General features: G+C 37.9%; 2 protein-coding genes across 9 annotated transcripts; one reads left to right on the plus strand and one right to left on the minus strand.

The window, feature by feature from the left end:
* The first annotated feature begins 27,255 nt into the window (after positions 1–27,255).
* Positions 27,256–33,434, plus strand: LOC306885901 (platelet-activating factor receptor-like). Its single transcript, XM_079442707.1, has 2 exons — positions 27,256–27,341; positions 30,230–33,434. The coding sequence occupies exon 2, from the start codon at positions 30,230–30,232 to the stop codon at positions 31,304–31,306; it is 1,077 nt and encodes a 358-aa protein (XP_079298833.1). The 5' UTR covers positions 27,256–27,341; the 3' UTR covers positions 31,307–33,434.
* A 49,884-nt stretch (positions 33,435–83,318) lies between these two features.
* LOC306886372 (protein quaking-A) lies at positions 83,319–205,617 on the minus strand. 8 transcript variants are annotated; one of them, XM_079443420.1, is made up of 8 exons: positions 205,244–205,616; positions 180,635–180,777; positions 165,365–165,481; positions 156,108–156,251; positions 137,392–137,479; positions 135,495–135,770; positions 132,442–132,516; positions 83,319–84,134 (listed from the first exon to the last, which is right to left on the minus strand). In XM_079443420.1, exons 1-8 carry the CDS (start codon positions 205,386–205,388, stop codon positions 84,124–84,126), a joined length of 999 nt encoding a protein of 332 aa, XP_079299546.1. In that variant the 5' UTR covers positions 205,389–205,616; the 3' UTR covers positions 83,319–84,123. The 8 variants fall into 8 exon arrangements, with proteins under 8 accessions (XP_079299546.1, XP_079299542.1, XP_079299544.1 ...); XM_079443416.1 differs by having other exon boundaries at positions 135,372–135,770; XM_079443418.1 differs by having other exon boundaries at positions 135,495–135,794.
* Positions 205,618–206,265: the final 648 nt, after the last annotated feature.

Genomic DNA, 206,265 nt, shown 5'->3' on the forward strand with positions numbered 1-206,265 from the left:
AGGTTCAAAGAAAACCAAGCATAAGCTTTGCGCTTTTTATTATACGATAGGCAACCTTAAACATCACTCAAAACTGAAGAACATTCATCTGGCTTTATTAGTACGACAAACATTTGTAAAAAGCTGTGGTTTAGCAACCATCTTAAAACCAATGTTAGACGATCTTAAAAAACTTGAAAGTGAAGGGTTCGTGGTAACTGTAGGTGGATGGATTAGAGCAGACTATTCACGCTGCACTAGCAACATTTTCAGCAGATAATCTTTCAGCACATATGTTAGCTGGTTTTACAATGTCATTTAACTCTGCTAGAGTTTGTCGCTATTGCATGGCAACCCACACAGAAATAAAAGAGGAATTCAGAGAGAGTGATTTTGTTTTAAGAACCCCAGAGGTACATCAGTACCATCTAACGTGCATCGAAAACACAGAGTATCAAAGAATGTATGGTGTAAATTATCCTTCACCATTTAATAAGATGAACTATTTTGACGTGACACGGGCATTTCTGCCTGATATAATGCACGATTTGTTAGAGGGAGTCATTCCTCTTATAATAAAACTAGTTCTGAGCTGGGCTCATAAAGAAAAACTTAATACTATTCAAGAGTTGAATGATGAACTTCAGCAACTCTCCAAGTGGTTTTTGTTTAGGATTTTGCCTTTTTTAATGGCACACCGTGTTCCTCCCAATAGTAAACATTGGAATGTTTTCCTGTTATGTCGTGACATTGTTGACATTGTAATTGCCCCAAGAGTGAAAAGGGAAAACCTAGCAATGTTAGATACACTTGTTTTTGAGTTTCTGACACAGCTAAGTGATGTTTTTGGGGATGTTGTTACACCCAATTGTAATTTTTTGACACACTACTCGAGACTAACATCAATGTTTGGACCTTTGCGTTTTATTTGGTGCATGCGTTTCGAGGCTGAGCATCAGTATTTTAAGACTGTTGCTAGCAGATGTAGAAATTTCATTAACATTGCCAACACCTTAAGTGAGAGGCACCAGATGAAACAATGTTGGGAATTTTCCCCGCCCAATATCCTTGATGAGTTTGAGATGGTAGTAGGTAGTAGGTAGGAGTATAGAGACTCCGTTGTCATCGTTCCCATTAGACTTACAGAAAATTCTAACCGATATACATGGAAATGGAGATTTCGACATTCAGCGTGTTTCAAATGTGACTGTTGACAATGTGAAGATGCTTTAAAAGATGTATTCATAGTTGACTATGTCCACGCAGAGGAAATTCCTCTATTTTTCCAAATTAAATACATTTTAAATTTCAATACTGTATGGTTTCTGTGTGGCAAGTTTTTAATACCGGTGACGTATGACTCACACTTCCATGCATACTCAGTAAAAGTTGACTTTGAATGGAGTGTTATAAATCCAGGGCAAGAGATGGACTTTCAGGCCCTTGACACGTACTCTGCTGATGATAAATTGTTTGTGATCCTCAAGAATGTTTAAAAAGGTCAAATTAAATGTGTAATATTGTGTTTGGTGAAATGTGTGTTTGAGATTAAATGTTTTAAGAAAGTTACACTTAATGAAATGTATACTGTTGGAAAATGATTGCTTTGAGATTCTTGATATTCAAAACTGTTTTTAGAAAATGTAGAATGCAGTAGAAAAATGTACTTAATGCGATTTGTACTGATTTTGAAAAAAACTAAAAAAAGTTTAATATTAATGTTCTTGCTGTTTACAGTTTTATGAAATGTTTTAAAAAGTTAAAGAGTCTAAATAACTTTTTTTCAAAAAGTAAAATTCCTCAATGTATGCATCCTGTTATGACACATTGTGATGGAGCTTAAAGCATTCCTCCTGTGAAAAATTTGAGAATGTAATAGTTTTGAATCTTTAATAAATGTGTGTTTATGATCAAATGTTAAGGGTATAAAGTTAGAATTAATGCAATGTGTACTGTTGGAAAAAGATTGCTTTTTCATTGTAAAATTGTGCAATGTATCCTGTTATGACATTGTCATAAAGCTAAAAACATTCATCCTGTGAAAAATGTCAGAATTTAATAGTTTTGAATGTTTAATAAATGTGATAAACAGCATTCTGGACTTTTTAATATGCTGTATGAAGTACAAATTTGCCATCAAATGGTACAAAAGGGTTGTCACTGGGGCAGTACCCTTAAAAGGACACATTTGCACCTTTTTTAAAGGTACATGATGGTACCATAGCACTGTAAGGTACAATTTAGTAAGCAGAGGTACATATTTGCCTTTGACAGGTACATACTGCAAGGGTACAGATACGTACCCATGTGAAAGGGTACTACGGGTGTACCCTTGAGCGTACTGACCCAGTGACAAACCATTGGACCCCTGAAGGTACAAATTTTGCACATATTTTCTGACAGTGCAGTGCTACCAATCATAACAGCAGTTTGGTTAAAGACTATCGTTAACTTTAATCCAGGATTTAGCATGTGGCTCCATCAGGGCTAGGGCTGTGTGTTTGTTGTTAAAGTTAATATCTATTAAAACTAAAGTAGCATTGCATGAGTCAACTCACTTTAACCATAAACTCAAGCATTTTTCCATCCCTCCTTTTTATTTATGAGCTTTGTCTTTTAACAAAGGAAAGCTGCATAATTTTGTGAATATATGTTGCTGCGCTAGTCTTTTGTATGTCTCTTCATCTTCCACAGACTGGATTGCTCAAGACTGATCTCTGTCCCGTGACTGATGAGCACTGTGAGAGAATATATAAAAGGGATTGTTGTGCCTGAAGGGGGAGTGGCTGCTCTGTAACTGATTTTCTGTTGTTGTATAGCCATAGCTGAACTTTTTATGCTAATATTTGCCATAGCGTGCCATAGTCGTTTTGTGTTCTTTCTTGCTTGTTTTACTTGCACTCCACTTGTGGTATGAAATAATTTTTTTAAAAAGTGAAAAATAATATTTTAACTGATGTAGCGGGCTCACCCCAGATGGGGTCCTATAATTGGGAATTATATACAGATTCAGCTTTTTGGGTTTATACTCATTGAAAAATATAACAATTATACTAATACTTTTTTTAGAGTCCTAATGGGAAACAAGAGAAACATTTGAAATAGGTACAGAATTAAAGGCATGAGACAATATTCTTGATTAACTGGTGCCCCCATATGGCCACTGAGATCTGCAAAGTAAGGTGGGCAATGCCCGATTTCATGTTTCTAGTTTTCTTAACCCTTTAACAGGCCCCTTAACTGACTAAAGACACATTTTGAGTTAATAATAATAATAAAGTTTTATTTATAAAGTGCCTTTCCCAAGCTCAAGGCCACTGTAAGTTAAGACATCCTGTTAAAATCTTCTCAAATCAACTTGATTAAGGCATAGCTATCTAGTTGCACTTTACAAGACTTCATCATAGTCACAGTCATCACTTCAGGATGTTTTTATTACTTTTATCATTTAAAATAGTTTTGGAAATTTTCAGGAGAACAGATGGGTCAACTTTTACATACCAAAAGCATTAAAAAAAACATTTGTGTATATTTATATATTTGTGTATCTATATAGACTATATATCATATCATTACATTAACAATAGGCTAGCCCATAGTCATACACATATTTGAGTATCGAAATATTTCATGATACAATTAAGACATTTGGCAATCTATTGAATAAAAAGGAAAAATGAAATAAAACAGCTATTTCATTTAATTTCTACTGCTGTGTCACATGAGAAGCATGACACCCCACCTCCCCCAACCTCCTTCACTCCTACCCCCTCAAAAATAACAAGTGCATGACATTGACGCCCTTGATTGATATCAAGTTAGTTGGATGTATTGATCTTTTCACTTACAACAGCAGAAATATATTGTGCTTTTATGCATTTATATAAGCATTTATTAGTTTGGCATAATCATTCAGGGTCTCATTTCTCTTCATGAAGATATCTAACATTTAACAATTCGCCTCTGTTAAATGCATTATAGTTTTTTCCCCAGGCTCACGGGGTGCGTTTCACAAAAGCATCATTAGCCAACACTGTGGTCTCAAGTTTCGTTGAGGTCGATAACGACAGAACTTCCTGGAAACTCACCCTCGGTGCAGTTCTCAAGTCATCCTTCTCATCTGCAAACCAGAATGTACATTTCTCAAAACAATGTGTACAAACCGCAACACACAGTGGCTGACTTGCAAAAGCCTGCAACTTGATAACAATCTTTCGTTCATCTAACCGTTTAAAGGAACACTCCGCTTTTTTTGGAAATAGGCTCATTTTACAACTCCCCAAGAGTTAAACCAGGGGTGGGCAAACTTTTTGACTCGAGGGCCACATCACGTTTTCCACATTAAGTGAGGGGCCACATAATATTATGGAAGCAGAAGAATGCCAATAGTTTTTGAAACATAAAGCATGCTGAATTCCACAAATCGAAAAAAAAGATTCATTGCAATTAACAGTGCTTGCATTTTAATGCCTTGTATTTCCAGCGCTTGCATTTTTAGGTCCTGAAATTGAACATAGTTGTTTATTTAAACTGTGAATATTTCAATTCTAAATATTTCACACATTTTCATAATAAAAAATTCAATAATTCAACAGAATTCACTTCCAAAATAAATATTCAGTCTGTTTAAAAATGCGATGTATAATATTCGACAGGCAAATTTCGGTCATTTTATTTCACTTTCCGAATTCGTTGCCACAAATTCTGTGGTTAAAATTCGGCAGAAAATTCGGGACCCGCAGGAATAGCAGTAGAGCACCGATGCATGATCTCCAGCTGATGTCAGCCGCTCACCAGCAGGTGGTGCAAGCGGCTGATTGATGAAGGCCATTCATTCGCAAAAACTGATTTGCAGAAATGGAGCAAGCTCTAAGTAGAAGTTTTGATTATTTTTTATTCTTTATTTCGGTTGCTTAGTTTCTGTAACTTTGTATCATGGCTTGTGTGACTGTGCTGTAATACTGGGGTTCCCCGTCACACTCCAGCATTCCGGGATATTTGCCTAGGCTGCTTTAGGGACCGTCTGCACATTTATCTCACAGTACAAAACGAAGTAATAATTTATTTAATTTAAATGTCTCATCCGTCTTTCGGATGAGATGTTAAACCGAGGTCCTGACTCTCTGTGGTCATTAAAAATCCTATGGCACTTCTCGTAAAGAGTAGGGGTGTAACCCCGGTGTCCTGGCCAAATTCCCTCTACTGGCCTTTGTATATCATGGCCTCCTAATAATCCCCATACACTTGATTGGCTCATTGACTCTCTCTCCTCTCCACCTGTAGCTGGTGTGTGGTGAGCGTACTGGCGCCGTTGTGCTGTGGCTGCCGTCGTATCATCCAAGTGGATGCTGCACACTGGTGGTGGTTAAGGAGAGACCCCCCCACATGATTGTAAAGCGCTTTGGGTGTACAGCAATACACAATAAAGCGCTATATAAATGCATCATTCATTCATTCATTCAAATGTAATTATTAGATTTCAATAATTTTGTCAAATTATTATTTATTCAAACATGTTTACAGTAAATGAATAATTTACTCAAACTGACTAAATATATATTGCAAGTATCTCACCTTAGACAATACATTCCCTAAGTATGTACACTACACAAATATTTAAGAAAAAATTACAGTAATTCACAAAAATGTAATTTTCCTGCTCCAAATGTTGTGTTACTAGTAACCAGACTGACTTACTACAGTTGAAATTTATTTCAAGTCTTTTAAGGCAAAATACAACACAGCTGCAGATAACTGGATGACCTCTCACCCAGGACAACGAATAGATATTTATGCTGTGTGTGGGCTTTTCGATAAAGCCTACTCCGCATCAGCGTGTGTGGGGAGGGGCCAAAAGGGTTTCAAGGCCTGTGGGATGTGGCCTGTTGACAAGACCGTCTACAAAGATGAAGACTTTGAAGGAGCCGAAGTAACTGAGGAGCCAGATCCAACCCTCGAGTACAGCAGGGAGATTGAGGAAGAGATAAGTGTTTAAAAATGATAGTTTAAAAATGGCCACAGTCACCCCGGTGCTAAAGAAACCCTCACTGGATTCTTCTATTTTAGCAAATTTTCGGCCTGTTTCTGTTCTACCTTTCATCTCTAAGGTGATGGAAAAAAATTGTCTCTTTACAACTCCAGTCGTTTTTAACTAATAATCACATCTATGAGACTTTTCAATCAGGCTTTAAATCACTGCATAGTACTGAAACTGCCCTTATAAGAGTTCCTAATGAAATTCTAATGGCCACTGATTCTGGTGATTCTGTCATTTTAGTTATGCTGGACCTGTCTTCAGCCTTCGACACTGTTGATCATGCAATTCTCATCTCTTGCTTGGAGTCTTATGTGGGTCTGGGAGGGGCGGTTTTAAATTGGTTCAAATCTTTCCTAACAAATAGAACTTTCTCAATTAAAATAGGAAATTTCTCTTCCTCTTTACGCAAGCTAACCTGTGGTGTACCCCAGGGGTCTGTTCTTGCACCTACTCTCTTTTCTCTCTATCTACTTCCCTTGGGGTCCATCTTTAGGAAACACAGCGTTTCTTTTCATTGTTACGCTGATGATTTTCATTTTTACCCTTTGACCACGGGAAAAAAGCATGTTCTTAATAGTTTATCAGCATGTCTGGATGACGTAAAATCATGGCTCTCAAAAAATTTCCTTTTTCTAAATTCAGATAAATCGGAAGTTATTGTTTTTGGCCCCTCTGAAACTAGAACACAAAATATACCTAATCTGGAGTTCTTAAATTTAGCTATTTCATCCCGAGTACGAAATCTGGGTGTGGAAATCGACAATGGCTTGAAATTTGACAAGACAAATCAGCTCTGTAGTAGGTTCTAGTTTCTTTTATCTTCGATCTCTCTCTAAAATTAAATCCTTTCTTTCTAACGCCTCTTTAGAGGTTGCTATCCATGCCTTTATTACATCTCGGCTGGATTACTGCAACTCTCTATATTATGGTGTTTCAAAGACTCAAATTTCCCGTTTACAAGTCGTTCAAAATGCAGCAGCTAGATTCCTGAAGGGATGTAAAAAATTTGATTATGTTACACCCCTTCTGAGATCTCTACATTGGTTACCTGTTCAGTATAGAATTGAATATAAAATTCTATTACTTGTCTACAAATCTTTAAATAATCTTGCACCATCTTATCTGACGGACTTACTCCACCCATACACTCCTAAGCGAGGACTTCGATCGGGAAACAAATTCCTTCTTCAGATTCCCAGAACCCGCTTGAAAAAAAAGGGGAAATAGAGCCTTTGAAGTGGCTGGCCCCACTCTCTGGAATAATCTCCCGACCCAAATTAAAATGGCTTCCACTTTATCTGAGTTTAAATCTGCTCTCAAAACTCATCTGTTTGTCTCGGCTTTTAACATGTAATTCATCCTTTTATTGTTTCTAAGTGATTATTGATTGCGTTTCTTTCTTGTGTATCTATACTGTAATTATTGTACAGCACTTTGGTCGGCTGGCGGCCGTTAGTAAATGTGCTTTAGAAATAAACGGAACGTGAACTTGAACTTGAAGTGTTGGTAAACAATTACAACTACTATTACTATAAGGCTAGTGTCATCGTCATCTTCATCATCACTACATTGTGTGTGTTCTCTTGACAGGCCCCAGTGGATCATCCGTGGTCCCCAGCACTAGCGCCCACTCCCAACCACAGCCTGGGACAAGCCTCCAGAGGCCAGCTGAACATGATAAGAAAAACTATGTATTTTAAAGACCTTACTATAATTTGCCTTCCAGTCACTTGAAAACACACTCTAGCTGGTCATTTAATTTGTATTACAACCTCTATTACTGTTAGGCTACTGTCATTGTCATCATCATCATCGTCATCATCATCATCTTATTCATCACTAAATTTTGTGTTTGTATGTGTATGTGTGTGCGTGTGTGTGTTCTTTTGACAGGCCCCAGTGGGTTTCTGTATTCTAATGTATTTTTTATTCCTTTTTAAAGGACCGAGTCAGTCACCCTCCTCGATTCTAAAAGACCTGTCCCCTAGGCCAAGAATAAAAAACAAGAGGTCACGAAAGAGGGCATGTGAATCTTCAGCTGTGCTGACCTCCTCGCCATATAAAAAAAATGTTGGAAGACAAGATAGCTGCACAAAACAAAGGCACACAAAAAAAAAGTTAAACGCAAAAGCGCAGCTGAAGTGAAGAAGAAAGATGATACAGAATGCCTCTACTGTGGGGAGTTATTTTCAGTTACTGGGGGGGACTGGATAAGGTGTGAGGGGTGCCAAAAGTGGGCACATGTAGATTGTTCCAATGAGATTCGAGGGGAATTCATCTGCGAAATGTGCATGGATGAACAGTGAATGGCTAATGAATTAATGTTTATTTATTTATTACAACATATTTGTTTGCATGGCTTAGTTATATGTATAAATATAAATGTTAAAATGGTTGTGAATGGCTAATGAATTAATGTTTCTTTATTTATTTATTACAACATATTTGTTTGCATGGCTCAGTTATATGTATAAATATAAATGTTAAAAATGTTGATATTTTGGACATTCCTCAAATAAATATTAATATATATATATACACATGTTGATACATTACTTGCCTTTTACTTTTAGAGATTAAAAACTATAGTCTGTTCATTTTGCTGTTGATCTATGAAGCAAACTGGTTGGTAAGAAAGGAGGCATTTTACCCCACCGCTGGGGCAAAACGCCCCCTTTGTACAAAAATATGTTCAGTCAAAATACTAATTAATTATGAAGGCTGAGCAATTTTAATATTTGGTGAATAACTCCTGCCATATAGTCACTCAAAACCGGGATGGCAATTCTAGTCACATTTATGTTTTCTTTCACTGTAATGTCACATTTTCCTTAAGGGGGGCGTTTTCCCCCACTCATGTTGGAACATGAGAAAAAAAAAAATCTTTCCAGGGATTTTTTTTATATGTAAATAATTGTGTACTGTACATATATAAAAAGGGCGGTATTGGCACAATCTCATCTGTAGTAAATCACTATGAGCAATACAAGCTTTACAGTTTGAAAGCGTGTTATTTTAAATGTTAAGTCATTTGAATTTAAATACATTGGACGTTTTAACCCAGTCGGTGGAATTGTCAGACGGCCCCTTACGTGCGAAAGCGCGTCAATGCTTTCTCCGGTTTACATTTACAGCAACAATACACCTAGGCGGTTTTGAACTCCTTTTTTATGTCGATATAAAGTGGTTGCTTACTGTTAAAACTAATCGTGGTATTGATATATTTGTAGGACTGTCGACTCTATAGATCAGTGGTAAGGGAAAGCAACGAAAATGCAGCGCGTTGCGTTCTTCTGACCTCATTTGCTTGCCTGTATATAGTTGGCATAATCATCAGTGAAGTGTTCTGAGATCTGAGGTCTTGTATCACTGTATTAGTTATATCACTGAGGCGGTTACGCGTCATCGGGGAATGCTGGAGTGTGACGGGGAACCCCAGTATTACAGCACAGTCACACAAGCCATGATACAAAGTTACAGAAACTAAGCAACCGAAATAAAGAATTAAAAAATAATCAAAACTTCTACTTAGAGCTTGCTCCATTTTTTTTTCTTTTTTTAATTATTATTATTTTTTTTAAATTGCAAAAATAATAAAGAATACAGTATGATGGAAAACAAACAGAAAAGAACAGTATGTACAAAAGAACAAAGTACCTTTCAATAATAATAATAAAAAAAACCAACAACATGGATTAATAGATAGAAAATAAATGTAAGTACTTTAAATTCGGCAGAAAAAAAGAGATAGAGGGCATACCAATAAAGATACAAATATATTAAGGGAAATCTTAAATTTAGCACAAATTCTTGAAGTTTCTAAAGCTTTCTTGTTAACAGACATTGATATTGTATTTAAATACTATTTCAGTTCTTGTTTAAAGATGTTAAAGTGGGGTTTACATTTAGTATATTTACATTTATGGACATAAAACTTTCCAATAAATAACAGAAGGTTTATACAAAAACTTGCATTAAATAGATTATTATCTTTAACATAAAACCCAAAAAGAATGTGTTTATAGCACAAAGACAAATCCTAAAAAAACATTTTGGACAATCAAAGCATTAAGATTATTCCAAAAAGACTGAACACAAGGACATTCCCAAAACATATGAGCTACAGTTTCAGAAGAAAATTCACAGAAAGAACAAGATACATCAATGTCACTTTTAAATTTCTGTAAAAACTGCTTGACAGGATAAAACCTGTGAATTATTTGATAAGGTATTTCTTTAACTTTATTTGTTAAAAAAAAAATTCAGAGGAAGTGACCAAACATATGACCACTTAATATCATCAAAAAGGTTGTTCCAATAAGAAATGGAGGAAGAAACAGAAGTAACAAGGTCCAAAAATAAAGACCTAATTTTGTGATTGGATTTTTTAACAGAGAAACAAACCGAACCAACCACAGTGGATTCAGGAGTGGGAGGACAAACAGAAATCAATGAGCCAATGTTATTATTTCTAAAAAGCATACAAATTTCCAAAGAGATGGCCTATAAAACAGTATTAAATTCTTTTCTAGAAACAGGAAAATTATATCTTAAAATAAAATCAGAATAATTAAACAAATTGCCATCATTGTCAAACAACTGGTTCACTAACAGCACTCCATTACTGAACCAATTTTCTAAAAAAAAAGGATTTCCTCTTATGTAAAATATTACAGTTGTTCCAAATAAAAAAGTTGTGTGGCGAGAAATTATGCTTATAAATAAGTTTCCAAGCCAAAAGCATTTGCTGATGATAATTGAAAAGTTTGATAGGGAGTTTACTAATGGAAAAATTAAACATTAATAAAAAATTTATTCCACCTAATTGTGAAAAGACATATCGAGGGACTGCATTCCAAATACAAGACTGATTATGGAGGAAGCGTTTCAACCAGTTGATCTTTAAGGTGTTATTGAGAGAATCAAAATCAATACAATTTAAGCCACCTTTATTGTAAGAATTTAAAATATCAGATTTTCTAATATAATGAGTTTTATTTTTCCAAAGAAATTTAAATAACATTACATCAATTAACTTACAGGTTGGTCTATCTACAAATAAAGAATTAGCAGCATAGGATAATCTAGAGATACCCTCAGCTTTAGTAAGCAAAGTCCTTCCTTTCAATGACAGATCTCTTAATAACCAACGATTAATTTTCTTTTGTTGTTTTTTTCCATAATTGGGTTAAAATTCTCCTGACATCTTAGCTTAGAATCTTTAATTATTTTGACTCCTAAATATGTGACATCCTCTTTAATGGGAATATTATAGATAGAAGATGCAGCATATTTTTTAATTGGAAGTAATTCACATTTATTAATATTAAGCAGAAGGCCAGATGCATTTGAGAAAGATAAAAGAGACTTTAAGGCAATTGGAATCTGAGAGGCATCTCTTAAAAACAATGTCATGTCATCAGCCAATTGGCTAATAATTAATTCCAATCCAGCTACAGAAATTCCCTTCACAGGGCTCTGTTTAATATGGAAACATAAAAATTGTGTAGCTATTAAAAAAAGATATGGGGAGATGGGGCATCCTTGCCTCACACCTTGCTTTAAAGAAAATCTAGGAGAAGTGCCATTAGAAAGTCGAATAGAACTGTTTGCATTATTATAAAGCATCTTAACACATTTGTAAAAAAAAAATGACCAAAACCAAGTCTGTGCAGGGCCTGTAACATAAACTCATGTTCTAAACAATCAAATGCTTTGTAATAATCAAGAAAAAGGATAAAGCTATCAGTTGAAATAAGATCCGAGTAATCCACCAAATCTAAAATCAGGCGTATGTTATTAGATGTATGTCTCTGGGGTATAAAACCTGATTGCCACTCATCTATTTATATTATTAAGAATAGATTTTATCCTATTTGCCAAAACTAACGCAATCATTTTATAATCAGTAAAGAAATCGGACGCCAATTTTCAATTAAAAGGGGATCCCTGTTAGACTTCGGTATTAAAGTTATTAGTCCCTGACATAAAGAGGGAGGAAGTGTTGATTTTTCAATACTCTCTAAAAACATTTCATGTAAAAAAGGAGCCAATTTTTGATTAAAAGCTTTATAAATCTCTGCAGATAGCCCATCGGTACCGGGGATTTGTTATTTTTTAGATTATTAATAGAGACAGTAATTTCTGAAAGACTAATAGGTGCATCACATAGCCTAAAATCTTCATCACAATTTTTTTTCCATATAAGATAGAGTTAAAAAATTGAGTGGCCGATTGCTGGCAAAATTTAGAAGAATATAAATCACTATAAAATCTGGCACAAAAATCTGCAATTACCTTAAAGTCATCAGTTACATTTCCATCAATACATAGTTGCTGAATATAATTTTTAACTCTCTGCCTTTCTAACCTAAAGAAATAGGCGGAATTCTGCTCACCCTCCTCTAACCAATTTCAACGAGATCTGATGTAAGCACCTTCAGCTTTCTGTTTATAGATATTCTCCAAGAGATGTTTCTGATCTATGAGCTCAATTCTCTCCGAATCCATAAGATCTTCAATTTTTTTTATGTGATAAAGCAGTGATTTTAGCCATAATTTGGTCTTCATTATTTTTTCTAGTTTTTGCTAACAAACTACAATATTTCCGACAATACTTTCCCATTTCAAATTTAAGAAATTCCCAATTACTGCAAAAATTATTTTCTTTATTAGCTTTATCCCAATAAAAACAAATCAAGTCGTCAGTTTTAGTTTGAATTTCATTATGAAGAAGAATTTAAATATTAAGTTTCCAATATGAGGACCTTGTACTCAGGGAAGTAGAAGCTACAAGTGGAACACAAATAAAAATGGCCTTATGATCAGAAAACAGAGAGGGAACTATATCTGCCTTAATATTTGATAATTCTGCTGAAGTTAACCAAAAATCAAGACGAGATTGACTAGAAAGTGAATTATTGTTCCAAGTAAACACTTTTTGCAAGGAATGTGTTTCTCGCCACACATCAATAACAATTTTTTTTTGCATAAAGGATAACAAATAATCAGAAGTATCATTATTGGGTTGAGGGGGCCATCTATCTATGGTATTATTCAAAACTACATTAAAATCACCACCCAAAACTAATGAAGAGTTTGGGAATTTAGATAACATACAATTTATACGAGTTCCTAAATTATCAAAAAAAACCTTGTTATCTTTTGATGAATTATACCCATAAATATTGGCAATAATATATGTCAAACTTGCAAACTGTAAAGCAAGTATATATAATGACCATTAGCATCGCAATCAGAAAACAAAATCTTTCCACTAAAAAGATTTTTTAAAACACAAACTCCGGCAGAATGTTCACTCTTCCATGAGACATGCACAAATCTAACCCCCACTGTGACCTCCATAAATTGACATCTTGTACAGTTGAATGATTCTTGTAGAAAACAAAAGTCTGTGTTAAAACGTTTAAGATACAAAAAGACTGCCTTACGCTTAAGAATGTTACGTAGCCCTCTGCAATTTAAAGAAATAATAGAAAAAGACAAAAAAAAAAAAAAGCAAAAAATAAATAAAATATATAAAAATCAACAACGGAACAAGACCTAAGAACAAGTATAAAGATTAAGTATCACTGTAACAGAGAACCATCATTCCAGAGATTTGTTCCGTATTCCTGCCGATTTCATCTTTCATGTCTTTGATCATCCGCGAGTTTTCGCCAATCAACTTTTCCAATCCGTCTGATCTGTTTTTCACCAACTGAGAGAGCTCGAAGAGTTGTGTAGAAATACTTGCTACGTCTAACGTTGCTTTATCGGTTCTTCAAACTTTACCAGCCGGAGAATTACACGGAGTGTCGGAAAGCGGTGGAATTACCTCCATCTCAGAATCAGCATTATCTTCAAAGTAATTGTGAAGATTATCCTTCAGTACATCGGTTGAAGAAGCACTGTCAGGACGCTCCATTGCTTGTAGACTTCTGTCAACATTAGCAGTGGGAGTACTCAACATTGTTTTCCCGGACTTCTTTAAACTTTTTCTCTTTTCAGACCCTCCCATTGTTGTTGTTTACAAAAATAAAGTCATTAAGAAAGACAATTTCCCAAAATAATCTCTTACGTATCACAAACTATAAAAAAAACAGATTGGGATTGCAGACCAAACGCACGTGTGTTCAAGGCGCCATCTTGACACGCCTCTCCGCTTGCTCCATTTCTGCAAATCAGTTTTTGTGAATGAATGGCCTTCATCAACAGCCGCTTTGGTGAGCGGCTGACATCAGATGGAGATCATGCATCGGTGCTCTACTGCTATTCCTGCGGGTCCCGGATGTGCAACGCCGAATTTTCTGCCGAATTTTAACCACTGAATTTGGGGCAGCGAATTCGAAAAGTGAAATAAAATGACCGAAATTTGCCTGTCGAATATTATACATCGCATTTTTAAACAGACTGAATATTTATTTTGGAAGTGAATTCTGTAAGGTGAATATGAATTATTGCATTTTTAATTATGAAAATGTGTGTGAAATATTTAGAATTGAAATATTCACAGTTTAAATAAACAACTATGTTCAATTTCAGGACCTAAAAATGCAAGCCCTGGAAATACAAGGCATTAAAATGCAAGCACTGTTAATTGCAATGCATCTTTTTTTTCGATTTGTGGAATTCAGCATGCTTTATGTGAAAAAAACTATTGACATTCTTCTGCTTCCATATAATATGAAGCTTTGATTGATTTTTTCTAAATTGACACTCACTCACTACTGTACTATGTATACTTGTACATACATGGCAGTTCTTTTCTTGTGCCATCTCTACCTATTTTTATGAGCACTTTATGACACACAGATAAGTTGCATTGGTGTACAAGTCAATTAATGTATAAGACACATTTTATCATTTCATTCGGAAATAATGTAAAATAAACAAAACGTTTACAAACATTAGAAACGTGTTTATTCCCTACACAAAAAATCCTGTAAATTTAGTAGTGTTCAGAATAGAAAAAACGAACGAAAATAAGTAAAAAAAACAAACACAAATTACATTGGCATTCACTATAAACATATATTATAATCGCCCAGCCTAAATATTTAAAGCGAAACTGAAACTAGCGTGGTTGCTGGAAAATGCACAATATTTTCCATGTTTTCCCCACAAAATGACAGCACCCGTGAGCAGGAGGATAACGCTGGCATTTGTTCTGATACTGGAAAGTCTTTTAAGCATTTTTAAAACAGTTCCAATACAAGTTTGCTGCTGCCGTCATGTGTTACATCATCGATGAAGATTATTGAGCCTCTCCCAGAAGAAGCGATGAAAGCCCAAGCCATGACATTACCGCCACTGTGTTTCAGATGAGCTTGTATGTTTGGGATAATGAGCATACCCTTTTTTCTCCAAACTTTAGCCTTTCCATCACTTTGGTAAAGGTTAATCTTTGTCTCATCAGTCCATAAAATCTTGTCCCAGAATTTTTGAGGCTCGTCTCCTATTCTTCTTGCTAATGCGTGGTTCGTATATCTTCTGGTGTAGCCTCTGTACTTTTGTTCATGAAGTCTTCTGCGAACAGTAGATTGTGATACCTTCACTCCTGCCCTCTGGAGGTTGTTGCTGATGTCACTAACAGTTGTTTTAGGGTCTTTCTTTACAGCTGTCACAATGTTTCTGTCGTCAACTGCTGATGTTTTCCTTGGTCTACCTGTTCGAGGTGTGCTACTTAGTACACCAGTGGTTTCTATAAAGGTAAATTAGGTGCAAAACAACTGAGCGTCCGTGACAGCGGAATTTGTAGATGTAGAGAGTAGCCACACATGTGTCAGTAAATTTGAAGCCACAGACAAAAGTTGCAAACTTGTAGATTTTTTTCTCTCTCCCACAAACACAACACAGCAGTTACACCTTCTCGAATCCTTCATTGCAGGAGCACAAATCCTATTCTACGAATCACAAATCAAGAAACTCGTACGCGCACATGTTTTGCTACTATTGCTGCAGTGAATATGGTGCAAAACACATTCACACACCTGCATCAAACAAGTGTTTACAGAATTTGCCCTAACTGACAGATTTTGTGCTGTTTGCACTTTGAGATTAATCAAAAACATATACTCTCTGAACGCACCTACAAGGAAGGTGCATAATTAGTTGATAATCATTATAAATCATTAAATTTATAATCCATTCCTTATAATGCATTCCTGTAGATCAAACAGTAGATCAAAGTCAAGTCACCATTATTTTATATAGAGCTTTTTACAAAGCAGATTGTGTCAAAGCAGCTTTACAATATTAAACAGGGAAATAGTGTGTCAAGATAGTGTGTCATTCTCCTCTGGCCAGACGAAACCAGCAGGTTTTTCCATGCTGCAGCAGAGTGAGATTGTGCAGATTACTCATCTGGTTCCTGTGGTCTTGTCACGATGGCCGTCTTGGAGACAGCGTCTTCACTGGGGATCTGTCTCTGGGGCTCATCTAGTTGTCTTGGTCTCCGTTGACGTTCAGGGCTGTAGAGGTCATCTATAGGTGCTGATCCACCATTTGATCTTGATATGGACTGGATCCGGGTGGCTGCAGTGAACATCTGATCTGGATACAGTCTGGATCTGGGTGGCTACGGTGATCTCGGAATAAGAAAGAAATAGACTAATATTAGCGTAGATGCCATTCTTCTAAAAATGTAAAAAGTACATTGTGTGTTATGGGAAGTGTTCGTGGTTCCGGTTGACCTAATTAATGCGGCCTAACAATCCTTTAACGGATTTGAATTATAGAAATGCAATAGTGTATTATGTGTAAAACAGGTTAAAGAGATGGGTCTTTAATCTAGATTTAAACTGACAGAGTGTGTCTGCTTCCCGAGCAGTGTTAGGTAGATTGTTCCAGGGTTTGGGTGCTAAATAGGAAAACGATGTCCAGCCCGCAGTTGATTTTGATATTCTAGGTATTATCAAATGGCCAGAGTTTTGAGATCGTAGCGGACTCGAAGGACTGTAATGCAATAAGAGCTCACTCAGGTACTGAGGAGCCAAACCATTCAGGGCTTTATAGGCAATTAGTAAGATCTTAGTAAGATAAAATGTGTACATAATGTAGCACAAGTTGCTTTGGATTAAAGCATCTGGCAAATGCATGAATGTAAATATAATGTAAAATCAAATGTATTTTGGGTTACCTAATTTCAATAAAATTGACAGCTGGCCATTTGATGATTCTGCCCCTCATAGTCAGCATCCCTGTTTGTGCCCTTGCGCAATCTCCTGTACAGAGTCACAATCCTGTTAGTGTTATTGTAGTTTATGGTCAGAGAAAAAACTACCATACAATAACAGAACTTACAAGTTATAATAAAATAAACAACATTCATAATATTTGTTAGCCAAACTTCCTATATATTGCTAGTCCGTTCTGTGGGTTAGTGGAGAGCAGCAGCCAGTGTCTAATTCGGCTAATATAGTTGATGGCAGCTTACTCACCTGTTAACACCTCTATGATTCAATCACAAGAAAAGACTCCAATACACCTCCGTTGCAGGTGACATTACCAATAGACTAAAACATGAAAATAAAATACAAAAGATGTACATAACAGCGGTGTGTCTTAACTCATTTTTCATTACTATTTTCACGTTAGCTTGCTGCCTTGCTGTTATGTAACGTCTGACATAACCTGCGATAAAAAGGCAGTGTAGAATTATTATGCTTCCCTGATTAATTCCCTGATTGATTCGGTAAACTGACCTTATAACGTAACTTACCAGCTGATGTACTCACCATCACGATGTCTCCAAAACACACCACAGACGTTGCAGACGATAAGATCCACAAACTTCAACATAAAAAAACAGCGTTAAGACTCGTAGCAGCAGATTCAAGCCGTGGTCGTTATGTGTTTGTGCTCGAAAAAAAAAACATATACAAGTAAGAAAACATTCTACAAGTGTGCAAGTCTCATTGCAAGAATTCACATACTGATTTGTGGATGTACAAAATACGTCCGTGACTTCACATTTTTGATGCAGGTGTGCACCATATTCACTGCAGCAATATAGCAAAACATGTGAGCGTACGAGTTTCTTGATTTGTGATTCGTAGAATAGGATTTGTGCTCCTGCAATGAAGGATTCGAGAAGGTGTAACTGTTGTGTTGTGTTTGTGGGAGAGAGAAAAAAAAATCGTCTCAGGTTACATATGCAACCATGGTTCCCTGAGAGTAGGGAACGAGACACTGCGTCCTCTAGGGGTCGCTACGGGGAACGCCTCGGCGTGACCGGTGTCTTGAAACATATCTAATCACGACAATAACAATGGCCGGCGACAGCCTATGACGTTACTACCTGCGTGGCCACAGTATGGCGCTGGGAAAATACGTAATTCACTTCTTCATCTGAAGCTTTTGTCCGAAGCATGGCCCCCGAACCTAGAGGATGCAGTGTCTTGTTCCCTACTCTCAGGGAACCATGGTTATATACGTAACCTGAGACATTCCCTTTCGAGGGAACGAGACACTGCGTCCTCTAGGGGTCGCTATGGGGAACGGAATACCCATGCCACCATGCTGAGGGGAGTGCAAGCCAAGCACAGAAGCCAAGCACTAAGTACCAACTCTACCAGGCTAAGGGAGTTGCCCCTGGGACTGTACGATGGCTGTCAGTGACATTATCCCCTTCGGCCAAAGGCCTGAGTTGCATACCCCAGAACTTACCTGTTAGGGGCCAGGCCTCCTGGACCCAGGGTAGAGCTCAAAGGCTTGGAATCAGAAGAAGAGATTCCTTTAAGGGGATACGACCAAGCGCTTAGGATAGTAACTAAGTCTTGGCCTGTCATCCAGGGGCTACTGCTTGCTCTGCAAGAGCTCGTTGAAGGAACCGTCTCAACAGATCCTTGGTAGCAACACCCTGTTCAAGTAGTATCACTGGGGATACATAGGTAGAGTGGGGCCCAAGGTGAAACCGGGGCCTGACCGACTCAAAGAATGGGTACGAAGCCGCAGCGCATAACCCATACCGTACAGGATTTTAGAAAGACCGCAAAACACAGTGTGTGATCTTACCACAACGTGGCTTTCAGAAAGTGCACAGAGACTAGCATGCGCACTTACCATAAGATGGATTTGTAAACACCATCTTTTCAAATGCTCTGGAGGGAGCAGCATGCTCATAGGTGACCCTCTATAGTGAGGGGAGCAATGCTAGCTCTACCAAGGCAGAGCTCTGGAGAGCGGAGAACTTAAGTATCAGCATGAGAGGGAACTCAGAAGCTCAGAAGAGAGCAGCATGCTCATAGGTGACCCTCTAAGTTGAGGGGAGCAATGCCAGCTCGACCAACAAGGAGAGCTCGGGAGGGAGCAGCATGCTCATAGGTGACCCTCTATAGTGAGGGGAGCAATGCTAGCTCGACCAAAAAACAGCCTACCATGGAGGCAGAAGGTGGCCCAACAACCTGAAGTTGCTGACTCACAGAGCTCTGGGGAGTGGAGAACTCAACTCTCAGTATGAGAGGGAACTCAGACACTCAGGGAGGGTTAGCGTGCTCGTAAGAGACCCTTGGAGTGAGGGGAGCACTGCCGAACACACCATGAGATCAGCGTAAGGGGAAGGGCGGTCCTGACCCAATGGCATGACTGCATGGTGGATCCCACAGACCAGAGAATCCAATTCTCAGAATGAGAGAAACTCAGATGCTCGGAAGGGAGCAGCATGCTCATAGGTGACCCTATAGTGAACGGAGCACTGCTAGCTCGACCAACAGTGAATCACAGAGCTCTGTGGAGCGGAGAACCTAACTCTCAGTATGAGAGGGAACTCAGACGCTCAGAAGGGAGCGGCATGCTCATAGGTAACCCTCTATGGTGAGGGGAGCAATGCTAGCTCGACCAATAAACAGCCTAACAGGGAGGCACAAGGTGACCCAACAACCTGGCATGACTGCTAACCGGAGCTCTAGAGAGCGGAGGCCTAGCTCTCAAAATAGGAGAGGGACTCAGACGCTCGGTTCTGGGAGCGGCGTGCTCATAGGTGACCCTCTAGGTGAGGGGAGCACTGCTGAGCTCAACGCAACGCGCAGCATGTATTCAGTTCCCACGGGAGCTAAACATGCTCCGCCCACGCACTAGATTACCTCCAAATCAAGCGAGAACGGAGCCGCCGCCGCGAATGCGTCGCTATTCCAGCGAGAGGCAAACACACTCATGCAGACACCGGTATTACAATTTGGGTAAAAAGTGAAGCACTCACCTTCCCCTTTTCTCAGTAGTCCCGCGAATGCATCACGATGAGCACACGAGTGCATTCAACTCCCTCGCGAGCCGTGTGAAACTGCGGGTATCAGAACAAAGCCTCGAGAGAACATGCACTCCTAGTCGTGCTTAGCTTCTGCTAACATAAACAAACGGTCAGTGAAGACGAAGAAGAGAATTACGTATTTTCCCGGCGCCCCTTTATACTGTGGCTGCGCAGGTAGTAACGTCATAGGCTGTCACCAGCCAACGTTATTAGGCTTGTTTGAGATGAGCAAAATCTGCGCAGAACCGATCACCGGTGATCAGCGCGAGATGTATGCCGGTTAGAAATGTGTCCGAGTGCGGTCCGCCTTGCTCTGATGTCATGCTGACGTATGTCAAAAATCTCTCGCGAGCGCAAGGCGCACGTGTCGGATTCTGCAGTCGAGCGCAGTTGCTCTCCACCAACTGCGCTGATCAAAAGCATCATGGGAAACGACTTGCTGACGACACAGCTTAATGATCATTGGCTGCGAATGTCAGCTAATATATTTTCCCCTTAATCCTAAGAAGCCCATTAGCTATAGCCTAATACTATTTACTTTTTCTATAGTAATTTATTAGTAATTAGGACATGTGCTTTATTTATTTACCCTTTTATTTTTATTTTCTTAGTTTGAAGTCCTGTTTGTTGTAATTTTCTCTTTATGTATTGTATGCTGGTGTTAATTTTGTACATTTACATTTTTGTACAACATTATTCCATTAAATAAATTAGTCAATCCATCAATACAATACAGTTAAAACAACTTTTTTTTTAATACATGCATGCATAGGCTACATCTAATGTGACGGTTTTGCAATTAGGCCTCATGTTTGTGTGTTTTTATCTGAGATCTTTATCTGGGTATGTCTTATTTCAGGAGTGGAGTAAACAAAGCCCACACATGGATGCTAATTTCTTAATTTAGAATGTGTTTTTGTTTCATATTAATTTTGAATAATAATTAGCTGTACACACTTTTCCTAATCATTAAACATGAAATTCAAATTTACATTAAGGTGACAAACAATTGTGTAATATATTTATATGGAATATGTTTAATGTAAAAAAGGGATAGTTCACCCAAAGATTTTTTTGGGGGGGGTAAACTGTCCCTTAAGTAGGATACACATAATTAGGTTAATCAGCTGTGCCATATCCCACTCTGAAATGTTTAACCCATAACAGTGTAAATTTAGTGCAGCATCTGTGTGCTCCTCATTTCTCATTATGGCTTTGATTATAAAAGGCATCCACAAAGTGCGATAAAGAACGCGAATGCGATCTCTTCCATTGCTGACGTTTGCAGTCCAACGACACAACGAGATTCAGGAAGTGTCCGGCTTGCCTGCACTTTTTTCACTCCTCCCCTCACTGCAGCCGCCTACTCTCGACTAAATTACAGGCGAGGCAAGGCTCATCTCAAACAAGCCTATTGTCGTGATTAGATATATGCTTCAAGACACCGGTCACGCCGAGGCGTTCCCCATAGCGACCCCTCGAGGATGCAGTTCGAAGTTCCCTCGAAAGGGAACTACAAGTTTGCAACTTTTGTCTGTGGCTTCAAATTTACTGACACATGTGTGGCTACTCTCTATATCTACAAATTCCGCTGTCACGGACGCTCAGTTGTTTTGCACCAAATTTACCTTCATAGGTTTCTTTCTTCCTCAGGAGATTCCAAATGGTTGTACTTGCTATTGCCAATGTTTGTGCAATGGTTTGATTGATTTTTCATCTTCTCTCAGCTTCATAATTGCTCGTTTTTCACCCATAGACACCTCTCTGGTTTTTATGTTGGTTACACTTCTAACTAACTATAAATGCAGTCTGCACGGATCTGAAACTGAGCGCAGACATTCAGTGCTATTTATTGTTTGAATAATCAATTAATAGGACACACCAGGGCCACAAAACACACCTGTCAGTCACATGTTCCAATACTTTTGGTAACATGAGCAATGGGTGGGTTCAAACAAAAGGTGCTATCCTCTAAGTTGTGTATCAGATCCAGATGAAAATACATGTAAATAAAACATGAAATGTTGATCTCTCATCTCATATTCATCTTTTGATGTCAAACCCAAATGTTTTCAGTCAACAGCAAAAATAAAAAAATTGGCCTTACTGTTCCAATAGTTTAGGAGGGGAGTATGAAGTGTTTTGTTGGTCTGAGTGAGTTTTGGAGGTGAGATCAACTGTTTGGCCAAGATTCATGTTGGTAATGCAGTTTTGTTTTGAAAATGTGGATTCACTATTGAACAATGCTTGTTAGCAATTGAAAAAAAACTGTAAAGAATACAGGAAGTATACAGTATACAATACAGTGTACAATGATAAAAAATGATTTCATGTTTAAATGTTTTTTTTTCTGGGTGTGCCCATTGGGTGAAATAGCTATCTTTCAAGCATACTTTTTAGTACTGACATCACTGTTAGAGACAAAGTAGGTCTGTGAGTATCTTGTGTGATCAAACCACTAATGATGCATTATACAGATAATCTTTTTACTGGCCCATATGCGAGCCATTAAGGACCCATTAGTGGTCTAATTATCAAACAATATTTGTCCTCTTTAGTTGTACTAATTTGAGTCTTCTTCCTCCTTCCTAACATTTTCAAGAGAGTCATTATGGACATTTTTGCCATCAGCTAACTCCATTTGAAACTATAAACTCTAACAGAAAACACTCTGCAGTCGAGTTTTTTTAGAAATTTCATGGGGTGAAGATTGTACTTCACGTTTCAACCCGATAATCTGCATAACACGTCAAGACTTGACTGTGGCGTACCGGACTTCCCCAAATAACTGTGAACACAAATGTGCAAAAATGGCGAAAACACCTTAAAATAATAATAATTTAATAAATAACAGTGATAATTTATCTGAGGTTACTTCAACCAGTGTTTAGGTTATGTCACTGAATATTACCATTCTCACAAATGGTACTCTGAGCTCATGAAACTGCATCGTAATTATTTAAACATTAAACATCAAATACATTCACATATTAAAAATCGTAAATTAAAACCGCCAGTAGGCGGCAGCAAGTCATCGTTAATGAGTGAGTCATTGCGATTGAACCGAATCATTTAAAATTTAAATTTGATTCGGGAAATTTTATTTCAATTATTGGGAAGCAACTTGTTGAGCCAATATTTGTCAGTTTCCACAATTTTTCAAAATGTAAATTTTTTACAGTGTACAAGATCCACTATTGTTGTTAAGTTATTGTTATAGAGAATTAATATGCACATTTTATTAATCTCATTATATAAACAGAGTAAATGCAATCAAAAACCTTTATCCTGTTCATTGGTGATAGGCTTTTATTGAAAGCCTTGATCCAACATGCAATGTTTTTGCTAGAAAAAAAGTGAGCTCAGTGACTGATTTCAGCTTTGAGCCCTTTTAGGGTCTTGTAAATACACACAAATTAACTATTGCTCTCACAGTTTTGGAAATGCCATGTTCTGATCAAGAGAATCTTCAGAGATAAGGCTACTCTGAAAACAGTTGTTTATATTCATGACCGAATTAATGAGAGTTTGCCTAAGTCAACAGTCAGCAGATAGGATACAAATGAAATGAAACACCATAGTGTCTTGATCCAAAAGTCAAATGCACATAGGAGAAACCCTTAGCCAGTTCAGCATCTGCAGTCATTTCTTGCTATGGTTAATGTCGATGTGCTGCTTCCTCCATTAGGAAACCACTGAATAATAGATGATTCAGAGAGTCTCTAATCATTTAGATGTTTCCAGCGCTGTGGCTTGATTTGAAAATAATAAGGGTGGGTCTCGTGCCTGTATATTCAGCAGTGTTAAAATGTGTTTTATAGTCACCCTCTGATGACAGGACATGGAAACACATTCCCGGCACTTCTAAGATTGTCTTGATTGTTTTTAAGCACTTCAAATACATCACATTATTGAAAATATACTGAAATACAGATGACAAACTGAGTATCATATAGTCTTGTGGAAATGGATTCTACAGTGTATTGAAGTCTATTTACAGTTAAGACAGTACAAAGGTAATTAAAAGTGTGGCTGTCAATGTTCCATATAACATTTTATTTGTTTCCTGCATGGGGAAAGAGCAATGCATCACCCATTCTGCTTCCTTTCTTCTTTTCCAGTGTTGCATAAAACACGCCACATACACAGTAAATAATAGATAAGAATGTTTAATTAAAAATAAAAACAAATATGGTAACACTTTAGGGACCAATTCTCACTATTATCTAGTTGCTAATTAGCATGCATTTTACTAGCATATTGACTGTTTATTAGCACTTATAAAGCACATAGTGCTTTATTCTATTCTAGTCACGGTGCACACAGCAGGGAGGACACAGGAAACGAGGATGTAACTCAAATAACATACTTTACTAGGACATCAGGCAGGGCAAGACAAGGCAGACACTGACAGGAACACCGGGGAGTAACGAGTAGACCAGACAAAACGGCACTACATAGACAGGACTATAAATACACAGGTAAATTAACGAACACGGCTGGACCAGAATAAACTACTAATGACATGACAAGGACAGGAAACAAACCAAATATGGGCACAAGAGGCAGGAACACATGACACACACACAACAGTTCCCTTACAATTCTATTCATTAGCAGCAAACTAAACGTTAATAAAAATGTGAATAGATATAGCCCTGTGTCTTGGAAAGTTAAAAGTGTGAGTTTTTCCAATGAATTTGTCCATACACTAATTTTAGAAACATGGGACTGAATTATAGTCTTGTAAGGTCCCAGGCCACACATTTTTTGAAAGCCCTTTCAATTCCTAATAGAGACAGGCTACTTCTCTTGAATTTTGATAAACAAACATAAGATGACTATAAATAGTAGGCTAGTCAAGGACAGTGAGCCAAAAGATCAACATTTAGAGGACTCTACTGTCCATCTCACATTATATAGTCTTAGTTTTCCAGGTTTGGCTGAACAGTCTAAGGGTTTGAAGGTTCCTGGCAGAGCTCTTCTTAATGAGTTACCCCTAAAAATAAAAAAACAGAAATGAGACATACAGCTTTCTGCTTGCACTGCGTCAGTTACGCTTGTCAGGAAAGTGAGTGAAACACACACAAACGCACATTTTTATCAAATAACACAGCATTAATAGAGGTTCACTTCCGTGATTTGGTACGATTGCGTTCACATCAGCAGCGAACCGTACCGGGGTTCACTTGAACCCACACCCTAGACCACCCTTCAGGTACAGTTTGCAGGTACGCACCCGAGTTCGGAATACTGTGTTCACATCATCCAAACGAACCGAACTCTGACGTCAATCGAACCCGGGTGCACACCATAAGTGCTAGTGTGAAAGCACTAACAGAGATTCGTCAACTACCCAGTCAGCAAATTTCCTTTGGCATGGATCTGACCCAAATCAACAGCTAAACTGTGGCCCAGATTAGTTCGTGTTCGCCGGCCCAAAACTGGTCCATATCGTTTTAGCCAGAACTGAACCAAAACAGTGCCATAACCCAACCCAGAGTGAGCCAAATAATAAAAACAGACGTGGCTGATATATGGACCTTATGTGGTATTCTTATACGGCTGAGTTCTGTAAAGGGCTGTGGGCCCTTATGTGGCCCACATGTGGCTGATACACCAAAAGCCATTATTCAACCATATTTACACCACACCTATCTTTTTAATTTAAAATACCCATTACTCAGTAAATATTAAACACAAAAATGGATTCACACTCATTTTTTAAAAATGTTTATAGTATTTTAATAACAGAATTACAATACAGAACATAACATAACAGAAGTGTGCTATTTTGTAAATGTCAGATGAGCGAATAAATGTGCAAAAATGTATACTTTTAGTAAGTCTCGCCAGTCTTTCTCACTCACAGTCTGTCAGGAAAAAGAAGAGAAAAAATAACATTGATATATCATAATTAGTATCGTACATTAGATATTATTTGAAGACAAGCACATAAATGACTGTAAATCAGCACTGCACACATTCTTTTCTACCACCAATACATGAGTGCTGCTGTGAAAATTTTAATTTTCTAAATAATTTTTTTTAGCTACCTTAATAGCAGGCTATTTTTAGACATAATAATGATAATATACATAATATTAATGAAAACATTAGGGGTGTAATGGTACCTCAGTTTTGAAGTCACAGTTTCAAACATTTTTGGTACAGCAGGGGGAGAAAACATCCAGTTGTTTTTTTTTAGTTTTTTTATAAATCATTTTATAAAATGTGTCTCTGCCTTTAAATAAACTCAATTATAATTACAATTTTCTTAACGATAAAAAAATCTATCTCAGCTAATGCCATACAATAGGGATTAGAGCAAATACTAAAATATTAAAGGCTGCAATTAACAACTGAGCCCAATCTATTAAATTCTAATATTTTAGATACAATTACCAACTGTACGAATAAGTGTACCATTACACCCCTAGAAGACATTTAAAACACCAAAACTGCACTTACCTGAATAATGTGTCTGGGCAAAGGCTGTTGTTGTAAATAGGGAACTTTTTCATCATCTTCTTCTTTTTTAACAGGGTTGAAAGAGGATGCAGAGTGGGAAATAATGGATACATTTGCAAAATTTCAGTAATCCACCAATAGGAATAAGGGAAGACACAAATTAACCAATAGCATTGCTGGGCTGAGATGTGGATTGCCACTAACCTGCCACACATAACTATAGCAGTTTATATGTGTTTTTCCAAATAAACCAATAGAGTAAAGTTTGGCCCATATGTGCTCAGCCATGCCATACCTAGGCCAAATGTGACCGCTATGCAGCCACATTTGGCCCAAACGTTCTTGCTATCTGGGTATGTTTTCAAACTTTTCTTCAGTTTCCCATGCGTGTGCGTTGTTTCGACTAATCTCATGAAGAGGTGGTGGATAACTGCATACATTTATTGAAAACGAAGACTTATCACAAAGTTATCTGGAAAACATATGGGGAAAATAGGAAGTGACAGCGAGAGGTGTGACTACATGTGATAAGCTTTAAGCTGAGAGCTGAAGGCGTGAACGCTCAGAGCGCAGCGCTAGAGGATCACATTCACCTGGAATTACAAGGTAGGATAAGAGATAAATGTAGTTTTGTGCTCATTTAAAAGCTATTCACACTGTGTCTATGCTACGAGCGAGTGACGCGCCAAAGGAAAGCACACGTAAAAGTGTGCTTTTTCATGTGTAATAGACTAGAGGTGATAGTTTTGGCGTCGCTCGCAGTAGTTGTGTTTCAGTATCAACTTCTATGATATTTTAATGTCGTTTGTTCTGCTTGCGTAATCGGTTTGGTGCTGGGATATTGACACATGTAATGCTGGAAAAGCCCCCTGTATGATTCATACGCAAAAAATGTCACAGACAGTGTAATATTTAACTTAAAAGTACTACTGGAAAATGTATTATTAGAGTAATGCAAACATTGCGATATAATGTGAATAAGTAATGCTATATAGTGCAGGGCTTGACGCTTACCTTTTCCCCAAGGAGCACATGTGCTCCTAAGTCAAAAAATTTAGGAGCGCATTAAAAAAATTTAGGGGCGCAATGCAACTTTTTCAAATGAGGTGTTTTAGCTTAATAAGGGGATACAAAGAGACATTTACAAGCACAATTATTTAATTTATCAGAATACAGAAAGTACACAAGGTTTTTAAATCATTTTACTTCAGACACTATTTAATAGGCTAATCATGTAATTAGTTATAATCCTATTAAACTGTGTCGGTATAAAATTTTCACAATAATCATTGAAGCTTTTGTGACGGTATATGTTTTTGTTTTTAAATCACAATATATAATTTCTAAGTGAAAAAAAGTGTTGTCCTCCTAACAGGTTAAATAACTTTATTAAAGATAATTTACTAAAAGACTTTTATAAAAAATACATAAAAATATAAAGTAAACAAGTGTTTCAAGATTAGAGTGCAAAAGATTGTTCAAATGAACGAAAGAACAAGTAAGTCCCATTTGTTAACATTAGTTAAAGCAGGTTAACATTAACTAAAAATGTGCAATAGCTAATTGTTGCAGTAGTTAATATTCTTTGTTAATGTTGATTAATAAAAAATACAACTATGTTAGTTAATGTTAGCTCCATTGAATTATATTAAGACAACTTTTGATTTTATAATGTATTATTAAAAGTTGAAATTAAGATAGCATTATTAATAAATGCAGTCATTGTTTTTTTCATGTTAACTAATGGAACTTGTGTTACTGAACAATAATAACGAATCAGTCGTTGATATATAGATAGGCCCACTGTTCTCTATTATAGATCAGTGGATGGGCCATGTTTTAGCTTAGAAACATTGTTTGAAAATAAATAGCTCATTAAGTCTTTAAGTAAGAATTATTTGATGCTATTGTGAAGACTAAAGCGAATATAAATATCTAAATGACTGTGAGTGTGAAACATTATTTACACAGTTTTAGGAAAGTAGCGCAGCTGATTTGTTTACTGGGTTACCGGGGTAACGGCAGCGCCCTCTAGTGGCGAATGTGCGTCATTCAGCGCGTCTTCACTTTAACTCGCTCCGCTTTTCTTCTCATCTGTGCTCATTTAAATTAAACCGTTGCCTTTTTAAAGTTCTAATACGTTTGTTATAGGCTACTGTATCAGTTAGGCTGTTTTGTATTTTGTTTTGTATTCGCACTTGTGCTCCTAAATACATTTTCCAGTTCGCACACATCTATTTTTAGTTGCAAATGCGAGTGAAATGCTCGCACTGTCGAGCCCTGTAGTGGTTCTGCTTACAATTACGCATGTTTTTTTATTGCTATTGTAATCAGTTATAGGAGAGACCGGAGCTATAGTTGTCACATGGATTTTATATTAAATAACCACACTAGAAAATAAGCATATATTCAGGTAAATGTCTACTATATAATGTTGTCACTGTATAATACGCGTTTTTACTTGCATTCTTTTTTAAATACCTTTACTGTTTCTGGAAAGCCGCCGTTTACTGGCAGGTTCCATTGCAACAGCTTACACATATTGCGTGACAATATGCTATGTAGTGCAGGATGCCACCTTATGCATGCCACAAAGGGTAATATGGTGAGTGAAGTTCCAGGGAGATAACAGCAGAAATGTTCACAAGCTGTTTTTAGGTCAAGACTTTAAGGTCTCTTATCAATAGCTTCTACATTATATACTGAAGAATAATAATAACTTTTCTATTTAGAAAAATGCTGAACGAAAAGTACATGATTGTATCTGACATTGTAAGTCCTGATGAGAAAAACATATTTTGATGTAACATGGTGTCTAGTTTAAAAAAAAAAAACTTCACAAATTCATTTCCTGCTTTCAGCAAGAGATTGTAGATAAATTTGCAATGATGAGAAAAAAAAACCCCTGATGCTTTCCAGAACATGTGATCATGAGAAATAAGTGTTACCACTCTCAATGCTGCTCTCCCACATTTCTAGTTAATAAAAGTGAAGTTCACTTATCCTGTGTTTACTGTAGAGACCGCTCTAAAGCCCAAAGTAGCCCTATATATTCAGTGCAAAAATGTGTTCCGTGTGAACAGCCCAAAAGGATGAATGTGTAAACATCATGTTTTGTGACAGTATCAAACATTGTCCAAACTAGTGTCTGAGCTTGGGGCAGGACTGTTAGTTTGACCAGCCGGTGGCATTTGGGGGTTCAGGTGTTTGGGAAACCTGTTTGAAAAGAGTTTCAAAAAAGTTTGAAAACAATGTCAATTTCATTATTTCAATGTGGTGCAGAAATTAGACGTTACTTTTAAGGCAACACTTACTATAAAAAACTTCTAAAAAAAAAAAAAAAAAAAAAGATCTAACCATTCTAAGCAGAGAGGGGAATACTACCTCCTCAATCTCCTGCACAGGCAATATCATTTTTAGATGACTACTTCAAAGTATATTGGAAGGAACCAAATTTAATTGTATATTGCCTTTTTGGTCTGTTTTGTTCTCAGATGCACAAGATGATGACTCCTACCACTGTCTTCATGCCCGTTGGAAATAACAGCAGTGCCAACATATTCATTGACTCAGAGTTTCGTTACACTGTCTTTCCTATATTCTATGGCCTGGTCTTTGCCTTGGGGTTAATGGCCAACTGCTACGCTCTTTATGTGCTGCACCATATGCGGGAGTCTAAAGCCATGAATGAGATTCGAATCTACATGACCAACTTGACCGTTGCAGACTTGCTGTTTGTGTCCGCTCTACCGTTCTGGATTGGCTACTACATGAATCAGGGTAGCTGGAAGTACTCAGATCCCCTCTGTCGTCTCACAGGCTCATTTTTCTTCATCAACACATACTGCTCTATTCTCTTCCTTACTGTCATCAGCATTAATCGTTACTGGGCTGTTACGAGGCCGTTGGTGGCTGCTTCTTCTGACTGCTGGAAACGTGGAGCAATCGTCTCAGCGTTCATCTGGATCGTCACTCTTGCGGCTGCAGTTATGTATCTCACTCAGCCGGGAATCCAGAAGGACAATGACATTTTTCGCTGTTTTGAGGGTTATCAAAACAAGAGTGACTCTGAAATATATACAGTGGCTATCACCCACTTCATCATTATTGGCTTGTTCTTTCTTGTTTTCTTGATGGTGATTGTCTGCAACATTTTGATTGCTCGAGCTCTTCTGACGCAATCCATCAGTCAGCCTCGAGCCAGCACAGGAAAGCGTCCCAGTGGTACCAAGCGCCGAGCTTTGAGGATGCTGTGTGCTGTCATAGGCGTCTTTGTGATCTGTTTCCTGCCCCACCACTTGGTTCAGGGTCCCTGGGTGTTGTCTGTGCTGCACTTGAGGAAAGATTGGAACATGGAAACTCACCAAAGCTTAAACGATGCTCACCAGATTACCCTTATGCTTATGGGGCTCAACTGCCTTCTAGACCCTCTGGTGTATTGCTTCGCCACCACAAAGTTCCGCAAGTACATCCAGAACCATTTCACAAAGGTCAAGCATAACAAAAACTGTTCACGCAACACATTAAGCACAGCTATGTCACTGAAGAGCAGACATCAAAGTGAAATATGAAGAGCAGAAAACCGCTGAGAAATATTTGGTGTCTGCTTATTTTAGCTAATTATAATCTTATATAGACAGTTTTAGATTTTAGTGCAATTTAATTTCAAGTAATCCAAATTAGGTTCTGTTTGGATTCTTAAAGGGAAAGTTCCTCTAAAAATTAAAATACTGTCATCATTTACTCACCCTCGTGTTGTTCCAAACCTGTATGATGTATTTTTTTATATTTAAAAAAATGCCTTAAACAAACCAGTGAAAATCTCTTCTTTTCTTTTTGAATTATCTCTTTAAATTTATTCAAATTATTGACATGATTTTCAATTGCTGCCCCTTGCAGACAAACGAGAGAATTCAAACTCTTCAAATTATTCAATGCATATGATAAATCCTTTATAGACTGAAATATTAAGCTTTTTTACCTGATTCTTGTATTGTCATATTGTCTTTTAAAGAAATAATTCACCAAAAAAGGAACGTGCATGATTTTTTTTTTTTTCCTTTAATGACAACATTTTAATTTTTGGGTGAACTATGCCTATAAATGTTTGCACTTGTGTAGGTGGAATATCTATATAGGTTAAGCAAACATATTATCTGTAAAAGGATTGCTATTCTTGGTTAGATGTGGTGTTCATTCTTGTGTTATGAATAATGAAAGCATGATGCCATATCAGTAGACAGTCTTTTCTAGAATAAGGACGACAAATGAGTGAAGGTGATGCTGGTGGTTGATCTGACCAAACCAAGAGGTCATAAGAACAGAAGAGAGCTCATTTGCTTTTTTAGACATAATGCAGATGAAAGAAGCGACCTATTTCCCGTAACACAAGAGCTTCACTGTCTATCTTAAAAAGGGAGAGATTGAGGTGCTGCTGATGAGTTTGGATTATCTGGAATATAAATCATGTTACTATGACAACAAATATTTATTGTACTACCTTGCTTGTTTTGAAGTAGCTCTATGAGGAGGATTCCTGTGGGCTAGTTCTTTCTCCACACAGGAAATATATGTATTCTTTTGCAATGGTTTGTTTTCCAGAATGAGGAACTTGAACCGCACACATCCCCTGGAAATGTACACATAAACTTTGAAATGACCAATAAACTGCCCTTTTCTTGATCTAGAAAACAGTTTTTTTTCCCACAAAGAAGTAATTATTAGTAATTATTATTCTGATTATGAAATGTAGGTCTGTTGACTCTCATTTTGTTCTTAATTGTATGAACTGAAAAGAAAATATCTGCACAAGTTCTATGATAGCATTTATTTAACAAGATGTGATACTTTTTTTCTAATATACTGTAAGTTGAAATCTGTTTTATATGTATGGTTTATATGTAATGCTTTGCAAAGCAAGACATTTAAGAAAATATGTGATTAAATTCCCAGTAACGTCTTGCCATTTTTATTGTTTAAAAAGGTGTGTACATAAGCTGTGTGTTTTATTTAGACAGTTATTCAATGATGTTCATTTCCTTGTGGCATTAACACATTTTAAAATAGCATAATGCTTGTATGACAGCTGCTTCTGCTGAATCTTTCTCAGTACTTAACTTCTGCATTAAGCAGGAAGTTTTGCAAGATGGTGTTATGTATGATCTTATTTGTAAAGTTATGAAAGTTCTCATTTACTCACCCTCAAGTAGTCCCAAACCTGTATGAACTTTGTTCTGCTGAACACAAAGGAAGATATTCTGAGGAATGTGGGAAACAGAGCAGTTCTGGGGCACCATTGACTTCCATAGTATATATTTTTTTTTCCTACTATGGAAGTCAATGGTGCCCCAAATCAGCCTGGTTACAAACTTTCTTCAAAATATCTTCCTTTGTGTTCGGCAGAACAAAGAAATTCATACAGGTTTGGGACTACTTGAGGTTGAGTAAACGATGACAGAATTTAAATTTTTGGGTTAACTATCCCTTTAAAGATAGGTGTAATGGAAAATCTCATATTCTCACGTTCTATCAACTGCAGATGCTATTCTAGTACAGGAACTCTTTTTATATTTCAGTATAAAAATGTATATATTTCAAATGATCATTGATGTTTTCTCATGAAATAAGGCATTGTATGTCATGTAAACTAATCAGCACTGAAAAGGCAAACTAATAATAATAATAAAAACATTGAACTGTATGTTTTTGCTTTTCTCTGCATTAAACTTTGTATGTTTTGTCTTGATAATATATATTCTGTTTTTCAGGTATGCAATAATAAGCGGCTTTAGATTTCAGCAGTCATGCATGCTGGGTGTCAGGTTCATATCCACATTGCGTGCATCTGTGGCCCCCAGTGGTGACTTAAAATTGTGATCAGTGATTAAGTCAAGTCAAGTCACCTTTATTTAATTAGCGCTTTTAACAATGTAAATTGTGTCAAAGCAACTGCACAATATCAAAAAAGGAAAATAGTGTGTCAATAATGTAAAATGAAAAGATTAAAAAAAAGATTTTCAGTTAAAGGCATTTCATTATTGAATTCAGTGATGTCATCATCCAGCTCAGTTCAGTTTAAATAGTGTCTTTGTAATCAGGCCATCTGATCCGGACACGGACTGAGAAACAGAATAGAAACAGACAAATATTAGCGTAGATGATATTCTTCTTATGATGTAACGAGTACATCATGTGTTATGGGGAGTGTTCCCGGTTCCGGTTGATCTAATTAATGCAGCCTAACAATACTTTAACGGATTTGAATAATAGAAGTGTATTAGTGTGTTATGTGTAAGCCAGGTTAAAGAAATGTGTCTTTAATCTAGATTTAAACTGACAGAGTGTGTCTGCCTCCCGAACAGTATTAGGTAGATTGTTCCAGAGTTTGGGTGCTAAATAGGAAAAGGATCTGCCGCCTGCAGTCGATTTTGATATTCTAGGTATTATCAAATGGCCAGAGTTTTGAGAACGCAGCAGACGTGGAGGACTATAATGTGATAAGAGCTCGCTCAAGTACTGAGGAGCTAAGCCATTCAGGGCTTTATAAGTAATTAACAAGATTTTAAAATCTATACGATGTTTGATGGGGAGCCAAACAGAGCCGGGCTAATATGGTCATACTTCCTGGTTCTAGTAAGGACTCTAGCTGCTGCATTTTGGACCAATTGTAATTTGTTGATCAAGCGTGCAGAACAACCACCCAATAAAGCATTACAATAGTCTAACCTTGAGGTCATAAACGCATGAATTAGTATTTCTGCATTTGACGTTGACTGCATAGGTCGCAATTTAGACATGTTTTTGAGATGGAAAAACGCAGTTTTACAGATGCTAAAAACATGGCTTTCAAATAAAAGATTGCTATCAAACAGCACACCTAGGTTCTTAACTGATGAAGAAGAATTGACAGATCAGCCGTCAAGTGTTAGATAGTGTTCTAGGTTATTACATGTGGGGTTTTTAGGTCTGATAATTAACACCTCTGTTTTTTCAGAATTTAGCAGTAAGAAGTTACTCGTCATCCAGTTTTTTATATCGACTATTCATTCCGTTAGTTTCTCAATTTGGTGTGTTTCACTGGGCCGCGAAGAAATATAGAGCTGAGTATCATCAGCATAACATTGAAAACTAACACCATGTCTCCTGATAATGTCTCCCAAGGGTAACATGTAAAGCGTGAAAAGTAACGGCCCTAGTACTGAGCCTTGAGGTACTCCGTACTGCACTTGTGATCGATATGATACCTCTTCATTCACTGCTGATGGCGTTCAGATAAGTACGATTTGAACCATGCTAATGCACTTCCACTAATGCCAACAAAGTGTTCTAGTCTATTTAAAAGAATGTTGTGGTCGATAGTGTCAAACGCAGTGCTAAGATCCAGTAGAACTAATAAAGAGATACAACAACGATCAGATGATAGAAGCAGGTCATTTGTAACTCTAATGAGAGCAGTCTCAGTACTATGATACGGTCTAAATCCTGACTGGAATTCCTCACAAATACTATTTTTGTCTAAGAAGGAATATAATTGCGAGGATACTACCTTCTCTAGTATCTTTGACAGAAAAGGGAGATTTGAGATCGGTCTGTAATTAACTAAATCTTTTGGATCAAGTTGTGTTTTTTTAATGAGAGGCTTAATAACAGCCAATTTTTGGATTTACCCTTTGCCTTGCCGTTTGGACTCTGTTTGCACCTCTCTTGGACTATTGCTCATATACCTGGATTACCCCTTCTGTCAAGCCCTTTGGATATTGTATGCCGATCGCCGACCACGCCTGTTTACTTGAGTACTCTTCTGTCTTGCCCTCTCTATACCTGTTTGCTGTTTATTCGACCCTGCCTGTTATTGACCATGCCTGTAAATAAAAGCTTGCACTTGGATCCGCACGTCTCACATCTCGTTCGCCCCGTTACAGCAGCCAGTACTAACTTGGATAGAAAATCAGCAAATTCTTTAATAAAGTCTGTGTGGTGCCCTGGTGGCCCGTATACAGTAGTCAGTACAAACATCACAGGGGATTTATCACTAACACGTGTTTCTCTAGATAATGTTATACGCAGCACCATAACTTCAAACAAGTTATACTTAAAGCCTGCCCTCCGAGAAATACTGAGAATATTGCTATAAATTGTAGCAAAACCTCCCCCTTTACCTTTTGGACGTGGCTCATTTTTATAGCAGTAATCATGGGGGGTGGACTCATTTAAAGTAATGTATTCATCTGGTTTTAGCCATGTTTCTGTCAAACAGAGCAAATCTAGATAATTATCATTGATCATATAATTTACAAAAAGTGCTTTTGTAGAAAGGGACCTGATATTCAGTAAGCCAAACTTTATCAATTGTTTCTCTGTATTGTAAAAAACTAAATATTTGTTGAACATCAATTAAATTTTTACTCTTAATTTGGTTTTCTGTATTTTCTAGTTCGGGGAACAGACACAGTCTCTATAGTGTGATATCTGGGTGAAGGAGTCTCAATGTGCTGAGAATTAACTGACTTCTGTGACGTAAGACGGCTAGCAGACGGTCGGCTTAGCCAGTCTGTCTGCTTCCTGACCTGGGCCCGAGTTAGTCAAGTACGAACTCTAAGACTATGTGCCATATTTCTAGAGAGAAGAGCGGCACCACCCCAGGAGGGATGAACACCATCTCTTTTCAACAGGTCAGCTCTGCCCCAAAAACTTGTCCAATTGTCTATAAAGTCTATGCTATTCTGCGGGCACCACTTAGACATCCAGCCATTGAGTGACAACAGTCTGCTATGAATCTCATCGCCACGGTAAGCAGGGAGCTGACCAGAGCATATTACAGTGTCTGACATCGTACTTGCAAGTTCACACACCTCTTTAACATTATTTTTAGTGATCTCCGACTGGCGAAGTCGAACATCATTAATGCCGACGTGGATAACAATCTTACTGAATTTACGTTTAGCATTAGCCAGCACTTTTAAATTTGCCAAGCTCTGGCTCCCGGTAAACAATGGACTATGGTGGCTGGTGTCTCTATTTTCACGTTCCGTACAATAGAATCGCCAATAACCAGAGCACTTCATCAGGTTTCTCAGTGGGTGCCTCACTGAGTGGGGAGAACCTGTTTGATGTTCTGATCGGAACGGAAGAGCGGTGTTTTGACCCACGACTAGGCTGCCTCACAGTCACCGAGCTGCCCTGCTGCACGGGCTCAACCGGAACCGAACAATGTACAGGACTCCCTGAGCTAGTCGCATCCAAAGCAGTATCTACAGCCCTCACATTCTTACTGTCCTCAACTAAAGTTTGGATTTGTGTCTCAAATTCTGAAACCTTCTCTGTCAGCCTAACTATTTCCCTGCATTTATCACATGCGAATCCCTCATCGCCGATAGAGAGAGATAAACTATACATGTGACCTGAAGTGCAAACAACAATAGCAGGAGAAGAAGCCATTACTCACCGTGACTGGAAAGTGGCAAGTTAAGTTGGTATCATTCATCACTGTTGTTTGATGAACTTGTGAAAAACGGAGCGAGAAAAAAGAAAACAATAACAGGCGCGAATAGAAACGCGAATGGAACCCCGAGTAACAGGCTAACCAGCTGATGCGCTGCACTCACGGTTTTAAAAGTGAACGATCAAATTAGTTAGATTAGTTTGATAGATAATACCAGAAATATGGTGGGAATTAAGTTATATATTATCACTTTAAACAACAGAGAGTGAAAGTAAGGTAAAGATTCAATAAAAAAGCAGAGCTACAAATGCAAACCTCTCAGCAGCACAACAGACAGGGACAGACTGAAGCCCATGATTAGTCTTATGTTGCCAGATAAGTACAATAAAAACAGCAGTATACTTTAACTTTTTCTTAATTATGTTTCCAAGGGCAAAATTATGTTATTTACTATACAAAATTACATTAAATACAACTTTAAAGAGACAGTTCACTCCAAAAAGAGAATTTACTAATGTCATCCCAGACCTGTTTGGTCTTTCCTCTGTGAAACAAAAAAGAAGAGATATTCATAAATTATAAGTCACTGTATGCAAATGGTGACAGAATCTTAATTTTTGGGTGAACTCTCTCGTTAAGATCTACAGTAGTGGCCAAAATTATAACACCTGACAGATCTGAAAATATTGACCTTTCTTGCCTCCAAAAAATGATTTAATTCGATAATGTACATGAAACATGCAGATGGTTGCTCTGAGCACAACAAATATCAGATGAAGTGAGTCCACTTTTAACTTTAATATTTGGTATGTCCACTTTTTCAGCAATTACAATTACAATTACATCCTGAAAACTTCAACACTAATGTTGAAGCAACTCAAGCCAAAGGCTTTCCTTTGAATATACTCTAGATCTGTCCAGTTTATTTTCCAACTCGCCCCAAATTTGCTCGATGGGGGTTGAGGTCCGGACTTTGGGGGGGCCAGTCCATCATTTTCAATGTTCCAACAGATTCCTTCCATCGCAGGTAGTTCCGATAATAGTTTGTTTTATGGGTATTGTAATGGCCAATTCAACAAAAAACAACTGAAACCTCTTAAATATGCAAACTGTTGTAATAATTTTGGCCACCACTTTATAGACAGCATCTATGGCCTGTGGTTGATCTTTAGAAAACATTTTTAACCACACCTCAAAAAAACAAACAAACAGTAAATATTTACAATAATACTTAATAAAGCCTCACAGGCAAACCAGGTTGAGTGCTTAAAATTAAAAATGTGAATATGTATATATCTAAGTGCTGTCCTAATTTTTTTAGTTTGTTATTTCAGCTGTACTGTGGTCATCTGAGGTGGGGCTACTTTTATAGATGTAGAAATTCTATATTTACGTAATTCATGTAGGTGGAGTCTGTCAACAGTGCTTTATAAATATTTATTCCCTATCCTGCGCTAACACCTCCATTTCCATTCCTGGAGAGATACAGCAAAACTAATCAAATTTATTTTTTAGTATTGGTCTTGTAAACTAAAATGGGGGGAGGGGGTGTATTTTGTTTGCAAATGTTTGCCAAATGCATAAATATGCTTCTAGAAATGATTTGTAAGAAATGTTTATCAGGAGACCAACAGTATTTTTCTTCAACATTTTAAAGTGAAGCTGTAAAACAAATTTCTCTAAAATATCAAATAAATGTCATTCCTTCTGAGGGACAGTCTCATTAAATGCTTAAACTGTTCCCTGATTAGGAATTTTCTTCAAATCCCTAGTTAATGAAAATGTCACAATAAATTAGTCTATGAAGATTGTCTTGATGCTTCCAGTGAGCAAATTTTATTTTCTTTTGCACACTGTATAAATCTAGACTGTATTGATAATATAGAGGAAAACATGGTTTTGTGGTGTGTGTGTGTGTGTGTGTGTGTGTGTGTGCTGTGAGGGGTTAGTTAAGCAGAAAATAAAACAAATACAAAAAAATAATTAATTAATTAATTAAAAGAAAAATTAATAATAATAGTAATAATAATATATTAATCATGTTCTGTTAGCTGGTTCGGCTACATCAAAAGATCAGCCAAAATGTATTAATTTAATTAAACATGTCTAACAACAGCTCCCTAATTAATTATGTGAAATAAAGAATAATGTATATAAGCTTTAAGACAACATTTTTAGATAACAGCAAGTGATATAAAATTTACAACCAATAAATATTTATCATGCAAAGGAATTCTTAACAATAAAAATAAATACGAAATTTTGTGACATGGTTTTACAAGTCTCTCCTCAACACCAGAGGGAGGCCTCACCCAACTCATACAAGTAGGGCTCGCTGCAGTCCACAAGATCCAGGGGGCGTGGTTGGATCCACATCTAGGGGGTGGAGATTGGTAGGTTTAGGGGTGGAGATGGGGTAGGTTTAGGTATATGTAAGGTGGGAGGAGTTGGATCTGGATCCAACCACGTCCCCTGGATCTTGTGGACTGCAGCTCCTCAACTCATAGGCTGTCCTCATCCGTTTTTTGGTTGTTTTTTTTCAATCTCTTCTCGTATATATTCACGTTGAATAGGGCATATGTTGCACCCCATGTGATATAGATCTTATTATGAACAACTTATCCATGTTTTTTTTTTTTTTTTTTTTTACATTTTCTGATAAGTTGTTATACACTTGGATGTATGACAAAATAAGCAAGAAAAGATATGTTGCTTGCTACGTCTGATCCAGTCATTCAGGTTTGCTTTTAGAGCATAAGAAACTGGACTAGAAAATACAAATATTATTTCTAATGAACATTAAGTACTGGGTCTGTGTGTTTCAAGAAAATGTTAACACAATTCACTCACACCGAAACAAAATCTACTTACAGTTGACTTTGCTACTTACAGTTTACTTACCAGACTGGTGTTTTTATGGATTAGTGAAAAATATATATCCTTTCAAAAACATTATAAAAATCTTACTGAATAAACCAGGGGTGGCGAACTCCGGTCCTGGAGAGCCGCAGCCCTGCAGAGTTCAGCTCCAACCCTAATTAAAACTCACCTGCCTGTAGCTTCCTAGTAACCCTTCAGACCTTGATTAGCTTGTTCAGGTGTGTTTGATTAGGGTTGAAGCAAAACTCTGCAGGGCTGCGGCTTTCCAGGACCGACATTCGCCACCCCTGGCATACATGATGAACAGAAAGTTCAAAGGAACAGCATTTATTTGAAATATATTTTTTCTATAAGATTACAAATGTCTTTACTGTCACTTTTAATCAAATAATCGGGTCCTTGCTGAATTAAAGTATTAAAAAACACTGACCCTAATGGGTATTTTTCATAAAATATTTATATTTTTAACATAATTAAGGACAGATATGTATAAATATAATGAATACTGGATGAATACTATATTAAATGTATGCATTTTTAAACAAAACCATTTAATTATGTTGAACAAGCAGGTAAAATAAAGATACATAAATAATAAAACATAAAAAAATTATTAAATCAATTTACATAATGTTAGAAATTGCCAGCACACTAGTACTAAAGCATTAAATCACTCACATGCTGTAATAATAATCTAGTGCCCCTCATCTTAATTATACTCACCTGCTGCCTCCAGGTCCTAGTGTTCATCAAGGCGAGGTGGAACACAAGACTTAAGTCAAACTCAATGAGCACTGCGGAAACTCATCCTCCTGCAGCTGGAGAGAACAACGAACAGAGAACAGTGAGAATATGCAACAAGACAGGCTAGAAAAGGAAAGCGCAGAAAGAAAGCAAGACAAATTAATTTGCTTCGTAAAATCCCTCCAAACAGTTGAACTGAAAGTGCTTTTACTAAGAGACTTATTACAGCAATCAATTTTGTTTTCTTTCCTTTGTCCCTCGGAAACCAATTAGTAAATCTAATTTCACTCTTTACTACGGTTTCACTTAGAGCGGGAATGTAGCATAGAGGAAACTAAAAAAGACTATTGATCTGATGCTAATAGGAAAATCTGCACAATTGGGGCGGGTGCGTTGGGGTGCGCCAAAGAATAAGAGAGACTAATGAAAACCCCAAGTTTTGTTGTTCAAAGTAAATGTTTGATTTCCCACTGGGAGAGATAAAGTAATCGTAGGCCTATTCCATGCATTCACTTTGTGCACAGCTCAGCAGTTCGCTTGTAAGGCCTGTTGTTGTCTTTTAACATTGCTCATTCATCCTGAAGTGACAACTGCTGCCATAAATACACCACTAGGTGGCAGCAGCAGGCAGCAAATGACACGAGTTTGTCTGGCAGGCCTCCTGTTTCGTTTTGTTTTTTTGTCAGGTCTCTTGGTTTCGCTGAGGCTGTGTAGTCATGACGTCAAAATGACACAGGAGAGGCTGTACAGATTGACAGTGGCATCACAGAATGCCAAAAGAGTTTCACCGGTAGTTCTTCTGACTCAGTCGACATTCGTTCAAGGAGTTTGAGGACTATGGAAGCAGAATAATGCCAATAGTTTTTGAAACATAAAGCATGCTGAATTCCACAAATCAAAAAAAAAAGATGCCTTGCAATTAATAGTGCTTGCATTTTAATGCCTTTCCAGGGCTTGCATTTTTAGGTCCTGAAATTGAACATAGTTGTTTATTTAAACTGTGAATATTTCAATTCTAAATATTTCACACACATTTTCATAATAAAAAATTCAATAAGTCATATTCACCGTACAGAATTCACTTACAAAATATTCAGTGTGTTTAAAAATGCGATGTATAATATTCGACAGGCAAATTTCAGTCATTTTATTTCACTTTCCATATTCGCTGCCACAAATTCAATGGTTAAAATTCGGCTGAAAATTCGGAATAGCAGGAATAGCAGTAGAGCACCGATGCATGATCTCCAGCTGATGTCAGCCGCTCACCAGCAGGTGGTGCAAGCGGCTGTTGATGAAGGCCATTCATTCACAAAAACTGATTTGCAGAAATGGAGCAAGCTCTAATCATCAGTTTTGATGATTTTTTAATTCTTTATTTCGGTTGCTTAGTTTCTGTAACTTTGTATCATGGCTTGTGTGACTGTGCTGTAATACTGGGGTTCCCCGTCACACTCCAGCATTCCCCGATGACGCGTAACCGCCTCAGTGATATAACTAATACAGTGATACAAGACCTCAGATCTCAGAACACTTTACTGATGATTATGCGGACAATATACAGGCAAGCAGATGAGGTCAGAAGAACGCAACGCGCTGCATTTTCGTTGCTTTCCCTTACCACTGATCTATAGAGTCGGCAGTCCTACAAATATATCAATACCACGATTAGTTTTAACAGTAAGCAACCACTTTATATCGACATAAAAAAAGGGAGTTCAAAACCGCCTAGGTGTATTGTTGCTGCAAATGTAAACCGGAGAAAGCATTGACGCGCTTTCGCACGTAAGGGGCCGTCTGACAATTCCATCGTCTGGGGTAAAACGTCCAATGTATTTAAATTCAAATGACTTAACATTTAAAATAACACGCTTTCAAACTGTAAAGCTTGTATTGCTCATAGTGATTTACTACAGATGAGATTGTGCCAATACCGCCCTTTTTATATATGTACAGTACACAATTATTTACATATAAAAAGAAATCCCTGGAAAGATTTTTTTTTTTTTCTCATGTTCCAACAGTAGTATGTTGCTAGGTACAAAACTGACTTACTACAGGTTAGATTTTGCCAATATCTCCCTTATGGTATGAACAGTACACAAATATATTTTTTGAAAAAACTACATAAGGGTTTTTCATGTTCCACAGGTTGTAGTGGGTTGACATTTTGCCAATATCTCCCTTACTGTATGTACAATTTACAATTATTTAAATCAAAAACAAACAAAAAAAATCAGTAAGAACCCAAAAAAGGAATTGTTCATGTTCCAAAGGTTGTAGTATAAAATATCGATGTACTTTATGTACATTAAGCGAGGTATTAGCAAAATTTCACCTATAGTAAGTCAGTCTAGTCACTAGGAATGTACTACAAACTTTGGAAAAAAAAAAAAAAAAGCTTTGTGAATTACAGTAATTTCTTAAGAATAATTATATACTGCATGTACAGTGAGGAAGATGTTGGCAAAATTTCAACTGTAGTAAGTCAGTCTGGTTACTAGTAACACAACATTTGGAGCAGGAAAATTACATTTTGGTGAATTACTGTAATTTTTTCTTAAATATTTGTGTAGTGTACATACTTAGGGAAAGTTTTGTCTAAAGGTGAGATACTTGCAATATTTATTTAGTCAGTTTGAGTAAATTATTCATTTACTGTAAACATGTTTGAATAAATAATAATTTGAAAAAAACATTGAAATTTAATAATTACATTTAAATTAAATAAATTATTACTTCGTTTTGTACTGTGAGATAAATGTGCAGACGGTCCCTAAAGCAGCCTAGGCGAATATCAAACCTAAAACTACCGCGCTTGGTTTTCTGTGGGAGAAAAAAAGTTTGGCGAAACTTGTAGGTTGTCGGGCTTATATTTTAGGCTCATCTGCTTAAATGTACATAATATACAGTAACAAATTTGATTAATTAGATGCTGAATTTAATCATCACTGAGGCAACAAACCACATTAAGTGTTTTCTTTATGGGAAATTAACCCGCGGTTTTGCGCGTTCAGTAGCTTGCGTTCATATCCTCATCTGTTTGCATGATCAGTAAGATCTGAGTTTGGTCTTTTAATAGGCTTGTTTGAGATGAGCAAAATCTGCATCACCATTGATCACCGCGAGATGCATGCCAGTTAGAAACGTGTCCGAGTTTTTTTTTACTTTTATTTTTTATTATTAAACGTATAACATTCACAGGGGAAATAGTCAAAGCAATAAAATACATACACAGCCCGAATACAAAACAGTAAATACCTAAATAATAGTAATAACAAAAAAGAAATATAAAGAGAAAAACAAATAAATAAGTTGCCATAAACACATTTTAAAATAAATAAATAAAAAGTGTCCGAGTTACTCCGCCTTGTTCTGATGTCATGCTGAAGTGTGCCAAAAAACTCTCGGGACGACGAGGCGGCTGTCAGATTGCTCTCCACCGACTGTGCTCAAAAGCATGATGGGAAACGACTGACTGAGACACAGCTCATTTGTTCATACAACTGTGATGCTGCGTTCTCTGCTAAATGTTTTATTTATTTAATTTTTTTATCTGATTTCTTGTGATTGTGTATTTTAAATTATTCTTGAATATTCCCAAACACTATGACAGTGCGATCTCTGTGTGAGATGATATTGTTGTCATATTTCTATAAACATTTGTATTAAAGTAGAAATGGATGATAAATACGCCTTTCTTTCGTATGGGATTAAATAGCAAGCACTTTGAGTGTCTTGTTCATCATATTTATATACATATAAAAACAACAGAACTGAAATTATATCACGTTTATCAGCAGCACAGCACATGAGTGAGAATAACAATAACGCGATATCCGCCTTTGATCTCAAACAAGCCTAATAATAGCTGTCATTGCTACGTGTTTTCTTTAACCGATTTCTGACGGAAACAGCGTGAAACCTTGCGCGTTAGTTCATATTCCACATCTGCTTCACTGTGGATATAGTTGGCATAATCATCAGTAAAGTGTTCTGAGATCTGAGGTCTTGTATCACTGTATTAGTTATATCACTGAGGCGGTTACGCAATCCTGGAGTGTGACGGGGAACCCCAGTATTACAGCACAGTCACACAAGCCATGATACAAAGTTACAGAAACTAAGCAACCGAAATAAATAATTAAAAAATCATCAAAACTTCTACTTAGAGCTTGCTCCATTTCTGCAAATCAGTTTTTGTGAATGAATGGCCTTCATCAACAGCCGCTTTGGTGAGCGGCTGACATCAGCTGGAGATCATGCATCGGTGCTCTACTGCTATTCCTGCGGGTCCCGGATGTGCAACGGCAAATTTTCTGCCGAATTTTAACCACTGAATTTGTGGCAGCGAATTTGGAAAGTGAAATAAAATGACCGAAATTTGCCTGTCGAATATTATACATCGTATTTTTAAACAGACTGAATATTTTGGAAGTGAATTCTGTAAGGTGAATATGAATTATTTAATTTTTAATTATGAAAATGTGTGTGAAATATTTAGAATTGAAATATTCACAGTTTAAATAAACAACTATGTTAAATTTCAGGACCTAAAAATGCAAGCCCTGGAAATACAAGGCATTAAAATGCAAGCACTGTTAATTGCAATGAATCTTTTTTTTTCGATTTGTGGAATTCAGCATGCTTTATATTTCAAAAACTATTGGCGTTATTCTGCTTCCATAGAGGTCTATTGTTTGTTACAGGCGTAACAAGAGGTCATGATGGCACAGTTAAACGGCCTGTCAGAGCCCCGCATGCCGCAGTGTCAGTGTCGGCTTCTGCCTCCGCCGGTAGACACATCCGCTCCACGCAAATAACAACTGCCACTGCGCATCTCTGTTCATTTTTCCCCCCTCGCACCTGCCCTGGTCGTTCACTTAGTATGAGATGAGATGCCATTCATGTGTTTGATGGCGCTGCTTGTGTGGATTCCTCCCCTGAGGCAAAGGAACGCCGCTGTTTATCATGAACGGGGGTTTTGCAGTCTCATCATCCATTTTGTGGGAAGCTGGCGCGCATGGGGGAAATTGAATGTCAACTGTGTTTGTCACATTAATGGGAAACATGTGTGATTGTGACAGACAGGAGCTCGCTGTGGTGCATCACTGCTTCCCTCAGAGCCCTCCAGAGAGAGAGATTGGGGGGAGGGGGATCACGAGAGAGAGAGAGATGGGAAAAAAAAGGGAGCGAGTAACATTTCTAGAGAGATCAGAAGGAAAGAAAGGGAGAGATAGGGAAAAGTGGAAAATAGATTCAGTCTGAAACTCCACATGTATCATGTGACATTTTCCTGGTATGCTGCCACCACAAGAATGTGGTCTACAATATCTGGAGAAAGCCGTTTATTTTACCATTCATCCCAATAAATGTTGCTGCTTGGCTGGCACAGTGTCTTTTATATTGTTTGGAAAAAAATAAAATAAAATAAAGGCTTTTGAATTTACTTTACTTTTGAATTTCAGTTACAGAAAAATAGGCTTTTTTCATCTGGATGGTATAGTTGCTATAATATAATGTCTGATATATAGCAAATTATATTATAGCATAAAAAGAGAAAGAAAGAAAAAGAAACAAATAAAGGATGAATGATGAAATAATATAATATACAATAATATATTTTCATATTACTTGTAAAAGGGAAAATAAAAAAATGAATGAAAGAATAAATCAATAAATAATAATAATAATAAATTATCAGAATGCACAGCTATCTTTTAAAGACAGTTAAGAAAAATGCTTTTTACATTGGGACGTTATAATATGTGTTATTCTTATGACTTGCAAACAGAGCCGATCCTCCCTATACGCAGAATAAGCAAGCTGCGTAGGGCCCCCGAAACACCAGGGAGCCCCCTTGCTCTCAAAGATGTGTTCATTTTAGTTTCGTTTTTGAGTTTGGCAAGCGGTTAAAGTCAAGTCAAGTCAATATTATTTGTATAGCACTTTTAACAATGCAAATTGTATCAAAGCAGCTTTACATCGGCTTGATATAAAGATGGGTGGCTTTATATCAGATTTACAGTATTTAGTATTTAGAAATGTTTGGTTACAAGGTGTCTTTGTTACAGTGTAATTATACATTTAATTACTGAGTAATATTAATTATCTACATGTACTTACTATACGGTTAGGGTAGGGTTACTTGCATGTAATTATGCATAATGTATTGTTATTATAATAGTAAGTACATGTAACGTGTAACAAGGACACCATAAAATAGAGTGTTACCAAACTTTTAATGTCAATTAATTAAGAAAAATGCTTTTTGCATCAGGATATTATAATGTGTGTAATTTATATTGAGGGAGGGAAGGAAGGAAGGAAGGAAGGAAGGAAGGAAGGATCGGAATGCACAGCTATACTTTTCAATTTCAGTTAATGGAGAAAAATGCATCTGTATCTGTACAGTGCAATGATAATAATGCACTGCTGCATTATATAGAAATGGTGTTGCATTCAGATGGTGCAATTACATCATCTACCAGCAGGGGCTAACTGGACCATGCCAAACCTTCCTTGACCTCACGACTAAAACACTGAATTTTATTTTAGATCGCTCATCTTCCCTCATCCCCTTTTTTTCTCTTTCTCTCCATTGCTCATTGATGCCCAGAGGTAATTAGGCAATTAAGGGCTAATTGAAAAGCTTTGTTGAGAGAGCTGAGGGCTCAGAGATCCCTTAGCAACACACTGAATCACCTTAACAAGGGAAAAGATACACACACACTCAGACACGGGAGCATGTGCGCACTGTTTAAGAAAACAAAGAAGGCAATATTAAAGATTAAAAAGTCATAAACCAGATCAACACCACAAAAATAATCTAAACAGAAGAACCTGAGGACAAAGATGTATTGATGATCCTAGCTGACAGTAAGCATGCAAGGCTGCCAATGCCTGATAGAGAACATGCTGACTCTCCAGATGTAATTGATGGAAAATATATTCCATCTGAACCAGTTTCTGTCTCTAAGACTATAAAATGCTTTCAAAACTACATTCGGCTGAGCGCAGTGCACCACAGGACATTAGGCCTCTGAGAAAACAGATCCTTTGGAGTAAAAGACAGTATTTTACAGTAGAAAGTCAATGTAAAAAGAATGATTTTGGGAGGATTTTTAAGTATTTGTTCAGGGAGAATTATGCACGCCAAACCCCCCCCCAAAAAACACAATTAATTTAGAAAAGAAAAGATAAAAAGAAAAGGTGTGAGGAAAGAAAGATTCCTCTAGGATGTGCAAGGCTTAAGATGGAAGCTTCTAGGGTGGAGGTCAGGGTATCTAGAGACTCAAGGGTTCTGTTTTCTATTTCCAGAGGTATAAAGTTGCAGATTAAAGGTGCTTGCTGTCTTTGTCCAAGATTTGTAAGTTTCTGAGTGATTCCAAATGGTGGTTTTACTTGGAACGGCGTCAAATATCCTCTTGCGTTTCTCTAGGTTGTTCCCTTTTACAGTGTTTGCAGTTTTCTTAAGTGCTCCTCGATGTTCCTCAGAGGGTCTTCCATCTGATACCTTGTGCTTTATAAAGGGCAACAAAAAAGGTTACCATCTTTTTCTCACCTCATTCTTTGTGGATGGGGAAACTTTACACCAACTAACCCACTTGATAAAAAAAAATGAATCAAAATGGATGGGCTCAAACAAATACATGCCTGCTGATAATTTAGCAAGTAGAACCACTAACATATATTGGCATTTGAACCTCTCTTGCCACCAGCCTATGTAAAGTGAGTGTAAATAATCGTTATTCCTAATTTAAAGACGTTTAAGATGCATTAGCTCTTTTATAATTACTTAAAACTCAATTACGAGAATCCACTGAAGTGCAGGCCTCAGCTGCAGGGCTCAAGCCACAGACAGAAGAACGGAATGGATGGAGAGATACTGAGATAGCGAAAAAGAGGAGCACTACATTGTTGGGTGGAGGCAGAACATGGGCGTCACTTTGTTTTTAAAAATGTTTGGGACAATGGAGCCAGAACTTGTTTGAAAATGTGCGCTGGGATGGTGGAGTGTGGTACGCATATGTTGGGGGTTACAGATGTGCTCATTGTGGTGTCTCAAAAAGGCAAAAGCTTAAATATTATTTGGGTTGTGCTCATAAATATTTCATAAATAGTCTAAGTGACCCTTGTGGAAAAGAAGTACACTTTATCAATTAATTTCACAAAAAGTGCTCAATGATGACTAAATTCGTATGACGTATAATTGTCATATGACAACATACATGATCCTGAGGGAAACATGGATTTACAGACACTAAAAATGCATCTAATTTAGATTTCATATAAGCAGCTCTGGGAATTTGTTGGTGTAACTACTATGAAAATAGAATTAAAATGGAATGAGAGGGAGGAAGAGAGATAATGAGGAAGGGATCTTTGGAGATTTGCTGGAAGGAGGGAAAAGCAGATGGCCCAGCACTGTCCCTACCTGCTGGTGGGTGTGGGTGGATCAGTGTACACGTGTATGTGTGTTCTCATGCATGTGTGTTTACATGGGTCAGCAGGGTTACGCCAGCTCTATCTCTGTTCTGAGCCAGATGGTACCAGAGAGAAGGGTAGACCCCCGCTACCATGTAAATAGGTTGCCAGGCCAACAGAGAGATTCACCAAAGAGGTATATATAAAATCAGGTAAACACTGTCTTCTTCAAAATAAATGCCACTGAGAGAGTATGATATGTGACTATAGAATTATATAAAAGCGTATGATGCTAGAGTATTCAAATACGAGATAAAAGCGTATGATACTGGAGTACTCAAATACTGTATTCAGTATTAGATAAAAATGTGTTCTTAACTGAAAATCACTGCCAAACTAACCGTTATTAAATCACCCTCTCTATTTCAATATATTCAGAAGTTAAGTAGTCTTTAGTAATTCATTTATATACAGACAAATACAATTGACAGCCTTTCTCTTCCTCATGTTGGGAAAATAAATTGTATATTAAAAATCAACATGAAATCAAAATAGACCCTATTTACTTTCTTAATGCATTTCCCTGGTTTTGTTTGAACAACTCATTGGTTCACGTTATTCCAAATAAAACCAATTGCCTTTGCAATCAAAATCTAATAACTTTTCCTTCATCCTGTTTAACTCAAAAATTTGTCACATTAAGGAAGTAAAATAAATTGCAAATGGGAATTCACATGTTGTAAGGGTTGCTGAAGAATGTGGGAGACCCTCAAGATATATTGATTATTGAGATATTTTAAAAGAGTCTGATTGAGAACAGTTGTTCTAGAGAGTGTCATGCGTAATAACGTACATAGTTTTTGAAGTTAAAGATCAAGTTTTTTTTAAGTTTGTGATTCCAGTGTAAATACAAAACAATTACATTTATTACAATTACTTTCCTTAAAAAGTAACATAAAATAACATAATTACTTTTTTTATATTGAGCAATGCTATTTTTACAAATACGTGTACGCATAGATACAACTTTCCTCCCACACTTTCATATTAAAGATATGATATAGCCAAATGCTGAGAGACTTTAGTCTTCTCTTCAGGAACTGCTTTAGATGACTAATCAGCAGCAACAGTGAGAGAAGAATTAGCATTTTCCTGCTGCAGGAACTGCTCACTTAATTACAGCTTCACTCTGCCACTTCACTGGCCCCCTCTCTCCTAAACACACTGCTCTCTTTCTGTCACATGCTCTTTTTCTGGTTCTTTCCATCTTTTCATCTGCTTCTCGCTCCCTCTCTCTGTCTCAATCAGGATTCTATTGTGTGCTCAGAGTATTTGGTACTCTGAACCAGGCATGGGCTTGTCAGTCTAGATTTGCTTTCATCATCAGCTTCTACTGTGTTTAAGAGGCTCCCAATTACTCCCTGCCTCTCCTTCTGTCTCTCTCTTGCACACCTGTAAACCATTTCACCATAAAGAGATTACCACAGTGAATTCTCTCAACATGTGTAGGCCTGGGTAAAAACAGACTTTCTGGTCATTCTCTTCATTTAAAGGATTCTGGTATCAATTATTAAGACTGCACTGTGAGCCAATTATCAGTTGCTGCGTAATAATGTAACAAGAATTCTCCCTGTATCAATGTTTCATGCCCTGTGTTTAAGCAACACTGTTCCTGTTGAATCGTAAAGCAGTTCAACATTTTAGAGACAGCTTATCCTGAAAATTATTTAATATGTATTTACTTGAAATTAATTATATATCCTTAATGCAGTACATATAACTAATTTTATTTAGAAAATTATTTAACTCTATATTTATACTCTCTCTTTCTCTCTTTTAAAAAGAGTACAGTGTAACCAATGTGAAGCCCTGAAATGAATGATCTTTATAAACTGGTTTGTTTAATGAACAGTTCAAACAGGTGAGTTACTGATTCGAATCAGTCTGAAACATTGACCTGTAAAATTTGCTGCATCCTACAAGAGACTTTCATATGTAAAGAAAATGGGCATTTTGCTTACAAATCAAATGTAAATTCAGAATCGAATCAAATCGAGAGCTTGTGAAACAAGAAATCTGCATTGAAACCCAGCTCTAACCACAAACTTCCACAAAAAAAAAAAAAAAAAAAAAAAAAAAAAAGTATCCAGACAGAACTGGGAGGCCGAGACAGACAGAGACAGCCTTAAATGCGAACTAAATTACCACCGTCTGAATTTAGCCCTCAGATGCTTGATCAGTTCATAAACTTAAAAGACTGAATGCAAAGGTCAGTTCACTACAGTTATCTGTCTAAAGCCAACACACAACATGACACATTCATCTCTCCTTTCTCTCTATAGACCTCCAGTTATGTTTACACCTGTCCTCTGCCTTTTTGTCAGAGTTATAGATAAGTTCAGAACACCTTGACCCTTTTAATGGAGACCAAACGACCATGGGCTCTTTCCTATAAGTGCACAAACACTGTATGCTGTCTGTATGGTTTGATATTCATGAGCTCAGAATAACCCTCCAGCCAGATAACTGGAATTTTAATTATGCATGATATTAACCTTGAAACAAAAACAATGCTATTCTATTACCCCTGTGATGTTGTCTGTCTTGCAGTGATTCCATGAACCATTTCATTCAGAATTGACTCAGTCTGTCAAAATGGCTTCAGCTGCAGGCAAAGCGTGCTGCAGGACACTTTTATGAGACAGTCATTTGGCAGATTAATTCCCTTTATAGCACATCTTTTACAGAACAAAGAGAAAAACAAGAAAACAAGACAAGAAAAGGGTGAAAAATACAGAGAATCAAGAATGAGAAATAGATTGACAAAGAGGTGGTAGCTGCCCCCACATTGGATGGAAAAGAAAAAAAAACTCCATTATTCAACTAATGACTAAAATTGTTCCATTAAAATATAACAAAACATTTCAGAGTATTCAAGCTCTACAAAGAAACTGCTGAAATTTGACATTTCAGCAAAATTACGTCCGTAATTTGCTACATTACAATTTCAAATCTTGAGAGATAAACTATTTGAATTAAGCCCGAGATACGCTGCTCGATTTTTGGCTGTCCCAGATGAAAGACTGGAATCGTGACACAATCGTGGTTATTTCTGTTTCACAATGCCAATCTTTCGTCTGGGACAGCCGAAAATCGTGCAGTGTGTCTCGAGCTTTAAGCACTGTGCCATGAGAGCACTTGCCATCATGAGACTGTTAATACCAGCTTGTTATACTGTACTAACTAGTCTTGGGGAAAAAACAGATTCTGTTGCATACACTGTAAAAAGTTTTCACCCACTTCAACTTAAAAACTTAAGTTTTGTGGCTGCCTTAAGTTTTGAAGTTATATCAACTTAAAAGCACAAGTCATATCAACTCACGATTTTAATTCCTGCCTAGTGCTAAGTTGCTTTAAGTTCATTTGACTTTCCAATATTTGCTGTTTCAACTTATTAAATTAAGTTTAAAAAGTTTTAACATTAATTTTCAAGTTATGATAATGGAAACTTTATTTTAAACAGATAAAAAAATACTATATTTGTTTGAAACAGCATTTATTTATTTTTATTCTTGCAGTGTTTACAAACAGGTTTTTAATATTAAAACAGTACACAACCTGCCTGTGCATGCTAATGTGTGAATGCCAGTATATGGGCAGTATATATACAACAAGGGCACAAAAGTAGCAAAAAACTGCCAAGAAACAGTCAAACAAAGTTGAAAATATACTCATATCTAATTGGAAACAACCACTGAGACAAGCATGAAAAAACATGTCCATTACAGTCCTTTTTTTTAAATCATTTAAAAGGAGAAAGGTGTCCTGCAGTGCACCATCGTAATTTTAGTATTAGGAGGCCAGCTTGCATGCCCTTCTTGAGTGTATGAAGTGTTCACCATGAGCCTTTAAAATAAGTAAAGTAAAGATTACTAACAGTTGGTTATTCTATATACTCTATACACTGATAAACTTCAATATACACAAATACTTTGATTCAAAAACACATTCAATATTTTAAATAACAAAAAAGTGATGGTTTAAAGTAGGGGTGTCCAAACCTGCTCTGAGGGTCACTGTCCTACACCCCTGAATCAGTTAACTAAGGTCTTACTGGGTACCCACGGCAGGTGAGTTGCAGCAAGTTGTAGCTAAACTCTGCAGGACACCAGCCCTCCAGGACCGAGTTTGGACACCTGTGGTTTAAAGTTTGTACTCGGTTGAAAACCGATGCAAATATGTGATCATTCAAGTCAATTGAGACATTACACAAATCACGATACATATACATAAGCAACGGCTGCTGAAGTGGCAGGGTAAATTGTTGATGACCAGTCAAATCAGAGGTGTGGTAACGGTTTGGATTTCCGACGACTATAAATGAAAGCAATGAGGTGGCAGCAGACAAAACAAAAACTGTGTGGAGTTACATGTACAATGTTATTAAATGGTTATTAGTTCAACCCAAAATTTAAATTCTGTCATCAATTACTCATCCTCATATAATTTCAAACCCATAAGACCTTCATTCCTCTTCGGAACATAAGTGAATATATTTTTGATTAAATCTGAGCGCTTTCTGACCCTCCATTGGCAGCAACATAACTTACACATTCAATGTCCAGAACAGTATAAAGACATCATTAAAGTAATCCATGTGACTCATGTGGTTTAACATCAATTTTATGAAGCAACGCGAGTGCTTTGTTTGCGCCAAAAAAAATAAAAATTTACCACTTTATTTACAATATTATCCAAAGCTTGTTCACGCTACAATATCAACTCTTGCATGAACACGTATGCGTCGTGGTGAGTGTGTGTTGCAGATCAATATTTTTGGAAATAAATTGGTAAAGTATGTTTTTTGCTCAAACAAAAAAACAAAAAGCTATGGGATTTCTTCAAAAATATGTTCATTTATGCTTTGAGAATCAACTAAGGTCTTACAGGTGTGGAACGACATGAGTAATTAATGACAGAATTTTCATTTTTGGTTGAACTCTTTCTTTAACAGGCCAAACCACACTGACCGGTGGATCTGCAGCTCCAATCACAGAGTCAAATGCTTCCTCATTTCCTCGCTCCTACATCTTCCAGTCCATGACCGGAGACCAATCAAACTCAGCCTTCTAATGACATATGAAATATAGGAAAAAAACCCTTTGAAGTCATTCAACATTGGCTCATTTTAATAAGATATAGTTTATACACTTTATTTATAGAAATGCAAAAATTACCCTTCATCAAGTCTCAGACTCACAGTCAAACAATGTGTGCCTGTAAAAAGAAACTAACAATTATGTAGAGAAAAGTCCCTTTAAAGTGGTTCAAATTTTGACTTTAGATATAGTTTCTACTCTTTAATTGGTACAGAAATGAAAAACTTACCTTTCATCAAGTCTCAGACTCACAGTCAAACAAAGTGTGCCTGTAAAAAAAGAGAAACACAATTATGTAGAGAAAAACCCCTTTAACGTGGTTCAAATTTCGACTTATATTAAGACATAGTTTCTACTCTTTAATTGGTACAGAAATGCAAAACTTAACCTTCATTCAGTCACAGACTCGCAGACAAACATGTGCTTGTAAAAAGAGACAATTATGTAACTTAAATTTACTTGTAAACAACACACACAAGCAACGATATTTCCTACACAACAGCCTCATAACACATTAATGATCTGAGCTGCCTAAAAAAATTAAGATGGGTGGTGATCCTCACTGTAAATTTTACTGACAAAACTTGTGCCAATTTTAACGATGTTTAACAGATGGAGAAACAAATTTGTTTCAAATGGGACTTGTTACATAACAACTGCAGCGCTAATGCAGCAGAGCGGCCACCTTATTAAATGTAAAACTTGAAAGGTAAACACACTTCGGAAAAATATGACAGAACATAACTAATACTCTGCTCTGCTAGAATGAACAATAATCTCTCCAAAATCATGTTACACAACACAAGCATTCACATTGATATGCTTGCTGCTTCTTCACGCCAGCCCAATGGACAGCTTCAAGTTCATGAGTTGTTCATCTGAAATTCCTCCGCGATTTAGTTAGTTCGCTGTTTATTCTGTCCGTGTCTCCTTGTTTGATGTTGCACTGCGATGTCTTTATGTATTAAACATCAGTCTAATGTCTAGATTTGAAGAATAATTTTTTTCTTGGTGGAAAGGACTCTGATTTTAAATTTCATATACAAATTTGACTCTTGTGCATTAATCCTTTCAGAGATCTGGCCGGTTAGTGCCAATAAGTTAGAACTTAAAATGTTAAGTTCATTGAATTAAATTGGTCTCCTTGAATTTCAATAACACTAAACTGAGTTTAAAAAATCAAGTTGAATCTAGTAGAACTTATTAAAAAAAGTTGATATTGCTTAAATTATTTTTATGAGTTAAAGTAACTTTAAAACATAAGTTGTCATGACTTTTTCATCATATCATTTTTCACAGTGTACATCAGTTCAATCTTCTTACTATATTATAAATACATATTTTGCATACATGGACACCCATATCCTGCAGAGTTTATCTCAACCCTAATCAAACACATCTGAAGATTCTGAACACACTAATCAAGAACTTGGGGATCACTCGAAAGTTACAGGCAGGAACTGTGCAGGAAAGTGAGGGCCAGTGTTGAGAAGCACTGAAAATGATAAAGTTTGGTGAGTCATATGTTGATTCATAATCACTCTGGGGGATTCATTTTAGTAAATGATTCAACAGACTGATTTTTCATTAGAATTATTAATTAAAAGAACCAGGTCATTTGTTCATTATGCAGATTACACTAGTCTCGTTATAGGCTTTGAATCACTAACAGTATGTGTAGTCAGTTTATGATTCATTAAAAAGTACGTTTAATTTGTCAACACTGGTCACGCTGTATGTTGATGATTCATTGAAAGGAACTAATTCATAAGAGTAATTCATGATGTGTTTACACTCGTAGTTCAGTTCTCTTGGTTCTTTTGGTCTGGAACAAAAAAGAAAATAATACATTTTGTCCTGGTTGGCTTAGCAATCACAATGCCAAGTTCTGTCATGAAACTCTAGATGGCACAGGCTGATGTGTCGTAAATGCAAACTAATGATATTCACAATGTTAATTCAAGATTCAAGATTTTATTTGTCACATACACAATTATACAGAATATAACCAGCAGTGAAAAGTCAGGTCCGCTCCAAGGGTAGTCCAATTATACAAAATACAAATATTAAGAAAAAGAAAAGAATAAAAAATAAAAGAATAAAAAAAAAATATATATAAAAAATATAAATGTGCAGGTCAGTATGTTGTTGACTTAAATAGTAATAAGAGGAATGTGCAAAAGAATGTGCAAAAAAGTTGTACAGGGTATTTAAATAACAGCAGTATGAGGTAGAGAAAAATTATGAATAGCTTATTGATATAGTGATATTTACATGGAGTCAAGTGATGTTAGAGTTAGAGTTTAGGAGCCTGATGGCCTGGGGGAAGAAGCTCCTCCTAAGTCTCTCAGTTTTTGCCATCAGGCTACGGAAGCGCTTACCAGATGGAAGCAAAGTGAATAGACGGTTACCATGGTGATTAGAATCCTTGATGATTTTGACAGCTCTACTTTTGCAGCGTTTGAGGTAGATGTCCTGCAGAGAGGGGAGAGCAGACCCTGAGATGCGCTCAGCTAAGCGCACAACTCTCTGTAGTGCTTTGCAGTCCTGATTGGAGCTGTTTCCATACCACACTGAGATGCACTGAGTCAATACACTTTCTATGGTATACAATTTCTGATTGGCTCATGTTGCATATGAAGCCAATAAGCTTGCTGCTCTACATTTAAATGGCTGGTTAGAATCCACTAGAGCATTTTGCAGCACACTTTCAGAGTTCCTCTGAAACCCTCCACCTTCCCCAGCTGCACATGTATAGATCTGCTACGGGTTATTTTATATTTTTGCAGCAGCAGTATGTCTTAAATACTCACAGCATTGTATCAGCATATGTATTGGGAGTAGCAAGTTGCTGTACTTGCTTTAAAAAAATCAATAATCTACAACAACACTAATAACCAACAGCAGTGGCAATTCAGCAGCAGCGTAGCAGATCTATTCTGCTTAGACCTAATACATTAACATTGTCATATCCATTAACATACTAAAATCTTCCAAGAGTTGTCATGATAGAACTGTTCTTTTTAACACCGAACCTAAAGATACAAAACAAATGGCATAAAGATATGGTCACAACCTGATTGGACAGCTTTTATATTTTGTGATGAAACTTACCGAACATTCAAAATAGCTTAAAAAAAGTGTAAAGGAGTTAAAATAACATGAGGAATCCATCCGCTGCACACACAAATCTACTGCAAGGAGATGGAGGTCCTGATGCCTGTACTGCTCTGGTAAAATATGATTTATTTTGCCATGGTGCTGATTAAAGCACTGACAGTATACATGAAAGGGGTGCATGAAATACATAACACAACATTCTTCTAATTTACATATTATGGTACATTCTTATAATTCGTTCTTCACTGATCCCATACAGTTGGTTTGGTTACCAACTTGGGTATTAAGTCTTAATGGGGTTTCCTCACACTCCACTGCTGCATCAGTCTATAATCTAGTTTCTTCTCAACTTCTCAAAAGCATTAGACCTGTTTCTCAGTGCATACACAAGCAGTGTGTAAATGTAGCAGCGACGTACATCGAATATGTTGTATAATGACGGCCACAAAGTATGAAACGTCAATCAGGAGTGTGCTATTGACAATTATCACAAACCGGATTGTCATTGACTAGAATTTACATGAGGAGGCCTGTCACATTTACATAGGCTACAACTGATAATTAATCTATATGAAAAAGAAAATGAAACTCAAAACATTACTCTATGTTGATTTATAAATACCTCTATTGCAAAACACTTTGAAAAGGTTTTCTGCCGCACCTCACACAACCTTATAACACAAGTGATGAAAAATTATTTGCTGCTTTCATGTACTGTTTAAAACAGGCGTTCTCAAAAGTGAAAAATCAGAAAACAAAGAGTGAATGGGAAAAATTCACTTTTTATTTTCCCAGCATGCACTTCTATGCTGACTGAGGGCAGTAGGTTCCACCCTTTTCTTTTGACCATTATTATTGTACTTATTTTTTGCTCTCTCCATCTCCTTATTCAAAGGGGGCTGAAGTCAAGTGTTACTCGGTCGCTTTCTGCATCAATAGCAGCCTGTTCGATCAAAAGAGCCCGTCCAGAAAGAAGCAAACAACACACATCCTCTCTCACACACTCACCTAAATTACCCCAATTAAGCCACATCCGTATTTTCCTTTCACCCCATCTCAATTATGTGTCTCTTTCTGTCAAAACTAGCTTTTCCTAACAGCAACAGGACAATGCAAAACAGAAGACCATGTCACAAGAAATAGCTGGGTTGCCCCAGGATCACAAACCTTGAAGTTGCCTTAAATCTTGATTTTTCTCAATATGTTTTACTTGACTAATATTTAAAGCTTTTATGCTGTTTTTTGAAGTTTAGAATACCTAATTATAGTTGATCTATAAATTTTAAATACTTAAATTTATAGACATTTACAACATGGCATACATACGTATGTATTTCTTTTATAAGAGACTTACAGTAGACATCCATTACTGGTTATCAGAGGGCCTGGAATTTACCCATAGTCTTCAAGAAGTGCCCCAGGAGATAGTCCTGTTTGGAAAGTGACATTTGGATTTAGCTTTTGGGAGCATGTAATTATTATATTATATTATTATAAGTCATTATAATAACAGAAGTGGTGTTTGTTTAAACCAAATAATCTAGTCCCTAATGTTTGCCAGTGTCATTTAAGCTGGTGACAACAGGACTGATGTGATTGTCATCTGCTAATTAGTGCTTTGTTGATGTGTAAACCTGAGATGAAACATACGAGTCAAAAGAGTTGTGCTTTAATAGTTTGGTTTGATCTACACTTAAAAAGACATTCTTTTATTAACTCATGTGAAGCATGTTGGTGCTGAAGCTTTCAAGTTCTTAAAACAAACAAACAAACACTGAAAGAAATGCAATAAAGGTTTTAGAATTTGTAATTATCACTCTTTGGTCCTATTTAGAGACCTTTTTTTGCCTGAGGAGTGTGTACTTAATGATTTTTAATCCCAAATTTGAAGAATCTTTAAAAAAAAATGTTTACAAAGTTAATAAGTCTGATAGAGTCTGATAACAAACTCCTGAGAATGGGCTGTAATTCACTGCACTCTTAATTATACAGTTAGGTCAATATGTATTTGGACACAGGCACAATTTTTTATTATTTTAGCTGTTGACCAAAACATATTCAAGTGACATTTATATAATAAACATGGGCTTAAAGTTCACACTCTGAGCTTTAATTTGAGGGTATTCTCATCAAAATTAGAAGAAAGGTTAAGGAATTACAGCTCTTTAATATGTATCTCCCCCCTTTTTCAAGGAACCATAAGTAATTGGACAGTTGACTCAAAAGCTGTTTCATGGACAGGTGTGGGCTATTCCTCCTTTATTTCTACATGAATTAAGCAGGTACAATTTCTGGAGTTGATTCTAAGTGTGCCATTTGCATTTGGAAGCTTTTGCTCTGAACCCACATCATGTGGTCAAAGGAACTCTCCATACAAGTGAAACTGGCAATTGTTAGGCTTCAAAAACAAAACAAATCCATCAGATAGATAGCAGGAATATTAGGAGTGGCCAAATCAACTGTTTGGTATATTCTGAGAAAAAAGAACGCACTGGGGAGCTCAGCAACATAAAAAGGCCTTGACATCCACGGAGGCCAACAGTGGTGGATGATCAGAGAATCCTCCCACGGTAAAGAAAAACCCTTTCACAACATCTAGCCAAGAGAATGACCCTCTTCAGGAGGTACATGTGTCACTGTCAAAGTTTACAATCAAGAGAAGACTTCACAATACAGAGGGTTCACCACAAGTTGCAAACAAGGACAGATTAGACTTTGCCAAAAACATCTAAAATAGCCAGCCCGCTTCTGGAAAAGCATTCTTTGGATGGCTTAAATTGAGATCAACCTGATATATTTCAAATGTGTATTTCCTTTCATTTTGATGATTATAACTGACAACTAATGAAAGTCCCAAATTCAGTATCTCAGAAAATTTGAATATTGTGAAAATGTTCAATATTGAAGACACCTGGTGCCACACTCTGATCAGCTAATTAACTCAAAACACCTGCAAAAGCCTTTAAATGGTCTCTCAGTCTAGTTCTGTAGGCTACACAATCATGGGGAAGACTGCTGACTTGACAGTTGTCCAAAAGACGACCATTCACACCTTGCACAAGGAGGGCAACACACAAAAGGTCATTGCTAAAAAGGCTGGCTGTTCACAGAGCTCTGTGTCCAAGCATATTAATAGAGGGGCGAAGGGAAGGACAAGATGTGGTAGAAAAAAAGTGTACAAGCAATAGGGATAACCGCACCCTGGAGAGGATTGTGAAAAAAAAAATCATTCAAAAATGTGGGGGAGATTCACAAAGAGTGGACTGCAGCTGGAGTCAGTGCTTCAAGAACCACCACGCACAGACGTATGCAAGACATGGGTTTCAGCTGTCACATTCCTTGTGTCAAGCCACTCTTGAACAAGAGACAGCGTCAGAAGCGTCTTGACTGGACTGCTGCTGAGTGGTCCAAAGGTATGTTCTCTGATGAAAGTAAATTTTGCATTTCCTTTGGAAATCAAGGTCCCAGAGTCTAGAGGAAGAGAGGAGAGGCACATAATCCACGTTGCTTGAGGTCCAGTGTAAAGTTTCCACAGTCATTGATGGTTTGGGGTGCCATGTCATCTGCTGGTGTTGGTCCATTGTGTTTTCTGAGGTCCAGAAAATTTAATTTTCCAACAGGACTTCCAACAGTACCTGGTTTAAGGACCATTGTATCCCTGTTCTTGATTGGCCAGCAAACTCGTCTGACCTTAACCCCATAGAAAACCTATGGGGTATTGTGAAGAGGAAGATGCACTACGCCAAACCCAACAATTCAGAAGAGCTGAAGGCCACTATCAGAGCAACATGGGCTCTCATAACACCTGAGCAGTGCCACAGACTGATCGACTCCATGCCACGCCGCATTCCTGCAGTAATCCAGGCCAAAGGAGCCCCAACTAAATATTGAGTGCTGTACATGCTCATACGTTTCATGTTCATACTTTTCAGTTGGCCAACATTTCTAAAAATCACTTTTTTTGCATTGGTCTTAATTGATATTCTAATTTTCTGAGATACTGAATTTGGGACTTTCATTATTGTCAGTTATAATCATCAAAATTAAAGGAAATAAACATTTGAAATATATCAGTCTGTGTTTAATGAATGAATCTAATATACAAGTTTCACTTTTTGAATGGTATTACTGAAATAAACTTTTTCATGATATTCTAATTTTATGACCAGCACCTGTATATACTACACGGCTGTTGAATGCTTGAATCTGATTGGTTGACGAATATTCTAAGGTATGCAATTATTAATGACACCTTGGGTGTGCATTGTTTACGAATAATTCAACAGCCCGTCATCAATTATTCCTTACTTGAATTATGAATTTCATAATTATTAAGTTAATTAACTATATAAGTCTACTGTTTATTTCAGTTGGTTTCAACCACATGATCCCGATATATATTGTATATCCCCAGAAAAATCTGGGGATAGCAACTGGGGATTACATTTATTTTCCAGACATTTTGGGGATATATGATAGTGGAAATGTTCAATAGTTTATTTTTTTTTGTAGCCAATACTTTGTGTCAATACAACATCTTTCAACACAGAGACTCAATAAAATAAACCTTCCCTTAGAAATATCCACTGCAGTAAAATTGTTATAACTGCCCTCCTCTATTCTATATTTAGCTAAGCAATGGATTGGACAATCTGATGGCTGACAGGATTAAACAAAGGATGTCTTGTCTCTCTTTATGGCATTTTAGTGCAATCAGACATGTACTGAATACGCTCTTTTGTTTCATCAGTGTGCCGTTAAGATGTGGGACGCATTCTTTATGACTGAATACAGTTTGATGAGTGTTCTCTCTTTAAATGTCTCCAGTATGTCAAAGGAAACTCTGAAGGTCACTTGTTTTGATACAGTACTGCTGCCTTGCAGGAAATATGACACTGACCTGTGATGAAGCATTTCCATGCATTTACAGCCAACACCAGTGACACGTGGTCAAAACTTTCCAAGGAAGCACATATAACTCTGACCCATTATCTCCAGGTTGTCCATGTTGTGGGCCAGAGTTTTTGCACAAAAAGGGTCAGATTCTTATGTTCTTTTTGAGGAGGCTTTGGATATTTCTTTCTAGAGTTTCCAGCTGGGAGCTCCGGTCACAGACACACCTGTCATTACTGTCTGTGTGTCAAAAAGAAAGTTATTTTTTTCCAGTTTAAACTTCTTTGTGTCAAAGGAAGATGCCCTCTTTCTCTTTCAGTCTCTCCCTTTATCATTCCCAGACCACCTGATGCTAGAAGACCAGTTGAGCTGCCTCTCTTCCCATCTGCCCTAGCAGTCCCTCGCTTCCTAGGCAATGACAGGTGCTGTTGCTGTGGTGATGGATGACTTTGTGTCGAGTGGCAGAGTTGGGGGGTCTTAGGTGATACCACCTGTCTATGAAGGAAACCAAGAACGTAAGACAGAAAAAGAGAGAGGGCATCTTTCTCTGTTTGACTGACAGTCTATTGTTTTGCTACTCTTTTCTTCCCAGTGCATTTCTCAGTATTTTTTCATATGAATTTAAACTAAGCCTGCTATACATAAACAGAGTTTCCATCATTTGTTTTGAAATTTTTAGATATATGTGAGTAAATTTACAGGGTCTTTGTCTTCTCATATATATTCTAAAAAATGTTTTTTTTTGTTTGTTTGTTTTTGTGTTTATTCTCAGTATACAGAGAACTAGAAAAGGAACTCCCACCTTTCAAATACAAACAAAAACAAATACAGAAATAGATGTAAAAAGTATTCAATGTAAATATTTAATGTAATAGAAGGTGCGTGTGTGTGTATATATATATATATATATAAACATACAGTTGGGCAAAAAAAGTATTTAGTCAGCCACCAATTGTGCAAGTTCTCCCACTTAAAAAGATGAGAGAGGCCTGTAATTTTCATCATAGGTACACTTCAACTATGAGAGACAGAATGGGGGGAAAGAATCCAGGAAATCACATTGTCTGATTTTTAAAGAATTTATTTGCAAATTATGGTGGAAAATAAGTATTTGGTCAATAACAAAAGTTAATCTCAATACTTTGTTATATACCCTTTGTTGGCAATGACAGAGGTCAAACGTTTTCTGTAAGTCTTCACAAGGTTTTCACACACTGTTGCTGGTATTTTGGCCCATTCCTCCATGTAGATCTCCTCTAGAGCAGTGATGTTTTGGGGCTGTCGCTGGGCAACACGGACTTTCAACTCCCTCCAAAGATTTTCTATGGGGTTGAGATCTGGAGACTGGCTAGGCCACTTCAGAAACTTGAAATGCTTCTTACGAAGCCACTCCTTCATTGCCCGGGCGGTGTGTAACTAAACAGAAACCAAACCGTGACAGTATGTGTGTGAAATAAAAAATATATGTATGTGAAAGGAGAATGTATGTGTGTGAGAGCACCAGAATGAATTATGGCTTGTACGGCCCCTCATAGCCCCTCATACATATACATACATACATACACACACACACATAATGTACAATATATAAAAACTAACGTGCAACCTCTGACGACTAAATTCATAATTGTATAATTTATAAGATATACTGTATATATAACACTCTAATTACTATTGAGTTTAATTAATAATGGGACTTCCTTTTCTGCTTCAAAGCCACTTTTGAACCAGGCATGAGCACGCAAACACACGTACACATACACAAGACACACTGAGAGAGAAGCTCCTCATGCTGAAAGTCCCATAAGTTCCTCTCCTGTCAAAAACCATCGTTCTCAAACAGCAGCTCTTTGACAGAAGCCAACAATCTAGCAGAAAACCCTCCACTCAGTACAACACTGCAATACACAACAGAAGACCTTGCCACTTTCTCTTCACCCATGTGTTACAGTCAGGGCTGTAGCCATCATTTCAGAAGTGAGGGGGACAGAAATGTAATATATATATATATATATATATTAGGGCCGGGACTTTAACGCGTTAATTTAGATTAATTAATTACACAAAAATAACGCGTTAATTTTTTTTAACGCATTTTAATCGCACTTATTTTTGCACCGCGGAACGTTTCTCACTGGATGAGTTTCGGCGGACCGATTATACTGGAGCACCAACTAGCGTCAGAACGGACTTGCGTTCGTGGAGACCGGTCTTGGCTAGGGCTGGGTATCGAGTTCGATACTTTTTAGGCACCGACCGAATTGCCTCGATACCACCGAGTATCGAAAAACGTCTTGTCGTTCGGTACCAAATTTCGATACCTAAGGGGTTAATCTCATCACATCAGTGAGCCAATAAGCCTGCATCACTAGCTGTGTTTGACTAGAAACGGCGACGTGCAGATTGATCAGTGTTTGACCTCCGCGAGAGCGTTTCGAAAGCGCACGGAGCAGTCCGCTCTTTAAATCGCGCGGTTTGTTTATTATACACAGACTGAAGCTCGAGTGACGTTCGCGGTCATTTCAGCGTCTGCCGCCTCTCTAAATGAGGACATGAACAACATCTCCAGACCTGCTCTGAAAGTCACTTCATGAGCATTTTACCGTTTGATTCGAGTAAAACTAACTCATCTCATATACACACAGAACTGTAAAGGTATTCCAGGCAACCCGTCAAAATAAAAGTTCGGTTTTAATATTAACGGTATTAATATTGTTCAGCAGACAGTACATACTGCTACTACTAGGCTACTATTAAAATTATTAAAACTTTTTTTTTTTTTTAGTAATGATCACACAACAGTTATTCCATGTTTTAATTTTAATAGTAACCTCCCTTTGTTTGCCAAAATAAATAAACTTTGATTTTCAATATTTTAAATATAAATTAAATTAATGTTTTATGTCTTCATTTGAAAACCAGATACAGAACACAGAATTTCTGAGGAAAAATAAAACATTTCATTAGGCTATTTTAAGAATAAATTTAAATAAACTAAGTTGTTTTTATGCATTCAAATAATTAGACATACTACACCAGAATTTAATAACAATAAAACATATGGTGAAAGAAAATAAAACACCCACTTATGAAAGTGGATGAAGATTTTACATTTCTTGAAGTCTTTAACAACCTAGAAATGATGATTCTGTCTTGAGCTATGTGTTTTAAAATGAACATGCACTAATGTAAACGTAGCCTAACAGATGTGTAAACTGAAAACAATTTGAACTTTATTAAAATTATTTATTTATTTATTGTGTTGGATATATTTTGTTCCTTTGTGCAGTGGCTCAGGAGATGAGACTTTGAGTCTGTATAAATATCAACAAGCTAAAAAAAATAGTTTTTTCAGATAATGTAATCTTATTAAAACTGATTTTATAAAACTGGTATCGAAAAAAGTACCGTTCAGGAACCGGTATCGAACTCAAGGTATCGGTATCGATATCGAAATTTTTTGAACGATACCCAGCCCTAGTCTTGGCAAGCTTCCTTGGAAGAACGAACTCGGAAGGACGCGAGAACACAGAACGCACACTTATGAGAACTGAGATGTACTGCATTCCTGCTTAACTGACCGCAAAGTCTCAGCATAAGAAACGGCCAATGAACAATAAATATTACAAAATGTCATAACTTATTAAAACATTTCATACTATTATAGATATTACTTTCATATAATTGTATTGTGTTTTATTTTACAGCGTTATATGTTTTACTGTTAAGATTCATTTTAATATGCCAATAAAAATGCAGACTTTCTCCGGGTCTTATAACTTTAAAATTAACCAAAACAAAACGATAAATGTTTACTTTCAACTTGAAGAGCCGTTAAGTATTTGTGAGAGCGACTTTAAAGCTTACAGGCTTCCGTACACCGGCCGCCCACAGCGTTTTCTGGGATTTCTAACGGCTCGATTCTCTCAAGTCTGCACTCGATGCATCCTCAGTTTCAAGAACATATCCGGGCACTTTCATGCATCCTCTGTACTTGCGTTCTTGAGAATTGGAACTGAACTTCGACGGTTAACGAGAACACAAGGACGCAAGATCGCTGAAGAACGCATATTGAGAAACAGACAAAAACAAACCACAGTGAACATGGACAAAGAAGCTGATGAGACCGCTTTGGTTGGCCCTGTGGATGGGAAATTTAAAAATCCATATAAAAAAAAACTTACTTCTCACTGTTCTCAGGTCAAATATTTATATGCGATTAAAATGCGATTAATTTCGATTAATTAATTACAAAGCCTCTAATTAATTAGATTAATTTTTTTAATCGAGTCCCGGCCCTAATATATATATATATATATGTTTTTTTTTATAAGTTTCTTCTGCTCACCAAGCCTGCATTTATTTAATCCAAAATACAGTTTTACTATGTACAACTGCATTCTATTTGAATATATTGGAAAATGTCATTTATTTCTGTGATCAAAGCTGAATTTTCAGCAACATTACTCCAGGCTTTAGAGTCACATGCTCCTTCAGAAATCATTCTAATATGCTGATGTGCTGCTCAAGAAACCTTTTTTAATTATTATTATTTAAAACAGTTGAGTAATTTTTTTCAGGATTCTTTGATGAATAGAAAGATCCAAAGATCAGCATTTATCTTAAATAAAAAGCTTTTGTAACATTATGCACTATACCATTCAAAAGTGTGGAGTCAGTATTATTATTATTTTATTTTATTTATTTTGGAAAAGAAATTATAGAAATTAATAGTTTTATTTAGCAAGGATGGTTTAAATCGATCAAAAGTGATGATAAAGACATTTATAATGTTACAAAAGATTTCTATTTCAGATAAATGTTGTTCTTCTGAACTTTCTATTCATCAAAGAAACCTGGAAAAAAAAAATTATACTCAGCTGTCTTCAACATCATAATAATAAATGTTTTTTTTTTTTTTTTTTTTTTAGTAGCAAATCAGAATATTAGAATGATTTCTGAAAGATCGTGTGACTGGAGTAATTTATATTTGAAAATATATTCAAATAGAAAACAGTTGTTTTACTGTACTAAGTGTACTGTTTTGCTGTAGGCCTACTTTGGATCAAATAAATCCAGGCTTTCTGAGCAGAAGAGACTTCTTTAAAAAACATTAAAAATCTTAATGTTCAAAAACTTTTGACTGGGCAACTTTCAGTTTTTCTCTTATTTCTAGCTTTTAATTGGCTTAGAAATCAGATACACTGCTGGACAATAACCAATAATAATGATTTGTTTATAGCCTACTACAAACACTTTTTTTTGTCCCATGAGGCAGAATAGTTTCTATACTGTAATGAATGCTATGTCAATTAGCACTGCATTGTTCATATACTTTATTTATTACCTGGAGATGACTTGAAAAACACATATATAAACCATGTATACAACACAAATAAACCATATGTCGTCGCAATCGCAAATCCAAACTCGTCGTTTTTTCTGTTTTCATCCATTTCATATATTAGGAATTTCATGGTGCAACTTTCTGCGCGAGAGCGCCCTCCTCGAGTATGAATGAACACACACAGCATGTAATGAGCGTTTAGCGCTCCGTGATGTTCATCTCGCCTTATTCTGGCTCCGAATAAAACATCAGGTCATGCAACAGACTATCATGTCTCTTAGAATTTAAATCTATATTTATTCACACCGGCTCTTGAAAACCTTTATGCCAACACACTTGCCCGAAAAAGTGCGGGGGACGAATTTACGTCATATTAAAAAAAGGGGGGTAATCTACGCCCCTGGTTACAGTGTCATTGTTCAACACACTGTAGGCACATTATAACACACTCCATTACAGTGCACTGAATGGAAACAGTAAGAGGAAAAAACAAGGGCGTTCTGAGATAAACTACACCAGTAAACCTTCAGTAACAATGTATTGACTGAGAAAAATTCACAACCACAGCGAATGCAAGTATTATGAAGAAAAGGGCAAACCGTAGTGCATCAATAGCTGTTAGGTCTTTTCAAAAGTGTAAAATATGGATTTCTATGTAAGATAATAGCCACATTGGCAGATCGTTCAGTGAGATGTTGTGATAAACTAAAATACAAACTGCTACCTCAAACACCCTCGAGCAATCTAACATCTCACATCTCAAAACCAAGTGACTTTTTTTTTGATAGAAGAACCATTTTTGGTTCCCAAAAGACACTTTCGGTGAACAGTTCCTAAAAGAACCATTTGAATCTAATCTAAAGAATTTTTTCGATTATAAAGAACATTTTCTGCATTTGAAAGGTTCCAGGGATGTTAAGGTTCTTCATGGAACCACTGATGCCAAAATAGAACCTTTTTTTTTTTAAATAGTGTACATTAATGTAATTAGTACATGAAAAAATGAAGCTCTTATGACATTGTGGTGCAATTACACATTCCAATATAAAACATATTTTTATACCACTTACATTTATAAACTGCATTAGATTATTGGTTCTCAACTGGTTTTAGTGTTATGATTGTTTTAGTTGCATTTTATTACTTGCATTTAACTTTTTCCCTATGAGAATATGTTAATGAGCATATACTGTTCATCCAGTCAGAATTTAGACTCTGAATATGTTTTGTTCACATTACCTATGGGCATATTTCATTAAGTTTGACAAAGTGTTCAAACATTTTTAGTCTTAAACCAGTAGGTTTTAAAAACGAGCAGATATATTAGGGATCCGCTGATAGACGCGACTTTCAAACGCTCTGTGTAAGCGCGTTCACGAAGAGAGTGAAGCGATGATCATTGTAGCCAATCACAGACATATCTGTTGAGCGTGTGAACACAATGGCCAATCAGAGGTGGTCAAAATGCTTGTGGGAAATGCTGGTTGTCGGTACATTTGACAACCCAAATTTCGTTAAAATGAATGAGACATGTGACCTGGCTACTTTTTATAACCACTATACTGCCTACCATTTGAGACACCATCACATCAGGAGCACAAATATGTTACCTAAAAATGCTGTCTAGGTAGGTTGCTCAGTACATTTGAAACAAAGCTGTCAAAGTATGACTGATCCCTCACAGACACTTCTAAAGCATTTTACCTTACAGACCCTCATTTGACTTCATTCAGACTCTAACCTCACAGACTTTCATTCAGAGTCATGTGGGAGAATGAGGTGCAGCCATTAAAAGGCCAGTGTGTGTCTAATTACGTGAGTTCAAACTTCCTGCCTGCATCTTTGCAATCAAATTCACAAAAGCAAGAAGCATTTAATAATAATGGTCAAAATGAGTGTGATACTGGGTCAGCTGCCACATAATATACCAATTACAGCCAAACACGCCGCAGAATTAGATGGAAAACAGTGACCTAAATAAAAGGTGAAAATACATTAATCGTGCCAGCAATTATGACTTAACACACGTCTGGTCGGGGCTCTCGCTGACAAATAATCCACTTTATCTTGATTGAACTAATCTAGCCTCGCATAAATCATGTGACGCAGATATTCTGGATTGACCACTAAAAGTGCTGTTGTTTTATTGGACTGCTCTGTCTGTCTCTCTCATTTGTCTCGGAGAGCAGTGAGAAACGTCAGCCCGAGGCATGGCCCAATCGATCAGGGCTGCACTTCACCTGATTGGTGGCTGCGGAGGATGGGACGAACCGATCGCCATGGCGATAGTACTGACAGGCAGCGGGCGGTGACACGGCTGCTGTGACAGACCCTCATTAGCCCGTTGCCACGGGAGACAGTGGGGTTTCTGGGCTTGAAGTGGAGGAGAGAAAGGGAAGGAATCGTACAAGATGCAACAGATGTAAATAAAATGCTCATTAGTGATAAAAAATACCAGATTTAATTTACAGCTCATATATGATTTGAAAGGGCCACCAATATAATTTCTTTCTTATGTACATGCTCTGATCAAAACAATCCAGGCAAGAGAGCAGATATGTGACCCTGGACCACAAAACCATTCTTAAGTGTCAATTTTTTGAAATTGAGATTTATACATCATCTGAAAGCTGAAAGCTTTCCATTGATGTATGGTATAGGAAATAGGATAGGACAATATTTGGCCGAGATACAACTATTTGAAAATCTGGAATCTGACGGAGCAAAAAAATCAAAATACTGAGAAAATCGCCTTTAAAGTTGTCCAAATGAAGTTCGTAGCAATGCATATTACTAATCAAAAATTAAGTTTTTATATATTTACGCTAAGAAATTTACAAACTATCTTCATGGAACATGATCTTTACGTAATATTCTAATCATTTTTGGCATAAAAGGAAAATCGATAATTTTGACCCTTACAATGTATTTTTGGTTATTGCTACAAATATACTCCAGCGACTTAAGACTGGTTTTGTGGTCCAGGGTCACATATATTTAAATGAATCTTAATGAGCAGGAGATTTTCTCAGTTTTCCTGGCGTGTTTGGTTTAAATAAGATCATTTGCTGTCTGTTGTGGGCTTTGATGAGCTGTGACAGTGTGTTAATTTGAATCTCTCCAGCACCTGCAGTCTGTGAGTATGTGGAAGTGTTTCTCCATGTGGGTGTTTGTGTTGTGAGTAGTTGCTTACCAGTGACTCTTATTGATAAGGATGAATGGCAGTAATTAGGATAGGAAGTATAGCTAATTGCACGCGAGGGTTCAGGGTAGATGGTGTGTGTGAATGGCCTCTTGAGCGACTGAACATTTCCAGCCTGTAGAAAGTGGAATGCAGAAATGTATTAATTGAGAACAGCTTGCTTCGATAGCCTTTTGTACACGCTGTCCTATTATGTGGTTCCTCGTCATTTTAACCCTCGTTTATAAAAAGCCCTTCCAGTTAATGATGGATACTGACAGGAAAACAATAGTAGCAAATATATGACAAGCAAAGCAGCTTTTGTTTTACAAATAGTGTCAAGTGTATGGTGTAAGTAAAGTCACGGCTAAGAGGAAAAAGTACATCTGTTTTCTTCATGATAAGTATGGGTAGCTGTGGGAGAAAATACTTACATTTTGGGAATTTTGTGGGATAAAATAAAATAAAATACCTACCTATTCTTGTCATCCAGACAGGAAACGATTCATATGACAATTAATACATTTACAACCCGAATTCCGGAAATGTTGGGACGTTTTTTAAATTTGAATAAAATGAAAATAAAAGAATTTCAAATCACATGAGCCAATATTTTATTCACAATAGAACATAGATAACATAACAAATGTGTACACTGAGAAATTTTACAATTTTATGCACAAAATGACCTCATTTAAAATTTGATGCCTGCTACAGGTCTCAAAATAGTTGGGACATATGTTGTTCTAAAACCTTTATATACCTTTCAGCATTCGTAATGCCTTCCAAAACATGCAAGCTGCTCATACCGTATGCACTTATGCACCCCCATACCATCAGAGATGCTGGCTTTTGAACTGAACGCTGATGACACGCTGGAAGGTCTCCCTCCTCTTTAGCCCGGAGGACACAGAGTCTGTGATTTCCAACAAAAATGTCAAATTTGGAATCGTCTGACCATTGAACACTTTTGCATTTTGAAACAGTCCATTTTAAATTAGCCTTGGCCCACAGGACACGACGGCGCTTCTGGACCATGTTCAGATATGGCTTCCTTTTTACATGATAGAGCTTTAGTTGGCATCTGCAGATGGCACGGAGGATTGTGTTTACCGACAGTGGTTTCTGGAAGTATTCCTGGGCCCATTTAGTAATTTCAATGACAGAATCATGCCGATGAGTGATGCAGTGTCGTCTGAGGGCCCGAAGACCACGGGGCATCCAACAAAAGTCTTCAGCCTTGTCCCTTATGCACAGAGATTTCTCCAGTTTCTCTGAATCTTTTGATGATGTTATAAGCACTGTAGATGATTAGATTTGCAAAGCCTTTGGAATTTGACATTGAGGAACATTGTTTTTAAAGTATTCCACAATTTTTTACGCACTCTTTCACAGATTGGAGAGCCTCTGCCCATCTTTACTTCTAAGAGACTGCCTCTCTAAGACCCTTTTATAGCTAATCATGTTACAGACCTGATGTCAATTAACTTAATTTGTTGCTAGATGTTCTCCCAGCTGAATCTTTTCAAAATGTATTGCTTTTTCAGCCCTTTGTTGCCCCCGTGCCAACTTTTTTGAGACCTGTAGCAGGCATCAAATTTGAAATGAGTTCATTTAGTTCATAAAAATGTGAAATTTCTCCGTTTAAACATTTATGTTCTCCATGTTCTATTGTGAATAAAATATTGGCTCATGTGATATGAAAGTCTTTTAGTTTTCATTTTATTAAAATTTAAAGAAACGTCCCAACATTTCCGGAATTCAGGTTGTACTATAACTACTATAAAGAGTTTGCAGACACAGATATTCACTGATATATTTAAACTTCTAAACCAGATAAAAAGACCAGTAGAAACTTGTGATGCTTGTAAATGGGACTAAATGTATATAAATCTAGTAAATATTAAGTAGATGATATAACGCTACATTTATATGGGAAAAAATTCACCAATCTTGTTAATTTAACTGAACAATGCAGACATATAAATTGGAATTTATTGAACTTTCTGTCCATCCATAATTGATAGATTTTACCAACATAAAACAGAAACTCCACAGCACAGTGACCATATGACCCTTGACATAGTCAATAGGTGTGTTCAACTTGAAGTGGCGCTGAACAAGCCAGTGTGAATCCCGAATGACTAAATGATCTCAGAGGTCACAGGCGAAACAAAGAATCACATCGTTAGTTAATCGTCGGCCCTCTTAGATTTAGTCTTATCACTAGTTTACATTTCTATCTACTTAAAAGGCCAGCAGAGCTTATGTGTGCGTGCTCTCACGCTCTTTCTCTAATGGGAGATTTAAGCTGTGTGTGCAAATGTGGAGATACATATTCATTTCTGATCCATCTGCAAACCTTGCAGGCCTCTGCTGTAATTATTAGTGTATTCCAGCTGGACCCGGCCAGGACAAGATGATCACACTCTTTAAATGTCAGCTCTAATGACCTACAATACACATCACAGTAATGTAACATTTCTCCTTATGGTCAGTGTTTACATCTTGATTTAGATGCTACCTGAAGTTTTCGGGTCTGGATGTTGAATTCTGGCTAACAACAAAAATAATTTACTGATGCTGAAATAAAGATCATACACATTCACTTACAGGTTTGGAATGACATGAGGGTGAGTAAATTAATCACAGAATTTTCATTTGTGGGTGAACTAACCCTTTAATGGTTGAATTAATGATTCCTTTAGTACCTCAAAGGAAATGGAAATATCTGGAAATACAGAAATGTAATTTTATTAACAAATTAAATTATTTTATTTAAGAATACACTTAAAATGATTGTTATAAAAGGTGAGTTTACAAAGTTTTTAGACATGCATGCATATATTGTTTGTATAACAATACAAAACATAAAAATAAAAAAATAAAAAACATTATTATCATTAATAACTTTAACTGCACACTGTCATGTGAGCAACCACTCACTGAACCACTTACTGTTCAGGAATTGAACTAGCAGCATAGTTTCATTTCAATTCACCAAAAAGAACTGACTAAGAGTCATTCTTTAGGGAATCAGCCTACACTACTGGTGCTGCTTCGTTTTGATTTACGAAAAGGAACCAGTTCATTGGCGTCATTGATTCGGGAATGGAGCTACACTGGTTACTTTGTATGTTTTTGAATCACTAAAAAGAACCGGTGTGCTGTATGTTTTTGATTAAGTAAAAGGAAATGACTCAGAGACATTCTTTCAGGAATCAGACAACACTAGTTGTGCTGTATATAATTTACAAAAAATATCCACCTCATGAGATTCATTTGGGAATCAGGCCATACTCATACTAAAAGAATGCATGCGCGAGACCTGCTAGCATAAAAAACAATTACATCAGAATACTTTATATAAATCATCAAGCATGTAATTAAATGTCTTCTGGTTTATTAAACCTGTAGTGATGTGCTATATAAAATACAGCTGTGTTGACCAAGAAGGTATAAGAAACCATAAATGTTCTCTTCCCTGGGAATTGAAGAGAACATTTATAATGAAGCTGTTGGTTGATTTTGTGTTGTCATCATTGGGCTGCTGGCCATCATATTTGCATGACGTTTTATGTTTGTGTGTGTGTGAGTGAATTTCCCACCGCACTCATCTCACACTGGAATCACAACACCATGACCTTCTCACTGCATATATTACAGTGCTGCAGAGAGAGCAAGAGAATATGGAGGAGGGAGAGAGGGAGGGAAGGAACCGAAATTGAAATCTGTTTTTATCACTAGGCTCTTAAATTAAGGATTCCACAGACAGCTTGTTAGCTTCATTGTCTTGGCTCTCTCTTTTTCCGGAACAATTACGGAAGACAATACCTTCCTAGACTGGGCTGCTGCCAATGGGATGGGAGCATTTTTTTTTTCCTTCTAGTGATTTCTACTGCTGGTGTTGCCACACAAATCCAGCAGAACAAAGCAGCTGTGCTGAGGTGCCAGCTTATTCTCCCAGAACCCTCTGCAACACCCAGACAGCCCTCCACTGTACAAACAACTGCTGTAAACAACTGCTAATCAATCATCAATAGAACCAATGAATCTGTGCACATACACTCACATTCTTTTTTGTTCTGTTTTTCTGTCAAAGTCTTTATTATAAGCCAAAATTGCTTTCTTTTCAGACATAAACTGAAAGTGAACTGAATCAATGGACAGGTCACAGGGGCACAAATATTTTGGGAACAGATTGAAAATTAAACAACTGATTCTTCTGAGAAATGTATTGTTTTTTGCCACATATATGTGCAGTTGTAATATATATGATATTTACTTACATTTTTATGAATAGTGTTCACTAAAAAAGTACAATTTTTTTTGTGTCACTCAAGATTTTAAATCTTAAATTCCAGGGCATTTTTTAGAATGATGGTTTTTGATTTAACGTCTGTATTTAACAAACATTAAAGTCTAAAAATATTGCTTGACAACACAATTTACAAATAGTTGGAATTCAAACATGGATTTTAATAGCAGTTTTGTTTTTGAATACTGCTAACAAGCTGCTACAGACTACCAAAATAATGTGAATTTATGTACTTGAAGATTCAGACAATCAATACAGTCCTTATATAGCAAATAATAAAAAACAGCTTCAAAATAGCAAATTCCATAAGAAAACTGTGGTGAATTACAATCATGTTTGACATGATTGAACATAAGTGTTGTTGTATTATTCACCATTATGGTGATTAGTGCAATATAGTGATTACTGTTACTATTACTTAAAAACAACACTATTCATATCACAAATCTGAGTTCAGTATGTTTACTATGAAAAATAGTTAACTAATTGTGAAGACAACATCTCATGGCCACAATTTCTTGGTTATCCAATATAGCTCCCTGGTTGATCATCTAATTGTTTTGCCATCCATCTTTTTCAGAGGACAGAGAAAAAACACACACAAGGAAAAAAATGGAGTTATGTGATGCAGTCAACCATCTTAATCAAATGTCTACTTTTCCTGTGTAATGTGAGGTGACAGGTGCCATCTCCTCCAGTCTCTTATTCTCTGTGGGTGTTTGTGTGCGCACACACCGGCCTTCATTTTCATTATGTATTGGCATAATGTCGTCGCCAAAACTTTAAAAGCTACAACTTCAACAGAGCGACACAGTCAGCATACAAAGATATTGAGCACTTTAAGAAATTGTGGTAGGTTGGAACTTCTTAATGGCTTCATAAAGTAGAGATCCAGGGTGCAGGAGTCACTATATCACCGTGGTTTAGCCTCACCTCCCTCATGGGGGAAACGACTGCAAAACAAATGGGGCTCAGACAAAGTCATATTTTATGGCTAACGTAAAAGTGCTTTAAAGCTGCACCAACAGCAAGACGCTGCCAATGTCAGAGAATGCGCTTCTTCAAGGATAAAGCCTTTCCCTGCCTCACCTCACTTCCTCCCGCGCCAATAATTCCTGCCTCGATCCAGCAAGCAACAGACGGTACAAGAGTCATTAGTCATTTTTAGTTTCTTACACATACACCGTTGGACACAGCCGAGGTTTAGAGGGGATCAAAGATGACAGCAAGGTGTGTGTGTGTCTGACATAAACCTACACTCCAAATGTGGCAGCTGGTTTTTGAATGAGCTGAAAAGAAACAACAGCAGATGTTCGGTATTACAGACAGTAAATTAATGACAATAATTCCAAAAACTCCCAGACACTTATAGTTAAACTAGACTTTATTATTTTTAATTTTAAAGCACTTTAAATAATTATAATTTAGTCCAGGATAAAGCTGAACCTGGGTCTAACAAACACATGTGGATCATTCTCAAAAAAGAAATCATGGGATTGGGATCTGGTGAGTGTCGTTGGTGGAGATTGTGGTGAATCTCTGACAGTACCCCCTCCTCCAGGGGGGCTCCTGACGCCCTATTACGGCTACGGGGTTGGCCACAGCCTCTGGGTGCGGGACGGTGGTTCTGGTGAAACTCGGCCAGGAGAGAGGGATCCAGCACATCGGCCGAGGCCACCCAGGATCTTTCCGCCGGCCCGTATCCCTCCCTGTCAATAAGATATTCCAGGCGACCACCTCGTCGCTGAGAGTCCAAGATGTCCTGCACCCTGAAGACTAGGGGCTCCTCGATCTCGGGAGGAGGAGGTGTACTGCAGGTTCGTCGGGTTCTGTGACAGAGAGAGAGACAGGCTTGAGGAGTGAGACATGGAATGCTGGATGGAGACGATACCGTGCAGGGAGTTGGAGACGGAAGGTGTCCTCATTTATCTGCCTCTCTATGGTAAAGGGACCGATATAGCGGGGATTCAGCTTCCGGCAGGTCAGGCGGAGTTGCAGATCCTGGGTGGAGAGCCAGACCTTATCTCCAGGACGATAAACAGGGGTGGCAGACCGACGGGCATCTGCATAGGTCTTATGTCTCCGCACTGCCTGCTGGAGTTGGACATGAGTCCCAAACTCTCTCGCTCGCTCGGAACCAGTGGTTGACAGCTGGAATGTCGGAGGGCTCTTCTGGCCAGGGAAACAGAGGGGGTTGGTAGCCGAGTATGCAGTTCTGTGTGCAGAAGTAGATATCAGTTGCTGTTCTGGGGTGCTAGTCCAATATGTTAACAGCACAGCTTGGACGGGTCTTGTCATTATTGAACTGGAATATTTTGTGCATTGATAAAACGTTCTGGCCTGACTTTAGCCGTTGAGCTTTTGTGAGAAAACGACTGCAATATCCGCTAGCTGTTGTATCAAGACAATATTCTACAATAGTCTTTTCATTAGAGAAATTTCACATCCCTGGCGTGTCTAATCAGGCCTTCCTCTTTTACACTCACAAAAGCCTGTCGTTCTGGAGGTCTCCCAAATGCAACTGGGGTTGAACAAAAGACCTCTCAGCTCAGATATGAAAGATTTCATTGTTCCCAGTGCAATCAGTCATCTTAATGACAGCTCATTAGGAGATGGACAGGAAGTTGCCGTATTTGGCAGCCAGCATGCTTATCTCCTTGGTTTTTAATAAGACAGTTATCTAAACGATCTAGACTCTCATTGAGTCTTTATGGGAATGTTGGAGTCTTTTGTTTTGCGTGTTTTGACTGTGCTCACTTCACAGGACTGTGGGTAATTGTGCACATATATAGTAGCAGTTATAGTGAGTTCCAATCTCACACTACCATCACATTTTAGATGGTTAGAATGCCATGCAACAGGATTTTCGCACTGCCGCAAGAATAGAAAACAAGACTCTTTCGCCGTGTGTCTGTATGTTATGATGCAATAAATATAGGAAGGTATTTCTCAACAAAAGCAAAAGGATTTAAGAAGCTTTTCTGTTTTGTTCACTTGTTCCCAGATAAGAACAATATTGTCCTTCAGAATCCGTACTTAAAGTGATTCTTTTCAAACCTGTCTGTTTCTTCTGAATCAATTCACCTGTCTCACATCTCGCTTGTCTCTCTGAAACAGAGTAGAATAGCCCCTCACCTGAAAACAATCCCAGCATGTTTCAGATCTTAGTAATCCTTTGTGAGACTGAAAAAGCTGCACGGAAGTGCAAAGATGTGGCCTTCATGTTAAATAGATGAAAATAAGTAAAACTTCAGGGACAAGTATGTAATTGAAATCTTCTAAGGGCTAAGAAAGAGTTGGCAAGAGAAGGGAAAGAGAGAGAGAGACTCAATTTCATGGAAACACTGAATTTTTCAGAAGTCTTTTTCAGTAGTGAAGAGGAAATTCTACTTTCCACATGCTGATTTAAAGTGCAAACAGCAATAGCACTCAACCATATAGTCACAATGTAGTTACTGGACGAATGAAAAACTTATATGGTTCAATATGAAAATAAACTTAGCGGTTCAATATAGCATATGGGGTTGGATTTTAACACAATAAAATCAATGATCTACAATAAAGTCAATGAAAATAGTACTTGGTTTACAATAACTCAAGACAATGTTTTCTAATGAAAAAAAATTAAAATAAAAAAAGCATAATTTTTTTAATACATATATAAACCATTTATATATAAATTAAAAATATACATTTTCTTATATATATATATATATATGAGCTATTGTATAAAGTATTGCATTAAAGGAACTTACATTACTCAAACACAAATGTGCTACACAATCTGTAAAATATGTCTGCTTGAAAAAAGGTAAAGTAAAAGGAAAACTAAAAATAAATTTACTTTAAATGAGAAGCAAAGACAGAAGGGAAAAAAAACAATTTTCCTGGAGGGCCATTTTCTCGGCTCCCTATGAAAAGGTCAGTTGGCTGGTTCATGTATTAAAATGTGACTACTGATAATTGTTTTTTTATCATTCATTAAAATTTACAATGCTCCAAGGCAGAAAACTATTACCGAAAATGTTTTGCTAAAGTCCAGGGCCTTCCTGAGAAGAACATTTTGTCCACTCCTTTCCTTTCCTCCACACTCATCCCTCTCTCCTTCATTATTGAGTATGTAATTAAGTTACTTCGGTCCTTTTCCTGCCTCTATCGCATTTACTTTATTCTACTCTCTCTCTCTCGTCACACCGACTGTCAGGTTTTGTGCGTTTTGTTGGCCACTTGCCCTTTTTAGCTGGACCAGAATGAAGGCACTTTTGTAGCAGTAAATAAACGAGTCATACTGGCGGAAGGGCAGATCTCTGACATCCACATCTATATCCCTAAAATAACACTGACAGAAAACAATACTGTCTTTTTTTTCATCCGTTCATTCTCTTTTCAACTGAATATGACTGAAGTGTGAAACTAGGTTTATCCTGTCACCTTTAGATATATGGATGGATCATGGATCAAGTGTTGGCTAATACTTAAGCCTTTAAACCCATAAAAAAGTCCATAAAATACAGTTTTGAATGAAGATTATGAAATAAAGCTTTTAGGTGCATCTAACCTGATGAGAGACAGGTGACGTCATCCTGACCATAACAGATGGGGTGGGGCGGGGCGGTCACATCAGGCTGTGCCCTGTAGTGCTGTAGTGTGTGTGTATATGTGTGTTTTGACGAGTTGCAGCTGCCTGACTTTGGCTGAAGACTCAATGAGGCAGGAACAATTCCAGGGGAATTGTGGGTAATTGTGAAGCATCTGGTCTGGGGTGCTGAATCTGTTGTCAGGGGGAACACAGAGAAAAGCAAGTGAGGTGTGTGTGTGTGTGTGTGTGTGTGTGTGTGTGTGTGTTGGCGTGTGTGAATACATGAAACTGTTTTAGTGCTTTAGGAAATGAATGGGGCCTTCAATATAGCATACAAGAGGGGAAATATGGAAATATTATTATAATGTCTATTTATAAATATGAGTTTGTGCAAAAGTTTATATTTGATTTATCAAGAGCATGCATTTACATGAGCATGCATGTATATAAAAGCAATTTTGTATTATGTTCAAAAGTATGGTATGACTGATTCTTGATACATAAACTTGTCCAGCAATTGTAACTGGCAATTGTAACTTCAGACTTATGTGCCCTCTAGAAGCTTGCGTTCTGCAAGTGAACGTCGCTTTATTGTGCCATCCCAAAGAGGCACAAAATCACTTTCACAGACTTTTAAATGAAATGTTCCCTCCTGGTGGAATGACCTGCCCAACTCAATCCGAGCAGCTGAGTCCTCAGCCATCTTCAAGAATCAGCTAAAAACACATCTCTTCCATCTTTATTTGACCCTATAAATCCAGCACTCTCTATTCTAATTCTATCTATTCTTAAAAAAAAAAAAACCTTGCCCCTTAATACTTATATTTTGATTGCTTCCATTGTCCTCATTTGTAAGTTGCTTTGGACAAAAGCGTCTGCTAAATGACTAAATATATATGTAAATGTAACTGCTATTAGGTTTGAAAATGAAAATATGTAAATGTTATAAGGGATTAATAATAGAATGCATTTAATACAATTATCCCCTTCAATTTAATTTTATCATTATTATATCAAATCTATGACACTTACTGTCTTCTCACTACATCAAAAACAGTGTGTTCTCAGAGAAGGGTTCAATCGTTCATAGTAATAAAATGGATCAAAATGTTTTTTTATTATATTATTATGAAAAAGATTTTATCAAAAACAACACTTAATATTTCTGGTAAGTTTTACAGTTTTAGAATATTTTAGATCCTAATATTAATATCATGGTTGTGACACAGGAAATATGTCAACACAATCTTCCAATTTCTGAGGAAATTATTTGAAACAAAAATGGCTACTACATGAACTCCATTTGTTTTGTGAAAGAAATTCTAAATTCGTCAACACCGTAATATTTTCTGTCTGATGGTAGTGACGGGCCAATGATGGAGTTGACATTCAACGTGAATTCATCATATTTTTGTTGGTTTCAAGTCATTTTTAATTACATTAAATATAAAACAGTGTTCATTTTTTTAAAGGGGTCATTGGATGCAAAATTTACTTTACATGTTGTCTGAAAATAAATGTGTGTTGGAAGTGTGTGTACACATCCACCCTATAATGATAAAAATCCACCCAGTGTTTTTTTTAAATCCCTATTTTAAAATCCCCTTTCTCAAATCAGGCTGTTCTTAGAGTCCTGTCATAATGACGTAGTCCTGCGCAGGCCGCTCCCATGATAGTTGATTGACAAGGCCGTCTTACCTTAGACCCGCCCTGAGTGAGCTGTGAGCTGTCTGCCATTGTGTTGACTCCAGTGCAGGGGAAGACAAGATGTCTCCAATTAAGTGATTGAGGTGTTTTGTTGTTGGATGTAATAATGAACATAGCAGTCGTTATTTACTCCCGACATCTGAGCCGCTGAAGACGCAGAGGATTAACATTACTTTTGTTTTTGATCTGCCTAAATTCGTTTATGTTCGTGCGAATCATTCGTGATGCAGCTTCATTTACAGAAGAGGTGAGTATAAGGGTTTTTATTAATCTTTGCAAATCGCCTTTCCTAATAATGTGCTAGTTAACAAGTTTCGCATCTGAAGTTTACAGTCTGCTCGTCACCCAACGGAAGAGAGGGGCGGGGCAGAGCGGAGCGAGCAAAGCTTATTAGCATTTAAAGCAACATGGACTTGCTGAAAACAGCTGATTTTGACAAGGTAAAAAAGGTGTTGCTTTACACTTGTCACAGATCGGCCAGGCTCCCCCATCAGGCAATCACAACGATCTGCATCACCTGAATACTAATCACGAGCACCTGCACCTCATCACCACAGTCATCAAACCACCTATTTAAGCACACTCCACATTCACTCCAGCGTCCGATCTCGTACCGACTACGTGGACCCTACTCTGGCAAGACTCTAGCTGAGTATACTCAAGAATTCTACTTACCTGTTATCCTTACCTCCTGTTTCTGCTCCTTGTGTTCTCTCTGTGGTCAGTGTGCTCCAGAAGATCTCCTTGTCTGCGTCTATCCCTGTATCTGTGAATTGAGGAAATAATATCAGTGATCATCTTTATCATCCTTTGATTCTTCCATATACCAAGAAACTCACCTGCTATCACTCCTGCACTGCACTCCTGATCCAACCTGTTCACTAAACTGTTATATGATTTTACTTGCCTCAGTGTCCCGTCTGCATATATTACAACACTAGAAATTTTAACCAAAGTATGTTATAGACTTTTCATTAAGACCCTAAAGTATCATATCAACTTGTGGAAAATGGCCATCCGATGACCCCTTTAATAATGTATAATTACTAAATATACAGCATATATTGCTTTTGTGTATTGATATTCATCACTTCTAGCTAGTTAGGGTTGAGGGAACATAAGGGAACACAAAACATCAATACATACAGTTCGTTTGTATTCTGATCATATGTGTTCTGATCATTTTTGGATCATTTGTTAAGATTTCCAATGATTTATCAAACTTAAATGTGAATCTTGAAAAGATTTATAAACCATAACATACTGTTTGTTGTGTTTGTTTTAATACAGTAATTCATTGAATTTATTTAGTTAAAGACTACAAATTCAGGTTTTCGTCACCACTGCCAGATGTCTCAACTCGGTCAGGTCTGTCACCTCCGTCAGATTAATATTTGATTGTGATTTTAGATTTGTTGAGGAATTGTTGGTCACATCATGTGAAATGTAATCTGTCTGCTAACATAAGAATGTGTTTTGAAATGTTAAAAACATCTTGCTGTTAAAGATAGTTAAAATTATATTACACCGTCAGGTAAAAAGCACATTTTTATAAAAAAAAAAAATAAAAAAAAGGTGGGAGGTTGAATCAACCTTGCTTTGCTTAGCAAAATCAAACAAAAAGTGTAAATATAATGTGGCATAAAGGTGTAGGAACTCAGATTACGGAGTTATCACTAATAGCGACTACGCCACCCCTGGCGAAACGCCTGAGGAAATACTAAGCAAAGAAAAGCATGCAAGCTTGTTCACTCCCACAAATGACCAAATACGAGGCGCCGTGGATGCAGATCAATTAAATTTTATTAAATCATAAATAAAATTGAAACCAGGGCGAAGGACACAAAATGACGACAAGTGGCCCAGAATCACAACAGTAAAGAAAGACAATCACAATCAATAAATTAAATTAAATCAGAAGGGTCTACTAACTGAGCTAGGGTATCCCAAAGTGTGGGCAGGCGAAGCACTGGGCATTACAATAGCCCACAATGAACCAGGCCTTGGTGAATTAAATCTCACAAACACCCACACACTCTAGTGGAATTACACTGCAAGCAAAAACCTACACCCCACACTTTGGACAAAAAGGGAGTGTCCCGAACAGGCTAGGAGACACGGAGGAGTAAAGTCAATACTAGGTTTATTGGAATTGGCGCAAGGGTGAATGCTGAGTGGAGGAGCGGGGACAGGATCCAGGAAGGGAAGTCGGCGGTGCGCACTGCCGCGGGGAGGACCAGGACAAGGAAGTTCCAGGAGCGGTGGAGACTAGGAGCGGTGGAGACTATGAGCGGTGGAGACTTGGAACGGGGGTGATCAGGAGGTCTGCAGGTAAGTAACACAAGGTTAGTAGTCAGGCTAGGTTCGGGTAGTGAACGGTAGACCGGACGAGGAAGGAGTGCTGGCGGTGAGTGGATATAGTGCTGTTCATTAGCAGGTGACAGTTGCGGGGAATCAGCATGCAGGTGATTGAGATCTGGTTAACGAAGGTGCAGGTGACTGTGATTCTCTGATTAACGAAGGTGCAGGTGACTGTGATTCTCTGACAGGGAGAGCTTCTACGCCCGCACCAACTAGCCCGCCCACTCTGGCTCACCCCACTCCTAAAGGAGAAGAGAAAAAAAATTATTACAGCCAGAGTCGATATTACTACCAAACACTGAATTAGACTTTCCCCAAATCAATAACAAATTAACACAAAATCAAGACAAGAAGAATACAAAATAAATCTCTAAATTAACAGAAACTACCACTAATAAATAGCAATTGTTATTACAAAAAAAACCCAAAGCAAAACATTGTCGGGGCTAGGCCATGTCACAGAGCCCTTGCGAGGTTAAAATACACCAAAAGACAAATTAAAAATGTATACCTTTTTGAATGTCTGTAGGGATATAAATCATTTTACATACCCTCAATTGGACTTCATCAAATATCCAGCAAACCAATCCCTTATACTGATCACTGAACGGAAAAAGAGCACGTCATACAAAAGCGCCACAAACTCATTCATATTAAGTACTCACACTATACAATTACTTTACCCACCAAGTAGAGGAGCAGTCGTCACTCAGGTCACTCAACATATATCTGCAGTTGTTTTCTTTCCAAACAGGCTATATAACAAGGTCGCTGGGGAAACCAACCCCCTTAGGCAGTCATATAAACTCCACAGACCAACACCGGCTGCACAAAACCTTGTTAAATCCACGATACACATACAGGCCATGAACTAAACACCAAGCACACATAGCTCAGACTCAGAGCGGTGGGATTCCGGAAGCGACAGCGACACGATAACGTGGCATACCTCAATTCAGGGGGATACCCTTTGTATACACAACGATATCACTCAATTAACCCCCCCGAGTTGTAACTTTCCTGCAAACTGGCATTCACCACAATAAGACATGGGTTTTTGCTTTAAATTTAAACTTAATTCTCTACAAACAAATAATATTGATTCACTTTAATGATTAGAATATTATAAAACAATACATTATGCTTTTAAATAAATATATAAACTATAATCCATGCATTATTTTGCAGTTTATAATAAAAAAATACCAGCCAAATAGCCTTTATTTTGTAACCAAAGCCAATGGATTACAGTATAATACTGCAAAGCAAGTTAATTGCTGTATGTGAAACAGTAATTTGTAGTATTTTTACAGGAACATTGAATTAAACTTGTAGTTTACAGCAATATTTTGTAATCTCACTAAAGTACAGTATTTATCTGGCAACAAAAGTTGCCAATAAAATTCTGTAAATACCCCTAAAGCCAAGATGTTGTAATAATTTAATTAAAATGTTGCAAATAATTTTAACAGTAAAATACTGATTTAAATGCATTATCATGAGAACTCTTAATACATTGTTGCAAATAAATGTATTAAAACTGGTAGAAAGACATTGCAAGGCTTTTACTGGTAAAGATAAAAATGTCAGTATTTCAACAGTTAATTGTCTTATAAAAAAACATAGCGTCACAAAATAACTACAAATACCTGTTATAATCACAAAAAATAAGCCATATTCTGAGTAGAACATTAACTTTCTAGAAAAAAAATTAAAGGTCAAAGCAACAGAATTTGTATAATTTGGTTAATAAAAATATTTTAAAAAATGCTGGATTCAACATTATACCACAAATTATGTTGCTTGAGCTTATGTTCTATTACATTTAGAATATTCCTGCAAAAGACAGTAAATACATACTGAAAGCCCATCAATTTTCTGAGATGCACACGAGGGTTGTCCCTCTTCTCAGAGACCTTTCCACTTGTTTTGCCTCCATGTATTATTTTTTTAAATGCATTTACATGAATGAGACCAAAATGAATACCCAAAAAGGCACATATTTTAAAATAAACAAACTCTTACATTTGATTAATAAATTCAATTATAATACATTGTAGAACTGTACCACCAATAAAATTAAATGATTCTTAATACAAAATTAATACTGTATTATGACATTAATATTTTACCTAAATTTTTGAAATTATAAATAAGAAATGTTGTAAAAATGCAATGATACTTTTTAAACGTGAAACTTAACCACCATTAGGTGACAGCAAATAACTTAAGTGAGTCAATTGAGTCTGAATCAAATGCTGAATCATTCAGTAAAAACACCGCTGAGTTTACTCACTACTGAGCACTACTTTAAATGCTCTCAATAAGAAAATTAAACTGACAAAATTGGAAAAATGCAGCATTTAGCCTAACTATGCTATAATAGCAATTTCCAGCTTACTGCACATAACAGTTACCAAAGCCGCTTGTCTAAATGCCGTGATAGCAGGCTATTGTGGCATGATATCACTTATACATTAACTTAAATAAATATAAAAGGATATATTTCTTAAGTAAAATTAAGTGAATTTAACAGGAATTATGAATAAAGTCTCTAATCTTCAATCGTTCTGGCACTGCTCCAGTCGGCTGGATTTCAGATTTGAACGATGCACGCGCAATCCCATAATGCCACACTACAGTAAGTTAGTGTAAAAAGCAGGAGCTACAGTGACAACAACTGCGTCTTGTAAATTAATTACAATTGACATGGAAATATACTGTTAACAACTGTAAAACCTTATTTGACCCATAATGCTTTGCGAATTACAGCTACATCTTGTAAAATGTTTAAACAGTAAAATTCTGTAAAGTTTTGCTGTAGAAACTTTATATTATAAACTATCAGAGATGAAATCAAAATGCATTTATTCATAATACCGCATTGTTTTTGTTTGTTTGTTTTTTTGCCTGAGAAAAACAGCTCTGAATTATGTTTGTTTATATTGGGTGTGTCTCACACGTACTGGAATGTGAAGCTGCGGGCTCTTTGATCGCCCCCTGGTGGCTGGCTGCAGTACAGGTCATAAACCCCGCCCTCTCCATGTAAACGAATGGGACTTGTGTCGTAACAAAAAAATTAATTACACTTCCAATACAATTTTCCAAAATATGATTTTGGTCATTTAAGGTAGTTGTTATCACGCTGGTATATGTTCAATTGTTCGTTTTTGTAGTAAGTTTGATTTTAGCTAGTAATTTGATGCTATAAAAACGGGGCGTCTCGTTATGGTTGATTGGGTCAGAGACGCGTCGTCCATCTTTTTTTTTACAGTCTATGGTTTATATACTTTTATATACTGTAGCTTCATTTTATTACTAGTTTTTAAGTGTACTATCTACTTAAAAGCTAAAAACTTAAAAACTTACTATCTACCTACTAAAAAAAAGAAAGAGGGGTAGCTTAACTATACAACCCGAATTTTTAAATTTAAATAAAATGAAAACTAAAAGACTTACAAATCACATGAGCCAATATTTTATTCACAATAGAACATAGTGAACATAACAAATGTTTAAACTGAGAAATTTTACACTTTTCTCCACATTTCAAATTTGATGCCTGCTACAGGTAAAGTTGGCATGGGGGCAACAAAGGGCTGAAAAAGCAAGAAAAGATTCAGCTGGGAGAACATCTAGCTACTAATTAAGTTAATTGATATCAGGTCTGTAACATGATTAGCTATAAAAGGGATGTCTTAGAGAGGCAGAGTCTCTCAGAAGTAAAGATGGGCAGAGGCTCTCCAATCTGTGAAAGAGTGCGTAAAAAGACTGTGGAATACTTTAAAAACAACGTTCCTCAATGTCAAATTGCAAAGACTTTGCAAATCTCAACATCTACAGTGCATAACATCAACAAAAGATTCGGAGAAACTGGAGAAATCTCTGTGCATAAGGGACAAGACCGAAGACCACAGGCATCCAACAAAGTTCTTCAGCCTTGTCCCTTATGCCCTCAGACGACACTGCATCACTCATCGGCATGATTCTGTCATTGACATTACTAAATGGGCCCAGGAATACTTCCAAAAACCACTGTCGGTAAACACAATCCACCGTGCCATCTGCAGATGCCAACTAAAGCTCTATCATGCAAAAGAAAGCCATATCTGAACATGGTCCAGAAGCGCCGTCGTGTCCTGTGGGCCAAGGCTCATTTAAAATGGACTGTTTCAAAGTGGAAAAGTGTTCTATGGTCAGAAAATCCAAATTTGACATTCTTGTTGGAAATCATGGACGTCGTGTCCTCCGGGTTAAAGAGGAGGGAGACCTTCCAGCATGTCATCAGTGTTCAGTTCAAAAGCCAGCATCTCTGATGGTATGGGGGTGCATAAGTGCATACGGTATGGGCAGCTTGCATGTTTTGGAAGGCACTATGAATAATAATAATAATTCATTACATATATGTAGCACTTTTCTGGGTACTCAAAGCGCTTTGCATGAAAGGGGGGAATCTCCTCATCCACCACCAATGTGCAGCATCCACCTGGATGATGCGACGGCAGCCATATTGCGCCAGAACGCCCACCACACAGCAGCTTATTGGTGGAGAGGAGACAGAGTGATGAAGCCAATCAGTGTATGGGGATGATTAGGAGGCCATGATGGCCAGAGGCCAATGGGAACATTTGGCCAGGATGCTGAAAGTTGAATGCTGAAAGGTATATAAAGGTTTTAGAACAACATATGCTCTCCTCCAGATGACGTCTATTTCAGGGAAGTTCTTGTGTATTTCAGCAGGACAATGCAAAACCACATACGGCAGCTATTACAACAGGTAGCTTTGTAGTAGAAAAGTCCGGGTGCTGAATTGGCCTGCCTGAAGTCCAGATCTTCCAGCTATAGAGCACATTTGGAGCATCATTAAATGAAAAATACATCAAAGACGACCACGAACTCTTCAGCAGCTGGAAACCTATATCAGGCAAGAATGGGACCAAATTCCAACACCAAAACTCCACAAACTCATAACCTCGATGCCCAAACATCTTCAAATTTTATTTGTGCATAAAATTGTAAAATTTCTCAGTTTAAACATTTGTTATGTTATCTATGTTCTATTGTGAATAAAACAGTAGCTCATGTGATTTGAAATTCTTTTTAGTTTTCATGTTATTAAAATAAAAAATAAAAACTTCCCAACATTTCTGGAATTCAGGTTGTAGTTGAACTACTTTAAAATAAGAAGTTTTGGAAGATACAGTAACAAAGCTTCTTCCTCAACACTGATCAAGTGTATGTGTGAACAATGAATCCCAAGTTAACTGCAGACCCAGTTAAAAGGTCTGAGTGTCTGTTAAATGGATGTGAGATTCCTCAGTTAGACAGTAGAAACAATAGTACCAGGATTTTAAAAGACTTGCGGCTCTGCAGTGCCATAATTCAGTCTTAAAATGCCTCACTGAGCCAACCACATGGATCTGATTTCCTCGGCTAAAATAAAGAGTACAAAGCCAATAACAGATACACAAGGAGAGGGAGACATCCAGAATACCAAGGGTGGAACTTGCATGTGGATGAAATTACACCTCTGGCTGATGTTTTGTAAAACCAAATTAAAAACTACAACTAGCTGTGGATATTGAATGCAAACCTGTAGTGTCAAAGTACAAACACATGGTCGATAATTCAAATTATTAAAATCGGTGCAGAATTACTGTTTTTTTTTTTCTTTCTGATTAGAGACTCAACTGTGTGACCAAATATGGATATGTATGGGAATCTGCAGTGGTTTGACTGTGGCTCAATCAATATTCAGCTGCATAATTGACGAGTCAACACAGATTGAGACTGTTTTATTGAATTAGAAACACTTGAATGAGCACATGCTATACAAATATCTAAATAATAGTTATGGGTTTAAAACATTTATCTTAAATACAATTATATTCATGGATAAAGGCATCTATATATACGTTTATATCCAAAGTGACTTGTCAAATCAGGAACACGAGCGATTCATCATAGAGAGGAAACAAATACAAGAGGTGCTAGTAGTAATACAAAGTTTCAAACATTGTTTACAATAGTACAAGCTCGAACAGAGAGTGAATAAGGAATAGTGAAACCATCAGTCGATGAGAAGAGCTGGATATTGATCGATCGATAGATACAGTAACCAATAAATAATACATAATACATATATATATATATATATATATATATATATATATATATATATATATATATATATATATATAACAACTAGTAAGGTAAGGTTTTACCTTAAGTTTCTGAGACATGCATATAATATCTTTACTATTCCACACAAATCACAATGATGGAAGAGATGTACACCACATGACACATGACTCAGAGGAACAACAAATACTGCAACAACAGCGCACATAATAGAGTAAACAGTGAGGTTGTAATTTGCATGATTTATTCATGCTGTGGTGCATGCTGGGAAACACAGTCCAGCATCATCTCTTTGAGTTCAATGAGATTAATCAAATTCCTCATTTAAAGCTAAACAATGCAACTTTTTTCATTAAAAAAATATTAATGATTGAGTGTAAAAAACAAACAAACATTATAATCCCCCATATCTTCAACCAAATATACTTTGAGCGACATATAATGCTGATTGTTATAGAGCTCCTGGGACAAATTTCATGGTACGTTGCATACATACAGTATGCCATTTGTGTGTCACATCATAAACATACAAAAAGAAAAATAGCTCGGCTGTGAGTAGCATGATAGCATAAACCATAAAGTTTGTCATCACAACAAACAAGAAAAATTGACCATGGAGGAATTGGAACAACTAATTTTGTGCTTAATGCACTTTAATTGTGCAGAATTAGTACTTTAGTCCAAATAAAGATACACTGAAAGATATGCTAAAGTGGAACTATTGCAAGTATACTATATATTTCTGATATTATTCAAAGATCATCAATCCTTATCAATAGTCAGATTAAAATTTAGGCTTAATATTAAAGAATATGCATTGTGCACAAGTAGTAAAACAAATAAAGTTTTATTATAATTTCATCATTAGTATTATCAGTTAGTCTTGAGCGATATGTCAATTAATATGTTAATAGTTTTGAACTAATCTTAGCATGAAATAAATGTATTTTAAATATATTACTCTTTTACTGGGGAACACCAATGCCTCAAAGCATATTCATCCACACATAGATGTAGAGCCAAAGAACAAGCAAAACAATGTTCTTTTCGCAAGAAACATTTTATGCTGTAACCGCTAAAGGGCCAAAAGTTATAAAGTGTAGCTTAAAGAAGGTAATCCGTTTCGATTGATTTAAGAAATCTAGTGCTGTGCATTAAGTTAGACCTAGAACAAGCTACCTTATACCGTGCTCCTACTGTAAAACAATGTAAAAGAGAAACTCACATTCTTTTTTTTTTGGTCACACCTGTAATGTAATAGTATGCAGAACAGGTATAAAAGCTTACAATCCACACACTCAAGCAATACATCACAATACTGTCACCACCTGAGAGTTATTACTCCCACTGAGGAACTCAGAGGAAATTCTAAAGGTTCAGAAAGGTGTCTTTCACTTTATGCAGCTCAGTTTCACTTGATTTCGTTTGGTTCTCGTTTATATCATTTCCATTGTGCTTATGAAAAACAGTGTGATGAGGGAAATGTATCCCCATCTGCTCTTCAAATTGAGCTCTTTTGTGCTTTTCACACACAGTTGTTTCCTCTTTCATCAACTTCACCAACCACAGACTTCAGATTTCCTTTTGCTGCTCTTTCTCTCTCTCTCTCTCTCTCTCTCGCTCTCTCTCTCTCATTGCAGATGGCAAAGGCACCGCAATTCATTATTCAGATTCAACTTCATCATTCATAATGGAGGCCGATGCATTTCAAAATGCCTCTCTAAGTCGTGACAAGTGAAACCAGTCTAAAATATGAAGCCCAGCCAGGCTCGAAGGCTGTAGAAACTCAAATCAACACATGGCTGGTTTTAACTGGTCTTACACCCATTTTGAAATGAATGAGTGGGTTTTATTTGCAGTTTGTCTCAAGGAAATAAATGCCACCATCTCTAGTTTTCTCCTCAGGAGAGTTTGTTTGCCTCTATAAATGCGTAGGAACCCTCTGTTGAGGTTGACTGGCTGGTGGATCTCAGAGCAGCGTGAGGGGAATGAGAAACCATGTGATGCTCATAAGCATTAAATTTAATTGTCAGAATGCAGAGGAAATGATTCAGAAACTAAACTGAAGCCATCATCCTTCGCAGTGAAGCCAGTCCTAAAGGATACAAAATGATGGAATTAAATATAAAAGTATTCACATATACATTACCATGTGCAGTATATGTATCATATACTCTGCTTATACACACACAGACACAAAGTTGCACACAAAATAACAATACATTAAAAACAATATAATTTCTTTGTACTTGTATGTATATATAAACTGGAAAAACTGAAAATCTTAAAATAATAAATCCAATGCAATTAATATTGATTGCAAATTTGAACCAATATGGCTATATTTATATATTTAATTACTAAAAATATAATACTGCAAGATAAAATATGAACAAACAGGTAACAAATAATGTTCAGAAAGTAATATAATGCAAATATAAAAATAGTCACATCAAATTACATTAACTAGTGTACTAATCATTTTAACCAATATTTGTGTCTATTTTTATGCTTATTACAGTATCAAGCTGTACTTTAGCAACATGCTATTTTCGAACTTTACATACAGAGCAATGATCCTGCCTACTACATATCATCTGTCCCTTATGCGCTTGCATGAACATTAGGCAGCTGTCTATGTAGACAGCATGCAGTGAGGACGCTCACTAGGTTTTGGAACAGAGCTATAGACACAGATCTGTGTGCTCAGTCTCTATGGAAGAGCATTGTGACCCTGGGCGGAAATGCTGTTCAGTGGGATGCCAAAAAGAGCCAAACCGTGTCATGGATCCCAGCAAGTCATTCGGCAAATCAAAAGGAACAAGTGACTTAATGTTCATGCCCATCTTCTGTCTGTGAGTGTGTGTGTGTGTGTGTGTGTGTGTGCACTGGTAACCCAGCAGCAGCAGTGTGCCAACAGGAGACAGATGCACATTACACAATGCACGACTAACCAGAGGTCAGAGGACAAGAAGCCAACGCATGTGCATGCAAGCTAATATAACCACAAACCAACACACACTAATGAAGAAGAAAAAAACTCATATAAAGCATTTGAAGAAAAGGTGAAAGAGGGAGTCTGAAAGGGGTAAGAGAGAAAGAGAGAGAGAGAGAGAGAGAAAGTGCGGTGACGCACATGCCTCTGAAATAGACTGGAAATGACATTTTGCAAAGCGTTTCCCGTTATGAGAGCAATTTTCCCAATGATTTAACTTCAACCAGCATTTATTTTGGTGAACTGTGAGCTTAAAAACAGCTTGCTGCATGAAAAAGCCACACTCAAAAGAAGAGGAGATTTGCCCATAAAATGAATGGTATTAAATGCAGTTTTTTTCTTTTTTGCAGAGCTGAAAAGTTCACATTCGCATTAATAGTCTATTTTATTTTAGCTCGGCTTTGCATTAGCGTCACATTGTTATGATGTTCTCTGTATGTTTAGATTTCTTCTGGATTATCTTCTCTTATAATGGAATATCGTCATCAATACTTATGCATTCTCTCAGCAGAAGAGGGGCCAGATTGGACAGACAGCAGGTGGCATGATTCCCCACAAAGCTAAGAGGCCACACAGTGCTAACTTCATTACTTCATGCCGGCCTGACCACACAATCCTGCTCAAAATAAATACATCTCTGACGCCAGACAGGACAAAACCCGATTCTTCTGAATTTGAGGTTAATTATTCTTAGAGAATTTTAGCAAATGCATAACTGTACAACTCTGGCCTGCAGAAGAACAGAGCAATATCTCTGCTTTCAGTGGAGAAAAACAACAGCTTGAACAACTTAAACTGGTTTATTGGAGTTTGCTCATCTGGTTTGCTGGATTTAGAGGTGTTTTGGGAATTTGTCCAGCTTTTCAACCAGCTAAAGCACCTAAGAACAACCAGTTTAAAATGTATTTATTTATTTATTTTAGTAGGGTAACCCTATATAAATGAAGGCCTAAGCCTGAATCTTGTTTAGCATGTATGAAAGAAGGTTAGAATGAAACAGAGAAAAAATGGTTATGGCTAAAAAGTCCAGACATAACCTCTCTAGAAAAATGGCATCACTGTATGAAAACATGATTTTAGACATAATAGCAGCATTGAACAGTCTGGAGGTGAAATATTACAGCACTTGAATAGATAACTATCACCTGAGAGAGAAAAATAAATGAGAAAGAGACAGAGGGGGCAAACGTGGAAAGGGGGTTAAACACAGAGAGACTCAATCAGAAAGATCGTGCATTATACAGCAGAGCAATTTAATGTTCTCTCCCACAATGCAATGTGCTCAACTTGATCTTTCATTTCCAGTGTGACTAGATTACTTTTTTTTTTAATGGTTGGAGTCCCAAAAGTTAAGAAACTTTTACACAATATTGAAAGAAAAAAAAAACACTTTATTGTCTTTATTCCATTAATACAATGTATACTGCACAGTATTTAGTGTATAGTGAAAAATATTCAAATAATTTCCATATATCCACCTTATTGTCAATGTGGAAGTAATATATTTTCTGTGAATGTGTGGGACATCCGATTAATTTGCAGATATATAGTGGGTGAATAAATAGAATAACGACAAAGTGCAGGAAAGAGTAATATTATTTGCCATACAAACCAGTGTGTTTATGATTATGATAATAAATTAACATAATATAACAAATGTAATTTTGCAATATCAAGCAGCGTAACAGGTTTGGTACAGCAAATGATATCTGGAAGCCGCACACATTCAAGTAAAAAAATGGTCACGCCCACTTTTATGAAAAAAAATGATTACTATTTCTGTAGTATATACATATTCTCTATTATATGCTAATTTTCTGTATGCATGGGACACCCAGATGATCTATTACATTTGACCTACATAATGTATCCCACAATGCAAGCACTCACCATAACCTTCCATTTCCATGTGACCAATGAACCAGAAGTAATATCAGTCATGATTTTTATCATGTCTTTTTATCTATTATTTAAGTTCAGCAGCTCTGCAGGAAATTAAGTTTCCACAATATATTTATATATTGCAGAACCTTAAGATATTTAACTTATGGCAAAATTAGGTAATTCTGTTTGTTGTCTAAGCATTGGCATCCTCTGAGGGGTTGGCATCATCTCTTCTCAGGTGTTTGGTCATCTCAGATCATTTAAGGGTTGGATCCAGACTGAAGCTTCTGTAATTCTAGTTACCACAGGATGTTAATCCCGTGACAGAAACAGAGAAACAAATAGAGACATAATTAGCGTAGCTGCTGTTCCATCTAAGCAAAAATGATTTGTTCAACCCAAGCTAAAGAATAATAATAATGTACATTTGATCAGATATAACTGCAGTACAAGATTATAAGATGCATTATGTGAATGCTTGGCTAAAGAGATGTCTTTAATCTAGATTTAAACAGAGATAGTGTGTCTGAATCCCGAACGTTATCAGGAAGGCTATTCCAGAGTTTGGGAGCCAAATGTGAAAAAGCTCTACCTCCTTCAGTGGACTTTGCTATCCTAGGTACTACCAAAAGTCCAGAGTTTTGCGACCTTAGGGAAAGGGTTGGATTGTAGCGTGGTAGAAGATGAGTTAGGTACGCAGGAGCTAAACCATTTAGGGCCTTATAGGCAAGTAATAATATTTTGTAACTGATACAGAACTTAATAGGTAGCCAGTGACGGTAAAATTGTGGTTATATGATAATATTTTCTTGACCTGGTAAGGACTCTAGCCGCTGCATTTTGGACTATCTGTAGCTTGTTTATTGAAGATGAAGGACAACCACTTAGCAGTGCATTACAATAGTCCAGTCTAGAGGTCATGAATGCATGAACTAGCTTTTTTGCATCAGAAACAGGTAGCATGTTTCGAAGCTTGGCAATGTTTCTAAGATGGAAGAATGCTGTTTTTGTAACATGGGAAATATGATTTTCAAAGGACAAGTTGCTGTCTAATATAACACCCAGATTTTTTACTTTAGAGGACGTAACAGTACATCCGTCTAGTTGCAAATTTAATGAGGCAACCAAGAGTCTAGGCCAATTTCATAAACGATAAGTAGACATGACTCACACAGATACATATAATGAGGTCATGTGCCAACAATGTACCATACTGCAGTTTGAAATGTTGCATAATGCATTCTGTTTCACTACCATTAAAAAAGGCTGTGTTTACTGCACAGTACTAAGCAGTAGATCAGTATTTTGAAAATGGAATGAAGGTTTGGCTTGGAGTTGGAAAGTGTGTGTGTAAATGTCAGATGGTCAGTACACAAGCCTTCAAAACTGAGAAAATCATTACAAACAAATCAAACTCACCAGAGAGATTCATCTCTCATGTTCCTCATGCTGTTCTTTGTCTAATATCGCTACACTTACAGACAAAGAGGTAAGATAAAGAAGAGCTGAAGAGGAGTAGAAATGACCAATTGAATCGTACCAAAGAAAGAAATAAAAGATTGCAGAAGATGACATTTCTATCGATCGCAACACATATTCTCCCTGCGGTTGAGACTGCTAATCTCAGGGGCTGTGATATTGGCTCTTAGTGAGCGGCGCTGTGTGCGCCTGTCAGACATGTCCAGACACCATGTAAGCTCTTGATAAAGTTATTGTTTTCTCAGACATGGACATGGATTTTCAATTTCTCCCCTCACTCTCATACTTTCAGGGGCACACAATCGTTAACACACACTCAAACGCAAGATAAGAATTTACTTTCTTTTTTATCAAGAAATCATCAGATTGAAGTAAAAAAATGTGTGGCTCTTTCATGTGAAAAGCACAATTGAGAGAGAAAGAGCCAGGCAGACAGAAGGGAAGAAGCATGGGGTAAGTGAACGGGATGTGACGGATGCGCTCCCTCTGAGTGGACGGTCTGGCCGCGTCTCAGGAATCCTTCCTGTTCCTGTTTGTTAGCCGGAGCAAGTGCTGTCAGCACTGCCAAAGGCATGCTGCGTAACACTGACACATTGCAGCCAACCCAACTCACTCGCACCAGGAAGATGGGAGAGGAGGGAAGTGGAAATCCCAGGATGAATGTGAAGGAGGGAAAGGAGATTAGAGGACGGGAGAGTTGAAGAGAGGCGGAACCCCTCTCTGTGCTCGCATATGAAAGATGAGAGTAATCTCTGAGTGGAGAGAAGAGGAATGCCGGGCGAAGGAGACGTCTAGGTGTGAGAGGAGAGAGGGAGAGATGAAAGGAGAGTGGGAATGGGCAGAAGGGAGCGAGATGAGAGGTGGCGTGCCGAGAGAGACACATGGTGTGTAGTGTATGTTCTGTTCTCTTTCAGTAACACACAGCGGGGTCATCTGCCCATGACCAGCACCCTTGTGATAGTCTGTGTAAAGAGGATTTATGTCTAACTCACGCACTACGTGTTTGGTATGAACCAGCATGTGGCGAAGATAGTTTGAAAGTTATTTCGGTTTTATTTAATAGGATAGATTATTAAAAAAACAAAAACTCAGTCATCATTTACTCAAGAATTCACCTTCATGTCATATCACTTTGTTTTCTAACATAGAACGCAAAAGGAGATATTTTGTAGAATAAATGGGGACTAGAGATTTCTAATTTAGAAATAATACACAAAAGAATCAAACTTGTATCATAAATGTAGTTGTTGTGCTCTGTCTTCACAAAGCTTCATCCATAATCTTCTACTCCATGGAGCCGTTAACCAGATTAAATTTGGAAAAAACAAACCAGTCTGATTCATGTACGAATCACTCACATCACTTTTACAAAATGTCTCAATTGTTTGACTCAAAAGAATGATCTGTCTATGAATCAGACATCACTTTACTGTATCTCATGAACACTAATATGCCAATGTTAAAAAAGATTGCCATTTATTTGTCAACAACCATGCGACACTGAAGACTGGAATAATGGCTGCTGAAAAATTTAGCTTGCCATAAGAGGAATAAATAGCTTTTTAAAATTTATTAAAATAGAAAACCATTATTTTAAATTGAAACAATATCTCAATGTTACTAATCATGTATTCTTCAACAAATAAATGCCTTGGTGAGCATAACAGTCTTCTTTCAAAAATATTAGAAAAAATCATACTGACACTAAACATTTGAACGGTAATGTAGGTATGGACTTCAGAACACTCAAGTATAGCGTATGGACCAAGTTTGTTGCGTTCCGTCCTTTTAAGTGTCCAGTCGCTAGCTATTCATTGTAATTGCATAGAAAAGAGCAAGAAGTACAGTCCTTCAAAATCTTTTCCTTTTGTGTATGAAAGAGCGTGAGACAGGATTGGAAAACATAAGGGTGAGTAAATTAAGACAATTTGGGTGAACTATCCCTTTAACTCGCTTCTTCTGATGTGGTCGAAGAAAAAACATTTTCTCCATGTGAGATTTGAGGTCTATAGCAACAGTAAAGGAGCCTGGAGATTTTCAAACTTCCCCGTTCTGTGGGTGTGACTCCTCGGTCCAAGATGACCTTCAATTTATGACACAATAAACCACATAAAACTCTTGATGGTTAAGGCAGGGGGGATTGTGGGCAGTCCTGAATAAAAAGGGACTAATTTTAGACATCTTGTTTTCCCATCATGTGTTTCCAGACAGAATGTAGCGTTCATGGCTCTCTGGAGAGCCTGATACACAGAACGCCCCTCCAGAGCTCTGGCCAAAACATGCTTTGGAGACATACACATTCATTTTATAAGAACTTAAGAGAGATGCCTTTAAAACATTCAACTGCAACAACAAAGTTATAGCATGAATATAGTTGAGAAACACTGAGTCTGTTAAATCTGTTTTTGGATTCAGAAAAATAAATTGCAACCAAAAAAAACAAGCTTTCTATATGTTTTTATATGTTTACGTATCAAGTTGTCTGGAGGAATCAGCATTGCTACAGCTACCATATCCAGCCCACTGTTCACGGATCATAAACTGTATATTGTAGCGTTTCCACATTTTGTTCAGGTACAGTCTGTTCAGCACTCTTGTGGAATTTGTGTCCTTATTATTTTGACTGGGGAGCCAGGAAAAATGTCAGCAAAAAAAAAAGTTTAAAAATCAGCACCAACCGACAGGCAAAGTTCAAAAGCTTCTCACTTTCTTCCCAGAAAGCATTCACATCCAGACAAAAAACTAAAATCACAGTCCATTCTCAAACGACAAAAATATCAGTATTATGTATTCTCATGTATTCCCATTATTCAGTTGTTTCATTACACAGCTGTCTGTAATACTTAACTCGGACTGGTCAATCATAGCATTCAGCAATTTAGCCCATATGACTTTCATTATTCTGTGAAACACAAAAGAAGAAGTTTTGAATAATGTTTGTTTGGGCCGTCAAGCTCCAAAATGAATGAAAAACATCTTGAAGCAAACTACATTTCGAGTTTTCTGAAACCATAGGATAGTTTTGTGGTAGTATGTCACATTGTGTCATGATTTTACTTCAAAATGGTGAAATGAAGACTTCAGTTCGCTGTGATTATTGTGGACAATAATGTTGTTAAGTGACTCTACTCCTGACATCACAATCAATATCACAGAGACCTACATACAATGGAGACAATTGAGAAGGTTGAAGGGAAAATGAGAGAGAGAACCCATAATAAATGGTATAGGGGTTTTACTGTGTAATATTCGGTGAGCGCTATTGACTGATTTCGTCCCATTGAGAGGAACACAATACCAGAAGTGTCAGCTGCTCTATGCTCTGACAGCAGCTCAGACCTGCAGTTACAGCTCTGACAGAGGAAATATAGATTAATAAAAATAAAATCAGTCTTGGACAGCCTCTCGTTCCCATGTCTCTCTCCCATCGCTGTTAATAAAGCATATTCTGCAACATTTCAGACTAAGCAGAATGAGCTATACATCTCTGTGTGTACAACAGGGCTAAAGAACCCCTTTGGATTTTTTATCCAAAACAATGAATAGAAAAAATGAAAAAAAAAAAAAAAAAACTAGCACAGAACCTTGAAAATGCTGACATTGCTGTGTACTGCAAAAGTTACCCGATTCAAATAATTAAAAAAAAATTATAAGTAATTGAATTTAATAAGGAAGTAGTTTAACTTGACAATGTGTTTTTTTTTTTTTTCTTTTTTTAAGGAGTCATGAACTGCCTGTTCCTTGAGGACCACTTACAATGTTATCAAGATTTTTGCTTCAAAAAAACATCATAATTTAGAAGTAATAGGCTATTCTGTCATGTTTTTAACCCCCCTCATCAGAACGCTCTGTTTGAATAGGTGTAGCGGATTGTATAATGGCAAAATGAATGTTTGGAAATGTAAACTGATATTTCCTACTGACACACTACAGCAAAAGATAGAAATAACTGACTTAAAAAAAATTTCAGCTGGTGAAAATACTAGTGTCCTAATATTTTTGGCAACCACTGTGTATCACTGTGCAGGCAATGCAACCCTGCTGTACCTTACACATGCTTGATGAGGAAGGACTGCTGCTGTGTGCAGATGTTTACAGCTGGAAGGTAATTAATCTTCTCACTACATGTTTGTCTTCATAGGTGCAGCTGGTCATACATGCACCAGACTCACTTACTATGGAACTTAAGCTCTATTAGAAAAACATGCACAAATCTCCTTTGAATTAACAGCAGACATGGCACACATGTCTCACATATGAGATAGCAACAACTGCCAACATACACAAAACATCAGATTTTATAATATCATATGATATGACATGTCCTACAAAATCTCTCTCTCCTCCCACAGATGTAATCAATATCCAGGAATGTCACTGTGAGGGTCACATGGAAACCTTCCTCACTAATGTTAGTAATTTCCTGCTGCCTGACAGGCTCCTGATGCTGATGGCTGAACCAAATCGACCACAGAGCTGAGCATCATGACACCATGTCTGCTGCAACCACAGCTTTAGTGCTCCTAATTTTAACACTCCATCCGGTCCACACAATGTCTGGAGTCCAGACGTTGAACTGCTGCTGATGAAAACAGAGATGAGGAAGTATAAGTTCAGTTCTCCGCAGCACAGCTTCATGCATACAACCTGTTCTGTTTATTGGCTTGATTATTAATGTGCAATTAAAAAATCATGTATGATTAAAAATAAATCAGAAAAGAATCTCATGAAATAGAGCACTGGTACTCAACTGGTTTTGCTTCAGGGCCCAGATTTTACATTGGATTCAATGCTGCAGCCAGTCACCACAAACCATGTTTATCCTTGTTGCTAGTGAACCTGTATTTAATGTAGTCTGGATCAAGTTTATATATACTTTGCATGGTTTCGGTTTTAAAAGATGAGGGCATGCCACACAAAGTACCGGTGTAACTTGACCAGTGAGAAATTAATTTGTAGAGTTTCACTGGAAAACTTGCATTAGCAGTTGGCTAACCTGTTTTTGTGATTCTAACTAGTTGTTGTTACTGTAAACTACAACTAAAGCTATTAAAATTGTTTTCATAAAAAAAAAGCTTAGAAATGTTGCCTTGGCAAATAATTAAGTAAAGTTTATAAGTAAAATACGTTTTAGTAATAAAATTGCTAAAACTAAACCAACATAAAATAAAATATAACACAAACTAATTAAAACAAATGACAAAAGCACATAAAAAAATTACTAAAATTCAAATACTGAAAATATGAAAGCTAATTCAAAATATTAATAAATACAATAAAGGTATATAAATAATACAAAAATTCTAAAATACTAACACAAATTCTGAGCATGCATGATTGCAGTTGCATTTTCCTGCTGTCTACTACTCTATGGCGTAAAATATTTTTAGGATGCAACCCACCAGTTGAGAATGACTGATCCAGACTTTAGCTGAGCTCTGCATGGGTTCATAGAAAATAATTTGTACATATTTAGCTATAAAATAGCTTGAAAGCTACACTTAGATTTCCTCTAAAACCATTAGAAATGGAATTAAATTACATCAAATTAAAACTTGTATAAAGAGGCTGTCAAATGTAAAATATGATTTTCAGAGAACATGCCAGAAATAAGCGGCAATCAATGAGCTGCTGTATAACCCAGTATTTCTAGAGACACACTTAAAAGTTAATTTTGCACCTTTCACAGACATAACCTGAGATCCACTTTATTAATGGTTGCCTGGCAACAACCAATCCACTGGCAGATCTAAAGCGGACAGAGGTCATGAGGGTGGCATCCTGTTTGGCAGTGGGTAATTAGGGCAAATCACTGTGGGCACAAAACAGACATGACCTTGTGACCTTATGGTCCTTTGGGTTATGACTGTAACTGAAATCAAAACAGCCATGTGTGCACAAAGGAAGAGTTTGTTTATGCATGAGCACTGTGTGTGTTTCAGAGACACAAAGCTGAAATACAAACACGAACATGACTGAAAAGAAGGATTTTAGTTGGGTGAAAGATGAAAGTCTTCTGTGAGCCTGGGGCGTTACAGGCCACTAGATGGTGGAGGCTGAATGGAGGAGGCTGATAGTCAAAGGGAAAGCTGCAGAAATGAAAATGTCAAAATTCTTGACAGAAAAGTAAGTGAGACAAAGTGTTTTAGTGTGTGCGGGAGAGAGAAAGTGTAAATGTATAAAGGAGTCAGAGGTACAATGAATAAAAAAACTAGCTGAGAGAAAAACTGAATTGAGAGAAATTCTCCCAAGGGCAGAAACCGCAACCCCTCATGTCATATGACAACCATGAGTCAACACACACACACACACACAGAGAGAGAGAGTATGAAATTCAGTATGAAATTCCACTTCAAACCTGGCTAAAAATCCTAAAAGCAATAATCAAACCAATTGCACTATATTGCACTATAATTGCAAGACATGTATCAGCCTGTCACAAACCAAAACTGTCAGCCAGCGGACAAAACTTAAGCAAGATCATTTCTTTCATGTAGTACAAAGATGTTGTTTTTTTTTTTTTTTTTTTTTTTTTTAAGCAATGTCTTAAATATTTTTCTTGTTTGTGGGAAAAAAATGAAAAAGAAAGAATGCATGTACTTATTTACTTAATTATTTTACAAATTTATTCTGTTTTATGTATTATATAATCATTTGTTCCTTATTCATGTAATGGACAATGCTTTGGCAATTCTGTGCAAGTCATGCCAATAAAGCTCATTTGAATCTGAATTTGAATTTGAGAGAAAGAGAGAGAGAGAGAGAGAGAGAGAGAGAGAGAGAGCGAGAGAGAGAGAGAGAGAGAGAGAGAGATCTAAGTGCTCTTCCTCTTCCTTAAAATATCCCCAAAAGATCTTTGCTAGCAGAAAGTTTTTACTCCACATGCCTCTGAAATAAGCACATCAAAGTTTGCTTAAAAAGTATGCACTAAATTAACTTCCAACAGATATACACATTTAAAATTAAAAATCTCTCTCTTAAATGGAGCAAAACCACTCAACACTGAGTAAAAACATTGGACAAAAATCAGGTGAATCGTCAATCAAAAGCACTCTAGAAAGAGAATATCCCTCCACCAATTAGAAAGTTACAAGTAATAGTGCATAGATCTGTCGGAGCAAAAGTCTACTAGCTTTTTTTTTTTTTTTTTTATTGTGCAAGTTGTACAAGTGGCACCCAAACTTCCTCTTTCAACAGAAAATATGTCTTCACCAGACAGAGAACTGCATTTGTCGAGTCATTTCATGGGACAAAACCTGCAAGGCAAACAAGCAAGCTAATGGAAGAGAGCATCTGACACTTTTGCTACTAATTCTGACAGAGGCAACTCGCATCGTTCCAGTAATTTGTGTGAATTGGCACTTTGCTAAGTTCTGCCCCTTGTTTACGGAGGTTAACTCAAAAATTTCCATTAATTGTATGATTATCAATAAAATATGCTCAAAATATGGTGAAAAAAAATTATTGGACTTTATTCTTATGTGGACTGGAATGACATCCAGAGCATTTTTATGTGACATTTTTCTTTAAAGGGGTCATATGATGCTATTTTAAAGATCATTATTTTGTGTATTTGGTGTAATAGAATATATTGACATGCTTTAATGTTAAAAAAACACATAATTTTTCAAATACTGTACATTATTGTAGTTCCTCTATGCCCCGCCTCTCTCAAACGTGTCGTTTTCTACCAAGCCCCTCCTTCCAACAAGTGCAGTCTACTATGATTGGCCAGCTGACCCAGTGCATTGTGATTGGCCGAACACCACAAGCACATGTCGGAAATGTAACCCTTACCATAATCACGCGCTTCAGCTTTCAAGTTGTATTAGTTCAAGCCCGAAAAGGGAACAGAGTCTCGTGACAGACAGTAATGATGCTCGTATGTATTTGCAGTACAAAAGCCGCGGTTCTGACGTGTTGTACACGCCGCTGTGATGTGACCCATTCCCCTTACACACACACACACACACGAAGTGTTACGCGCAAAACTCCCCATTTGAACAGTCAATAGCAAATACTTGAACTAATAACAAAACATACTTATAGTCGCTGATTCAGAAGCACCAGATTGTCATGGTAAAGTCAGAATTGACCCTCTTTTTTTTTTTTTAGAAATAGCCTTCCTGCATAGCCAGCCTTGTACTCTCCTAGGTTCATGAAAGTCCATAAAATGCGTTGCACAAATTCGAACATTTGGGTTGTGCTGTTGAGTTGTAAACAAATCTTAACCAATGATTCCTAATTACATCTACTTTCTGAAGGCCAAATAAAGTGCTTTTGCTTTTGCATAGAAACACACAGCGTCTCCCTGACATGGCTGAATCAACACTACTGCGGTTACTGAAACCACACCTTATTTCTTTGCGTGAACATTTGGGCGGCAAATATTTCCACATCGTGATGTAGACATGTGGGGGCGTGTTTGAATGAGCCGTTTTAGGAGGGCGTGGACGAGTCTTAACTTTGATAAAGAATATCTCTTTGGTTTTGAGACTTTAGTCTTTGCACCTTCAGGGATCTTATCTATGCACGAACAGCTTGTAACACTCCAAAGAGAAAGAAAAATTTAAATCACATCATATGACCCCTTTAAAGGGATATTTCACTCAAAAATGCTAATTCTGTAATTAATTACACAACCTCATGTTGTTCCAAACCCGTAAGAATTTTGTTCATCTTCGGAACACAAATTAAAACATTTTTGATGAAATACGAGCGCTTTCTGACCCTGCATAGACAGCAATGCAACTGAAACGTTCAAGGCCCAGAAAGGAAGTAAGGACATTGTTAAAATAGTCTATGTGACATCAGTGGTTTACTGTAATTTTACGTAGCTATGAGAATACTTTTTGTATGCAAAGAAACAAAAATAAATGTATTCAGCAATTTCTTCATTGTTTCTACAATGTATTCACTAACTTTAGTTTACTACCAAATGTTACACATTTTCATTTCATTAATACAAAAATAAACAGAAAAAAGCATTTCTTTCAGGGTAATTTTTGTCGTTAAAACTGACTTGACAACAATAATAAATAATTTAATAAAGAATAGTAATATAATAAAGAATAATTAATAAAACCACACATACAGATCTTCCTTAGACTTGCATTATAGAAGAACAAAACAAAACCTTGTTTGAAGAAACTATGGTGATAAAGCATGTAACATTTGTAAGGCAGGGCATAGAGAGGAGTCAGCTGGTTGAGGAATCAAGTCAGCTTCATAGCAGTGTTTTGGGCAGTTCAGTACAGTGGGCCAGTGCAGTTCAGTGTGTCTTTAGTCCTGAGATTAGAGTACAGAGACACTCCTGTTTTTACAGACTGCAGACCAGCCGTCCGCAGCTTCAGGAGTTCGGTAATTAAAGCAGGATATAACGCTATCAAGAAAAGCAGCTTATCTTCAGTACAGCCAACCATGCAGGCAGGCAGAGCTTCACGCAGACACACACTCGCACACAAACACACGTACATCCTGCATCTATAATCTCACCGAATACATCAGAAACCCTGGGACGAAGTGGGAAGTATTTTCGAGATTTGCCAATTTTCGAAAAAACATTCCTCTCTGCGTGCCTGTGTTCAGCTTAACTTCTCCTCTGGATAAATGTAGCTGTCTTTATGACACAGATCCAGGCATCGGTTAGCAGATGCATGGATTTATGCTACATGCGATGCGACGCACAACAATTTGCCTTCTTAACGTGGTGTCAAATGAGTCTCTCAAGCCATGCTCTGATTTATCCACCATCACAAATGTTCTCCAAAAGCAAGCAAAACCCCTTCAGTACATCATGCATCACAGGCCCAGTTTGGTTGCTTTAATGAGCTGTAATCTCTAAGCCTTCGATTCATACTTGAACCTGAAATAACTCTAAATCTGCTCAGAGGGGAATGTTGTCCTTTAAAATGTGACACCGCTAACACTGTCTGCAGCCTGAGCGTGCCGGATTTATGCTCTGATTAATGAGAGCGTCTTTAAATGGGGTTAGATCAGGTTCTCTCCACAACCTTGTCTAACAAATCATGAACATTCTCTTTCTCCCTCTCTCGCTCTCCATTGGGGGTATTAAATTTCCCCAAGTCGAGACTTAGAGGCTCCAGGGATCAATGCGAGCTGCCTGTCCAATTTATTAAAAGTGAATGGAGATTAATTATGATCTCCTAATGAGCAGGCCACCGTGTTAGAATTACGTTAAAACTGTGAAATATGAAATGTTTTCTTAGCTACGTGTCTGCACACCCGCTGGCACCCTTTCTGTGTTCAGGTAGGTGAGAATGAGAAGAGGTGGGCAACATGCACAGAAGAGGGAGAATGTTCTTGTGGCCACTGATAACAGAGTAGACAGTCCTCTAAAGCAATGGTTTTCAACAAGGACTTTTTGATCAAAATCCATCCCACATTTTAAGTACCACAAATTTTCAATCCATTTTTTTTTGTCAGTGCCAATAGCCTCATGGGCAGCATGCTGACATATAGCGCCGTTGTGCTTTGGGCAGCACAAGTTCGAGTTCTGGCTCATGGACCTTTCCCAATCCCAAAAATGGCAACAAACCCAAAAATCTATTACATTTTTTCACACTGAGCAGACAATCCTTAGTAAAAGGTATTATGGTGTCAACAAAAAATATTAAGCGGGAACAAACCGCTCAACATTGATAATAAAAAGAAAAGATTCTTGAGCACCAAATCAGCATACTTGAATGATTTCTGAAGGATCACGTGACACTGAAGACTTGGAACAATTGCTGCAGAAAGTTTAGCTTTGCCATTATAGAAATAAATACCATTATATTCTATAAAAAAAATAAAAACATTTACTTGAAATGTAATATTTCACAGTATCACTGCTTTTACTGTATAATTGATCAAATAAATGCATGATGCGCATAAGACACTTCAGTAACACTTTACAATAAGGTCCCATTAGTTAACGAGCAATACATTTATTACAGTATTTATTAATCTATAGTAAATACAATTGTTCATTGTTAGTTCATGTTAGCTCAAGTCAAATAATATTAACAAATTCAGTTTCTGATTTCAATAATGTACTTTATCAGTACATGTTGAAATTAACATTTACTAAGATTAATTAATGCTTTAAAAATAGTTTTACTATTTTTTTATTAGTTCATGTAAACAAATGTATTTAATGTTAACAAAGTGTTACTGGGACTTTAAAATTATAATTTTTTTTAAATTCAATATCAATAGGAAAAAAATGAATATCTTCTCTTATTTGGAGAGACAAATATTCCATCTTCAGATTTATTCAAACTATAAACTGATGTTTGACACCCAATACCACACAGCTAAGTTTCTCTCTATGTAACCCATTGTTTCAATTTCCCAAGAGTGTCCGGGGTCACATGGGGGCAAGGCCAGAACGACACTTCTCATACCCTTTTTGACCCTCAGATACGTACACAATCAGCCAGAGACAGATCATGATATGATGAAGCCCACTCTGCCTCTAGCAGCAGACCCCTTATCTTACTTCAAGGGCAGTTGGCTAAAAACAGAATAAATTAGGAAACACATTTTTGGTATGCTGACATTATAAATAGCAACTGAAGGCCCCAGTGTACAGCTTCCATTGACAGTCTATGGCTTTTTAGGCCCCTGAGTATTGGCCCTCGGTCCATAATCCAGCCCTGAGGGTAGCTTTCAGTGCTCTCGTACATGCACACACCCCTGACTGATCACCCAGTGGAGCCTGATTTTTCATAAGACACATGCCACCATCAATGCTGTTCACTTCTGATTGCCCCTGCTGCCAGCTCACATTCTGCCATAAACCCTGCTGACCCTTGAAAGTTCTTACATTCTTTTAGAAGTGATGTTGTTCCAAAGAGAAGCCGGCAATTCAGCTGATAGTCGGGGAGCCAAAGTCTCAAAAATGGGTTGAACCTGACATGGTCTGTCATACTTTTTATTTGTGTTTTTTCTGTTAATTTTGACCCTATGAACCAATAATTGGAGGGTCTGCTCTGCCGGAAATATTGCGAAAAAAAATTGTGGCCATTTTAGTGTATGCACCCTTTATTTTTTATTAGAAAAATGTGAAAAAATATTTTTTTCCTCAAATCCTCAGTGGGTTTGGTAGGCTGTCAATAAATGCATTCCAGGTACACCGAACACATGTTCTGACAACATCCACTGAAAAAATAACTCTTATAACACATTTCTACATGATTTTGCATTAATTTAATGCCAAAAAATTAGGTGTTTTCTCACTTTTTTCCAATATTTTCATCTTTACTTCACTGGCAATCAACTATTCCCCCAAGTTATGACATCAGTCAATATGTCATTCTTTTCACCAAACAGTATACTCATTCCACAGAAAAAATCATTAACATCCAACCAAAATCAATGGATCTGTGATGATTTCACTAATAGTTGATCAGCAGGCTCAGGATTCACATTTTTCTAATAAAAAATAAAGGGTGCATACACTAAAATGGCCACAAATTTTTTTTCGCAATATTTCCGGCAGAGCAGACCCTCCAATTATTGGTTCATAGGGTCAAAATTAACAGAAAAAAACACAAATAAAAAGTATGGCAGACCATGTCAGGTTCAACCCATTTTATTGAGCTTTTGAGACTTTGGCTCCCCGACTATGAAGAAAAAAGTACTATTTCATCAATCACATGTGAAGAGTGTAGGTGTGTGCATGTGTGTAAAGCAGAACAGTTTGCTCTTTAAGCATGCTCTGCTCTGATGCATTAACATAAAGTTAAAGGAGAAAGAAATTGCAGGTCTCTTGCAGGCTGCTGTCTAAATTGGGTAAAATTACAGCATAGGTTCCTATCTGTGCATCTGCTGTCCTGGTAATTACAGAGTGCCGCTTTCATTACGAGAGGAAAATAAAAAATGTCTGCTCTGATGAGGCTGCCGTGATTGCTGCCATTTACTGCATTTGTTCAGATCACTTCAGCGTGTGACGAGGTATTTGTTTTTCCCCACCTCTCCCACTAAATTCGCAGATTAGGAAAGGGTTGACTGAAGATGGTTAGTGTGCTATTTAAAGCACATTTCTTGTTGCAGGCCTCGGCGATTGAGAGTTTCAAAGAGGTGGACCTCAGACACTGTAAAACGGCTCTGAAGTGAAATCAGCTAGACAGACAATAGAAACGAGATTACAATCCGATGTGGGTTTGACAGCTGTGAATGGGACAGCGTTTCTTTTCATGTTTTGTGTCAGTGTGGACGTTTTTGAGGGAAAGGATTGAAGACATCAGCAGATGTAAGCAGTTTCCTTTTGCAGAGCTGAAGATGATTTTTTCTGTTGCCGTATTTGTCAGAAATGAGGAGGAACAAGATTATGTGGCCTTATTTCTGCCTGTATACGGAAGATTCTTTCATAATGCGCAGCATTTTGTTAAAACACGACAAAACCTTGTGATTTCACTGATTACTATGTTAATCTGTACAAATTTTCGGCAATTAAACACATTTAAACTTTCTGATTATTTCACGGTTACTTCAAAAGAAAGTTTACGGCATAAAAAAGCATTTGATTTTAAAGATACACTGTGAAAACTTGATGTTTCATGTGTTGTGATTGCTGTCTGATTACAGTCAGCAACAGTAATGATAAAATAATCTGCCAACGGCCAGTTAGTAAAATCCTTGATGCGACACACACACAAAAAGAGTTCTCTATTAGAGTACGTAAAGGCTAAAGAGCTAGGAGCTACTTTTCCTTCATCGTACTGACAGAACCTTTTCAAACAAGACAAAAGTGTTGCTGTTTGCTCTAGTCATATCGACTTGCCTGAGGGTCTGTGCGTTGGTCCAAAATTCCTTTATTTTTCACAAATAGAGTGTCTTTTATAGAGGCTGGAGAGGCTTTTCATGCAGTAACCTCACAAGAAGCCTCGGAGACTCTTGGACTGTGGAGAATGTCTGTCAAAGCGTGTGCACTGAATGAAAGCTGTATTGTATAGCTGCTGAATAGAGCATTTCTCTGTGGTCCTCTACTTGTCCGAGCACATCATGTCCACTCTGCTTCAAAATACTGTGTTTTCTTCACTTCAGTTTCCATTCAGTGACATTAAAGCAGCTAATTGTGAAGAAGAATAGGGATGAAGTGCTCACTCACACTTAAACATGTACACTCAAATCTCTTGGCTCACGAGTAGGTCTGCTTCTACAGGCGCATTTACACAGATTAAGAGGTTACTATAAATGTAGACTTAGACAAAAAGTTTAAATTATTGGCCTGACATGATGTGATTGTTCTTTGTTTAATCATTGATCTGAAATGGATTTTCTGACTGTTTGAAACACACCAAGTGGGTCATGTGCAGTTGAGTTACTAGAATTATCTCTGCTTGTCTTTTTGTTGAACAGTCATGTTTAGAAGCAGGAATTTTTATAGGTAACATCAAGTAGTTAGTGCATGATTATGTTTACATGAAGCTGCCACAGCAAAAGTTCACCATAGCTTTGAGGTCAAATGAAACCAAATTAGAGCTGCATTTTTAGTTACAAAAGGATACATAAAGGTGTACTACTGTAAAATTTGAACCCAGACAGTTTTCTGTCAGTAGTAAGAACTCTACCTCTGGTAGATGACTATATTGTACTTAATAAATACACTTCACTGAGGCAAAATGTAGGCCCTATTTGTTTTTAAAAATCAACCCAAGGTCACCTTCAAAGACCAAAAGAGATTTGGTACAATTTCAACACTTGTAATTTAATGACATGTAGTGATCTTATTAGTGGTATTTGAACATAAAATAGGTCTAGCACACAATTTTTATAATTTTGCAGCAGGCACTAAAACGTACATTATTAATGTACTGACAGCAGCAAAAATGTATTTTAAGTTGAAAACAACATTAGAAACTTGATTTGATTATAATTTCATTCATGCGATTTGATTTCATTAATCAAATAAACTAAATTTCATCCCATTTTATTGACCTAATTTGACATTATAATGGTTTCATTCTGTTTTAAAGGATTCCGTCACTTTACACAAGCCTACACTAAAATGAATGAAAATTCTGTCCATTTCAATTAAATACTTACTTTTTCATTTTTATTTAATTAAATCTTGTAAAATGTAGCAATCCAAATATATGTTTAAAAATAAATATAAATGAATTTACATTTCAGATGCTGTCAATAAATTCATATTGATATCAAATGTATAAAAATTAAACATGTTAATGTTTAAACATTATTCCATTATATTTTCATGTAATTATAACTAGCAGCTAAACTTCATACCTCACATCAATGGAAGAACTATAGATACTTAGGAAGAAGTAAACAACTACGCAAGAAGCATTAAGCCTGTGCTTGTGTAAGCAAACGCAAAACAGAAATGAGTTAAACAGTCGGCAAGGTCAGCCGTCTGTGGGAACGAGTGGATTTTTCCATTCATCTCCTGTCCTCTCTCTCCCTCTGCTCTCCTGCACAATGAGAAAATTTGCCAAAGACATTTAATCATTTCATCAACTTTATTCGTCGTCTGAGGTTTTGATGATGGATGTTGGCAAGTTGGAAAATGTGATGAGCAGATTATTAATTGACTATTGATTGAGGACAAACTTTTCCCTCTTGAATGTGAAATCAACAGCTCTGAGAGTCGCTATCCTTCGCTGACATAAATCATTTTTAAATAGGACAAGGCCATGATTCATTCTTAACTGCAGCCACACACTGTCACCAGACCTAGAAGAGGAGGTCCTGGGCAGCTGGATAATTTTGTCTGCCTGGTAAGGTTGGCATAACTGACTCAGAATGGGTGAGAGGAGTAAACACTCACACACACACCTTGAGATAACCGTCCCAGACATTGAGTCAGGTGGACATTTCCACACTCAACAGTAATGTCTGACAGACAGGTAATGGGAAACACACATCCCTGACATACAGGAAGTGGGGGAAGAAATACATAAATAGACGTGCACACTCACAGAAACACCATTGCACGCCTCAGCACCTACTCGGCTGACAGAGAGTGGCGTCAGCAGCGGTCCTTGTGTCAAACTCTGTAAGCAGTAGTCTGACACACACACAAACACACACACACATACACAAACAGCTCCCTTCCCGCCAAGGTGCCAGGGCCAGACCTTCACCATGTTTGATTTTGTTTGTGTGTTTTCGTCTTTCATACCAACAAAGCTTGAAATAAATATGTATTCAAAATGGTAGCGGTGTCCCAGTGCTGTCAGGAACCTGTCATGTCCTCCTGCTGAGTCTGACACGCACATAAACACACTCACGGTCACACCTCGTGGATTTTTTAGCCTCAGATGTGGGAATGAGAGAGGGCAGACTTTCCTAAAACTCTTTAGAAATTCATTTAATTAATCACAATGCTTTTTGTGGTCAGTTCAAAACATGAAAATGAGGAAAATTGTGGCAAAAAAGTCATATTTGTAAAATGGAGGAAATGGTTATTCACTGATTACTTTCACCTTAAAGTTGACATGTAGGCCTAAAGAAAATTTCAAGTCTTCTTTTTAAATGCATGTTTTTGTTCTTATTGTAAACAACTCATTTTTTAATTTGCTTTGATCGCATAATTTTATCAAAATGTCATAATCTTTCAGTGAAAATATAGACTTCCAATCGACTGGAAGCTTGCATTCAGATCTGCTGCCATCGAATCTGCCCCACAGTTTTTCCATTTTGATCATTTCACTTGGATGTACATCACAATATGGAAGAACATATCTGTAACTACTTCCGTTACATTGCGACTTTAAAAATGGTACATCAACATCATTATATCAAAACGGCATTGTTTTTTTCAGTGTGAAGCAGCCAAATTATTTATAATAAATTTAATTTACCAAATGTATGACTTCAAAAGACTGGGAATATAGAGCATGAGTAGGACCAGGTAAACATTTGCTGAAATTTCCTCGCATTTTCCAATGCTGATTCGGAGAATAAATTTGAGAAATGGATTGAAATGTGTTAAATAGAGCTGAAAGTGCTACACTTAATCAAATCAAATGGAAATTTATATAAAAAATGTTAAATATTCAAAGGGTTAATTCACTTAAAACTTTGAAAATTCTGTCATAATTTACTTTCTTTCATGTCGTTCGCAAAACAGCATGACTTACTTTCTTCAGTGTAACATAAAATAAGTAGTGCTGTCAAACGATTAATTACATCCAAAATAAAACAATTGTTTACATAATATGTGCGTGTACCATGTATATTTATTATGTACATATAAATACATACAGTATTTATTTAAAAAATATGTACATGCATTTACATGTAATTATTTATATACATATAATTTATATTACATAACAATATATTTAATATACTATATAAACATATTTTTGTAAAATATATACATGCATGTGTGTGTATTTATATATAATATATTGTTTATAACAAATAAACAAATACATACATACATGCATATATTATGTAACCAAAAACATTTATTTTGGATGCGATTAATCACGATTAATCGTTTGACAGCACTAAAAATAAGGTGTTTTTGGTAACTACAATGGAAGTCGATTGGCTCCAATTTTGTAGGTTACCAACATCCCATCTTTTGTGTTCCGCAGAAAAAGAACAACAATGTCATGCATATATGAAACAACATGAGGGTGAGTAAATGATGATAATCTCTTTAACAAACAAACATACAAGGGACATTTACATTCCAGTTTAGTGGAAATGCACATATTCTACCTGAGATTTCATAAGTTATTGTTTTTGGAGCTTCACAGCCCCTGGTCACTATAAACTGTATGTAGATCCACAAATAAATAAAACAGAAAATAGTAAACTCTACCTTTCTGCTTCAGTGTTTGGAGCAGCAATAATGACATGAGTAATTTCCGTGAACTACTCCTTTAAATAAGCGTAAGTTCTATTTCAGCTTTTCCTCATCCACAAGTAAAATAATGACTGCCAATCCATAACTCTGCTTAAATATTAAGATGAATCAGACCTCATTTAGAGAAGAGTAGGTATATTTTAGTACACACAACACTGGAGCGTTGGTTGTTTTTCTTTCAGCGGAGCCCAAAACTCATTTCCTCCCCCTCAGAGTGAGCGTCACTGACTCTTTCCTCCAGACTGGTGTCATGACACTGTATTGATCATGTTCCACCCACTCTGCTTTCCTATTCCCACTTTTCATTAATATTTTTGCAGAAACAATCTGCTTCTTTTCTTCTCTCTCTCTTGCTCTGTTCACCTGTTCCATTGATATTTCTCACTGAAAACACTTTTTCTTCATTCTCTCTCTTTCCCGGAGCCTGAGGGCACTGGGAGCAATTAGCTGGAGTTCTGTTGTTCTGGGTGAAAGCTGCCCTCACAGGCAAACAGATTCTCTCAAGACACAAGAAAACGGAAAAAGCCAAAGTGGAAAAACACACCAGCACTTATAGATGGAAATACGCTACATTATGTACGGTTGATGATGTTGGTTTCTAAGTGTGTGAGCGTATGTGTGTTTGAGACTGCAGTCATCACTGAGCGTGTCTTGGAACTGGGTGCCCCAACTCTGTGAACTAAAAAAAATGGATATACTGTGAAAAATGAGATTTCCCTTTGGTGCTGTACTGGCAGGAAACCAGTGTTGAATTCCAGTATCACATTAACAAGCGCAGTGTCAACCGCGGTCAGTAGAATGAATGGTAGTACTCTGATCATGTGCTGGTAGTGGATAGAAAAATAATAATAAAAAATAAAATAAAAAACAGGAGAATTTTGATTGTGGAGGTCAGTCATGTGTCAATGCTTTATGGAATCTAATAAATTGAAGAAAAAGTACACTACCATTCAAAAGTTTGGGGTCAGTATGTTTTTTTAAATGTTTTTAAAAGTCTCAAATGTTCACCAAGGCTACATTTATTTGATCAAAAATACAGCAAAATATTATAACAATTTAAAATAACTTTAAAATGTAATTTTTCACTATGATGGCAAAGCTGAAGTTTCAGCAGCCATTATCTAGTCTATAGTGTCATATGATCCTTCATAAATCATTCTAATATGCTGATTTGGTGCTCAAGAACAGGACTCGTTTAAAATATGTTTAAAATAACAGTACTTATTTGCAATAGAACTCTTTTGAAACATTATAATTGTCTTTACTGTCACTTTTTATCAGTCAGTTTTTCTATTACGTCCCAAAAATAGACAAATAAATTCTGCTTATATAACACAAGCAATGCTATGATTTTGCTATTCACAAGAAGCACTACCTGATGTGAACCACAGATTAAAGAAAAGGTAATGAAAGTATCTCTGAAAGTCTTGATGTTTTTTGGTCCACTGTAAGACAAATTGTCTATAAATAAAGTTCAGCACTGTTGCTGTCCCTATAAGTGGGCGTGCTGCAAACATGACTGCAAGAGCACAGCACAGAATGCTCAGTGAATGCCAAGTGAAGCTCAACTGAAACTGGCTGATGCAACAGGACAACGAACAAAACACAGGAGTGATTCAATAACAGAACGCCTTCAAACCGATTCAGATGCTTCGGCATGACCTTGAGAGAGCAATTCATGCCAGACCTCCCCAGAATATTGACAGCAATGAAGAAATTGGCCAGGGAAGAAACGAGATAGCATGTCTTGAGATGGAATTTAAACACATCAGTAGTAAAATATGATATAATTTGGAGTGACATGCTGGTAATGAAGTGCTAAATACGTAACCCTTAGAAACAAATAAAATCTTAAAATTTTATTTTAAGCCAGGGAAGAAAGGCCATAAGAGGAGAATACTGTCTGTCAGTATTACAGTCAGGAATACATATACAGATGAGCCCAAGATGACTGACAAATAGATACAATCATTTAAAACAGTTATACAATTAAAAACAATACATGTAAGCTATACTTTAAAAAGAGAAGCCTTAGCTGGAATGTTTCCAAAATGTAATTACACTTTTAGCAATGATAAATTCTAGGATTTAAAGCTTAAGGTCACCAAAGCCTCAAACTGTGAAATTTTCACAGATTTAAAAAAGCTCAAAAAAATAACTAGGGTATAACTTTACAACAAGGTTATTTATGTTAACATTATGTGCAATAGATTCACAGTATTTATCTCAGTTAATATTCATTTGTACATACAGAACTATTAAGCCCCCCAAAAATTTAGCAATAAAAGTTTAATGTTAAAAAGATAAAAGCTATTTTGACATTAGCAAATGTATTATGAACTAACAACAAACAATGATATATTTGAGTGTCAACAACTAAGATTAATAAACAACGATTAAAAAGTGCATGATATCTATTGCCTCATGTTAACAAATAAACTACTGTATACTTAGAAGTGTTTTGTATGAATTATATTCGTACAAAAATATGTACTATTTCAAGATTTTCTTTTAAAATACACAACCATTCGAATTTTTGGGGTCAGCAAGATTTTTTTCAGCAAGACGTCTCTTATGCTCACCCAGACTCAATAAAAAAATACAATAAGAACATTATTACAATTTGAAATAACTTTCCTTTTTTAAATAGATTTTAAAATGTATTATATTCCTGTGATGGAAATGCTGAATTTTCATTTAAAACTAACAGCTGCTAGCAGAGTAATATTGTCCAGATAATTCAGAGATTAATCAGTGTACGTTTACGTGATATTGATTGCACTGAAAATGAAACATTTTTCCTTTGCGTTTTTGAAAACCTTTGTCTACGTGCACATATGCATTCCTATAGACCAGGGGTCCTCAAATCTGGACCATTCCTGCAGAGTTTAGCTCTAACCCTAATCAAACACACCGGAGCATGCTAATCAGAGTCTTCAAGATCATTAGAAAATCACAGGTAGGTGAGTTTGATCAGGGTTGGAGCTAAACTCTGCAGCAGATTGGACCTCCAGGGTAAGATTTGAGGAACCCTGCTATAGACTGATCACGTAATACACATGACATCGCCGTTTTCACAAATCTGTGTTTTTGTAATGTACATGGAGGTTATAACATTATCATTTGCAAAAACTTGCTCTTTGAAACCCATTTCAAACGTTTGTGTTTTAAGGCCCCTAATATGGCTCTCAAAATGTATAAATTGACAGCCAAAATTCATAAAAACTTTTCAGTTTTTAGTTGAAAATGGTGTTGTGTAAACGCCCAATAGAGATGCGGCTGACACATTTGTTTGGAGTAAAACGTTTAGTCCAGCAGTGATTTCACAAACGATGAGTCATCAGCACATTTGCATTTAAAGACATTAAAAACAGCAAAGGTTTGAGCAGTTCATTCTCTGAGTGACTACAACACGACAACCCCTCTAGGGAACATTAACAGCATCTTTGTTTCCATAATGACATATTCTTCTCACTTCTTCACACATAACACAGTTTTTGAGCAATTATGTCTTTCACTTTTTAGCACTCCTGTCAGATGCTTTGACATAGAGGGCTCAGCATTACAAAATGCAGTGTATGTTTCACTAACGCAACATATGTCGCAGCATAAAGCAGTCAGGCTCTGTGTGAAGATGGAGGACTGAAGCGAATTACAAAAAAAAAGAGAGAGGAATCTCATTTTCTAGCAGTTTGTGCTTTCGAGTTGCATTTCAACAGCGTGCGATGAGTTTTTGTGGAAACGTGTGCTCGCGTGGCATGAAATAACATGGCATTTCAGCTTGACTGACAAATTTTATTAAGAGTCTTTATATCTGGGGCCTTAAGCTGCCCTGATCAGCATAATCCCTGTCCAAACAACAGATAATGAATCTGCCTCTGAAACAGCAGGCGGTTGCAGGAAAACCCACTGCTGATCTGCAGAAGATGAGCACAAATTATTGGATTTAAACCAGCAGGATAATTTCTAATGGGTTTGTAGTAAGACTCCCAATGTTCATCAAAAGTGTCCTCTAGTTCGGGACAGAGAGAAGCTTTTCATTCCACTGACACGCAAAGATTAGATGCACTAATGCAAGTCATTTGCATGAATAGGCTAAACACAACCAGAAACCGACATGAAATAGCATTGCGGTTTATGAGTGGCAGAGAAAAGACTCGTCTACATTAAAAGGTCTCTCTAGGATTAAAAAAACAATAGGGTGATACAACCAAACGCTAACTGTACCACTAAATGTGTCCAAGGACACATTTGATAGATGTCTCGTAACAATTTAATGTTATGATCCTTCTATATTGTTATTTTCTCTCCTCAAATGCACAATCTGTCCTCTGTTATGCAGGGAAGTGTTCCCTGGTCTTTCTGGCTGACACACACAGCTCAATTCAAATCACTGCAGTCTGCTTAGGCCCAAACTGATCCAGTCAAACATGACACGGGCCATTGCAGCAACCGAGTAGAATGAATGAGGACAGCAGTTCATCTCTCTCTGCTGCCATGCTCTGGTGGATCGCTTTTGAGTTGGGAAATGAATGCTTTGTTGATGTAAAGAGAGAAAGAGCGGTTGTCTTTCTGTATTGCTAAGTCTCTAAAGCATCTGTGTGAGGTCTGTTAAAGTATTTCTTTAAAAAGTAATGGGTCTCATTCACTAAAGATGCGTACGCACAATTTTTGCCGTGAAATGTGCGTATGGACGTTTTCACGAATAAATCATGATTCTTTAAAAACTTTCGAACTAAAATTTATTCTAAATGTACGAAAAAATTCAAGAACAACTTATACCACACGTACGTAATAATCATATACGCCCGGGGCCTTATAAGCATGTATAAAGAACCCCACATATAATTAGATATGTTATGTACAGGGTGGGTGAAAAGTAACTAGAAGTTAAAATTGATAATAAAGTATAGCTAATTAGAGGTCCAATTATATAAATATATGTAAAATTAGAGGTCCAAACAACAAATCACCTGATCTATCCTTATATAAACGGTGATTATTGTTTCTCACCTTGTGTTTGGAGGCATGGCACACTTGGTACTGCTTGAAGACATTGCGGCGCGTGCTCTAAGGAGAGAGCGCGTCTTTAGAGAGCGTACAGCAGGGCCGGCGCCAAGGTGGGCCGTGGCCCCCCAAACGAGTTACTGTGCCTCCCCACTTTCCATCCTCTCCCCTCCTTGCTGAACGCGATCGACTTTGAAAGCGAAAGTACCGATAAAACAGCGCACATAAGAAAGCAATTGAACGCGATCACAGATTGCACGCTCTTCACGAATAATAATGGGCATTTCCATTTTTAGCTTGAATGTGCAAGGCTTCCAGTGACAGCCGCTTCCAGTTATTTTAGCTGCAACGTTCAAAAAACAGTCAGTTATGGTGCTTGTTATTGCGAAGTAGTACTTATCATTTTTAAAAATGTATTATCATAATCATAAACACAGAGTACTACACCTAGTTTTATCAAATTGGCTGCATTTCTAGTTATTTGCATGTACACTTTAATCAGGGCAGACGCCATATTGAATTTTCCCAGGATGAAATGAGAGAGATATACAGTCTGTAAACTCCTAGATTATGTTCATCCGAGTGCATGCGTGTGTTTAATGATGTAGCTGACCATAGCACAGCGAGCTCTCAGCTTGTCTTCTGACCATCAACTCTAGAATCTACTCCATTATTACTGCCGTGCTGTGCTCCTGTCTGAGCACCTCATTTAACTGATTGATACGAGGGTGCAGGCAAAGGCTATTCCACGCACAATAAAATGACCACGACCATTTTATCTCTTTATTTTGGCGTTTAAGTGAAACTGTGAATGTGGAGGGCTGCAGAGTGACAGCTGCAACAGAAAGACAAACAGAGTCAGAGTCCTCAGGCTAAAATGACTCAATGCACCCGCTGATTTTATACTGTTTCACAGAGCCATTAAAACCTGCAGGTCTACTGGAGCAGGACTCAAAGGGAGAGGAAAGATGGAAAGAGACAAAGACAGAAAGAAAAGAAAAGAAAAGTAGGCCGGCAGGAAGAATAGGGGAAGAAAGAGAGATACAAAAAGCTGCCGCGTCTGACAGGAACCGACAAGTACAAGCCCCTCGGTGACTTCAGTGCTTGACTGGAATAACCCTTACCTTCAGCACACAGGCATGATAGGACTCTTACTCTCTGTCTCTCTACACACACGCACTGTGCCTCGGGCCGGACTGGGTCAGATTCTCGCATAGATTGTCTCTCCTGTAAATTCTGACTCAGTTTGTTGGAGGTAGACGGGGATTCCTCTGTGCGTTTCAAAAGGTCAAGTGGAAAACAAAACAAAGGCAGTAGTATTCATAGATGCTGCACCGTTGTTATGTAATAATGCAGCCAAATGGAGTAACAGAAAAACAAGTTCTGAACCCAAAAAAATGGATGACATTAGAACAGTGTTATTGAATGTTTGCATTATGACATAATTTCATAGTAATTCTGACATGACATGATCAAGCTCCCCATTATTAAGGCCTGTTCACAAGGACAATAAATCTAACAATAATTATATTGTTGTCCATACCAAATGGATTATAATCTTCTGTTTATTAGCTATATATATGCATGCACTGCATTTGTTGTCTGCTGTTTTAAATTTGTAAGCTCTTATAAAGCCACTGTCACACTAGACTTAGAGCATTGCAAATTTCTACGGAAAGTGCTATGGTCATAATAAGACATCACGCTTTTCACAATTCAACATAAAATACATCCAAAATGTAAACAATCTTTTTATGTAAAATTCAATATGGCGTCTAATCTACAATCTATTCTGCCCAACAAAAACTAAATGTAGTCATCACAAACTCTTTTAAAAGTCACTGATGCGCCGGCTCCTTCTGGAGTATAGATTGTCATTAGGATTTCACAATGTCCTCTACAATCAATTTAAATTGTGATTTCACAAAGTCCTCCTGAAATCAAATCAAGTGGGGGAAAATCCTTTATCTGTGTAATTATTTCCCAATCACTGTCTCAGTGCTTTCTATCATGAGGAGGATGTGAGGCATAAATTTGATGATTAACTGGATGGCTTTCTTGCTGTTTGCTTTGTGTAGGTCACGGCTCACCTGTGGAGAGTAGCATGTAATCTAGACTGAAGCGCTACAGTGATTCTGGCTGAGAAATAGATGTGCCTGTCACATCGAATTAAATTTTCAAAGAGCTGGTCTGGACCTTGATGAAAAGAGAGGCTTCTCTAGACCAGAAAACAGAAAGAGAGTGAGGGAGGTGGAGTAGTGTGAAAAAGATCGAGGGAGAGAGACAAGGTATGAAGGACAAACACAAAGCAATATCAACAGGCTAAACAACAGCCTCACAGGTGTGAACCAGTCTGCCTTATAAATGCTATTAGTAGTGTTTTATCTGAGTCGACAGCACACTAAATGCAGGGACGGTCCCTCTGGAGTAATTGGGTGCATGAATGTCTTTGCTCAAGGGCACAGTGGTGATAGTGGATCTGTTTAAATCTCCAGTTCATAGGTCAGGTCATCTTGGTTTAAAACTATGAGCTTGTGATTGTCAAGGCTTTTTCAAAACATTACACACTCTTAAAAATAAAGGTTCCAAAAAAAGGGCATTTTGTAGCGTTACAACATGTTTTCATACTCTGTGGTGTCTTATTAAAAATCTAATTCAACAAATATCCAAAAGGTAAAACAAACAAAAAACAAACAAAGGATTAGGCAATAATATATATGTGACCCTGGACCACAAAACCAGTCTTAAGTAGCATGCGTATACTTGTAGCAATAGCCAAAAATACATTGTATGAGTCAAAATTATCGTTTTTTCTTTTATGCCAAAAATGATTAGGATATTAAATAAGGTTGTGTTACATGAAGATATTTAGTAAATTTCCTACCATATATATCAAAATTAAATTTTTGATTAGTAATATGCATTATAAGAACTTCATTTGGACAACTTTAAAGGCGATTTTCTCAATATTTCGATATTTTTTGCACCCTCAGATTCCAGATTTTCAAATCTCCTCCAAATATTGTCCTATCCTAAACCATAATAAACCACTGTCCTATGCAGACCATACATCAATAGAAAGCTTATTTATTCAGAAAAGAATTTAGCCTTTTGACTGTTTTTGTGGTCCAAGGTCACATATATAATGTTAAAGATTTTTAATGGAACTATTGATGCCAATAAAGAATCTTTATTTTTAAGAGTGAGTCAACATGTGATACCAGACTGCTACGAAAATGCAATTGTAAGATCGGGCAAACTTTTTTTAGTTTTGTAAAATGTTGTCTCTATGTAAATCAGCGTGTACCTGTGTTTTCTGCATGTCAAATCTAACACAGTGCGAGCCAGGACGGCCGAGTCGCAAGCAAATGACTCTACTGAACCGCTTTGTTTTCATGAGTCAGTGAAACAGATTCACATTGAACACGTTCATTAGTTATCCCTTTGACTCCCACGATCAGTGAGCCATTCGTGACTTCTGCACTGAATCGTGAATAATTGTTTACTTATGTCCAATCCGAAACCCACTGGCAACCTTACTGTGATGTATGCTTCGCCGTGTTAACACACTAATGTGTCACTATAATGTGACAACGTGATAAATAGTCATTTTAACAGGAAGATATATTCTTACAAAACAAATGTGTGATATTTTTGTGGCACAAATGCAAGGAGGAGAGTAAATTTATTCTGAATACAACTAGGTAAAAGAACTAGTTTGACATTAAATGGACCAGCAGCATGATTTGATCAAAAGAAACGCTTGTAAGTTATCAGTTGCAGTCTTTATTGATTATTCAAATGTACTTTAAAAACAGCTGTTTTGAAGATATTGGTCTTTCCCACTCAAGTATACTTACATAGAAAATAGCTGCCTGGCATCACCACATTTTTGAGATGGCTTTCACTCCATCTATTTATTTATTTTTATTTTTTCCCCCAGCAGAGCGTGTCCTGTATGAACGGCCCCTTTGAACATCCATAAGACCTTGTCTGCCCTCTGGGAACATGTTTTTTTCTCCTGCGCTCTGTGAAGAAGTATCTTTGACAAGAGAGATTAATCGAAAATAGAGGAGCATAGAGTTTAATGTTTACACCCACCAAACAGATTAATTAGAGGACTAGAGGAAGCACACAGTCAGGGACAAAATGCTCATTTATCATGAAGTGAAATGATGGAGAGCAGGCGAGATGGAGAAAGAGAGAGGCGCAGATGTTAATGCACTGTCTGTCTGCTCTACAGAGAGGAAGTCAACGTCCTAGTGTTAATTGTAGCGAATCATATTACAGGCTTCTCATCCTCTGGAAATGAACACCATGCGGACACAGAAAAATAACATCTATTTCTGGAAATTCACTTCTTCCTGTGTGAGAAAATTTGGCTTTGTGCTTTGAAACATTCCAGCTCTTGTGTCAATCATTCAGTCGTACTCTTCACTCCTTCAAAAATTCAATGACTATGATCACACTCCAAATCTGCTAACTCTAATCCATCAGTGAAATGTTATTATAATATTTCAATGTATTGACTAATATTATAAATTCCATGTGTAAATTCAGTTATTTTACCCCAGTATTGGTATTAAAGCAGCATCAGGGCATGGAGCAAATTTAAAAAGGAAAAGAAAGAAAATATTAACAATGAATTTACATTTTCTTGTGTTCCACAAAAAACAAAAGTCATACAGGTTTGTCGTACAGAAACAATGACAAAATTTTAATTTCTGGGTGAACTATGCTTTTAAATTTGGCCCATGACATACAGAGAAATATTCAAAATCAGAAGTTTACAGATCAGTGTTATTTTAGCATTATTTATACACTATTATATTATTAATTCATATTTTGAATGAGCTTTTATATAATTTTTCATTCTCATTTTAATGTGTTTTGTCAGTTATTAGTCCACCTCCCTCAAAAAAATTTTAATTTAGTGTTAATATATATTCATTTCAGTTTCCGTAATTATAGTATTTCAACTTATTTTATTTTGTTGCCAGGGCAACATTTAATTTTTTTTTAAATTTTGATTTTTTTTACATTTAAGTTTGTCATTTAATATTGTATGTTATTGTAGATTTAAATTAATTCATTTTTACTTATTATTATTATTGTTATTTTTTATTTTAATTACACCAATGAAATGATTTTGTGGTGAAGTAAATACTACAGAAAAACAAATGTATTTTCTACATTAAATAATTTAGATCAGGCAAGAATAAAAAAGAAAAGTAAATCCAGTTTTAGTACTCGATTTAAGCTTGTGGAATTTAAAGTTTGAACTTATAAATAAATTATACTTGGAATTGTTTGTTATTTTTACGAAGATTGTTTACGTAAACATCGAAGTCATGATCCTGTTGTTCCCATCATACACTTGGACATGAATAATTAAGGAAATTTTTTTTTTTCGTTCTCGAGATATATTTACACTGTTTTATGGTTGCTTTTGTTAAGTAACTTGCGGTTTTGTGACATCTGGAGTAAATGTTTTACTTAAAATGACCCATTCATACTCAAACACTGTTGATTGTCACCGTCATTGTGTATCATGTGCCAAGTATTCAGGTCTCTGTGTTCATTCAGTTATAACTATGTTGAGTAAACATATTACCATAGAATAATGAACTGTCTACTTGCTTACGTATGTGATTGTTAGTGAACCACATGCCGTACTGTCATTTTTTTTTCCAGTGTTATGTTGATTGAGTAAAGTTTACAGACCGTGACTGAGTGAAATGTACTTGAGTATTGCAGGTTAAATTTAAAATAATTAAGCAGAAGTTACTCATCAATCTCTAACTGGCCACATTAAACTTATGTAAAATTGCATAACTTAGTTAAGTAGATTTGACTTAATTCCATACTTAAATATGCATGCAAAAACTTTTTTTTTCAGTGTAACATTAACAACACTGTCAAAGGACTGATGCAACATTCACACAGACCGACCAATTTGAAATTCCAAGTTTATTCCAATTTGGAATCTGTGTAATAATGTGCATTAATGAGAATGCAAATAACAGCAAAAGCAATAGTATGTTCTTTCTCTCAATAGACAAGATTTGGAAAGGTAGAAAGTTCTTACACACCAGCTGGTCATTGAGACCTGAAGCACAAGACACTATTCATCAACCTCCACAAGATGCCAAAAACACATAGAACAGAGCATCTCTCTTTCCTTCAAATACACACACCACACACAGCTGTGTCCTGATGAATGCTCCTGATTTATTCTGCAGGAACTGGGATCATTTGTTACTTGCGACACCCCTCCTCTCTTCCTCTCTCTTTCTTGCTTTGATAAAGCTGCCAGCTGCTCCAGTTACAAACACTCTTTTGATATCTCGACTTCTGCTGGCCAAAACTGACTTGCGCCTTCATTCAAAACTCAAATTCTTGGTGAGAGCTAGAGACACTAGGGGTGCCGGAGCCAAGTCTAGGCATGAGGCGATGGATTGAGATGTACTATAGAGTAAGAAAGATAGTTTAAAATCCACTCTAAACTTGATCCATAGACTGGCTCTTTTACGCATTTATGTGCAGTTGCAGTACAACAGATCAGTGGTAATTCTATTACAGCTATTAAATTCTCTAGGGAGGTGTATTACATGAAGTAGATAAAACCAAACTGTGCAAAAACATCCAACATTTTATCCGCATATCCATATATATATATATATATATATATATATATAATAGATAATCTTTTGATTGCATTTCAGAGTCTCAATAAATACACGGAGTTCATAACACTACTCATCAGTTTCGGGTCTACAGGTCAGACTTCACAGACTCTGCTTCATTTGACTTAAATGATTCTTCATTGAAGTCAAACCTGTGACATTTAGACTCGCTGCCATTTCTTTAATTGAATGTAACTTACCTGAACACAAAGCCACGGATTCAAACTGCAGAGTTTGATCTGATGTCCTCAGTGAAAAACGGTCGCAAAACAATGTCATCTTACAGCAATGAAAAAGCAGCAGAAAACACTGCCCTTTATTGCACACATTACAAAGATCCTTTTGAATTATTTTTGCCATGAAAAACAGGTTCTCTTCACACAACTTTTTACACCTCCATACACAATCTATATGAAGACAATTTCAAATAAATGTGTGTGTGTGTATATATATATATATATATATATATATATATATATATATCAAATGTATTTATATATAATAAAAATATTTTATTTATTAATATATAAAATAGTAATATTTATATAAACGGTCTTTGAAAAGTCTTTGCACAAACCTGTTTTGTGGGCCATTTCAGCAACAAGATCTCTTTAAAAGCAAAAGAAAACACTCTTGCTCTTAAGCTTTTTATTTGAGAACCGTGCTACAGCTCTCCACACAGAAACTACTGGACCAAATGCTTTTATAAACCACAAACAATCAATGAATTATCAAAATTATTATTTAATGATTTGAATGCTGGTGATTGTGACCTGTGAGGAAACATTCCCTGAGGACATTTTTGCTTGTGAAACCTTCCCTTAATTAATATAATATTAAGGCTTTGTTTGCTCTTCAAAATGAAGATGAATACAACTTCAGTCAGTCAACATATAATGCATGTTTTCCATTCTGAAGCTTCACTTAGTGGGATAAAGGTGGTCTTAAAAAAAAAAAAAAAAAAAAAAAAATATTTGTGCAGTTGCAATGCATTTCAAATTAGTGAAAAATTTATTAGGACAAAAAAAGTCACATTATTACACATTGTGCTTGGGTTGTTTACAAAACATTTCCCCACAGAAAATATTGAATTAAAAAAAAAAAAAAAAACTCATACAGTGAGGACCCTGACTTTAGTCTCCAAGGCAACAACACCCAAGCAATTCCTACAAGGGCAGACTAGTTTGTTAGTACTTTCGTTCACGTAAATGCTCTGAAAAGCAAACAGCAAGCAGCCCTTGCAGACACCTCATCTCACCGCCACCTCTGCAGGTCAAACGACCTCCAAAAACTCCACATGACCCGTTACATATGAAGCCTGATGGCTGAATGACGGAGCAGAGCTGAGATCAGAGGCACTAGAAGTTTGGGCAGGATGGTCATTCATTTGCACTGATGAGTTAGGCTAAAGCAAATTACCTTCAATGGTGGCAGTAAATGCATCGATTCCTGAGGCTCAACAGGATTTTAAAAAGAAAGGGCACCGTTTAGAGCCTATTCAAGGACAAAAAGATCCCAAATTGGACTAAATATTTCCAGTTGTAGTGTTTTGTAACAAAGTTGTGCTTTGACTACAGAGATCTAACTCCCAATTACATTACAGTTGTAAAGAAAGCAGCGTGGAAACACCAGTAGCACCATTAAACTGAAAAGTGAGGCAGACAAGGCATGGCAGCACACGCTTGGGAAGATTTCTACAGCGACAAAGATGAAAGTGGAGTGAAGGACGGACTGCCTTGTGCACATTTACCTGTTAGACTGCGTGGAAGTGTGTGAGAACTGTAAATGTGTATGGACCTCTGAAAAATGCATCTGTTTGAATGTGTGTGTGTGTGTGTGTGTGTGTGTGAGAAACTGCGAGGGTGTTCACACACCAGATTTAATCGTGTTAGTCCGTGAACCAGACCAAGGTAGTAATTTATTAAACTGGTTAAAAAAAAAACACAACAAAATAATATCAGCAAAGTTAGTAAAATTCTTACTAAGAATGTTTATTAAAATAAATGCCAAGGATGTTAAGAAAAAAATAACAGCATACACCATAAAAACTAAATGCAAGCATGTAAAAATACCTATGACAAGAGGAACTAAAGTTGCTAATGAGTTAAACAAGCTAAAGAATCAGCAAGAAAACAAAATAACTGTAGGAAAAGGCAACGCTCCCAATGAGAGACAGATTTGAGTAAAGAGTGGGCTGAGAAGGAGAGCAGAGGAGGAGAGAGGACATGGAGAGAAAAAAAAAAAAAAAAAAAAAAAAAAGGTGTAGTGGGTTTCATCACAAAAGGAGATCAGAAAATAATGACTTGTACATAGAAAATGAAGTTAGAAAAATACATTAGAAACCTGTAACAATGGCTGTAATTTACATTACACGTGTAGTAGGCAGGCGGAAGAGAACACAAGAGTTTTCTCCATACACCTGATAGACTAAACCTAACTCCAAAACATTAACAGCATGTAGTAACATGGCAGAGGGGATTCCTTTAATACTGTCCATCTCTCTGTAGTCGTCTTTGCTCCATTCTAATATTGCATTTCATTATTTCAATAGGTTTAAAAATATGTATAACACAGAGGACAGAAAAAAAAAAAAAAGACATTGACCTTTTTGTGTAACACAAGTGAAGAACAAGACTACATCAGAGACTGCCAGGGTTACAGGACACAAAGTTGAATGTAATCTTACAGAATGTGATGAACACCGGTTGTTTCAACGATTGAAAACTGCTGATCTTGAGCGTGTGATTTGATACTGTGGCTCTTCTGTGACTGTTTGGGTTTGGCACTGATGGATATCCCAGTGACCTTCCTCTCAGTAATACTTTGAGTAAATTATTAGCATTATTTGCTCTTTTCAGATCAGTGCACTGTAAAGCTACATCTAACCTTTGTGAAACGCCAAAAAGGCTGAATACTTTTCCCCTCATCCTTCTGGTCTTTTAGATCAAAAACAAAAAGCAAAAACACTTCCTTGGCATAAAATAACGTATGTTTTGGCAAATATGATCAATAGCTTCCAGTTTGCAAATCTTGAAACAAGAGGAGGTTTCAGGAAAAGTCCAATTCATTGAGAAATCTCCGTTCTAAAACACCTGGCAGACTTCCACATCATGATTGGCAGTTGTTCTTAACAAAAATCACAGTAACCAAATACATAGACAGCATTGCTGATTTTGTCCTCATAATATAAGAATAACAATGCAATAAAACAGAAATAAACACTTTGTTCAAATGGGGATTAAAGGAAACAACAACAAAAGACTTCAACTTAATTTTGGGAAGACGAATCATGGCACATAGTTAGCTGGTCAAATGACTGCTATTCCTTTGCATAGAATAGATTCAGTGGCACAACACTGCAACAGCCTCGTGGTTTAACTCTTGGGGTGCTTCCTCTTCACAAGCCCTCCCTCGCTCTGCACTATTCCTTGTTGGTGCTGGATATTATTGAACAATGTAACACTCGGAAAAGAAACGACCGTCAGTAAGGCACTTATCTCTCTAACTATACTCTTCTCCTCTCATGTCATGCAATTCCTCCAACAGGTTTGACTATATTGGTCTGTTTTTTTCCCTTTGGCCAATAGTATCCAAAGTCACGCAACCTTTCGCTGTACTATTCTACAAATGTTTTTATATTTTTTTTTGTATTATGTTTCATATTTTGTAACTGCAAGTTAAGTATAAAAAGCTAAAATTGCCAAAAATATATATTTCTTCTCCAGCACCCTGTAAAAGTATCTAATTTTGATCTTTCTGTATTTTAATATGCAATGACATATCTACATTTGTATACATTTTATATATATATATATCATGTATGTATAAAGCAATTCGAAACAGGCAGACATGGCTTTCACATCCTATGTTTTCTCGAGAGGGTGTATAGAAATGAGAGTGGGCTCAGTAGCTGGGGGTATGCAGGACACATTGTGGATGGGCTATTTGAAACGATTAGAAATTACTCAGTCGCTTCCCAATCGTGAATTTCAATTCATGAGGGCAAGAACACCTGCATTTAGTTTCAACTCAATTGAACTGATTTTTGGAAGGTTGGACGGGGGAGAGAAAGTTTTAAAAATTTAAAAAATGAAAGAAAAACAATTAGATAAATCAACAGAAACCAAAAGAAATCGTGTACATACAGCAGTGAGGTTAAACCCTCCCCCGTTCTGTCTACCTTATTCATCTTCCTTAGTGTTCATTGCTTTTGTACATCAAGGAAATTAGCGTCTTGTGGGACAATTCATCACCATTTCATCCATCTTTTGATTTGCTATTATAACAAACAGATACAGGCATGACATCAAACCTTTTCAAACTCTAGACTAAAATGACAGAACCCTTGGCGGTTAGATACATACTCATAGATATATGAAATTCATTAAATGGAAACCCTTTGGCTAAATGCGCGCACAATACTTTTTTTTTTTTTTTTTGTCTATCTCACAGCTCATTCAAAGAAAGATTTGTAGAAAGTTCAGGCACTGTATGTGGGGAAGGGTTGAGTGTTTTTGGGATGGCATAGTTCAGTAAACTGATTCCGGTTCATATCCCAGCTATCCAACCCTGAATATCCTAGATTTGAAGACTCCAAAAACACTTCACCCCAAACAGCTCTTGCCCTGCCTGACTCTGCCTACCGCCCCCTACTGAGCTGGCACATATACTGCAATGAGCAGCACCTATAAACCTGCAAGTATTGCCAAACGCTAATAAGATACATGGAAACATAAGAAACAAAATAGGGAGAAGTAACAGAACAAAGAAATCAAAACAAGCTTTTTGCAGTCTGTCATTATCATAGCCATGCTCTAAGTCAGCTGGACAGGCACACCCAGAATGTGTCAGCACAGTAAAACTCATCAACTGAAAAACACAGGATTACATCAGAGAAGGACAGGAAATACACAAGTTGGTGTGAGTGCAGATTTCTTTCCTTCTTTTTCCTTTGCTGATTATTCATGGTGACAGTTTAAATGGGTGGGGTAGCATATAGAAATTATCTGGATGCCCTGTTTAGCATTATATCTGATAAAACTAGGGTCACCAAGTTGCATTTTTAATTTTTTCTCATTTCTTTTTTTTTTTTTTAAATTGGAGCTTTGGGAGTATAAATGCATTTAAGGGCTGAATTAGCAGAAGACGCTTCTTTATTGCTTTTAAACTTCAGTGCAGATTTTCGGGCAACGCAACATCACTGTTAACATCCACCCAGTCATTTGAGATTTTAAAAGAAAAAGAAAGAAATAGTAAAAAAAAAAAAAAAAAAAAAAAAGATAACAAAATAGAGTATCATCGTTGTTATCGCTACACAACGTGTGTTGGTATGGAGGGTTGTTGTGTTTTATGTTGGTTTATGTTAGGATCACTGCTCGGACAGGTGCCTCTCTCTCTGCGTCCACCAGGCTAGCAAAAGGCAATTACCAGTTAATCTGATCAGCAGGCAGGCTTGGGCGGCTCATCATTGGGTGAAGAGTTCAGAGTTCAGAGGTCATTTGTTAGTTGCCGGTGGCGGCTAGGTGGTTAGGAACAAAAACGAAAACAAAGAAAAAAAAAAAAAAAGGTAGAAAAGATATTAGTTAGCAAGAAGAGACCGGAATGACATCATTTTAACAGCAAAATGAATGCAATCTTTGTTTAACCCCCTAATTCCATGGCCAAGAGACAAACACAGGCTAAACCTGGTTATGATCATGACTCTAACGCCATGATCAGTTCAATAAGAACGTTATTACATGTAATTAAAGCGCTACAATGCCCCATATTCCCACAAACAAAAGCAGAGAGGTATCACAGACAAACGAGAAAAACACATTCAAACAAAAACTAGTAACATTTTAGTGTCTTGAGTCTAAATGCGTGTTACGAACAGTGTAATTAGTTGTGAGGGGGAATCAGAGAGCTAGCGCTACGTTACGCAAATAAACAGATAAAGGTCGCGAAATATCGCTTTGGATTTTTTCTTTATTTTTCAGTGAACGTATACACAGGATTCAAAAATACATCTGCTATAAAAAAAAAATAGTACCTTCAGTAAAACGAAATAACGGTGTAAAGTACATTTTTACATTTCGAGTTGAACAAACAAAATCTGATTAGCTTAACCTGAGATACTTAAAATATATATGCATATAAATATATTGAGGTAATAGCTTATGCGCTTAGCCAATGGCAATGCTGGCAATGGAAGCTTATTCCAGTCCCTTTGTATCTTAAAAACGATTTAAACTAATGAAAAAAAACAAAACAAAAAAACACCAACAATCTATTTTTGGGATCTAGACGTAGTTAAGAAATGCAGTGATATATAAAGCTATGAAACAAATGGCATTTAATTCAGTTACAGTCATAAACTTCCGCAAACCTGAGTGTTTCCAGAGACATTTCACATGTAAACATTTCCACAGTAAAGATACGCAGTGTATAAACATGTATGATCCCCCGTTCAGAGGTAAAGAAACAAAGAATTTCAGAAAAAGGTAGAAGTATCTTATCTAACTAACCTCTGTCTGTGGTCACTATCCTTTGGTAAGGATGGACCCGTGAATCATGTCTCCGCACTTTAGTAGCCATTGCACCTAGATTACAACAGGTCCATAAGGTTAGACATGGTTCAGCCCAGGAAACAAAACATACATGTAAAGCCTGTGGACCACAGCTAGACCACATATCGCTGCAGCAGAACTCTAGAAACCAGAGAAATACAGAACACATCTAATTTTGACCTTTTATTTTAGAGATCCATTCGAAATGAATCTCAGCTTCAACTGGCTAGATGTGAAACAGGCTTTACATGAAATCTCATCTATATTTCAAATTTATGCATTTGTTTCCACATATAATACATATTCACAATATCAACACATTGGGTAGAAATTCATAAACAAGAGTAATAAATGCATAAAAAAACAGTAATTGCTTTGACTTACTAGATTCTAAGATTGTTTGAGACGGGCTGGCAAGGAATCGTGTTTAAAAAAAAAAAAAAAAAAAAAAGACAAAAAAGGTGTGTTTTAGGAAAAAACCAATTACTATAGTGGAAGCAGTGTCATTTGATAGCAAATGTTAATCAAGTTTTGACACCCTGTGATTACTGTATGACAGCACCTGGCTTGCTAAACTTCATCTCTGCATTTCGTTCTCTGCTCACAAGAATTCATAAGTGAAATAAGTAAAAAACTAGAATAGATTGCAAATTCTAAGCACGTTGATGATAAAATGAATTTACATGATCTCCTTGGCCAATCTCAAAGGTAACGAACGCACAGAACAAATCGATTTGAAATAACTCTTGATAGGGGACTAGTAATTGGTTCCATAGCGAAGGTCCATTCAACACCAAGAGCGAAATTTCTCTATAAATTGTAAAAAAGTGAAAATGCATGAATGACTAGTTTTTTTCTTTTGCTCCATACATTGATTGTTCTCTATAGTCAAACCAATAATATATATATTTTGTTATTTATGTGCCTGGATTGGAATTCCAGATAGATGTGCAGTTGGCAGCTGTTAATACTGTTGGTCTCAGAATAAAAAGAAAATAATATAAACAACTGTTAAGTAATATAAATACTGGCAACAGACAAGATGTAGTCACAGTACACCTTGTTTATTATTATACAGTGCTATATTCCTATGTCAAAGCATTAATTTGAATACAACTTTCTTTATCGGTTGTTTTATCATCATCATCAGGCTTACAATGCAACTCAACTGATAAAACAGATTTCACTGGCAAGTGAATGTGGTGGGAAGTTTTGCAGGTTATTTTGGTTTAAAATGAAAGAAATATGATAAGGTTGCATTTTGCATTAAAATAAGAGAATTTTGTATAAACAAAATTGATGTAACATTACAGTATGTGAATTGCCAGAGTTGTTTTGTTTCGCTCTTGGCATACACAGACCTTGAGACGGATTGGTGAAGGAAGCAATATTTCAGTCTCCCAATCAACCAAAAATTTCAAACCATACAAAATACAGTACCAAAAACTAATACAAAATATTAACTGACATTTCAAAAAAAGGGATTATAAACATTGAACATTTTTATGAGCAAGTCAAGATAAGAATTTGTAGATGCGGCACATTTTTTGGGAAGGGGAAAATCAGTGTAATCGATTTAAGCACAAATATGTGGAATATCAGATTAACGCAACAGAAATTTGTTTCTGGTAGCGGAACCAAATTATTTAACAAACACCTTGAGAATGAACGGCATTCCAATTCTGCATGACTCTGCAGAGCTCCATGTGGGCCTGGCAAGGTGTGATGATTGTACAAAATCACATAATGACATCAAAGAATAGCTGCTAAGCACGAATGTTTTAGCTCTCCTCAGGAGAAATTCTGGAAGTGCTAACCGTTCCCTCTAACTGTGTGTGTATACGCCCACATGCTATACTGCAACAGCAGATGTCCAACAAATCACTTCTGATTGCACAGAAGCCCAGCCAGTGAGCGAAAGGGAGCGAGTGAGAGAGGACATGGTCTGGTCTGGGGGTGGATTGATGTTGGATCGATACTGTAAAGTAAATAAAAGGCTGCTAAGCTAGCGAGTGTTTAATTTTAAAAGTGGAAACACGGCACTGTCAGAACAGCGAAAGACCCAAACGTGCCAACTATACAGCATCCAGTGAACTGAACTCCCTCCATCGAACCAAAGACAAGCACAAACCAAAGCTATTCAAGTGCAACATTCGGCTTCTGGCAGACATGATTTTATCATGCTATTGATTACCATCTCAATTTAAAATGACTGATTCCTAATGTTTACATTGATTTGATGCAAAGCGTTGAGTCTATAAAAGAGGTTGTGAAGTCGTGGTTATCATCTATCTTATTTGCAAGTGTTTGCAGAAGCCCCTCACTAGGCAGGGGAGTATGGGTAATTCTCTCTGAATAGGGTCGAGCGCTCAAGTTCACAAGGGTAAAATAAGACAATTGGATACAGTGAGAACAGTGGAAGAATTTAAGGAACATCCCCAACGGGACTCTGGGCTCTTTCTCTCTCTCTGCCGCTCAGCACTGGTACCAAGGCCTGCTACAGCAGGGAAGAGAGAAATGATTTCAAAAGCCAGGAGAAATCCGAGGGGATCCACCAGTAGCCTGCCTGACAAAGCCTCCGGCATGAGAGAGAGAAAGAGACAAAAAAAAAAAAGATGTGGGCAAGCAAGCATGTCGCTATTGTCTGCAAGAGCGAGTGTGCGCGTGTGCCCTGAGAAAAGACTTCTTACGCAGCAGGAAAAAAATTAAATAAAAATAAAAAATAAAACATTTTAAAAAGATGAATATACCTCAGTTAAGACACAGATAAATGGTCCCTTTACCAGCCCGTCTCGGTAGCAAATGTATTTTTTGTGTCTATGTAGTTAAGTCTTTAAATCACCTGGGTTACCTAGCCCGCTAGCATGAGCTAGTCATTACATATTTACCTTTCAGTGAGTCCTGAACTGGGCCGGGTGACGACCCATCCAACATGCCCCCGTAAAACACCCCGGGAAAACCCTCTTGCGGGGCACCGAAGGGTGAAATGCCAAGCCCCCACGCCCGCTTACCTAGGACTCCGCTGTGGTCGATGGGATATTCCAGCAGAGACGTGGGCGCCAAGGCATAAGGGTAGTCGTAGGGCGTGGTGTAGATAATGCCCGCATCGGGCGTCGGGGGCACCAGGGTAGGTGTGCCATTGGGTAGCACAGTGGCCATCTGAGTGGGCCGAATGATGTTCATGATGGGGGTCCCTGCCGGAGTGGGGGGCCTGAGGGCGGACGGGGGGAGGACCTGACCCCCAGGGCCCGCGATCAGACGCGGGCCTTGAGCAGCTGCTGCCGCTGCTGCAAGAGAGAACGCAAGGGTGGCTGCCGTAAACAGAAGAGTGAAAGATAGAAAGAGTAAAAGAGAGAGAACAAGAGACACGGAGAGAGAAGTAATGGGAGAGATAGAGCGATAGGGGAGGTTGGGTGTGTGAATGTGTATAAAATTTTCAGAGCAGAAGGGGGAAAAGCAGAAATGGACAGAAGGCACAAAAACAGATGTGTGAAAAGCACAGGCAGGGAAAGGAAAACAGAAGTACACGAAAAGAGGGAAAAAGAGGGTGGGGGGAAAAATAAAGGAAAATTAGTCCATGCAATGATCAATGAACCACAAAAAAAATTACACTCTAAAGCAAACTAAAACCCACAACCAAAATCATTACAAAAATTAATCAAAACTAAAACACAAGGAAGAACTGATGATTGATCATACCAGGGCAAACCGATCATCAAAACAGTGGCACTAATACACAACACAGAGTCACTGATTTAAAGCAGCACATCTAAACCTGATGTCCTGTGGCATGTAGATGAAACCGCATTAAGTTTGTATGCTAAAAAATGCTGATGTTATTTCTTATAGTTGTAACTCTGAAGCGCACTTTCTAGAATTGATTCCACTAACTTGCCATAAGCTTTCCCACATGAATCAAAATCTCTACATGCCATTGGGACATTTAGTGCAGATGTAGAGAGGAAATAAACCACAACAAGGCTGAAAATTAAAACCCTTGTGAACATTCTGCACTGAAGCGAAACAGATGTGTTTCTGTCCCTGTCATATATACCTAAAATATGCATGCACACATACATATATCAATACAGTCATCTATACAATCATGCAAATATTACTTTACAGAGTAGTATGAAAGCCCAAAACCCTTTATGTCAATGTGGAAATGCATTGCAGTAATGAATATGTATGACATGGGTGGAATCGTAAACTAATATCTTTGAGCAATAATAAAAGTTTATGACCTAAAGACAACCTAAAACACACAATCATGCAGCAAAATTATTCTGTATGCCACACCAAGATAACACGAGCTGTGATTGCAATTGGAACAGCTTTGAAAGGAGGTGGGAGAGAGAAAGAGAGGAGGAGAAAAAGAGAGAGGGAGAGACAGAGGGAGGGATCATGAGAGAAAGAAATACTAGACTGTGGGCAGATGATTAGATGTTTTCATGAGGAGTGTGCAGCGAACAGGGTTCTTTTCTTGAATTAAAACGAGAATCTCATGTCTGATGAACTCTCATATGCGCAGTGTTTTTTTATTTAATTGCTCATTTATGGTCAGAATAAGTCAGCACAGAAAACAACGTGTGTATCACTGTGTGTGTACGTATGCGTATTTACATGTGGATTAAGGATGGATACAAGAGATGGATTATGGTTGGTTGTGATTTGATATTGTGTGTGTATGCTCTGTGCCCTAACAAATACTGGTGTGATTTTGTGTGTGTAAGCATTTAAACAAACCTCTTTAGTCACTGTGCAACACAATCACAGCTGAACTCACATTATTCCCTAATAGTTAGCTTCATGACTGTCTTGTGGGCGTGCTGATGTTCAAGTCTATTTATTCTGGAGTGTCTCTATATAAAGTTCCTGAGCTGTCGAGGTGTGAATGTGTCTCCTTACGTGTTTTGATGTTGGTGTCTCTGTATGTTCCGTTCAGAATGGCCAGCTCCATAAGCTGCATCTTCTTTAGATTATCTTCTCCTTCCGCCTACAAAGAGAAAAAGACCAAGGGGAACCTCATTACTCACACAACCAATCACCAATCAGTATTCATGTAGAAAAGAGGGACAATCTGTTTTCAATAATAAAAAAAGCAGTGAATAGCAAAGCAAAAAAAGTATAAGATTCATAAAAAAAAAAATAAAACTAGAAAAAAAAAAAGATAATCTCATTAAATGTGATTCTATAAAATGGGCCATATCCAAAATGTCTATAAATATAATGAAAATTAAATTAAAACGCAAAGTGCTGGAGTAGAACATATGAACAATTTACTTTTAGCAGGAACTAGATGTCTAGTGCTTCTAGACACAGAGACACACAGAGAAAGCAGCACACTTTCAATTACTAAGAAACCGTAAACCAAACATGAGATCTCTTAACACAGTGCAACTAAAAGAAAAAAATAAATAATAATAAAACACCGCAAAGGAGACTTGTATTTCCAACTTCAGAGAGGAGGAGAGGGGAGAAATATAGAGGGAGTAGAAACCAGCTCAATTCAGATTTACACATCAAGCAACAGACACACTGGAGGGCTGGGACACCTTTAACTTTTCATGGCATTTCAGAGTTTCCTTAGGAGAGCACACATCAAAGGACAAACTACTTTGACAGACACCATATTTGAGTGGTATTGTGAGAGTTGCCCTTAAGGGACTTTGACTGCAGAAATAACAGTTCTAGATTAATACAACTCTACACATCCACATGACTCAAAGCTAAGAGAAACCCTGAGTAATTTCCTCAGAAAAACTAAAAAAAAAAAAAAAACTGCACTGAAGCTACGGATGCCTCCGCATGAATGACTCACCCATTCCTGAGCACTTTAGTAATTCAATACAGATGCAAAAACATTCTCTTCTAGAAAGTGAAGCTTTTGTTTGAACCCTTTACATCTGAGGAGCTTGTGGAGAGCCAATGAAGATTCATCTATGAGCTTGTTACAATAACACCACTCATGTGAAGACAGAACAAAAGAGAATGGGCTCAGGCTAATCGAATACACTGTGGAGAGAGGAAAAAATTCTTCATTTGTCCATTTAACTTCTTCCGAGCCCGACAGTTGAAAAGCAAATTTTCTTAGACCAACTCAGATTCTTACCAGTCCCCTCATCCACAGTGAAACTGAACAAAGTTTCCAATGACCAAGCAGAACATCATTCCTGTGCCTTTCAAATGATGTCTCTTCGCTCTTATTCTGTCCAGCCGATCTCAGTTTTGGCATAGACGCTCTATTACTGTCTGAAGTGACAAGGAGTTGACCACTTGACAAGGGCAAAGATCTGCTCAAGGGTTTCCTGCTCAAGCATTTCACTGGCCACTTTGATATGTTAAGCTCCAAAAAAAGTGAGTGATTTGCAAAATAGTCTATGAAGGTAGAAATTTGTGTCATTCATTTACCCTCGTCATTTTAGAATCGTATGACTGACTTGACGCATAAAACGTAAGATAATAGGAGATATCTTGGCTACTCTTTTCCATTTAATGTAAACGGGGGCTTTCAAGCTCAAAAAAGCACAAAAAACACCTAAAAGTCACCATGAAATCAAAACTGATATTTCATGTGTACACACACACACACACACATATACACACACACACACACACATATACACACACACACACACACACACACATATATACACATATACACACACACACACATATATATACTAGGGCCGGGACTCGATTAAAAAAATGAATCTAATTAATTAGAGGCTTTGTAATTAATTAATCGAAATTAATCGCATTTTAATCGCATATAAATATTTGACCTGAGAACAGTGAGAAGTACGTTTTTTTATATGGATTTTTAAATTTCCCATCCACAGGGCCAACCAAAGCGGTCTCATCAGCTTCTTTGTCCATGTTCACTGTGGTTTGTCTTTGGCTGTTTCTCAATATGCGTTCTTCAGCGATCTTGCGTCCTTGTGTGTTCTCGTTCTATGTCATCATTAACCGTCGAAGTTCAGTTCCAATTCTCAAGAATGCAAGTACAGAGGATGCATGAAAGTGCCCGGATAAGTTCTTGAAACTGAGGATGCACCGAGTGCAGACTTGAGAGAATCGAGCTGTTAGAAATCCCAGAAAACGCTGTGGGTGGCCGGTGTACGGAAACCTGTAAGCTTTATAGTCGCTCTCACAAATACTTAACGGCTCTTCAAGTTGAAAGTAAACATTTATCGTTTTGTTTTGGTTAATTTTAATAAAGTTATAAGAGCCGGAGAAAGTCTGCATTTTTATTGGCATATTAAAATTAATCTTAACCGTAAAACATATAACGCTGTAAAATAAAACACAATACAATTATATGAAAGTAATATCTATAATAGTATGAAATGTTTTAATAAGTTATGACATTTTGTAATATTGATTGTTCATTGGCCGTTTCTTATGCTGAGACTATGCGGTCAGTTAAGCAGGAACGCAGTAATTCAATTCTCATAAGTGTGCGTTCTGTGTTCTCGTGTCCTTCCGAGTTCGTTCTTCCAAGGAAGCTCTCTCTCGCGCACTCTCCCCGTGTTCGCTTGACTTTTGTCGAGCCCAGCGCCTCATAGGCAAGACCGGTCTCCACGAGAACGCAAGTCCGTTCTTTGCGTCAACGCTAGTAGGTGCTCCAGTATAATCGGTCCGCCGAAAAAAAAAAAAAGATCCATTGATGCATTGCGATTCTCTCTCCAACGATTCTGGATCGATTCTGAGCTTAGTTTTTAACCAGTTGTGCGATGACGCTGAGTTTGCTTTAGAAACACCTGTATTCTGCTTGCTTCCAATTCCTCACACACATACACCACTCGAATCTTCCGTAAAATAATCTTTCATAAAGTTCGGAAAGGTTGAAGCGAATTACAACGACATTCACGGGCTTCATTGCACAGGATGCGCGCTTTGTTTGATGTTACACTTGAAGTGTGCGGTCTGGCCCGTCTGTCTTTTCCTTACAAATGCTCTACGAAGTCATCATTTATGTGGTTTGGAATGCAGTGGACTTATACATTTAAAATATGAACCTCACTAACAGAAGGCGGTTTTCAATTTCAAATGCTTTGTGTAGACTGCTCGTGCATGTGGCTGTGTGTGTTTTATGACGCAAAATTAATGTAAACACAGCCAGGTATGTCTTAAGGGATTAAACGGACAGGACAAACCACATTGCTTCTTATATTTCAAAAGAGATCCGTGCGTGAATGCAGCTTAATAGATCTCCCGCTGTCTATGATGTCATAGTAAAAAAGAACAGTAAAGATTAAGAAAAATCACTCAAAGTTCTTGACGGAAACGTTCAGATAATCTTAAATACTGAAAGCACTCGTTGTTTGTTATATGCTCCTACTTGGTTGTATGTTTTTTTATATACACATATATATATACACATACACACATACATACACACACACAGGCCACTTTATTAGGTACACCTGTTCAATTGCTTGGTAACACAAATGATCTACTGGGATTTTCATGCACAACCATCTCTAGGGTTTACAGAGAATATTCCGAAAAAGAGAAAATATCCAGTGAGCGATAGTTGTGTGGACGAAAATGCCTTGTTGATGTCAGAGGTCAGAGGAGAATGGGCAGACTGGTTAGAGATAGAAAGGCAACAGTAACTGAAATAACCACTCGTTACAACCAAGGTATGCAGAATACCATATCTGAACGCACAATACGTCGAACCCTGAAGCAGATGGGCTACAGCAGCAGAAGACAACACAGGGTACAGCTCCTGTCAGCTAAGAACAGGAAACAGAGGCTACAATTCGCACAGGCTCACCAAAATTGGACAATAGAAGATTGGAAAAAAGTTGCCTGGTCTGATGAGTCTCGATTTCTACTGCGACATTCAGATGGTAGGGTCAGAGTTTGGCGTAAAGAACATGAAAGTATGGCTCCACCCTGCCTTGTCTCAACGGTTCAGGCTGGTGGTGGTGTAATGGTGTGGGGGATATTTTCTTGGCACACTTTGGGCCCCTTAGTACCAATTGAGCATCGTTTAAACACCACAGCCTACCTGAGTATTATTGCTGACCATGTCCATCCCTTTATGACTACAGTGTACCCATCTTCTGATGGCTACTTCCAGCAGGATAATGCACCATCTCACGAAGCTCAAATCATCTCAGACTGGTTTCTTGAACATGACAATGAGTTCACTTTACTCAAATGGCCTCCACAGTCACCAGATCTCAATCCAATAGAGTACATTTGGGATGTGGTGGAACGGGAGATTCGCATCATGGATGTGTAGCTGACAAATCTGCAGAAACTGCGTGATGATATGTCAATATGGATCCGAATCTCTGAGGAATGTTTCCAACACCTTGTTGAATCTGTCACAAAGAATTAAGGCAGTTCTGAAGGCAAAAGGGGGCCCAACCCGGTACTAGCAAGGTGTACCTAATAAAGTGGCCAGTGAGTGAGTGAGTGAACGTACGTGTGTACCTACCTACATATATACACACACACACACACACACACACATAGTAGTGTGAAAAAGTGTTGACACCCTTCCTTCCTGATTTTTTTTTTTTTGCATGTTTGTAAGGGGTTTTTTATTAAGGGAAAACTGAAACTGATGAAAACTGTTGCAACAGAGATGGAAATACAGTTCTTAAATATGTGAATTATGCTTCCATCTTTGTTGCCACAGTTTTGGAAGTGCCGCCTTCTGTTCTAAAGAAGGGGGTGTCCCAATACTTTTGTCCATATAGTGTATGTACAAATCATTGGTGTTTGGTGATGAGTTTTCGGCTCGAGGTCTGCATTTAAAGTCACAATTTCAACTGGGATTAGGACTTTGCTTTCTGCAGACCAGTCAAGTTCTTCCACACTGACTGAATCAATCATTTATTTTTGTACCTTGCCTTATACACAGAGGCACTGTCATGTTAGACTAGAAAAGGGTTATGTCCAAACTGTTGTTATAAAATTAAAAACACAATTCCCTAGAATATCTTTATATGCTTAAACATTAGAAGGGGGAGACCCAATACTTTTGGCAATATAGTGTATATAGAGAAAAGAAAAAAGATTTAAAAGAACGTCATGTGCACAAAATGAGTACAAAATGACAGTGAACTGATTCATATCTGAGAGCTTTAGAAAAGTTACTTTTTAGATGGAGTCAACACTATTTTTAGTTGCTACATTTGATTAGAAACAGAAAAAGTAGGAAAGGAAAAGCCAAAGAGAACGTAATCACATCCATCATTATATAAACCATTATAATGGAAAAAAACAAACCATTATCCATAACTCATAGCAAAAACAAAAGCATCAACTCCTTGTATTAGAGCAGATTCAAATAGAGGGTCAGTGCAAGGAAGGAAATCAAGGTCTGGGGCAGTTGGGCGTATTGATTCCAGTAAGAGGGGTGAGGCAGAGGATAAACGACTCAAACAAGCTCCAAAACACCATAAACTACCACACTCATTTCTGCTGAGCAGGACTTTGTGTGGTTGGCACAGCTCTAAATCCAAATAACAACAGCTCAGTGCTGGCCATGAATGCAGATGGAGTCGATTTTCTCTCACTCCACAAACGAAGATTTTGTTTCTGGCTTATTCTACAAGGTATTTAATGAGGCTGCAGTGCCTCTGGTCACTAAAAGTAACTCCCCACAAGCCTGCAATGACACTGGGGTTTAGTGGAGCACAGACTTCCTTTGAGGGCTGATGACGCTGCTTCTCAGAGTCACCGTATAAACTGGACATTTTTGTTTGATGTCAGGCCAATTTTCCCTTTTTTTTTTTTATAACACCCTCTTTCTTTGCTTCTTCCTCCTGGGCTAGAGGTATTCTCAGGATGTTTGTAAAAAATGCAGAGATTATTCCTAGGCGAAAGAGGGAGGAAGGAAATAAAGGAAGTGCGACATTTACAGAGAACTGTGTGTCATCAGACGGGGGGAGGCTCAGGGGAGTCCCTCTGATTTAAGTAACAAAAGCGGACACAGAGTGAACGTTTCCACACACACTCTGGGTGAGAGACATCAGGGAAGGCCGCTCAATAATCCTGCTCTATCCACAGGAATCAGATTCAATCAATGGGGTCTATTTGTAAGGGCAGCGGAGTGAAGCAGCTCTCATTGGCCGTGGGGGAGGACAGGGGACACTAGACTGTGACAGCAGCGCTTGTGAGCACATCAATTTTGTTACACGCACAGAAGTACAGCATTTCCTCTCCATAAAACGTTTACAGCCATTTCCAAATCCATTTCCTTTTCAGTGCAGATCTGTGGGATGGCCGGCGTCCACCAGCACGTGCTTATTTCCAGCAGAGAAACTTTCATGCTTTTACCTTAAAACATTGGAGAGAAATACTACATACACAGAGCCAGGTCAGTTTTTTTTTAGTTTATATCCAAGTACAAATTTTAAGAATGTTGAGACAGAAAAAGAAGAGAGAAAGTTGACATTATACATTTTCAGGACTTAATACAGTTAACTTTGTCACTTCCAGCTCTTCCCTAGTTCCCTTTACCGCATAAACATTCTTCAACTATACCCTCGCCATCAAACCACCCACAATCTACATGATTCAGAACCCTGACAGCATCGTTACAGCTTTAGCATGAACTTCAGCAGTCACCCAGCCAGCGAAGAGAGATTACGGCACATGACATGCAGTTACACCACCCTTCTCCTGTCAGCTGCGTAGAGGTAAAGCCCTGTAAACGCTCCGACAGCTGGCTTGAATGGAACTAAACCTCAGCTTGAGAAATTTTCGGAGTAATATTCCCTATCATTTCTCTCATTCAGTTAGTTGACAGAACAGAGGGTTTATTTTTTTGTGTGAAGCACAGATATGTCCCTGGTTTGTGATAGTAATTCAAATGGACTTCAGTGGAAACCTTCACTGAAAAGTAGCCTGCAAGCAGAGCAATCAATATCCTCAATGTATCATCAGCGACATGAAAAAATTAAAATACTGTAATGCATCTTATTAAATAATCAATAATAGATTATTTGAAAATTATTACACCTTAAAAAGGTCATGAACACGGATTTACATATAATACAACACCACATCTATAGCAAGTATTCTCACAGTATTCCTAATTTCAATACATCCAGCAGTTACAAGTAGCACTTGTTAAGGTTGCAGGAGGTTTGATCTCTAGATGTTGCAGTTTTCCCCTAGGGTAAGACGCACAATGTGTCATGTACATCGCTTCGGATAAAAAGGTCTGCAAAATGACAACCATATAATATGGAGGCCAGGTCTGGGCCTGATAGCTGTATTTAAAATGTCGCACAGATGCTTACATGCACTGGACAAAGGCATCCATGTGGGATTATGCTGGATTTCGCCAGAGCAGGATGTGAGGACAGAGATCAGAGTGAGCGAACAAACAAAATAAAGCACAACAGAAGATGATGAGGGAGGGGTGCAAAAAAACAGAGGGAACATTAATGTGATCCATGATTTCCACTGGTGCAACACATTGTAAAATCTTCAGTAGACTCGCACTCCTCTCTCTCGCTTTCTAATTTCCCCTCCCCTCTTCCTCTTTCCCTCTCGCTGCCAGACGATGTTTTGTTCTGCTCCTATGATCCTTTAATGCCACCCAATCGAGCCGAGAATATCTTGAAAGGATTTGGGAAGGCTGATCTGGAGGTTTAAATACTGACGGATTTGCATCAGATTCCGAGATTTGAGAGTCAAAGCTGATCCGCGTGCTCCCTGTGCCGCCTGGGCTGTCAGATCTGGACTGTGACCCAACCTCGCCCGCTTTACAACCCCCTTAACCTTGTGTTCGGTGTCGAGAGGAATGAATCAGCTGAGGAAAAAAGGCCTGAATAAATAAATCTGCAAATCCCAATAAAAGCAGCACTCTTATGACTGGCCCTTGAACATGCAGTGGGGATTGATGGACCATATTGAGGCTAATTTGAAAACAGACCTTGCCCAACGGCCTAGCAGAGGTTACTTCACAGTCAAGGTTAGCAGCTGCAAAGCAAATGCATGAAATGAAAAGTGTTGGCCAGTGCAGTCAAGGTCTCTACTACGATAGCCAAACTGCTCTGTGGGTCAGGGCCAATATATTAGCAAGCAGAAGGCACAGGGCCTGATATACCAAATGCATGCTGCATGAAAAAATGTTTTGCTTGAACAAAATTGGAAAACATATTGCATGTGAAAGAGTCCCCACACAAACTTGATGACGTTTTCAGTTTTGCTGACTTCAGGACACACTGTGTACTGCCAAAATGAGATTACAAATGAAGAGTAATGGAGACGTATTGGGCCAAATTGCAACTAAAAAAAGCTCCTAGAGTAGGTCAGGATAAACTAATCTAAGTTAAATGGGAGAAAATTCTCAGACTGGACCGGCTACTTCCACATTTCTTGCCTATGGACTCAGCTAACTGTGGCCCAAGATAGAAGATATAAAATGCTCTACATGCAAACACATTTAGGTATCGCCTACAACCGCAAACGTATGTCCTAACACAATCCTGTTCCGCCCTCGAAAACAGTGCGAGAAGATGAAAGGAATCCATTCCTGGCTCTCTCTGCGAGATTGGTTTCGAGAGCATTCTCTAGATGCCAGGGCTGATCCTAGAGGTACCTGTCCCCATCTGACTCTGAATGAGCGGATAATTAGCCCAGACACCATGTAACAGGGGTGGGAGTGCAGAGAGCCAAAGGGGGGCACAAAAACATCCCCGTAACTAGGCTTGTGCACAAACACTGGCGTTTCAGTCTGTAGCTATTCTCTCCAAAGTAAAAGGATTAGTGGCCTGTTAAAAGGAAATGCAGTTGGACTGATGTCCGCAGGGGGTCTTTTAGGGGGAACCAGAAGAGATTACAGCCAACTGTTTTCAGAAGAGTTAGGGGCTGGACTAACCTCTAGAGGTGGGCTGCAAACTAAGAGGTTTATGTTATTTATCCTGATAGCTTGTAACAGGAAGGAGAGCTTGGGGATTGACTCTTTAACTTTTCAAAGACGCTAGTTGACTTTGCGCCTCTTTCCAGAACAAGTTATGATTATAACCAATACCCATTCAGAGTCTTTATTCGGGACATCTTGAGTTATTTCAGCATTCAACTCTACAAGAGTAAAACATATCACACATAGAGACTGTTGTTTCTGAAATCTCATCCTTCACTCTGAGTGACTGAAAGAAGTTGAAGAAAAAAGGTTTAGTGAAAGGTTTGGGTTGATTAGGGATGCATTAATATAAATATAAAATTTTAATTCTGACACTGAGCTGATAATTGTCACATTATTGCTGGTAACCGATAAATGACTGATAATAAAATTCTATACTCTTTCTCTCTCCTTCGGCTACTCCCGTTAGGGGCCGCCACAGTGGAATTATCCACACTGCCTTACATTTCACTGCTGGTTATATTCTGTATAATTGTGTATGTGACAAATAAAATCTTGAATTTGGCACAAGCTTTATGTCGGATACCCTTCCTGATGCAACCTAGCACTAAGAGTAATAAAATTGTGTCTAAAAATATCAAATACTTTGCCCAAATAAAATGGTACACAAAAAAAAATAAAAAAAATAGTGAATTTAGGCATCAAAACATTATAGTGTACAGTATGCAAACATGTATATTCACTTAAAAGAAAAATTACACTTTGAACTTGAATTCATTGAAAAACACTACAGATTTACTTTCTACTGTTTTATCTAGCAGAAACACTCCCAGATTTACAATAAGGGGTGTAGGATTGGAGGGGAGATGAAACTAAAGCAGCTCCATCTCATATTATAAAGAATTATCTGTTAGTTTCTGTACAGTTGAGTAAATATAATTTTTACAAACGCTTTCTGTTGGCAGTTCAGCACAGCTACAGTCAGAAAAGAAAATTTTGTATTATCACTCACAAAGGGTTATACAAAAAAAAAACCCTTTAAATTATCAGCATATCTGCCTTCACCCTGTACGCATTCCCTTGGGAGTAATGTTGGTTTTTTTTGGGCGGGGGGCGGGTGGGTGGGAGTATGGGGCATAAAGCAAACTGCTCGATAAAATTCTTGTCACACTTTCAAGGACAATCATTTGACTGAACTTCAGGCTCTTGTGCCTCATCTGAAGTGAGCAGATTAAACAAACCTGCTGAGAGAGTGAGAGCGAGCAGGTCTGAAGGGAGGTGGCATGCCTGAACTGAGCTCTACCCAACAGGAGGGCACCTACCCTGGGTCAAGGCCACCTGTTCTTCCCCTGGAGTAGTGCTGCTAGAGTACAGCTAATTTGGGCTGGCGCAAGTGCAGGCTAAAAGATGGCCACTCTTTTTAAATTGTGAGTTGTTGCGTTCAGCTTGTTTGGTTTGTTGCAAATTGACCGATCATTTCTTTTGAAAATACATTACCCGCTTAACTAGACCTGGGAGAACACTGAAAACTGTAGCACCACTTCTACCCCAGCTAAATGCTGCAGTTGCACACTGCTATGCAGCTCAGCGTACTCTGAAATGTGTAGTTAGCCGATAACTGGGAGGCCCTCAGGGTCACTGTTGGAGCACTTTACAGGGCCATAGCAGTCTGTGAAGAGTGGGCAATTGAAATCACAGAGAGAACAACAACTTAAGACCGCATGTTCGCTAGCCGAGATGTGGCATTAACCCAAAAGCACAAAATGATGCCTGTCTTTGTAAATTATGCATCAGTATCATAAAAAGACGTTCTAATAGAACAGTCAAAAAAACAGAAGTTAAATAAAACGCTCACTACAGCATCAGTTTATAATTTCCATTTCAGAAAGGCGATTAACATTAGCGGGCCTATTTTTCAACCACAAAACAGCTTAACAGCAGACGAGAGCATCTAAAGTAATGTGATGTGAAATGTGATTTTTAGACATTAAATAAACGCCGGTCTCCTTTACTATGAAACTACGGTCTCATTTGCAGTGACACTTGTTATGCCAGGAAAATCACTTTAAAGCTGAAAATGAAAAGACAAATCCCATTGCACTGCGTGAAGTGGTTGACTTTGCACATCGCCGCTTGAATTTGTGCCTTTAAAATGGCAGGTGCTCAGGTGAAAATAGGCACACAGTAAATCCCAGTCTATTCTGGGTCTGCTCTTTCCATTGCCAGTCCAACGGAGCGTTTGAAGCTGCTGCCAGCAAAGGCCGGATTAGCATACAGACCCCAAGAGAAGCCTTTTCCTGTTGCGGTTCTGGTGGTCAGTAAGCCTGGGGGGCAAACCATGGCTCCAATCAAGAAGACCACAGAAAGTAAAGGAGAAGATAGTGACGGAGAGCTTACAATAAAGCAGGACATAGAACAAAAGGATAACAGTCTCCACCTCTTGGGCCTCTAATACTAAAACTGCCAGGACCAGCTACCATATCGCACCATCAGATGTTGGAAAAATAAAAAAGTTAGCCAATGCTTCAAGGAAAAAAGCTCTGGACTGCTACAGGCCAATATATATTCAATATTGACCAATACCTGATATGGGCCAATAAATTATATGGCACCAATTTACAGTGAATCATGCAGAATACAATATTATGCTTTAAGCACGTCTACAGTATCAAGTCCCCTGACCCTTTTTTCTGTTTGTTCCAACACTTATGCAGGAGCAGCAATGAGTACTGATGGCTCTCCAGCTATCTACGAGCCACATCACTGAGGCAGTGCACAGGGCTTTTACAAGCTCACGGCTGAGGATGTTCCCCTTTACCCATGATCCTACGCTATAGACCCTGCAGCTGGGGCTTGAGTCTGATCGGATGCGACAAATGCTCTGAAAACAGGGACACAAGAGCACTCTCGGATGGGTTACATTGAACTGCAGGGCAACTTGTACGCATTTCAGGAGGCTGTCGTCATAGGTGGTTGCATTCACTGCGATTTTTTTCCTGTCTTTTGTCCTCCAAGATCACCAATGATCTCAGCCCAATGAAACTCAAGCCGCATTGAAGTAGTCAACTACAATACAGTTAAATTCCAGCCACTCCAAGGATAAATGCAGCTGCATGCTTTAAGGGATAGTTCATTTACATGTCTTTCCAAACACAATGTGTGTTTATTTCTTCTGAGACACAAAATAATTTTATAACCATCTTGCCTATACAATAAACCAAAATATTAGACCTCACTGACTTTCAACATTTTTCAAAATATATTCTTTTGTGTTCCACAGAATACATACAATCGTACAGGTTTGGTACAACATCTAAATGGGGGCAGAATTTTCTTTTCAGGAAGAACTATCCTTTAAAATTAAGAGGTGCTCGATAAAATAGAGTAAGAAAATGATAATGAATTTATTTTAAACAGAACGATTAGCAATTGATAGTTTTCACGTGACATCACAACCTTATAGGAACACCCACCTGGTGGGCAAAACAAAGCTTTGCTCCACTGACTGCCAGTTATTTTTACGCAGATTGCATCAAGTAATAATGTAGTAAAATGCATATTAAAAGGAGAAATTCAGTAAACACCTTATTGATGATTTATATTGTGTACAGGCAAGAAGATGAAGCCAGAATATAATTGCAATGTGCAAAGTTTCACATTAAATGGATTCCCATAGAAAACCATTAGAAGGAAAACACTGAACAGTTAAACGGATTGCGTTCATATTCCGGCCTCATCTGCTTGCCTATGTAAACTATGCATCAATAATATGGTGAATACTGAATTTGATATTTTAATATTACCATTTTAAATATATTATGGCACTTTACGTGTTTTTACAACGTTTTGTCGCACTGTTTATGATTGAAATATTGCCGCGGGTGCTTAATATGGATGGCAAATGGCCAAAACTTGCATTTTGTTCAGAAATACCTTTGTTTTATTCTTTTGAGAGGTGATCTAAATATTTGCTGCTGGGAAACAGATGCAAAATTGACAGGCTTGTGCAGCAGTTCTATGGATGTTTTGCCCTCCAAGTCTTCGAGCCGGTCACGTGACTGAAAGCTATGAATTGGATTGGTGGCACTCTCACCACACATGCCGAAACAACAGCAAGCAGCCAGATGGCATTTTGTTCTGGTTTGTCACATGGGCCTGATAGGAGGTGAGAGATTATGCGTGTTGAAGAAAAGGTGTTTATTGATCACGATGAGTTGGCCGCCCAGAACAGTCCTAGTTTCAGGCAGCATTCCACAAGACATGCGAGCTGATGGCAAGAATTTGGCTGACGAGGACGTTACGCCCCACAGACCATGATGCCTGTCGTATATTATGCACCATCTGTCTCTCTTGCCTTTCCTCTGAGCCTAAGAGTGAGTGAGAGGTCTATAACCAGGTGTATGGTGTGAAATTAACTGCGTTCCTGAATTGGGAAAAGATTACAAATGCAAAGCACCCATGACAACTCCGAGAGGCTTGAAACCTCTCCAGATCGGGGACTCATTGTGCTCGGCAGAGGCGCTGAATGTGATGGTTTATTGGAGTACACGGGATAAAAGATGTGCTAAGAGAGACCGTGTGAGAGAGAGTGGGGGTGTGTGTGTGTGTGTGTGTGTGTGTGTGTGAGAGAGAAAGGAAGAGAGACAAGAGAAGGGAACAGGGCTTCAGGCTACAGTGCAAACACTGCTAACCCAGTCACTTTGTTACAGGCAAGGACGAGCCCATTCACGGAGAGATGCTGGAAGCGTTGTGTGAGCGAAGCTCCCTATTTCTCTTCTTTCACCTCCCTCCCCCTTCCTTTGTGGCCTTTTAAGATATTGGAAGCATCATGGAGGACACGGGGAGCATCAAGTTGGTTCTCTAGTCGATTTCTGCCTACAAACGCAAGCGGAGTTGAAATGAAATGCTGGAAAAAGGAAAGCAATAACAAAGCAAGGAATAAAGGAAAGGGCCAGACTGCTGGGCTACAGCTACTATACGCACCCACGTAAAACTCCAAAGCCACTGAGCTCTGGAGGCAAAACTGTTACTACAGATATGCCACAATCTAGCAGGAAGTGCCTCCCTGACAAAAACTGAACACAAAGAGAGACCGAAATGCTACATGCGCCTTATAGCCAGGGGCATCCACATAAGAAACTACTAGCAGTACCGTACTGAATTTAAATAAGGTCTTCGTCCACCGTTACGATTTTAAACCTTTGCTCGGCTCCTGTCGACGGCCGACCCAGTGCACTGACACTAAAATAACCCAGAAAAATATTTTGATACGCCACTTTAATTAGCCGAGGTAAAGGAAATGGACACATAGTGGCCTAGATTCTTAATGAGATGTCATAGGTGTGAGCTTCTATTTCCCATCATTCCCTAGTGCGCTGATGCCAACTGGGAGCAGACATGCTAAAGTACAGTTTTGTGGATATAACATACCATTCGCAGTGAGGGGGTATTTAGGGTGAATATCTAGCATTTTAACAGAAGGCCTTTCACTGGGCCTCTGAGAATGTTGTGACTGCAGGATTAGCACTGACCTCACATACCAACAGAGCTACTGTCAAACATTAGAAATGACTTCCTGCTGTCTGTTAGCTGGATTCTCGCTCTCTCAAACACACACCTCGAGGGCAAATGAGGAATGTCACCTTATAGCACAGAATCGCTCTTGGCAATTTTGACAATGCATCTTCTAAACATCTAAATCCACAACACCATCATGGGTGTCAGCTCTCCTGGGTTTAGCACCCCTAATGAGAAAACCAATTTGTCAGGTTTTTAACACATTTGAGAGGCTAATTGCTTCGTAGGAAGGAATCACACTGTTTTATTCTCTCTGATCATCTCCAAATGGGCTGGTGTATAAACCGGTAAATTAAATTAACAGGGATCTGATATGTAGACGTGTCCCCGGACTACAACGCATCTCTGTTTGTAGCATCGGAGCTTGTCACGGAATCTGCTGGAGATTAGAGCAGCCTCGTAAGCACAGTTGCTATAATCCTGCAGCTATCTCGGTCTTCAAAAACTGGGCCTTATCGTTGAGAAACTAGGAAAGTAAGCAAATTCAATGCCAAATGATTAGAAGACAAATTGTCATACATGGAATGGGTGATGCTGCCTAATAATATTGGCAATAATTAAGTGCATTAAAAGTACACACATGGCTTGATCTACATTCAGCACATTAAAATGGAAATTAGCAAATCCAATTTTAGAGATAAGATCGCTGATTAGTGTTTAACCAATACCATTTTCAGTCACTGGTGGATGTTCTAACAATAAGTAATTATTTTTAGCACCTCATAACACAGATTTAAAACACATTTAATACATGACCATAGCAGGGATGTGCGTTCTATATTAAAAATAGACTGTAAATGATCTTAAGGAAACTTTGAATAGCTAGAGCAGACGCGTTTGTTAGGGGCGTTCACATAGGACGTGATCTGGTGTTCAGAAATAGCTGGACAGAGGACAACGGAATGGAGCTATTTTAAACTTGACAATCTTAAACTCAATGCTCATGGAGCAAGATACTACAAAACACACAAAAAGTGACTTTAAAAGACTTTACCTCACAAACTACAATTAGTGTTTTATCAGTGTCCATAACCCACACCTGCATTTGTCTCCACCTTCCTCTTATGTCTGTTTAGCAGTAGGGTACTAGCGTCACAGCTTACAGAGAGCGATTTGTTTCACACTTCTCCGAAAGATTCATCAGCCCTCCTGTGCCTTCTGCTCCCACTGAGTGAACCGCTTGACTTCTAAAGTTACTGATCATTTACGGAGCTGTAAATGTACCAAACTGGATAAAACTGAATTTGACTGTGGGCTATGGTGTAAAGCTCTAAATCTGAATTTTATGCCATAAGTCAAACTCAAAAAGATATGGATTTGTAGATACACATTGCTGAGTGTTTTATAGGTTGCAGTTTTACACATGTGCGTGTCAGCACTTTTATGAACAAAGACAGGGTGTCCCTCCAGTGAAGTGGTACACAGAGGGCAGGGGTGTAAGAGAAACTGTTAGACCAGTATTCTGGTATGCCTTTTCCACCAAATTGATCCTGTGCTCTTGCCGGGACAGTTTTACACTTAGATGCACAAGTATGAAAAAAATTCTTATATTCTAATAATAATAATTCTAATAATTCTTCATTCTATCAAAAGATGATTTTAATGTGCTTTTGATGATGTGATTGCACAGATACTATTTAAACTGAACTGAGCTGGATGACGACATCACTGAATTCAACAAAGAATTGCCTTTAACTGAAAATTTAGTGTTTACTATTGTCCTTTTGCATAATTACTGACACTATTTTCCTATTTAATACTGTAAAGCTGCTTTGACACAATCTGTATTGTTAAAAGCGCTATATAAAGGTGACTTGACATGTAACAGTCATAATTATTTAAATATACAATGAATGCTTCTTACAAACATACTATTCATAAAATGAGGGATTCACCAATATTAAAATTATGACCAATAACAATAAATGACATTCATTATTAAAAAAAGCACTTAAATGAATAACAAAATAAATAAAAACACTAAATAAGCCAATACATTTTAAAAATCTGCAAGACAGCAGGGTAAGTGAGACTGGAGAAGAACTGTGGGAAGCGATCCGCATGTAAAAGTGTGGCTCGATTCTTATCTTTTTCCTTCCATTACGTTCCTGCCTTAATCCTCTCACTCGCTACTACCTTCATTACCAGCCCACCTTCAACTCAAATCTCTCTCTCGATGTCTCTTCCTTTCTCTGTCTCTCGATGGGAGTTGAAAAGTTCACAGGGCCTTTAAGTCTCTGAATCACCCCCTTCCAACCCTGGCCTCTGAGGCTGCGCGTGCGCATATCCGCCGTTCATGCACTCTCTCCAAGTCTGATGATCATTCAAATGCTGTGTGTGGAACTGATTCCTTGAGCAAGGCTGAAAATTTCAATTTGGTCTCTGCGAGCGGGAACCGTTCGGCTGTGGCAACTCTTCAGGGCCCGAAACAGGATTACAGATTCATGCGGTAATGTGCTAGCTGCCTCTCAAGGTAGGTAAAAAAAATCAATATCGCAGATGTTTATAAAACAGAGAGCCTCTCTCAGAGAGCTCTGAGACGCTACTGCCCCCCTTTTCTCTGCCCTAACCAATCAAATCCTTTCCACAATGACAAAATGAAGAGAGCCGAGGGGAAACAGACTGTGACCTCGTCTGTTTTATGATGTATTTAATAAGACAATTTCATGCCTCTAAATGAGCCAAAGATATCCTTCATTAAGACTGTACGGGATAAGATGGACTGTTTGTCATTTAATCCAGTTTAGCATGGCATGATAAAGGGCATTAGAGTCAATCTGCCACACACAGAACCAGCATGTTTAAGAGGGGCTTTATCTGTACAGCAAAACTTTAGATACATCAGCCAAGATGAAAATTGTCATCATTCACCCACCTCTATGCCTTAAAATCACATGGACGTTACTATTGCAAGTCACAGCACCACAAACTTGCAGCAGGCAGTGTGTCACTTAAAAATCATCCTCTTATATTAAAGCAAATCGATTCAAACTTGTCAAGACACAGGTAAAAGCATCTTATTTTACAAAGAAAGTCACGATGAAGGTGTAATGATGACAGTTTTCACTTTTGGGTAGACTATCCCTTCAAGTAAATTAAAATATTAGATACACATGTATAGTATGTTACATTTACACTACAAAAACAATCTGTTCTGGGAAAGATTTCAGTTTTGTATAAAAAGACCAAGAGCGTTGTGTAACTCTGAATGAAAACTGAGTAGAGCAAACACAGGCCTCCTGAGAGCCTGAGCATGGATTGTATGTGTTTAAGGAGGATATACACGGTGAGGATGACTTTGATCTCAGGAGTGCATAAGGTCAGAGCGAAAATTTGGAGAGAGCATGTAGCCATTTACACATCTCCCACCCACACTCACTGTACAGAATGAGTCACACTCAGCCGGCAGTGTATGTTTGTTTTCTTTGACGAGCGTGTGTGTGTACTCGTGCATGTGTGTGGAGGGTTTAAGGCCTCCCCGCTCAAACGGAACAAGAGATATGAGCATAAAGAAGGGGGGAAAAAAATCCCCAAACAAGAGGCGAAATGTGGGGTTTCTGGCCTAGAGAGAGAGTTGGAAAAAAACCTGCACAAAGAAACAGGAGAAAGCGAGCGCCTGAGAGCAGTCAGAACGCCAAGGACTTTGTGTCCCGCTCTGAAATGAAGCGAGAGGCACATGGCTGGGTGGAATGGCTGCTTTTGGCCAGGTTTCAGCGGTCGAAGCCTTTCCACCATGTCGCCTGATAGGAAAAAGGCTCTTGCAGCTGTCCAGCCATTCTGTTCATTGCAGGCAAAACAGCCTGGAGCCAGAGACCCTGACTTAAGCGCCCCTACCCCCTGCGGGAATCGAAGGAGGAGCAGAGAATAGAAAGGTGGAATGGGGCGGAAATATGTGGGAAGCAGGTTGCAGGGCACCATTTATTCTCTGTTGGGAGCCTGAGATAAAAATATCAAATTTTAGCAGAAGACCGAAGCCAGGGGTCAGGGGTGGGATTAAAATCTGGCCCATATGCACAAAGGCGTCACAAACCTAGAACAGGAAGCAGCATAAAGCATTTTGCTAAATCCAACACTTGCCTTACAAAGCCCAAGCCTCGGGCAGGTCTGCAGAGAAGATCTGAGAGGTCAAAACATTTGTAGCAAATCACTTTCCACTAGCACAAATACTTTTGGTAAGTATAAATGTGTGTTTGCAACTTACTGCAGGCACCAGTAGCTTCTTGACCTCTTCAACAGCTCTTCTCATCTTGATCTCGGCACGTGTCTGTGTGTCCTCCACTGTGATCAGCACGTGCAGGTCTTCATTTAGGTGCTCCCAGTTTGGCTTCCCTCTGTTCTGCTCCTCCTGAGAAATGGAGACAACAAAAGAGAGAGAGAAAGAGAATGTTAGTAGCGGTGACAGGATTTTTTACAGGACATCCAACTTTGAGTCAGTGTGAGAGAGTGTGACATGTTCTTGCCATAGACAACAGCCGGCAGTCTGATGCAGCCTCACATTGAGTTAAAGACAGCTGTTCTTCAAACAGCAGCTATTACCCAAGAGCACGTGTTGGGAGTAGAATATTTACCACCACATTTACAAATATTCCATCAGTTGCCGCATGCAGGAAGATTACTGTAAAAACTAATTCTGGTAACTAGTAGTTCTGCCACTAATTTTAGGTATGGTCATATGCTGTTTAGCACTCACTAAACAAAGCATTTTCATGAGCAAAAAAAATAATAAAAAAAAATAAAAAAAATTCTACATACCAGCCAACTGCAGACTTTATTTGTTCAGTATAAGTTCAATGAAGTGTAACAAACTGAAAACTCAAAAATATCAAAATTTTCATCAGAACAGGAAAAGCAGTGAAGCTCTTTGAGAACAATTCTCCCAGCGATCATGTAAAATGGCCTGCAGTTGGTGTGCATGACCGTTTGATTGGCTTGGGTTAACAGTGGCCTCAAAAGAAAGCCTTTTGGTGTGTTCGCACCGCAGGAACTAGGAACTAAATTAGCTCCTACTTCAGAGTAGGGTCTAAAACAGTTCTATTGGAACTATCAGTGACGTAAGTGCACGTTGATTGGCAAAAGCAAGCAAAACCCTGGCTACCCGGCAGTTTTAAAAAGCCATGTAAACATATTTACTCCATGAACATGGAAAACAGTGATAACGGCATTTACCTCTCTGCAGTGTTGTGTTCTTTTCTCAACTTCGATGATATGTAACACTGCAAGTTGTCAAAAAATGTAGGCTCTTAGCCCAACTTTTTGCTCATGCAATCGCGTAAACTGTACATTTACATTCCATCTGCGTTATCATGAAACCCACGACACAGCAAAAACAGCTCTGATCACGGTGTCCTTCATTCACCGGTTGTTGACATTTGTTAATGCCACGCAAAACGATATCTCTGTCGGCTGCTTCAGAGTTCCTGCTGCCGGTGTGAATGCAACCAGGAAAACGGCCCGAGAGGAGAAATTGGTTCTCTAGGAACTACCCTGCTGGCTAAACTGAGTAAAGAAGAAGCTTCACACTCTTGAGGGTGGGTCTTTTTCAAAACCAACAATTACCCATAACCCAAGATTTCAACGCCTCTCAAGAGCCTGACAGTTCATTTAGCTCAGAGTAGAAGCAACACTACAAACCTGATGGATGAAAGGTATAAAAAAAAAAAGGAAAGAAAAAGACAAGACCATGTCCGTTTCTTTATACAGTAACATAGCAAAATAGCAAATTTTATCTTCCAATCTAACACCCTTTATGCCTGAAACCATTAGTAATACAAAGACAGGATTCCAAGGTAAAGTAGTTTAAAGACCACTTGACCGGCCCTAACCGCCTCTTGTTTACATTGATTACAAGTATAATGTCGGCATCTGTGCCTCCCCCCATGTTTTCCATGATGCTTTCAGATCATTGCTCAGTCAGACACCTCAATTAGCATGCCTGCTTCACAAACGAGCACAGAGTGGTGGATCTCAGGGGGGGAGGAGAAGGGTCCACCTGACATGCTTACTAATTCACCGAATGAGACCCAGTCGAGTGCCTATGACACTGCTTTCCAAGGTACTGCCATGGATACTGTTACTATAGAAATGATCACATACACAAGCCAACAATGCATGGACTGTTTCAATATTTTCACTACACTAAGGTGTAATTCAGCCTCCTACAATGCTGGAGTGTCAAGCAGGCAGTTATTGACGCTAGCTAATTTACCACATGTGTGTAGTACCCGGACACCAGGATTTAGATTGCCAACAGCACCAATTAACTTTACCCATTAAAAATAGATATCCTAACTAATGATATTGACCAATCATGGCCTGTAACCGTACAAAGTACTCTTAAAAGCAAAAGCTACGGCATCATTGTCAAGGTGAGCACATGCTGTGCCATCCATGTATGGAGCGAGACCTTCAGCTCAGAGCAGAGCAAAGGCATGGACTGTAAACACACACCCACCCACCCCAGCCCATCAAGGAGCAAGGTCATTCTATGTCCTCTGAGGGTGGGTGAGGGGCAGGCAGACCCGGGCAGAAAGAACAACCCTGAAAGCCTCTGAAGAGGGCAAAGATTCTGTTTACCGACATACGAAACCACCGGCGAGGCGACATGCATGTGATGGGAGACACATGTGATGACGGACCCATAAAAGTACAAGAATAAATCCAAAAGCAGCTCGTCAGCAAAAAGGGTTTGTGGAACTTTGGCATGTGTATATGGACCAAACTGTCAATCTTAACTGTATGCGCACCAAAAGCAACAGAGCAAAATAAACCATGCAAAGTTTTCACCATGCAAAGGCACTGCTTCGATTCCACTGGCAGACGTCCTGGCTGGAAATAATCCACGCTATAAATACTGTTCATATCAACCAGAGCAGACTGAACTCAAGCTACAGTCTTGAACAGCTGTCCCATGTGGAGTAGTTTACAGGCACCTGTTCAACAGGAGTGGAAAATTGACTGGGGGAACTCAAAAAACTCAAACTACCAACATTGGCAAAATACATCAGAATGTTTACTGATACAGCTGCTGGAAATGTTACTTGTCCTTGTAGTTTCACTAGTGTTTAAATGAACAATCTTTTGTTCATTTAAATTTAATGAATAAATGTCAATGTCTCAAAATTGCAACAAAGTAGTCTGGAAACTAGGGCTATCGCGATTCGTCGATTTTATTCGACTATAGGCCTTTATCACACTTCCGCATTCGAAAAGCGGAAGATTCAAATAGTAGCATAAAAGAACTTCCGCTGCAGCCTCCATCAATGGCTGTGCCCATAGCACGGCATTGTTGTGGATTTTTTATGTAGAATTCAGCACATATACGTCTTCTAAAGACAGTTTACAACAATTAATTGAGTATTATGAAACAAAGGAATATGTTGTCACGATATCCCAATGAGTATTTTGTTGGCGCCCCCTGCAGGCCTTTGTTGTAATGCGTAATGCACATCAGCTCTTACATTATGTATTTTAACAGTTTTGTTCAATAAAACCATATGATTTCTTGCTTTTGATACTTTATTTGAACTAAATATTGCCTCATTGCCATTATACTATATGTATTTTAAGTCATTTTAAAGGCTATTGTTCACTTACATCTATTGTTATTACCACAAAATATATATATATAATTATAGGGCCCTAGGGGTGTGCGATATGACGATTTTTGACCGTGGACGATAAAAATGTCCCCACGATCTGCTTTTTAAGAAATATCGTAGTATCGTGCTACAGAACACATTATGTCAAATACAGTTCTGGCGCCTCCGTCTCTACTGTACAACACGACATACAGCAATAGAGTTACTCTGACAGGACACTGCACTTATTCGCGATCGCAAAAGTACATTATTTGCATACAAGCCTTGATGGTTAAATGTTTAATTCACGCGCTGGTCTGACGTGCGCTTTTTCTGAGCGCATACACCTGAAGCACGCACTAAAAACCCTGTCTAACAGCGCCTGATTACTCAACTAACTTATCTTTTGCGCTAATACTGTCAAAACACAAGGTTTACATACAGACTGAGTTGGTTATCTCTAAAATGAAAGTAAATAGTTAAGAGAGAAACGGATGCGTGCAGTTCTTAAAGGGACAGGACACTAAACATGCTGTCGACTGTCATTAAAGGCATAGTTCACCCTAAAATTTAATTTCTGTCATTATTTACTCACTCACATGTTGTCCCAACCCTCTATTAATTTCTTGTGCTGAACACAAAAGAAGATATTTTGAAGAATGAGGGTAACCAAACAGTTGCTGGTCCACTTTGACTTTGATAGCAGGAAAGAAAAATCCTATGGAAGTCACTGAGGACCAGCAACTGTTTGGTTTTCTACCTTCTTCAAAATAGCATTTATGTTCAGCAGAGGAAAGAAACTCATTCAGGTTTAAAACAACTTTTGAGTAAATGATGGTATAAAAATAAAACATTATGACAGAATTGACAGACAGATGATAGAATATAAATTTTTGGGGGAACTATTCATTTAACGTTAACAAAACACAAAGAGAAAAATCACTCACTATTCTTGACTGAAAAACGTTAATACAGTTGCTTTAGGAATCAGTCTGTGTGTTTTATTTTTATATTTGTTCATTCAATTTCATTGAATGCTCTGCTAAATACACCTATTGTACCTGAAAATAAAGCACTTTTTTTTTTATTTGTATATTATGTGTATTTGTAATGTGCATCTTTGTTCTTATTTTTTAATAAGAAAGATAAAATAATGAAAAAGATTTTTTAATCTTCACCCACTTTGGCCTAAATATCTTCCATGCGTCTTTGTCTTTCTAGTTTGGCTGTAATGCTCAGACAACTTGTAAAACAAAATAGTAAAACTAACATGACAAAGAATCGTGATAAAATCGTGAATCGTGATATTTCTAAAAAAAATCGTGATATGATATTTTTCCCATATCGCCCACCCCTATAGGGCCCTATGAAATTTTACATTTAAATTTCTCTCCAAAATAAATTCTGGTAAACAATATTTTGGGTAAATACTCCTTTAAAAAGTGTCTTGATTATAATTGTATTATTAGACTAGAACATGTGGATATGTTGTCATTCTTTCACTATAATACTGAACTTTGATTTCAGTGATTTGGACTGAGATGGACACTTGCTTCTTGCACTGTGTTGCACTTTTGCTTTAAAAAAGGACTTCATAGAAATTTGGATTTCATTTGGTTTAATAAAATATTCTTAAATAAAATTGCTGAATTTGTGGAAATTAGATTAATCGATTAATTAGTCAATAGATTAATCAAAATAAAAAGTCATTAGTGGCAGCCCTACTGGAAACAAACAATTCGATTTTCCATTGAGACTTCACTCTGGTGACGTATGTCAGATTTCTCCAATCATTTGGTCCTCATAATTCCTTCCTCTATCCAATCAACAACCAAGAGATAGGACCAGGTCCCTGCCTTGTTTTTTGTTTTTTTTCTCCTTTTGGATGAATATCACAATACGGAAGAAAAGATCTGTCGCTTCTGTTACATAGTGACTTTAAGGAACTGGTTTCCTATAATAAATGTGTGCTGTGATCAGGGTTTCCGTTGTCCGGTAATTGCCGGACATTGGCCGGAAAAAAAATGAAATGTCCGACAAAATTAAATCTGTCCGGTCAAATTGTCCGATTAAAATGGCCTAATAATCCCGCCTCACTAACACAATCTGAATTTGAGAATAAGCCTAAAATGTATAAAGCAAAAACACACCGACCTTTGGCTATGTTATAAAGGAACAGGCTCTACGTTTGAAAGTTATTAAACAACATCGCATGCTGCATTTAAAATAAAGCGCACGCCTAAGGGGCCGCTCACATATCGCGTCTTTTGCGCGCTCAAGTTCGTTATTTCAAATGGAGACGCGCGGTATGCGCGCTCATAATGGAAGCGACGCGGTCGTGGTGCGACGCGCTCGTTTTTTCCAGGCGCGTCCGCGCCGCATCGATATAAAAACATCTCAACTTTTCAGAATGCCGCAAGCGCACCGCAGGTCATGTGACAAGAACCAACCAATCAGCTTCCTCACCTTTCCGTTACTTTGAAACCTCAGCAGCGTTTTTGAAGTATGGGGTGCACCCAAACACTGCGGCGTTTTTTACTTTTCTTAGTAAATAAATCTTGTAACAGAGTTATAGCAAGTGTTTTTCGGTGTTGGAAATCCATTGCTGAAATTTCCTTGTTGTAACGGAGAGCGCAGCTGATGATTGTTTAGCAACGACAGACGCCTCCGGAGCGCAACCGCCCGAGCGCTTTGGAAAAAAAGAGAAAGCGGCGCGCCTAGCATTTTCCACACGTTTTTAGGCGCGATATGTGAATGGCCCCTGAGACGTCTATTTATAATTTATAATAAGTTGATTGACGCCAATCGGTCGTTCATGTTTTTTTCCGTCTATTTGAAAGTTAGGCTAATAAACGTTGCATTCTATACGGCCTGATAATGTCATTTTTTAAGTTACATAGCCTGCCTCCAGTTTTCCTCAACTTGACTAATTAAGAGGCGATATTTGACCGGCATATCACCAAAATGTCCGGAAAACGAAACCTCTGCCGGTCACTTTGACCGGCACCATTTTTTCCTAGCGGAAACTCTGGCTGTGATACAGGTGTAAAGAAAAAAGAAAGGGAACTCAATTTAACCAAGAACAAAGACTTGAAAATAAAAAGAGGAGGGACAGAGGGGAAAAAAAGCTTCAGAGAGCCTACTGTGTGGCTCTGGAGGGTTCTGTGATGCTCCGGTGGGGGTGGCTGTCTGTTACATTTGATCTGTGCTGTGGTTTCTGAGAGCCCTCAATTTGAACAGTGTTTGATCAGAGGACGAGGCTACACAGTGGGACAGGTTATTATCCCGAGTTTGTCTGTCCTGTCCTCTCCCATTACATCGGCCTGAGCTCGACTTCAGTACACACACACACCACAAGCGTGAGGACATAGAGTCTCTTGAGGCTGTGCAAACTGGTGTATATACGCAGCTCTTGAGAGGGTAAATGGGGTTAAACCACCTTTGGGGAGCAGTTAAATAAAATGTCGGTCTGATTTAGTGCTAATGAAGCATTTTCTCCTGAGACTTCAGGTGATCCATGCCTTTACCTTTCAGAGTAAACATTAAACACCACTAACAAACAACCCATCGCATCTCCACGAATGATCTATAACCAAACACTCTGTGATGAGAAAGACTCCCACTCCACTTCTCTGAATGAAAGTCACAACGTTTTCTTTCTTCTAATTTTCTACAACTCCATCGCTCTCTCAGTCCCCAGAGGCAGCAGTAAACTAAATTACTGAGTGCACAAAAACAGCTTGGCTAATGGACGCTAAATAAACAACCCCCTCAGCCCAGACCTGACTCTGCTCACAACTCTTCAGTCTCTTTAGATGGTTCTAACTATACGCACAACTGTCAGTTTCAGTATCTCACTATCAACATTGAGAAATGAAAACATACACAAGACAAAAAATGCACAAAAAAATGGTGATGTTAGATCATTTGTCATCTTTCATGAAGATCTGGGGTATTTCTCTTTACAATTATGTTTATTCTAAAAAAAAAAAAAAAAAGTCTGTTCTAACTCTCATGCCTCAAATAGAGCATATGGCAGCTGAATTAAATTACTGTTAAAGATGTAACGAAAGATCTTTTCTTTGGTATTATGATGTACATTCAAGTAAAACAGATTAACAAAAAAGAAAGACGTAAGATGGGTTCTATCAACTGATTGTTAATAGGATGGAGGCAGATCTGGACGTGAACTTGCAGTCAATTGTAACACCGTTATGATTGGAGAAGTCCAGCATAAAATATAAATATTTTGATTAACAATTAAAAGGTTAAACAAAATTAAAAATAAAATGTATGCATAAATTAATCATTCACAATAAGACCAATAACATGCATTTAAAAAAAATATGGTACATTTTCATTTCATACACACTTTAAAATGTTTTTCTTAAAACTACAAACATGAACTAGGAGTAAGAAAAGACCAAGCTCAATGTTGGATTGCGGACAGTAACATCAGTGGAACATAATGTGCTCCCTAATGTAGTAACGGTCAGTTATGTCAGCTTTTGGCTCCACTGAAAACCGTTGGAAACGAGAGATTCGCAGGTACCCCAGCCAAGAATTAGCAACATTCAGTGGAAAGGGAGTATGACAGAATCAGTCAGGAGACTATTCTGAGAAACTCTGTTAGGAAGCAAGAAAGCTCATTCGCTGTGTTGGGGAGTATTCTAGCAAGCTTTAGATTAGTCATTCAGACAAGAGTGTGTGTTTTACATTCAGCAGGGCAATATATACTATATAAAAGGAAGAGAGACGAGAGAGAACTTCTTTCTAGGATTAATCAATTTCTGCATCAAGCCCTTGAGTTCACACATATGGTTTCTCCAGAGGGGAGCACAGCTGGGGCGCAGGTGTGTATGTATGTGTGAGAGTGGTAATGCTAATGCACAGTGATGGGGATTTCCTGATAAAACAGCTCCACTGGGATGCTGATAGAGATACGAAGAGAAAGACAAAGACTACTACACTGGCCAAATAATGCTGATTCCTGGCAAAAAGGTCTCTGCTGATTTAATTCTAAATTGTTCAACAATCCACACAGTTGCTTACTACAGAATAAGCCATTTCCTTAAATTTTTCAGCATGTAGTACTGAGCAGTTACACGTACAAATGTCACTTCACCCAACCCTCGAGAAAGTCTCTGCTAGAGCTGAAGGGGCAGTACTGTTATGTCTCTGTGCTACATAACTTCCACCTGAAGCCATAATTTCCCATCATTCAGGATTTAGCTCTTCCTCTGCTGATCACACAATGAGTCTCTTCTGAGGCTGTAAAGATAGAACTGGGTCCTACTTTCTAGTATGTGTACCATGTGCTTTTGTTCTCTCTGACACCCACACTACCACAGCCAGTCCTGAAATAGAACTGGGCCTCAGCCGGAGCCGTGCGAGCTAACCGTGAGTGTGCAGGAGATAGGAAAAGAAAGTCATTGGAGAGAACAAATGAGTGAACTGGCTCATTAGGGACAAACTGGATTCAAATGGCAAACGTCAGCAGAACACTGTCTGTGAAGGAGGAAGAGGGGTTGAGAGAGCTCCAAATTGTGACTAAGTGGTCACATTTGTGCAAGCTGGTTTCGACATGTCCTGCTGGTGCAACAATTTTGTCACAAGTTGTGCTGGTGCCCCAATTTTTTTTTTATTATTATGTGCTACCGCACAGCATGGACAAATCATCTGCCCATATGAACAGTGCAGATCAGGACAACATGCAGTGAATTTGACCAGTGATGGTCTTGCTGTGAGAACCAGTTTGAAACATGGCTCCAGTATGAAGTAGGTGCAAGTACATTTTTTGCAGACGTTATTTTTTTGTTAATATCAGTAAATGTCTGTCTATATCCTCTATCAAAAACTAATGTTTCGCTGTATGTCTCACCTTCTTTCTGTCTCTCATGGAGCTCCTCCCTCTAACCATGATCTTGCAGCCAGTCTCTGCCTCCAGCTGCTTTGCTGTAAGTCCACGAGGGCCAAGAATTCTCCCAACAAAATTGTACTGAAAAACAAAACGTAAAGAGAGAGAGATTGGAAAGCATTCAGAAACTCAGAGCATCTTTTATTGAAAACAAGATGTTGTGTAAACACAATGCTGATAGTCACTAAGAACTGGGCCACACTTAAATTTAAATACTTCATCCATTAATAAATGTCACCATTGAAATCACCTTCCGTTTTTCCAAACCTATAAGCTATCACTTTAATTGAAACAAAAGGAGTCAAATAGTTTAAATGCAACTTCCATACAATGAAAGTAAATTGTGACTAAAACCATTATTCTGCATAACATCATTTGTGAAAAGAGAAGAACATGACAATTCTCCCACAAAGTTCACTGGAGAGAATTTGTATGTAGTGGAATGACGTTTGGGGGGAATCAAAAAGACAATTAAATTAGCTGCACTATAAAATCCTCAGAATTCTCTGCCTGATACTGTGAGCATGGTGTGTAAATGTTTATTTCAAGCAACAGACACACAAAAAACCTCTCTCCCAAACTAATAATTCAATTAGCTCCAGTGTAGCTTCTGACAAGCAAGCGTCAAGGCACTTTTTCAAATTAAATTCGAAAAAATAAATGACGTAACGTAAACGACTGACGTAAATACCTCAACTGACCAGGCGGCTAATCACTCTTCCCCCTCTGGCAGCCGTTTATGAGCTACGGCTACAACGAATCAAGAAGTCGGATTGAAAAACGAGAGCTCAAAAACATGGTCAAGCTCGTGTTTACCAAAAAGAATGCCAAGCAGCGCTGCAAAGCCTCTTTCTTGCTTTTCCTCCTTCCTGCTGTTAATTTTTTACGTCCTTCATAATTCTCTCTTTCTGTTATCGTGCTCCGAGGCATGGAAAAGGGAAAAGTCGGCTGCATGTAATGTAAATAAGAAATGAAACGAGGAAAATTAAAGAAGGGGAGGGGTCTTATCGTGGCCCTTGTCCCTGATGCTGTCCTCTCGGGGCTTTGTCTGAGAGCACACTTTATTTACCTCCGTAATCCTCCCCGCTGTACAGTGCCTCTCAGACAGCACAGCTCCAAATAAAAATAATAAAATAAAATCCACTCTTTTTCACTCTCTATCAGTTCACTTCTGACTCAGGGTAAAGACAGAGAGAGTCAGTCTTCTTGTAAGTGCTTAATCCTGCCCTGTATGAATAGAGGCCACATACACACTGCAGCTTAATACGGTTGTCGCTCCTCTTCCAAGTGCTTAATCCAGTTCTGCACACACAGAGTTTGGTTATTTATGAACCATAATTAAAACCACATTCTATCACTCACAAAAAGTTCAGGTACTGACTGCCAAATAAATATACAAATGAATAAGCAATGTATGTTTAGAACTGAAATGACTTCTATACATTTAAAATGTATGATGTATTGGATGCATTTCCATAAAAAAATGTAAATGTAGCAATACTTTGTAAACAAAATCTGCAGTTTGTTTTATAGGACTCATGTTATCAGAGTTAAAAACAGTTTATGAATAAATTAACAACAGACCCTTTATATACACAAAATGTGGTAGATCTACACTACTGTTTTTTTGTGTGAAAAAAAACTCATGCTCACCTAGACCTAAATCAATTTACAATTGACAACTTTACCAACTAATAAACAATACATTTCTTTCTGAACGTAGACCATGGGATTAAATGGGTTTAAAAAAACAAAAAATCTTTGGACAATTTGTTTCCGGTCCCTACTATTAGCTTGGTTAGCTAATAGCTTTAACTCTTGCCATCATGCTACTGCGTCAAGAACCAACACTCCGTACAGGATTCAATAGCCAAAATTAATGGCAGTCGTCACTCCTAAGACTTTACAGCGGGCAATAAGATCATCAGAAAGGAACTCAAAAGACTGACTCACGATTAGTCAAAACCAAGGAACAGGCGGCATGACCTGCCTGAATAAACAGGAAAACAATGCTGTTTCTCTCTAACGGCTTATTGTTTCAACACAGATGACGCAGCGTAATCCGACAGCTCTGACTGTGTAGGCGGATCAGAACCGCTGGAGTTCTACACACACGTTCCAAATGCTCTGAGACGCCGAGCAGGATACACGTGTAAAAATGTGTACTGAAGCAGCAGCGCTGCACGCCACATCATGTGTCACCATCATCATAAGACAGCCAGAAGTGACAATGCCTTAGGTGAACATGTGCGCTGACTGTCCCTGCCGTCACCATTACGCACACTGTAAACAAATCAGACAGTGATAAAACAGCAGCAAAAATACATATGCAACAACACGACGTGTCCGGATGATCAGTTAGCATCAGAACTTCCATCACTCCCTCTCTTCCACAGGAGCACACCTGCACTATCTCGCCCTCCATGCAGATGAGAGCGGATTCTCCTCTGTGCGTATGTGTGTGTTGATGTTGATTGGACATGGCAGAGAGCAGCGGCCTGATGCGGTGGGGGAAATTGCTCACTTTGAATACTGGAACCAGACAGTAATTACAGCCTGGAGGAGATGCCACCATTTTACTTCCTGTAGAGGGAGGAAGGGAGGCACAAGGGGAATAATACAGGAGAAGGCGAGAGAGAAATACTAGTGTTTTTAGACGACAACACAAGAGAATGTTTTGACTATATGGTGGCACTTGTGTTTGCGAGAGAGTCTGAGAGGGGCAGAGATCAACCGCAAAAAGCCTGGAAAATTCCACCCTGCCGCCACACAAACGTCTGCCACAAAAAAAACAGGGCTCTCTGTGCGTGTGAGGCACACATCAGCTCATTTAGTCATTTCACCAACAAGGAAAATCTAATAAAATCCAGACAGACCAGACAGACAGAAAAACACAACAACTTGTCCGCAGCAGTCATTTACACAAGTTAAATAAAGTTGTACTCACAGCATCCTATTCACACATATATGATCACTCAATTCAAACAAATGTTTTTTTATTTCAGACAGACGCGGAGAAGAAATTGACTAGAACAGCGCTGCAACCCACGAAAAATATGCACAGGGCGTTCATGTGTCATCACAGATTCAGATGCTTCTAGTGTAGACAGCTTTGTTGAGCATAATGGGAGCGATGCACTTTTGTTGTCTCATTCTAGTCAGACTGTTGTTGTTTTAAAAACTTAGTGAGGAAACTACTACAATCCTGCCATAGTTCTAAAAGACACTGAATAGCCAAAACATAATACACACACACACCATTCAGTGTTATTCAGAATCATTCAAATTAGTTATGTTTGATTTGATGAACAGGGGTCCTAATAGAGGGTAAAGAGAGAATCAATGTCCTTCAGCTGCTATTTTGTTATGTCTCTGTGAACCTTGGTAACATGCCCACATAACTGAAAAATCTATATGTTGTGCACGGGAGTGTGTGCGCGAGGGTGTCAGTGTTAAGCTGTAGGGATGTATAACAGAACAGCCTAAATGTGAGAGCAAGCGGAGAGTTGAGCAGTTCAGGGACGTAGCCGAGGGACCTGACAGAGACAAACGAGCAGCAACGCTAACGCAACATTATACCTCCTACCCACCCGCTCCCTCCTCTCTCCTTCTACCTCGCTCTCCTCAATCACAATCACTCCACCCTGCTCGTAAGGTCATGACCCTTTATTACAGAAAGTTTAACACTTACTGGTAACGGCAACACAGAGAACACACATCTGTGCTGAGAAAAGATGACGAGCAGAAAGAGAGGAAAATGGGATTACGAAAAATTCTCACTTCTCATCTGGGATGGAAAAGGATTGAAGTACAGTCGAAACGCCAACTGTAATTTCATGATGTGTGAAGGTCAAAGTTTAAAAACTGAAGTGCTGAAGATCACAGAATAGAACATGTGCAATTGTGATCAGTTTGCTTGGTTTAACCATAGGCTGTGTCTGTCTGGGGTCTGTGTTTCTAATGAAGTTTGTGTCTTTTGATAGGGTGCATTCAGGCACTCTCTTAAGCTTCTCCATGACCAATGAAAATGCAGGCAGTCAGCATTCACACCAATCAGACTGCACAGGTCAGCGTTTATCCAAATCAACCTGTAGGTGATGACATAACTCAACACACAAGGTCAAAAGGTCAAAAACCACACCAAATAAGCTTGTATAGTTCCATGCTGACAACTGATCTTAAAAGTTCAGAAAAGCCCAACATTTCTACTAAAAGAGTATAGAATATATTGACTCCATATATAAATAACTCAAGCGGATTCTCTCCACAAACACAAAATGAGGCACTACAGAAACACTATTTTCAAAATGCATGTTGTAGATCCTATTGTGAACAATTGATTCATGCATGTTTCATAAAAAAAAAAAAATACTTTGTAAATTTTAACAAAAATGTTGGTAACTGTCAGATTTCCAACTATTTTGTGGCATAGACCTGGCCCTTTTTATTGGATCTCTTGGATGATTTGAATTTCAATCAATTCCATGTCATTTTGGGTATACTTCAGTTCTAACATCCATTTAGCTAATTTATGAAAGTAACTGTGTCTCAGTGAATGCTGTAAATTACACAGGGATCTTCTAACTCGGCACGTTGCAAAAATGTGAATATAAAAAATGAACAACAGGGACCAAACAAAGCAACTGAGTAAGTTAATTTAGCAGAACTTGAAAATCATCCCTATTTGTTTATATTCCGTTTAGGGATGCATCGATCCGATACTCCGTATTAGACCTGCTCCAAACACTGGCATTTTCTGCCGGATCGGGTATCGGTCAGACGAAACGGACCCAAATCAGATACTGTGCGTATACTATTCTGTTATTGTTAAGCCCCACAAAAGGCACAGAAACATCATAAAAGCACCATAAAGTTTTCGTGAACTATATTTCAAGTGTTCTGAAGCTGTTCGATAGTTCAATGTGAGGTTAGGTACAGATGAATATTTAAGTTGTTAAATTTAAGTTCACGTAAACTCTTCTCTCCACTGCGGCTGTCTGTCATCCTCCATTCAGCGTTCAAACTGCATGTTGGATTCAGTTACTACACTCAAAACGATGAAACTCTTCAAGAGCGCACAATAACAGATTTGAAACTGTTAAAAGAAAAGGCTCAAACTATCACACAGATTTAATACACTATGCATCAGTATCCCTTTCCTTTGTGCTTTGAACTATGCGGAGCACAGCACGCTGTAACTCCGTTTTGATTCAAGTGCATCATTCTGGGCACGGGATGTGCATAAGCGCTTTGTGCCACTATATTGGAGCCTTTCGTATTATAATGCTTTTGTGCAATGAAAGATTATTAAGTCTTATTCTGTCCTATCATATGTTGCTGCCTTCTTTACTGTGTTATGCATTAAAAGAAATGTCTTAATTTTATATTTAGAAATATATTTACTTGTTTTTCATTAATGTATTTTACAACAATACAAAGAGCAATGTCTAACATTTTACCAGATTTTGTCTTGCACTTAACTTATTTGTTCCCCGCTAAATAATGTTGTTTCACCAAATGATTAGATTTTATAAAATTGTGTGCCCATGATTTTTCTAGAGTAACTTGTTGTATTATCCACTAAACTAGTTTATAATAGTATTTTTTATACTATTATGATTATATATTTTTGTAATTTTTCATTAAAATTAAGTTGTCTATTTAGTAGATTGTTTAACACACAAAAGAGTGATGATCAGATCAACACACAGAAGTATAGAAATTCTACACTGATTAAAAAAAAAAAAAAACTGGTGATCTCGGATTGGTATCGTTGCATCCCTAATTCTGTTATCAGCTGAGGGCAGACGGAAATAAAGAGAGGGAAGTACAATACTGCATTAAACGCTGTACTAGTCGAGGTTCCATTCAGTTCTGGACAACACCAAGAAAATAGGGAGAGGGCTCATGTGGAGAGAGGAGGAAGAGTGCTGAAAACTCTCCAACGACTTGGAAAAGAAAATCGTAGGTAATGCATCCAACTGCGGCCTCCCAGTGGAGTGATACAAGACATGCTCTTCACAAAAACACACTGAAAACAATCTGCTCGCCACAGTGTAAGCACATCTGTCACCAGAGTTGAAAAAAATAATCAGAAAACAGTCTTCTCTCTCACCACATCACTTCTGTATTCTGCTCGGTCCTCTATTTTTCAGTTGGTTTTGTAAACAGGTGTCAGCACATAGCATCACCTCTGCCTCACCTCCCTCTTCCTCTGCAGCTTTACACATCCTCTCTATTCAGCACTTCATTTCTTACCTTAGTCATCCCTGTACACCTCCTCGCTCACTCTCTGCCCCATATTTGCATTTTGTCTCGCACTCTGCATCACATTTAGTTCAATCCTCCAGGGGGAAGGAGGAAAACATTACAATCCATGATCATTCTGCTGCTGTCTCTGTAGTGTCTGCTTGGTTTTCTGTATTATTTCATTATAAAAAATTTTATCTCAGCATATCATTCAATTAATCTATACACCATATATCTATAGAGAGACAGAGATAGAGAAACTGAGTGTGGCAGAGTGAGCGAGAGAGAGGGAGAAGCAGAGATAACCTATCGGATGCCCTTGCTAATTACTAATTAACCTGTGTTAAGCAAGCGTGTGGTGCGGCAGAGCTGAGAAACCGTCTTCTCTACATGGGTGGCTGAGTCAGGTTGGGAATGGAATCTGGTTTTTGTTTAGAACTGGTTTTATTATTTTTTTATTAAAAGGTCAAATCCAATAGATTATTGACTATTAAAAATTCAAGGATGTCTCAATTCTTCTATTGATGTAAAAGGAACAGTCTATTAAAACACTCTGAAAGGTTTCCCTGTTTTGCTACTGAATCTACAGCGCTATGGTAAAATAAAATTGTTTTAGCCAAGTAGTGAACTTGCAGTCTAAATTGAATGTGATAAGAGAAAGACTTTGGTGCCACATAATAATATAATACAAGATGTTCTGAACACAAGAAACTCTAGCAGAAACCTGTGCCTCATTGCTAAGAGACGCATGGCACATAGAAATAATGTGCGTTCTAAAAATCGGCTCAAAATATCAAATATGTTTGATCGCTTCAGATTGGATCTAAGCACGGGAAAATTCTAGCCTTTAGCAGTTTTAAAACAAACTACTGACTTGCAGCTCATGACAAGAAACAAACAAAAACAAAAAAACTGGAATTGAAACACTTCATTTATTCCAAATTATTTGTAGTCCAATACCATTTCTTCCAGACACAAAATACCAGCACATGGGATTGTTTGATCATATGATCATATTGTTGAAGTGTGACAGATCAAGGGTTCTCTCATTTATGACGAGGCCAAGAAACAAATGCACATGCAAATCACACAAGACAATTCCAAACGCAGTCATCCAAACTGAAACACAGCATTCCAACAGTCCAACCTTATAGCCAGTCCAAATTAGACTTCTATATCCCTCACTCTCCTTCTCTATGTGTGTGTGCACTATAATTTGGAGGGCAGAAAATCCAATCTGAAACATTGACACGAGTCCTTTGAGAGCAAAGTAATTACTCTCTCTAAAGAGAATGAGAGATGGATGGATGAGAGAGAGAGTGAGAGAGAGAGTGTGTTTGTGTGTTAGAGGCAGCCTGTTATCCCTAATATAAATCATCTTTTTTCATCTAGTTACCTCTTTCTCTCTTGTTTAATCCTCTCTAAACACCAGGAGCAAAATCAATCTTTTGTAAGCTCCCAGCATTTAGTCCTGACACACAATAACAAAATATAAGCAAACAAAAGCCACATGAGCGCAGTGGTGGTGCGGTAAACAGGTGGTTTAACAGATGACTAGTGTTACTAAAAGCTACAGTTCCATTTACATTTAATCATTTAACAGACACTTATCCAAAGCGACTTACAAATGAGGAAAAGCATAAGCCATTTATCATTAGAGAGTCAGCCATATTAACAGTACCGCAATATCAAGCGCAAACAAGTACAAAAGTTAGCAAAGTGTAATTGTAGAAAAGTATTTTATTTATTTTTTATTTGAATGCTAAAACACCACAAGCAATTAATATATATAAATTGACATCCAGATAAGGAACAACATATTATACAGAGGTGATTGGTATGGTTACTATTAATAGGAAGCGCCTTTACTTATGGATTAGAGAAGAATCCGTGGATGAAACCTGCATCACTTTTCTTTGACTGTCAGTCCTGCCCTCTTTCTTTCGGAGCCAAATGTAATTTGTGTCTGAATTAACACGAGCATGCTGAACAGGGCAGAGGAGGCAGCGAGGATGTAATCTCTCCCTCTCTCTCTCTGAATCAGCCCACTGCACTGGACACACACAATTTCATATGCATCCCTGAAGATGTTGTTGGCTTCTAGTCCACCTGCCAAGACTGTCTGCAGAGGGCCCCAATTACAGTCTCTGAAATTCATCAGCCCCACACACACACACAGTGGCTTAGTTTCAAAACCTAGTGAGCTGCCTACAAAGAAAATGTTTTTGGGCATCACAGGCATGTCTGAACACACCCATGATGGCCAAATCTGCCATCTTGGTACTACAGAAGCCAACATGTTGGTAGACTGAATACTAATGATTCTTTCTGTAGCTTGTTTTAGCTTGTTTCATTACATCTCTACCATTAGGTTTGAAACACAGCCTTTGAGGCCTAAATTGCCACAACACCATGGTGCTTTTCCAAACAATTCCAGAACGTTCTGCAGGACAGCTGACATTAAAAATGTTTTGAATGAGCAGTGGTGCTATAATTTTTAAACTACACTTCTGAGAGCATGCAGAAAACTTGAAACATCTGCATGTACAAATAGCAATTAAGAACGAAAATCAGGGAAATGAAAAGGCGCGCATCTACAGAAAAGCGGTGACGAGTGGTGACGAGGGGGTCCTTGTGTGCAGACGGGCCTCCTCTGATGAATCAGTGAGCTTTTCAGAAATGGCTCGGTGTCATTTGCGAGGCTCGATTGGAGTCCTTTGGCTTCAAAAGCCCCAGTAATCACCTGCAAATTAAAACTGGAGGCTTTAGTCGGATCTCCAAGCTACCAAACCTCAATACTGCCTCTCATAAAAAGAATAAATGTTTTCCATCCCCCAACGGGCCCACCACCCTTCTCTCCCATAAGGCAGGGAAGAAAATCACGATGAAAAACCTTCCATAACAATCCCAGCATTAGACAGGAGACCCATCCGTCCTCAGTTCAAGAATGACTATTAATAGCTTGTTGCTTCGGAGGGCTGACAGCAACTGAAAATTTGCGTCGCTGGCGTTAAATGAGCCAGAATCCAGACGACCACTTCCTGAATCTCAGAGAAAAAAAATCAGATGTTTCAACTGCACACATATGGCCTGAATAATGCCGTTGCGAAAGAGAATTTAGCTGAAACTGTGCAAACAATATGTGCCGATGCAGATGTGTCTGTGTACTGATACAGGTGTTTGTCCAACGGAATTACAATATGTAACCAGCTAAATGAATCGGAATTATTTATTCAACCCTGTGGCCACAGACACTAAACCACAGACATACATCTTCATTACAGTGTGCAGCCTGTAACACACACACACACACACACACAGCAACATTACAGCAGAAAGCAGTTCGTAGACGACAGGTGATGTAATAGGATTTTGTTCAAGGAGAGAGGGAGCTAAACGTCTCGATGAAACTCACTGGCAGCACTAGAGAAAAGACAAAGACCGAGCAAGAGAGAGGGGGAGGAAAACTGTCACTTCCAGATAGACCTGGTCTGTCAGCCATCTTTTTTTTCCAAGTCAGTCTATTCCATCTGAAAAGCTCTGGAGAGAAAGATTGTTGCTGTATATAGACAGAGGTTTATAAACAGGGCAGCTACTGGAGTGCATTCAAAGATGTTTTGAAGGTCACGGGTCGACCCCGATGTTTGATCTAAGATTAGATTCTTTTGATAGGCCACACAAGTGTTCACAAGCTGACAGACAAACACTTGTAAACTAACAGGTTACGTTCGCAGGACAAGCTATTTTTATGAAATGGACGTTCCGTGGTGAAGACAGAGTATGTAATAACCCAGGAGTACGTGTTAGATTCCGTCTCAAAGTACTTATAGAATCTGTGTTTCTATTTTCTACGTTGTGTTCATGTTATACATTTTTTTCTTGCATTTCCTATCCATTGTTAGTTTCATGTTGATACTCTATTTTCATTCCCATGTCCTTTCTATTTCCTATCATTTTTTATTCTATATATGGACAGTTAGGGGTGTTCGATATGACAATTTTTGATTGTGGGCGATAAAAATCTCTCCACTATCTGCTTTTGAAGAAATATCGTAGTATCGTGCTACAGCGCACATTCTATCAGTTACAGTTCTGGCGCCGCCGTATCAATATAATGTACAGCCCCACATACATTAACATCAGTGTTAACTCAGTAGAGTTAGCAGTAGAGTTACACTCACGGAACACTGCACTTATTCGCAATCACAAAGAAAGCATTGCCGGTTAAGCTTTTCATTCGCGCGCTGGTCTGCCGTGCGCTTTTTTCTGAGCCCGTACACCTGAAGCGCGCACACTAAAACGCCTGTCTAACGGTGCCTGATTACCAAGTTATCTTTTGAACTAATATTGCCAAAACACACAAGGTTTACATATAGACTCAGTTGGTTATGTCTAAAATGAAAGTAAACAGCTGAGCCAAACGGATGCATGCTTGTATATTAGATGCGTGCAGGTCTTGACTTAAACTTAAACTTAAAGTGACGGTACTAAACATGCAGACGACCGTCATTAGAGGGGTAGTTCACCCAAAAATGTTATTTCTTTCATTATTTACTCACTCACGTTGTCCCAAACCTGTATTAATTTCTTTCTAGTGCTGAACACAAAAGATGATATTTTGAAGAACGTGGGTAACCAAACAGTTGCGGGTCCATATTGACTTTGATAGTAGGAAACATGGTTTTCCACATTCTTCAAAATTGCATTTACGTTCAGCAGAAGAAAAACTCATTCAGGTTTAAAACTAATTTTGAATGAGTAAATGATGGTATAAATATGACAGAATCGACAAAGATAACAATTTTTATTCTTTAAAGTGTTAAAACAACAAAACGCAAAGAGAAACAAAATAACGCTCTACTCTTGATTGAAAAAAAATACAGTTGCTTTTAGGGCTGGGCGATAAAACGATAACGATATGTATCGCGATAGACACGTGAACGATATCAATAAAAAAAATGATAAAACGATATTTTTTATTCTTCGTCGGAAGAAAACAAAGGTTGCGAAGCAAGTTTGGTTGCATTAACAAAGGCACTCGCTCTCTGGTAACCTAGCAACGTAGGGAGTGACACGCTAACAGCCAATCATGTAACAGTATCATGTTTGGTTGCGCCATATCGTTGTCTCGTGTCTAAGTGCGCACGCACGGCTGAGAGTGCACGTCTGCCGCCAGACCCTATTGGCTGGTCTGCTGGATTCCTCTTCATAAGCAGAAAATGAGTGCCGCAGTGAGAGAGAAAATTGTAAATAAAAGAGAAAGTCAGCTCGCCAGTATGGCAGTTTTTTGGATATTATAAGTCTGACCGTAGTCAGACCAAATGTCGTCTGCAAATTATGCAAGACCGTCGTCCCCGCCAAGACTGGTAATACCACGAACTTGATGTACCACCTTAAAAGCAATATCAATAATTATCGATATCGACCGATATGAAACACTGATATCGTGATACAGTTTTCAGCCATATCGCCCAGCCCTAGTTGCTTTAATAGAAATCAATCTATATAGAGTTTTGTTATACTTGTTCATTCAATTTCTTGAATGCTCCTGCTAAATATGCCTATATTGTACCTGAAAATAAAGCACTTTATTTTATTTGTATATTATGTGTATTTGTAATTTGTATCTTTATTCTTATTTTTTTATAAATATAAAATGGCATGTTTTTCTTCGCCCACTTTGGCCTAAATATCCACCATTCTTTTTTTTATATTTTGTTACCTTGAAAGGCTTTGTCTTTATAATAGGGAAATATGCAGGGATGCAACGATACCATTTTTTCAGAACGATCCGATCCTGAAAATTCTGAGTATCTGCCGATACCGATACAATCCGATACAGTGCAGTTTTTTTTTTTAAATCGATGTAGAATTTCTATACTTCTGTGTGTGTTACTCTTTTGTGTGTTAAACACAATCTACTACATATAGATATCATTTTAATGAAAAATAACAAATAAAAAAATATATAATCATAATCTATGACAAAAATACTATTATAAACTTATACTCTAGAAAAATCATGGGTGCACAATAATGTTATAAAACCTAGCGAAACATTTTTATTTACAATTAAAAGTGAATAAGTGTAGGACTAAATCTGGTGAAATTATACACATTGCTCTTTGAATTGTTGTAAAATACATTCATGAAAAAAAACAAGCAAATACATTTATATATATAAATATATAGGCTATTATAAAATTAAAAAATATTTCTTTTAAATCTATAGCACAGTAACGAAGGCAGCAACATATGATAGATAGGACAGAACAAGAAAGACTTAATCTTTCATTGCGCAAAAGTATTATAATATGTAAGGCTCTAATATAGAGCAGCAGAAAGCGCTTATGCGCATCCCGTGCGCAGAATGATGCGCTTGAAGCGACACGGAGTCACAGCGTGCAGCCCTCTGAGTTCGCATAGAAACGTTCAAAGTTTATTAAGCCTTTTCTTTTAACAGTTTTAAACCTGTACTGTAGATTGAATGTAGGAACTGAACGCGACACGCAGTTTGATTGCTGAATGGAGGATGGCAGACAGCCGCGGCAGAGTTTAAAGACTTAAATATTCATCTGTACCTCAGATTAAACTATGGAACAGCTTCACAATACTTGAAATATAGTGCACGAAACCTTTATGGTGCTTTATAATGTTTTTGGGCTCAATAATAACACAGAATAGTATACGCACAATATCGGATTTGGATCGGTCTCGTCTGACCGATACCCGAGCCGCAGAAAATGACCGTATCGGAGTCGATACAGATCCTGAGTATCGGATCGATGCATCCCTAGAAATTTGGTTGGCTGTACTGTGCAGACAAAATAGTAAAACCAACATGACAAAGAATTGTGATAAAATCGTGACATTTAAAAAATATGATATTTTTGCCATATCGCCCACCCCTATGGACAGTCATAAAAAAATTATGTTGCACTGCATATGGTCGTGCACGTTACAAATTAAATTTAATACAAAATTTGAAAATACTGAAAACAAAATCACACACATATGGAAAAGTCCAGGACTGGGTCTGTTTATTTTAAAAGCAGTGACTGTTTTCCATTTATTCTCAAAGCAATAGCGCACAATCAGACATTTAGTCTGGAACGAGGGGCCTGACCTTGGTGGATGAGCCTACATGCGGTTCTTCCTGCATGCTTTTACCTTCTCACTCAACACTTTAAAAGAGACCTCTCTCCTCCATTAGACTTCACTTTAAAATAACCTTTTACAGTGAGAGTGCTAGAATTGTGAATTGAGCTCAAAATGTAAAGCAAAGCTGAACTGTAACTAGATCAGGTGTCAAACCGCAGTGTTTTCAATATACAGTGAGTTTACGTTATAAAACACCAATGAAATATCTTCCATCTTACTGAAAGACAGATGAGAAATCGGTCTTTCTGAAAGAGAAATCATTATTTATAAATAAACACCTCTGAATCACCAATCATGAAAACTTTATTCTCAATCAAGTTGCTGATTGGATGACCGAGCCGAAACTCCTGCCTGAAAGAGCAAATCAGGGAGACCGTGACTGACGAGAATACTAGTGTTTCCCTGCTCAATTATTCTTCCTTTCCCTGCGTGTTTAGAACATTAGGGTGGAAACGCATGTGTGTGTGTGTGTGTGTGTGTGTGTGTGTGTGTGTTGTGAAACAGTGACTCATGCTAACCACCAGGGGGAAGAATAATGAGGCGAGACTTGCAGGGAACACAGTGAGAGAGAAACAGATTTGAGGGGGTCAGCTGGGGATTCTATGTACACTGCTGTGTGTGTGTGTGTGCGTGTGCGCGCACATGTGTCCTCCTACTTGCGTTTGCTCAAACACACAAACAGTCACTTTATTTTCCATGGCATGACAGAGCTGTGGTGTTCATTCTATAATGGTCAGCCATATTTTCCAGTAGCTGTTCCTGCTATTCTGAGACCAACAGTCACATGAACACACTCTTAAACATCTATATACATTAAAGAGACAATTTGCCCTCAGCTTTGCAATCAAAGGAATAAACCACATTTTGACAACATATTAAAATAGAAAATCTAACTATAATAATGTTTCACAATTTTTCTGTTTTACTGTATTTTTGATGAAATGGTCTTGGTGAGAGTATAACACCGAACTTTAAAAGTTTTCCACCGCTCAAATTTGCATCATTCCTAACAATACCCCCTTATCCACAGAAAAATTTACTTAATGTACAGCTTTCCAGGTCATGTAAAGGTGAATATTTCTCTCAAGTAAAGCAGTAATCATTACAGAAACTGCTTAAAGTAAAGGCCAATTTTAAAAAAGATACATTCTGCAAAAAATAAAGATAAGCAGAGCAGCAGCCTCCATAATTAACTGTGCTTCAAACTGAGAGAAAACCTGGGGTTGTGTGTGTGTGTGTTTGTGTGTGCGGTGGTACGCTGGGACAGATGGTGTGGCCTTTATCAGGGCCGTCAGAGGGAAAACGCATTTCATGCTCTGCTGACCCCCTTTTTCTCTCTCTTCCCCTTTCCCTTGTCCACCTAGCAGAAGAATTAGGCAGCAAAATTGCTCCCTGTGTGACATGGGCCACCGGTGTGCGTTTCGGTCTGCAAATATGAGAGAAATGTCAAACATGATCTAAACGTCAAGCTATATCATGTGTTCACTGGTGGAAACAGTTCTCTTCGAGACAGAACACACTCCAAAAAGATCCCACTCTACTACTAGAACATGGCCTTTGGCATTCCGGCACCATTCCTAGTTCCCTGCAGGGGACTGATAAAAACTACTACTGCTGAACTAGCTTATGACAGAGAGTCCTCATTTACTCCCAAATGACATGTTTCCCATGCTAGAGAACCAGAAGTAAACCTTCTCACCTCTAGATTTCATCAGACACTATAACTGTCAGTGATCTGTCGCTATAGTAACAGTCAATCACTGTGCTTGATTCTAGCAGCAGCACAAGACAGAAAGATGTTCAAAGTGCTTGTGTGAGACTTACATCTGGATACTCTTTGACCGGTACGAAGAGTTTCTCCTGTAGATGTACGATAGGTCCCACTGGCTCTGGTAACTCCAGGGGGTGTTTGTCCACCAGACCGTTCACTGTGTCGTTATACATGTCTTTCCTCACTCTAGTTATCTCTGCAGGTAGACAAAAAAGACAAACAGATCAGAAACGGCTAAGTTAGAGAAAAGTGCATTTTCAGTGCATTTCTCCCTAAATCAGTTGCCAAATATCATTAGAAATATCAACAAACATTTTTAAGTTTCACATTAACAGGAACTCACATGAACACAGTGCAATCTTTTAAACAGACACTCTTTCATAGCTGGCAGCTCCAGATGATGTTAAACTGCTGCTGCCAAAACATGATTAAGCTCAGGATGTCCATTCCTGTCAAGCTTACACACACACACACACACGCCCTCTCGCACACAGCGGCTGTGCTTTAAAACCTAGTGAGCTAAATGAGCTGATAGTTAGGGTTTGAAACAACCAGATGGCGCAACAAACACACGTTGTGGAATAAAGGAGTCCATTAGACAAAAATAACTATCTACATTAAGAGTAGTTACTTGGGACACACCAATCTGATACCTAGAAAAGTGACAGAATATTGGTGGCGTTTTGAAATGGAATGAGCACCAGGCATGCAAATCCAATACTAGGTTTAGTCATGGTTATCCAAAACTGCGCAATGAATCGTGCATTATGTTCCAAATGTTCTGGAGTTACATGATAGCCTTAACTGACAAACGAGCTAGAATTCAAGTCTGCTGCTCTCAAAATCATTCTCCACTGTGCAAACACTACTGTTCAAAAGTTTGAGGTCAATAAGATTGTTCATGTTTTTAAAAGAAGCCTCACTAAGAATACATTTATATGATCTAAAATACAGGAAAAATATAAATTTCAAATTCAAATTTTATTTGTCACATACATATACATACATAGTACGACATGTAGCGAAATGTATTGTACGACTGTCCAACAAAATTAAGAAAAACCTCAAGTTTACAAAAATACAAATAGCAAAAGTACAGTAAACATATATACAGAAATAAACTAGCAATAAAATAAAATAAAAAATAGATATGAGAATAAAAATAGATATGAAGAATAAAAATAGAATATGATTCTATATGGATTCTATAAAAAGTAAAGTGTATGTCAGTGATAAAGTGTCCGTGTGCTGTGCAGTGCAGTAAAATGTATAAGTGAGTAAAAGGAATACTAAAGACAAGACAAATGGTATGTAAATCCCACTCATTTATCCTTACGTAACCTTCTACAAATTAGTGCAGATTGTATTTGAAAATGTGCAAAGTGGAAGTGTGGGGTGATGTGAATTTCTATTTGATTATATTTTAAAATGTAATTTATTCTTGAAAACTTGAAAACAGTGAACAAACTTCAAAAGAACAGCATTTTTAAATAGAATTTTGGTAACAATTTACATTAAAATTGAAATGATTGAAAACGCAAATCAACAGTCTGCATGTATTGCACTCTGTACTAAACATAATTCAGCACTGACTTGTTGTCAGCTGTCTCAGAGCAGTATCAAAAAAAAAAAAAAAAAAATGGGATCACAGCATTACTAGTGCTTACACTAGAAAAAACTCTGACTGTGTTTGATAACTAGGAAAGCGTAAGATCCAGGGCAGTCTGAAAACAAATGGGAATATTGGATTTCCTAAAAGACAACTGGATCAATCCCACTGAAATTCTCATTGGCTGCTGGATGCATACGTAAGAGTAATTTTTGGTTACATGGAATGCCACTTTTACAGACCCTTGGATTTTTCCCTACACACCAATCCATATAGAAGTCAATGGATTTGCAGCATTCTCTGATGAAGTGCAACTAATGTCCTACAACACTGATACGGAGTGTGTGTGTGCGCATTTCATGAGGTCCCAAAATCTTGGGAGGGGTTGAAGAGTGACGCAACACCCAGATCAAAACAACAGCAGCTCATAGGCTATGTAAGAATGAAACCTTTAACACAACGTATTTTCTCTCACACATGCAATGAGTTCCAGAAGAGGTGACATAACTGCTGCAAGTATATTAGCCACATTTACACAACTCAATCTATCTTCTCTCTTGACCAGAGCACACCCTCATTCCTCCACCCTTCTCTTTTTCCATCCCCGCTTTCACCGTGTCTCTCCTTCTGCCTTTCAACACACTACAGCAGGAAGGATTTCTCTCTGGCTCTCTGGAGTAAAAGGGCTGCGTGTCTGCATGTTTAATATTCTTGGACTGCAAGGGAGTAGTTTAAAGTAAAAGCAGGAATTAAAAAATTTAAATATCCTCGACTCAACCAGAAATGGGTCAAGAACACCGTTCTTTTAAATCTTCAAGGCTCACACAGTACACATCCCTCGCCATGTGACCCTTTCAATATACATCAGAAATAAACTTCAGTGTAAATGATAATCTGCGTTATACATGATTGTTTTATTTTTGCCTGTCTTTGTCACACACATACACGCTCTCAACCCTCACACCTAAAAACACTTTTAGTGTGCACTTAAAAAAGAGCCAATGAAAAATAGAAACTAAAGTGTTTCTGTCCTTTGGCTGAACGAGAGAGCCACAGTGAAATGCCACATTACCATAAAGTAGCAGCGAGAGAGAGAGAGCGAGCGAGCAATAGATAGAGCACATGCCATTAGCAGGCACAAACTCCGAGGTGAGTCCTAATTTCAATGCCCAGGCCGCTGGTAGCCTAATGGTTAAGTACCTTGTTTGCCAGCACAAAGGTCGCAGTTTAAACTCTACTAAGGGGTGAGGTAGGAATGTGGATAAGTGGGGACAACAAATCCTGGTCCATTACGCAAGACACGGAGCCCCACAATCGCTCAGGGGTCAGGCTGCAGGTCTGGGGAAGGTTTTCGTGACAAAGGGGTAGGGTTGGACGATTTTGGAAAATAATCTAATAATCTAAATCTTGCGATTTAATATGCAATTTTTTTTTTAAGCTCTTTATGTTCTGTATTATTCAACAAAGACAAGCAATAGATCATTGCATAGTATGACCAACACAATATTAGATGGATTAAACATGTTATGAAATTAGGTGATGCATGAATTGATATGAATGACATTTTTATTTAACAACTACAATCACAGTAGTATATTGACTAATTTGTTGAACTTCCAACCTTGTAAGCATGTAATAATTAAGACAACAAGATTCAAGAGTTTTATTTGTCACATACACAATTATACAGAGTATAACCAGCAGTGAAATGTAGGGAAAAATAAAAACAAAGCACTGACAAATAAGCCTGGTGTAAACATTATTATGAAAGTCAGTAACAAATTACACAAACTAAACTAGATTGGAGAAATATAAACGTGTTGCTTTACCACACTCAGTATTCAGGGAATTAATTAATAGTCACTGTAATAAACATGTAAACATGTGGGGATTGCACTTTTTAAACCCTGTTAACTTTAGACATACTTTAAACCAGTGATCCTCAAATCTGGCTCGCAAGCTCCACTTTCCTGCAGAATTTAGATCCAACCCTGATCAAACTCACCTACCTGTGATTTTCTAATGATCCTGAAGACATTGATTACCATGCTCAGGTGTTTGATTAGGGTTAGAGCTAAACTCTGCAGGAAAGTGGATCTCGCGAGCCAGATCTGAGTCTCTCTGCTTTAAAGGTCCCATATTATACACCTTTCTGGAGTTTATTTTAGGTTTTGATGTCCTTAAGAATATATATTTGCAATATAAGTACCATAAACCATCTCAATATTTTTTACAGCTCCTCTATCAGGAGCTCTGCTAAAAACAGGTTGATTTTGGCCTGTCTAATTAATATTCATGAGCCTCTCTTCTGATTGGCCTGTTTTGAGTGACGCACGGCTAGGCCAACCGCAGGTAACTAGTTAGGGCCGACGCCACAATTACGTCATAAACTGGAAGTAAAACAAAGGGAGAACTGGAGGCGACCCATTCAAACCAGTGCAGATTCGGCTACATAAGGAGCTTAAAATATCATCTTGTTGTGATGTCGGGTGCTAGAATCGATGTAATACAGCCTCAAATTAGAAATTTGATCGCATACCTGCTGCCACTGTCAGACAAAAAACCGACGACAGCTATGGTTAAACGTGATAAAACAAGCAGACTGGACAGAAACGATAGTCAAAAATGCTCGCATTTGCAGCAAACGCTTATCAGAAAAGGTTCAATAAAGTATTGTCTTTTATTAAGGGCGCGTCTGAAGAATTCTTGCATCTCACGACTGTGTGGTGTATGAAATAATGTCTGTGTGCATGTGTTTAAAACAACAAACTGACTATTTATAATCATTTGTAATTGTATATACATTGTCGTGATTAATTGTGGCCGGTAGATGGATGGGATGGTGGGCGGTGCTTGAGATGGTGACTGAAGGCGGTGACTGAGTAGTTCGGATGTCACATTTTTACGGAAGTCACAAGGGCTCGTGAAAAAGCACAGCTACTTTATGCAGGCTGTGTGCATTTTACTGTGGACTGACTGTTTTGAAACTTATATGGTAGTTACATAGCCCCTAGACCTCAGTTATGAAAAAAGCCAGGAAATTTCAGTTTTGACAATATGGGACCTTTAAATAAATAAGAATGTATATTACCTTATTATATAGCCTGTGTTATCTTAAAGTCGAAGTCTTCAGTAATCAAATACACTGTAACACTGTTACTGCTTGAGTAATTTCCATGTGCCGTTTTGAAGTAGACTACGTTCATATAGACTGTACATTTTACATTTTTATGCATTTAGCAGACAAAGCGACTTACATTGAATTCAAGTTACAGATTTTTCCTTTTTGTTTTTTTTACATTTTATCAGCTCTTGCTTTCCCTGGAAATCGAACCCATGACCTTGGCGTTTCTAGCACCATGCTCTACTATTTGAGCTACAGGAAAAGGTTCATATACGCTTTCAAACATTTCTGAGTGTAGCGTGCCACGGTTGCCAGGTTCTCACAAAACCCGCCCAACTGCTACTCAAAACTAGCCCAATCAAGTTTCGAGGGGGATCCACCAGTAAAAAAAAAAAAAAAAAAAAAAAAAAAAAAAAAAAAAAAAAAAATCGCATTCCGGGGGGGTAAAATACACGTTTTTGGAGGGGTTCCCCTGGTAAGATTCACATTTCAGGAGCTAAATATTAGGGCTAGGACGATAAATCGATGCAGGATCGATTCATGAATAAATTCTGAGATTTTCCGAATGCGATTCTGAGCTTAGATTTTAACAGCAGATGGTGCTCTACTCTAGTTTTTATCCGCATACTCAAAATGCTCATGAAGAGCGCTGGTTAGCTAGGCAATTTCATGCTCATAATCGCATGCGATACATCTGCGTCTATGAACATGATATTGCCTAGCTTGTCAGTGAACTACGGCTCTATGTATTAACTGCTGCTCCATTTGAAAGCAGGTGATGGCGATTAACTGCCAATCACGGAACCGGCTTTACTGACGAGATGCACATGAGAATCGCATGCGATTAATTTCACAGGAGGAGGATTTTGTCCTCCACTGTCGTTTCGGATTTCTGCCTCTGCTCGTAATCACATCACTACTAGAGTAAGCTCCTGATTGGTTAACGCGGCGTGAATATCCACCAAAGTTCAGATTTTTAAACTTGCCCGAAACGCTCAATTCGCGTCGCGTCATTCGCACCGCAGGATGTCTATTCGCATCTTTGCATTGACTTAACATGTAAATCACTCGCGCTTAACGCTTCATTCGCATCTGGTGTGAACGCACCATTAAATAACACACGTATATATCAGGTATGATTTACTTGTTTCACTTGTTGAACAGAATCTGCTGCAGGAATGACTGAAAGTCTGTTCACATCTCTGTGGTTAGATCAGTGTTCACAATGCGTCTTTGACCTTCATTATGTATGTTTTGATTATACCGTGTTGTAAATAAAATACAAATAATTAAAAAACAATTTTTTAAATCTCCTCACATTCTCTCTTACCTGCCTCAAAGTCAGTCACACTGATGGGCCATTATGGGAACGCCATTTTCAGTGACGTCACTCGATTCATTTACAGTCTGGTAATTTATAGTGGAGGAGACATTAGTCACACACTAATTATTAAAAGGTGAGTATAATATAGCGCAAACTTAAGTGTAATCATAGTAGTGGTGTACGTTATGTGTAACGATTCGATTCAACCTCCAACATTACACAGTAGTTGTGAAACTGATCGCAGTTGATCCGTGGTCCATACGGACCAGACCTCAAGGTTCGGTTCGCATGTGATTAACAGACTAATTGCAAAAATGAACCATCATAGAGTGAACGTTTATCATTTGTATGCGTTTTATCTTGCCAATTTACACATTTGAGTGATTTTAAGCCATTCCAGCGCAAGACGAGGCGAATAGAACTTATTTCAGTGTCCGTGTGCTGATTTCTGTGGCCACAGCTGCCGGACACGGCACCCGCGCACAGATTTTTAAGCGCGCGCGAACACAGAGTTCATTCTTCATTCGCATTTCCTTGTGTTTGAACAGACGCATACATACAGAATTATGTGAAAATGGACATCTCAACAATCATTCTCGACAACGCAGTCACTAATCTTCAGTGAACGAAAACAAGTTCGAAAGAAATAGCATGTGTATCATTATATTGGATCCGTGCATTCGGTCTTAAAGGGACAGCTGCCTATAAACACATGCTGTTATATATGACAGAAGAAAAGGGGCATGGTCCACAGGAAAATCATTGTGTCATTGTGACAACCCCCCTGAAACGTCTTCTAACTGGATCGTTGTTGCACTGTTTCTGCAGCTTTCTACATCAGTGTTGATGAGAATAACAGCTCCGATTTATTTAGCTTTAAACTAGTTTAAATTAAAGAGACATGATTTGTACTGGAGAATTTGAGTGCTTCTTACTGTATTTCACAGCATTGTTTAGTGCGTGATTATGTAATCGTGGCATCCATAATCGTAATCACGATTAGAAATTCGATTAATTGTGCAGCCCTAATATATAATTTGTTTAAATGTAATTTATTCCTGTTATTTTTTTAGCTGCCATTACTTCAGTTTTTAGTGTCATGGGATCCTTCAGAAATCATTCTAATAATGCTGATTTGGTGCTCAAGAAACATTTCTGCTTAATTTTGAAAACACTTGTTCTGCTTAAAATTGTGGAAACAGATACATGGTTTTCAGTTTTTTAAACTGAAAACTCAGTTTTTTAACAATGTAAAAGTCTTTACTGTCACTGTTGATACATTTTTTTATAAAAAAAAAAAAATAAAAATCCAAAGAAACTCTGAACTTTTGAATGGTAGTATATGGAGGCAAACAGGGTGATCATCATAAAAATGCAAAGGAGGAGGAACTGTATGTGTTAAGAACGAAAGATAACTTTTGCTGATCTAATATTGCACCATATTAGAAAGCAAGACGGACAGTGCACTTTAAAACCAAAACAATCCTCCACAAAACCGGTGAGCAGGTAAACCAGGTTAAACATCCCGAGACCCTGAATCCGAGGCAGTCTGAACAGACTATTCTCTTTCTCTCTCCAGTCCTTTCACTGCCAACCCATACATCAAAAGAACCATCATGTCCTTATGCTTGCTAATATAAACAACATTACATACACACACACACACACACACACATATACGTATATATACACACATATACGTATATACACACACATATATACACACACACATATACATATACATATATACACACACACACACACGTATATATAGACATATATATACACATACATATATATACACATACATACACATATACATACACATATACATACATATAAAAATGTTATCCATGACATCAGCAGTCAAGGAATAGAGAAGTCTGGCTCTCATATTAGAATAAAATGTAAACAGGAAAAGGCTGATGCAAAGACAGAACTCTTACTGTGAAACCTGCTGCTTTTAGCACTTCAGTAAACATCGGCATCCATCTGCTTGAGCACTAGTTACTTAGGAGCTATTAAACAGACATTTATAGTAATGAATAGCGGTGGGAGAAAAAAACGATTTTCCGATGCATCGCGATTCTCTCTTCAATTGATTTTGAATATTTCAGAATCAATTCTGAGCTTGATTTTTTTTCCCGCATATGGCACAGCGGGCTTCATTGCACAGAATTTGCGCTGTAAGACACGTGCACATTGCTTGACAGTGTGTACGCTTCCACCCGCCGTGTTTTACTTTAGATATGCTTTCATTTATACCATTTGGAATGCAGTACTATTTTAGATGAATCATGAAAACCGCGCACTGACAGACTTTCACGTGCGCTTTGTGTTTGTTTGTCCTGAAACTCGATTGTGGCTGCGGTTAAATGCACTTGCATTTCTGAATACTTTTATATGAAATTGATGTAAACAGTCAGTTATGTTTTCAGAGCAAGACAAAACATCTGCGAAATAGATCTGTGCATTAGTGTGAATGCAGCCTGTTAAAGCCGCCACTGTCTATGATCTCATCAGTAATAATCAAACAGCAATAATGCTGAGAAAAAAACAAAACAAAAAAAAAACATAAGTATTGTCTGTAAACTTTCAGATACTTAAATAACACTTATTTTAAACAAGTAATTATTTTAAAAAGTATCCAGCTTATATAATAAAAAATAAGTACATTTTGCACAAAATAAATTTGATATAAAATTATACATGTAGCCACAGTAATACTGAATTGAATTGTGAAACCAAGATTCACACCCCTACTTTTAAGATGGCAGTACTGACACACAGAGATTCCATCTATAAACAAAAAGCATAGAAACTCCGATTTTGGCTAAGATGTAAAGTTGTAAAGATGTATTTGCACAGCAGAAGAATTGGGGGGGAAAAAAAAAAAAAAAAATGTAGATCAAGAATAATATAGGATCATGACCCCCAGAATCGGAATCAGATCGGATCGTGAAGTGCCTGAAGATTCCCACCCCTAGATGCAGGAGTGAAAAGATGCAAGTCACAACTTGTTATCAGTTAAAGGGGTAACTCACCCATAAATGAAAATTCTGTTATTATGGGGGGGGGGGTGTTTTGGACCTGACTGACAAAAAAAAAACTACAAAAAAATACTCGTGTTCATCTGTCATTTGGATTCCTGCATTATAATGGCTGTGATATTTAAATACACCAGTATTACAGTCAAGCACTGCTTTTCAAATATCTGAACAAAAGTGTATAAACCTCTGCACAGTGAAAAAACCTTGGTTTCAAAAGGTCTGAATTTACCATTTCTCTTAAAAAACCCTTAATTGATAAGGGAGGGAGGATGAAGCGGAGCGAACAATGAGTTTAAAGAAACGGTGATTCCGCTGGTACTTTAGTAGATGTTACACAAAAGGATGGAGAGTGCTCAAAGCTCTTTAAGATTAAAATAAAAGAGAGGTGCTTGAGATGAAAGTCTGCTGATGTACAAGTTTTTCCACTTTGAAGCAATGCACTTCAGCTATCATAAAGCACAGCTAGCCTCTGCAGCCACAAGATTCCTGCCTAATGCATTCTCCACTTTATTCAAGCTGCAAACGACTTTATCTCAACAGACAATTCAATTCTGCACTTAACTTCCAAACTGAGAAAAGAGGGGATTCTTTTGGGGGAAAAGAAAACAGTATGCTCGAGATAGGACCTTTGGAAAGTGTGTACATTTCCTTTTTGAAAGTGTAAAATCCTTTGCCTCCAAAACCAGAATTCAGTACATTTCACTGCTGACAGCCAGCAAGTAACAATCCTTTCAGAAATGTTTGCTTCATGCATGAATTCTGTGAACTCAGCACTGCATTTCATGTTTTGCCAGGGAGAATATTTTCCTGCAGCATTAATATGGCTCTTCCAGAGAAATATGCTGCCGAGTTTAAAGAGGTGCAACAGCTTGTCAAAAATCAGGTGATGGGAGCTTGTTTATGCAGGTACAGCATGCAAATGATCCTCAATTTCCTTGAAGCAGTCCAAATTTTCCATGTCATAAATAAAGAATTAAACCGTGAACACTTGATACTGCAAAAACAATTACGGAAATATGCTATACAAAACAATTCAGACTGTGAATAAGAAAAAAGTTCTGCATGTATATGTCTCCATCCCCACCAGGAAGTAACTTGAAAAACTGTACAAGAGTAATATCCATTCTAATTTTAACAGGGATGAGAAAAGTAGTAAATGTAAGAAACTCTGAAGTATTGTCAGTGGGCATTGACTGGTCTCGAAGTTCTAATAATTAACTGATTTGTTTTGTTTATTGCAGTTTCTATACTTTGACGAGAGGCCCAAAGTAAAAACTGCTCAGAGAACCAGATTTTCACAGAGACCGTCTTCTGTAAATATTAGAGCTGTATTTCATAAATAAACATTCATTATTTTGCGCAGCACCTCAGCTCCCTGTCAGGAGAAAAAAAAGAAAAGAAAAAAAGGCCTCTGCTTCTGAGACAGAGGAAGGGAGAGGTGAAAAAGTCAAACACAGAAGAAGAAAAATCTCTGTCTCTCTCATTCAGAGCGTACATGGCTGGTGCCGCCACGCACCAACTCAAATGTAATCAGTTACCAGAGACCGAACTACAACACTCCCACTGAATCCTACAACCTACAGAAAAGAATTTACTGAAAGGAATTTAACAGCTCTGGTTCACATTTCCACTGAGTTTAAACAGGATTATTGAAATACATCTTAAAAGGTTCACCCAACACTGATACATAGCCTCATTTTGTACTTTGTATTTTTTTGTTTTCTGTTTGACTGATGTTTTGAAGAATGTTTTGGTTGCTTTTTTCTTCCAATCGAATGAAAAAAAAAAAAAGAAGCCATTTTTCAGTATCTACTTATGTTATACAGAAAATTAGTCAGAGGTTTGGAACATCTTGAAAGTGAGTAAATTACAACAGCATTTTCGTTTCTTTATTTGAGCTATTCCATTATGCATTTATATTAGATATTAAAGTGAACAATTAATGCCATTTAACATCATAGACAGTCAGCTAGTGTTTCAGCTAGTGAACAAGATCCAGGTTTGAATTCCAACACTCAAGTGCCCCTTTCACCCAGTGCTCGATTTGCGGGGTTATGTCTGCAAAGTGTCACACTGTAATTGCTCGGCTCAATTCAGTGGAAGTGCTGGCCGATGCTGAAAGATTCCCTGGATGAGCACCAGCATCAGTTCAGTGGAAAAGAGGTAGTGAAGGCAGAGGTGGGGGCTCTCAAATGAGCACACAATCACTGAACACTCTAGAATGCATGAGAGGCTGGTTAGTCAAGTTTACACACACACACACACACACACACACACACACACCTTCACTAACTAAGATTTGAAAGCACGGAACACAACTCACAAACAAGTCCCAGATACGCATTTTGATGGGAAAACGGAGCGTTTCGTTTTAAGCCAGAGACTGAATAGAAACAGATGGATCCGAGTGTGTCTGCAGTTCTCACTGGTCATGAGGAAACACATCAGCTGCATTAGAAACTTCAACATGTCATCAGATGGGCAGGAGGTAGAGGGGAAAAGGCATTTTAGAGATGAGAAGATAATTTCAGAGAGAACCAACATGTCTGATAACCAACAGGTCACATAGATTTGTACATGCCCCTGCCAACAACAACAACAGGTGTTTCTGAGTTATATTATATCAGAAAGACAGAGGATTAAAAGATTAGAAAGCTGGACATTAGTAGTGGAATGAACCTGATCCCTGACCTAACACACACTCCGATCTCTCCCATCTCTCTGCGCATTCCCAGATTGTCCTGCTACAGTCTGGGTTTCCGCAGAGCCATTACGAGGAGCTAAATTTAGCAGGGAGGCTTGTCACACTTGATGATATGGTGCAGGGTTATAGAGTAGAGCTGTTGGGGAGGGGGTGGGTTTGGGTTATCATTCAGGACGAGAGCACAACAGTTACTGCGGTGGTTTAATGGCTGCTCAGCAGGGCGCAGGGTCTCACCATAGCCTGTAGATTACGCATACACCCAACCCATACACTGCACAGGGAATCCAACAGCTTCAAAGTCTATGGTCACAAGAAGAGGCTGGTCACAGCTGGTCTGTTCAGAAGCAGGTGAGTTTGGGACACTGGAGAACAAAAGAACTGACAGCCTGTCCGATCCAGCCAAATACACATGAATGCACAAGTGTTTTTTCTGTATCACTATTCAGCCACAGTGCTGCTGTTGAATCACTGATGCAAAATAAATATATTTGAGTTGTGAGTTTGTAGTTTAAACTAAATGTGACTGAAGAGACACCATGATACAATACCAAATAAATAAATAAACAGACAACACTGTCTGTCTATTGCATTATTTTTACTGGATGGATTTTGCTTTTACTAAAATAATTACTTAGATTTTTTTTTTTCCATTTTAAAATCCCAAATTTTGTGGCTTTTTGTTAGGGTCAAAATAAAAGTCTTGCGTTCAACACCAATCGGTTAAAAAGGAAAAATGTATTAATTAATCAATGCAAAATCTCTCTTTTTTTTTTCTTGTAGTTTAGATAAAATATGGGGTTATTATCTCTACTACAACCTGAAACAGTTACACAGTTAGATCATAAAGATCTTAAAAATCGGCAAAAACTACAGCTAACCTACTAAATCACAACTAAACTCCCCAAGAACTGCAAGTAAACCCGGACGAGCAGGCAGACCAAGATGTTTCAAGGACTTTGTTATCTCTCTCTCTCACACACACACACAGAGGCAGAACAGATGTTTCTGGAATTAAACAGGATGTAGTAGAGATAAGAAAAACTGATTATACTATTTACAAATTTACAGATAATTCACTTAATTTGCCATATGACTTGTTGACTGTACTCCATCTGTGCAAGCACACACACATACTCTTACAAAGGAGCTTCAGCAGGATGCGGATTGGAGGAATAACAGGAAGCAAACGGAGGATGCTGAACTGGTGCAGAAAGGAAAGCCATTCATGTTTTAACAGGCCATCAACTGAGTGCTCAAGACTTCCTGAGAGCATGTGACTGTTCAGAAAAGAAGATCCTGTGAGATCAGTATGACATGAACTGCATCAATAAAAAGTTACATGGAAAAAATATACACTTATATCATGGCTTTTATTAAAGACTAGTATGAAGATTAAGTTAATTATCTATTAATTGATTCCTCAGGAATGCCTTCATTGCTCCCCCGTCACACATATGCACACACACAGAAAAGGCAGTAAACTTGCTAAACAATGACAGGAAGAACTGCATGCTCAAGCAGGAAGGAAGGAACCAGTCAGTAAATGTGCTAAGAGTAGATAACCAAACACCTCCTTCCTCCTGGACAGGACACCTCCCTTATCCTCCTGAAACATGTTAACAAACTTGCTTAGTATGACAAACCAAAAACAAACAAGAACAAAATGAGCCTCTTTGTTCCCTTTTCCATTTAAACCTGAACTCATTCAAAGTTTTCTTTAAATAACTCACTGTGGTGTTGAAAATACCAATATTAGTACTAATCACCAGTGGTGTGAAGAAGAGCAGAACTGATCTGATTCTGTGGTTTGGGCCCTGATGCGGTGGTGGTCAAAAGCTAGCCATGGCAAAAACCGCCAGCTTGTGCATCTGCATTGAACTCTTCCTTTTCATCATCCCTTCTTTTTTCCTGTCCTCTAACAGTGCGAGATGGAGTGGCAGGGCTGCATTCCTCTGCTTTTAATTAGCAGGAAATGAGGGCAGCCAATGACAAGGACCATTTACACCAGTGAACGAGAGAGAAGAGAGAGAGAGTGAGATCTCAAGGTGCTAGTTTCACTATGCAAGTGATCTCATAAGAGATGCCTGGGGACACAGGATGGCAGACAACACAAAGTGCCATCCTTCACAGGAGTAGTAATGACAGCAAAGCACTCTGGGTAACAGCACCACAACAACAGAAGCTCCCAGACAAGCCTGAGCATGACCGTGTGCGAGAGGAAGGAGACTGTCTGCTAGTCTTGGAGACAGGTTAAACAAATTTCTTTAAATTAAAGAGCGAGACAGGAGTATATTATAGAATGTTTTTCACTCCGGCCCTTTGATTGTTCAATCTAATATTTAGGTATCCCGTGCGTGCCTCCGATGTCACAAGACGAAACCTGTACCAGGAACGATAAGGTAGATATTTATCAAGGAACTTTCCAGCCATGCAGTACAGATCAGCAGATGTGCAAAACCAGTTCAATGGCATTCTAAAGTGAAACTCTGCTTCAAAATCCAAGGACCAATTAGAGAGCAGCGCTACCTGGAGGTTCTGTAATTAAAATGACGGTGCCTACGGCAACTAAGATAAAAACAAATATTTACAGAAATGCTGTGCATGTGTGTGAGAGAGAGTTGGAAAGAAATGTAAACTGATTGAAACTCCAGCAATAGATGGACACCATTAAGATGTTCTTCACACACATTCATACACACGGCGAAAAAACGCACAGGGAAAAAAACAGATTCGTAATGTTGTGACTCCGCATGTGTCACGATGAGTTCAGTCCAGCGCAAGCTTTCAGCTGATGGTCTTAAGGACAGGAACAGAAAGATACAGAGAGAATGGAAGGAAAGTGTAACATACTAAAAGCAGCATGCTCGTGAGAATCTTGACTAATGCAAACAGACAGACCCTGCTATAGACTTTAAATGTGAGCAACAGTCTTTAGTTAAAGAGAGGAGCTGCAGCCCTCTGGCACAGAAAGAAAGAGGGAAAGTGATAAAATAGGGAGACAGAAAGAGAAAGGAAATGGAAGCTAGAGACACCTGGTAGGGATTTGCCTGTGAAAGTGGAAATACACTGACTTTAGTTCAAAACATTCTCTGCAACTCTTTATGATCAAGTTAAGCCCGGCTCACACTGTGCGATTTAGGCCAACATTTGGTCATCTGAGACAAATTTTGAAAATCCCAAAAGATTCCTATAATACTAGGCTAAAACCTGTAGTCTTTGATCACAGGTTTGACATGTTGCCTTTTCTATATACAGTGGGGATCGAAAGTTTGGGAACCCCTTGCAGAATCTGTGAAAATGTGGATAATTTTACCAAAATAAGAGAGATCATACAAAATGCATGTTATTTTTTATTTAGTACTGTCCTGAGTAAGATATTTTCCATAAAAGATGTTTACATATAGTCCACAAGACAAACAAATTGCTGAAATTATTAAAATAACCACATTCAAAAGTTTGGGAACCCTTGGTTCTTAATACTGTGTGTGGTTACCTGGATGATCTACGACTGTTTTTTTGTTTTGTGATGGTTGTTCATGAGTCCCTTGTTTGTTCTGAACAGTTAAACTGAGCACTGTTCTTCAGAAAAATCCTCCAGGTCCTGCAGAATCTTCAGTTTTCCAGCATCTTTTGCATATTTTAACCCTTTCCAGTAGTAACTGTATGATTTTGAGATCCACCTTTTCACGCTGAGGATGATTGAGGGACTCAAACAACAATTAAAAAAGGTTCAAACATTCACTGATGTTCCTGAAGGAAACACGATGCATTAAGAGCCGGGGGTGAAAACTTTTTGAATTTGAAGATCAAGGTAAATTGTACTTCATTTGTCTTCCAGGAAACATGCAAGTATCTTCTGTCGCGTCAGAAGGGCAGTACTAAATGGAAAAATATGATATTTCAACAAAATAAGAAAAATTTGGACATCATCTTGTTCAAAAGTTTTCACCCCACAATTTACATAAAATTTTCCACCAAAGCCATCACAACGTCAGATATGTGTCTGAAAACCCCAACAATAACAACAGTTTAAAGAGAATCTTGCCGAGCTACCTGAATAACATCTATTTGTAAGCACAGTCACCTGAAGGTCTGTGGTTTGTTGCCACCATGTTACAATAAAAACACAGGTTATCTATATACACAGCATGGCACAGCGTGCATCTGCAGCTGCATACGTGTGTAGAATGCGTTTATGGCTTCCTTTAACAGAGAGAACGCTTACACATAGGCATATATATATATCTTATCTAAATTACTTCAGTCATAAAGCCAAATACATTTATGGTCACTATCAATTCTCTGTGTGGCTACTGTTGTGAGGATTGCTGAACGTTTAAAGAGTGAAAGAATGCAAAGCCTCACACAATCAGCTTTGTGCTGGTCACACCGGTGGTGCAAAACTCTCAAACAGGAAGCTGTAACCGAGGTCACATCCCGTATGCCAGAGCGGTGATGTCATGTTTGTGTGAGAGGGTAATGTTGAACACACAATGCTTCGTTGTCCAAGCGCAGACACCCTGTGAAACCACACAGACACTCACCCACCCCCTCCATGCAGGCTGACCTCATTCACAACACATACTATTTGTCTTTCTGTGTCTTTCCCTCTCTTTTCTGCCACCCGGTTCTGTTTGACCCTGCCATCGCTCTCTCTGTGCACACAATCAATCTGTTGACCCCACTAGCGCACTAAGCCTTCTCACAAAGCACAGTCGTGACATGGTCTTCCTCTCCCATGATGCGCTTTTGTTTTTGACACATTTAAGAGCTAATTGAGCACAAATGCAGCTGCATAACAAGGCGGTAGCAGACAAAGACAAATCTTTGTGTAGCGCAAAGGGATGGCGATGGCTTCTCTGTTGTGTTTGACAGCGGGATTGATGGAGGCCGATATAACATCCACAGAGAAACAAATCTCTCTTCCACTCTCCCTCTCTCTCACACACACAGTTGGCTGCAGTGGAATGTTAAAATTACAACAGGTGACTAAGCTTCAGTTAATAGTCTTTTAGTATAGCCTTTAGAACACACACAAAATTACAAAAGCTTACACACCCACACACAGTCATCTGCCCAGAGTGAAACAACTGTTCCTATCGGTTGTTAAGTGCTCTAGAAATAATCAATGGTTGTTCTAGAATATTGGTCTTGGTTTCACAATGTTGATGTGTTGTTTTGAACACGTAGAAACTGAAGAAGGTTTTTTGGAACGCTACTGTGTGTTCAGAGAAATTACAGTGTCCTAATGACAAGCAGTTTGTCCACAATAAACATGAATATGCTGTATAATAACAATCTCATCCGCAATGCAGTTTGTAAAACACAATCAATTTCAGTGTTTCCCACAGGATTTTGTGACACTTGTGGCGGCAGGTGACAACACTAATTAGCATATTTATGACGTCACTGCGTCAAGTTTGCATTCAGACAAGTTTTGGTACTTCTGTTCTACTCTATGAACTGTCACATACTGTAATACAACTGAATGCCCAATAAAGCCGTTCACATTTCCATATTTTCTGTTGTCAAACATAAAACAGGTATAAATTAGGGGTGGGCGATATGACCAAAATCTTACAAAACGATATGATTAATTTTATATCACGATAACGATATATCAAGATAGTAATTTGTTTTCTTTTAAAAGGTTATGATATTAAAATCTTTGATACCATAGAATATTCATAATCCTTGTCGCCAATGTCAATATCAAACTAATACAAGCCTAAATAGAGACAAAAACAAAAACTCTAGCTCACTGAAGATAAATAAACAGTCAATGATGAAATAAGGATAAGAAACTAATTGCAAGCAATAGGACAAAAAAACTACAATAAATAAGCGATACATACATTGTGTAAATTAATTAGTCTTCACCGTGTTAATTATATCTACGATAGATATAATTAACACGCGTATTATGTATAGATTCTAAAAATATATATAAATATATCATTATTATTATTTTTTTTACTTCTTAAAGTTACAAAAGTGATTTAGTCAAGAGCAGTGAGAGATTTTCTAGCAATGTGCTATGATTAATATGAATGGCAGACAGAACGAATATTGGACAGCTTCCCCTTTAAGACCGAAGTCCGGATCCAATATACTTTTACATATGCGTTTTCTCTTTCAGCCGTTTCCTCTCTCTTAAGACCTAAATCGCTGTGTTTATGAGGATACTTGCAAAGATGGGGATTCTGACGCATATAAGTGCGTTTATGTAATCGTTCAAAGCTAAAACACGGAATTGTTATTAAATGTGTGGGCCAGAATTGTTTTTCAAAGAAATGAATACTATATTTATGAAAAGTGAAAGTAAAGACATATTGTTACAAAAAAATCCATTCCAAATAATTGCTGTTCTTCTGAACTTCACATTAAAATACTGAAGAAATATGAATTATGATGTAAAAATAGATATTAAAATATAACTAATAAAGTAAATTTTTAAATGTTTTGTTTGCAGAAATGAGCATCCACAATTAAACATTTAACACTCAATTTAAAAATGCACTAATACTGGTCATTCATGATATGGCACAGATATATTGTGCATCCCTAATGTGTACATAATAGGGGTGTAACGGTACACAAATATGACAGTTCGGTACGTACCTCGGTTCACTTCGTCACAGTTCGGATGATTTCGGTACAGCAGTGGTTTACTGAACAAGTTGCTTTCTTTAAATACATTCAGTTATAGTTTAAATTTTCTTAGTGATAAAAGTCTACCTCAGCTTACACTTAACTATAGGGAGCCCTTTTACATTATAAGGTTACAATTAGGCCTAACAACTTAACCCAAACTTAAATTTAATTACTATTTATTTTTAAATAAATGATCAACACTCAACTTTTTAAAAAAAATTATAATTGTATTCAAACATAAATTTAAATTTCTAGGCTATTTGTTATATATATTCAATTACACATTGGCTGTCATAGCATGTTTCATAACAGATTAATTTAAACAACCTACATTAAATAATTAAGACTAACAGGTTTCATAAAATATGAGTATATGGTGTAATAATTCGCGAAATGCTCCTCTCTAGACTTCATTTCTTTAGTGAACTAACGAGCTGTGGACACTGATGACTTGCTGAGGTAAATTAAATGCTATGTGACAATTATTTCCATGCTGTTTTGTTGATGTCTTTCCGTGGTTGAAACACTGAGTAATTACATGAGGCATGAGATGTTCAGTCATGTTTATTAGCGTTAAAACTAGTAGTACAGAGGAAGGAATTATCGTGTTTACTCGCGCTCTGCACAAGTCTGCGGCGCTTCACGGCTCAAATGCAGGAAGAGGAGCTGATCGCAGCCGCTCGAGTCAATACTTGTGTTGGGTTTATACCAGCACGTTTCTGAACCATCCCAGAAGCGGCTCTCCAAGGCGTTTATACAGCGATCTGTCATGCCACATTAAATACTGTCAAAATGTCATTTATTATTAGAATTTCCTGAGAGAGAAAAAAAATAAAAATAAAAAAATAAATAAACTATTCATTCGGTACACATGCATACCGAACCAAAAGACCCGTACCAAAACGGTTCGGGATGAATACATGTCCCGTTACACCCCTAGTACATAACCATAAATAAATACAAATATTGACAGAGTGAATTGCAAGAACACTTCATGTGTGTGTGTGTGTGTGTGTGTGTGTGTGTGTGTGTGTGTGTGTGTGTGTATGTGAGAGAGAGGAATATTATATTAACAAATAAGAATTATAACAAAACAGGAACTACTGATGACATTTTGAATGGAATCGGTCTGACAACATTTGCTGTAAAGACAGACAAATAACCCACTTATATCACAATGACATCTGCTTTCTCCCATGAGGTCTGGTGCATGGTTCACTCTGATTGGCCCTCTATTAGGCAACACTCAAAACAGACAGGGGCGGGGGGGATGGGGGAATCAACACATTGGTTTGGAGACTCCAATTTCTGCAGTGAAATAAAGCCTGCCGTGTTGCCTATCTGCTGCTGAGAGCAAATTGGAGATGAATAGTTGAAATCACAGGGTGAGACAATCAAACAGAACCACCTTTGGCCGAGGCCACAGTCCACGTAGATCAATTCAAGGACCATTTTCTAGCCCGTAAGAAATAAGCGTGATCACAATTACGCCTAATTAAAGCATTTAAAGACACAGAACAAACATTAGATGGATTCAATTGCATAAATGTGTAGATGAGCGCTGAGGAATACTACTGTCTGATTTAGCCAAACAATTCCGCTGTTGTTCAATTAGAGAGTCCGAGAACTCAAGGAAAATGCAAAGGCAAACACAGTGTCTCCAAGCTGCTGGTTGTAAAACAGAGAAAAACAGTGCAGAAATGGCATGAAAGAAGAGTGTGTGAAGCGGTGTGGAGATATTTCAGGCAGTTGTGGAATGTGAAAGGGTGAGGCCCTTCCCCCGCTCCGGAATGAGTGAGAGAAAGAGAGAGGATACACACCAACCGCTCCTGGACAGATTCTTAACCACAGTAAAACTGCAGACACACATGCAATAAAGAATTACTTTTTACTTTTCAGTTCTTATGAAAAGGACTCCTCCCCTTCCAAAAACACTGAATCAGCCTGTTCCTGTGCGAGCTGGCCCATGAAAGCCCTGCTGTTCTCCTACAGGAAGCACATGAGCGTGAGTGTAGTTAGGAAGTTAGTGACCGTGTCTGAGTCATTGCATCAGCTTCAACCCATCACGCTCTCAGCTAAGTTAGCTGAAAGAAAACTTGTGATCTGGTTCAATGAGAGCCAAAACTGTTCCAACAAAATAAATTCTGTGTACGCGGATGGAAAATTTTTGAAAAGTGTGTGCTGTGTCTGTGCGGTGTCAGGCGGACAGCGGTGCTGGCAGGGCAGAGTCTGATAAGAAACCCCTGCGCTCTTGAGAGAAACCCCCCTGATAAAGGGGCACAGCCTGACGCACACAGACATGACTTTATCAGGGGCCACACAAGGGCCAAGTCAAGGGCCAGTCCACAAACACACACCACCACAGTGGGGGGTGGGGAGAGAAAATGTGCGAGGCTCCTCTGTTCCCTGTGCTAACCCTGTCAACCTCTTCCTGCTATCCAATTTATCACCGCCCAGCAGGACACAGAAAAAGAGAGAGAAACAAAGATAGAGAGAATAAAATTATCTGCACACTCACTCCACTGAACCCGGGCGCGAGCCGAGTACCTGAGCTAATGGATCTAGCTAGCTAATTAAAGTAGATGCAGTAAGGGGTCCCACGGGTCCCAGCCTGTAAGAACCACTTCCTGTTAGCACCTGGAATGACCTCAAATACGAATGCTGCATCTAAATGTACTGAATTTAATGAAGAAATCACTTCTTGATCATCAATGAAGTGGGGAATTGGTACTAGTACAGCTTATACACTGACCAATCAGAATCAAGATTTATATTTATTCTAGAGGACTGTATAATAATTTCAGCTACACTAATGAAAAAAAAATTAGGTTAGTAAGATATTTTTAGTTGTTGAAAAATGAATACTCATTTATTCAAGGATGCATTAAATTGACTAAAGTAACAGTAAAGACATCTATAATGTTACAAAAGATTTTTATTTTAAATGTTGTTCTTTTAAACTTTATATTCATTCATATCTGAATGATTTCTGAAGGATTGTGTGACAATAAAGACTGGAGTAATGGCTGCTGAAAATTCAGCACATTTTTCAGAGCCACAGAAAACACAAACCATTTCAAGACAGAATAATTTCCTAACAACCTGTATGACCGTGAGAAATCAAGATCTTTAACCTTGACTCATTCCTTCCATCGCTGTGTCCATTTCTGAACACCGCCTGCATTGAGCTCTGGCACTGGACTCAGCTGCCACTGACTTATCAAAGACAGCTCTAAAAACACCCGCAGGGTCACCTCTGAAGATCACAAGCACGTAGCAAACCTGTCTTTCTCTCGTCAGCCTGACACACACACACTCGAACGTTGCGGGGAGAGGGAGGGAGAGCAGTTGTCTTGTGCAGGGAACAGACAGGGCGACGAGGGAGACGCAAGGGTGTTGGTTTTCCTTTGCCATGACAACAGCTGCAAACACACACAATCCATTCGAGTTATGAGCATTTGTGCACAGCTGTCATGAGAACTCTTACAAGACGACAACTGAGAGAACTTCCCACATTTCACCTCCAAACCTCCACACACCGTCTCTTTCATCCAGCAGAAGCTGCGTTGAAACGCTTTCAAGTCTGTGCTTTATTTATGCATTGAACACGCCACAATAATAAGAGTCATGCTTAATGAAATACCTAAAATACTATCATCTGTCTAACCTTCTCAGCTCAATCTCTGCTAATGCCTTTTTCAACTGATCTGGATTCTCTCTCGCTCATCTTAGATCAGTGCAATACACAGAAAATATGGAGCACACGCCCTTTCTAAAACTTGTGACAGACCAACACATGAGCAAATTTGTCCATTTTGTGATTATTCACATCAATAACGTTGTACGATTAACAGAAAAAATTGTTCAGTTCCACAATCTATCACCAGCTTTGCAAATTAATATTGCGCATTTTCCATCCTCAAACATTGTTTGGATATTCATAAATAATATTCATTAAATATAGGCCTACATGTTTAAAATGGCATTATATCACCCTGCTGTCTAGACATCAGTATCAGGCATTTAAAAACCCATATCAACCTGATGTAAAGCAGAGGTCAGGAGAGATAACAGACGCTGTGTGTAGCTGTACAAATTTCCCTCCCTACTATTAAGTCTATGAGTATTTACCGTTACAAATACACGACTGGCCCACATCACCCTGAGCAGCTCATTTGCAATGCCAAATCAATATGCAAATTCAGCTGAGCACAGCAGAGATTTTACACCTTGTCCAATCCATGTGTGTGTTCAAAGAACTGTGTGCCAGAGGAGAAAAAAAAAGGAACGATGAAGTTGTCCTCTGCGGTTTCAGCTCATTTTTGAGTGGATTGAGGTGAACAGATTACAGAAAGAGGAGAGCAAAGTTCAGGTAAACAGAGCAGAATGAGTCCAGATACACAAACATGAGGCTGTATTCACTGGAGGAGGAACTAACACCTCACCGTTTGGTGTTAGAGCACACAGCTTCATGAGAATTCTCTCATGGAGACACTAAAGGACCAAGACGACGACGACTTAAAGAAACACATCTGTGCCATTTACGTACATAGAGAAGGGAAAAAGTCCTATTGTAGATGAAAGAACTCCAATAGTTTGGTAGCTCAGTGTCTACATACTAAAACTAAGATATTAAAGAAATCGTTCTTTCAAAAATTTAAATTCTAACATTTTCTTACTCTCATGACATTCCAAAACTATTCTAGACTTGCTTATGTGAAACACAAGAGCATAATTTGAAAAATGTGTTTTATTTTCATTATTCAAAACAAAATATTCTTGAACAAATGGCAGAATTTGTTTTTGCAACAATTATCCCTTTAAAACGCGTTTTCGCCTATAATAAAACAAAAACAAACAGACAAAAATTGAAAATTAATATTGAATATAATAATAAAGAAAAAAAACAAGTCCAGTCGTTAACTCGGCAGAAGTTCAGTTGTGCGTCTGGACAAAGTCAAAACCAAACCCAAAAGCCCCAATCTAAAGTGTGGTTTCTGGGGTTGTGTGTTGGAATGTGGAGTTGTGATCAGTCAAACCAAACTAGTTTATCCGGTGACGCACAGGGTGATTTAGCAACACGTTGAGAGAATACGAGCGCAAACAAAGCTGATATTGGATAACATTTCGGCAGATTTTGCGGTTGCTCGTCCCTCTTTGTTACAAGAAAAACAGCCGCGTGTTTGCATGTCAAAAGCACCAGCTTTCGTGCACTTCATGAAATTAATACAGATTGATAGTGTGCATGTGTGTGTGAGGGGTAATTCAAACCTCTCTGGATCGGAACAGAAGGAGATATAGCCTGACTATAAACTAAGTTACATGCATTTCAGACAAACAGCGCGTGTAAATAAACGCACATCATGTGTGAAGAAAAATCAGTGACGGTGCAGATACACAAGCTGTATTGAGAGAAACCTGCTGCATATCACAGCCACAGACACTCTTTCTCCTTCACAGGTTGCATGGTATAAATTAAGCTGTGTACGTTAAAGATATGTGAAATAATGTTGTACTATTGACACAGACGTGTAAAGGCACTTGTGCGTGTCTCTCTCACTCTCCACAGGGCGCATTCATGCAAAACTCAACTGAATGCCTCAAGGGAAAATACCTTAATCTGCAAACAAACAGCTATCTTAATTGTTAAATCCTGTGTGTGGAGTACAGATCTGAATAGTTTGTATTCCCGAGTAAATAAACACATAATAAAGCAATTTCAATCGAAAAATAAACGCGACGTTTCTTGTGTGCAGCTCCTAACTTTGGCTAACTTCACTCACACCCAAAAAAACAAGTTAGGAACCGTTGAAACGCCTAGTAATGTCATTTACAACACAAAATAAACATTTAGGAAAAGAGTAAACTCTTAAAAGGTTTTATATCTGACGGTAAAGCAGTGAAAGTTAGTAAATATGACGACTGGTAAAAGTTGTTGATTTAGCAGACTGCTAACAGCGCTAGCGACCCTCAGACACGAACTGACTGGGGGAAAATACTTCTGAAATTTTGAAAAACTCAAAAAAAGGTCCAAAAGGGATTAAACGTTTAGAGCTAGACCCAAAAACGCAAGTCTAACGTTACTTTAAAACAGAAACCATAACCGTTGCTTAGCGTCTCTTTCGCTGAAGACAGATAGTTTTTGAAGTTGTGAAACACCACATACACACTCGCGGTTCGGGTTTACACACACGTACCTTCGTCCAAGAGTCTCTCCAGGTGTGTGAAGATCCCGCACAGGTTCGGTAAACTAGTCATGAGCTTCTTCTCGTTCAGTAACTGCATGAGATAGTCGGGACTCGGCCTCGGTCTCTCCTTCACCTCAATCTCCCCGACCATCATCTTTGCACGCAAACGCTCACAATCCTTCCCCCAGAAAAGAAATAAAGAAAACACAAAAGAAAAAATAACGGTGCAGATCAAATCCCTCGTTCCCCCTCCAGGCTGCGGCGACCCTCTCCAGATAGAAGGGCTGATTTTAAGGTGCAGGCTCTCTCTCTCTCTTTCTTTCTTTCTCTCCCTTCGCTAGAGTCGCGCGATGTGGACTCCTTGGGTTCTCTTCGTTGTACTGAGCTCGCGCTACCGCTCCGGACTGAGGAACCTCAGAGAGCGCCAGACCCGCCTCGCGCGCATTGGCTGCATGCGCAACGCGGACGCGCCAGTTGGCCAATCAGCGCATAGTTCTGGAGAGGCGGGGCTAGTGTTTTAACCACATGAATCAGCGCCTGAGATGATGGATAGAGATCAGAGCCAATAGAATGCAGGCTCGTGAACGCTAAGAAGCACTGGCGGGTATGATATATTGTGAAACGCTGTGACAACAAGTGTATGGCTTGTGTGTTTCGAAAGGCACAATGATTGGCATTGCATGGTGTGTTGCTTTTTATAATTAAATCGTTTTGTGTGTCTTTTTGATTTGCACAGTCGGGTTTGCCGTGTAATGTGATTCACTGTTTGAGACAATATACGCGAACGTACGCTGCGTTCCAAAATGCGTCGCGTAACTCATTGCCGTATGTTTCTGGCCGTAGTGTAAAAAAAATGTGTAATTGTGTAAAAATCTTGTTGGTGTTATTCAGTATACAACGATCCTATAAGAATAGCCCAGTGGTTCGCAACCTTTGTGACTGAGAGATATTTCTGCTGTATTTATGACAAAGCTGCTTCATTTCAAACTTTTATTTTCATTAACATAAATGAAGCGTCATTATTAAGGCTA

This window comes from Barbus barbus, assembly GCF_936440315.1.
Source record: "Barbus barbus genome assembly, chromosome: 20".
NCBI classification, from domain to species: Eukaryota; Metazoa; Chordata; class Actinopteri; order Cypriniformes; family Cyprinidae; genus Barbus; species Barbus barbus.

Excerpts from the sequence above, each read along its gene's own strand:
- LOC306886372 (XM_079443413.1), bottom strand. The coding sequence starts at position 205,388 with ATGATGGTCGGGGAGATTGAGGTGAAGGAGAGACCGAGGCCGAGTCCC. Across the intron at positions 180,778-205,243 it reads GGAGAGACTCTTGGACGAAG|AGATAACTAGAGTGAGGAAA; the intron begins GTACGTGTGTGT and ends GTCTACCTGCAG. Across the intron at positions 135,795-137,391 it reads AGACACCAACATCAAAACAC|CCACCCTTGCGTTCTCTCTT; the intron begins GTAAGGAGACAC and ends TGTTTACGGCAG.
- LOC306885901 (XM_079442707.1), top strand. The coding sequence starts at position 30,230 with ATGCACAAGATGATGACTCCTACCACTGTCTTCATGCCCGTTGGAAAT.